The sequence below is a fragment of the Teleopsis dalmanni genome, chromosome X (assembly GCF_002237135.1).
Source record: "Teleopsis dalmanni isolate 2A chromosome X, ASM223713v2, whole genome shotgun sequence".
Lineage (NCBI taxonomy): Eukaryota > Metazoa > Arthropoda > Insecta > Diptera > Diopsidae > Teleopsis > Teleopsis dalmanni.
The window spans coordinates 38,891,955-39,154,881 of NC_051848.1; the positions used below are offsets into that span (position 1 = coordinate 38,891,955).

At 29.2% G+C, this 262,927-nt stretch overlaps 6 protein-coding genes, 2 long non-coding RNA genes and 1 other non-coding gene across 15 annotated transcripts; 4 read left to right on the plus strand and 5 right to left on the minus strand.

Annotated features, from left to right (window-relative positions):
- Nucleotides 1-119,001: 119,001 nt before the first annotated feature.
- Nucleotides 119,002-119,902, minus strand: LOC119661805. The gene is made up of 3 exons (XM_038071295.1): nt 119,586-119,902; nt 119,266-119,514; nt 119,002-119,206 (listed from the first exon to the last, which is right to left on the minus strand). Exons 1-3 carry the CDS (start codon nt 119,813-119,815, stop codon nt 119,122-119,124), a joined length of 564 nt encoding a protein of 187 aa, XP_037927223.1. The 5' UTR covers nt 119,816-119,902; the 3' UTR covers nt 119,002-119,121.
- Nucleotides 119,903-133,849: 13,947 nt separating this feature from the next.
- LOC119662123 lies at nt 133,850-134,588 on the plus strand. The gene is made up of 3 exons (XM_038071678.1): nt 133,850-134,206; nt 134,264-134,340; nt 134,403-134,588. The coding sequence occupies exons 1-3, from the start codon at nt 133,923-133,925 to the stop codon at nt 134,447-134,449; spliced, it is 408 nt and encodes a 135-aa protein (XP_037927606.1). The 5' UTR covers nt 133,850-133,922; the 3' UTR covers nt 134,450-134,588.
- A 14,741-nt stretch (nt 134,589-149,329) lies between these two features.
- Nucleotides 149,330-150,009, minus strand: LOC119662418 (vitelline membrane protein Vm26Aa-like). The gene has a single exon (XM_038072021.1). The coding sequence runs from the start codon at nt 149,894-149,896 to the stop codon at nt 149,534-149,536; it is 363 nt and encodes a 120-aa protein (XP_037927949.1). The 5' UTR covers nt 149,897-150,009; the 3' UTR covers nt 149,330-149,533.
- A 9,468-nt stretch (nt 150,010-159,477) lies between these two features.
- Nucleotides 159,478-220,564, plus strand: LOC119662419 (voltage-dependent L-type calcium channel subunit beta-2). Of its 6 annotated transcripts, none has more exons than XM_038072024.1 (8): nt 159,478-160,135; nt 193,965-194,081; nt 194,203-194,424; nt 194,495-194,606; nt 201,808-202,307; nt 208,450-208,617; nt 208,691-208,808; nt 219,341-220,564. In XM_038072024.1, exons 1-8 carry the CDS (start codon nt 160,064-160,066, stop codon nt 219,865-219,867), a joined length of 1,836 nt encoding a protein of 611 aa, XP_037927952.1. In that variant the 5' UTR covers nt 159,478-160,063; the 3' UTR covers nt 219,868-220,564. The 6 variants fall into 6 exon arrangements, with proteins under 6 accessions (XP_037927952.1, XP_037927956.1, XP_037927950.1 ...); XM_038072028.1 differs by lacking the exon at nt 219,341-220,564 and adding an exon at nt 214,166-214,255; XM_038072022.1 differs by lacking the exon at nt 159,478-160,135 and adding an exon at nt 178,223-178,415.
- Trnal-uag lies at nt 192,423-192,502 on the plus strand. The gene has a single exon. It is a non-coding gene; the product is annotated as a tRNA-Leu (tRNA).
- Nucleotides 203,446-206,660, minus strand: LOC119662420. The gene is made up of 4 exons (XM_038072029.1): nt 206,598-206,660; nt 206,419-206,503; nt 205,063-205,138; nt 203,446-204,996 (listed from the first exon to the last, which is right to left on the minus strand). Exons 3-4 carry the CDS (start codon nt 205,069-205,071, stop codon nt 203,659-203,661), a joined length of 1,347 nt encoding a protein of 448 aa, XP_037927957.1. The 5' UTR covers nt 205,072-205,138; nt 206,419-206,503; nt 206,598-206,660; the 3' UTR covers nt 203,446-203,658.
- A 12,722-nt stretch (nt 220,565-233,286) lies between the features above and the next one.
- Nucleotides 233,287-234,008, plus strand: LOC119662299. Its single transcript, XM_038071891.1, has 3 exons — nt 233,287-233,617; nt 233,679-233,755; nt 233,816-234,008. The coding sequence occupies exons 1-3, from the start codon at nt 233,349-233,351 to the stop codon at nt 233,848-233,850; spliced, it is 381 nt and encodes a 126-aa protein (XP_037927819.1). The 5' UTR covers nt 233,287-233,348; the 3' UTR covers nt 233,851-234,008.
- A 2,936-nt stretch (nt 234,009-236,944) lies between these two features.
- Nucleotides 236,945-239,566, minus strand: LOC119689448. Of its 2 annotated transcripts, XR_005253428.1 has the most exons (4): nt 239,502-239,566; nt 237,340-237,680; nt 237,215-237,283; nt 236,945-237,158 (listed from the first exon to the last, which is right to left on the minus strand). It is a non-coding gene; the product is annotated as an uncharacterized LOC119689448 (long non-coding RNA). The 2 variants fall into 2 exon arrangements; XR_005253427.1 differs by lacking the exon at nt 239,502-239,566 and having other exon boundaries at nt 237,340-237,711.
- Nucleotides 239,567-239,678: 112 nt separating this feature from the next.
- Nucleotides 239,679-241,066, minus strand: LOC119689449. The gene is made up of 4 exons (XR_005253429.1): nt 240,936-241,066; nt 240,610-240,830; nt 240,146-240,275; nt 239,679-239,804 (listed from the first exon to the last, which is right to left on the minus strand). It is a non-coding gene; the product is annotated as an uncharacterized LOC119689449 (long non-coding RNA).
- Between the last annotated feature and the right edge of the window lie 21,861 nt (nt 241,067-262,927).

The window sequence follows — 262,927 nt, forward strand, 5'->3', positions numbered from 1 at the left end:
AAACGGTAATAAAATAATAAAAAATAATATATAATAAAAAAAAAGTGCTGACTAACTGCATTAAAAGCACGGAATGAATATACGGGATATATTCTGTAGAAAAAAATATGTACAGACATTATTCATATGGAAGAGGGTTTGTATATGTACTTATGTATATATACAAGTATATATCTGTATACTATAATTTTGGTCGAATATTTATATATATAGCACTTAGTAACGGAATATGTGTATCTGTTTGAATGTACGAATATTTTGGTGCGTTTTTTTTTTGAACTTCAAATACAAAAGAAAATAATTTCGCAAATTTTACAACTTAAACGATCAAGAAAACAAAAAAAAAATAAAAAAAAAATTTAACAACTGAAGCAGGAAGATTAATGAAATTTTTGGTTATTGTTGGCGGCAACGGTGGCGGCTTAAATCACTCACTCATTCAATATCAACCATTTGTACATGTCTGCATCTGATGCCTGCCCTCAACCCGTCATTTCGAGCGGCCGTCCAATGCCAGTTTTGACAACAACTGATTTCATATTTCCATTGAAATGCGAGCGCAAATATTAAACATAAAATTATTTTGCACTTATTCCCATTAAAGAACAAAGTCAAGCGATGCTGCCCACCTTGACACTGACTTAGACCAAATATAATATAACAGCAACAGCACAGCACAGCACAGCAGCACCAGCAGCACCACTACCACCACCAACAACAACAACAACAGTAACCACAACAACAAATCAAGGAGGTAAAACGATTTTGCATTAACTGAAATTCGTAGAAGGATTGTTGACCATGCAACAAAGTAATTAAATTTATATGCAATGTCTTTTTTTATACTCGTCTCGTATATCGCCAGATGTGGTTCTTGTTGTTGTTGTTGTTGTTGGTGGTGGTGGTGGTATTTGTAGCTTTCGGCTTCAGCTACAGCTTTAGCAGTTCAGCTTGGTTATGACCGCCGTTCACCGCAACACTTACATATATTTCATTTGCGCTGTTGTGGGCGCAAAGCTCAACCTAGACTTCCTCTGCCATTTTGCATTTTCGGTGAGGTTCGTCAGTCAGTTCGTCAGAGTTTCGGAGAGTCAGTGCGTCAGAATGTCAGGTCGTCAATAGGTTTAGTTTATCTGGAGATGCCCTCATGCGATGTGGAACGGCTCTGTGGTTGCGAAATATTTTTATTATTTTTTATTATTGCGAGTATTTTAACTGCACAGGGCAATTAATTTCTTTGTTCGTGTAGATTTCTTCTTGAGCTTCACTGCCCTGCTCTGCTCTGGCTTTCAATTTATTTTCTGTTAATTTTCAATCTTATTGAAATGAGGTGCTTAAATGCATAATTCCATTGTGAGTTCCTAGAAAATTTTATTTCGGTATGTGTTGTTAGCGTCTTTAAATGATGTTTAATTGCAGACGTTAAATTATATATTAACTTGAATTCGTGTATGATTTGCTTGCTATATTTCTTTAGAAAATATCTATAAGGAAGCCGCGTACTTGATTATTTCCTAAATAAAAATGTTAATTTTTGCTTAAGCTCTTCAAAGAAAATCCAGTACAGCGAAAATGAGTAATACTACGAACACATAATACAACCAATACAAAATTTTTAACTTTTTGTAAATTAAAAATAAATTTCATATTTCACTGAAATAAAATATGAACAGAACAAAATCTTTATATCTTCATATATGATAAGTTCAAAAATCAAAAAAAATCATTGACCGAAAAAAAGTGATCAAAACGCATTGTGGCAACTTGAAAACAGCCACAACACAAAGTTCATTGGGAATAATTTCAAATGACAAGGAAATGAAACTGTGTTATGGTATGTATAAAAGCAGCCAGAACGCGTTTCGTACTAATAAGTAAAAATCACCACGAAATGAAATTCGTGTTATGGTTTTTGCAGAAAGTTGCCAGAACGCGTTGTGCGATTTCAATATGAACATATATATATGAACCATACCACGTTTACCATGCTTAATCGCCTTGTATAATATATATCACATTCTAATATTGTTCGTAATATCTTTGGTTCTCTACGAAGTAGAAGAAACTACTCAAAATAGCTAACTGCACTAAAATCTCTATGAGTACCGACTACCATATCTGAATAACCCACGAACTGTGCGAGCTTATCACATTATTTCTATAATTCAGTGAATTAACATTCAGCGGCTTCGTGGGCTTAGTCTTGTATTGGGAATGGATGTTGATATTTAAGCTAAAAAAATTATTTGATGGAGTTATTGAAGAAAGAAGGTGTAAATTGTGTCTTCGGTGGAGTAATGAAGTTAAGTAAGCACTAACCGTATTTTAGGTACAATATTTTAGTTATTGCGCACTCAACAGAAGTGCCTGAAGAGGAGTGTTGTGACACTCCGAAACCCACTAACGTCATGTTAGTTAAAACTGTGAAACCGGGCTTTACTGAGTATTTTTGTTTGACAATAGATTTTAGTGAAGTCATTTATTTTGAGCAGTTTCTTTTATTTTGCTGTACTTGTATATAGTGTACTTCTCGAGAAGTACTTTTCGATATTTAAAATTGTGCATATATCGCTTTGAAGATTTGCAATGATGGCCCTTTAGCAGGTATCATTTTTTAAACTTCAATGACCGGTTTTTAGTATCTCATTATAAGTCGATATTGAAGAATTATATATTTAATGACATATACTAAAATATACTTTGTCATGTCATTGTTGATGTGTATACCCAGGTAGCTATATAGTTCTTTGAAGCAATGCTTTCTCATAGTACATAGTTGTTGTACTTATTTTTTTTTTAATGATAACAACTTTTAAGGCAATATTGCGGTTAAAGAAATTGTTATCAGCTTTTTACAATATCAAGTATCTTATGTTTTGCAGTAAGGAAGCTAAACCTTTCGCTTACGTTAAAGTAAGCCTAAATAGATAGATTTATTGAACTCCTTGATGGCTTGATGCAAGTGCAGATTAAATAATGTAGTGATTAATATTAATATATTTTCTGTATATTTGCGGAATTATGTTTTTATCATCTCAAAATAAACTTTTGTGTTTTATTGTTTTATCATTTAAAATTTATTGAAATCGTAAACTGTACATAAATCAGAATATCATCTATCATAAAGAATTTATAAATGTCTGTTGATGGCGATTTTAATGCAAACATCTTCCAATCCGTTTTGAATGGTTGAATAAAATTTTATTGCACTTTTGAAATCTATAAAGCAATTGTGCTGTGTTCATTATCCTGATCCGATTAGATGCGGATTGAGAATAAATGCAACAATCAATCACGATGACATCTGTATTAAGCTCGTTATAACAAGAGAAATGTGAAAAGTAGTGCTCATTTTTGTTTTATTGCAGATACGAAAACGAAAGTACGATAAATAATATAAAATAAATTGAAAAAAAAAATATTCAGTAAAGAAAATTCTGTTAACAGGTTAATAGGATTATATTCTGAAGATGCGTTGTCCAAGACTTTTAATGTTTAAAGTGTTAAATATTGCACTCCATTCTTAATAGCACTTGGTTCATCAATTTCAAATGTTGTAATAAATTCATTTATTGATTGATAGAACAGAAATTATTTGAATTTGAAATATATTAACTAAAAAGGATATCAAAATAATGAAGGAAACTAAAACTAAATTTTAGGCTAGATTAGCTGCTCTTTATTGGAGAGTTAACGAAAAATAAAACTAATAAATCCATTTCAATATTTAAAAACATACACCTATATTTTGATTTTAAAAAACAGCTATCGGATATTGGCTATTGTTAACTTTCTTAACAAGAAACCTTCTGCCACGAAACGCATAATTTTTTAAAATTACCTTCATCAAAGCTTTAGAAGAAGAATTCATCAAGAACTTAGTAGATAATGAGACTGATTTAAAATAATATTTTTGTGATTATGTATCAGATTTCTCTCTAGAAATGCACTGAAATGCAAACACATTATTGCTCCATAGTTCAAAGTTCCTGAACATAAAGACGTTCAAGATAGTAAGGTAGTATGTACCTTTTAAGTCAGACATATAATTATCACTGATTTAATTGTTTGTCCTCCAGATGAGTAATTAAAATGTATATAACATAAAACCTTGCTACATACTCTAAAAAGAGAACTGATGACAAATTGATGAGGTTATAATGCTAATCCAATTAAACTTATCCGTAACATCACTTAAAAAAAAATTTAGCCTATTTTAAAGGTTTAAAAATGCTTAGGGTGTTCTTTTAAAAAGTTCACAGAACTAACTGAGCATTTCTAGAACAGTGAGCCTACCAACTTTATTCATTTTTAATAATATTGTTTTTTTTGGAAAGATATAGATACTGGTTCTTGCAAAATAGCTCGTACATATGATCAGTATTTTTTTAATATATTGCATATATTTACAGTCAAAGAGCAATTCATTAGTTTATGTCAAAGAAGCAACATTGGTTTTTGAAACGTTATTCTAGAAAGTAAGTCTAGAATACGTACAGGTAGATTAAGATTATCTTCTTAGTCCATTCTTTTCTATCTTCTGAAAATTTATTATAATTTTAGTTACTAACGATTAGTGCACTAAAAGAGAAAATTTTGAAATTTTCTGCTAAGCAATGAAAATGCCTCAAGACCTCGTAATATAAGTATATTGGGTAAGACTATAGATATTTTGTACTGCAACAGACCCTAACCGAACAGAAGACATTCCGCTTTCCGAATGAAAGCCAGACTGGCGTCCGTTGAGAACTTCCTAATATCAGATGAAGAGAGCAACTCTCCTCCCAGTGACCTCCTCCTAGCCCAGATCAAGGCTGGGCAGTCACAGAGAATGTGACTGGAAGTCTCGTCTGCTTCTAAGCAGAGTCAATACTCCATTTCTTCGGAAAGACCCATTTGATTGACGTGATAATGCAGTCCATGGTGACCCGTTAAATATACCACCAGCAATCTTAACTCTGTTCTGCTGAAGAGGGATACCTTTAGTCTGGCGGTTACCTTGACTGTCGCGCCAGTAGCGACTTCTCTCGACTGAAAACCATTTATCAATTAGAGATCTAGTTGTAGATCAACTTAATCCACAATAAGGTTCCGGTCCACAGATTTGAGTAACAGATCCTGCCCACTCAAAACTGTTGGCAGACTCATTACCATTTATTCCTGTGTGATCAGGCACCCAACAAAGCGTCACTTTGTTTTTGTTTGTCAGCTGCTGCAGCTATACGACTATAACTCATTTAACAATGTTGTATCTTAGTGTCAATCACTAAGATACAACAGTGTCTCTCTATCAAACTAATTACTTTACAGTTGACCTATAAATGTAAATTTAAAACAGCATTGCATTTTAGAAATTATTCAGAATTTTTTGAAAAAATTTTTAAAATCCGGTGGGAAAATTTTTTACAAATTCGCTCTCCAAGCTTACATACCAGTAGTCATATCGTCTGTATATCGCCACATAATTCTGCTGTTGGCTCGGCTATAGTTGCGTAGCGAAGGTAATCAAGTCTGTTAACAGAAGTACGTAATTTGTCTAAAACGTTTGTTATGCGGTTTTTATTTTCTATTATTTCATTGCTAATAAGAATTAATTGCCCAGAAAGTAACTTACCAGTCCATCTTAAATGGGCGTTTATAAGCAATTTTTTCACATTTATTATTATTGTAATTATTTTATCACTATTGTACTCGTATGTATTCGAATGTGTTTACGTATTTATATTGTTTAGTTCATTGTTTGACTGTCTTTCTATTTTAATTAAGAGTAAATTAAAATGGAATAAAAGCCAAAAAGACGACTTCCAGTTGGTGTACGGAAAAGTGAACCGGGAACACAGCGGTTAATGAATATGTAAATGATTTTAATTATTTTTGTTATATTTTTTTTTTTTTTGTTTTTTTTGGTACTTCTTTGGCACAACTCAACTAATAGTAAGCACAGCTTGAGTAGCAGAAAACTATTTAAAGCCAAAAGTCGAAGTCAAGCCAACCGAGAATTTCGGCAAAAGCGAGTTGATTTGAGTTAGACTGAGTCTGTCACAACTGGATTCGAGTAAAAATTTGCTTTGCGGTTCAATTACGCTTAAATTAAAAATTCGAGATATATATTTCAAATGTATGCGCTTACACATCCGTGCAGTGCATTGTCGGCTTGAAAGGGTCATAACGCGTAAATTGACCACAGTTTTTCACCTGTTCAACCTACCAAACGTAGTACTTAATTACGAAGATTGCAGGTGAATGAAGTGCTCGCTGTTGGCGTAGGCGCAATATCTCAGTGCTTCGAAATCGTATGTATGTACGGCGTAGCATGTCTATATGAATGGCACTTGTTCCATTGTAGAGTTTACTTTCAGTTTTCGGTGCTCTTTTTTCCGATACGAAAATGAAGCTAAAGTATTGCAATCGTTCCAAATAGAAGCGAAGTCAAACACACAAAACTAAACCATACAAATGTAAATATTTCCTTTTTGGTCTTTCATCACCGTCACGGATATAATTTCATTTTCAGTTTTTTGCTTTGCTCTTCCACTGCGACAGCAACAGCAACAGCGACAGCGACAGGTAGGTAAAATATGTCTGAGTGATAAATATATGAAATCATCGATTAAGGACATTTTTGGTTCCATACACAGTATGCCTTTGCGTGACCCTGAGAACCTCATTTGAACACCATTCAACTAAACGAGGCAAAACAAGTCGACCAATAATTTCAATATAATTTTATTATTATTTCTACTATAGTTTGTTCATATTTTTTTTATTGAATGTAGTTGGTAGTTGGTTCTCATTTTCGTTACATGCTTTCAATTGAATTTATCGATTTCCCTAAAAAATAAAAAGGAAAAAACAAAAATGGCATATTGATAAACCCATAAGCTGGGATATATCAAGGAAATACATTGTAAGAATACGTAAAGACCACAAATACAAACAAAATCTGTATAACGAAATCTGAGAACATGTCAATAGACGTCTGTGTGTTTAGGAAAAGTGTTTGTTTTTATGTTTGTCATGCATGCATGTCTGTATATTGGATATGTTTAAGGATATGCGCCCGTAGTTATAATGCAAGGTGTGCTATACAAGCTCTATTCAATGATGATGACAGCGCTGAGTACCACTTAAAGGCCGACAAGATTGTGGGCAAACATCCTGAATAGCAATTGAGAATTTGCACATTGCAAGGACATGTCCTTCTTCAAGGTATTTACATAGCACAACAACAATCGTGGCGTACATGTGCAATCTACAGCAGACCATATCACAGCACGAAAAATGAAATAATACCAAGAAAGTGGAAAAGAAGAACACTGCAAAAGAAATAGATTAAAAGTGCCAACAACAAAATTAAAAATAACAATAACAACAATTGTTGTTACTAATAACAGTAGCAACACTAACTGCCAGCATTGACTGGCAACACTGACTGCCAGTACTGACTGCCAGTACTGACTGCCAACACTGACTACCAGCACTGACTACCAGCACTGACTACCAGCACTGATTGGCAACACTGACTGGCAGCAGTGTCAACATATTTTGTCGGTGTGCTGCTGCAGTAGAAAGGACGCACAATTAACTTATGGGAAATTTAATTAAAATCACTTTTGGCATAAGCAAATTATATCAAAATATGAAATTGTCAGGCATTGTGTGCAAATAATTACTTTGTCATGTGTGCGAACCAAACAAGAGTAGTGTACATAGTCGGATGAGCACCAGCACCAGCACCAGCTCCAACCCCTCTTCCTGCCCCAGCTTGAGCTCAAACCCGAGCCGGAGCACATGCACACATCTACCTTAGCGCACTTGCACACAACTACCTTAGCGCACTTGCACATGTAGGTGTAACTTTTTGGGAGCATTTTTGCTGGTGCATCCAACATTGGTGAACGGCACGATTGACCTTAATTTCGCTATAGTATATCCGAGAACTGCTATTAGAATTTTTTGTTTGATATGCCAAGAGTTGCAGGGCACAATTTTTTAGATACGTGCAATAAACGAAGTTCTACGACAGTCCCTGGAGCAACCAAATATGGTTGCACAAATATTATTCGTGCTCCAAGCTATAATACGATAAGAGCTGATAGTCAGCTAAATGTGACTTCATGTTGTGTAAATTTGTTACTCAAAGGATATTTGTTTACTTTTGCTTCTGAATTCGAATATATTGAAAACCCACAATCAAATAACAGATATGAATGGTTAAATGAATTTCATTGGAAAAACATTCAAACCAATATACCTATGAACCGTTAATAAAGCATACATATGCATACAACTCCATCAAAAACATAGAAATATAAGGACATATATTTTACTACTATTAAAGAAACCATGAGTTTCTATGTTTTTGATAATATATTTTTAGCGAACGGTTAATAAATGCTACATCAACTTGTTGAAATATTTACAATGCTATATAGGAGACCCTAACTATTACATACTATTACGGATACTATTACACCTCTTTACCATTTAAGTGTATTTTCTTGATTTTTTCAAAATAACTATCAATCTATTGTAGTCTATTTGTATGCCTGCCCCAAAGATATCTAAACACTTGCGGTTAGAGATAGATATTTTAGTTGAAAACTACTACGAACTATTATTTGCTGGATACGGACTTTGAACTTATGCCAGATTGACTATTATTAAATAAAACCTTTAAGAATAGAACCTTTAAGTTTAAACTGTACTTATAAAACAAATAAATGATATGTGTATTTCGTCGATAACTTTATAGAGATTGATTATAGAGCAGATAGTTACCAAACCTATTATGATTGGTTGATTGCAGTGGCGGTATAGTAGATATATTTTCGTTGACCACAATAAGTAATTTTTCAACACTACAATACCCACATTCCATCACATTTCTCATAACAACCCTTATTATATGAAAAGACAAAAACTTGATACATCCTGACGACTTTAGATGATTTAATATATCTTTTGTCATTACCGATGAACAGCCTGATAGACTGTCAAAACAGAACTTCCTAAAAAACCTATTTCATCTGGAGACCAGAATTGGACATACATTAAGAAAATGTTTAATTGTTTTTTTTTTGTGAGTTTCCACAACTTCTATATTAAGTATTAAAAGGTATGTGGAGTTTCGCTGCGTGATTTCCTATAGACCAGTAACCAGAGAGAATTGCAGTTAAACTTGTTGTATTCACATGAACCGTTTAAGAATATTTTAAAGAGTTTTCAAATTTATAGAGTGATATAAAATTAGGACAAAACCTTTCAGAACTCTGGAACGCTAACATATCTTTTAATTGTAAGCAGTCATTTTTCGCACGGAACGATTACTGTTTCTGGAACAAAGAATCGAATATATTGTGTTGTGGTTTGCTTAGCCGATAGCTTTATAAAGATGGCTGAAGAATATAGTTTCCAAAACAATAAATGATATAGAATTAAAATGCAACATTTTAGAATGCTCTGATCTTAAAATATAAATCTTTTTATTGGTAGAAGTCATTCATTGAATAAAAGAAGTTCTTGTGACTTGTTCAGAAATTAATATACGACTTTTCAGAAATTGTTTAAAAAGATAGTTTCGGAACCACAAAAATGATATAGAATTGAAAATAAAAACTTTCAGAACACTGCAACCTTAATATATACCTATACCTTTTTAACCCTTGGTACTTGCAGTCTCAAGAGAGAAAACTGTTTATGAATAATTAAATATGAGAAATAATTCCAAGATCACTGATAATGGGTATTTGGAAATACTCGACATATATAGCTATATAGTCAGCCAAAAATGCAATTAATTAAAATAGAAAGAGCTTTTGTTGTTGTAGTTCACTACTTTTCGAAACCTCTCTATACCTTTTTTTACAAATAAAAAGAACCCATAATCACACAAAATAATTTCTGATTCTGGAACAAAATATCAAGGTTATTTCATTGTGCTTAGTTCAGAAAATAGTTTCTAATAAATTACCAACAGATGTTACTTTGGGCTAAATAGGGAATTCAGAAATAAAGTCCTCTCTCGACAAACAAAAATCACGCTCTAAACATCTCTTCTTATGCCTTTCTTGGTGTATGGTGCAAAAACTTGGACAATTGGAGAGAAAAATTTTTCGGAAGGTCTTTGGTCCCTTATGCGTTGGGTATGAGTCTGTCTCGAATTAGTTGAAACGATTAGCTGTATGAGCTATACTGCGATATTGACATAGTTAAGCGCATAAAAATTCAGCGGCTACGCTGGCTTGCTCATGTCGTGCGAATGGAAGAAAGTGCTTCGGCTAGAAAAGTATTTGATTCAGTATATGCAGGTGGAAAACGCCGTAGAGGACAATCACATCTTCAGTGAAAGAAACAGGATCAACATTTTGGGAAAGCGCTCGGTACTATCAACTGGGGACTGCAACCCACTGGCTGGCTGGCTCGGAGGCTACACGTCGCCTCACATCTATAATAGCTAACTAAGTTAGTAAGTAAGTATTGTAAACTTGATTAATAATAAATATAAAATCGGAACAAATTTAAATTTTCAAAGAAGTAAGTTAGTGCTTTTTGCAAGCACTATGACTGTATTGTGGGTGAATTATTATAAAAGCTTATAGTACTGAATATACTTTATTGTACTTGTTTTGATATAGATTTTAAGTTAGATGAAATATGTAAGTATTTTGAATAATATGCTTTATTAGTATTAAATTAATTAATCTTAATCTATTGTTTTACAGAGGAGAAAATAATTTGTGTTAATTTCAATTCTATTTCACTCGTTTGTTTGAAAATTTTTAATAGAAATGGTTTAAGGAACCATAAGAGCGTTATTCTTGGTTCACAAAGTGTCTATGAACTATTACTTAATTAGACCTCAATAGGTATTTCTTAACAAAATAAGTTGGGAGTATAAAATATGAATTATGCCTCTCTATTAACAAATCCATTTGATATTTGCAGTATATGGTATATGCAATACTATCTAATAATTAATTACATAAATTAAGAACATTGACTAAGCTTCGTTGTGTGTAATTCAAAGTAATCTGGTTAAGTTCCCAATAATATTTTAATTTCTACGTAAATGTGCCTGTAATGCATTGTTTTAAAGTTGCACATGAGAATCTTATCCATAGTTTGTCATTGCCATTGCAATTACCATTCGGACCTTCATTCGAAAATCCTATTATCTTCTGTTTAGTTTGTATCAATTGGTAATACAATAGATCTCATATGCTGACAGCACTCCGCTTTTCTGGGAACTTTGAGCATTGTTGAGTAATATTCTATTTCATGCAATTGAAATTGTGAACATTCATTTGTTATAATTAATTATTGTTAAATTATATAGATTGCAGTACCAACTTTAAGCACAAGTATTACTAATTTAAATCTTAATTTAATATTTGATATCAGCATCTACGACATCAGTTATTCGTGATTATCAATTTATTGCATGACTAGAGAAAATCATTCAATCAAATTCAATCAAAGTATGGATTAATCGAATACTATATATTCGACAGTAATATATTTTAGTAAAGGTGACACTAAACGGTAATTCAATTTTAATTATTCTAAAAGCATGGAAACCGGCCTAACAAAGTTAGATACATGAATTTAACATTCGCATCTGTATAATATTTTCAATAATTGATTGACGCATATTTGAGTATTGGTAGGACTACACCACTACAGTACTGCTAATGTATTGATAATATTATTTAGTAGCAATAATTACCTAATTAATTTCTTTAATAAATTATCTATATTTTGCAACAATTTAAAGGCCTTGCGTAAAGGACGAGAGCATTTGTTTAGACAAGCGAAATATCTATTAAATAATAACCATACAGAAACTCTTATAAGTTCTTATTCTTAAGCAGTACTTAATAATTATACAGGAAGAGTTATTTTTCAGGAGAGATTTACTCTTAGCGTCTCATAAAAATCAAGGAGAATCAAAAAAAAAAAAATTACTGGTATAATATGCCAGGGTTAAAACCATCCAAATCACTTATTGGTACCTATAACAGTAAGAGATATCAGGATTGTATGAACCTGTCAAAAGAGAAACAGGCATCCCAATAGGGCACTGTAAACTAAAATATCAATTTACGAGACTAGGTATACATACGTACCAAACTGTAGATTCTGTGAAGAGAATGAGGAATCGGAAACATATGTACTGTTAGAATGCCCTGCGCTAATGCATATACGGAATAGGCTCCTGAGAATGTATATTCTTACGAAAGAGGCAACAAAACTTTGTAAAGTAGGTTCGATACTACTTTTTATTGACGCAATAGGGCTTAGAGACCTACTCTAAGTTCAGAAAGGAACACAATAGACTCGACGCTCTCAGTGCCACATCCCCTAACAATAATAATACTCTTAGCGTCCTTCAAAACTTTTTATGAGCTTGTACTTTGATTAAAATTACGTGAGACATTGTAATAATAATAATAATAATAAGTAGTCCTGGATTTCTATAAACGTTGCGATAGCATAGTCTATTAATGGCTTAAAGAAAAAAGATTAGAATTACCAATATTGACTTATGTAGGAAGTTTAGTTTAATGGAGATGATTTTAGAATATTGTTTCTTAACGTAGGGCATATATCGCAGGGGAAGGAGTCAATTTGATGCTTATGTTTTGTTTATGCTGCATAAAGAAATATTTACCAAAGAAAAGGTGAAGGATATAGCTCGTTTTTCATTGTTTGTAAGTGTTAAATACTTCGCTAATCCGCTTAACTTTCCGAGAGCTCTTTGTATACATGTCGAAAAAGGTATATTGAGAAACACTGCATTAGAATAACATTTATGTTTATATCTTGTATTTTACCAAAAGTGTTTAAAAAGTCTGGGTACTCTAGAATTTAAACTTTAATCTATGTTGGTAGTCCTAAAAAGCCGTCATAGGCTCATTGTCTTACTATATAAAAAACTCAGGCATTTAAAAACCATTTTAAGTTTTTAGTAATGCCTGAAATGCACTTTGGAGGGTGGTCTTGAGGTTAGCAAAGATTTTCCAAAAAGGAAGTTAGAGGGTTCCTAAAAAACTTATTTTTTAAATTAATGGAAACTGTTTTTACAAAACATAATTTTAGGTGCATACCAAATAGAGGATGAAGACCTTCGAAAACCCCCTCCGAAGGAGCTGGTTCGATTTCTCGAGGTACTAAATATCCAAATACAAAAGGGTGCAAAATAGATCAAACTGGTCACAGTGCACAGGGGTCTTAGCCTAACCCGAAACTCCCAAATACCATACCATACCATACTTTTTTTTGTGAAACTATTTTGCTCTTTTTTATTGATTCTTCTTCAAATCAACTTAGAACTAATAATAAGTTATCGCTGCTAATTGTAGAAAGTAGAAAAAAGAAAATACATAATTAATTAGCCTTAGCCAAAGCTTTGTCTTCAGTAGCCCGATTTACATAGTTCCTTTTGAGTCGTTGGGTTCTAGTGCTTTGGATGAGGGAAATTGCTTTTTAAATAAAAAAATAATTGAATCCTTTTAAAAAATGTACTTTGTAATACTTTTTATTTCATATAATGCACAAATACAGAGCTATAATTATTAATAAACACTTAATTGTATAAAGTCCTTTAGTTTCACATCTAATCCTTATTAATCTAATACAAAAATTTGATACAAAAGGTGCTCGGTACTTTTCGGTCAAAGCTTTGCCACAAGCTAGAAAGATACTTCATACAGAAAACGTAGGTGTCGTAATTGTCCTGTAAGGAGCAGCCTCAAGTATTCATTAGCTCGTTGCAATAACAACATTATTTGGATAAATTTTATTACCTTTAAGATGTGTAGCTAGATGTAGCCTCTTAGCTAAAGAAAAGCTGACAAAAAATAAGAGATATTATGAAATTTATTTTCTGCACACTCTGGTATGGTAAAATACGTTAAAAATTTTAAATTATGAAATTTGAAAGCAAATCAAATTAGGCACACTTCACCGCTGTGCTTTTAATGTGCAAATATTTTTTAGATTTTTGCCAAATTTGCATAACCGAAATATTTTGTTAAGTAAATAAAGCATGCGAAAAGACCAACTTACGAACTCATAGGCACTCACTTTGCTTTGAAGTAAATATAATTATATAATTTTAAGTGTAAATATAAGTAAATGATGCACATGCCGAGGTGGATATTCACCCTCACCCTCACCCTCACCATCACCCTCCCGTCCTACGCCGAAGACTTACAGAGGACTCTATGTCTTTCAACTTTTTGACTGGCTTTTGGCTGGCTGTTCTAAGTGTCAACATTACATCATCTAACACCTCAGGTGTTGTCTTTAATAATATGTACTCGTATTTGTGTGTTAATATTTATATAGTTAGGGCATTATAAGGTAAGCTAAGGTAAGGTAAGGTAAGGTAAGGCATGGCATGGCATGGTAGATAAATATACAAGCATAGGTTAAAAAATCCCTAACCCATACCGTAGACTCATTTGTACAAAAAATAAATTTGTGTCAGAATAAATTGAAAAATGTGGAGGAGAGAAAAAATGTAATGTTCTAGATAGAACCTTTATGTGATCATTTTAGTACGCATATTACTCACACTGTGGCCATAACTGTTGCTCCTACAGGCACTGCAGGCACTACAGGCACTACAGACACTACAGGCACTGTTAACAACCATAAAATGTATCTATCTAGATTCAAGTACAAATGGCTTTCGAATTGCATACGCACAGCAACCCCACTCCGCTCTGTACTAACAGTTTGTTACTAGGCAGTTTTTCCCGTTGAAAACACTTGTCATTCTGCCGTGCTGGTAGTGCTCTTGTCCATGTCTATGTTACTGTTGAATGTCGTTGTCGGCGCTGTTCCAGATGTATCACATGAGTTCATTCCTAAGTCAAGTAAGCAAAAACAAGAAAAAACAACAGCAACAACAACAACAACAACAAATGTCGAAAGTTGCTTTACGTAAATGCCCGTTTTCCACTGAATTTAATTAGTACAGCACACACAGGTAATGAGCAAAAATTAGAGGAGAAAAATTGTAACAATAAAAAATAATAAATAAATAAATGAAAATTTTATGAACAGAAAAAAACTATTTGGCTATTTGGCTATTTGACCAACATTAAAAGAAGAAGGTGTATACGGCCAGTCTAACGCTTGGCTGAGTTTCTTAACGCACACTTCCAAATTAGTTCCGAATTCGTAGCTGCTGCTATTCTTCACATTCAACTGGTGCGTTTGTGACCATGCCAAGTGTGACCTTTGGCGAGAGTGTGGGTTCGCAGATAGTGTGTTCGTTAGTTTTATCACAGTAGTCAAATCTACTCACGGATATCATTAGACTGTTAGTGAACTAGTATATACACTTCGAAACAGGGTGGCGAGATAATATTTTCGAATATTATCTCGCTAGTGTAGCATTAGAAAATAACTCACATTATAAAATTTTCTAAATATTAACCTTCAGTTAAGGTGACAACACAAATATTATTCCTAAATACATCGTAATATCATGTTCCTACTGCAGCTAAAACCACTTATATTAATGAAATTAATAGTACAGTGAGAATGAGACTAATTTACTACACAAAAAGCTTTCATATAAATAAGCTCATTATAAATAAATCAACTGGTTTATGACGAAAAATATTTAATGCAACTATTGAAAATAAATTTTCCACAAGGGATATTATTACCAAAATTGGAAAATTTTGTTATATATTTTATATATAAAATACAATATAAACATGTGTAAATCAGCTTAAGCCAATGGAAACGACTAAATCTTATAGCACATTCGCACTGTCTCATTTAGGCAGTTTTGCTCATTAAGACCGCTAATGAGGATGATTTACCATACAAAGTGCTTTCATATAAATGCGCTCATTATCAATAAATCAGCTAATTTGAGGCAGAAAATGTTAAAATGTCAAATGCAACCCTAAAAACTGAATCTCCCACAAGGGATATTACCAAAATTTAGAGTATGTGTCATATGTTTTATATGTGAAATGTAAGCAAACAACAGTTGAGTTATAAATAAAGGCACTGAGGATGTAACTATTTAATAAAATCTTTCTTTTTATTAATTGGATATGTAATTGATATATAAAATGTATATAAATGATTTAATATATCAATTATATATTTAATTTTTTTATATGATATATTACTAAGTGAAGTTTACTAAAGTGTATAAAAGTCTGTCAGCTGCATTAATGAGCTCATTATAGTGTAAACTTTCATTCATAAATATACCATAAATGGGCAAGTGCCTAAATGAGACAATGTGAATGAAGATAAACTTTTTTTAGTTAAAATAGAAGAGTAGAAAAGAAAAAAAAAATTCAGATATATTTTTGATAAAAAAATAAAGATAAAAAATTAAAGATATTACTTTATCATTTGAAATAAATCAAAAACGGTTTACTGAACTGTGTTGTAATTGCAAAGCAATATGGGAATTCATCTGGAATGGATCAAAAGTCAGATACCGGGTTTTCTTGTTGTTGTGATATATTCTAGTATATAATTCACTTCAACTTTCTCATGGAGGCGATTTCTTGCATAATTCTTTAATAACTATAAATACATTGTATTTTATATTGATTAAAGGAAATCAGACTTTTAAGTCCAGAATATGTGTCACCAGTAACAGAAAAAGTTTTAGTTTTCAACTCTAAGTCTGCTATTCACCATTTAAAAGAGTTTGAGGACTCTGTTTTGAATATATTTTTGAATGATTTCAATTTTAAAATCTTTGTGTGTTCCTGAATATCTCACATGACCTGGAGTTTTTGCTAGTTTTTAAACTGTAATATGATCGAATTTTGTTCGTTTGAAAAACTATACGAAGTTATAAAGTAAGATCAACCTGAGTGGTTGTTTATATAGTGGTTATAAAATTTTTTTTAAGGAAACTTCATTTAAAATATTTTATTTTGGTGTCTTATTCAATAGAGAATTTTTGTATCAACGGTTTGTTTTGTGCATCGATTTCTTTTCTTTATTCATCTTAATTTTTATTTGTTGAAACATGACAACATTTAATCAACAAGCAAGGATTATGTGTCGTCTTCACTTAAATTTTAAATTAATCAAATTTAACTTCATTTAGATTGCATTTAAGTGGAGATAACAGTGAGCTTTATGATACTCAGGCTTTACTTTTTCCTGTTGAAGGACTATCTCTTTCGAAATCGCCTTTAAAGTCTCTGTTATTCAAGAAACTGCTGATAGCTTTAACTAGGTTATGAGAAATTCTGTATTTCTTAAGTTTCAGTTTTTGTTTACTGACAGACAGCCATACGGCTATCAACGCACTAAACTCGCAACAGGTGACCTCAAGACTGGTGCAAGACTGTTTTGATAAGCTTAATCTGCTTGGCGAAACAAATCAGGAGTCGATTCTTTGAGGAACTGAATATACTGAAGTACTCGAAGACGAATATGCAGACAAACTAGTTAGAAAAAGAGCAGTCACATTGACGATGGGGCTGAAATCTTTCTGTGGGCTAGGACCTAGCACGCTCCTTTCTCTCATAAACATAAAGGAGAACCAGAACAAAAGGTATTACTGGGTAAATATAACAGAATTAACACAATCTAAATTACTTATTGGTACCTGTAACAATAAAAGATACTAGAATTGTATAAAACTATCAAAAGAAAAACTTGGAATCATTACAGGAATTCTAACAGTGCATTGTAAATAAAATTATCACCTCGCAAGATTGGGTATACATATAGTTGATACTGCGAAGAGAATGAGGAGTCAGCTACACATGTGCTATTAGAATGCCCTGAGCTAATGCACATACGGAATAGACTCTTGGGAATGTATATTCTTACGGAGGAGGCAATAAAACTCTGTACTATTAGAATGCCCTTCACTAATGCACATACGGAATAGGCTTCTGAGAATGTATATTCTTACGGAGGGGGCAATAAAACTCTATAAAGTAGGATCTATGATTAGATACTTATAATAAATTTAAAAGCATTTACAAATTTATTTATTAAGTAAAAACCTTAAAAATAATTGTGTGAAAAATATACATGAGCACCCTGTATAAATTACTTAGCAAAGAGTATGTATATGGCTTATAGCTATGTAATGTTTTTAAAGTGAATTATTTAAATTAATAAAATATGCTAAAATACGTTTGAGGAGCGAGAAGCTGGTAATAGATCATACAATTTCAAAAGTCTAAATAAATTAAGCGCCAGAAAAGACAAGCCGAAAAGGTTCATAACCGACAACAACAACAACCAAGAACAGAAAATAAAAAAAAAATTGGGCGGAAAACAATGGAAAATAAATTTATTTGCTTTTGTTATATAAAAAGTATCTTTTTTTGAAATTTTCTTTTATGACTCCACCAAATGATTTAAGGTGTCTGCAATTAGAAAGTGCGTACCAAACACAAATATCCACTCATAGAAAATTTTTGGGTAATAATAATAATAATAATAATAAAAAATAAAAATAAAAATAAAAATATTTTTAAACTAATTTACATGTTTTTCATATAATTATGATGGATGAAATTAAATTCTTTTTCGTTCCCTTTTTCGGGCACATTATTTGGTTGAAAATTTGTTTTAATGGTGTTTATTATAATTTCAAATATTCATTTAAAATGTGTTTACATACATTAATTCTCAGATAGACGCACATCGGCGCATATGAACGCACCGAAAGGTACCAGGTTCGCAGCGAAATGCCTCTTTGTTTCTGAGAAGTCAATTTATGTTAATTGCAAATATATTCAATTAGTTTGTATTCATAAGAGGAGAAAATATTTGTACGTAAGATTGGATGTGGGGCTTATTAATTTCTTTTACATCTGGTTTAGCACTCCGAGGCCGAAATTGTTGTTGACTAATTAGCTGATGGTATTTCACAGCCACCTACAATATTTATTTCAACATAAATCTTGCAGAGATATTCCCATGCCACGTAGTTTTCAAAATGTAAAAACATTTCACTCGCAATCTCATCGCTTACTTAGGCTGTTGTCCCCTATATGCTTTTGAAACTTAATATAATTTCCAAAAAAAAAAAAGTGTTCAGTAATGATATTCAATCAAAAATATTATCCATTTTATTGATTTGATTTGGCAGCACTATTTCAATGACCTATAACAAACAGAACTGTCACTCAAGACATCGCTTACAATATGGACCATTCAATAAATGCTGAACGACTTAAAACTATGTGAACTTACTACAAAAATGGACGACGATTTTTCGAATCGCATTTCCTTCAGTGATGAGGTTCATTCAACGTTTGGTGGATATGTCAGCAGACAAAATTGATAACATCTGGAATAGTATTTGTTTTATTTTATTTTATTAAATAATAGGCTATGAATGCACGCCGACCTAAAAGAGCTATTGTACGTCTAAAGCCCCAACTGAGACAATTCTATACTATTTATAAATCTTGTAATTGCTGTGGACTTAACTTTACCTATTAAATTTGGGACTAAGATCCCATTTTCAAGGTAGTCGAGTCTACGTTTTGCCGCCGTTGGACAGTTGCATAGAATATGTTCTGATGTTTCCTTCTTCTCATGACAGAGTCGACAGAAGTCACTTTCTAGCGCACCTATAATCTTTATGTGTTGATTATGTCTACGGTATCCTGTATGAAGTTCAGTGTAGATTTTAATGTCGTTTCTGCTAAGGCCAAGGATAATAGTATTTGTTACAATAACATCTACACAAAGCCACTATAACTGTCGAAGTACAATAATATCAGCAAAAAGTTACTGAATGATGTCGCATTAGTTCTCGAGCTGTGACAGATAGTAATTTTTAGAAAACAATGTGGTTATAACAGAAACCGGGAAATCTGATTGCTATAAATGCTACCACCAAATGAACACCAATTTTTTTTTTGAAAAATATGTGGTTTAAATAAACGTTGTCAAAAATCCGTATAACCTGTCCTGTTTTGATATTGATTAAATGGGTTGGTTAAATGAGAATGTAATATTCATATCCACTTTAATACTTTTTCGATTACTACTACTTTTATCTGTTAAATCGTTTAGGGGTTCTTACGTCTTCTGAGCATGTGGGACTGAAGAGTGGATAACGTCAAGTCTTTTAATTCAGCGCTGTTAACACAACTATTTGGTTTTCTAACAGATCAAATGCTTTATGATTGAGAAGCACATCTTTGACTTTCATGGAGTAGTCCATATAAAATTAGTTATACAAAGAAAAGCCATTCTCTGTATCTCTTAGAATTGAGATATTAAGAATATGTTGAAATAATCATATACATATTGAAAGAGTATATCTTGATTATTAAAGTTGATTATTGCCAAAAACGTATTAGTTTTAGTTGTTAATTTTGAATTAATAAAGTACCATTCTTGAGAGTGCTTCCATTTAAAGGTTTCTGGTAACATTCATTAGCTGCTAATGCGACCCTTAAGATTATTCTTATTGTATAGATCCTTTACAGAGATTGAAAAATCTCTAATCTGGAAATAGTGTTGTATAACTCGTATAGGTATACTCATTTCGTAGATCGTTTATAGTGATTCAAAGTTTTTAATCGTCTTCCTACAACTTACATATTGATCTGTTTGAATAATCTCTGATCTGGAAAAAAGTGTTGTGTGACTCGTATCGGTATACTCATTTCGATAAGGTGTTCTATGACTTGTACCGATATTTAGTCTGGTATAAATTAAAAGTTTTTTTAGTCCCTATTTAATATTTGTGTGACCTTTGGTTCTCTCATGGTTTACTCGCGCAGAAGTCTGTTTTTGCATATTGATCTTTAACTTTAATAAAAATATGTAACACATAAATCAAAAGAGGTTAATCTCTTTACTGCTAGAACTTCGTTTAGAGCAGTGTGTATAGTGCTTATGATGGGCCGGCTTACATCTACAAATGTCCATTTTTGTAATTATATTAATTTTTAAGTTCAATAAAAACACACCACATAAGAATCTAAAGAGGTGAAACTCTCTACTACTGGAACTTCGCTTAAGGCAGCGTATATAGTTCCAATAATAAGATGTAGTTGAAATTTTAGTGTTATCGTCCTTCAATAAGTACTATATGAGGCAATGATAACTTCATCCACTTAAATAGAAAAAGTCAAATATTAATTAAAAGCTTTTACACAAGTTAATATAAAATTTGTGTATTTCAATATTGAGTCTTTCACGAGGCATACTAAATCATGGTTTAAGAAAACTATAGATTCCTTTTAAATACTGAAGACCATGGAAAAGTAGTAGAGGTTGATAGAGAAGTAAATTCATTGATTGAATTTCATCCACGAAATGTACCTGTTGTAACCGCACTTAAGACTGGGGAAAATTGAAAAATGCAGTTAACAAAAAAGTACTGCATCGGTAAGTGCCCCACAGCGACACTATTTGCATATGTGCTTCCGTGAGTAACGACAAATTTAGCTGCTGTTTTGTTTTTTGAGGTTACGTGCGAACCCGACTGAAGGCTGGGCGTTCGGAAATGACATACGTAGGTGTGTACGGGTATGTGTGAAAAGCGTTAGAGTGGAAGGTAAAAATTGGATAAAAATGCGAGGGACACATAATTTAATAAACTGGATGTTATAGTAGTGAAAAATGAAAACTGTTACTAACGAAAAGTGTTAACTGAAACTGAACATGGAAATATTGCGTACACATTGGACGTGGTGAGATTTAAGTGAAAGCCTTTCACATTGTGCGTTGAAATGTGTTCGCAGTCTGCATAATAATTTAATTTAATCGCTTAACGAAATGAATTATTCTGTTATTCCATTTTCAAAAAAAAACGAAAAAAAATTATTAATTGCAAAAATTATAATGTGAAAATGTGTTCATAACGAAAAGTGACCAGTTACATGAAATTTAATTGAAAATCGTGTATCGCAATTTCAGGGCTGCGGATCATGGTAAATGGTAAATGGTAAATAACAAATAAAAAGATAAACAGATAAGAAATTGTCATCATTGTGGAATTTCTGTGGAATTTCTGTAATTATTTAATGCAAATTAATTATCCATTGAAAACAATATTCTTTGATTACAGATACGGTCAAGGTAATTGAAAAATATTGTATTTAAGTTTTTAAATTTACGCTGACATTATTCAGTTAATATATGACAGAAAGACTTTCGTGGATTGGTGGACAGTTTTAATTCTCTATAAATATTCTATATAGACTACTAAACCCACACCTTTATTGTGCATTACTTTATCCAACAGAAAGGCTTTCGTGGATTTGTGGACAGTTAAAAGTCTCTAAAAATATTCTGTATAGACTAATAAATCCACACCTCTATTGTCCTTTACTTCATCCAACAGAAAGGCTTTCGTTATTGGTGGATAAATAAGCATTTCTCTAAAAATATTCTATATAGAGTACTAAACCCACACATCTCTTGTGCTTTACTTTATCCAACAGAAAGGCTTTCGTGGATTGGTGGACAGTTAAAAGTCTCTAAAAATATTCTGTATAGACTACTAAACCCACACATCTCTTGTGCTTTACTTTATCCAACAGAAAGGCTTTCGTTATTGGTGGATAAATAAGCATTTCTCTAAAAATATTCTATATAGACTACTAAACCTACACATCTCTTGTGCTTTACTTTATCCAACAGAAAGGATTTCGTTATTGGTGGATAAATAAGCATTTCTCTAATAATATTCTATATAGACTACTAAACCCACACATCTCTTGTGCTTTACTTTATCCAACAGAAAAGCTTTCGTAGATTGGTGGACAGTTAAAAGAATCTATAAATATTCTGTATAGACTTATAAATCCACACCTCTATTGTGCTTTACTTTATCCAACAGAAAGGATTTCGTTGATTGGTGGATAGTTTTAATTCTCTAAAAATCCACATCTCTAAACTCATATCGCTCTTTCCAACGGAAAGCCTTTCATTGTTGTTGTATAAATAAGCATTTCTCTAAAAATATTCTATATAGTAATGTTTTTGAACGCTTTATATTTGTTTCGGATAGTGATAAATATCTATTATAAGCGTGCTTTTAAACTGTTTTTGGCATTGAAACATTGAAACTTAAAAGATATTCATTATTATCATAATAGATAAGGAACGAAATTTTAATTGAAAATTGAATTATTCTCTCACAGATCGAATTTTTTTTTTAAGATTGATAATAATATAGCTATCACATAGTCGATATGAGAGACGTTCTTATGGAATTTAATTGAAGTATGTAATAAAACCTAATTTCGATGACTAGCAAAGTTCATCTAAACGATTAGAAACATCAACTCTCTGTAATTAGAACTTTAAGTATTTATTTCAAAGCATTTAAAACCCGTCCATATCATATTCTAATTCCTGGCTCCTCTTATTTATTTTAAAGTCTAATAGGTTCGTTTGTATAAAGAACTAATGAAAACAATCCTTTAATTAAATTTGACCTATATAATTTCCTTTACTTCCGTTCTCCGTATTATTCCATTCATTGTCTGTGCGCAGGCGTGCACGATCTCAGCAGCGGATATGGCACGTGCTCGAATGTGTCAACAGGAGTTCCCAGAAAGTGTGTATCATGGACTTAACACGAGTTTATAAATAACCAACAAAGTGTCAACTAGTTACCGTTTGTCTGCTTGTCCGTCAAATGATGAATTAATGATTGGTTGTTTGCTTGGCATTTGCCCCCTTCAAAATGTTGTCAAAGTGTGATTTGTTTATTTTTGTGTAAGTTTCCCACTCACTGTCAGTAGCGTTAAATTGCCGGTTTCATGGTATAATATTTTGAAAAATGACGTTCCGAAACCTAACAAACAAAAAAAAAAAACAAAAAAAACAAAAACAAAACAAAAGTATACATTTTGTATACAATCACCTTTATGTGGCGGCATGAATGAATGTTTGAATGAAAATAATAACAAGTGTCATTCCTCATTTCGAACTCGTCATTCGTCAATTTAGTGTAAAACTTTCAACATTCAACATTCAGTATTCAGTATTCAAGATTCACTATGTACCATTCAATACTCAGCATTCAGCATTCAGCGTTCAACATTCAACATTCGACAGTCATCATTATTGTTGACGTTCTAACATCACAACATCACAACATCATTATCCGTAGCGCATGGCGCATGGTGTTGCCACTGCCGCTGCTCTTTTTGCCACGGCCCATAGCTCATAAACGCTCCGATAATGCCTACTTGTGTGCATTTTGGCTGATGTGGATGGTTCGTGTAAGAGTGGTTAAATGTAGTCAATCAAAAAGTCATCATCATATATCCACAACGATAGACAATGTCTCTAGTAGCTGTTGGCGCGCATTCTTCATTGGTAGAGAAGAAATGGAGAAATGATCGACCGCAAGTCCGTTCCGTGCGTGATCATTTTGAAAAAGTCACTTTGGGTATTTCTTATTCATACACCTTTTCCGCTTTACGTCTGTTAAGTCTGTTAAGTGGGGACGTAACGTTTTCTAACTTTTCGTTTAATTGTATCCATCTATTATTCCTCAAAAAAAAAAAAAAAAAAAAAAAAAACAAGAAAATATAGATATGGATAACACATAATTGTTGTATTAACGTGTATACACGAGTACAATAAATATATTTACCGAGTTCAAGTTGTCATAATTTTGTAATCAATATTGGTAATTAATTCTTACAGAAATAGATGCGTAGCATTTTAATTGGGTACACACAATTGTGGGCTGTTCGGAAAGGAAAAACTTCGACAATTTAGTCACGCGTGTTAGAAATATTATAAAAATATAATTGTTAATGACATTGATATTTTTAAGTAATAATTTATTTAATAAGTTTTAACGATAAAACCTAACGTATTGTTAAAAGCATAAAAAAAACAAAAAGAACAATTTTTTCTTCTTTAAAAAAAGTGATTTTTAAAGATATTTGGGTTGACGTCAGTTTATAATGAAACACCTTCAAGACATACTACAACCTGAGAATTTTGACAGAATAATTGCATGAATAACTGGACTTAAAGTCAATTTAATAATAAGATTAAAAAATAACTGTATATAAGAAATTACTTTAAGTAGATTTTGAAGAATTATGTTTATAATAATGATTATCAGAGGTAGATTTATGAAATTTAAGTCAGAGAATATTTTGTTTGGAAGAAATTTCATAACAATCACAATCACACAATCACCACATAAAATTTTTAAACAAAAAAAAAAACCGCTCTATGGTCAGTCAAAAATTCAATTGATTAAAAATAATTGTTGTTGTTGTAGTTCACAAATATTTGAAACCCCTCTAAAAATTTGAAATGTTTTTATTTTTTGTATTTTAAAAGTTTATAGAGACAAGTTAAAATTATTCCATTTCTCATAATTGTGGTCGGTGTCAAATCTTTTAGAACAGCCCCCCCCCCCCCTCATTGTGTGTTCAATTCTTAGTAATAGCCACAATTCAACTTGTGATATCATATCATAAATGTGTGTTACAATTAACGAAATGGACCGGAAATTTATTGAACTTTATTTGTTTGACATATTGAGTATTTATTTATTCCAGTAAATTTCATGAATGAAAGACAAATGTGAATGAACATTTTTCGGAAGTATTTTAATTTTGTATGTAATTGCATCATGGAATCGAATACGTAATGGGAATCATTTTAAATTAGCATTGCAAGTCGATGGAACGGAAAATTTCATAACTTCAACAATGCAAATTCTATAGCCGCAAATGCACAGAAAAAAAAAAAATAAAATAAAAATAATAATTCAAAAAAAAAAAAAAAAAATTAATTTGATGAATAAATTGAAAATATTTGAAATTATTTGTACTGGCATGAATAATTTAAAAATTTTACAAAAAAAATTAATTTATCAAAAAGTATTTTGACAGTTTTGACGACAAGAAATGTCAAAAGTTGGCTAATCATGACTAATCATTGTTCGTCGAATGCGAAGGCATGTAGTGAGAGTTTTCTATGAACGAACGGTGTACCTCATCAAACCGTGATGAGGTATGGTACTGCTCTGCACTGCGGTGAAGTGTGTAGTATAGAGCATAAAGTGATTTAATACCATTCGAGATACAATATACTATTTTAAGTAGATACTTAAGTCGTGTGGGCAAATATAAACTATTTAAGTAAAAAGTTTACAGATGTATGTGGTGATATTTGAGGTAATGTCGCTGACTTCTTTAACGCTTCAACGCTTCAGCGCTGTCGTTGCTAGCTGACTTGTTGCGCTGATATCATGTTCAGCAACAATTTGACAAATTAAACAATTACAATCATTTAAATACTATTTTTTCATTTTGTTGGTTTTATATTTTATGAGCATTACTTGACCAACCATGTATTACCATGTATTTTTTTTTTTTTTTTTCATGAACGACATTTCGACGGTATTTATTATTGTTGCCCCGGTGTAGGTATTTTCTAATTTGATTGCCTGATAGAATCTTAAAGTGACACCGTAACTATTAAGTATACAACTCAGCTTACACATCTCAGTTTCTGTTTTTACTGCAATTTTTATTACCTTTCACCCAAATAACACCAACAGCAACAGCAACAGCGTTAGTAACAGCAACAGCGTCAGTAACAGCAACAGTACAACAGCAATAATACAACAGCCAGCAATAGTAAAAGCAATACCAATAGCAATAGCTTTAGCAATCGCAATAGAAACAACAAAAAGAATTACATACTCTCATAGTTTTATGACTTTGGCAATGGACACATTTACGAGCACCCGTGCCAGTTCGCGTCCTCATCTATTATTGTAGTTACGCGCACATTTTTACACATTCGGCGTCCGTCTATGGACTTAAATGGATTCACTTTTAATATTATACATATATGTCACACACACGTACACTCGTACTCCCATATGTACAATTACAATTTTAGTTAGATTTTACATATAAAAGTCCATACGTATATCGTACATCATCTAACATATATACATATATATTATCGGTCGTGTGTACGGCTATGAGTCGCCATATACCCATATACCCATATACCCACATAGCTTAGGCACTTTGCATTATAATAAAAAATTTTTCGTCATAAAACTAATTATTTTGCTATGGCAAACAATTGGGAACTTAATGTCGGGACTAATTGATTCACACTTTCTTTTTGCTTGTAAAAACAAGATATTTTCAGTTTTTACGATTGATGCTCACACAGGATAAGTGCTTTTATTGTATTTTTGGAGACACAAGTGCCAAGTACATAAAAGTAAATATATATATATATATATGTATATATAAAAGCAAATGCTTATATACAAATCTACATCGTTAAATTAGCAAGTGCAAGCCGTAATGAAAAACAAATATACTGAAGTGACTTTTTGTACTTACTTATTCATGTAATTAGGAATGGTTGTATATTTTATACGTTTATATTCATAAAAATTAAGAATAATTTCAATATATCATGATTTGTAATTTTATACACTTGCTAAGCTAAGGCACCTATAGCTGTAGTCACAGAGATAGTCGAGCAGCAACAAAAACAGTGTTCTCTTCTAAGTTCTTTTAGAGGTTCTTGGCGAGTTGCCATCCACTACTGATACGAGTATGCTTGCAGTATCTGGAAACTAAAAATAAAGTAGTGCTTTGTTGGATAATTAGATACACTAGAGTCAATAACTATAAGTTTGGATTGTCTTTTAAACACTAGATCAATCATAAAATTCAAAGACCAAAGTTTTAATATGAAATAGTGCTTTGCTGAGTACTTACACTCAGAAAAATAATTTGATTGATTTAACCAGATTTTAACTAAATCTCAAGTCAAAATATCATCTTGGTTCAACCATACCATATATTAGTTTTTATATCTTTTTTCTATATCTTTGTATCTCCAGGTAAATTTAACTAGTATGTGGTTAGAACATATTTTTCTAAGTGTAGTCATTAACGATTTACGGGCAAATTGAAATATTGGCACATTCATAACATTTTTAAAGACCACAACTTTAATATAACATTAATAGATTCACAACTAAGAACCAAGTTTAGTGCCTCAAAATTGATATAAGATATGAATTAAATCAACAAAGTTAATGGTTTGGGCATGTTTAAGTTTGTATTAATATTTAAGTTAAGACTGACCTGTCTCTGATAAGAATGTGAAAAATTATTGAAAGAGTTTCTATTCCGCGACACTTTAGGTAACCGCCAGATCAAACTGTTGATTAAGTCTCTAATACCAGAACAATAATTACATTAGTTTATAGCCAAACATTTCCAAAGACAATTTTCGCCAGAACTCGATAATCATATGTGTACGTCTGTTTCCCGAGTTAAAAAAATTTGTGTTTTTAATCATCTTATTATCATGTCATCAGAAAATATATGCGATAAAGCACCATCGTTTAGAAGTTTTCAAGAAAAACTAAAAGTTTTTCTGTTGTTATATATTGTTATGAATACAGTTGTTCTATATGGAATAACAAAATATTACTGATCTATTTGAGATTAATATAATCAAGTGAATCAATAGTCAATAGCAGTGCTGATTAGTATATGAATCTTAATCAAAAAAAAAAGAAACAATCCATATGACATTAAGAAGAAAACTCACTAAAATAGGAGATCTCTGAGTTAGACAATCTGATTTTGTTTCATGTATCTCATCAATATATACTTGATCACGAAATCAATATCTTGCTTTTATAAAAAGGTCAATGCATTCCATATCTGGTTTGAATATATTGCATAGAAAATTTACAAATTGTAACAATATTAAAATGCTGGTCTTCTACTGATTGCCACTCTTCTGATTCTACTGATTTTCCTCTTTGTTCTTTAATCCAATGATAATATAGTGGTCAATAGATGAAATCTCTTTTCGGTAGATATTAGTTTTCATAAGACAGTATCATATAAATCATTCAGTTATTTAATTATGTTGGGTCAAACATAATTAAATAGTCGGGTCATATAAAAACGGAGTTATATGTAAGGTAGTTTTCAGAAATATCACTAAAATCTTGTATCTACTTTAGATTCATTGGTGAATTTATCAATATCTTACTCTGCATCTTTATATGGTCGAATGTAAATACGTTTTATTTTCGATTTTCACTTTTTATCAAACATTTTATAATGAATTTGAATGATACACAGCCAGTGCCACTGATGAAAAATCCATACAACTTTTCAAAAGCAGCTACCTGTCAAAGTTTCTTAACATTTCAACGACTATATAATTAGTTACAACTTTAGTCACACTACTCTCTTTTTATACTTGTTTAGAATAATGGATTCAAAGTAAATTCGTGCCCTGAATTTTCATTTTTTTTATGGGAAATAATACCGTGATAGCAAAAGCTGAGCGTGATAACTACCAAGACTACCAAGACTCTGTTCCATTAAGATAAATGGCAGAGAAGTGGTTTACTAATTTTAAACACCGATGGGTGTTATCTACTTTATTTCAGAGAATATCAGGTGTTGTGGAAACCCCAGTATGGGAATGATACCACCTATAAAAGACTTTAAAAAGATTTCGATTATTTTGATATCGCCTTTACTACGTGATTTGTGAATTGATGTATAGTATAACAGAATCATTAGTTCGCAGACTAGTTTTAATATATCCAATATCTAATAGAATTTTTGCTATATTGAATGTCAAATGTTGATTCAAATCTGATCAAAGTATAATAAAATTCTATAACATATTTAAAGATTAATTGATTTGTGTGTTTGGAAAACATTTTAATGGTTGACCAATACTTATGGTGCCCTAAAAATTGATGTAGTCGTGCAATTTTTGCTATTTTTGTAGCATTTTCTTGGTAAGTTTGTTGCCAACCAAAAAATTATATATTTGACATATGTGAAATTAAAAGAAAGGAAAAATATATCTATAAAATAGGAAAAAATTTTTATATAATTTTTTTTGGCATTACGAAGTAATATTTATATACTCATATATCTATTTTGTCTGTATGTATAATTTTTCTTAAATCTTTAAACTCTTTTCTTGAGTTTTTTTGTTCATTTTTTAATACATGCGCTGTCATATAATGTGGAATTTCTCGTATTAATTGTCAGTATTGAAAGAAACTTTTTGACTAATATGCCATTAGGGTCTTATTAAATCAATAACAACAACAATTATACCAAAAGAAATAGAGGGACAGACAAGTATTTCTACAGACACATATGCATATTTACACGTTAAAGGTACTGATGCATAAATGCGTTTTTTTTTTTTTTTTGTATCTAAATTGATCAAATTTGGGGACATACACGTTTTTTTTATTTGTGTTCATTTTCATTCCATTTCGTTTAATTTCTTTTATTTTATTGAAGTGATGCTGTTACTGCTGGTGCAGGTAAAACTACAAAAAAAAAACAAAAAAAAAAACAATACGATGAACGTTACACATTCTTATAGATACATCTATGCAGATACATAGATGCGCTAGTATGTGCGCTGATAGATACATATGATACATATGTGCTGGCATGAGTATGAGTAGATGTGGTGCTCTAAGAATTGGCCAGATTGCCGTTGTCGTTGCGTTTGTCCATACCCAGTTGCCCACAGCACTGAAGATTGTTAAAAGTCGCCGCTATAAAGCAGGTACAATTTTCAAATTTTGTTATTTTGTGTGTTTAATTAAAGGTGAAGCCAAAAAGAATTATCGTATCCAGATGATGTTTTATTATACAACATTCTTAGTTGCCAGCAACAACAACTAATGTTGTTGTATTGATATTAAACTGAATTGAATTAACTGTACGGATGGCATGGCAAGTTGCATGTTTGGTCCCAAATATCGGTTAGATAGATACGCGCACATACTATATGTAGATTCGATCATTAGCTCATAAATAAAGATTCGTTCTGCGTGTCGATAAAAAGTCTATGGGAAATAATGTTACCAAATAAAATATCAAATATTTCCAATTACTTTTTTCTTTCATGTTTTATTATTGTACTCTTAATGGTCGCCCAGTGTGTCCAATATAATTTTATTTAAAACAATTTTTATTTCATTTTTGGATTTTTTTTGCTTTTGCTTTTGCCCTTGCCTTTGATTTTGCTTTCTGCTCTTAAAATTATTATTCGATCCATTATTGTATATAAACCTACTTACATAAACGCACTTAACATTAGAAAACTGAAAAAAATCGGATTTAATTGCTTTGATTCGGGATTTTAATGGTAGCAATAGTAAGAATAATCAAATTATATTTCATTTCACAAAGCACGGCAGTGGGCAAATACTTATTGATCACCGCAGGCAGACATGAGCAGAGGAGGAGTTTTTTATAATACGATTAAAAAGTTACTTGAAACTTCCAATAAAAAATTATACAAAATGTTAATGATCTTTATGCCATTTAAAAACAGTATTGCAGAATATGTTCTTTGACATATAGATATAAATTTCAGATTTATTATGATTTTAAAAATATTTATTCAATTCTGTACGATTACCCATTACCCGACCCCATGGGAATACTAACTGCAGTCCTTTTTCGTAACTAATTTTTGTACAGAAATCCTCGCAGAGAAACTATGTAAGTGTTTTAATACTCCTTGCAGAACTTGGAAAAATTACTGTATTTTAAATAATTCTTGAATACTGAAGGATTACCCATTACCCTAGCCCATGCGAATACTAATTGCAGTCCTTTTTCATGACTAGTGTTAAGAAATACACGCAAAGAAACTATATATATCTTTTAATACTCATTGCGGAACTATAGGAAATTAAAGTATTATAAATAGTTCTTCAATAGTCTAGGATTAGTCTTTAAGCTAGCCCATGGGAATACTAACAGCAATCCTTTTTGGTGACTAGTTTAAAACAATCCATGCAAAGAAACTATATATATCTTTTAATACTCATTGCGGAAATAGAGGAAATTAAAGTATTATAAATAGTTCTATAATACTCTAGGATTAGCCATTAACCTAGCCCATGGGAATAGGAACTATATAAATTTAATTAGTATTCATTGCATTGGAACTATATAAATTTAATTAGTATTCATTGCGGAACTAGTGGAAATTAAAGTGTTATATAGAATACTTTAATACTCTTGGATTGCCCATTAACCTAGCTCAAGGGAATACTAACTACAGTCCCTTTTGATGACTAGTGTTAAAAAATACACGCAGAGAAACTATATATATCTTTTAATATTCATTGCGGAACTAGAGGAAATTAAAGTATTATAAAGAATACTCTTGAATTACCGATTAACCTAACTCATGGGAATACTTACTGCAGTTCTTATTGGTGGCGAGTGTAAAGAAACCTATGTGTGTAGATAAACTGTTTACGCCTTTTAAAGATTATGACTTATCTTCATAATACTCAAATAGTGGAAATAATGATATTATAAATAATTCTACAATATTGTATGCTTACTGACTAACATAGCACACTTGAATACTTACTGCAGTCCTTTTAGGTTACTGATGTATAGGAAATGTGTATATATCTTTTAATACTCATTGCAGAACTAGTGAAAATTCAGAGAATGAGATCAATTATTTCCTCTGCGTGTTTCTAGCTTTGGTTTCTAGAAAAAATAAGCTCTTGGAGATATACAAAACAAAAATATGCTCTAACCACATACATAATAGTTAAATTGACTTGTTCATTTTATTTGAGAAATTATAGCTCATTTTCCACATGAGCAGATATGAAAATCAATACGTGGTATGGTTGAATCAATATGACGTGTCGAGTAAGAATATTTTGAACTGAGATTTAGTTAAAATCTGGTTAAATTAAGCAAATTACTTTTCGGAGTCTACCACTGTGACAGTTTTTTGGACTGTTCTTTGGTAAATATAAAAGATCTGTTAAATTAACTGAGATGAGATGAATCTAATACTTTTCACTTTTGTCTTCTTGCGAGAAATATATTTCAGAACTTTCTTGAGACGAAGTTTATAATTTTATTACAAAAGACCCTGGATAACTGTTAAGGTCCCTAGTGATTGCAGATATAGCTAGCAACGATTTGTTTCTATGCAAAGGCCTATGAGTAAGAGCAGATCGTTCAGGTAGCTAAGTGCAATTAGAAAATATTTTTTATTTTATGTAGGCTAAAATCAGCGTTTCTGACTTTTCAAGGTTGTTGAATTGAGTATTTGCTCTCCCTGCCGCTAGTGTAGCTTGAGTAAGTCTCCTGCCCTGGAACTCAAGACTACTAAATTACTACTAAAAGTGGTGCATTTTCGCAACAAGCTTGCTCAGTACTGTGGTTAGCAACTAATGGTATGGGATTATGTGTGGCTTCGCAATATTCTCAAGACTCCTGCTAGGAATAGGAAATTGATGGAAATCCTGCTAAACTGGCTATATGAAATTGTGTTGTTAGCAGTATTAGCAGTATTTTTAGCTCTTTGAATTTATTTGGTTTTTTCTTTCGCTGAAATTGAATTTGGATTTTTGTTATTAAATTTGTTGGAAATATGAATTCATGTGAAATGTTTTCATAATTTTTTTCAATAACTTCAACATAACATTAGAAATAATTAAGTTATTGCATTTTAGTACAAAGTCCATCATTCTTTTCTTGAGTGATTATATTATTCTATAAATTTCTATAGAATATTGCAAATGTTCAAAATTTCGGCTATATTCTTTAGCTACAGTCAGGATCCAATGATCACTAATATTTGTCAATATTCTTAACTTGTCTATAAAATTTCTTGCAAATAATCTAATAGAGAGACTACTTTTAAAGACTACTGACAATGGAGATGGTCAGTATAAATAAAATTAATAAAAAACATTGATGTTTTACAGTTGTAATTCATTTCTTTTTAACATAGCTTTCTAATTAAAAAAAATTTATTTTTTTTTGTCATATTTAACTTAAAATTTAAATTAAATTATTTTGTTTTACATTAAAATCGTAAATGTTTTTTTACACAAAATTACCTTTCTATATGAAATTGCTGGTATAGAGAAATACTCGTATATTCCATATATGTATGTAAACAATACAATTTCATATATATATAAAGTGATACTAAGTAGAAAATTAACATAATTTGATCGAGCGTTTGTCTCTTTGAGACGACAGCGAAACATATTTTCCCGTCAACTCATCTATGGAATTATTACGTGGAAAGCGATACATTTCACTTTACAGCGATCATTTGAAAAATAATTTTATTTATTTATATACTTTTTTCTACTCTAATGTACAGTGTAGTCGTTTTATCTGTTGAGGATCTTTGGGTTATTATTATATATAGACAGCGACTAAATTTATTCAAAGACGATTTAACCAGCACATGACAACGAGAAACGCATTTGATTCCCCCCTTTTGCTTCGGTGTGTACAATTTCAGTCCAGCATTATTAGGGTACAGAATTTCTTTTGTACATCTTTTTTTCATTGGATTTTCTTAAATTTTTATGTCTTTCACCTACAAGATTTATTGTTTTTTATTTGTATTATTTTTAGTTGTTACAAACAAAACGTTAGGCAAGACGGAGGCAACACAAAAAAAAAAAAAAATATTATTCTCTAATACTATATTTGTTTGATATAAACGCAGTGCTTAATTGTGTACCTTTCGAATTAACCACATTTGAAAAATAGAAAAAAAATTTCAAAATTATTTAATAGTCGGAGACACACACGAGCAGAGCACAGATACGCAGATACACAGATACGCAGATACACAGATACATAGATACATAGATACATTGTAGTACAAATGGGATTTGAAGACAATGCCAGATCGCACAGCAGCCCTCTGGAGCGGACGAGTTCGCGTTCATATCGCAGTCGAGCATTTGGAAATTCCAGCGTCTTTACGCGACATTTATTAATGTCTTTAGTTGAATGAGATTTGATTATATAGATTTTGTCTTCAAGCGTAAGTACGTCTATGTAGCGCTAGAGTATATCACCAAAAGCGACATAAAGTGTATGCCGCGCTTTTTATGCCTAAAATAAAAGTTTAGCTGCGACGGCTGTGTAAGCGCTTATATAGTGTCTCGTATCTTCGGGTTCACAGTTTTTACCTAAGTTCTTGCCTACTTTGTGCCATTCGTACAAGTATTTTTAGTTACACTGTTCAATGTTCTTCTAATTTATGTATTTTATTAATGTTTTTGATTTACTTCTTTAATATATTGTATTTTGTCTTCATTTCGTTGAGTTTCAAGCGAGTAAATTCGGTTATTGACTTTTATATACAAAAAAAAATTAAGAAAACAAAAATTATTTAATTAACGAAATTTTTCTTATACTTAGAAAATTATTGTAATTTTATTTTGAGTTCTTAATTAATGAAAATTTTCCTTAAGGCGAATTGAATTTAAGAACCTTAACTTCTTTCCTCAATATATAAAAAATTAATATAGCTTATAGTATACACCGAACTCTCCAATAAACTGACACAAAGTAACCATGTTACTTCGGAACCGACCTTTACTATAGTCATTAAAGATACTAAAGTAAACTGACTGTCTCGACAAAAGTGGAGCCAAGGTACAATTTTAAACCAGAGCCATTCTGTGCTCAGACAAAAGGGCATATACCATACCTATTGGATAAATTCAGATAATGAAAAGCTTCCGAATTCAAAAACTATTGGATGAATTGTAAGAAATTGGATTAAAATATATATTGACCTCTTTTGATTTATAGGTTTTAAGTTAATAAAACTAGTGATCTTCAAAACTGAAGATATAAAATATTTCCAAATCCTTAGTATTATACACACCTTTCAAATTGCTGTCTAAAATCATTGATTTGACTATAAAGCAATACCTATAAATATATTTACAATATATCACAAAAATTTCAAACAAGACGGATTAAGTGTACGGGATGTGCTAGTTCTGAACGAATTATAGTTTTTAATAAGAAATCAAGAACTGCAATATCTTAACGATTTGTAGAGGATACCATTGTGTAAAAAACACAATGATTTCTTAAGGATATTAAAATTCCCTACTTCTTATTTGGTGTATGAGTCGTAATAGTTGGAGTTTTATTAAAAACTCTAATTCGATCTAAATTATGACATTCCAGAGTCTTAATTTATATCTAATCAAATTTATATTGTGATGGTACAAAGAGTTTTATCAACCTATTTAAGACATTTTGTAATAGACTTCTAACAATGAGTAGGGAGAATATCGAAACCTCCCACTGGGTTTTTAACAAGCACTGAAGACTAAAGTACCACCTTAATACAATTGTTCTTTCAAAGACCAATATCTACCGCTTTTCTGAATTGTATGTTGAAACGTTTGAACACATTGTCTGTGAATTTTCTAAATTGAGTAGCAGAAAACTTATTTATATACGGATCAGATTTGTTATTGCTTAAAATATTTGGGACAAAAAAAAAAACCCTTTAAGGTCTTATGTTGAGGATTTCTCGAGTTAGTGCAACTGTGCACTTCTACTCTTTTTTAGCTGAGGGGTTTCAACAGAGTTCCTCCTTTCTCTTTGACTAATTTATGTATGCCTCACAAGCTTCGCTGATTATTCGATGACTAAACTAACATTTGCATGACTAGTGACTGCTCTCAGATTAGATAGTCGTTTAAGGTGCTCACATTTATTTACACCTAATGATCAGTTGATATAACTACAGTTAACACAATAAATCCCCAGAATCGCGGTACCTAGTATTTACAACATAATCAATAATATTAATATACACGACACTCGTGATTGCAGTGGAAAACTGCATTATTTAATATTATTATTTAATATTAATAAAAACATATTATTGTATGTATATAATATATAAAGTTAATTAGAGTTATTTGCTTTTCTTGTTGAGCATCTTTAATGAGATGGTAAAAATTTTGTTAACTCACAGACGTTTTTTAAGAGTCCTTAAAGTCTAATAAAACATTACTAATAATACATTTACTAATATTATAATTATATTCTACTGCACCTTGTTTTATTATGACCTCAGTTAAAAAGCACAAATTTATTCGTTTTAACACAATCAAATGCAGGAACTAAGTAGTAGAAAAAACAAATTTGCAACAACAACTATGTTGTTTAGTGAATTGTGGACTTTTGGTCAAAGTGAAATTTGTCAAACTGAATAGGGTAGCATTAGTACTAAACTATCTGTTAAAAGCTAGAATTTTCAAATTAATTTATAAAATATATATTTGTATAATTATGCATTTATACTATACTAAGAATATTTTTAATATCCTTAATAAATATATTTACAGTGGTATATAATGTGAAAGAATTTTTTTTTAAATTTCATGTCTATTAAAAATTCTTTTCGATAAGTTTGTCACTTTCTTGGATATGGAAAACTTATGTTTTTCATAAGAGTCATAAACTGAATTGTCATTTTAAACTGATTGACCATATTCCTTATATACCACAACTAGTTTCTAAAGATAATTTTTAGCTTCTAGCATTGCAAGTTTGGGTCGGATGACAAAAAATCTAGTCAACTAAATAGATCATTTTTATCGTTAGTATAATATAAATTCAGAAGATTTTAATACAATACACAATTAGAAAGGATATTGAAGTTGAATCATAGTTTTAAAAAACTTTATCAAGTTAAAAAGAGATTATGTTGAAAAATAAATGACCACAAAAAAAACAAGAAGAGTTCTCTTTAATGTTGGGTACTGGACCTTTTGAGCGTTACTCGATCACTCAATCGAGATGTTTAAATTTTTATTGAACACAAATGGTAGATTTTATGAAAGAGGAACGGTATACATTAACATCTATATTTGCAAATGCAAATTTAACTGGGCCTATTTTAAAATAACGACAGTTTAGTTATTGTTGTCGTTTCATTTAATAAAAAAAAAAATACAAATAAATATTACAAATTTAAAGACGGAAATTTTCCAATACAGACATAATGGATACATTTGTGAGATTGTTCTAGTTCTAATAATACTATAAACAAATTAGATTTGCAAAGCAATGTTCTGAGACTCACTGTTGCTTTATCAATGGTGATCTTAAATGCTCATTTTGGGATTGAATCAGTTCCCGCAGCAATCCAAAAATTGGCAGAGTTTCAATTTGAAAGGTCATTCGACTCTATGAAACCCTAGCGAAATATCAGCCATCAATGATCCAAGCGAATTTATCACACATAATTTAATAGAAATTGTTCTCTTCTTTTGTTTTTTTTCTAAATTTTAACTAATTACAATGATAAATTATATATACCATATATAATACACACATATATGGAAGTTCGTGATGAAAAAGTTTTTTCTATATTCGTCACCAAAATATAATTAATTAACCACAAAATCGATCATTATTTTTTCAGTTTAATTACATTATAAAGCAAATAATTGAGATGGGATTACTTATGCCCCCAAACGAAAAATATTCAATTTTGGATAGTCTGTGTTTACGGCCTTAGTTCACTGAATTCTTCATTTTGCAAGTGGTTATCATTAAGGTTTTATAATTTGCAACCATGACCTTAGAGAATATTTTTTTTTTGCCAAGGAAAGTGAAATACTTCCCGATGAAATATATGTATTGATATAGGCAGGTAATATAGATATAGATAGATATGAAATCTCTTCACTTAAGCAGTAGCATAACCATAATAATGTATCCCGTTTTCTATTTGTACGTGGAGCCTCCGTAAGACCATCGGATTTTTAAAATACCTGTCATGTATTTCTCACCATACATTCTTTCTATTGTAATATTGTAAATTATTGTAATTTTAAATGTATTTTCAGAGTTCTATATTAAGTTCCATTCAAAAAATCTTCACTTCACTGAATTATATCATCCAACATTTTAGAACCACCTGTTCGTAAAAGACATATTGTTCTTGGAATATTTTGTAACGATTAAAATAAAAATATAAAATGGTATTGTTTTTTAAATAAAAATATGAACTAAATTAATTTTTGTTTTTATTATCAACTTATCAACTTAAAAATACACAAAATACTATATCTTTGACGGTTCTCCCACAATTCATTGAATATATTTTCGTTCCGCAGTACGTTTTATGTAAAGAAGCACTTGTCAATTTCTTTTTTTTTTTTTCGTTTTTGTTTTTGTACTTATAAGGTGTCTTTCACCGTCTGGTTATTTAGCTGGCTGGTTCTCTTCATTACCAACACATACACAAAAAATAAAATGAGTGGTCCATACTGATTGGTTACTTCTAGGTTTAAAGTATTCCTTTCCACAAGCGTAGAACATAGAGTTGAATCTAGTTTATAAGTTCTATACTTAAATGAAGCGGTCTCTTTATATATTATAATAATAATATTATTTAACAAAGTATTATTTTTTATAAGTAAAAATATAGTTAACTCATAACGTATATTTACTCTTTTTTCTAACATATCTCAGTATAGATGCGTTAAGTAATACCGTAACTATAATTGAGAGATGCCAATGTTAGTAAATCTTGTATCTAATATATACGGTATCAGTTATACATTAAAGCTAATTATTATCTATAACTGGAGATATTTTTAACATTTTCCAATACAAAAATAAAAAAATAACGAACTTAATATTAAATAAATAAGGCCTTGGTTTTGGCATTGGTTGTACTGAACCTAAAATAACTACTAATAAAATAGTTGAAAAATTCTTAACAAACCAATTAGTTGTTGGACAAGAGCATTTGACTATATAATAGTTAAGATCAACATATAAATTATCCTTATAAGTGTAAGTAAAGAGATTGTCTATTATTAAAGAATATTATGCTACACTTACCTTACATATTACTTTATTTGGTATCTACTTTATTAATTAACCAAAATGAAAGTATATTGATAAAATTATTACAATCTACAGTTAACAAAGAGCTCTATCTAGCATAACAATTTCTCTCCATACAGCTCTTTCGCTTCTTATAACTCTCGAGTTTTAAATGCCATTAAAATTTTATACTTACATTCAGTAAAATAATTTGAAATTGAAATGTTTTTACTAAAAAAACACTTTTAAGTACTGGATCTGGTTGTCGCCTATTAGGGGCGTAAAGATTATCTTCTATAAATCTGATCAATTAACATTTTTCATACCTGTCCGTATTTCTTTATTCCATCTTTTCTCTCTGTTTACATCTTGTATTGTGAAGAAATTGTTATTTCTTTTAAATTATTAGTCTCTATTAGATAGGAGCAATGTTCTAGAGAGTAGACGATAGTATGAGATAAAAAAAAGGATGGTGGAAAGTATTATAAATCCCGCCGTAGCTATGAATGAAAGCTTTACTGACAGACCTTAACACCGTAATTCTTTAGTTTTTTAGTATTATTTCACACATTATTATTACCTTTGTTCCATATTGTAAGAATGTAACATTCTGGAAGTCGGGAACCTGATTAAAATCTATAAACTTTATATACGCATATATAAATTCATATAACTTGAACTTCTGTTCAAGGTATTTTGTCTTTGTGTAAACGTGTCACTTTGAATTACGCACAGGGGATACCTTGGTTATTTTCAGAATTTTTTTTAACGAGGTTTTTGTAGTGTAATGGGATTATCTTGGAACTATCACCTTTTGATATATCAGTGCTTAAAAATTTTGTAAAATTTTTTCAAACCTTGTGTTAGGTTTTTGTGTTGTACAGTTTTTTCAACCTTCAAGATATAAATTCTAATTATATTAAGAAAAAGTAGCTACTAAGTGGTACATTAATTATGTTCTCTACATAGGTTAAGTTAGGTTGGAATGACGGTTTTGCACCAAAACAACTTGAGCACAATCATTGGAAGGTTATGTGATACCACGGAATATTGGCATAAATCTGTTATTAATTTTCTTTTCTTTTGTGAAAGTATATCAAATGGACATAAATTTAAAATGTAGCACTTCTGGACACAATATTTTCTAAAGACAGTTTATAACTTTATTAGAAATAAAGTTATTCTCATTAGAAATTCTTATATTGTTTCTAATATTGTATCACTTTAATTTGAAGAAATGCTATGAAATAAAATAAACTCATTTTAACCAGTCTAAATTATATTAATATTTCAGATACTTCATGTTTTTTTTGGAGATTTTATTATTGCACTCTTAAGCTTGAACCACAGTGACTTTGTTGAAATATTCCAGAGTTAAAGCATGCCTATCGTAAGAGGTGACTAAATTCTAATAGGTTGTAGCCGATACTGTTTAGAGTAAACACAGTAACAGATTATATGGTAGAGTGTGAATTTCATTTCCGGAATCCGACCGCTGGTGTAAGTCTAATACCACGGGTGTCAGGGCCTACAGCTGCAGCTGCCCTCAAAATTTAAAGTTTGTGCTTTAAAAGAATATAGTGGTAGCCATGGTTAAAATCTTGTTATATAAATAAATTCTACTTTCATTACCTTTATTCAATGTGGAGTTTTAATCAGGTGTTGTGACCTAAACACCAGTAGAGGTGTTCGATAGGACTCGTTTCTCAAACGGGAAGAAACCATATTCAGACGTTAGCTTCAATTGATGCCCGTGGAGTTTTTTGGAAATAGTGATACGTGTGCTAAGAGCACTGCGAATAATCTGTGGACTTCTGTGCCCAAAAGGTAGAAGAAATTGGTCTTGTTCCTCAGCAAAAAGGAAACCATAACCAAACTTTTAGCTTCAATTGGTACCTGCGAAGAGTTTTGGTATTTCAATGTGTGCATTTATCGTTGCATTAAACTGACATGCGGCTAAGATTAAAATAAATAATTCTGGACTTCTGTGCTCCAAAAAACAGCAGGGGTTTGTTTGATAGGTTTCGCTCCCTTCCAAGGAAGAGATTCTGTCTAAACATATAGCCTTATTTGTGCGACCGTATTATGCGATTGTATTAAGTGTTTATAATATTAAGGTAGAGTAGGTCATATCAATTATGTGTTCAAACCTCCAGTTATCTACTAACGGAAAACTCATTTAGATTTTGTACCCAAATGAACAAAATTGTGATACTTCGTGTTATATCCTAATGTATTATTACCCTACCCCCTCACAAGTACCTGTTATGCTGTGTTATTGTGTTATTATGATAATATACAATATAATAAGATTTCATGTAAAGCATATATAATAGGTTAGAATATAAAATGAATACAAACGTATTTGTTTTTAAATTGGATATATAATTTATGTTTTTATTGTGAAAAATGCCTTTAAATTAAATTCATATCAAAATTTATTGAAAAATTTATATGCAAAATGCACAATAACCCCTGATATTTAAAAAACATAGATATATCTGTATATAAATATATTGCATACGCTATATACATAAGTATATATTGTGCATAAGTACGGCGAAGGATATGCGATTGCACAAAAGTCAGCTTTTGCAAGTCAACGTTTTCCTGCTGCTGCAGACAAGATGCCACATTCAGAGTCATATTTACTTAAATTGGCAAAATAAAATATTATTTCATCTGAATTCCTTGCAGATGCCAGGAGATTTATAATGCAAAACGACTTGAACGGATATTCCATAAAATGATATTTGATTGCATCTGAATTAGTTTAACGATTTGGCATTTCAAATTGCTTATTGACTGCATAGAACATTGATTTCAATTGCTTTTGTTTCGACATAAAGTAAAGATACACGGACACTGTTAAGAAATCGTTTTACTAAATTATTTGCGATTAAATTATTTTCTTTTTGCAAGACGCAGAAAAATAGATATTTGCGTGAATCTGTTCCGGGCACGTTGCATTTCATTATGCATTCGCAATTATTGCCCATGTGCACATGTGAACTGCAGTAGGGTCGGTCTAAACATGCCATAGACTCTTTTGTTTTGTTGGAAAGCAGTACGCAGCACACATTCCAGGAATCTGCAGAGAACAGTAAACACATTTTATTATCTTAAGTGCGAAATCACGTACTCGTAGACGTACGCGTGTGCTGCCACAAAAAGGATATCTACTCATTGCTTTTTTATATTTCCATTGCACATTCGACGATGCTTTAGTTTTTTATTTTTTTTTTTGTTTTTCGCAAACCATATCTAACTATAAGGAACTATAACAAGCAAAGCAAAAACTAACACTTTGATGTGCATTAAAAAATAGTGCAGATGTCGGAATTGCATCCTGTCAGCTATGGTGCAAGCTATGGTGCACTTGCTGCACACACCAAACACAATCACAGATCACAAATAATAATCACAACAACAAAACAAGTCCATTGAAATTCACGTTATTCTGAAATACTGGATAAGTATACAGAGATTTCGTGCGGAATGCAAAAGTGAAGGAAAAGGATGATACGAGCGCCTACGAGCGCTGAACAATAAAAGGATCATACCTTAAGTGTAACAAATCGGTATTGTTGCACATTTTACACGTACGACCTACATGATAAATTCAGTGGTAAATGTAGATCCAAAACGAAGATAAATGCCACAAATCCAGATACTATTTAAAAACTTTGATGAGGACAACAAAATACTTTTAAATTGTAGAGACAATAAATCCAATTCCAAGTAAACCGAGAGTATTGCAAAGATTTATTTTGTGCGCTCTTTTTAATTTTTATATATGTGCTCATATAAAAGGATTAAAGGTTTTTGGTACAATCGGTTTTGATTTTTATCTAATATATAAATGATTATTTATTTTGTGAAGAATAAATCTGTTTTAATCGGAAAATAAGCGGAGCACATGAAACATAATTAAGCAGAATTTAAAAAGCAATTAATAGGTAGACAGTTCATATTTGTCAAGCTGTTAAAAATTAAAAAAATATAAAAGTTTCAATATAGAAAATATCTTAGACTTCTTGAGCTAAATAATCTTATGCCATGTTTTCACTTGTCCCATTTAGGAAGTTTTTCACATTAAGACCGCTAATGAGGATACTCATTAGTGTTACACACTTAGCAAGTGTAAGTGATAGTATGCTTCCACTGCTTACTTACCACATATAACTTACTAAGTAAACTTCATCAACCATACAAAGAGTTTCCTTACTATGTAATAATATGTTTTCATTGCTTTCTCAGTATGTGTAAATTACTAAGTAAATTTAACCACGTTAACGATGCAAAAAACTTCCTTTTTAAATTACTTAAAAATAAATTAAGGAAAATTGGACCAAAAATATCGAATGCAACCCTTCAAAATAAATTTCCCGCAAGGGGAAATGACCAAAATTTGAAATATTTATCAATTGCTTTATATGTAAAATATAAACAAACAACAGCTGAGTTGTAAAGAGGAAAAAAGAATTTAATAAAAGCTTTGTTTTTATTAGTTAAATATGTAATAGATATGCAAAACATATATACATAAATGCTTTACTTTAGCAATATATATTTAATTTTTTTGCAAAACACTTCCATTTGTCTCATTTGGACAGTTTGGCTCATTAAGGCCTCTAATGAGTATAATATAGTTTATAAACTGCTTTCGTTTAAATGAGCTCATTATAAAAAAATAAACTAATTTAAGGTGAAAAAGGCAGTATGTAATTCTATAAAATAATTTTCCCACAAAGGAAATCACCGAAATTTCAAAAATTTTTGATCTGTTTTATTATAAATCAGCTTATGCCAATGGAAATGACCAAATCTTAATTTAATTAACTTAAATAGTTTTAGCTGCAGTGGAAATATGATATTACATGTGTGTTCACATTGTATTTTTGTTCTGAGTAATTCAAATAAGTACCAAACAAAAAAATAAATTTTAAAATCAGTTCACCTATAAGTTTTTTATTTAAAGATTCACAGGTCTTTTTAAAAACAAAAAAAAAGTTCGTTAAAAACACGTCATATTGTTTATATTAGTATTTTAAAGCTTCTTACGGAATCAGTCTTCAGTGCACATTCACACAAGCAATTTCTGAAATAATTCCGCTACTTTATCTGCAGTAACGCTGTTATAATACGAGTGAGCGCCAAGAAGATAAAATAAAATTTTTAAATAAACACGTAAGACTATTTCTCTAGCGTTATTACTTTAAGAAAGTTCTAAGATAGTTTGATAGTAAGAAACACAAATTTCATCAGCTACAACTTAAGAGGGTTAAGCATTTAGTAAACGTTAATTCGCAACATGTGAAGTGCGCACTCCAAATATGCTACTGCTTAATGTTAACCCGCTTATTATTATCCCATTTATAGCCACCTTGCTGAACGTTATTTCGGTATTACCGGCATTTCTTCACTTCCGTGAAGAGTAGCGAGCACCAAAACTGAAACTTGAAATAAAAATTTAGTGAATTGAAACGCGAATGAAGTAATTAAGCTAAAACTACTGTATAATTATCCTTTTCAAAACCACAAGAGCACTGATAAGAGTATGAAAATCTACTCTTCCAGTAGTTCAAGAGTCCATTAATTATTTTGGACAAGTGTGAACATTTTTCTTAATTAATTTTTGGATCATTTTTGTTCATCTGTTAAATGCCGCTGTGACATTGAAAAACTAACACCAAATACTTTGCTTATGATATATCTAAATAGTACGAAATCGAGCAGTATTGGTTTCCTTACCCACAAACACAGCTTCATTAATTCCATCAATGGATCTAAGAGTAAAATCAAAATTTAAAACGGTATTTGAATTCATAGAATAAATGGGTGTGATAGACATATAATTAAAGATTTTTGAAATTTTTACAATATCATGTATACTCTAAATAATGTTAATTTTAAGTGAAAAGAATTGACCTAAAATTTTTTGAATATAGTAAGGAAATGTATGGTTGGAACTACGTGAGGATATTGACCACAAGAAGTTCTTTGTTAATTTCCACGAAATTCTAAAACAAGCTAACAAAATAGGATTAGATAATAAAATTACAATTTTAAACTGGTTAAAGCTTTTTAATGATGATTCTGATAAATTAGTGTGGTGATGTGTGAAAGGGATAATAAAGAAATGAGCATCTGTGAAGATCGGGAGCAAAAACCGTCTTTTACCAGATTTTTTACAAAAAGATGTTGGTGGAGTAATGGGTGGAGTAATGGGTGGAGTACAATGAAGAAATAAGCCTTTCTAGGGATGATTAGCAAAATAAAGTTTATAAAATATGTTTAATAAAGTGAATAGTGGACAGTAGCCATCACAAAAGGTATGAAATATGATATGGGGATATAAAAAGTTAGATGTTATTAGATATAGATGTTATGTTATATATATGCCATTTCAAAATTTCAAGTACTATTCAATTCTATTTAAATTTAACCGATTAGATCTTATTTAACTAGACGGTTTTCTCGTGAGAATGTTGGTATTCAAACATATATGCGTTAAAACTTTTTGATTTAGCTCACAAAAAGTAGCAAAGCATTCTTTATATATACACAAATTAATATGAATAATTAATTACAATAAATTCACTCAAAATATCACTCAAAAATCTGAAGATTAAATTAAGTCTGTTGTTGGTACATTTAAAAATCGGTCTGTGAACATTTGTATGAACATTTGATAATCAATAAACTATCTATTCTGGCATAACATTTATATATAATTTAATAGTCATATTTAAAAAGTACCTGAATATGGCATTATTGTGTTATATATATCACTTTTTTTTAGTCAACTGTACGTACTTTTTGGTAAGAATCGTTTTAATCGTTTTAATCTTTATTACACTAGAGAAAAATGGAACAAAGTGAAGACTAAGCTCTACTATATACAATAGTTATGGTAGTTGACACTAATTGAATATATTCTTCTGAAGTATACAAAATAATTTTAATAAAAATATTTTTGATCCTGAATAAAATTTAAGTACCAAACGAGACAAGAAAAAATTGTGAAAATTTGGAAGCCTAAGGTGGAGTATGAATAATACCAGGATAGCACTAAGAGATGACTAATATTGCTTTTAATAAAATTATATAGTTTAAGAGGAACTTGAGAAAACCAAATCATATTTATTTATTTTGTGGTTTATAAAATCCACTTGTAATCAAGAATTTAATTTAAATACTTTTTACATTTTTAAGTGTAAGATAAAGCATAATTTTAATATTACTCATGGAATACCTAACAGTACTGGAACCTATGGAGAGGATTTGTGAACACTTTTTGGAACGCAGCTGGTCATAATTTGAACGTAACTTCATAAGGAGTTAATTTTTGATCATATGTCGGAACATAATTGGCAATAACTTGTTTATCACTTCAAAGTTGTTTTTTTTAAGGCGCCGGGATCTCGAGAATTGCCTATAAAAACATAAACCATTGAATAACACTACAAAAATTTTAAATCATTATTCTTGCGCATGTTTTTTTTTATTAAATTAGGTTAATTTGGTTTATTTTACTTAATTATGATTAAGTATTTTTTATTAATTTATCAATAATATGACAGCACAAAGCAATATAAATATATTATTTAATTGTTTATTAGTATGTATGTTATGTTATTTTTATGTTAAGAAACCTATAATATTCCTTAAGAATAAATATACGTATATATTAATAATTCCAATATAAAATTAACTATTTTTTCTTATACTAATTAAACGAAACATAACGTTTGGCCTCTACAGAGAAATTGCTTCTATATTTGAGCTCTTTGAACTCTGTCAAATATTGTCAAAACTGTAATTCGCAGTAGCCGGAGTCACAAATCAACGAAGAGTCCATTGAACTTCTTAATGTGCCATTTTTGCCAACCACAAATATTCCAAAGAATAAAGCTACAAAAATTAATAAAAAATTAAAACTTAATATAGAAAAATACTAAACAAAGCAATAAAGAAATACTAAAATGTATTTTAAATAAAAAATCAAATTATACTTAATACATGAAAAGAAAAATAAAGTTTTACGGAGATTCAAAGAAACAAAATTATTGAAAAAATAATAAAATATGTTGATAAATATAATATTAGCATAACTACAAATGGGAATGACCCAACTGTCGAAAACTTAACTTAATACATAAATAATTTGTATAAATAAGATACAAAATTATTTGTCTTGAAGAATAGAAAGCAATAATATTTTTATTAATTTTGTATTATTTGGTGGTCTTGTTGGATTAATACCCCGCCTCCGTTCATCTACACCGGTAGATCTGCAGAATATTCACTCCGCAGAAGAGTGAATTATAGAAAAACGTATTTCATCATTTCAGAAATATATTATTGCTTTGAGTTAGTAAGATGCAGGTATTGAGAAGAATGTCATTCGGTTTAATATTAGAATTTGGAAAGTTGCAGAATTGAAAGATGTAATAAATTTTGATAATTTCTGCATATTGTCCAACTAAGTATCTTTCCTGAAAAAATGATGTTCTGAAAAAATTATCGTGGAAGTCTGAAAAAGAAATGCCAGCTAAATTGTTCAAAATAAATGTGACATTAATTTCAGTACTCTATATTATTGTCTATGTAGCATTATCTATCACTATCTTCTTTCTGAAAGCACTTTTAAAGGTGGTGAAGTTATTGAAATATTTTAAATTTAAAAAAATTTTAAGATTTAATAACTAAACTATTAAGTTCTGAGTTAAATGTTAATATCATTTTCAATACCGGTAATAAATAAACCCATTCTAGTGTAGCTTAGATTTGTGTCAGCCAATGCGGGAAGCTCATAGATTAGACTTATAGAAGCACAATATACAGTTCAATCAAACTATAATACTTCAAAATATAAAAATATAAAAAAAAACAAAAAACAAGTAACATTCAAAAACAATGCCAAACCAAATATTTAGACTAGATCTTGAAGATATAAAATTCTACTCAAACGAAGTAATTTTCAGTCTAACAATATTTTTTACGAGTAAATTCCAGATTTTTCACGATAGTCGGAACCTTTCAATCATTTAATAGAAATTAATATTCTTGTCAGTCACTCTTATTTTCAATAGACACAAATTAAAATGTTTTAAATGTCCTATTTTAGATAAGAAATAATGCTCAATAATTTGGAACTTGCAAAAGTTTCGCTCTTTTAAAGGCAGGTCTTTATCTTCTTTTTTCTTGACTGCCTCATAAACCTCTCTGGCTTTGCCCATGTCAATGGATTAACTATAAATCGGCTACTCTAAAATCATTCAGTCGTGTCTATTTATGGTCTTTAGGTGTGCAGAAATTCAAATATTGTTTACCACCAATAGTCACAAATTTACCGTAACTATTGGTAGTAATTAATAATTTCAACAATCAATCAATATTCCAACCACTCAACATTAGGACCTCTGCAATTCATTATTATTTATTGATTATTATTTATTCATTAATTAGCTATAAGTAAATAGTAAGCATTTAATGTTGAAAAGTATTATTCAAATGGATTATTATTTGAGTTTTTTATTTCGTTGTTCCAGAAGTGAAAGTAAATGAAACATACATGTGATTTAGACTCTCACAAAAGTTTTACTTTTTTACATTATCCAGATGTTACCATCCGATTTAAAATACAATATACAAATTTTCTTTATCTAATTTGAAGTCTTACAGTACTGAATCTATTGATTGGTAGTTTCTGATGACTTGCCCGTACATCGTCCATAGCTCGGCCCACAGACTTATTTCAGACTAGTGTTCAAGTATTCACAAATAAACCAAAATTCCAAATAGTCTCTGAAAACTATTCTTCTTGAATCCCAAATTACTTAAGAAGTAACTTTTCCAGCTGATTGTTGAGTTCGTGATCGTTGGGAGCACTACCCAGGGGGTCTACCCATTTTCTCTACCCTGGTCTTATTGTTTACCCTCAGGTGTAAAGTAATGGATCCATGTTTTATTAATTGTCACTACTCGACTCTACTCATTCACAGTCAGCTAGTCAGCTGGATTGATTGAAATCGTTGTCGTTTCTGGTCAATTGTGAGCCAACGCGGCACCCATATTCATCTTACCAAAAGTTTTTTCATACCCAAATATTCATATAAAATATTCGATACATTCAATCCACCTAGTACTTTGAGTCAACTTGATTCTTTATTCAGCAAGCAACATTTCATTCGAGCCAAGTAGCGATATATATTATATGGTAGTGCGTTAGTGCTGCTTATTCAGGGCTACAAAATTGATAACAGTGTATGTGAGTTAAGCTTATAAATAGTGCATAAAGCCATAAATAATATAAAAATACAAAACTATTTATAATGAGAATGTATATACATAGCAAGTGAATAATTTAAAATTAAATTTCTTTTTTTCAGGAATCATCACCCACAATAACATTAGTGTCCTCTAAAGTAAGTACGAGTTTAATTAATCATTTTTGCTTTCATAGTTTTTGTAATGAAGAATGTTGTATTTGTTGTAGTTGTCATTCCATTAATTTGATTTAAATAAAAAATATTCCTCAAAGGAAGCATTTTCCTTCATGAGAATTTATTTTTTTAATTTTCATTTTGCACGCTTATCTGAGCACCTCGACAGAAATCATATTTCCATTTAACTCTGGCTCAAGCGATAAAATATTTCCATTTCTGCAAATATCCGTACTGCGCACATTGAATGACAGACGATTTTATTAAAAGTAAGAAATGATTTTAAAAATATATTAAGGAATTTAATAAATGCATAAAATGGTTTCTTTGACTTTTGACTAAATCTGGAAAATATATTAAATTCTTATGACTTGGGTTAGAAGCAATTGCAAGTGCATTGCTGTGAAATTTGTGAAGTTATTTTGTCTAAGCATTTCATTGAAGAATAAATTATGAAGCAACAAATACAAAGCTACTTAAATCCTACATTAGTGAAATATATTAAAATTAAAAGCAAAGAATTTTAAGGAATTCCGGTTAAAACTATTTTTGGAAGCGCATAGAGCTAACGATGTAACATTCACTTTAAACTGCACTAAGAAGATTTAAAGCTTATCAAGAGTACATATATTTCTACTATAAATATCTTTTCCGTACACATGTACGTACAAAGTTTTCCTCAAACATTCCAAAAATTTAATCTATTTTTGAGTTTATACCTCACAACGCATCCATATATGGAATAAATCGTTGCAAAAGTTGCATAGTGGCATATATGGAATGTTTCGCATAATAACTTGGTTTTAATCGGAATTTCATTAAAAGTTAATAGAACTAGCAAACTAAAATATGCTTAGTAACTGCTACTAACTACTTTTTTTTTAAAATGGATTATTAGATTTTATACACTGGCCAATATTAAAACTGTGGTTGGCAATAATATCGAGGAATTAATTTTTTTGTTACAATAGATAATTTTTAATTTTTTTATTTCATGAATGGTGGTCTTCAGTGTCTACAGGAAATATTCAAATTTACAAAGAAATTTAAGAACATTTCTTCTGTCTCTGAGCGCCTCTCTCAATAATTCAACTAAAATTTCTTAAGAGTGACCGTCCTTAACCCCTGATATTAGAGTAAGTTAGCACATTAGCTTTTACATTAAGTAACATTAGAAATCTTTAAGTGCCTTTAAAGATTCCAACCTAATACAACTATGGGTCCATCAGGTCTAGTTGCAGTCTCAACCAGCCTGCTTTATTTATTTACCTACATAAGTAGTGGTTCGTACATACAATACGTTACTAGTCATCTACGAATCATATATAGTAAATAATAATAAAGAAGGACAATGAAACAATAACAACGCATTGTAAAAACGATTTAAGTTTTTTTTTAAATGAAAATTGTTGTTAATGGATGGAATGGACTCCGTTAGACATATTGTATGACTTTCTTTATAATAAAATTCAACATACATAACAGATTTCTATTCAAATTTAACTATGATATTATAAAAAGATTGTTACATATAACTTTTTTCTTTCTAGTTCTTTAAATATGTTTTAGGTCCGTGGTAACAAATTTGCTTTGGAGAATACCTATAGGTCAAAACCAAAATAGTAGTCTGCTGAATTTTTGTTTTCATTGAAACACCTATCACTTCCCCGGAGTTACAGTATGTGGTCGTGTAACATATCATTTCATAAAAGAAACTGCTGTTCTTGTCTGTCAGTAGTAGACTGCCTTCTTTTATTGTCTTTGAAATTACATGGTATATGTGTGATGAAAATCGAACATCACAAAATAGAGTTACCCCCTTATATAATTAATATTGTTCTTATAATTATAGGAATACTTCTATAGTTATACTATTTACTATTTATGTGCTTATACTATAAATTGCTACAAATATTATCTCAGTAAATTGAACACATAACAAAAACAATTTATCTACATTGATTCACTTTATTTCACAATCTTAATCCACTATATATTTCACTATGTTTTCCCTTTAGTTCTCTAAACAAAGAAATTGACTTAACCCATTGCCTGACAATGTTGCGAAAACGCAACAATTTTAACGCTGTATTCAGAAATTTTTTAAAATTTAATTAAAAGGTTTTTGTGCTTATAGTTTTTTTTGTACAATAGGACTATGATTTATCTACAATATATAATTTTTTTTTTGACCTGAATTGTATAGATACAATTTAATGGAAGATTTTGCAGAGCCGTCTTTGTGTTATTTTAAAATTATACGACTTTTGCTTATTTTTATGCATGTGTTATATAAATGGAGAAAATTTGCGTTAATTTTTTACCTAAATCTTAATTACAATAGTGTATTCTAGCGAATCTATATAAATTGTAAGCTATTTGGTGATATATGTACGTTACACAAACTCTCAAAGTCAGGTGTTGCGAAAACGCAACAATGTCAAGAAACGAGTACTAAAGTTTTTTTCCGGTAAAGAAACTATTGCTTGTAGCAGGTAGTCTCAATTAATTTTTTAGCGTAATAGCAATTAAATAATAAGCTTGCTCCAACTTATCACGATAAATATTCCCATGTTTTAAAATATTTAATGTTAACTTATGATTTTTTATGGTATTTCAGTATAATTTTTTACTTCTTCTTAGAAACTGTACAATGTTGGTGTATAAATATAAATTATTGAATAAATACACTAAGACTTCTAATACAGTCATTAGATTCAAATCAACATTTCTAGTGTCAATTTAATATTCAGCCTTAAAACATTAGTGTTAAAATAAGTGAACAACGAAAGTTTTTATCTATGTGTGATATTGAAGATATTTTGATGGGATCTAATGATATTGGGTCTTGATGGTCTTAATGGACTTGATGCAGCGATGGTTAACGCTTGGAAACTTCATTGCATTTTTCAAAAAAATGTTAAAAAAAGGCAATTATATCACAAGCTGACTTCCATGTAGAAGTAACAGAATATTTGCTAATAACAGAGGATCAGATTTTCGACACCCAAACATGCCAACATCATCAAGATACGACAATGTTGATCATACAGTATCCCAAACACCTAACAGACAAAGGTGTAAATTGTGTCGCAGTCAAACCATATATAACTGTACCAAATGTAATGTTGCTTTGCACCCTAAGTGTTTTATAAATTATCATAACAAGTGAATTAAATGTTCAAAAAAACACACAAAAAATAAAAAATTAATAATATTAAAACATCAAAACTTTTTGGTATGTGAACCTTTATTCTGACAATGTTGCGAAAACGCAACAGTGGGTGCAGCCTAAACTGGGCGGGTTAGCAAAAAAAAAAAATTTTTTTTTCTTAATTAGGACTACATAAGTGCACAAGTAAAACGGCTTTAAGAAATTCCGCCTCCTTCTAGTAGCGTCAGATAATGGGTTAACTATGCGCTATGTTTAGTTCGATCTTTTTCGCATGATGATTATCCGATTGACGCAATATAATTTTTTGGAGATCTTAGATTGTAATTTTGAAAGAAATAGTCTTTCAAAAAATTTTTCGAAACTCCATCCTCTTGATACCCGGTTTTCTTCCTTAATTAGGTCCAGGTTTACTGACTTAAATGAACTGAACTTTTTAAGTATGTTACAAAGCCTATTTAACTTCAAACACTCACCTGATTTCTGGAAAGAGATTTTTAAAACCATGGGGGCTCAATGGCCTGCTTAAATTTGGAAGCAGTAAAAACAACTGCGATATTGTTTAAAATTTGTTTTAGCCCCTTAAAGTTGGTAAGTTCTCTGGTTGTATTGTATAACCAATGTTTTTTTAATATGGTTACCGGCCTTGTAGACTCAACACCACGGTGTTTCAAACGTGTACAAACGTATCAACATAATGCCGATAAACGTACCCTTGGAAATTACAAGACTTTTCCGTCGTCACCAATTAAAGTTATGTGTTTGGTATAAGTTAAGGACTGAGGGCCACCAATACCTCTACTGATTTTTGGGTCACAGCTGAATGAAAGTAAAATACAATCATTCTTTCCGCGTAAATTTAGGTTTAACCACAGTCACCACGATAGTGCCAAACTGTATTGATTAGCACAGCTGAAGCTGCGATCAAATGAATCGCACTCACTAACATTTACACTTCAAGCAGTGTCAGAATGGTGCCGGGATTTTAGTCGCCCTGAACGATAGGCATGTCTTACCACAGGAATATTTTAACTTCTTACCGGTAGGGGAAAAGTTATTTTGTACAATAGTTTTTCAAGCTAAAGCTTAAATAGGGACTCTTTTGCAGAATATTTAAAAATCTTTTTAGTCCTTAAATTGTGATTATAATCCTTAATCAGTTATACATTAAGCAGTTGAGTATATTGTACGTAGATGTGTTTACTGATACTTGAATTTTATGCTGATTGAAAAAGGAATTCACACACATTTTTTATACCTTTTTTAATTAAAAGTTTTTAGTTTAATTTAATTTTAAAAAAATTTTTAAATAATTAAAATGGATTGTAAACAAGTATTTGACGAGAATGAAAAATAAGAGCGATTTTATTTTATTTGATTTCCAAATAATTCTCCACTTCTACATTCGATGGATTCCATTATTATAAAATTTTTTCTACTTCTACTTGAAATGTTTCAAAGCAAGCTTTAACTTTTTTCCGTTTCGAAAATCCTTTTCTATAAAGATTATTTTTACGTTTAAAGGAAAAAATACTAATTGAATTCCTGATAAGAACTATGCAATAAGATGATTTAGTTATTTGTGAGAAATTCGCTCGTTTGGGTAGATGTGGGCCAGCTCCTATTGTTAGGGTAAATGATTATATGTCGTCGAAATCGATTTTTTCCTGCTTTTGAAGAAAACTCCTTGTAAATAAAATACCAATCAAAATACCAGTAGCAGGACTTTAAGTCCTGCTATTCTATGTAGTTATAGTTACGACTGTCGCTTTTTTCCAAGAAAATGGCGAACGGTTGTTCTTAAGCATTATTCAATCAGAAATGGTTTATAAAAATGTTGCTTACCTAAAATCAAACCTTGACTGCCATTTGCTTTCAAATATTTTTTTATTCATAAATATTATAAAATTATAATAATAAATATATTGGAAGGGAATCGATGTTATATGACAGTATTTATTTAGAAGTATTTTACGGTTCATATTGACATGATTCTTTTTAACACTAGAATAGCGATGGTGGATAAAATTGTCACTTTCGGTAATAAGATATTTTTTTCTCAATATAAGTAGTATATATGCTCAATGAACTAATAGACCTTATTGGATTTTTAGATTGCTGATAGAAGCTAGTACTAATCTAATATATATGTACATAAATGTAGGCCAAACATAGAAATATATGTTTGGCCTACAGTTGGATGTATGTGCATTTTTATAAAAAAATAAGTATAATATATAAAATATAATTTTATATACATATATATATATATATATATATATATATATATATATATATATATATATATATATATATATATATATATATATATATATATATATATATACATATATGTATTATATAAATTTTATAAGACATGACAGCATTATTTTCACTAAATTACAAAAAGTTAATGAGGAAGAATCAGAGGACAGTTAGTCTTTATGTTCTGATGATTTTGTTTACGATGACAATAACTCTGAACCTTATTTACTAGTAAAAGTTAAAAATAGCAGGGAAAAAGTGATAAACATATGAACACAAACACAACTGAAACTGAAAAAAAAAACCTGCATTAGATACCACACTAGAACTCATATAGACCAACATTCTATGCAAAGCGCAATATTCCAGATTCAACTGCAAGTGCTTTTCTTATATTTATTGATGTCATTATTCCGAAGAAAATATTCTAAGAAAAATTAAAAATATTTTGCGTCAATTTAAAAATTACAAATTTTTTTTTAATTTTGTATGTTAGAAAATTTTAATGATGTAAAAATACTTCAGTATCAGATATTAGGTTAGGTAGGTTAGGTTATATCAGCGATTTCTAGTGAATCCACTTAGGCCCATTGGGTTACCGTATATATAGGAAAAACTCAGGGTTCAAAACAAACTATAATCTTTGGCGAAGACTAAAATGCTATTTAGTGACAGGTCTTGTAATTGGTCAAGATGCTCAAGAAAGGGTGCTCCTAAAGTATTGAGTCGCCGCTGTGCAAGAGCTGGGCAAAAACCTAGTAGATGGAAGGCACTCTCATCGTCTTCTCCACAGCTGCGATAGATTTGATTGAAAGGGAAATCTGATTCTCTAGCATAATTCCCTAGTTAGTATCAGATATTAGGAATAAAAATATTGGAATGTATACTATGTGGGAATTTTTTGTACACATAGAAATTTTTACTTTCAACGTAAAATTTTAAGTTCCTTAGATCCGATTAGAACCAAAGGACCCAATTACTTGTGACAATTATTTTACTTGATGTAGTTTGACATCTCTATAGTGGGCGAAAATTTGAAAATCCGGGTTACAAAGTCATTTCAAGTCATTATTTATTAAAATAATATTAAAATAAATAAAATATAATCAAATAATAAATATTATAAATAATAAAATAAAATTAATTAAAAATAAATATAAAAAATTTTAAATTATAATTTATTACTAAAAGTTATTAAAGTAAGGTTAAGTGTGTTTAATTAAGGACATTTATAAATGATGGTTTTATTTTATTATAATTATATATTTTAATATTATTTATTGTTATATATGCAAAAAGAATATTGATTTTGTAACAAAATCAAAATAAAATAAACTAAAATAAAAAAGAAAACAAAATAAAATAAAAAAAATAATTAAAATAAAATAAAAAAATAAATAAATAAAATAAAAAATAAGAATAATAATTAAAAAAAATAAAATAAAAACAAGAAATAATAAACTGTTTGTTTGTTTTTATTTAAAAAAGCATTTCTGTATTTTTATGTGTTAAATAAACGACATAAGCACAGTAATAATCAAAAATTTTATAAAATAGAATAAAATAAAATAAAAAAATAAAATTGAATGAAATAAAAAAAATAATAATCAATAGTTTTTAGTTTTTTATTTAAAAAAAGCATTTTTATAATTTCATGTATTAAATAGCGACTTAAGCCCAGTAACAATAAAAAAATAAAATAGAATAAAATAACAAAAAAATATATAAAAAAAAAAATAAATAAAAAAAAATGAAATAAAGTGAAATTAAATAAAATAAAAATTCTATAAAATAAAAAAAATTAAAAATTCATTTAATTTTTTGAATTAATTTATTGAACAATTTTGAAGTAAATGTTTTAAATGCATTATAATACCAAGAATTTATACAACGGTTGAGATAACCACCCTTCCCTCCAACGGATGTCAGCTTGTGGTCATTCTAGTGTTAATTCAATCGACAAATTATTTACGATATAAGGCAAAAATGTTTTTTTTAAATTAATTCTTTATGGAATATTTTATATACTCATGTTAAATATAAGGCATATACTTATGACAAGTGTTGTTGCGATATTTCGTTACTAATTAAATAACAAAATAATTAGTTGATATAATAAAATTCCAACATACATATAATTTTTCAGGCAAATTTTGTTTCTACCTAATATATTTATTTTCACTAAATGCAGTTCACCAATCATTAGTCATAGGTTTATATGAAAAAAGTCTCTTCCCACTCTATCTTCTCATTAATTGCAGTAATTTCTGAACGAAATGCATCGCTTCAGTTGAAAAAGTTTGCGGAAAAATGAATTTTTGTGTTTGCGCATAATTACAGCAGGATTTCCAGGATTGAAACCAATCGCAGCAGTACCAAATGGGAGCACTGGAAAAAATTCAACAACTTCATACCGAACCATGAGTCAGCACAAAATGTCTACAGGAGATTACAATGCACATGAGTCGAGCCTTCGTTGCATGCCTATAAAATTTTAAGAATTTCGTTCGAAGATTGAAGGATGCAAAGGGCAAACCGTTGCAAAAATAAAATAAATAAATTACATGGAATAATGCAGCATAACGCAGAACACGATGCGTTACGTTGTAAAGTGTGATATTTTATGGTTTTTAAGCTGATTTTTATGGTTCCTTTATCTCAATGGCATTAGTCTTCATATTTTTTCACTTTGTTGTTGCTTGGAACTTTTTATTGACGAGACAAGTAACAAAATGCTGGGATTGTTGATGAATGTATGGTATGTATGTCCAGAAATATGCGCAACCATACAAGGAGCACGTTATCGTTTCTCCCGTGATTGTGATCTAATTGGCAATGAGTTTTGTTCCTTAATCTAGGGTTTCATACAACCGTATGCTCTATTTCCTTTGTGTTTGTAACCTTCCTGCTACATTCTTATGGAAAGCTCCGATATGAGCGTGCTTCCAGAGATCCATTACGTGTTAAAATAAAATTCGCTTATTAAACGGAGTTTCGATTTGGTACTTTCATGCTTTTAGGAGCTTCATTTCAAAAGATAAGGCTACTTTTAAAAACTTTTATGATTTCTTAGTAATTATATAGATGATTAACATTATTACTGACAATGCCAGAGGTGCATGAAGTAGTTCGTCAGCTCGTGTGATTAAACTGATAAGTATTTCGTACTGCAGAAAAAGTTTTATTTAGGAAAAAAAATGTGAAAATGTAATTTTAAAATAATATATTAAGAAACAAATAATACAAATAAAATAAGTATAATTTTTATTAATTTTTTTCATTTAAAAACTTCAACAATTTCGGAGCAGAGCTGGCCTGTTCCTGCCAGCCACAGACTAAAGCTGATTTATACCCATTTTCTGCGACAAAAAACTAGGAAGTTATACATTTGTAGTATAAGAGCACATGTACCACTTGATGTGACTGCTGAAGAAGTATAAGCCCGATTCTTAAATAATTATAAGAGTTGTATAAGAATGGACATTAGCAGTCAGGTCGAGAGCTACATGTGTCTCTATACTCCAAATTTTCAACCTTCGGCTTGATATATAAAAGTAAATCGAAAATAAGTATGTTAATATCTGTTCTAATGGAACACTATACCATAGGCAGGCATAGGGTCGGGTTCGGTCTGCCGTATTGAGTTTTCTGAAGTGCGTGTCTATTGGCACTCCAAGAGCATACATCAGAGCAGCTGATGTGTCTATGCTTAAGTTTGGTTAGAACCAAGCTTAAGCTTTTAGGTGCTCCACTTAACACATTTTATGATATTTCTAGCATTCATACTGGTCAGATACTTATATCTGATGAAATATCATTTGATTTGATGAAATATCAAGAAAATTTTCATAATTTGCCTTAATGACTGAAGGCAATTTTTTTTAAAGATAAGAATATTAGGTTACTGGGGCAGGTCCAAAGGATCGAATGTAAATTTTACCAAAACCACAATCGTTTTATATACAAAAAAAAATTAAACAGTCTGAGAGTTCTATATTATACCCAGATATTAATTTATTCAAACTAATCTGCTGGAAAATTTCCCTTCAGATATTTAAATGGTCTTAAATCCTAAAACAGCAATTCTATTGAAATGGCATAATCCAATTTTATGTGTATGGACAAGGGATTCCAACTTTATATTTAAAATTCTATATTAAAATCAACACCCTTCTACTTTTTTTGATTAATTCTTATAGATATTTCTATAGAAACCAGATGAGAATTGCAATTTCTGAAATAGAATTATAATTTCATAATCCTTTACAATAATACGGTATACTGTTTAACACACATATATTATATATTTATATATTCTGTACAAAAGCTACATAGACTGAAACCTTATAATCCAATTTTGTGTGTATGGGCAATGGATTTCAGCTTTACATTTAAAATTCTATATTAAAATTAACACCCTTGTAGTTTCTTTGATGCATTCTTATAGATAATTTTATAGAAACCAGAAGAGAATTATAATTTCTAAAATAAAATCAATTTAATGAGACATAATTTTTATCTGTTTTTATCATATGGTAACTAAATGTTGATGACTAGCAATAGCCGTAGATTCATTCATTGACTTCCAAGTAAGCAAAAAAAATAATAGAAATAGAAGTTTAGCTATAATATTTGTCCAGAAACATATCGAAAACACTATTGACATCTACAATATCATATCATATAAATTATCATGTTTTGACATTTGACAAGTCCATGCATATGTATTTGTATATACACAAATATATACATCATTGTAGATGGGCTTTTGGCAATACTCGAAACGGCTATATGGTCATCCGAAACTTCAATAAATTAAAATCAAACCTTCTAATTTCACTGTTATTTAAGAAATTTTCTATTAAGAGTTTAGTTTCTATTAAGAAAATGGTTAACTAATTTGGGAAACACAACAATTTATAAGAGTATATTTATGTACGATATCGTAAACATAATCATAACCTTAATTATACAGAACGGAATAATATTTGATATATATCTATAGAAATATATTTTTCCTTTTTTATAAATTGAAGTTACATATGAGGTAGTATGGAGTGGTGGTCCGCTGTAAGCATACCAAAGTAATATCTCAAAATGTTTTCGTATAAACAAAAGGCCGATGTGTAAATATGTTATATGTTATATATATTTAACACTAAGTATGTTAAATGTGATCTACAGTGAGCGACAAAACTGTACATACACACCCCAATTCTGCTAGCCCGTAAATCCAAAGACATAATAGAAAAAAGTAATGATGCAGTTTTGTTTGGAACTTTTTTTTAAAAATAATAAACAAAAGAAAATTCATTCATCATTATAAATTAACAAAGTTATTCGAAGAAAACCTAAAAAAATCATTGACAAAAGTCTACATACACTTCATTGATTGTTACATTTAGTCGACAGTAATTTAAATGTTAAAAGGGAAAGTACCATTTTTCATATTTCATGCTTGTGGCATGAGTCATATATTTATATAATGTACTTAGTTGTGCTTTTTCATCTATAAAATACAATGTCTTTAAGCTGATCAATTTTATAAAGGATAAAAAGGACGATTCTTAAGTCTGGCCGTACTTCTTCTTGCTTCTTGACGATATATACATTTCAAATAGTGCAGACATTATTCACACATTACACTAAAGATTAAGATATTGTCATTAAACAATTTTAAATTCCAAAAAATTCTAAAATCTTAATGACCTTCTACTATTTTTTATATAGACATCAGCTAATTTTTCCTACAAAAGTTTTTATTGATATTAAATAAATTTTAAACTAATATGGATCTTTGAAATCCCATATGGATGCAATAATGTGTGCTGTAAAACTCTATTTTAAACTTATTGTTAACTGTTAATAAAACTGGACACAGTTTCTCAAGACATTGTTATTAAAAATAAGTTATAAGAAGATGAAATAAGAATAGTAATTTTCAGTTCAAATTATATATATATTAATGGTTCTATAATAACAAACTCCATAGTCAGCCCTGTTTAAAGGAATTTACCTTCTAAACAATTCAATTAATACACGATTACGATGCTTACAACATTTACCATAATTAATAGTCTTATATTAATAGTCCTATAATCATTCAACAAAAAGTTAGTATTAAAACTAAATAATTTTTACAATAGAAAGGTCTGAATAAATTTCCAGAATGTAAGCGTCGTTATGCATTTATAATTTGATATTAAGCTTTGTATCACCACCATCTTTATTTTGTTTCAATTTATAATGAGCTTTAAGGAAAGAGTAAATAAGAATTATAACTATCAATATAAGATTTCTAATATTTACGTAATTATGCACTAAGGATATACACATTCTATACATTTAGTAAAAACATACAAGAATTCATTATAAAGTAAACACTACAGTTTTCTTCTGGGGTTTTAATTTAAACTGAATGAGAATTATAATTTGCAAAATAAGTAAATATTTTGTGATACGTGGCGCTCATTGCGTTACTTTGTAATACCAGGATTTCTTAGTTAAAATAATTGCCACTATATATTATTTTATATATGTTACGTATATAATTACCAAGTCGTTCAAAATGTGAATTAAAATTGAGAAAATGAAATATACTTGTGAATGGGTTCAAAATAGAGCATTATAAACAAAGCGACAAAGACCAGCATTTATGTTAAGTAGTGCGATCATCAGCAGTGACGGTCAGCATTAAGAAATACTAGTGTGATGATGTGCTCAAGATGGCTATTCTTCTAGAACGGTTAAAGATGTTCTATTTTATATTTTTATAGTCTTAGTCTAAAGAAAATATATTTTTTATGTCCTTTTCAGCTGCGTTTAAGTAATTTTTTTTTGTTAAATAAGTGAAGGTCCACCTAATATAGCTAACCCTAAATATATATACATATACTCATATGATATTAAAAAAGTTGTGGTTTAAAGCAACTGTTCTGAAAAGAAAAAATATTTTTATTTAAATTAAATCTCTTTTGTGAAAATATCTAGTTAATATGTATTGGATTTTGTTTTTAATTAAGTCGAAAGCAATTGTAAAAATGTCTTAGGTTGGTGGAAGTAAGTTTAATAATAATAATTTGGCAAGTATTGATTCTGGAAGCCTTACTCTAACTGGAAATGAAGCTAAGTTTGGTCGACTACAATATATTTTGTATATTGCCCTTGTAGCTTTGATCACATAATTATATTTTTTTAAAATGTGATTAAAATTTTAATCTAAATGTCATGTATTTGCATGAAAAATAGAGAAAAAGCTATAAAATTTGTAAATTAAAAAAAAAACAAAAAATAATAATATTTCTTGCGAATAATTTTGGTTCCCATCAGAATGAAACTAGCACAGAAACACATCAAATGTTTATAGTTCTACGATAAAAAAGATCAAAATATTTGCTTGGCCTTGAGAAATCATACAAACTATTTCGCTTTATTGCTCTTGATGGAGGTAGGAGCACGCAAATACCAATATAAACACTTAGATACTCAGATACATTATGAGCAAGCAAGCCCGAGTTTAACTGCTTCATTTGAAAAAAATGTATACACGAGTATATCTCCCTTGTTTATGCTTGGGTAGTATCTTATGAATATATGGTATTTCGTATCTTTTATATAAGTACAATATGTGTGGACATATGAATGTGTTTGTGTGCATGTGCCGATGTGGAACAGTAAAAAGTCAGAAGCCTGTGTCATATGCCGTATCGCATCTTCCATCCCATAAGCAGAGCATACTCTGATTTCTTGTGATGCACCAAAATCAAAAATTTGTGCAGAAAAGTACACAGTGCCTTAGTTGAGAGAATGGAAGAAGCTTATGGAGAAATGACATTATTATAAAATCATTTAAAAATTGACAATAATTTATATGCAATTAATTAAATTTTACATATATAAAAAAGATCTTTAATATGTGTGAGCCCTTTTTTGAGTTGTACCCGGCACTGCACTCTAAGCATCTGTTATATGTGTAAGTTATTGTGGCATGTTCTTGATTCAAATGTTTACAGATACATATACCTTTGACGCTGAAGACAAAAAATATAAATAATAAAAAAATGGAAGTACATAAAATAGAACTCACTAAGGCAAAATACCGCAAAGCGAAACTCGGTCTTTGTGCCAATAGAACGTGAACTGTGATCCATTACGCCAGGACGTTAAATAGCAACAAAGCAAAGAAAGCGACAGCAAATCATGAATCGAAATTCGTAACTTTTGTGTTTATATTTCGAATATCTTTGAAATAAAATATTTTTAGTGAAAATATCTTCATTCACTATTGAGTAAGTTTTCAAATCGATTGTATTTGAAAACGACGTAACATAAATACTTTAAGTGGAACATAAAACTAATAATTATTTTTGATTTAAAATTATGTTTATTATAAAAATGGTTATTAGTTTTAGTTTAGAACTTTAACTTGTTAAATGACAACGATTTAATTTGTTAATTTTATAATTACGTTTACCTTAAAATATAACACAGCAAGGAAATTTGTTAATGAACTCTCACAACAAATCACTAAAACTCCAAGTTTAGCACGGCTTTGGTCATGAACACTGAGTCTGAGCTTCAAATTTGGCAGGGCATGAGTTCAATCCGTGATAGTTGCAATTTAAAAAAACTATTAACGAATAAATAAAAATAAGAAATAATTCTAAGATGATGGATATTTGGCTGTATGTTTAGCCAAAAATTCAATTAAATTAATAAAATAGAAAAATTTTATTGTTGTAATTTAATACTATTCCAAATACGACTCTATTGAAAACAATAGTTTATATTAAGAACTTCGTCAAAATCAATTTAATTTTAAATTTTTATTAAATAGTTTAATTCTAATCTCAGTAAAATACTTTGAAACTCCTCAGGATAATATAATACCGACTAATGTAATCTAATACAGAATTTCTTTAAATAAACAAAGCATCGGGTAAGGTTTTCATTGTAATTATTTACAAAATGAAATTTCAAGCAAAGATTTTTACTTCATTAAGAATTCCGTTAATTCTATAAGTAAGTTAATCAATATACAGGGTTATCTATTGTGTAGTACCCGGTACTATTTTAATACGTTAAATGACTATACAATATTGAATTTAATTCAGTTTACGCTTCAAAATTAGAACGTTTAAAGCATCCAGAAATTAGAAGCTGATTTTGTCATGGATTAAATGATTTGAAATGAGAGTTTATAGCTCTAAATTCAGGAAATTGGATCAATTGTTTTAATTTTTTGCACAATAGCTTAAAATCTACTAAATAAAACTAAAAAATAAGGAATCTATACTTATAATTTTATCTTCTTCACTTGTAACTCAATGACATGGTGCAGAACGAGATATAGTATTTTGCTTCTAAGCCCTTAAGCAATATTTCAGGCTTATAAAGTTATCGTTTTAGTAAGTCAATGTACTATATATCAACTTTTATTCTATATCATAAAGAAAACTACTTTATTATTATTCTAACTAATAGTGGTTTATATGTAAAGATACTAGTTTTAATTATAATTATCTTATAATTGAAAAAAGATATGTTATTTAATTGATCTATGGAACTACTTTAGTGTTCTTGTCTCAGAAACGATTTCACATTAGGAACTTATTGCTTGAAATGTTATTTGACACAAAATTGACGAAATTTGGTACATTGGAATTGCAAAATAGATTTTTTTATAAAACATTATTTATGACTTAATGGAAACCTTTCTACCCATTTATATCCAAATAGATCAAACTTGTTTTTAACAGTTTGCTATATAAATGTTTTATATACTGAATAATAAATATTAAACATTTGTAAGACAAATTTAAATTAACAAAAATTTATTTTACAATTTCTCATTCATGTCCTAATTCCCATGACACCAAAAATATCTAATTTGTACATATTTCAAAGTTATCCCACTAAATATTAACTAAATTAATACAAAGATACTAAATTTGTACTAAACTTTTTAATATCAAATTTATTGCAGTCACAATTGCAGTGATTGTACAAATTCTTCTCTCATCCAAGAGTTTGTCCAATTTTTTTGGTTACTTTTCTAGTTATTAGAACATGCGTCCAAACTGGTACTATTTGTCATCATTGTAATAAAATTAATAGAATTTAAATTGGTGGTATAAAATAGTTATTAATTTCTGTGTATTAAATTACTTGATTTTATTATTTATAACTGAGTAATTAACGATTGTACTAATTCATTACTGATTAAAAATATATTAAAAATTGTTTTCATTACCTTTTTTGGACAGATGTCTAAAGTCTGAAATCATGCTAATTATTATTATAATCTTTAAATTTATAAAATTATACTAAAGTTATTTTTAATTTTTAGTATTAAATTCTTTCACTTAAAATAAGCAACTAAATAAGAAATGTCAACATTTTTTAGTTATCTTTTTAGAACATGCGTCCAAAGTTCCAAATCGTATAATTTTTTGTTATACACTAAATTGGTTTTTGTTTTTATAAATATTTAATTCTTTGTTGTTATTATTTACGTTTATCCAAATTCTTCGCTAAATTGTAAAGCTTGTCCAAATTTTTTTGATTATATCTCTAGGACTTTAGTCCAACCTCAAGAAACCTGCTTATTTATAATATTAATTTTGTTTGTAAAACGGGCTTATTGGTGAATAGTTAAATAAATTTATTTAGTCAAACAATATATTTTTAATTAATAATATGATATGAATGTGCTTTTTAACTTTTAAATATAAAATTTCTTGCAATTATAATTTTCAGCTGAGTATGTAACAATAATATAAATTTTTCCATGGTCAAAATTTTTTTGGTCATACATTGTGACCGAAAAGCTTTCGGAAATTCTCATTTAAAATTCGCGCGCTGTATATTTTTCGATATTTTAAGTTTATGTAGTTTGGCAGCACTGTCCTTAATTACTATGCCAAAAATGAGCGCGATCTGTCGGACAGTTCGTTTACGGCAGCTGTTGAAACCAGTTCACCTCAGTAGTGCGTTGCGAAAAAAACAATGGAAAAAAATATTGAACAAAGAGTTTGCATCAAATTTTGTTTTTCGAACGAAATTTCGTGTGCAGAATCGTTGCGAATGCTACAAAAGGCTTATGGGGAATCAGTTTTATCGAAAACTCAAGTTTATGAGTGGTACAAAGCCTTTCAGGACTGTCGTACGACCGTCGAAGACATGCCGCGTTCTGGACGACCTTCGACCTCTACCACCGACGAAAACATTGAAAAGGCAAAGGAAATCGTGTTCAAAAATCCTCATGTGAGTGTTAGAGAGATAGCACGAGAGCTAGGCATCGGTCGTGAGATGGCTCGTTTGATTTTGGTGGACAATTTGTGTATGCGACGTGTCAACGCCCGGCTTGTTCCGATTCACCTCAATTTGTTCAACATTATCAACGATTTTAAGGCCAAACATTCAATAAATACCATCGAACAGCCACCGTATTCACCTGATCTTGCACCGTGTGACTTTTTCCTGTTTCCCAACCTCAAATTACCACTCAGAGGAACGCGTTTTGAATCCATAGAAGACGTAAAACAGAATTCGCAGAGGGAACTCAAAGCCATACCGGAAAGCGCCTATAAAAAATGTTTTGATGATTGGAAGAAACGTTGGCATTTGTGTATCGCTTCTAATGGAGCATATTTTGAAGGAGATAAAATAAATATTGATGAAGATTAAGAATTTTGCGTTTTATTTATTTATTTCCGGAAACTTTTCGGTCACAATGTATAATTCTAATTTGTGCTACTTATTATTAATCAAATTGTACTATAAAATATATTATTAATAAAAGTAATAAAATTATTATTATTATAAAATTATATTCAATTAGCTGTTAATTTTTAATCTTAAATTACCTGCAGTAACAACTCACAGTCAAAAAGCTTTGCATTTATGTCCAAAGTCAAAGACTGTTGTATTTTTAATAATTAAAATTATTAAAATTATGTTGAGTTAGTTCTCGATTTTTTTATTAAATTTTTTTTGGTTATAATTTGTCGTTAAGTATATAACGATTGGACAAATCCTTTTCTGATCAAAAAGTTTGTCCAAATTTTTTTGGTTGCCTATCTTGGAGTTAAGTTTGGTGTCCAAAAACTTGCGAAATACTATATTTTATATTAATAAAATTGTACCGAATTGATGATGTTGAGCATGTAACGATTGGACAAATCCTTTTCTGATCAAAAAGTTTGTGCAAATTTTTTTGGTTGTCTATTTTGAAGTTAAGATTGGTGTCCAAAAACGTGCGAAATACCTTAATTTATATTAACAAAATTGTACCGAATTGATGATGTTAAGCATGTAATGATTGGACAAATCCTTTTCTGATCAATTAGTTTGTCCAAATTTTTTTGGTTGCCTGTCGTGCACTTACGTTTGGTGTCCAAAAACGTGCGAAGTACTAAAATTTATATTAATAAAATTGTACTAAATTGATTTCTAATTAACTAATATTAAATTTCTTGCAGTTACAGCTGAGTATATTATAATGATTGTACAAATTCTACTATATCTTATCTGATCAAAAAGCTTGTTTAATTTTTTTTGTGTGTATGGTATTTACCTAGGATTTACGTATGTCGTAGAACTTTTTCATTGCCAGTCAAGTTTGTGGTAAATCAGTATTGAACGCGTACTTTTGGCTATAAAAATCAGTTTTTTATGACAAAACGTTGGTTTAGCCTATTTTAATTGCCACGCATTTCGCGCAGTGCAAATTAATGGATTTCGATATTTACGAGTTTATGCAATTAAAAATACTTACTCGTAAATACTTGTTTCACATTAACTTGCACTTCAGCATATTTTTGCAAAGCAAGCCAAAGCAAATAAAATTAAAAAAATTAAAGAAGTAAAGTTGAAATTTACGTTTGCTGTCAAAAGTCTGCGATGAAGCGTATTTAATATTTTTCAGCGTATTTTACCTTTTCACGTTGTGTCATCGTCATCGTCATCGTCATCGTCATAAATGCTCAGTTTAGTTTAGTTCAACCAAGCTAAGTTGAGTTTGCTTGAGTCGAGCACAGCTCAGCATCCAGAGGGGTAAGATTTTCGGACACAACTATGGAATGTGCGGGTATATAGTATGCCATCAGCCATCAACCATCACCAAAACCACAACAGCAATAATCACAAGAATACAACAAAAATTAATAATAATTTAAGCAATAACAAAATGAGAAAAGGATTTTTATACATTTTATGTTAAAGTCTTAAAAATATTTCTCGCAACAATTAAAATAAATATATTATGAAATTACACGTACGAATAAGTACGTAAAGTAGCAGTCATTTCTGTACAGTATTCTACGCTACACTCAGATATATCTTTAGTTAGATTTAGGTTAAAGTAAAAGCATATATACAGATTTTTTACATATGATCACGAGAAAAAATGTTATGCTAACGAACACCTGAACAGCTGAACTCATCAACTTATTTCTGATATTGCTAAAATTTTGACTAAGCGAAAATTTCGCTTGCGAAAATTTTGCTTGCGAAATATATTAAAAATTGCTGAGGGAAAAACGTATGGCGGTGGCGAGTTAGCAAGCAAAATGTTCGCTTATTAGATTTTTTAATTCGTTAGGATTTTTTTCTATAGAGAAAAAAATGAATGCTTTAGATAAATTAATTATATATATTAATTAAACAACATTTTAAAAAGATAATTTGAGGTATAATAATTAAAGTTTTGAGAATCAGGACACAAATCATTTCTTGTAAATTATTTTTAAAATTATTACAATGGTTATTATTATTTTTATTTGAAAATGGATAGTGCACTGCGATCTAAAAGATCCTTTGTGCCCCTTAGTCAGCTTAGAGTGTTTCTCCAAGTCCGATTTCTTTAATAAAAGACAGTATAGAGCCTATCTCTCGTAGTCTAAAATCTTTATGATCCATGAAATACTCTCTCTCTCTTCTCTACAGTTTTTGCAGTCTGAGTTGGATTGAATTCCTTACTTCATTAGATGATTATTCCATCTACCATACAGTGACCAGTCAATAATCTCGTGATGATTCTTAGATTATTTTTTGATTGTTCTATGCAATCTTTGAAGCGTTTTAGATTATAAGTCCTTAAAAGGATTTTACTTGTTATAGTCTTGGTAGCCTTTTCCAATACATTTCTCTTAGAGCCGTTCATACAACAGTTAACGTAAGAATTTTAGATGTTAAAATGAAGAGTTATAAGCAAAAAAATAGTATTTGTCGTATCAGTAATATTAAAGGAATTTAATTATTTAAATTATATTCTGTACTACTTTTTGATTTCTGAAATTCATTATATACTAGTTTAGGAAGAGAATGAAATTTAAATTTGAGTTCTTTTGATTTTGCACATATATTTTATATACGATATGCATTTCCCTCCTTTTATATCATTTTAACATATAACTTTTTGTGATCACATTAAGAAGTTAGTATGTCTCCTAAACTTGTCAGTATATTCCATGTAAAATGGTTCGTTATTGAAAAGGTATGTAAGATATTGATTTAGACTGCACATCGGTAATTAATGAAATAGTCAATATGGAATTAAACAAAAGGAATTCAATAATTTTATTGTAAATAGCACTATGTTTTTTATTATGGTTTCTAGGATATATGAGTAAAATTGGATAATTATATGTATATTATATTATATATAATATAATATAACATAATACATAATCTATAATACATAATATATGTAACATATAATATATAATATAATAACCCAGACATATTTCTGGGCTTAATTTAAATGACACACAAAACCATTCTATATCATTAGAATATACTTTAACCTAATATTAAGAGGTTAACATTATTAAAATTTTTTATGGTCTGTAATTATGATTATAAATCACGACTAATAAGATTCGACTAACATATTGAATATGAACAGCCTAAGAGGCTTAAAGCTTTTGATAAAACACTTCTATCCTATTCCATATTCATTTTATTTCATTTAAATATGCTCTCAAAATCATTTCTAAAAAGATTCGGTAAAGATCCTAATTTCAGTGACAAATTGTCAGTCCATTGGTTACTATAAATATCACTATTTCTTGTATAGCGAGAACGATAAGTTCAAATTGTGAATAATAAATTTACCTTTAGATTACGATCTAGGAATGAGTTTAAAAGAATATCTTAACTAGATATTTTTTTTTTAAATTGAAGTCCACTAAAGCCACCTCCTAGGAACGAGTTTTAAAGATTTCAGTCATTACATTGTGAAAGGCTTTCGGCTCAAATTGCATTTCAGTAATGATTAGGTGGGCTGATTTGAATTAGTGAGCTAATGTAATACGATTCAGTGCAAGATCTATTTACTCAAATAGTAGTATGACTCCTAGACACAATATTATACTATATATAGATCTACATCTCGGGAACAGTGTAAACTGTTCATAAAAGTATTTCATTGAGTGGGCTGATTTGAATTAGAGAGCTAATCTAATACGATTCAGTGCAAGATCTATTTACTCAAATAGAAGTATGACTCTTAGACACAATATTATATATAGATCTTCATCTCGGGAACAGTGTAGACTGTTCTTAAAAGTATTTCATTGAGTGGACTGATTTGAATTAGTGAGCTAAACTAATACGATTCAGTGCAAGATCTATTTACTCAAATAGAAGTATGACTCCTAGACACAATATTATATATAGATCTTCATCTCGGGAACAGTGTAGACTGTTCTTAAAAATTTTTCGCTTAAAGGAGTATAGGTCGTATAGGTCGTATAGTTGGTTTACACTTAAGTCAAAATAAAAATGAACAATACAAATGGGATTGTTAGTACCACTTCGGGTATTAATTCAATTTGCTGCGAGGGGAGTAAACGGTAAGAAATAAGCACAAATACAAATATGCGCTCATTTGCACTCGAAATACAAAAGATACATTTTCGTAAGGTACATTTTGACATGACAAGATAACGACAGGCACAGTGCACGGCGACACACACTGTGCCTGATGTGGCTTTTAGCTTAGCTTAGCGCAGCACTTGCGGTGCGGAGGAGGTATGTGGCGTGCTTGTCAGCTAAGGCATTATACATATTACCTTATTGCCTCGACCTTTTACTTAAGTGTTGCTTTTATACTTTTGGGTTTGTATTTTATACAATTCTTTTTGTTTTTGTTTTTTTATTTTTTTGATTTTGCTTTTGCTTTTGCTTTTGTTTTTGTTTTTGTTTTTGCTACTTTTTTATGTTTTAATTTTAACTTTATTTAATTTTTATTATTGCTTTAACTGCTATCGTTGTTGTTGTTGTCGTTGTGGTTGTTGTTGTTGTTGTTGTTGGTAAAGCTGCAGCAGCTATTACGTACGTACGTCCTTTGCCGCATAGAAATAATAAAGAATGCCACAAAAAGGTTCTTAAGAGGTTCAACTCTACCTTGAGTAAAAAAATACTATAAAAAGAAAATTAAATAAATAAATAAATGGAAACAGTTAAAAAAGCGAAATTTCCAAGAAATTGCAAATTATTTTATTTTTGAGAGTTGAGCGCCTGCGCCTGCGCCACCACCGCACCGCACCGCAAAAGCACACATTTGCGCGTTGATCGCAAGCGAGTAAATAGCAAACGCAATTGTATCAGTTGGCGGGACACATTTGTAGTTGCATTTGTGGTTGTGCGAGTATTTGTAATTGTACATTATGCCTGTTTCTGTTTCTGTTTCTGTGTCTGTTTCCCTTTCGCAGCAAGGGAGGGAGAGACGCTGGCATCTTAAAGTTTATGCTTTTATGTTGCTTTTTGGTTGCTTGCTTAATTCTCATTAAGTTGCAAAGTGAAATAAATACGGAAAGATGCTTTGCTAATTTACGCTTTGCCTTGAGCTTATGCATTTGAAGGGGGCCAGTAAGTGAATTTGTTGCTGCGCTAAAATCTCATTTATTTGTCCACTTGTCCATTTGCCCATGTCTTTACGTTCGTCCGTTTGTGCGTTGGTCCGTTTGTGCGTTTTTGCATTTTTCCGTTTGTGCGTTTGTGCGTTAGTGTGTTTGTCCGTTTGTGCGTTTGTCTTATTTGCTTATCTTAGCTTATTTGCAATTCCTATTGAAAGCTTTATGCCTTCATAAACATTTTATTTTAATGGTTTTTTTATTGTACACATTTTTCTTTCATATTTCTGTTATAAATGCACTTCACTTAACATTTTTTTTTTTTAGAAATTATCCTTCAATTCTGTAAATGCACGCAATCACTTCAGCTCAATTTTTAAAATTTCTTGAAATAAATAATTTGTGTATTTCTTTAGAAAATAAAATATTTGATTGCCTTAAGTAATTAAAGTAACAACCAAAAAAATTTATATATGTTATGTACATACTAAATATTTAAAATTAGAATTACTGAGTCATTAGAAATGCCAGAACTAATTAGACAAGTATTCCGATGAAGAATTTCTTCTTGTAAGCTTAATTTCCTACTTAGCCAAGTCATATATGCGATTAAGTGTTTTTCGATTGGCAAATCTAGATTTGCTTTTAATTGGTCAATGTCACGAATTAACGAGTACTACATACAAAATACTTAAAATTAGAATTACTGATAAATGCTCGAACAAATTAGACAAGTATCTCCAACAAGTGTTTATCATTGTAAGCTTAATTTCCTACTTAGCCAAGTCATATATGCGATTGGGTATTTTTCGATTGGCAAATCTGGGTTTGCTTTTAATTGGTCAACGTCGCTAATTAATGAGTACTACATTCTCACTTCTAACTTAGATAAGTTTGAAAATTCAAATACACTGTTTACTAAAATGCGATCAGCAGGAAGTTTTTTATAAACTTATGCTTGAGATCTTCTAAACTCGATCCTATATGATGGTTTAAGTTGGTTCAAGTCACATACTGTTGCTGTTCGATGGTTACAACCTATCGGAAGAAAAAGATGCCAAATACCATAAAATAGCTATTAATTTCAGATTAATAGTCTAACTATATAACTGTACTACTTAACAATAACAGAAACCAAAACAATGTGTGTCAAACTGACTACGACAAAAAACTATATCTTTGATTTGTTGTTAAAAGCTCATTAAAAAAATAAAACTCTAACCTTATATCTATATTTAAGATTTACTTACACACATATGATTGCATATATCTTTTCTTGCTTTCTTCTGTTCTAGTAGGTGGATATCATTAAAAGCCACTGTGTCGAATTTCAACCTACTAAAAGGAGGTACACAAGCACCTTTTAGGAATATTTTGTAGAAAGAATTACAGCATTCATGGGCCGTGTAATTCTATTTAACTGTGAACATTATTTCGATAATACAAAAAATCTCAACTTCTTTTAGAAAAGTGGATAATCTTTAAAAATATGTATATATACAAATATAACTAGAAGAATAAAAAATTATTTTATATTTGATTTAATATTTTATATTTGCTGAATATGTTGGATGCTAAAGCAATAACTGTCTTTGATAAACTGAAATGCTCGTTGTTTCACGGATTATTTGTCCGCCTTTTTAGAAGCAAATTTGATACTAGTTTAGGTTATACCAACGATCCTAAAAACCCACATATGCCTATTGCTTCGTAGTTTTATCGTGTAAAAAACCTAAAGGTTTAAAAAGCACCTTGAACTATTCCAAAAATTTAAAATGTTAGCTTAGAAGGAACCTCAAAAAGAAAGCCACTAATATACAAGCGCCGCATATGCGCAGGGCAGTAACAAAGTAGGTATATATATATATTATCCACTTCCAGCTAAGTTATAGCTTTCCTAATAGCCAACAGTAAGCTTATAATAAATAAATTTATTCAGTCTGTTCGAAAAAAAGTCCATACACCACTATATTTTTTAGAACCGTCAGTAAAAATGGTTAGACCGTTTCCAAATGAGGGTTCTCCTCATAGCTAGGTTTCTTTAGATGAAAACTAGACATTAAATTCTCCTCGACATTAAATATGAAAGTGGAAGAGATGTAGTCAATATTTTTTGGAGTACGAATTGAGAAAATATTTAGAATTGAGCGGTGGCCGTAGTCACTAGTTTTCCACTGTGAGTCTTAGAGCAGATGATATTGTCGGTTGTTTATTGATAATAACTAAACTATATAATTCCTTTTAATATAAAGCTAATAGTTTCAGCCGTAAATAAGGTCTGAATACTAATTTAAGTCATGATTTAGTCATCAACTTCGCTAAATCAATTGATATTTAAGTCAGTTTTGAGACTCAAGTGATGACAATGAAATTGGGTCTTAATATTTTTGATTCGAATCTCAATTCGTCAGTAACTAATATACTTTCGCATATTTTTCTTTTTTTATTTTCATTGAAAACAACAACAATTTCACATTTGACGTGACCATGACTGTCTGTATAACATGGCTCTTAATTGTGACGACTACAATAAAACAAAATAGAAATGTAAGGAGAAAAACAAGCCTTCGATAATACTATTTCCTTCTAATATAAGAAATAATATAGAAAAAAAATTTAGAAATTGTTAATATATTGTGGATACCATGTTACTTCATTGCAACTGTTTTAACCCTCTAGTTCCTAAATAAATTTTCTTGTTTAAGAAATTCAAGAAAGAAGTTTATTAATAAAATCCGGCTTTATAATTATAATACTAACTGACACTATCAAAGCAGTTTAATTGTAGGCAACCTTTACGCATTCTTGGAAACTAGAGGGTTAAATTCATATACTGATTTCAGCTTACTAGTTATGTCCTTGAACTTGTATGCAACATAATATTGTAAGGTAATGAGTGCTTCTTATGCAGACCAGTGTGATACCGTCCGTCGCCCATAAATGCAATAAAAATAAAATTTACGTATTAACATTTTGCAGAGTTGGTTTGTACTGTTGTTACTGTTGTTGTTGTTGTTGGTTCGGTTGCATGCAGTTATGACCAAATCTTTTCGAATTTTTCGTAGTTGCGTATGTTGGCGCAATCGTGGACCCAGCGACCGACCACATATATGTGACATAAAAACTTTATCTACTTTTTACGACTGCTGTGCCATTTATAAAACGCGTACTTAAGTGGTTCCGTCTTCTTAGAAGAAAGCATTAAAAATCGGGCATGCACATTCATACTCATTAACGCGCAAAATTAAAAATGGCCCATTAAAGTTTAAATTCACATTTTGCCGGCCTAAACATGCCTTGAAATGTTGGCTGGCCGCAGCGTGCGCCGTGCGCTGAAGAGAAAGAGAGAGAGCACATGAAATGTGGTGTAGTTAAGTGCATGTACAACATATTGTGTGCAATGCCGCGTACAGACATTCTCCCCATGTATGCCGGCAATTATGCATGGGTGTATGTATACTATTGCAGGCACACATATTTTTAATTTATATTTGAATTTCCTAGAATCGCGGTCGCACAGAGCGGCCAACCCACCAAACACCGGCATAAGCTCGTTTGAAACGCGTTTGCAATTCAATGTATTTCAACAAACATTACCCAAAAATAACCGAAAAAAAACCAAAAAAAAATTAAAAAAAAAGCAGTTTAAAACAAAAAAGGTGTATTTGTGTTAAATTAAAAAAATGGCTTGAACCATAATACTACCAACAATAACGAAAATTGTACATCAAAACTTAAAAAAAATAAATATGGCCTACAAATAATACTACAAACACAGATAGCAGTATCCTACTCTTATAGTATCAACAATGGAAGTTAAACAAAAACACGAAACAGTAAACAGTAACGAGTAAAGAGTCTACAAAAGTCAACAGAACACTCGCAAACCGGAGGCAGGCAGGAAGCACAACTGGGCACATCCACTGCTCTACGACAGACATATTACTTTGTACTTACGCCAAAAGTTTCGGTTTGCCGTTTGCCAATAACTAGCAACGGCTGCTGTCAAGTCACTTCAGGCAATCAGCTTCACATGTAGTCACAATAGAAGCGACAACAACAACACTGTTGTTTTGTCATAACATATTTGCTTAAGTTAACTCTTACTAGGTTAGCTCTAATGCAAGTCAAAGAAATTCAGTAGCGAATTCATTAAATCCTAAAGTTTTACGTCCTGCTTAGTGTTTCCCATTTGTTGGTTAAGTAATATTATACTGGCAGACCAAAAAGGCCACGCGTAGACTATTAAGGTCCATTAGGGTCCATTGAGACACGAGATCAGAATCTTAATTTTTAGTGATAGTATGCATCGCTTAGGATGCGCGTGTTATTAGCGAATATTATTAGGATTTCAACAGAAACCTCAGTTATGTATTCCAGTCTGGTTAAACTGACAGCCCCCAAGTATTTTTGTCGTATTTTTGTCGTATATTTGTAACTTTTCCATCAAAAAGGTATTCAATATAACACAATCTTTTTATGAAATTCATTCTTCAGCATCCACAGTAACATAACTCAAATCAAGTTTAACCTGCAGATTAAGCGCTTTCATGTGATATTGTATATTGTTACCCTAAAGGTAGTTCCTTGCTTTTGATTTGTTACTTTTCCTTCAAAATTTTAAGGCAGACAATTATGTTAAAAAACAATGGACTGCACAATAACAACTGATATGGGATGACGAGAATCCTATCAGTTAATGACATCCAAGTTAATGTTTAATATGCAGCGATTAGCACAGATACTATTGGTAATAATAAAATGTAGAATTCTAATGACTGAATACAATAATTTCGTTTCTTATTACTGGGAAATAACTTAGAGTTATTTCGAAATCCGTTAAAGGTTTAAGTGAATTCACTAGCAAAATTCAAACATAAGCTGCTTGAAATAGAGTTCGAGTTGGATATATCGATAACTAAAATATATCGACACGACATATAATGTGGTGCAAAACTTTGCTTAATATGTCAAACTTTATTGTAATGTGATCTTTAAGGTGCTAACACTGAAAGCTGATATCAATGTCCCTCAGACAGATAATTTACTTGGAAATCCCTGAAATATTTCAGGATAGTAACTGATTGAGTTAAAGTATAAGCCTGATAAGGTTGTTTCCATTCAAATTGAATGTTTTGACACATACGCTACATCGACATACAACGTAGTGAAAGAATTTGTTTTAAAAAATTATATTTTATTTTTACCAATATTACGATAATAGTCTCAAAATCGTGAACTCTATCGAAATCCATCGTTTGCAATGCCTAATTTATATATTATTTTAAGACAATTAGTCCTAATTTGAATTTTTTCATTTTATTTACCATTTCTTTTTTTTTTTTGACTTGTTCAAATAATACTCAACATTTTAAATAATTTTAAATTATTTTTACTAATATTGCGATAAAAGTTTTTCTTTAAGACTCTTGCGCATCGTGGAGTAACATTAGCATGTCTTTCTCGGTATTAAGTTCCTAGATTGGGTTCTATGCACTAAAAAGAAATAAACTCATGCAATAAAGAATTTCTCTACGAAAGAATAATATTGAAATTTAACAATTAAAAATAAAAATATAATTAATTAATTCGATTATTCTACAGCTGGTATATAATTTCATTCAAATATAATACAACAACTAAATTTGTTGATAAACTTTCACAGCAAAAATAACAAAACTCAAACTCGAACGTATAAATCAAGTACGGCTTTGAGTCAATTGGTTAAGGAGCGTTGACTCTGAGCTTCAAATTTTGCAGGGCATGAGTTCCATTTCTGGTACTTGCAGTCTCAAAAAATTATTTATGATTATTTAAACAAAAGAAATAATTTCAAGACCACTGATCTTGGGTATTTGGTAATACTCGTAACTGCTGTATGGTCGCCAAAAATTCAATTAATTAAAATAATAAAAGAATAAAATAAAATAGAAAAAAAATTTTGTTGTTGTAGCTCACTACTATTCGAAAAAAAATTATATTTTATAAAAATAAAAAGTAATTTTAAAAATAATTTCAGAAGTTCTCATTTCTTTGAAAAATTGAACAATTTAATCCGATTTGGTTTTAAAAACAATAAACTAAATTAATTTATAAAAATTTGTTTTTTTGTTTTGAATTCGCTCCTGTTTTTTATCATATTTTTCTAAAGTAAAAATTGTAAGCTAACATAAACTAAGTCGATACGGTAAAAATACACACGCACACACACACATACAAACACTTAAAAACAAATGGTTTAACTACCAACCTTCTAATAACGAAAAATTGAAAGGGAGCAGCGAAGCAATAACAAAAATTGAAAACAACAACAATAATATTGTTATATGTTTGTCTCACCGCATGTTCTTTTCACTTTTAACATTCACCTTTAGGGCAAAAGAAGTTAGAAGATGTGTGCGAATATTTTGCAATGAGACCAGGCAGGAGCAAACAACGTTGAATGCAAATAAAAAAAAAAAAATTTTGTATTGCAAGAACTCACCAAATACAAGTCAGCATAGAATAGAAACTGTGCCAAACCGCATTTTAAAATGTTGGTCAGACTTCGGCACATATAGGCGCATAAATATGTGTGCACACACACACGCGCATACTTACCAAATATAAAATCCAACCAAAGAAAGAATATAGACCACTCAACCATTAGGCAATAACAGCAGCTTTTAGCACACGTTCGTTCGTTCGTTCGTTCGTTCCTTCGTTCGTTCGTTCTATGCTTAAGCTTATGTGGCTGCAGTTGTGGTTTTCTTACTAGATCCACACACCGATACACACACACATATATCACATATATGAATGGATGGCTGTGCTTCTATAGACTTTATTTATGTAGTAAGATGAAACGTGGCAAATAGCCTTTAAGTTACTTACTGACTTAGTGAGTAAATCAGCGGATGGCCTTGAGTTTCGCGCAGTGTTGATCGTTTATTTGTTTCGCACACTTTTTTTTTGTCATTCCAGTCCAAGAATGATTATATCATATATCCAAACTGATTGCGCATGTCATGTACTTATGGATGCGAAGGCAGGATATGAGCACGAAATCTCATTTAAATTAAATATGTTTATTTCATTTTATTACCTATAATTGTAATTAAGTATCCAAAGAGGTTTTATTTAACTTAATTATAAAACACAAATAAAAATATGCAGCCAAATATGACACAAGAGTCTGATATGCGTAAGTCTGGATAAAAATCAAACATATTGCCTTGGGTGTGAATGGGGGCAAGAATTTTTTATTTATTTATTATTTTTTTTTTTTTTTGTTTGTATTTTGTGGACCATTATGTGGATGTAAGTCGTCCTTGTTCGCGTCCAGTAGTCTCTGCCAGCCAGACCGATCAGTGCGTGGCTTACTGTCGTCATTTGGTAGTATCGAGTGCCTTCATATCGTTCGTCACGAGTGACTTCAACTGAAGTTGCAACCATCCCCTACCGCCTTATCCAACAGCAGATACACCTTTCACCCTTCGAACACCTTTCTAGACGACATGACCAAGTCAGCGAAGCCGCTGAATTTTTTATGCACTTTTTTATGTCAATGTCGCGGTATCTCATACACCTATATATCCATCTAATTCGTTACTTGCTGTTTACGCTAACGCGACCTTCAGATCTGCAGACAAGTTTTTCTCTTTAATGCTTTTAACGCGCTCTCATCACTGTTGGTTATTGTACAAGTCTCTCCCTTATACAACAGATATAAGGTATAATAATAGACATGTAGTACATGATTTTCGTTTATTGAAAGAGGGCTTTATTTCTCAATTGCATACTATTTTCAAAGTAATATTTGTTGGCAAAACTGATTCTTTGTTTAATCTTCAGGATGACGTCATTTTTGTTGTTTACGCTGGTTTCCAAATAAACAGTCTTTCACAACTTCGGAATTATAGTTCCGAAAGCAACGTGGGTCCTAAGACCCTCGGGAAATTTGTTTCTTAGCAGGAAGTACTTTGTTTTTTTCTTATATACAGCAAAAAAATACACAGCTTTATTAATAACTGTAAAACAAAGTTCCTGAATCTTCAATATTCTTTATAGAGAATCTGGTTAATCATTCTATTACTATTTATACTCAAAAGTTTTTTTAACTATACATACTTTATTTATTTATTGATTTTAAAAGACTGAAAATATATATCTTTAAGTTAATGTTCTATAATTATTTTGCATAGTTGTAATTATATAGCAAATTGCATTCTAACGTGAATAGATTGGTTGGTCCACAAGTAATTAAGTAACCACAATTGATTATGATTATAATTACATTAATTTATTTAATTAATTCGGGCAAGCTAAAACCGTTTTAAAAATATTTTTATTAGATGTTTGAATTTTTTCCCGGTGCTGCAAGAACAGCAAGACCTTGCTCTCTGCAAAGGAAGAAACATACAGCTTAACTTGGTACCGAAGGAGTTGTTTGGTATTCTATTGTGGAATTATTTATTCTTGTATTATACTAATACATGTATAAATCAATCAAATTGATTAAATATTCCGACTTCTTTAAAATTATTAAGTTGTTGTCAGTCAACTAAATTAGCTACTGAAACAATATCTAGAGAACACAACAGTGGTATTAGTAATTTTCTTTCAAATAATATTTAATAGGTATAGATAGTGACATATTTTAAAGTGGTGAGGGTAGAGCAAAAAAAGGAAAAAGGAGAAGATAATATAATTTAGAGATAAGAAAAACTATTTCACTTTTGAAAATTTTTTTTTTACAGTTTGGTACTGTAGTACATGTCAATCGACGCTCGCAGACACCGGCGCAAATGTTGTTTCTAATTTAAAGTTTGTCAAAAACCAGGCTTTAGTTTTTGGATACTCCATTCTTTAATTCACGCGGCGATATATCCAACATTTACAAGCTACAACAATACAAGCCACCTACTTGTATTTTTTAATGCGTCCTCCTAGTACTATTACGCTCAACCTTCAACCCACAACTACGAGAAATATTAAATCAAAACTGTTTTCTTAGCTAATTAGTGATTCTATATTTCTACTACACTTACGTATACCACAATATCTCGAATTGTCCATACTTTTATTGAGTAGGATTGAATTATTCTTATACTTCACCAAACTATATCTCGATATCTCAAGACGGCGGAAAAAATTGCTTAAGATAGCTATTAAATGTAATAGCTTTTAGATATTATAATATCTATTAATATTTTTTAATATCTATTTTGTTCAATATCTATTAATAGCTATTAAATTTAATAGCTTTTAGATATTATAATATCTAATAGATATAATTTCTATAGAGTTAAAAAGGAGATAGAGATAAAGATAGAGTTAAAATCTTATAATATATTGCAACTCTATTAAAATTTTTTGTTATATAGGTGGTCCAGGAGAGCAAGAATCGCTTCGAACAGTATTAGTATATTTGCGGGCAATAAGGTTCACGACTACAATTGCAAAACTACACCAGTAATATTAATTGCTTTCACATCTACCATTTTCTCTGCACCTGAATCCCAATGTCTACAATCTGTTTTCAGGCTGAAGGTGGGTTGAAACCTATCTTCAATGAAAATGTGGTTGCAAAACTACTTGCCAAATTATGAAAATATTATAGAAGCATTGATATGTATTTAAAATGTGTTTTTAAGATACTTTGTTACTGTATAAAGCCATTCTGTAAAGCTGTTGGAAGACAGGCTAAGTTACAAAAAATTTTTTGTGCTACTTTTGGCGGTTTAAACAGAAAAATATGAATAATAAAGAATGTGTGATTATTTTTATTTAATTATTTTAAAAGCTAAAATTTTAATTGATATATGATATTGAATAAAAAATACAAAAATCCAAAGAAAAATGCATTGGAAGCAATCTGCAAAACTGCGGTGAAGTTGAATCATTTACTGTAGTTTTAATTCAACTCGTCAATCATGCCGTCATGTTGCCGTGTTGGAGGCTTCAGATGAAATATAATATAATATAGCCGCAATAATATTTTGCAATGCAATTTGGTCAAAAGAAAAGAACGTAGAGTTGCTAACTCATTGCTGATCAAATGAAATAATTACTTTTGCATACATGACTGGCACTGCAAAAGTTACTTAGTACTACTGTCTGTTTGTCTGTCTGTCTGTTTGCTTGCCTGACTATCTGTCATTCTATGTGTCAGTCTCTGGGTACATGGTAAATATGCCAGTGGCGAAATGCATTAATGTGCAATGAGCAATAAGTAACTTAGCATATATGAGTTCGTGTATCTGTCTTTATTCGCAAACAATCCTTAACCTCCCATACAAAATTACTAAGCACATACTGTAGTTTACTGCTCTGCATACGAGTACTCATATGTTGCGTAAATTATTATATTGTATATATCCTTAGTCATTTCATATGCCAATCCAGTCATCATCATTTTCAAAGCAAGTATTAACATTAACAACAGCATATACAGAAGAAGCATTAACCGTACCCAAGTCCAATTCAGTTGAATCGGATCGGGCTGAGTTTGCACTGAGTCAACTCCAGTCAATTTCCACCACACCAAGTTAAGTTCATTGCATTGCAGTTAAGCCTTATGCATATGGTATTTGCATGTTGTTCAAAATTGAAACAGTATCAGCAACAGAAACAGCAACAGCAACAGCAGGAGCAGCAGCAACAAGTCTTCCATTATAGCTGCTGAAGTCACATAAAATCTCAGCCTAAAAAAATAATAAAAAATGAAATGGCATTTATTAAAGCATTAATAAGTGCGATGTCCATATATGCACTTACACTTGGTCATTATTTTCCTTATAATTATCATTATCTGCGTCGTCATTAATATATGAGGCAACAGCTTTTGCTACTTCACCATTAAATGCACATATATATCTGTTTACTCTTCACTATATACTCGTACATAGAGGACTGAATACAGGACTTCAAATATAAGCACTTGTAAATTGCTTATATTTATTTTTAATTACTATAATTTTTTATATAAAGACAGCTCTGGTTAAAAGCAATAATAGCAGTTATGGATAAATAAATATTGTTTCAATTCTTTATATATTAATGTTTATTGGCCGCGTCAACAAAACAGTTACACCAAAGGAGGGATCTGATGAAGTAAAAGCTGTTTTATATGGAAAACATAGGAAACCTAACATAACACTAAAGCTTTTTTGCATTTCGATCCGGATGTGACAAAAGTTTTATAAACGGTACCTAAAAATAGGTTTTTTACTAGTCAAATCTCTTCAAAACATATTTTAAATTTAATTGTATATATTGATATACCTGAAACTGGATGACGTTATAATGATTTACAAATCAATTTAAATTAATAACCTTGTCTTCAATGTTGCCAAATTTGTACGAAAAACTGTTCCAATGCAACTCGATTATATATATTGTGAATAAAAATTTATACCATTCACATCAATTTCGATTTCGTAGATAATTTTACCAAAACAATGTTATGGTCTATTGTCTACCCTTGATAATTTGTTAAAAGAAAACGTGGAAAACACTGCTGTGCCATATAGTAATATTCCTGGCTATATCCTGTATTTATTATATATATTCGGATTGTGATTCTATTTTCTGGGTACTGAAAAAAACAATAGAAATGATAGCGTGTAAATCGCCATATTTTGTTGCTCAGATGGGACCAAAAAAAACAACAACAAGCTAGTAACTCTTTGGTGTACTTGAAAGTCTTTGATGGAAATAAAAAGTACTTTTTCGGATAATACATGGTAATAGATGGAACAAAAATCCATCACTATACGTCAGAGACGGAAATCGGCGATCGCTCAAGATATCGGCAATCTTTAGTAACCCACAACAAAAAGGTCTGATGGTATGGCTTTTATATCTTATTTATATTTTACGATATAATACAACGAAATATATTTAACTCGATTATTTAAACAAATTTAGAAGATGTGTTTAAAGAAATGTATTTCATATAAAATTGTTTTCAACATCATGGAAACTATTTTCTTAATATATGGTAAACTATTGTGTTAGAGAGGTTTTCGAATAGTAGTGAATTGCAACAACAAAATCCTGTTATTTTTAATAAATTGAATTTTTGGCTGACTATATTTTGGCTGACTATATGACAGTATTGTCAAAAACTTGTCATCAGTAATCTTCTTAAATATAAGAAGTTATTCCAAAATTATCACTGATGATGGGTATTTGGTAGTACTTGAAACAGCTTGGTCAGTCAAAAACACAATTAATTAAAAATCAGAAATAAATTCCAAAAAATAAAAATTGAAGAGGAGTAAGTGTTCTTTTATCGATACAACATATTAGGGTTAAAGTTTGCAAGAACAATGATAGTTCTATAACCATAATTTAAATTCATCCCCATTTATATATATACTCCAGACCTGGTTTTCAGTAATTACCACATGTTCGCAGACCAAAAATGTTCAAGGGAATGTGTTCTTATTGTAATGAAGTAATGATGGTTGTTCTTCAAAAAAAGACATCGATATGTTAGAGCAACCTTGGTATGAATGTTTTTCTATTTAAGGATCTATAGTGGCTGAAATAACTTTTGCCTAAATGTTATTTTATAGATCATATTTCGAACTAATTGAGTGGTGTTTTATAGATAATATTCTGTGGCATTGGAATGTCTTCAGCAAACCAAATTTTTTTTTTAAAATTTATATACCATATGCCTATGCCTTATACGATATTAACGAAAAATACGTAAATGTGTTTATGGCACACTATTTTATAAAAGATTAACCTGTTTGTATATATGTACGTAGAGTGTTTGATAAATTCTGCATTCGAATATGAACCATACATTAGTGTCAAAGATATTCTTTTGACTTTATACAAAATGTTTGATATATGTTCCTGAAAGCATGACTTTGTCTTATTTTAAAATTATATTTTATGATTTTTTTTTAGTTTGACGATATTTCTGATAAATCGAATATCATAAAACTTTTTTAATACTTTTATATATATATATATATATATATATTTTGTATTTATAATTTATATATATATATTTACATATTTTTTATTAATATATTATTTTCAAAAATGTTATGGCCTTATTGTGACTTTGTTGACTGATGGTCTTATTAGCTAGGTTAATGAAAATCGTGCTGACTGTCAAACAGGGCCACCTCTGATTGAAACATCAATTTTCCACATCCTCACCTTACGTGATCTGCATAATAGATCTCAGTAGGTTGCTACAACGACAACAACAACATTAAAACATTGCGGAAGTGCTACTGATAATATTGAATATTTGTCAAATAAAACTCAAAGAGATTGCTGAGACTGGTGACATTCGCAATATTGCTCTTGTAAAACAACTCGTATAGATTAAGACAAGAGAAATGCTTTCAGGTATAGAATAGACGGTTTGTTGATATTCGATTAAAATGAAATTACATGAATGAAATTCATTGTGCCATAACATTGATTTCAGATTTATGTGCTATCCATTTATTTTTGAAGCGGAAAGTTTGTCCGGAAAGGTTACAACAACCGTAAATGTGTTGTTTTGAAGACTTGTATACTTCTTATAAGGTTTGAAGAAACTTAAGTATCATTTTGGAAAAAGTCAAGTGAGTTCGAAAGTGATTGTTAAAAAATGTTACAGATAATCTGAAGATTATCTAAAGGCCTTCAGGCACTTTGTTACTTACACACCTTAACGAAATATGGGTATCTTCGGAGTATCTAAAAATCAATCCAAATTTGAATTCAAATTGTTAGAGAAAACTTTTATAAAAAACAAAAAATCTAAAATGTTCCTTAAAATATTAGGTGTAAAACTTTTCGAACACCTCTCGTATAATATAATATTTTTCTTCACATGACAATATATACATAAGTATACTTTAGGCATATAAATACATATTTTATTATAATCCCAAGTTCGATGTCAAAGAAGCCCTGTGTCCATTTTCATATTACTTCTGCATATTATTATTATTATTATTATTATTGCTGCTGTTTGATACTCTTTAGTTGGTGTTATTGTTGTGCGTATAGTTGCGATTACAATAATTTCTGCAATAAAAATGCACAAATAACAAAAATTTGCCACTAAAATGCAAAATCTGAAATCGCACTTCAGGTAGATCATGCAACAACAATACCAACAACAGGATCAGCACAGCAGCAGCAGCAACAGCAGCAACAATAAGAACGAGCATTAAGAAATTTTGGACTTTAGAGTCTGGGTCCTTCATGTGTGTACTTTAATGGGCGCAATGAAATATATTTACTTTTAACTGCTAACACACACATCATATGAGCTGACAGACAAATTCGCAAACAGATAAAAAGACAGACAAACATTAAAACGGACAGAAGGACAGACGGAGTTATATTGTATCTGCAGCCGGACGCTCTTTGCATTGGTGCAATATCACCAACCTGAAGCGAACCTTACAGACTGACTCAATGCCAAAAAGTATCCGATAATGAGTTGTGGTTCTCTGCTGGCTCCATGGCTGCAGTTGCATGTTGTTAACTTATTATTTCATTTATTTTCTTATTAGCGTGGATGCTGTTTGTTACTGTTGCCAATCTCATGCTGCTGATATTTTGTTGCTGTCGTTACTCGTATTTTGCATCGGTTAGCTTTGCGGGATGCGTCATTGCGATTTAATTTGTCAGCATCCTTTTTTTTTTTTTTTTTGAGAACTTTAGTGGCATAAGAATCGACAGTTTTGATTTTCAAGTAAATGACAGCAAAATTGTTTTCGTTTTAAATTAAATTCAAGCTATCTATATATGCCATATACCCGTACTTTCGCATGTCAAAAATGCTTTTCAGTACTCAACTTAAATTTTTGAACTAAGTAATGTTGTAATTTAAAGGCGTGGCAGTACTGACTTGTAGTATTCTTTATGCAAATTGAAGCAAAAAAACTATTTAAGTCCTTACTTCTTTATATCTACAAGTGTTCAGCAAAAAAATTTGTATTGAATTTTTAATATTGAAGAGAATAATGATTGGAATCAGTTTTAGTGAAGTTCACTTCACTCAGTAATTGTACCATGACGATTGCAATATTATGTTAAAAATCTTTTTTAAATTCCTTCTACTTAATAATTATCCAATATTTATTTAAAAGAAACATAACTACAGTAAAAAAGTTATTGAATGGAAAATAAATAAAAAGAAAAATAGAATTAATGACTTCTCACAAGTTTCAATTTTATCGTATAATTTATTTAATGAAACAAAATGTAACCGCTTAGTTTCGTGATAATAAATTTATTAAAATTGTGTTTGATATATACTTAGATCTTTATCTGTTTAATAAATAAATTTCCCTATCAGTTAAAAACAATAGTGTATAAGAAACGGAGTAAATATTGTGCACGGTAAACTAAAAATACTATAACTTTGGTTAACATTTATAGACCTGAACGTCTTCTATATAAAGAACAAATTTTTATTGAAAGTATTTCTTTAAGAACAACCTAGCCCAAGCTCATTACTTTCATTTTCACACTTTACGCATTTAGTGTTTAAGTTCATTACTAATGTCACCATTAGCTCACCACTAGTGTTTTCATCATAACCTAAGCTCACCACTTGCATTTTCATCCTTAATGCACTTAAGTTCACTCAAACTCGAGCATTTTCATTCTTTATATATTTGTGTTAACACAAATTCGAGCTCTTTACTTCCATTTTCACCCTTTACGCATTTGATTTCACCCTTATTCGAGCTCACCACCAGTATTTTCATCCTAACCCAAGCTCACCACTAGTATTTCATTCTTAATGTGTTTGAGCCCACTCAAACTCGAGCTCATCACTAGCATTTTCATTCTTTATATATTTGCGTTCACTCAAATTCGAGCTCTTCACTTCTACTTTCACCCTTTACGCATTTGAACTCACCCTTATTCGATCTCGCCACCAGTATTTTCACCCTAACCCAAGCTCACCACTAGCATTTCATTCGTAATGTGTTTGAGTCCATTCAAACTCGAGCTCACCACTAGCATTTTCATGCTTTATATATTTGTGTTAACACAAATTCGAGCTCTTCACTTCCATTTTCACCCTTTACGCATTTGATTTCACCCTTATTCGAGCTCACCACCAGTATTTTCACCCTAACCCAAGCTCACCACTTGCATTTTCATTCTTAATGTGTTTGAGTCCACTCAAACTCGAGCTCACCACTAGCATTTTCATTCTTTATATATTTGAGTTCATTCAAACTCGAGCTCACCATAACCATTTTCACCCTTACTCAAGCTTACCATTTGCATTTTATCCTTTATGCATTTGAGTTCACTGAAGCTATGCCATCGTGAACAACTTAAAATTTAAGTGACTCAAATTTTTAGCAAGTTTTTGCAGTCTAATACAGTACTGTTTAAAATGATCTGTTCTATATTAAAAACTTTTATGACTTTTGTTGAAGAAATTAGGACTGGTTGAAGTTTTCATTAGGCACCATTAATTTCTAGTGAATGTGAACTACAGCTCAGTGAACTACTTTAGTTGGTACAGCTGGCAATCAAGCACTTTATATAGTTTAAAAATTTTTGAACTTTAATTTAGTAATACTATGTTCAGACACAACTTAATTTCGAAAAAATATCTTAATTTCATCTTTGTTTCAGCTAAATTAAGTTGTTTTTTCCATACAAAATTCAGTTTTAAGGTTGTAACGAAATTAAGGAAAATTTTCTTAATTTCCTTGAAATGAAGACTAAAATTAAGGGACATTTTAAATGCAACTATGCGTAAGAGAAATTGAGATAACGTAAAAGTGTCATTTTTTTTAAAATAAGTTTAAATGACAGTTGTTTTTGATAAAACCAGGAAATATTTTAAAATTACCTAGTGAAAATTTTTAAATATGAATATAGAGAATGAACTGATAATTCACATACCTGAAATCCACTTTAAAGCTATAATAAACAACTTTTAAAATTTCTCAGTTACAAATGGTATTTGGTGCATGTAATTTTTAACATTCGATTTTTAAATAAAAAACATATGATTTTCTTAATTTGGGGCAGTATGAACACTTTCGAAATTAACTTCATTTCATTCTTACGAAATTAAGCAAATTTGGTCGTCTGAACATAGCATAATATAAACTATTATTAATTAAGTTGTTAATACATTATAAAGTATGTTAAGTGATATTGTAAACTTGATTATATATAACCCAACCCATGTACCAATTTATAAAATATATTAAGTGCCGATCCATAATTTTGGGTAGACAGATAAACATGTACTTTAGGATATCAAAAACAAAAAAAAATTTTTTAATCTTTTACTTTAGTTCCAATATCTTTATAATTCGTTTAATATATAGTCATGAGAAAATTTTTATATAGTGTTTTTATTTGAAAAAAAAAAAATGTTGCAATGTATTTTAGATTTATTTTTTATGTTTTTGGGTTTTTTGTTATTTGTTTTTTAATTTACTTATTTATTTATATCTTTCTTCATACCGTGCAGCATCACTTAAATGAATTTTTATGATTTTGTTGAGAAATTGAAAAATTCCTTCGTTAATGCTGTGCAAAAGTCTTAAAAAATAAATTTAATTTTGATTTTGGTTTTTTATTTAATTTTGATTATATTTTTGCAAAATTTTTTAAGTATCTTTCATAACGATCGCATGAAGAACATTGACGAGGGTCTAAACCAGACGACAAAAATATGTATTTGGTTTTGCTTCATTTTTAACATTAAAGTACGAAATCCAACAAAACTCATATAAAGAAAAGGATTTTTATGTTCGCACCTAAATTTTTTCCGTAATAAATGCCAACAAAAGTGCATTACAAAATGTTTTAAAACATATTCAGTTTGCAACATAATAATATCTTAAACTTTGTATTTTGAGAAATTTTTATTAATATTACTCGATTCCGCAGGCAAAAGAAGGAATTTCTCAATCAATGAGAAAAATATGTACACATCCCCAAAAATTTATTAAAACCTTTGTAATTAAGTTAATTAAATTTAAAAAAAAAAATACGGTTTTAAATTTTACAATAAACTTTCCCATGTTATGTTAAACCTTTTCCGAGTTAGTGCCTCAGGGCACTTATACTCTATGATAGCTGGGGGATTCTGCATAGTCTCGCCTATCTCACTGACTAATCTGACTGACTAAGATTTCTGATAATCTTCATGATTATTTAATGATTGATTTAAGATCTGCGTACCGTCCCGTCCGGTTAGTGATTACTCTGAGAGTAGATAGTGCTAAGTAGGACAGCCTGTTGGTTTCCGCATATAGCTTCAGAGCAGTTTTCCATGTTAAGTTTAAAAAAAAAAGAGTACAAAAAAAAAAAAATAGAAAAAATGAAATACAGATATTAATTTACCAAAACAATAAAGAAACAATAGGTTAGGTTAGGTTTGGAATGCGCGTGCTGACAGTTGTGAACACTTTCATTCGGAGGCATATATTGCCCATTGTTTTGTCCTCAAAAATTCTGCTGGGAGAAGCGAGTTGCAAACCTTTGTTATTCTTGTTAAACTATTTAGTTTTCCAGATGAAGTTGAGAAGATCCGATTAGTTTGCTTTCGTTATCTCTACCAAGCTAGTGAAAAAGCGATCCCCAAGACATTGAAGTCACCTTGTCTGCAGTTCTGGATAGAAACACAGGAATAAACAATAAATATTTTATTAGTTATAACTATATTCTCAAAATAATAAATTTTTAACTCTGGAAACATTTTCTTACGTTTTAGGGTAGAGGTTCTCAATCGTCGATTTACAAACTGATACCAATTCATCCTAATAGCACCATTGGTTCCTAAAATATTGTATTATAATTGAGGCTAGTTGAGTTAGTGTACTTAAGCAGTTTTACTCTCTATTAACTGCGAGATTTTTTCATAACTTCTCTCTACGCCTTGACTGCATTATTGTTTATCACTTCTTTAGACAAAGCAATAACTGAACTCAGATTTGTATACCTGTAACTGAGATTCGATAACGCTTTATAGGTGGGCCTGTCAGTTTTCGTAAATAGTTTCAGTGCTCTATCCTTTATATATTCTTTGAATGGATCAATCTCGAGTTCTCTGACGATATTAGTTACAGTCTTTCCATCGGTTCTTATTAAATACATTGTATACCTTAGCGATCCTTTTGAGTTGAGAAACACTGTTTTAGCGCTTTGTACAGTGGTGAAGGTTTACAGTATATAATAAAACAGATCTGTTTTCAATACAAAATCTTTTACTAACCCATGCAAAGTAAGTAACTGAAGACACAAAACTGAAATTTTTTTAAAACTAAAAATTTATGTGATAAAATGAATTTTATTTTTCTTAACAGTTTATTCCCACAACTACTTTCTTTGGATTAGGGGATAGTTTCCTAACTTGTTAAGTATTCCTACCTAGTATTTACTATCTGGGTCTAAACCTGGAAACACCACTGCTGTCGTAGCATATTTAAAGAGCATTATAGTACATATATATTATAACTAACTTAAAGCATATCTGTTTATATATCGTTAGTTGTAATAGTTGACCTCAGTTTTTTCATTTAAATATTTTCATTTAATATTTTTTGATTTCTCATTAACAGACAAAAGAGATATAAGATACTTCAATAAGTTTGTACATTGAAATATTAGATATTTTTTTTAGTTAAAGACTTTGAAGATATTGAGGATCTTCTTAAACCAATCATATTTTCTGCGATGTATGGTCTTCAATCAGCGCCTGGTTTTATTTATATATTAATGATTTATAAAAGTTATTACTAACAATGCTTATTCAATTTCATTGAATCGATATGTAAGAATGGGGTTTCATGTTTAAATAGTTTTTCAAAATAAAATTTTTATTAATATTTTAATTTAAATTTCTCGAAGTACAACATTTTATTTGGTCATATTTTTCGGACGGAGATGTCACAAACTTTGCCAGTCAACAAAGCAATTTCACACTTTCTTGAAATTTTTTCAAAAAGTTGACATGGAAAGGATATGTAATTAAAAACATATCAACAAATTTTTTTTGTTTTTTGCCTAATATTTTGAATATAAACTAAAGGAATTTTAAATTGAAAACCACATAAATTAATAAGAATAAATCATGAAAAATCAAATTTATAGAAAGTTGTTGACATGTTTTTAATTACACATCCTTTTGTAAATAATAAATATTTGGTTTCATAGAATTAAGTCCAAAAGATGCAGAAAATGGTAAAATAATTACATTTAGATTTCAATAGAAATAAATGAAAATCAATCACAGAATTACGATTATCAAGTAACTTACAACCATAGGCGTTTGTGTATATATACGATTAGTCATCGCTGCTAATTTGACAGACACTAGTTCTAAGCCTAGCACTACTTCTAAGCCTGGCACTTCCAGTCCAAACAAACTATATACGGACTATACATTGATGATAAGTACTTGACAATATTTGAAACAGCGTTGTATGGTCAGCCAAATTTGCATAAATTAATATAAATTTTTGTTCTTGTCTTTTCTTTGCTATTGGTATTCATCTAAATTTTAAATAGTTTCTTTTCGTCATAAAGACGCGTCACTCTCGGCAAGAAAAAATTAACATTAAATAGTAACAATTTGACATAATTATCATTATTTTCCAGTGGTAGAAAGATTAAATTAGTTTAGGAAGTTTTTACCTTTTTCCCCAAAATTCAGAACTATTTATTCACATAGGTATTCTTTTTGAATACAGAAAATGAGAAAATGAGTTCATAGAATGTCAATTGATTTATGATAGTTCAGACATGAATGTAAAACTAAAATTTTGTCAATTTAATCATGCATTGATGCAATCACATAAAATCGTGTATTCACAACTTGTCAACATAGCAAATTTATAATTTTGAAATACTTAACAATTCTAACGATTAACGAACGAAATGTGCCCAGATACATTTGCGATTCGTCTTCCTACTTTTAATGGCATTTCGGAATGTCTGCAATACGTCTGCTTGCGAACTTGTATCTACATGGGCACATCCGTTCGGTACGCGCATATATCATAAAATGCAAAAATAAAAATACTATAAAACGTGCACAAAAGATACTCATATTAAAAGTATGCAAGCGTTAACATTGTCATTACCAGTAACACGGAATGATGAATTTATAAACCCACAGAAGCCACTGTGCGCAAATCGCTAAATACAAGAAAAACTTTTCATTTCATTTCATTTTGCTACTATCGCCGTACTCGTACGCTGAATTATAAATTATAATTTAGCAATATTTCATTCCTTCCAACTTTTTTCTTTTTGCTAATAATCAATTTTTTCATACCCTACGCACAAAAGTTCAGCCTTATGAAGCCATAAGTTCAGTTGCTAATAGCAGATACGAGGTTCTAGATATTAAAATATTCAAATTCTTTACAGCGTATCATATAACAATGGCGACTTTGCAGCTATTTAAACAACGCCACCTGTCGGTCACTTTTTTCAGCATGTTCTAGGCACGAACTCTAAATACACACAGCTCAAGTCTATGGGTCAATCAATGCTCTCCTTGTTCTGCTAAACATTTGTGCAAGATATTTTCCATTTGCATGCGTTTATGTTTAAGAACCCAATATACACACAGCTCGGATCCATGGATCAATCTGTCGATTGCCTTCTTACACCAGAAATTTAATACATACCTTTCTCTTACATCAAAGAGTCCACCTGTTAATTGATTTCTTTCACTGCTGATATCTCACAATTTTTGAAAGGTTTCCAGTATGAAGATATTGCTTTTACGGTCAAGAACTCAAAGAGTCTTCGAACACAGACTCATAAATCATAATGCTGCAGGTAAAAAAGTTGAAGAGAAGTTGAAAGTAATTGTCAAAAATGATGGATAGCACAAAAATTTGAAACACCTTTAACATCTACTATTGATGGTTCTTAAATTTGGGGTTGAATTAGACCCTATGTCGAAGTAAAGAATTGTACATTGTGACCGAAAAGTTTCCGGAAAAATTTAAATAAAACGCAAAATTCTTAATCTTCATCAATATTTATTTTATCTCCTTCAAAATATGCTCCATTAGAAGCGATACACAAATGCCAACGTTTCTTCCAATCATAAAAACATTTTTTATAGGCGCTTTCCGGTATGGCTTTGAGTTCCCTCTGCGAATTCTGTTTTACGTCTTCTATGGATTCAAAACGCGTTCCTCTGAGTGGTAATTTGAGGTTGGGAAACAGGAAAAAGTCACACGGTGCAAGATCAGGTGAATACGGTGGCTGTTCGATGGTATTTATTGAATGTTTGGCCTTAAAATCGTTGATAATGTTGAACAAATTGAGGTGAATCGGAACAAGCCGGGCGTTGACACGTCGCATACACAAATTGTCCACCAAAATCAAACGAGCCATCTCACGACCGATGCCTAGCTCTCGTGCTATCTCTCTAACACTCACATGAGGATTTTTGAACACGATTTCCTTTGCCTTTTCAATGTTTTCGTCGGTGGTAGAGGTCGAAGGTCGTCCAGAACGCGGCATGTCTTCGACGGTCGTACGACCGTCCTGAAAGGCTTTGTACCACTCATAAACTTGAGTTTTCGATAAAACTGATTCCCCATAAGCCTTTTGTAGCATTCGCAACGATTCTGCACACGAAATTTCGTTCGAAAAACAAAATTTGATGCAAACTCTTTGTTCAATATTTTTTTCCATTGTTTTTTTCGCAACGCACTACTGAGGTGAACTGGTTTCAACAGCTGCCGTAAACGAACTGTCTGACAGATCGCGCTCATTTTTGGCATAGTAATTAAGGACAGTGCTGCCAAACTACATAAACTTAAAATATCGAAAAATATACAGCGCGCGAATTTTAAATGAGAATTTCCGAAAACCTTTCGGTCACAATGTATAAACTTTCCGACTACTGTACATATTGTTTTTAAGGAAGTAGCATTTGCTTTTAGTAAAGCAGCAAAACTTGTTTGCAATGAGTTTTTTGTAGATTGCCCTAAAACTTTTGTAATATCTCTCCTTTTGGATAATTATTTTCACTGCATAGCCGGCATCATATAAACTGAAGCTATTGCAGCATTATGATTTATATATCTGTGTTTGAAGGTTCTTTAAGTAAATTGTAGTCCTTCAACTAACTTACTGCTCTATTTTATATAAAAAAAAGTCAATTGGAGACTCCGGAACTCGGCCAACAGTTCGGTCAGATCACTAAGAAAAGGGACCGTAGATCTTCTCCTGACTGATACATGAGCGAGAGAAGATTATGCTGACACACCAAAAAGTCCACGCGTTACTATTAAGAACCATTAAGGTCCATTGCCATAACAGATCAGAGTCTTAATTCTTTAGCGATTCTGTGCATCGCTTAGAATACACGTGTTATTAGCGAATTTCATTAGGATTTCAACAGAAATCGCAGGTATGTGCTTCAGTCCGGTAAAACTGATAGCCCCCAAATATTTTTGTCGAGTTCTCGAGCGAGCCGGGCAGCTACACAGTAGTTGCTCTAGGATTTCCTTTGCACCTGGCTCGCTGCAATTAAGTACGAATACAAGTGAGAGAACTTAATTAATTGGTTCAACTATGGAACCTATGAGGTGTGTATATATTGAATTGCTGGTGCAAGAAGACAATCTATATGTAATATCTTAGTATGTTTAATGTTAGTTAATCGAAATAATAATTTAATGATAATATTTGCAACAAAATTAAATTATTAATTAAATAACAAAATTAAACGAAACGTGTTGAGTTCTGACTTTTGCGTCTCCTGAAAACCACATTGTGATGTGAAGGTCATGTGTCCAATTTGTAGGGTGGAAGTAACCAATGTATGACCAATATTTTTTTAATTATTTGGTCATTTATTTTTTCAATGTTTCCATATGATAGCTTGTCATAAAATTAATTAAAAAATAATAAACTGAATAAATGTGCTGCTGTTCTTCTTATTGTTTTTATTGTTTCTGCTATTGTCGTTGAAATGTTTGGTAATGGACTCCAAGGTTTTATATCGATAGGCAAGACTCATTAACATTCTAATTACCTTTTACAGAGAAAAAACTATGTTTTATTTTCATTGACAATTATTGACAAATAATTTCGAGTCATGTGCAGAGAATTTATAATTTAAACACATTTAATTGAATAAACCGCATTAATAATTATTTATTTTTACTACTTGGCAATTTCTTAATGAAATTTAAGAAAAAACTTAAATTTAAAATTTTTTTTAGATTAATTGCTGTTTTTAAGTTCCTTTTCCAATGTAAAATCGAGGAAAGCATTCCTTTGAATGCTTTCCGATTTCATAATATATTCATCAAGAGAAGTAGTCAATAGAGTTTGTTGTAGTGATGGTGTGAAAAGTTTAAGGCCTTTGTATATTTATCTTCTGCTCTTGTTTTATGTAATGGTGTCAACATCAGAAATTTCGCAAAGCAAATAGGAATGCAGTGGGTGTAGAAGTTCTGATACGAAACTCTTATAAGCAATTTTTATGTTGCAGATGGAAGAACTTTAAAACTAAAACAAAATACTGCTGAGGATATTAAGTTCAGTTAAGTTGTAAATATTTTTTACTACTGTTTCTCTCTCACACTTTATTTTTCATATCCTACAATTCCGTTTTCCATGGCAGAGAAAAGTTAAGTAAAGTTATTAAAATCACCTTAGAAAAGTTGTTGATTTTTATAGAAATACGAGAACACCAAACTTTTTTGTGTATCTTTAAAACTTACAAGTTGTTAAATGGTTTAATGAAGATAACAGCCAACTGAATATAATAGATGAAGGAAACATTCAAGTAGTTTTACTTGCTTTTATAATTGTTAATGAAATTTGAAATTAAAGTTTGAAATAAGGAAAGAAACATACTTGAACATACTATATGAAGACAATAGAATTACAATAGACTCAAGGTATAACGAAAGATATTATAGCAAATGCATTCAATTCAGTTTTCCCTTTTCAGTTTTAGAGACTAATTAGTGTATAAGTTGTAATGTTACTTACATGTTTAATACAAAACAACATAGGATATAAATAATTACAAATTAACCATAACAAATAATTGGCAACTAATTTTCCTCTACAAATTATAATTAACTTAGAAAGAACAGCATAGTATAAGTTTTCCTAATAAATGGCTTAGAAATTATGTGCTCCTGCAAGAGAAAGAGACAACAATAGAATAAAAGAAGTTAAGTCGGTATAATCCAGTCGGTCTTAGGCGTTAGTGTACAGTTATGAAAGCAAGTTTACTAGCAAAAAAATTATATGTATATATATATATCTACTATATATATATATTTCCTATATATGTCTCCTATATGTATAGTATGTATGTATAGTAGAACTTCAAAATATTTAAGTCTAAAATTCTGATTTCCAAGGTGCTTCCATAATTAACCTGAGTAAGGTACTTGGTGGAATTCAATACTTAATACATGTACATTGCTAAACAGTTGAAGTCCATATGTCTATATGGTATACTTTATTTCAGCTGAGTGCGCTCTCTGCAGTATCTCAATATTTGAAGCACTTTCATCACCATACAGCTTGACATTATATATCCAAATTGGTTTCATTATATTATTAAGCAAAAAGTCTTCTACTCTTAGCTTAAGAAGATTAACTCCTGAGAAGTCAATTCAGCTTAACAGTTTAAAGTTTAAAGTAGAACCATCTTTATTTTTCAGTGCTAAGTGAGAATCCAATTCAACTTAACAGCTTTTAGTTTGAAGTAAACCCAACTTTGTTTCTAAGAAGAAGCATCAGCTTACGTCATGCTGATCTTCCAAGTGTGTTCCTAAATCGGTGGGGTTATCCGCTGAAGTTATTGAAACTCTATTTAGTGTAATTGTCGGCAAAGTAACACGATTTTGGTTGAACTTAATATGACGTGAATTTCTTTATAGTTTTTGATATGCCATTAGGCCTGTTATTTTTCTAGCAAAATTAAATAAATTTCCAATTTCGTTAAAACTTTTAAAACATAATTACAATGGAACAGAATTGCTGTGTCATCAGTCAAAGTATAAGTGAGAAACCGATTACTTACAGGAAAGTCTAATGCATATAAAACATATTGAAGGGACCTAAAAAAGCTTCATTGGGGAAGAACAGCATTTCTAGTTGTTCTAGCAAAGGACTGTATAGCATAGGATAAATGGGAATTTTGGCAATATACTGGCTGAGTATTGAAGAATATTATTAAGTGCCTAAGTTTATGAATAATCCCGTGATGGCATATTATATTAAAAGCTTGTTTAATAGTAAAATACACTGCTCAACAATATTCCCTGTGTCTAATAGAAAACCTTATTATTTTTGATGCCACCAAATTTTTTTTTATATTATTTTCTTAGACAGAATTTCAGATGTCTAAGAAAACGATAATGAGTTAAAATAAAAGTATAGTATGAAAAGTTAAAGTCTAACATTCATTTGGCGCGAAAATTTGGCATAAAACTATAGAAAAAGAAAATGTTCCAAATAATTTGGACATTGTAGAAAAATTTTTTTATAAAGATTTTTATAGGAATTTCAATATAGTTAATTCGATTTAGTTGTAAACACTAGTCTTTAAAAATAAAAATTATTTCTATGTATATTAATTTTATGTTTTCAGTAATCTTCCAACGAATACGTAGATAAATATATTTGCGTTAGATGTCTGCGTCCAAAATCTATTGCTTTCTTACTAGGGATGCTTTTTTTTTGCCAGAAGAAGATTTCTCCCGACATATGTTTTTTTTAATTGTACCGGAACAAAAACAAGTACAAAAATGGACGATCTGAATATTTTAATAAGTGAATGAATCTTCCCAGTCGATGATAGTATGACATGAAATTGTTGCTGGTAAATGCCTAAAATATATAGTTAGCTCAATTTTCATTATAAAAGCTAATGAAATATCATTATAAAAAGATTATTTTAACGATTTGATCATATAAAGACATCAATCTTTATATATCATATAAAGACATATATTTGACTGAAAACTAAGTACAGTAAGCCATCTCTGAAATGAACCTACTATTACTTTTTTTTCCTGACATTCAACAAGTATCTTATTGTCAATTTAGATTTTAAATAAAATTCTATAATTTTTTACAAGTACTTTACGAATTTTTTTTAAACCAATAATAAATAAAATAAATGATATATTCTGTTTTTATGAAAATAATCTCTAGCTATATTTTCTATAATATCTATATCTACAATCTCACATTTGTAAGAAATAATTTGTTATGCCTGAAATGACGGTATCCAGTAAACAAACATTGGTTGAGTTTACCTACGACTATGATTCTCTCTGGCCAAGATATGGGTATAATAATTCCCTTTTCTAACTTTGCCTGTCTGTGATATAGGGTATTATATGCTTAGATGGGTTCCACTTCTAGGAGATTTTAAAAAAACGAAACACACAATTTGTAATTAAATCTTTAATAAATAAAATTGTTAAAAAAATGAGAGATAAATTCCCTTACATAAATAAATATTTATGTATATTTTTTTTATACTCTCCACTTATTCTAACAACCTACGAAAGTGTATTTAATATGCATTTTTATATAGAAATTAAATATTCAAAAGTTCTGTACGACCAAAAAAAAAAAAATAAAATAAAAGAAACAGTTAAAAATTTTACTAAAAGATCTTAAAATATACATTAAAAAAATTGAATTTAAAATAAATGGTTTTAGCGCTGTTGCAGAACAGTTGGACTGAATAAATGAAAAAAATGCAGTTTTGGTACATTTAATCCCAGTCACAGACAAATGCCTGATTACTTTGCCAATGTGACAAATAATACGAAATTCGGGCATAAGACAAGTGAATTTGTGCATTCCAGACTGGTAACATGTGACGTTCTGCTCTTCTTTTTTTACTTATTACCACAATACACAAAAATGTATTTATTTCGATTCCTGTTTCTGCTAACGATCTCAAGAACACAATGTGCAAGTACAGATATATACTTGAAATTTTCAAACGTTCTCCAGATATTGAAACTAATACCGCAGTGCTGTAAGGCATGTGCTACTCATGCTCGCAATGTACACTGAAACAAACTTTGCGAAGTAAAGAAATATTTCAGAAAATTAATCAAATAAGTAGGAATAAAAAATTATTAACTATTATTATTTTTATATATGTGTATACACAGGGACCTTAAGATCTATTGTGCCCATACTGAACCTCGAAGGTTTCTCTAAGTCCAATTACGCCGACAAACTGTAGTATGACTTATACTTTAACAAGTCTAAGCTTCTCTATCTGTAACAATTGTTTCTCTAATACTCCCTTTCAATTGTGTGCATTATAGGAGAACAGTTCAGAAGTGTATGCATTGCAGACTCCTCGTCGATTTCTCAGAATCTACAACCAAGATTAGCATGTATTCCTAGTTTTGCTAGGTGGTGCTTTAAACTCCATAGGTTTATATAGTTCTTAAATCTTCTAAAGCTGTATGAACTCATAAGTGATTTTGATTGTAGGAGTCCTGGTAGCTTGTCTCAGTATATCATCCTTTGATTGATTTCCTCTTATAATAGGAGTAAGAAGAAGTGATTCTCACCTACGCCACAGAACGGTTCTGGGTTCTTTAGTCGCGAAGTTGCCATTTTGCTGTCCTGCTGTCTAGTTTCCCGATATTCCAACATAATCAGGTATCCATAGAATCGATATCTGATTGTGTTGCTCTAGTATGTTTAGCATATCAAGACATTTCATTACCAGTCAAGATATTTCCAGGTGAGAGTTGAGTGATCCGATCGATCAGTATCGATTGTAGTAATTTCTTCCGTTGTTAAACTATGTTCCATAAACTTTATATAATTATTATGTTACGATACGATTTAAATGTAGTTAACACTGTTTAATTTCATAGATATATCAATTCTTTCTTAAATGTGTTGAAAACAGCTCACTTACGGAATAATGTACAAAAACATTTAATAATATTTACTTCAATTACGATGTTTGGATGAGTCACTTAATGCCTAGCATTAATCAAGTTTTGTTCTGTGCACTCCATTTAAATTATATCTCTGGTTTATTTGAATCGTCTTAAGTTAGCAATATTCTGCTTCTTCACCCAAACCAAGTCATCATTTGAACCGATTTCAACTTTGAACCGAAAAACTAATCCTCATGGAATATATTTACAACTATTAAACAGTGATTATCTCTTAAGGTTCATACACTATTTCTAGTTTTCTTGCTGACTACTGACTTCCATTTCAATAGTGTTGTTTATGAGCAATGGATCTATTCATAATAATAGATAATAAATAACAATATTAAATTAATATCGTTGTAGTATAATTATTCTCAGAATAGTTATTCTAACTATTCCCATAACAACATAACATCTGAGACGGTTGAGGCATTTACTTCTAAATTTGAGAGCAGCTAGAAGCAGAGCTACACATGCTACTCTACTCCTCTATAGAAGAGTAAGTATAAGAGTAGAAAAAAAGAAATTATAGTCTGCAAATGCATTCCGAATTAGCAGATAATCGTAGTTAATGAAGGTGATATTTCAGACCAAAACGTCATTTAATGAAACCTGTTATCAACCTTATATTACCTTTTGAGAATTTAGGAGTACGGTTTAATCAGTGCTTTGCTTTGTCTAAGTTCTAGGAAGTCTTTCCAGTACACCAGCCGCCAGCCATATGATTGTCCCTGTGCTTGATAATTTGTTTTGTACTGGTCCAGTTTAACCCACAAAAGGGTTGAAGGCCTGTAAAAGCATTTTTTTGATACAGATCTGGCTAACTGATCAGCTTGTTCATTTTCCACAACTCCTCTGTGGTTCGAAATCCAGTACTCACTCAAACCATATATCAGTAGAAAAAAACTTGCAGTTAGAAAATTGTTTGAATTTTTGCAGTGTACCAATAATCCTTAAAGAGCAGTAGTTAAGAATAATTTTTTTATTAATTTTATTTCTTCGAAAACACTACTGGTGCTGTGAATGCAAGCCTCCATGCATTACGCGGTATCTGGAAATGAAAGAAAAATAATGAGATAAAAATGCAAAAACATGCCAAGAAGCTAAAACATGAAAATATATTACAAAGAACTGAAGATAAACAAACGAAACGTTTATCTTAACCTTGACTTTGAAATTATTTTGCACACTTGGATTGCGTGGAATTATGGTTAGAAAAAAAGGAATACAAGTATATAGATACAGTGCCAGTATCTAGAATGATTATTTGGCACGGTATACAGATTTTTTCATACTTGCTGTGAACATGAGAAAAAATTTTTAAAGATTTAAAGTGCAAAATACAAAGTTGCCAAATTAATTCATTAACTTTATTAAAAATTTTAAAAAGATTTATCAATATATATACTACATAAGTGAAATTTAAAGATTTTTGCTTAAACTGTTAGAAATTTTCTTAATTTAATTTTTTCATCATGGCGCGCTAACTCTGAGCTTCAAATTTGACAGGGCACGAGTTCGATTCATGGTATTTGCAGTCGCAAAAAAAAAATTATCTACGTAAATACAAGAATTATTTCCAAGCCCATTGATGATGGGTATTTGACAATACTCGAAACAGCTGTATGGTCACCTAAAAATTCAATTTGTTAAAATAATATAAAAAGGAATTTTTGTTGTTGTAGTTCATTTCTTTTTAAAAACGTCTTTATTAACGTCTAATTTTTATTTGAATTGTTAGTCGGTAAAAGTGTTTAAAGGAATAGTATTATCTTTATATTTACTTCATTTTAAATTTGTTGTATTACATAGAAATTAATAACAATTATATTATATATGGTATATAAAGCTTACAGCTATGGCATTTACGTCTGCCGATTACAAGGTACATATAATGATAAGACAACTGCTATTTGTGTACTTTTATTATTTATTTTAGTTCAGGAGTTCATGTCACATATTCGCTCATCATATATCTAACTATTTAGTGTAAAAGACTACATATAAACTATCATATGTAGTATGCGTATAGAGTTGCACTCTTTTAATGTAGATGTTGTATGAAATATATGTGTTGTTATATGGAGCAATCAGTTCTTTAAACGTGATTGCCAAGCTAGTCACTATAAAACTAGCTACCAATGATCATAATGCTCACAATTGTCAACATTGTAATATATTAACGAATATTTTTTTTTAACGAATATAAAATGTAGTCTATATTATTAAACTTCAAGCATGAATGTCTCTTATTTAAGTTTTACGAATAATTTTGTCAGAATATCATCACTAAATATAAATATAAATTAATATGTAGTATCTTTGTTAGTAAACATCTATCTACATACAATTTTCGCTTTAAAAAAATCATACCAGCATCTCTCATTAGCTCGTCATCGTATACTCGTTATCGACAAAATTATGTACTCGTTTCGCAGTGCAATTCATCTAAATAGTAAAGCATGTCAATCAAACGTAGCATAAAACGTAGAATCCGTCATCACTTGCATATAGTCATGATATATAGAGCATTGCTATAACATAGAGAAAATGTGTAAATATATAAATAATACGTCTGCTCTATTTATGGTTTTAAAATAAACTATCATTTATTTTCTGTTACATTTTCAGATGTGAACTGGACCCAATCCTTTATCCATATTCTTATATTTTATCAAAAGAAATCTTTTAAAATTAAATTCAATTATTATAAAAAAAGTAAATTTAATTAAATTATCAAATTATTTGTTAAAGGAATTTAATAATTTTCGAAAACAAAAGTGCGCCCAGATAATTACGAAAGAGGATATAGCAAATATTTCAACAGCTGTAAGAAATTTTGCGGAACCAACAGGTATATAATATACAGAAAGCTCATATATATACATACATATATCAATTTTTATATACACATAATGTTGAAAATGAAAATCCATATATTTAACAATTCATCAATGCAAAAATATTAGCGGATTTTTATATATAATAATATACTATACATTGCATAATTATACATAATATTAGATATGACACGGTTCTGATTTTTCGAACACAACCATTCTGTAACGGACTTTACCGAACACACCTATGTTTCATTATATAGTGTGCTTTTTCAGCTGCTTGAGATCTCTTGATATGATGTTTGTCTTGTTTTAGACAGAAATAGAGTAAGTTAGTTAGTTGTGGTGGAGGGATAAACGAGTCCGCCTTAATTAGCTAAGAAAGCCATTTTGCGTCCACAAATCCACGTATTAGACAGACAGAAATATATTTGGAATTAATTTTTTTTTATTATAATCTAGTAATTAATTTCATGGCGGCATATGTCCGCCGTGGCTACAAGTCACATGGTCAATTCAATTTCGATCAGTTCAATTATTGACTATTTTTAAATAAATGTGGCCGTATAACTCTTCAATGGTGGAATGGTGATATAAACATTGGCTTCCAATGCTTCAAGAGCTGCTGGTTTGTCGCTTCGTCGGCATAACTGTTATGCCAATGACTTAAGATGGCCCCATAAAAATTAATTGGTAGACTTGAAATTGCATGAACGAGGACGCCAGTTAATATGATGATCATTTCTGGAAATATAGTTGTTTTCAGTTACCAAATTGATTTCGCAATAAATTGATTGTTAAGCACGCTGTATGGCAAGTTGCGCCATCTTATTGGAACCAAATGTCGTCGACAACGACGTAAATTGATTTAACACAATTTTTAGAAACAGAATTCAGTCATATTGGGTTGATAGCACTTGCCATTCACTGTAACGTGAGCTCCTTTCTCATTTCGAAAGAATTAAGGACCGAAGATGGCGCCAGCCTGTAAACAACATCAAACTATTAATTTAAATGGATGTAATGGTGATTTGCTATCGGTTTGAGGATTATCTTCGCTCTATATATGATAATTTTGCTTAATGTTATACCCACTTAAACAGAAATGCCCCTCATCACTAAACATAATTCTTCGACGTAGTACTCTATAGACTTCGCCAACAGATTTTTTTTTTCTAATTCTAATTTCTGAATTTTCACAATATGGAAGTATTGTTCTCGCGTTGACCGATGCATGATGAATTGCCAAATCTTACTGAACAGAAATCTTACTAACACAATTTGATATTCTCAGCTGTCCAAGCATAGTTATCTATATAGATAGGAGTAGTTCACATGCAGCTTAAAAAACTCTCAACAATACAATGCCAATAAAGCTCCGAGTTCGATATATGATGTTTTAAAGTTGGGAACCACTAACACCTAATAGACGCATCATATGTTCACGTTGTAAATTTTGTCAAATTTCAAATTTAATGTATACTTTTTTATTAGTATTTCTTCTTTTAACCATGATATTTCCAAATGCAGACTATATCGGGGTCTGGTGTTGTTAAAACATTTACACAAAATATATAAAAATCGATTCCAAATTGGAATCGTGCCATATAAAGAATACGTAGAAGTCAGGCAGAAAACTTAAAATCTGATATTGTTTCATAGCACATTATGCAGAATAACTATTCCATTTTTTTGAGAATTGCCAGTGTCATAAAACATGTTTTTAAATCAAATGGTGCCAAGCCCATTTGTTGACACCAATCCGACCTAAATATTTAAAATCATCGTTAAGGAAGGAGTATCATACATTGATAACACTGTGTGACAATAAATTTTCTTTCCTGATTTCTAAATGGTGTTAGGTTGCTTTATGGCTACAAAATCGTTTTTCTCACAGACATCTGGACCTCTCGCTGAGATAACTTTAATGGACTTAACGAGTTGAAGTTCAAACATTTATGTTTTTGAAATTTAATCCAAAGTTTTTATTGTTTTATTGATTAGAGAAATATTTTGGCCTTAAATATTCTTTCTCTATAGTCCCCTTCTTTCCCGAAAAAAGCTACTTTTCTAATATTTCTTGAAAAGTTTTTTGTCTACTTGTTGATTTAAAAAAAAAATTTCCTTTTTGAGAGATAAGGAACAGAATTTTACTTTATTCGTAGCAAGTATACTGAAACATTTTATATTAACTCTTTTAAACCTCAAATTTTTAACTTTAATGTGTTCTTGCCAGGAACCCACATATATAGGAGAAAAGCAAGCTGAAAATATATGCACAGTAGTCAAACCTAAATTAAAAAACCATTCAAAAATTAAAGAAGAGAAGAAAACTATATATTTGTTTCTCATTGGTTTTTTAAAGATGAAATTATACACAATAAAGCACTATAATCACGGTACGTATTACGAAACAATAATAGCTAAAACCACGCGATTTGTACATCGTATTAATCCATAAAAGTACTGCCATCTTCATATAGAGTAGAGAAAAAGAAGTAGAAAATATGTTACGATTAAATAAATGTGATCTTAGAATCTGATGTTAAGCCATCATAAGGTACTACAGTTGCAACTATCACCTGAAGAAAGTAGGCGTGTTTTAGTCTGACGAATATAAATGCTACTACAAAGTCAAAGAGCCAATAGATCATGTATTCATTAAATGTTTAATTCTATTTTGGGCTCTGCAATTGACAGTTGAAAAATGAGATTTAATACATTATAACAAACAATTCAATTTTACAGGGAATATTCCATGTGTCTTACTCTTGTAAGCCAACTGAAGTAAAACAAAAAGGATTTGAACAATGGGTTAGGCACGGAATGTGAAGTTCTAATATTCTTTTCACATTGCTTAACACTAAGTTCTTGGTATTTAGTTTCACATAAACTACTCTATACTGCATTTATATTTAAATATAGTTTTTCAAACAACTGCATTTTTCATTTAGTTACAATATGACAAAAACAGATAAAAATTATGTCTCATTAATTTGTTTCTATTTTAGAAATTACAATTCTCATCTGGTTTCTATAAAATTGTCTATAAGAATTCATCAAAGAAAGTAAAAAGATGTTGATTTTAATATAAAATTTTAAATGTAAATCTGAAATTCAATACATTCCATATAATTAATGTGAGGTTTCAGTCTATGTAGCTTTTGTACAGAATATATAAAAATATAATATATGTGTGTTAAATAGTACACCGTATTATTGTAAAGGATTATAAAATTACAATTCTATTTTAGAAATTGCAATTCTCATCTTGTTTCTAAAAAAATTGCTATAAGAATTAATCAAAGAAAGTAGAAGCGTGTTGATTTTAATATAGAATTTTAAATATAAAGTTCCAATCCCTTGTCCAAACACATAAAATTGGATTATGCCATTTCAATAGAATTGATGTTTTAGGATTTAATATTATATAAACATCTAAATAGAAATTAGTTTGAATAAATTGTTGTCTGGGTATAATATAGAACCTTCAGACTGTCAAAGAATGTATCTACGGCTATTACTAGTCATCAACTGGATTTTAACAACTTTTCAAACATTGAACTTATTTATGCAGAAGTTTCCTGACTATATTTTATTCTATCTCTTCAATTTCTAGTAATACTTAAACTGATTAAATGTATATAATATTTTATAAGAAAAAATTCGAATTTACGACAATAATGGTGTTGTGTATTTTAGAAGTTTGTTTATTTTTTTCAATAAGTTCAGTCTTAAAACCATCTAAATACCATATTTTCTATAGTGCGAATTTTAAATAAAGCAATATGAAGTATAATTATGTTTTGATTAAATAAATTTATATCTCAAACAAGGTTTACAATATGAATATAATGCATTTAATTATTTTTTTACTTAGTTTAAGACCATAATGTTGATAGAAGCAATTTGGAAAGGGAAAACATTACGTGATATTGCAATCCAGTTGCATGTAAATAAAACATGTGTACAGTAAACTATCTAAACGCAAAATAAACAGATTTCTACTATCAGAAAGTATCGGAACAGTAGGCATTGTAACACCAAATGTTGCATATGTGTTCCCTAGACTGGATGGTCTTAATGAGTCAGTTAATGGCAATAAAATGTTTGAGAAGCTAAACCGAGCAAGGGATACAACGGTTACCCTGGTGATGTGCCTGTGATCAGGTGGATATAAATAAAAAAGTGCTGTCAGAGAACATGTACACAGATAATTAGTATCAAGATGATAAGTATGGGCTAGAATGATGCAACGGATATAAATAAAAGCTTGGAATAAGATTGTGTTCTTTTTTTGGCTTTTCTTTTAAACTAGCGTACTAACGCATGTTAAGTTCAATATGCTGATGAAAGGTAAGAGTTTGAAGAGACATACCTTTAATTAGCAACAAAATGTTGATTCTTTATCATGATCTATTAGTGGTCTTAAAGTTAGTATTATTATTATAAGTGTTTTTGAATATTCTGGGGTGACTAATTACACAAAAAAATATTATGTATTATGTGTGAATAAATTAAAATAAAAAGTTTTGGAAAATGTTTTACAATTTTTAAAAACTTTGGTTCTATGAATTCTACGTACGAGTAGTACCCAAAACTGTTTTAAAGCGAGCGGTTATTATTATTAAAGACAGAATGGAGCTTCAATTTAATCTTATGTTGTTGTTCTTATTATAAATAGATTTTAATGTAAAAAATTTTAATTGAAGAAAATATATCTTAAAAAGTTTAATTTAAACTATGAACATTTTGAAATTTACTTATTCAATAGAGAGCTTTTAAAAAGTAATTCGAAAAAATAATTTTTTTATTTATTTAAAAAGAAATTTGTTTTTCACTATTTAAAAAACATTTCAAGTGCATTGTGATGTATTGGAAAATATTAAAGTTGTCTTACTCGAGACAGTATATAGTATATATGCATTTTGTTGAGCATTAACTGCATGCATGAGTAATGTAAAGGCATACATGAGTTCAATCACTGGTATTTGCAATCAAAAAAAAATTGTTTACTAATAACTAAATACAAGAAATAATTCACAAAACCATTAATGATGGGTCTTTGACAATACTTGAAACAGCTGTAAGCTCGGTTAAAAATTGAACCAATTAAGATAGTATAAAAAAATTTTTGTTTTGTTCATTACTTTTCAAAACCTTTCTATCAAAATAAAAATTAAACAAAAACAATTTAAATTATTTTACACAAATTCTTATTTAATATAATATTTCGACTTTTCGACTAATATAATATTTCGATTTCGACTTTAATAATTAATATTTATACTTTTTAGTTTGATATTAAATATTTATAAAGAGGTTTTTCGAAGAGTAATAAACCACAACAACAAAAATTCATTTCATATTATTTTAACTAATTGAATTTTGGTTTTGTTTTTTAAGGAATTTTAATATTTAATATTTATACTCTTTATTTTGATATTAAATATTTATAAAGAGATTTTTCGAAGAGTAATAAACCACAACAACAAAAATTCATTTCATATTATTTTAACTAATTGAATTTTGGTTTTGTTTTTTAAGGAATTTTAATATTTAATATTTATACTCTTTATTTTGATATTAAATATTTATAAAGAGATTTTTCGAAGAGTAATAAACCACAACAACAAAAATTCATTTCATATTATTTTAACTAATTGAATTTTGGTTTTGTTTTTTAAGGAATTTTAATATTTAATATTTATACTCTTTATTTTGATATTAAATATTTATAAAGAGGCTTTTCGAAGAGTAATGAACTACAACAACAAAAAATCATTTTATTTTATTTTAATTAATTGAATTTTTGACTGACCATACTGTTGTTTCGAGTACTGCCAAAAATACATCATCAGTGGGTTTGGAAACAATTCTTGTGTTTAATTATTCGTAAATAATTTTTTGAGACTGCAAATACCAGGATTCGAACTCGTGCCCTGCCATATTTGAAGCTTAGAGTCAGTGCGCCTTAACCAACTGACCTTAAATATTTTTATATTAAAATAAGAAAATAAAACAAAAGCTTTAAATGAGAATGCAAATTTCATGTAACATTATTTTAGGATATAGGTTTTGATAAAGAAAACGTTTTCAATTTCTGTTTTAAATTTTTCCAAAATAATTTTTATATTTTTGGCATTGAAATATTATTTTCTTGTAGGTATAATATATACAAAATATATTGTTATTTTATAGTAAAATAAAGTAATAAAAATAATTGTTTTGTATTTTGAAATATTAAGCTTTTCTGAGTTCAGGTACTAAAAATTCCTATTATTGTGTCGATTAGTCGAGTCACGTGATGTGAAGACTTTGAGTGGAAGCATTAGGGTTCCGAACAAAAATTTATATATTTTAGTATTAATTAATTTTTAAACTCAATGATGCTTTTCACATTATTTAATATTTCTAAGATTCTAAAATTCAAAGTATTGAAGTTGAAATTTTCAGTTCATAAATTTTTAAAGTTTTTATTAAATTTATGTACGGTGAAGTCGTAAGCCTTTAACCACTGCATCAGTTTTATGTCTTAATTAAAGCAAATATTCTGCAAAAATTGAATGGAACGCTATAAATTTTATGACCTGGAAATATTTTTCAGTATTTTGCGTTTTGCACTCAAACTATGGAATCGATATTAATGCATAAGAATAGCAAAAAAAAAAAAAAATACCGAAAGCGAAAACGAATATATATAGGGATATATATATTAACGGCATGATTTTATCCTTCGACAGTGAAAACTGCAGAGAATAGCATAGCACAAAAAGTGAAGAAGTAATGCAGTTTAAGTCTTTTTGAAAACGGAAATTGCACTTTTTAACGGACAACTTGTTGTACTTGGCATTTTCTCCTCAAATGCTCAAACGGTTGACACAACTATTACAGGATAATAGGCCACTTAAAATGCAATTAAACTGCTTTTCAATGCGGCATTCTACTTATTTTATTACCGATATTGCACGCAAGTCTATGTCTTACGCGGGGAAGTGAATCGGGACTTTGTTCTTTTAGGTTCTTCTATCAACTCAGTTGGGCATTAAATAATTCATGTACTTTTTATAAGAACATGCAAATGGACTTGGGGATTTTTAATGAAGACGATATTAGTAAGAAATTATTTTATAATAGTATATATTAGATGTGAATTCGATTAAATGTTATATGTCATAAAAGATATGTTTTTAAATACCAATACTAAAATTTTTAGTGATTGAAACTACATGAATATAAGGAGGTAATCAAGTAAAAACTATGTAGTTAGCATTTGAATTCAGAGTTGATTGAGATATCGGTTTTGTAAAATGTGCACACCATATAGAAATTGCTAAAACTTGTTAAAAAAATTATTGCGTATAATAATATAAATGTTTTAATTTAAAAAAATTAAAGATTCTTAATAGTTAATTACATTTGTATAGCGGCAATATGCGTTAGTTCTAAAAATAGTAAAGCAAAAGATGATTTTTAACAGTTGAGTGAATTTATATGGTGGTGATTGATACGTTAGTACTAAAAGAAGCAAAGCAAAAGCAACAATGTTTAATACTCGTAGTTAAGATAATTTATAAAGCGGTGGTTTATTCATTCGTTCTAAAAATAGCAAAGCAAAAGCAATGACTTTTAATAGTGAAGTAAATTTATATGGCAATGATTTAGGTATTTCTGCTCAAAAAAAAAATCAAGAACAACGATTTATAATAGTTAAGCAAATTTATATAGCTGCGATTTATGCATTAGATCTAAAAAATCAAAGTAAAAACAACGATTGATAATGCTTAAGCGAATTTATATAGCGGTGATTTCTGCATTTGTTTTAAAAAGTGGCAAAATAAAAGCAAACATTGATAATAGTTTATTAAATTTATATAGCTTTAGTTTATACATTTGCTAATAGTCTCAAAACAAATCCAATTGATATTTAAAAAAAAAATTTTAAAAAAAATTAACAATACAATTTTAGTATTGACAGGTGAGTACACGTTTTAAATCTTAAGTAGTTCAATTCTTGACACTTCCCGTGTAAATATTACAAATTGACAACTAAACCAATAGATGTTTCTAAAACTGATGGAATACAAGAACTCACTTCATTAAAAATTAAATTTTTATATATACAATTTTTAATGAAATTTAATTTAATTGAGTTAACTCTTATGCCTAAGAGTTGTTATGGAATTAGTTGGGTCTAGAATGGATTACATATAGCGCTTAGTTGTTGACTCTATTAAATAATCTCTACTTTTCGCATAGATGTGAGATTACATGAGAAAAACATTCTGTTTTATATAGTTTAGTGCAGTTTTTTGATAGCTTCGAAGCACTCGTCTGATCTATATTAAAAGAAAACTCAATTTTTGATATTATTGAGGCTTTAAGATATTGAGGGCTGCAAGCATATTCCTTGTCTTACCATAAATTTGCGATAAGTTTTTTTAATTTTTTTCAAATTTTATAAATATAATTTTCGGCATAAATTATTTCATCTGAAATAGTATTATGGTAGTACGAGTATTATACAATATATGTATATAATACCATATATATATGTGTAAAATAATCACTTTTTTTCTGTCCAGCTGCAATGTCTGCAATGTCTTCCTTTCATTCATGACACTTCCGCTGAGCGCACTAATTTCAAATACTTTAGTGCCTAAATTAATAGTGTCTTTTTAATAAAATTAAGCTGAAATTGGTGGACTGTTTTGTTGTTACCTTAAAGGTGTTTATATATAGAAATACATATGTACTATGCGATAAAATTATATATAAAATGTCTAACAAGCACAAAACTAAAGCACAAAATACGTAAATAATTGGCGGTGTGCGTTGTACATTGTATCTTAAATTACCACAAAGTGGCAACACATTGCGTTCCCAAATTAGAACCAATGAAGTGAAGTAGCAATATTAGTACAACATTCAGAGAAGCAGCAACAACAGCAACAACAACAGCAACAACAACAACAACATTAAACCGAAACGAATTCCACTAAAATAAAAATTATTAGACAACAAAAACCCAGGAGTGGCAATAAAAAGTTGCAGTGTTTGCCACACTGCCATTTTTAGCCGTTAGCGGCTTAAGAAATTTTTTACATATGAAATAAGTTTGTTTTGTTGTTGTTGTTTATTAAAAAATTTAATTCTTTTGACCGAAGACCATTTGAAGGCTTCACATACCTTTCAGTTTTCGCAACAGATATTAATAGAGTTCATGTACATAACCTCCACACCGTCTCAACCCCGCATTCAATTGGTCTTCATTGTCTGACAGCGCAGCTTAACTGATCGGTCACAATATGCCAGGCAGGTGGCGCATTAAATGTTTGCAAAATGTTAGTTAAGCCATTGAAATTGTTTACAATGAACCCCCGCCGGCTGATTTGGTCAAGAGAAGTAAAAAAAAAAGCGCAGTTGCATATGCTTAAGTAGCAAATTGAAATGAGACTAAGAAAAATGGCTCGACACTTTCAATTCGAGTAGACAATTATTAAACCCTCGCCGAACCCTTGCACGCTATGGAATTCTTTTAGTCTGTAAACATTTGTTTCTACAAACTTGAAAAACTCATAATTTCTTGACATTTCCAGATTCTTTGCTTCGAGTAGACTTTAAAGAGATATTAGCACTATTTCTGGAATCATGAAGTCAAGTTGTTTTACATCCATAAACAGTGGTATAGATACATATGTATCTATAATAACACATTCTCTTTAGTCTTCACATATGCTTCTAATCGACTGAAATCAGCTTTTAACAATAAATTATGGAAGCATTTTAGATTTCGATCCTTAACACAATTTCAACAATCAAAAGCTGATGGGAGAAGTGAATATGTTAGGCATAAACTGGATCTAACTAAGTTTGTCAAAGTCAAAAGGCATAGAAACATGGGTGGGATAAGATTGAAGTAGGTAAGTGTTAGGCTCAATATATAATAATGGTTTAAGTATGAAATAAGAGAGATAGTACATATTTATAATCATTTTACGACTTAGTACTATATATAATCATACCAATAAATCTAAAAAATATTTTAAGCTTGTGAGAACACTCCATTTACTTAAACCTAAAATAATCTGTTAGCTTCTTTTATTATCTGCCAATATAAACACTGTTCAATATTGATCTAAATCAGAAGGAAATTGGCGTCAGGAGTTCCTATACTAGTGCGATGTAAGACTGTTCTCAAGACCTGGCATTTTGTCTTTCATCCGGAGTGCGGATTGTGTTTTGTTCAGCTAGGCTTGGTAAGTAAGATGAATAAGTGATTAAGAGTATAACAACCATAACCAAATGATTTGAGTGTGGTATCATAGGGTACCACTAAGAGACAAGCAATGCAAATTATTTATGAAAGACGATCATGATGTAAACGAAATGGTAACAGTAACAGTAATAGTAAGAGTAAGAGTAAGAGTAAGAGTAAGAGTAAGAGTAAGAGTAAGAGTAAGAGTAAGAGTAAGAGTAAGAGTAAGAGTAAGAGTAAGAGTAAGAGTAAGAGTAAGAGTAAGAGTAAGAGTAAGAGTAAGAGTAAGAGTAAGAGTAAGAGTAAGAGTAAGAGTAAGAGTAAAAGTATTGCAGAAATTAAGAGTAAAAGTAACAATAGGAGTAAACATAAGAGTAACAGTAACAGTAAGAATAAAAGTAAAAATAAGAGTAACAATAAGAGTAAAGACAAAGAGTAAGAGCAAGAATAAAAGCAAGAGTAAGGGTAAGGGTAAGTGTATGAGTAAGAATAAGAGCAAGGGCAAGAGCAAGATTAAGAGTAAACGTAAAAGTTAAAGTAAAAGTAAGTATAAGACTAAGAGTAAAAGTGAGAGTGAGAGAAAGAGTAATAGTACAAGTCAAAGAGTAAGAGTAAGAGTAAGAGCAAGAGTAAAAGTAAAAGTGAGAGCAAGATTAAAAGAAACAAGAGGAGTAAAAGTAAGAGTTAAATACGACATGTACTACTTCCTATATAATTCGATTCATTCACAAAATATATCATAATTGTTTTGACTATTTTCTACTCGAAAATTTTTAAATCCAGTATTATATATATTAGTTTTAAAAAAACTCAGAAGGACCTTAACAAAATTGTAAAAGTAATTATACTTTTTTCTGATAGATCTGTTGCGTTATCTATTCTATAAAATATTCTATCTGATAAAGGGAATAATAAAAACAATTGAAATTAATATGATATTAATATATTAAGCGAAATAATGAAATAAATGAAATATGTTAGAGTTAAGCTTTATACATATATACATTATATATGTATACATATATATGTATAGGAATACATATATGTATAGATATATATGTATAAAAGCAAACAATAAAAAATTCATAATGTTGAACTTAGTAAATTATCCTGAAACTTATCTCAGCGCACAATGGCAGGAAAAATACAGGCATGAATCGCACCCTTTTCTGGCACACGCTTAAAATTTTTTGTACAACACATTTTATTCCTTTTATACCTCTTATTTATTTAATATTTTTTTTTTTTTTGGAGTCTGGTTTTCATTTTCGTTTTCTTTTCCTTTTTGTGAGTTAAAGTTAAAGTATCCTTTACATTTTTTGGCGTGTGCTTAACATATTCATTTTTAACCTTCTTTTTTGCTTAATCATATTTTTTCTAATTGTGTGTGTATGTGTAGTCGTGTAAAGTTCGTACTACGTAGTACACAGGCATCTCTGATGTCCTAAAAGGATGAAGAAGGAATATAATTAGGCTTTTATAAAAGTGTGTCCTTTTTTTATTGGTGTTTTTCTTTACAATTATTTTTTTTTTTTTCTTTTTTCTGCATAAAGCACGAAAGTCAGCACAAGAAACTTCGCTTTTAATGTTTGAATTCATGTATGAAACTTAAAGTGTGACTAATTAACTTGAATTAAGATAAATGAATTATATATATATATATATATACAATTATACGGGAGCATATATCTCATTATATGCCGCAAAGTATATGTCTTCTTTTCAAATGAAAAGTTAAACATCAAAAGGCTTGGGTTATGTATGAGATTTCAATATACTTACATATCCCTCATATCAACGATTTTGTTCTCCTGGTGCTGAGGCTATGTTGGGGGTATTACGTCCATTATGAACATTAAACTTAGTTAGTTAATTTTCACCTGTATCTTTTAAAGCAGTTTTTTCATACCTAACCCTACTGTCCTTTTTATTTCGTCAGGTGGATTACTCTTCATTATATCTCTATTTATCGCTTACCATTGTATTTGCTCCAGCACAGATCCTTGATAAGCTCTCCTGTTGCTTTGTAATGTTTCACTTCCTTAACTGTATCTGCCATGTTATGGAAATAATTATCCACTGTTTTGTATGTGTACTCCAATACAATAAACTATTGCAGGGATTGTATTATGTAGAACCAGTATATCAAGTTAAATGCAGTATTAATACACAACCAACGCAGTAAGTTGGCCCATTTATATGTCTAATTCTCAAGATAAATACATCTTTGATCCATTTTTTCATCTACTTTCTTTAGTTGTTTTGTGATCAATGTATATTTTATTAACGACACTGACAGTGGAACATTCTCTGCTGTGGTCATACTGATGGAACATTCGGTGTCTCCAGATATTTCTGTACTTGATTGCAAATAGTACTAATTTCTAATTTTGTTCCTAATATTCATCAAACGTTAAGGTATGCATAAAACATACCTTTGTTTCGTTGACTTATAGTTTTGAGCAGGAGTAGCTTATATCTCTTTTTTCTCAACCAGACCAGAACACATTATTTCTTTTAGGTATTTTTCTTGAACATCTAACCAAATAATACTGGAGTTATTATTATTAATGCTTTTAATAGAATATTTGATACGCCATATATTTGAAAGTATTTTTACCACTTCATCGCATTCATCGTAAGATAAAAAGGATTTTTATTTATTATATATGAGTTTTTTACTCATAATAAATGTGCAATATTTAAAGTGAAATTAAATACTTTAATTTAAATGAAACTTTCCCTTAAGCTATAAAAATAAATATACTATAATATAAAATTTAATTAATTTAATATCATCATTCAAAAATATTTATTCTGGGAAATGTTCGCTTTAATTATATTTTAATATAGCAAGAACAATAGATAGATATTTGATTCGTGGAGCAAACCTATCCAAAAATATACGCTCATTAATCATGATTTAGTTGGCAAAATTTATGGGGAGAGAATCTTTATAAGATGAAATATGTTACATCTGTTGTATTCGGAAATACAACAAAATACTTGAAATAAACAAATGAATGGGATTACTTTAAGATAAAAAAGATACTTGTATTCACTAAAAATTAAATATATGTATATTATTTACTTAACTTAACTGCAACCAGTAGATTAGACTTAATTTCTAATGTGAGTAAAAATATGGAAAGGAACGAAAAAGGCTTCTCAAAATAAGTAAATTTATTTAAAATAAATATTAATAAAAAAAATTATACAACAATGAAAAGTTTCATGTACACTTTAAACGGAAAAAGTTAGGCTGGTCCATATACTCTTCACCAATAGTTGTGGTTGGTGACTTCACTCAGACACTTTGATAGAAGCAGATTCCATACATCATTAAAGAGGTTCTCACAGATTTCGATTGGTCAATATATTGCTAATCATTTATCTCTACGCCATCATTAAAAATCAAAGTAACCAAGCAAACAATATTAAATCGGTTCATATATGTTATTGAACCTCGCATGCTTTTGGAGGGACTTCTATTGTTACTACCCATAAATAAACTGCAGACTATCTATATAACTGCGACAAATTGAAGATTTTTAGATGCTGTGATTCAATAAAAATTTCAACTAATCTTTATTGAATTCATGTTGTTTTAATAAAAGTAAATTCTATCGTCCATCATAGACCTTCTCACGAATTTTGTTTGGCTAATCATTGATATATTGCTTATCATTTATGTCTTTAGCACCATTTCAAGCCAAACAATCAAATAAGTAACAACAACTTGGTACAACTGTACTTTTATATTATTGAAGTACACAGTTTGAGTATATTTTAGCTACTGATTTTATTTCAAATAATGTTGTGTTTTTATACAAAAATATTTTAAGACTAATTTCTACATCAAGGTTAAAATATTATGATTTTAGTGGACTGTATTACATTTGTCAAAAAAGGTTAAAAAAGGTTAAAAAAGGACGGAAGTCCCAACACTTGGGATTTTCCTCCTATTGTTTTTATGAATATATTTTATTTTAATAAATAAATACGGTTGCTATTTATCTATATTTTTCCTTGGTACATAATTCTAAAAATTTAGGTGATAATGGATTTATAAACTATAATAATTAAATATATGGTATAAATTCATGTTCATGATTGAACATTCTGCCGGAGGTCAAAACTCATGTTCGTGATTGAACAACAACAATGGAAGTGTATGAGATTTGTCAACGATTGAGAATTGTTACCTACTATCTACTATATACAACTGCTAATATGGCCCATATTATATAGAGTCTCATAGGGTCATCATGAGCAAATTTGTTGTTGTTTTTAGTGCAAATTATAAAATTGAGAGCGGGAGAAAAAACAATATTTTGGTTCAAATTTGGGCATAAGAGCCAAGGCTAGCTGTGCCTCGTCACTTACGCAAAACAGTATTATTATGTTATTTCGTCTGAGCCCAACAGAGACAATTTTGACGAACCCATGAGATTCTACATAACATGGTCGTAAGAATGCATGTATATAGAAAACAAATGAAATATATTTTCTATATCTGGAGAAAAGATATGTATTTTGGATTATTAAATTAATTTTGTTGTTTTTATTGAATAAAATTATCATCTTCTTGATATACGTTTAAGTCCATAATTAGTAGAAATAAATTTTGAAAAATGATTTCTAAAAAATCACTTTATCACATCTCATCTTTCCCTTATTGTTAACGCAACCAGATGTAATTTCAGCAAGTCCATAAGAAGTATCCCTGAAAAAAAAATTGCATATGCGAACATGAAAATAAACTGATATAAATTACAAAAATACCTCATGCTGCTCATAGTATGAATCCTGGTAATATAACTCTGTGGCCATAAAAAGTGATCATCCATAAATTTGAAGTCGGCATTTGGTCTTAGCTCAACGGCATTAGTAGTTATCTTATTAAATAAGTAATCTGGAACACCTACTTTAACTGAGCCCAATGGTGGACAAGAAAATGGAGCTGGCAGTAAATATTCCTGTGCATATTCAGATTTAACAGAAAATTGAAAACCATCACCGTCATTAAACACACTTATAAAACAAGGATTGGTTATACATTGAAAGTTCCTTTGGAAGGTTATCAAAATAAAAGTTCTACTTACACTGGCATCACTGACTTAAAGTTAGTCATTCCATTTATATACCCTTTTGGTTTTATAATGACACGCCTTTTTTTGATGTCATTTAACATTTGTTGTGTGGTAGATTCATAATTAATCTTAAGCCCGTGAATTTCGCCTCTAAACCAATCAAATGTGTCCGAATCCTTTCGTGTGCTCCTGGCACGGAATAATTCCATTTTTGCCTTTATTTCCTCTTCTGTTAATTCCATTTTGAATTTTGTAGATCTATCAGAAATGAGAAGAAAAATTCCAAATATATCTTTGTTCAAAAGTAATAAGAAAAATATATCTTTATTATATATTTTTTATATCTTTTTGTGATGATAGAAATATTTGATTTGATAAGATATAAACTCAAAGCTTATGGGATTATATTTTTCGATATTAGTAAAATTTTAATAATAATTTTTATTTTCTCTTCATTTATGTTTTCTAGATAGATAGTCTAGATTAAGCGAACGCTAGTTTCTAATGAAATCGGAAAAGTTGGTACTGTTAATAAAAATTTGAATAATTTTGTTAAGAGTCTAGCTCTCGCAAATATCCAAGAAGCTTAGGTTTGAACACCGTATGTCAGAATCTTTTGACAAATGATATACCATCCTTTCTTAAAAATCTTTCTAGTTAATGACAACATTGGTTTTGATTGATTTATTGCATTTTCAGTTTGATACATAAATTTTTTATATATCAATCGGATTAAAAATAAATTGACTTGATTTATAGAAACACATCATTTTGAGCAAAAACCGATGTTGTCTATTAATATATTCCTCTTCTTCATCTTTCATCACCTATTTAACATACTAAAAATTATTAGAAACCCTTTTTATACAATCTTGGTTTTTTAATCATTGCTTTAGTCGACCTCAATATCTTTCTCAAATATCTTTTTTAAGTTTTTGGGTTAACGTTGTTATTGTAGTTATCCATGGAGATCCATACATAAGACGAGTTTTTCTATAACTTTATACCCGCAAACTTTGTAAGATCTTAGTAATGATTAATATTTTTTGGATGTGGTTGAAGTGAAAGAGTTTTTTCGGTGACTAAAGAAAGGGCAAGAATTATTAGTCTAAAAATAGTAGTGCCACGGACAATTAATATTTCAGCTCGTATAATTATAATAATGTAATAATAATATTAAATCAATAACAGTAAAAAATTAATAATTAATTTAATTAATTAATTAATAATTAGTTAATATGATTAATAATAACTCTAATTTAATAATAATATTAAATCAATAATAAAATTAAAGTAATTATAGTATTAAATTAATGATAATATTAAATTTATTATTACACATATTAAGTAAATAATAATATTATTTTAAAACTAATATTAAATCAATAATAATATTATATTAATAATAATTTTAAATTGATGATAATGTTAAATTAATAATAATATTAAATTAACTATAGTATTAAATTAATAATAATATTAATATAATAATAATATTACATTAATTATTACATACAATAATAATAATATTAAGTTAATAATAACTTTAAGTAATAATAATATTAATATTATTTTTATAATAATTTAATGATAAGTTAATAATAATAAGAAATTAATTACAGTATTAAATTTATAATAATATTAAATTAACAGTAATATTAAATTAAAAATAATAATTTAATAATTTTAAATTGATGGTAATGTCAAATTAATAATTATGCACATTAAGTTAATAATAATATAATTATTAATAATATTAAATTATTAATAATTTTAAATTTATAATAATGTTAAATTAATAATTATACAATAATAATTTATTGATAATGTTAAATTAATAATAATATTAATTTAATTACAGTAATAAATTTATAATAATACTAAATTAATAATAATATTTAATTAATAATAATATTAAATTAAATATAATATTAGATTAATAATAATATTTAAATAATAATAATATTACATTTATAATAATATAAAATAATAATAATATTAAGTTAATAATAACATTAAGTAATAATAATATTAATATTATTATTATAATAATTTAATGATAATGATAAGTTAATAATAATATGAAATTAATTACAGTATTAAAATTATAATAATATTAAATTAATAGCAATATTAAATTCAAAATAATAATTTAATAATTTTAAATTGACGGTAATGTCAAATTAATAATTATGCCCATTACGAAAATAATAATATAATTATTAATAATATTAAATTCATAATAATGTTTGATAATAATTGATAATAATGTTAAATTAATAACAATAATAATTTGATGATAATGTTAATGTTAATAATAATAATAATTTAATGATAATGTTAAATTTATAATCTAACATCATGTAAACTGATATTGAGTTCTTTCTGCACTAATACTTTTAATAAAAGATGGGAAGACTCAACGATATGTAGACATCTGTATGCAATCTGGCCACTTTCCGATAAAAGGAAATCGAAAACTCTCATTGAGATGTCCCGCAAGAACATTGGTCTTCTGGTAGGGTTGATTACAGGGCACTGTAAGCTAGAGAACCATGCTAGAAAACTAGGTCTTCCTTTCAACCAAATCTGTCGTAGCTGTGGGGAGGACGATGAGAGCGCATCTCATCTGTTGTGTTTTTGTCCAGCTCTTGCACGTCGGCGATTTAGTACTCTAGGGGCCCCCTTCCTTGAGGACCTGCACCAGTTACAGGATCGGGCTTTAAATAGCATTTTATGCTTCGCAAAAGGTTCTAGGTGGTTTTAAACCCTGAGGTTTTTAGTATTTATATACGGCATCACAATGGGCCAATAGGCCTAAGTGGATCCACTAGGGATCACCGGTATAACCTAACCTAACCTAACCTATATTTATAATAATATTAAATTATTAATAATATTAAATTCATAATAATTTTAAATTAATAATAATGTTAAATTAATAATAAAAAAAAATTAAAAATAATATTGAATTGAATAATAATGAAAAAATTAAAAATAATACCAAATTTAGTAATAATATTAAATATTAAGAAATTATGAACTTTTATTTCAACAGGATATACTTTTGTCAAAAAAAGTACTAGTCGATATAGTATTTTTATGCAGTAAATTAATAGTGAACTAAAAGTGAAAGACCTTTTAGAACTTTGGAACAATGGAACTACTGTTTGTTATTCTGAATTTGTAAGTTAAATAAAATAAAGTTAAACCCCTCATATTAAGCTTTCGATTATGTATCTAAAACTATTAAATACAATTACTTTAAGGTAGAAATATTAAATTTCCTATAATAGAAGAACTGATAGTCATTGTTGAAAGCAAAGAAGTGCCAAGAATTTGGATGGGTTTCTACTCTTAATCGATTCATTTTATTTAACTTGACTTTACTAAGCAATTCCTTTAGGCAATGTCTGCATTAAGGCATGCAAGTGCCGTTATATTTAAGTTAGAGTCCAAGATTTACTTACTACTAACCCTAATTTTCTTATCTGCGTGATTGCAAGCCTATAAAGAGAACCGAAAAAACAAAAAAAAAAGGTAAGAAAAGACGGCACGTATTCGTGTTGAGCTACATTTCAGAACGTTTCTGTCTGTCCGTGTATCTTTCGATCGTTGTCTTCTACATTTTTACTTGTTTTTTCCCTTTGCGTGTTCACTGCCTTGTCTTCTGTTCAGTTATGTGACCATATAGATTCAGTATTCCATTTTTCTGGCCGCAGCCTATCATTAAATATCGATAAAAGCTCGCATTTGTGTTATTTTCTTAGGCACCGATCATCAGTAGCTCCTTTTTGATTTCAATCTATTTTTTTCGCTTTTTATTCTTTGGACTAAATATAAATTAAATTTAACTACAAATTTCGATATTTATTTAAAATTGTTCAAGGTCTAAAAAATTTGATTTTTTTATGGATTTTATAGACCTTTATGGCACGTAATCAAATTAACGGTAAAGAAAAGCTGGTAGCCATCAAGAACTGCCTTGTTATTATTATTATTTTTTTTTCTTTAATGAATTTTTACAGTTGAAATTTATTTGCGCATTTGAATATGAAATATTTTCACTTGAGATAAATGTGATAAAGAATTAATTCTTCATACAGTTAAGAACCAAAAAAAAATTTATAAAATTTTCAGAATGCCATAATATAAATGAAAAACTGCAGAATTTCTTAATAAAAGATTTTTAGGTATTTGCTTTGTAGAGTGCAGAGATTTCAATATAAAATTTCATGGCTAGAGCATCTATGCACAATAACAATAAAATGCTAATAAAAAAAATAATAAATAAAAATAATATAAAATAAAATTAACATTAAATAAATCGAAAATAGAAATAAATAATTTTTTTAAATAATTTAATTAAAAATGTTGATATACGTGGCAATAATATCTATAAATGCGCTTTTAATTAAAGTTAACATTACTAAATTCCACGAACTTACCTCCGATGCATGGGTCACTAGCTATTAAAAATACGTGTAAGAAGAATTAATGGAAATTCAGCACCTTCTAGGTAGAGTGGTCTAAAACGGTGTAGTCCGCAGTCTAAAGAACATTTTATACAGACAGTCATATGACGTATGGTCACAATAACTTTCCACTCTTTTTGGTCATGACCAAAAAGCATGTTATAGAGAAAGTCATAACACAATTTTTTATTTCGAAATAAAAGTTATAGACATGTAAGTATACCCACACTATAATTTTGACATTTATGACTGAGTCAATGATCAACGGAATGAGACACTGAAAACCTCTTTACTGTGACCAAAATTGAATCGAAATTTTTCTCTTTCTCTCATTCTCAATTTTTTAATTTATATTAACGACTTTACATATATCGTGACAATGGCTGTCTGTATAACATGGTCCTTAAAGTCAGCAGAACACAAAAAAAAAAAAAATATATGTAACATATATATGTATATATAACTATGCTATGTTACAGAGATTTCGTATTATAGTGAACTACAACAGAACAAACTTCTTTTTATATTATTTTGATTAATTAAATTTTTGATTGACCAAACAGCTGTTTCGAGTATTCCCACACACCCATCATTAGTTGTCTTGGAATTTTTTCTTGCACTTACTTAAGGATAAATAATTTTTTAAGATTGCAAGTACTAAGTGTTGAAATCGGCTCTGCCAAATTTAAAGCTAAGAGTCAGCGTTCAGGAACCACTTACTCATTATATTACTCAATACGTTTCTTCGTTGATACATAGATGTGAGAAGTAACAACGTTCAAACTATTTGTATCAAATCTGTTTTATTATCTGTTTGTCAGATATCGGGTCATTAGATAATATATTTTTATTATTTTTATTATAATGATATCATATTAAAAATGATATTATTATGATGATATTTAATGATATCACTTTTGGCAGTTCAAGAACAATAGAAAACTTTTAATTTTGTAAGTTTTTACTCGCAGAAAAAACATTGCTTTTTAGTAGAACATAACGCTGTGTAAATCTAGCAACAGCTGGACTCTCTGGTATTATATCAATTTAACCGACAATAATAAACACTCCGGATGCCCGAAATCGGCAGTTACTCTAGGAAACAGAAACGATCACGAAATTAATTTATATAATCAGATATTTGATATCAGGATAATACCTAACACCTTAATGATATGAATACGATGCATAAAACTATACTATCTAAAGAGTTAATAATTCCAAAAGTACATATATAAAAACTAAAAAAAAAAATCTTTTTCCCGTAAACTTCAAAACAGAAATTCTCAAAACAAATGAATTGGAAGAGTAGAAGAGCGAAAACTTTATACAGTCCCCAATGCTTATGTGTGCTCATCACGGGATCAAAATTTAAAAATGGGAAAGAGAATTATTATACTTTCTAATAAAAAGTTTTCCCACAATTTTTCATATCATTAATTTATACCATTTTATACAAAAGTGCATGCCATTAAAATCTATGTCTGGGAAGGTAATACAAAAACGCTAACACTAACAAATTTTTGGGTAGCTAGGCATATATATCATTTCTACAATCTTCAACCTCTTTAACCAAGTTATTAAGAAGTAGTAAGATTATTATATATCAATTTGTTATTATGTATAAAATAATACTCTTCACTGCTTGTACTGATCTTTGGAAAGAGAGGTCTTCCTAAACCACTCTGGTTGCTTCTCAATCATTTTGTAAACAGAAGAGACTCAAAAGAAGAATGCTTTACTAACATCATTTACCAGAGCGAACACAATCAACTGAAACCTGAGGATTGTATACAACTAAATTGATTCCGATTGAAGGAGAAAGCTATAGTCGTATAATGAATGTCAATTTAAAACTGTGTGTGTCAATTTAGTTGGGTTATATGTATTATTAGTAGTCAGTTTAAATTGAAAATTTAAATAAATAGTATATGTTTAATAAAAAAAATAAAAATTACTATCATTTTCATCTAATAATTTAGACGCGGAGAAACAGTCCAAGTCTATGTAAGAGGCACTATTCATATGTTCTGTAAGAACCTAGGCAAAATTCTGCAACTGTAAAATATTAATATAAATAAAATAAAAAATATATGTGTTATATGTATATGATATATATATAATATAATAAAAAAACAAAATGAAAAAATTCATTTAAGAAATATAGATGGGAAAACATCAAGGATTTTTTTTTTCTGGAAAATTTTTTCCTCCCTATTCTGTTTCATTTGCAAGTTCCTTTCCTATGGGATGGCGTGTGTATTTTCTCAGCTGATTGAACTGCTATATATATTTACATTTTTTTTTTTAGTTGGTTGTTGGTTCTACTCATATAGAGCAATCCTGATTATACTATACAATATTGCAATTAACTGAGCTCTTTTTATGAATGGCGCCATTCAAAAGTTTTTGAAGTAAAATTTAAATTTTAATTCAATTTACTTTATTTTGACAAGGCATTGGGCCTTACTCTTGGCATATGCCCGTGTCCTTTTGTTGCTACTTTAAGTGTATCGGAATTGTATGAAGTTGTTGTTGTGTGGTCGTTGATATTACTTGTTGCTGTTGTTGGTGTTGCTGCTATTTCTTTTATTGGTCTCTAAATGTAGTCACAGCGGACTGAGTTACTGACTGCCGGAATGCCGGAATGCCCGACTCACTGACTGTGACTGACTACGTTTAAGCAAATTAACCAAAAATTGAATTATGACTGACAAATGATAATTTCTTGTCAAAATCCAGTTAACGACAAACACAGCAGCAACAGCAACAACAGCAGCAACAGCAGCAACAGCAACAACAACAATAATAGTAGCAACAAAAAAAAAACTATCAAGCATGGGAACATTTGCATTTGAAGATAATTTTATTATATTCAAAGGCAATTAAAGGACAAAATATCCAATTAGTAGAAAATTATGTATCCTTTTTATTAATTTAAAAGATAAAATTTATACGCACGTTTAGGCAAAGGCACAAAGGCAAATAGAATTCAGAAAATACATTTTGAGAGTCTAAGTGGTCTGACGATTGACGAAGATATTTGAGTCCTAAATAATTTATATGTAAAATTTTGCGAAATTTATGTTTTTATGGAAAAGGAATTTGTGCAAACGAATTTAATTTGATTTTGTAATAAATCAAAGGCGTAGCAAAACTGTGCATATTCCATTAAAATGCAGGTGTAGTTTGCTCTATGTAAAGATTATACTCGTACTAGCTATCTTTGAAGTGGAGAAGAGGTTATAGGGTCACTTCCTTTATTCTGAGAAAATTTATTTATGAGTTTGAATTATTGATGTCAAGCATCTCAAATTTTTGAGGAAAATGTACAGAACAGAAAAAAGTCAAAGATATTCTAATTTATTAAATTCTAGCTTAATCTTATTATTGTGTCCCATAGTCTCTTACTCTTTGAAGCTATTTTGTTGATTAATTTATAAACTCTTTAAGTAATATTTAATAATCATATTTTTATCAGTAAAGCTGTAAATAATAAGAAAAATGAGATCCTAACCGAAGTAAATATGCGATTAAATTGTATATGATTCACTCCCGATTTCCTACTAGTTTGCACATGGACTGTTTGTATCAGTTTATATCGAAATTATTTCTCGGATAAGGGATTGACACAACTTAAAAAGTAACCAACATTTTTTAAATTTGACTTCTAGTGTTCTACCTCTAAGCTAAGGATGGCTCAATGGGGTGCTTAGAGATTTGTAAGTTGCACATCAGCCTCCACGAACATTATTACTTTTTGGTTGAAGGAGTGCATATTATAAGGTCTTTCATAGTCTCATTTTGAACTCAGTTTATCGGCGGAAACCTCAACGATTTATTTAAGTCTGGTTCATAAAGTAATTATCTTAAATTAAATTAAATCAAGTTAACTTAAATTAAAATAAATTAAATTCAATTAAATTCAATTTAATTCAATTTAATTCAGTTCAATTCAATTAAATTATGTTAAACTAAATTAAATAAAATAGATAGATCTTTATTTAACGATCATTATTTCATTCGAACTAAAATGTATGGTGTGTCTTTTTCGGGTTGTTGAAAATTAGACCCCATTTGGACTAAATATATTTAATATTAGTTAGATTAGCAATTTGAAAAGCATTTCATATAGCTATATTCGTATTAACTCGTAATCACAACTCGAGTTTTGCTCTGACGCAGCGCTTCTCTCCAGTCGCCGTTGCGGAGTTTACGCTTTTTTCAGTCTCGTATGTCAGGGTCAGTTATTGTTTCCCTAACTTGATCGCTCTATAAGAGAGACGGTCATTCCCTACGTTTTCTTTCCTCAAAAGATGTTTTGAAGAAGTTCGCTGAAGTGTCGTCATCTATTTTCATAATATGACCAAGCCATTAATGCCGTTGGACATTAATTCACTGAATGAAAATTGGAAAATTTAAAATGCTTAACACCATAAAAAACACTATAGGTGGAATTATCATAAAGACTTAAATATATTTTACGAACTTTTTTGGAACTCCTCGTGTGCCTAACGCTACTCCTTATTCACATCATTAAATACATTTTTAAAATCCAAAATTTAGTACATAAAGAATATACTAATGGAATAAAAGACATTTTAATCCATTAAAAAGGATCACTTCGACACGTATTGAGAAGATCTCAAGTCAATTTCTTTTTTTGTTTACGGTAATTAGAAAGCAACAAAACTTACGGTGTGAGACTAGAATCCACTAGAACTATCTCTTAGAAATCAGTTGCGTACATCCTAGTCACCAGACCGTAAAAAACAAACTTTTCGATGTTTTATTTTGTATAGTTTTATATATCAAGTGTTAATAATTTTAGACTCCAATACGGAATTACTACTACTACTACTACTACTACTACTTATGGATCATATGTTAAGAGTTCAAGACTAGGAAAGATAGGTTCTATACTGTCTTCCATTAAAGAAATCGAACTTGGAGATACACTCTAATCCGACTAAGGGGCATAATAGATCGTTTAGATCGCAATGCACGATCCCTTCTTTTCAATAATAATACTACTATTACTATTACCACTGTTATAAGAAACTCATCATTTTATCTCACGTGAAAGGTGGCGTGGTTTTTATATGCTAAGAACTCACAAAAAAGTAACAAAGAGTTGGATGTTCCAACAACCAAGGTTTCGTCCAGCTTTGGTTCATTGGGTCAAAACACGCGAATTAACTGCTTCTAATTTGTTGAGTTTGGCATTTATATATTTCAATACTTTATAATCTTATAAACCAGGGTATATTTTCAAAGGCAACTAATAACAATTAAATATAAATAAAATTTTGTTGTTCTTATTCACTACTATTCTATAAACTTTTCTATAAGTAAAATTGATTTTAAAATTCTTAAACTTAATTTTTGTTTATGACCAGTACAGATTGAAAGATGTACAGATAGAGTATATATTCGTTTGAAGTGCTTTGGAGTCTATTATTAAATTGGCAGAGCCATCAAATGTTTGAACTATAAAAATGACCTTTAACCTAGACTGGTATTAAAGTAATAGCACTTTTCTACCAGAAAAAAAAAAAAAAAAAGAAAAAAGAAATAAAATTTAATAAAACAACATGAAAGTAAAAGTTTGGGAAAATGGAGTGGGCAAACTTCTGCTTCAAGTGAAAGAGTACGCAGAGGCGAGTACCTACAACAGAAGCCTTTTAAGTGTCAACAAATGACGAAAATTATTTGACAAAGTAAATTAAATGCGCGAGTACGTGTAAGAGTGGCAACGCAGCTCCAATGTAGACACCGGTGACATCGGAGGAAGCGATGGAAGCAATGGAAGCGATGGAAGCAGAGGAAATGAAAGCCGAGGAACGGGAAAAATACATTTTTGTCAAAAATATGTTGTCATAAATTAACGAAATAAGGCAGAGCAAAATTTGTTATAGAAAAAAAATATATTTTTACCGAGAAGAAAGTGGCACGAGCAAAAGAAAACAGGAAAGTGAATTTCTTTTTGTACAAAATACCGAAAATAGCTTCAACTTCGAAATCTATTTAAAAAAAAAAAAATAATTTTTTTTTTAAGGGGAGCACATGGGAAAGCGTGCACTTTTGGAACACATATATATGCAACAATGTCAGCAGCATCCAGACCGGAGACAGCAGCAGTTGTCACACCCATCAAAGCTTATAACATTTTCCCTAAACAAATTTCTATCACAACATTGAGATTGTTAATATGTATAATTTAGACAAAAAAAAAAAAAGAGAGCGATATAATATTGTAGTGTGTATTGGATCAATTTCAATTGTCCCAAAGTCTCTCAAAGTTTGCCTCTATTAATAAGAAATTTCTGTCCATACTGCAAAACACATAGCTTATTATAATCTATAATTCATTTATTAAGTCAAATTTTAATTTTTATTTATTAAATAGAAACTGGTATTCTTCTAATGTAGACATAGGTTCATTGCTTGGTTTTCTATCCTTCTAATCTTTCTATCTTCTATCCGAAAAACGCTTAGACAAAAACCATTAAGCAATCATTTTTGAAGATTTATGTTTGGAATGCTCAACATGTTTATTATTTCATAAACTCACCTAATGGACTATCTCGATCTGCTCAGATCTGGCTTATTGCAAAGAAACTCTTTAGTTGCATCTATTTTCTCTACTTTCTTGTAGCTACTGCATTTCTGGTCGAAAGGAATACCTTAGATTTCTGAAAGGTTGCCCAAAGAAAGTGTTCAGTTCTTTTTTTCCTCTGCTTCTTTGCAGTTACTGAACGAAAGAGGTAACAAGTTTTTGGTATGGGTCCTAATTGGTCAGTTGCTTGTCAACAATGCTACAAGATTTACTACTTCTATGTATATTGACTACTCCATAGTAGTTAGATAAAACGTCGATGGCGTAGAAATAGCTATTTTTTTTCGTTTTTTTTGGGATTAGTTCTTTGTTAAACATACTTATCATATTAAAAATTTATTTTAATGTCTTGATTATACGATATGATTCAGGGGGTTATCTACCTTCCTACCTTCCTGAAACGCAAATTTCTGACTTCAGATCTGACTATAACTATTATCCCATTAGATTAAGGTAAACCAACTTGACATTTGTATGAATTTGGCTAAGTCCTTTATTTTGCAATAAGACAGCTCGGGCAGGTCAGTAAGAAAATGGGCCCCAAAGATTGAAACACAGTCTCATATCATACCTCCCTATTACCCAGAGAACCGTCAGTACCGTTAGTACAGTGCTGAGCAGATTTCACATTAGTTGAAGTAGCTGACTTTTACGTTTTTTGTCAAATTTAGACCAGGTTAGCCTAGAGATCTAATTGCAGGATTTAATGGGATAACAGGATTATATGCTTATATTTATTAATAGAATAAATGAGATATTAATGATAAGCAAGCTAATTGATTTAAAATAGTGGATGCTTGAAATCTATTCGTTTGCTTTTGAAGTCTCATTCTCCATTCTAATAAATAATTTCGTTTCTGGAGACAATGTGGTCAGTGTAGTCAGTACGATACCTCATCTCAAAAATGAAATGTAGATTACTGGTAAGAGTAGCTTCTTTATTGATCTGTATGAACGACAAAAGAAGCTTTTTATACTCTATATGTTAATGAACGATTTTGAAAGTCATATAATACTTACATATCCGAAGATAAAACATTCAGTGTATACCAAATTTAATAACTTATTTATTTTATATATATCATTGGACATACAGAAATAAGTCAATGCTGTGGATAAGAAACCCTGTGGATATCTTTTATTGATGTCCTCTAACATCAATACTCTTGCGTACAAGAGTAGCTCAATATATATCCTCATGATGGGATGTTATGCTTTGAAGAGTCCTTAAAACTCTTTAAAATTATTTCTCACCTATTGCGCTTTGATTTCTTCCATGTTCATCCTATTTAATTTAATTTTATTTATTTGAATTCTTTTTGGTATTTCAATTTATTTGCAATTAAAATAATCAAAATTTCGAACTTTCGCGTTTTCAATTTATTTCTATGACTTTCGGTTTACGTTTCACTGACTTTAGATTAAAAAAGAATTTGAAGTTGTAGGCTCAAAATAAATTAAAATGATTTTTAATTATTACTTCACATAGCGAAAGTCATTTTTCTCGTAGGCAAAGAAACCGAATAGGAAATGAAATCATTTTAACTTGGGTTGAGCAGAAATTTCGTCTTTTGCCAATTTAGGGTGAAAGGAAGGACTCTTCTTCAAACGCATTAAAAAATATCTCTGTCGCTGACAATAATTTTACTTCTAGTAGTGAAAAAAAGCAATAGCAGCAAAGGTTTTTTTCTTTTTTCTCATATTAATTTTTGATGAAATTTTATTCTAAAAATTCTAGCTGGGTCTCTTCCCAATAATTACTCATAAAAGTTGCTTTTTTATGTTTCAAATAAACTTTATCAAAGTAAAGATACTTGGAATCCTTTTGGACATTTTTGTGCTAACAACTATTAATGTTAACTTTTTCAATTTTTCATTTGAGAAACTTTGATATTACAGAACAATTTCGAAGTCTACTTAAGCTGATTGGGGAAGTTATACATAGAATGTACAAAAGGTATGAATAAATAATTAGAACACAATCTGGAGTATACAGAACTTGCGCTTAGGTAATGAAACTGCTCAAAGATAATTCAGCAGCTCAAATATAATTAAACTGCTCAAAGATAAATGAGTTGCCCAAAGAAAATGGAGCTGCACAGAGATAAATGAGCTGCCCAAAGAAATTGAAGCTGCGCAAAAATGATTGAGCTGCTTAAAGAAAATTGAGCTGTTCAAAATAATTGAATTGCTCAAAGTAATTGAGCTGCTCAAAGTAATTGAGCTGCTCAAAATAATTGAGCTGCTCAAAAATAATTGAGATGCTCAAAGTAATTGAGCTGCTTAAAGATAATCGAGCTGCTCAAAGGAATTGAGCTGCTTAAAGATAATCGAGCTGCTTATAGTTAATAGCCCATTATAGCTCAAAAATAATTGAGGTGCTCAAAGTTAATTTGGCTACTTTAAGGTAATTTTGCTGATCAAAGATAATTAAGCTAGTCAAAGAGTTTAATTAAGTTCTTCAAAGATAATTTAGTTGCTTAAAAATAATTAAGTTGCTCAAAGATAATTTAACCCCTCAAATACAATAGAGCTGCTCAAAGCTAAAAAATTGAGACAATTAAGTTGTTTAATGATAATTGAGTGCTCAAAAATACTTAAGCTACTCAAAGACAACTAAGCTCCTTAAAGATAATTTAGTTGCTTAAAGATATTTAAGCTGCTCAAAGATAATTGAGTTGTTTAAAGATAGTTGAGCTGCTCAAAGATGATTGAGCTGCTCAGAGAAGATTGAGCTTCTCGAACATAATTCAGTTGCTCAAAGGTAATTTAGCTGCTCAAAGATAATTTAGCCGAAATAACAGTAGCCACAGAGACCTGCGAATTTCATCGTAGCACCTATTCTTGCTTACCTATATTCTTATAATTAATTATCTATTTATAAAATTCGATTAGACTGAATTGTGTTTGCTTTGTAAGACTAGATTTTTCACTTTGCTATGTTCCAACTATAATGCTGTCACCTGATGCTCTCCTTTTTTATTCTTCACACACATATAATTGTCCTTGTTTTACACCTTTTTGTATTTTTTAAAAAAATTTGCTAATTTGCTAACTCTCATCTGTTAATATGAGAGTTTTTGAAGTGTTAAAATTTTTTTTAAATTCGAAAAAATTCAATCTAAGTATCATTGCAATAATTATTTTGTTTGTTAAAGAATATTTTGAAATGAGTTAAAAAATTTAGTTAAAACAATTGTTTTAGAAATTTGTAGTTTGTCTCTATATTAGAAAAGATTAGAAGAGATTAAAAAAATGTCATCAAACGAAAATGATGAGGAAGTCGTACCTCTCCATGTAGTTGCCGAAAAGTATGAGAGTATTCAGCAAGATTTTCAAATGATGGGATCCGCTATAAACTCACTTGCAGAAGAGGAACGTTTCTATATGCAGAAATTGCAACAAATCCAAGATGCTTGCTTGAAGAACGGACTGAATGATCCACATACTGCACACATTGTAAGGTTATTACTTGCACCTCCACAATGTCCTCCCGCAACTGGTGATTTTGGGGAGGCGAAATCTAAGTTTTTCTTAAAGTATAAAAATAATTTAATTTAACGTTTTTTGATTTAAAATATCTTTTAAAACTATAGCTGTCACGAATCTAAAAACTCATCTCAAAAAGAAGAAAATTCAAAATCCAAATTAGTTCCAAACCCAGGAAAGGAAGGTGAATTTTGTTTGTTCTTAGAAATGAATGGTTGGTGGATTAAAATTAGTAAATATTTTTAGATCCAAATGTCGGACAGGTTCCAGAAAACCGATTAAAATTTTGGTAAAGGATTGGATTTGCGTTGAACAATGAAAAGTTTTAAAGTTTGTTGATTTTTATATTTTTGAGTTTCCACGGGTTTTTCTTCTTTTTTCCGATGGACGTATATTATAAGTTTCGAAATAATAAACTGAGAAATAAAAATATCCTCACGCTTTTTATTCAGTGCTGTTATATATCATATTACGGTCTATTAATTAAAAGGCTGTTAATGGCTAATTAAAAATAGATACAAAACAGCCATATATTAACAGCCATTAGTTAAGCACACCTATATGACACGATTCCGATTCTCCGAGTATTCCCATTTGATATACCCGTTTCGCGCATCTATTTGTTAACCGTCATTTACATCTTTGTGTTTTTCTGGAGTTACTGTTTAATCTATTTTTATTCTCATTTTTTTTAAACTCACTTGTACTAGTAGGTACTAGTAGGTATAGACGCACTAGTAAGTATAGATGTGGTCTTAACTATAATGCCTACTATAACTTATCTAACGAATATCTGTATTCTGGTGAATATTCATAGTAACAAGGAGTTTGAGTGCTCTGACCTTAATTTATGTTTTAATGCTTTCAACTTTCATATCCTTATAAATGTCCATCCGTAGTCTATTTATACCACTGCACCATTACAAATCTTTTTTGAACTATATTTTGATACGATTTGTTTGAAGTAAAATTTCAGACGCTGCATAGCATTTAGTAAGCTGGGCTCGATTATCTATTTACGTATTACCCTGCTTCTTGATACTGATTTTCTTGTCTCGTAAAAGCCTTAGCGTCCTGAGTTCTAATTGGTCTGCAAGCTTCATCTCACGTACATAGTTATCCTTAAAAAAATTTTCCTCATGTAACTGTCAAAGATATTTAACTTTGTCAATGAAGGAATTATTTATTAGCAGGTTTTTGGTGATGGACTTTAATTTTCCACTTGTCGAAATATGACATTATCTCATCTATAAGCATACATTTAATAAATTTGTTATCATTTATAAAACTTTTTATAATGAACTACGCGTTTTAATTGCGGTGCATGATGCGAATATCATCAGTAAACATAAATTGTGTCTCCATATCTTGACAACTAAGCTATATTGACCTGTAGAAAAAGTTATTAAAAAAGCTGTCTTTACAAACATTCGTTCTCATTTTGATTTCAATTTTTGTCAGGAAAGTCAAAATCGTCCCGAAAATCTTTTAGTTGTAGATATATTTATTTCACATAACTTGTTATCGGCCACTATAAATTATTCCTATTCACTTGACTTTTCACCCAACTTATTACCCTCTCAAAAAGTGATCATTCAAACAAATTCTCAATAGCGTTTAGGAAATGAATGTTATTATAATTAATTATATTTGAACGATTTCTTTTTTTTATAAAATATGTATTTGATAGAATTTTATAAGACGTTGCATAAAAAACAAACCATTAAAATAAAGATATCTATAAACTATATCCCAAAATTGTGCAGAAAAAAAAGTACCTCAAAGAAATAAGTTCTCCTCGCCTTATTTCCACGGCTGAAATAATAAAAGACTTCTCCTTATCTCCCATCTTTTATTATCTATATAGGTTACTCTGTCAATCGATTTAATAAAAACTAAAGTCAACTTTTCGACACAATTTTATATTTCTCTCTATGGAAACTCTATGGAAATATTATCTTCCCCTAGTACTTAGGGCTTAGTTTATCAGTTTTAATTATTATCTCTATTTCATTATTTTATTTTAGAGCAATAATCTTACCAAGTATATTTATTATATATATACCTGCTCCTGCGAAATTAAAAGTTATTTTATTAGCTATTTTTACATTATAATACAAATGAAATTATTATAATTATTTTGTTATAATTATTTATTTTATTTATTTATTTCCTAGAGAGTAATTTATTTCCTAGAGAGGCTTCGAACTGTAGTGAACTACAACAACAAAACTTTATTTATTATTTTAATTAATTGAATTTTCGGCTGACTATACAGCTGTTTCGAGTGGACGCGGAATTATATACGAATAATATATTACAAGAAATATTTCTTGTTTTTATTATTATTTCTTGTGTTTAATTATTTGTAAATAATTCTTCTTTTGAGATGGTAAGCACCAAGGGTTGAGCTCTTCCAATACAATTTCCATAAAACCTGATGTGGCTATTGAGTTTTAGGTATTTTTGCTAACTACGCTAAGTACTTCAATTGCCTGTTGTTTTTAAATTTATTTTTTTTTATACATTTTTTATAATATATATTTTATATTCTAATCCAGAAATAAGAATGAAATACAAATTTATTGTTAATAAAAGGCATTTCAAGTTAACTGCAGTGCTTGTATATAAGTCTGAGAAGCATGAGGAGGTGACATCTAGTGTTGACTAGCAAGCCGCATTACGCCTTCGTTTGTTGCACGCAAATAGCATGGACAGAAACCATTTGCCCGGTAAAAAGTTTAATAGCCTGCGACTTTGTAGAAAGTTTAAGAAAATATAAGCAATTAATTATTAAATAAAATGTTTTTTGATTTTATAATATAAAATTTATTTATTTTAAATATATAAACAATTTAGAAATTATTTCATATAAATAATAATATGCTTAAAAAAATATAATACATAAAATATTTTAATTAGTTTTAGTTTTATGTAAAAGTTTTTGTCGTGTCTGTTTAAAAATAATTTAGTGTGAATAACTGTACACAGTTATTTTTAACTAATTCTTTCCGAAGTACTGATTTTTGTAAACCTAAAAAAAATGACTAACTGACTTAACATCGAAGGGAACGAAAATCTGAGAATATAGCCGCCACTGGTGCTTCCTTGGATGTATCCCTGGCGGTACCGATGCATAAAAAGTACTTATTTCGACTTTTTTTAACTTGCCATAAACACATGGAAAATACTTGAGCCATGTGGAACTGCCAGTTTAACATCTATGATAAAATTAGTTCCTCGGGTGCGTCGGTTCAGAAGTTACAAACCTTCGTTAATAGAAGCTTGCGACGTATTTTAAACATATGGTGGCCTGCAATAGTCTTCAACGAACAGCTATGGTGACACGCCAAATAAAAGGCAATTGAAAAGGAAATTCAGAAATGAATATATGGCTGGCTCGCCACGCGCAGCTATGAAATAAAGCCCGCAAGAAGTAAGGAGACGATGTCATCCCAAAACCACTTGGCAGAGAACAATGGCAACCGAAACGAACAAATTCTTTAACTAGCTACGTTTCAATGCTAATCTATAAGACTTTTATATGATAATTAATAATATTATTATGAAACAAATGGTAGTACACTACGACCTGAATGATCTATTGTGCTCTTTAGTCGGATAAAAGTGTTTATCCAAGCCCGTTTTCTTTAATAGAAGACTGTATGGGGATATTTTTCCAAGTCTTGAATCCTTATGTTTCATTAAATACCATCCAAGGTATTTATTCCGCTTGTGCATCAATGCTAGGTACTCCCCTAGCACATGTTATGCGGTTTCTCTCTCTTCTCTAGAGTATCTGCAGTCTGAGTTGGATAGGAATTCTGACTTTGTTGACTTTAAAATGATGCTGATGTCTATATATATATATTTGAAAAACACCAGATACTGGTATTACTCTACAGAAAAGAAAATTAACAGCTTTTTAATTGAATTATCATAGTTAATATGAAAGTGCAATTTTAGGTTCATAAAGTTTGTCTTATTAAATATGAAAATTATTAAATATTAAATATATTTTTTTTTGCTAGGCTATATACCAATAGAGCTTAATACTTCGACTATCGGGTTTGTTAATATTCACAAAATTTATTTATTTATATTTAATTTATTACACACTTTTAGATTTTCATCCATTATCATAGTTTTCTACAGCTATGACTATTTATATACTTTTGTAAAAAATCTCGAGATGTCAGTCCATGTTCTGTAAAACGTTATTTTTAATATTATTTGTGGTGCTTTATAAAGTATTCAATCTTCAATTTTCAATTTATTTATGTAAACAAATTTAGTTCCTTCCAAAAACAAAATTAAGTAATAATTTAACCCTTACTATACTTTTTCATCTATTTATAATCTGTCCAAAGCACGGTCCACGGATCTTATGCGGCTCTATCACAATTAAGCACATTTTTCTTTGTTATATTTTGGTGACTATATTATTTTATTTTTATATTATCACAAATAAATTAATAAAAATGTTTTGAATAATTTTTTACACTTCCCATTTATTTACTTAATGGACAAAGACTTAAGTATATTTATCTCTACAACTGGTTGAGAAACGGCTTACCCAGTGTCGTAAGTCATTAATGTTGGTATGGATAGATTTATAAAAGATAAATTAATAAAGAATTTATAAAACTAAATTTAACATTAATTTGTATGGCGTATTTATATTTTTCTTCGGTAAAGTAATGCAAATATGTATTAATTTTTTGCATCCCTCCAACCTATTCAGTGATTTGAATTGGCTTACGATCTTATCTGGCCTGCACAGCTCTGATCTTTTATATATTCTACCTACATTTATACTGAAATCCAACAGGCCAATAGGCTTAGTGTTGCAAACTAACAGAATTTTATGACTTATGACATTCAACTCGATAAGTTCATAAATATTAAATATAATTTATGGAGTTCGAGATGCAAGACCCCACTGAAGTCGTAGTCTTAATTAATAGATTCCATTGTATTATTTAACTATCCAATATTAAAACAAATTTTGAAAAGAAATTTCATGAGTTTCTGGTCTCCGATTTTTGCACAAAATTATGCTCTGCCGAATTTTGGAACTGACGGATAAATAAATTAAATTACCGGCTAAAAATCGTTGCATACTTTTGGGTAAAATTTGTAAAAATTGTATTTAATTAATATATTTTGTTTTAATCATTTATTTTTATAAAACCTTAATAACTAAGCTACTACAGTAACTGAGTATTATACTCAACGACTGTAGTCAACGACTGTACTCAACGACTGTAGTCAACGACTGTAGTCAATGACTGTAGTCAATGACTGTAGTCGACGACTGTAGTCAACGACTGTAGTCAATGACTGTAGTCGACGACTGTAGTCAACGACTGTAGTCAACAACTGTAGTCAACGACTGTAGTCAACGACTGTAGTCAACGACTGTAGTCAACGACTGTACTCAACGACTGTACTCAACAACTGTACTCAACGACTGTAGTCAACGACTGTACTCAACGACTGTAGTCAACGACTGTAGTCAACGACTGTAGTCAACGACTGTAGTCAACGACTGTAGTCAACGACTGTTATCAACGACTGTAAGTAATGGCTGTAGTCAACGACTGTAGTGAACGACTGTAGTTAATGACTGTAGTCAACGACTGTAGTCAGCGACTGTAGTCAACGACTGTAGTCAACGACTGTAGTCAACGAATGTAGTCAACGACTGTAGTCAATGACTGTAGTCGACGACTCTAGTCAACGACTGTAGTCAACGATTGTAGTCAACGACTGTAGTCAACGACTGTAGTCAACGACTGTAGTCAACGACTGTAGTCAACGACTGTAGTCAACGACTGTTATCAACGACTGTAGGTAATGGCTGTAGTCAACGACTGTAGTGAACGACTGTAGTCAACGACTGTAGTCAACGACTTTAGTCAATGCAGCGCCTATAGCTTATGTTGCGATTGTGAGATACGAAAGTCAAGAAACTTGCACCGGTCTCTCGCCTTTTATTAACTATCTAAAGAACGTAGAAATAAATATTTCCCTTAATGGTGTTCAGGTCTACATAGTGGACAACTCTAGATATATATTTAAGAACGCTTCAAGAAGGATCAAAGCGTCTGCTGTCTATCCGCTTCAATATTCCTATATTCGGTAATTCGAGTAAGAGTGATATCGGCAAGTAACTAATATAGGCTGCAAATTTCCGATCTGCTCTCTTCAACAAACATTAACTTTGTAGTAAAGACAAATTATCTGTTCTTGACTGCAATTAAAAGACATTTTTCTTAAAATGTTTAAACTTTTACGGAGCTAAACGGAGCTAAATTGAGAAAGTGATTAAGGTTTGTAATGGAAAAAATGCTGCCCTTACAGTTCATCATTTTTTTCGGATCATATTGAAAAATTAAATTATTTACCGTAGTTTACATGAAAGTCAAATAAACGACTTACTTTTTTAGGGAGTTTTTATCCAAAAATAGCTTTTTGAACTGACTTTCTATAGAGTTGAGTGCACTGATGTCATCATAAACCCACAGTTTGAAATTGTTGCTACAATCCGGTAATGTCTGCTACTGCCTTCTACCCTATAATCTGTTGCTTTTAGTTTGAAGTATGAAACTCTTGGTCTCGTTGTGATATATTTGAATAAAAATAAAATAATAAAAATTATTTATTCATTATTTTTTAAAGATATGACATATACGTGTTACTTTCATCAAATAATAACAAAAATTAAAAGGAAACATTAGATGTTATTCTTTTTTTTTTTTAACTAACTAATAAAGAATTTATTTCCTTTAATAATGGCAAATGGGCTTCATATTCCCGTGTGTACAACGGGCAAAAACATTCATAGTATAAGTTTCCGTAGTACGGATGCGAGAGGCTAGCCCAAGCTGTCCGTCTGTATGTAACAGCAGCTGGTTCGCTTTGCGAGGCATGTGATATATTTAACACTTTAATAAGCGTTTGAATAACACATAAATTCTATATATAAATTAAAAATTAATGAATGTATATAAGCAAATGCTTTAATGTATTCGGAAAAACCCTATTTGTATATCAAATGGATGAAGTGCAGGTGACAGCAACAAGTTGAAAATATTAAAAACATGACATATTTTTAGGCGTTGGCTTGAGGCTACTTGACGTGAATTTATAAGCAAAAACTCATACTTTCTGTAGCGCAAAGTTTCCGCAAAGCCGCGAACATTGCCGTTAAATTCAAATTAACAATTTTAATTTATTTTTTTAATGTATCTAAATATTTATGAGTTTTAGTATCAGCAGGCGAAGGAAATTACTCACACAGAAAATAAATATATTTGTTTGGATTAATTTAAAAAGAATGTGCTAATTAATGTACTTTACTGAACACAGTATAGGATTAAACAATTTACCTTTCTCTTATCGCACATATTTTTCTTTGGAAGTCAAATAAAAATAATTTTATATTATATATGCTTAGAGATACATCTGGATGGTAAACTAACGTGGAAAACACACATATTTAATAAGCGTAAAGCCTTGGGTCTTAAATTGCGAAACTTATTTTGGTTCCTCAGCCGAAATTCCTGTTACTGTTACTAGACAATAAGCTGCTTTTACACAAAACTGCACTAAAACCTATATGGAGCTATGGAGCCAAATTATGGGATCTCAAACTTGGCAATTACTTAGTGTTTTCAATCTAAAACACTACGAATAATCACAAATGCACCTTGGTTTGTAACGAATAAACAAACCAAGGTTTGTTTATATAGTCTTTAGAGAAGAACTCTAACATCTGCATAATATGTAAAAATTTAAATTTCTCTTCTATTCTTGTGCAGCTTGCAAGAAAGAGCTTGACAATCTCCCTTCTCTCATTAAGCTTAGGGAACAATAATCGTCAGTTAGAACCCTTATTTCTTGTAGTAGTAGTATTTCTTTTATTAAATTTAGGTCATATTTACATTTACAAAATTAACATTTTCAATAATTTATAATATATAAAACATAAATATTATAAATAATTATAAGAAAACTAATAAGAAAAACCTAACTTCATTTACATAATATCTAATTTTATCCTTATACGATTATGGCATTTGCCGTCAATCGGGTTTGGATTTGTGTTTTTTTTTTTTTTTTTTTTACGAACTTCAGCTTATGGGAGTTAAAATGCCTCTAATATAATATTTTCTCTATAACGAGACGCCGTTTTCACATAGATCGATAACATATGCCAGTTTTCACCATTTAGCAGCCTCATTAATTCGTTAATATCTAACGTTTGTTTTCCAAAATAATTTACCCGTAGCTCCATTAAAATTGGACATTTACTAAGAAAATGTATTACATCTTCCTTTTCTCCAGTATTGCACAGCGTGCATCTCGGGTCTGACGAGTTCATATAGGGAGCGCTGTTGAGCTTTAACAGTTCTCCTCGAGTTTTGAAAATATATCCAATTGCTTCAGCGCTAAAGCGATCTGCGAAGTAACTGTTGTTGCCTAGGTCATAATTAAGTTGCCTGTGTAAAACACGAGTTAAGCTTTGTCAACTTTCTGCTACGAACTTTTCTCTAAACGCAATACCGATTTTTACTAATATATTTTGCTGCCAATGCTTCCACGAATGTATGTTATCGATTATCAGCGGTTCACGGTGAACCGATGCTAATTCAGTCCACGTTTTAAAACAGTGACTCTTCTCCTGCATTAGAGATATAGCTAATATTTTAGGTAACCGCGAGCTTTCCATGTTGCAAACTTTTAACATATACTTGAAGTGGATTTCTAAAGTGTACAAGTATAGAGGTGACAAGCCAGTCTCCAAATAAATCATTCGGTTGGGTGTGTTAAGCGGTAATCTCCATATTTTTTTTACAAAAAATCGTAAAAGTTTTTCAACTTCCTCATATTGTAGCACTCCCCATACCTGAGCCGCATAGCACATTATTGATCTAGTAGTAGATTCATAGAGTTGAAATTTTGTTTTGAACGGTATATCTTTATTTTCAAATATATTTTTCCAAGAGCAGTTAATAGCTTTTTTAGCTTCTCTCAATTTTTCAGTTAAGTGTCTATTAAATATAGCATTATAATACATCCATGTTCCAAGATACTTGTATTCCTAACCGATTTCTACATTTTCTCCGCCTAATGTCCATACTTCTTCATTTGTATACCGCCTGTGATGCTTTTTAAATACTAGTGCTTTTGACTTTTCAATATTAACTGTTAATCCCCATAGCTTACAGTAACTGTGTAGCTCATTTATCATAATTTGTAGACAATTGGGACTTTCTGCTAGGAGAACGATGTCGTCTGCATACAAAAGAGCTTTAATATTTACACCATTTATAAATGCGCCTCCAGATAGATGTGTAACCACATCGTCTATATAAATTGAGAATAGAATCGGACTGAGTACGCAACCTTGTTTAACTCCTGAAACAGTAGCAAACCACTCTGACAAGTGTTCCCCATCCCATACAGCAGCAACATATTCCAATACGTTTTGCTATCATTAACTGATCTTAAGGAGTTAGCTAACTCCGAGTAATATAAATTTTTTTTACGTTTACAAAGTAATTTAAACTCTTTATTTGCACGTGTATATAACTGTCGGAGTTCCACTTCTTCATGCCGCTTTGCAGTGTGAAGTAAATAAAATGATCGCTTTCGTGCTGACTCGCATTCTGCATCATACCATGCTTGCTTATATTTTCTTTGTAAGTGTTTTGGTTGTAAGGGTTGTGCCGCTCTTTTAATGCAATGAGATAACAATTCAATTCCATTTTCAGCTGTTAGTTGGTTGTCTTCCATTAAAAATAACTTGTGCTCTAAATTTAGCGCAAACTTATGTGTATTTCGATCTGACCATAACAGCTTGGGGAGTAATTTTAATTCCACCTGTTCTGGGTTTCTGAAAAACTGACCCGAGACATTTACTTCTATTGGCATATGGTCTGAGTAAATTAAATCGACAACTTTAAAGTTTTTGACTAATTGCCACCATAGTCCTTTAATTATGCAGTAATCTATTACAGAACGACCATTATTTCTTACATAAGTAAATTCACCGAAGCTGTCGCTATCTGTTCTGCCATTTACTACAGATAGGCCGAAATTTTCACACATTTCACACAGTTTTTTCCCCTTATTATCGCATATACTGTCCCTCGAAATTCTGCTTTCTCTTAGCATCTGCAGCGTATACGGATTATGTTCGTAAACTTGCTTATCACCAATTCTTGCATTAAGATCACCAACAATCATAACATTTTCTAGTCCAGCATCTGTGAGGAAATCATGAAAGTTTTCAAAATCGCTTTCCCAGTTATTGCAGTTTATATATACAGGCACAATGTGCAGGCTTCCGTTAGTCGTGGTTAATTTAACAAGTGTTCTTCTACCGGACTCGATAAAGTTAGCTTTATTTGTAAAATGTGTTTGCTTCTTTATTGCATATAGTTCACCTCCACTAGCTCTACCGCAAATATTTGTTCTTTTAGCAGGTATCCATTCTATAATATAATTATGTAACTTTCTTACTACTTCTTCTAATTTTTCTTCTAAAAATGTTTCAAATAAAAATATAATATCGAATGAACAAATATATTCGTAAAATTGGCTGTGTAAGGTTTTATTTTTTAGACCGGCTACATTATATGATAATATGTTCAGATTAAAGCTGCCCTGTAATGCTGACTCGTCATTGAAATCTACGGAATGTTTAATTTTAGAAACTTTTTTAATTTTATTTGGCTGTGTTGTTTGGCATTTTTTTACTGTGCAAAAGCTTTCCGAAATATTTACTAGTTTTTTGGATTTATTTTATTGAGCAGTTCAATATAATTCGTACATATATTTTTTACCTTAGTACCATATAAAATTTGCAAAGCAGGACCCGCATCTTCATTATCGTTCATTAACTTGTTATTTCTGTCCCACCTAAACCATTTATTTCCTATCCGTATTTTATCGTCTCTAACGGCAACGCGGTGTTTCGTACTTACTTGCAGTATTTGCTTCTTTAATTCCAGCATAATTCTTTTATTCTGCTGTTTTTCGAACGTCAAGTCCCGTTCCACAAATATTGCTGTCCCTGCCAGCTTACCAGCTTTTTTCAGTATATCTACTGCGTTTTGTTCAGTATCCATCTCTACTAGAATGGTCATTTTACCGTCTTTTTCCGACATTTTTTTAACATCTTTTATTTTTGTTGATGCCGAAACTTGAAGAATATCAGTGCAAATTTTTTCTACTTCTTCACCTACTGCTTTGTTCGCCAGTAGACCTTTGAATATTAGATTTTTCTTTTTTGCTTGTGTTTCAAGTGTAGAGATTCTTTTACTATCTAAGGCCCTATATGCTTTGAGATTTTCCACTTCTTTTTTTAGACTTTCATTTTCTTGCCTTAGCGCCATAACATCCTCAGAAAGGTAGGAAATTTTTTCTAAAATTTCCTTGTTACCATCTTTAATTATGTCTTTTAATTGGTTTACACTTAGGTCGCCTACTTTAAGAGTATAATTTGAGCAATTCGGTCCATCTTCAGGTGAGGTTTCTGCTAACATCCTTTTAGCCGACGGATTATATGCTGTCTTCACGTTCTTCGATGGTGTACGATGCATGATTGTGTTAATTGACAAAATTTTATTATTTTTAAATAATTTGTAAAATTACCTTAAAACTATGCAATGTTTTTATTTTGCCAGATAGATTTACGATTAACCCTTAGTTCGAAAATATATGGTTTGTGTACCAACTAACTTAAATTTATTTTGTTTACTCTATGTTATTTTACTTGCATTACATAAACTATATATATCAAATTTTTTACTATTAAATGTTTATTAGTTGTCTCTGTCAACAATTTGCTTAGCAATTTTTGTCTTATTTATATAAACATTATTTCTTGTATATAATCAATTTTTTATTAACAAGTATTAATATTTTACCTAATCCTGTTTCTTTGAATACTTCACTTATCAGTTTCTAATACTTTTTGTGGGTTCCGCAGAGAAGAACTCTAACACAACTTGATGCTAAGACTATGCATCTACATAATAAATTAAAACTTATCTCCTTATATATCTTCTATAACAACAATGGATAATATAACTTAGTTGAGACCACAAGTATCATCAGTTACAACTCATAATCTCTGTTTACACTTAACTATCAGATAATGTCCGGGTGATATTTTAGTTTAAACAAATAATAGATTATCACATACAAACTTATGTTATAATGATAATGTTCTCATTTGGTCACACAATTTACGCATTAACGAAAGAATAGTGCGTAGTAATAACTTAAGTAGTCCATATCCGGTACTCAAAAGACACTTACATTATTATTTTTAATGATCCTATTATGATAATCAAAACAATGATATATGTGACCATCCACATTAATGTTATATTTATATCAAATTTGAGAAAACTCTTTTGCCACTTTCCCGGAGATTATCGCAGTCTTCTTAAACAGGGTTTAGGAATATTTACACTCGTAAATAAAAGCGCAGAACGCTGTTGCCATATTCTACAATCTCTACAATCCGCCTCCGTTCTTCTCTGTATTTCGCTTTCTTTCTGTATTGTGTTATTCTCATCGTTCGTATGTTGTCTTCTACATCTTGTAACCATCTTCGTCGCGGTCGTTTTCTTTTTCTACTCCCATTTGGCTTTGTCTCGAACATTTTCTAAGTCATTCCTTCGTTACTCAGGACGTTTCCATACCAGCTCAATCTTTGGGCTTTTATGTATCGTGTTGCCATATTCTATTCCATTTAAATATCGGTTTTCAGAACTATATAGAATATCGCTACTGTCATTTACTTGAATTAATCAGATTTTGTTATTGTATTAATTCCAAATTGATTATGATTGTACTATGAATACCATAATACTGTGAATCACAAAATTATAGTATCATAGGATTGTACCTAAAACCAATTTTTTTTTCGTTTCAATTTGAATTTGATGTTGATATAATATATATATATATAGTTGAAGAAAGGGTTGGTACTTTTCTTAATGATCCCTAAGGCAATATACACCGGTACCGTTTATGTCCGTACATATTCAGGGAGGCACCAGAGCAGGCTAAAGTCTCAGTATATATATACATATATGGATGACTTTATAAGAAAAAAAATTAAAATCAATTTAAAAGTTTTAAATAAGCCATTTAATATTAAAAATAATTATTTTTAAATAAAAATTTTTTTTAAATAAATTAAAATTTATTTATTTTTCACATTAAACGTGTAGCTCGAGTATTTTTTTCACATGAAATCAATTTAAAACAACTAATGTTATTGTTTATATTTTTTTTATATATTTAAATTTTTAAATATTATTTATTATTACAAATAATTTATTAATTCAAAAATTCTTATAGCACTTAAAAAAATTATAGAATTTTACTTAAAATTTAAATTGACAATAACATATTTGTTGTGCGTCAGATTGGCTCAGAAAAAGTAGTGTATATTATTAACAATTATTATTCATATAAATTCATCAATTATATATTATTATTAATATTTTTAAATTTATTTTATTTATATTAGTTTTTATATTTGTTACTGTGCTTCTTAGTTCGTTTATTAAACAAATAAATTTATACAAATATCAATTATGGCTTTAGGTTAATTGGTTAAGGAGTGCTGACTATAAGCTTCAAATTAGGCAGGGCACGAGTTCGATTCTTGGTGTTCGCAGTCTCAAAAAAAAACAAAATTGTTTATTCATAATTAAATACCGGTATTGGGTATTTGGCAATACTCGAAACAGTTGTATGATCAAACAAAAATTCAATTAATTGAAATAATATAAAATAAATGTTTGTTGTTGTAGTTCACTACGTTAAAAAAACCTCTTTTTGTTTTTTTAAATAAAATAAAAAATAAAATAAAATCAAATCAAATAAAACAGAATTAAATAAAATAAATTAAAATAAAACAAAATAAATTATAAAAAATAATATAACAAAATAATAATAATAAAAAAATAAAATAAAAATAAAAAAATAATTACATTCTTTAAACTGTATTAAATATTTAGTTAGATTTTAATTTTTATACGAAATTATTTATATTACAGATGTTTCGGTCTACTTCTACTATTTCGGACCATCTTCAGTGTATAATAATCGGGGCATCGAACCGGTATTTTTTCCGTTCCGGTTTTTGTTCCGGTTCAAGAGAAAAAAAAATATATCGGTTCGGTTCAGGTTTTCGTTCCAGCAAAAATATTGGTTTTTTCTGGTTTTCAGTTCGGTTCGGTTCGGCTCCGGTTCGATGCCCTGATAATAATAATAATAAAATCTATTATTTATACCCTTTTATTAATATATTTATATATTTACCTTTTATTTATATTTATATTGTATTTAATAAATTATTTACATTAAGTAATGTATAATGTATAATGTAATATAATTCAAACCAGAAAGCAATAAATTCTCCACTGAGTGTATTTTATGACACTTAAAGATTTTTCTCTGCTTCATTCTGCACGAGTTCCCCTTCATATCTATAGAAAAATTTATCGCTTTATGTGCGAACATGAAGTCTTCTGAGCTCTTGAACTTTACCACCGTGAAATTAAAATACTTTAAATCGGCTTTATCCTTTCCATGCCAAGAAAAACATAAAAAAAAAAGAATTTATTTAATACATTTAATAATTTTGCACACAATTATTAGATACTTTATAGTAGATTGTTCCTACTCGTTCGATGGGTGGCATAAATGCGTTTCGAAGCAAGTTCACTTCACTGTTATTATCCGTCTTTTGTTAATAATCAAGTTAAAGGAGCATATATCCTTGGCAAGTACAAGGATATTTTTTTTGGCTTATTTTTTTCTCAACAATATATTCTATAAATCCTTGCTTGCTTGTGGAAAATGTAATTTTTTTTTTTTTAATTTTAGTCCTTAATCGCATTTTTTAGTATTTTCATAGGAAAGGAAATCGAATAAACCGCAACCGCTTAGCGGAGCAAGGGGCGAGGGGCGATGGGTGAGGAGCAAAGAGCAGATGCCATAAAAAACAGAACACAATTGAAATTTAATTTGTGAATTTAATTTTATTTTTTAAGTATAAAAATGTTTTTAAGTATTTATTAAATAATATATATAATTATTTTATTTTATTTAATTTTATTTTATTTTTTTTTTTTTTTATTTTTTTTGTCATAATAAAACCTTAAAACAGTTTTAAATTATGTTTATGAGTTTTTCCTTCTGCTTATGTCTACCTACGCTAATGTATCTGCACTTAGCATAGATTTAATGGGAATATCGATGCGGAGAATATAATTGCGTCTAATGTCTATATGTGTATGAGTTTCAGATGTATGTGACGACAGCGTTGCGCTCTTCGCCTAGGCGTAGTAACCTCTTAGTCCTTGGAATGCTTGATAGTCGTTAAGACTGAGTGCGAGTGGCATATTCATATATTGCGGTATGGGCTGGGAGTAGGCGCCGGCTGAGCCGTAACCACCAGATGAGGGTGCCGATTGTGGTGAACAAGGTGCTGGTGCTAAATTCGGCTGACAACTGAACAAGTAATTGTTGGAGCATGGTGGTGCTGGTATGGATACGCTGTTGCCGCCGCTGCCGCTGCTGCCGCCACCGTATGATGAACCACCTGATGAGCTGCCGCCACCTCCATAACCACCGCTGGCCGTAACACTGGCAACCGAAGCGGCAGCGTAAATTGTAAATACAGCAATGAAGAATTTCATGGTTGATTAGGTTTTATTAATTGGTTTCGCGATTTGTTGCCAAGTAGCGCTAAGTCCTCGTAGGAGTGCTTCAATGCTTATTTGTGGAACTCCAAATGGAAAATGATAATTGCGTTAAGTGTGTGCTGTCGTTTTTATAATGAATTCGAAATGACAAAAAATCAAAATCAAAATCAAAATCAAAATATACGAATATTAATAAAAATAAAAATTGCTGCAATTCAGTAAAAATTATTAAGGCGAATTGTATGAAAATTGAAATTTTTACATGTGAAATCACATAAATGCTTTTATGCTGTCTCAATGATTAAATTAATAAATAGGTTTTTATTTTTTTTGATTTAATTTAATTTAATTTTTTTTTTTGTGCTATATGCTTTTTGTTTATTTGTTTATTTTTTGCGTAGGTATAATTTTTAAATTTTAATTTAATCATTACTTCTTTGTAAAATTCATAATATGCTGCCAAACAGATTTTAATCGAATTTCCAACGAAATTCGCTATTGTATGCAATTTTAAGCTTTTTTCAATTATTCACTTTAACGTGCTTTTCGAAATTCCAAAATAAATTTTAAATAATTTTATATAAATTTTATACAGTCTAAAGAGTAAATATTTAAATTTAGTATAAAGTTCTTACAAACTAATTTCTGCTCTGTAAGTTAATTTTCATTTTGTTGTTCACTTTTAAGTTATTGACCATTAATTAGGTCGGTTCGGAAGTAAAAATTTATTTAAAATTAAAAAAAAAATTTAATAAAGTGCATGAATGAAAAAATAATTAGCACTATTTAATGTAAAAAATATTTTATAATTTATTTTATTTAAATATTTTATATTTAACAAAAAAGAAAAAAAATGTTCCAACTACGAAACTCACGACGAAAGCATTGCCTTCAAGTAGATTCAGTAAGGTGATACTAAAAACTAAACTAATCTTCATTATAAAACAGCTATAATAAAAATTAATTGACATTTAAAAGTATTTATTAACCTTTTAAACCCAGTGAAACATATGCCATCGTTAGCTCCTTTTAAATCGAAAAATAGTATATCTGCTTTAAAACATACCTATAGCGTCTATTTGACAAGACTGTCATTTTTGTGTTAAAAAGCAACTACCTAATAATAACGTCCGAATCTAAATTCTAAAGTCATTTATCACACGACGACTAAGTGTCTTTCTCCCCAAAAAGGGATTTTACAAACAGGTCCCTACAGACTACAACAACAACAACCTAAAGTAAAAATATAATAAAAACATTAGATATTATTAACTGGAGGATATCTCATATGTCGCTAACGTTGCAATTTGACGAGGGTGGAATATGGAGAATCTTGCCAGAATTTGGTCTAAATCTACCTATCCTACCTATCGAATAGTACCATACTTTTTTAACAGAAAGCATTTGCCGTTATTCGTGGACATTGCTAAGTGGGACAATAAATGGCAATAAACACCTTAAAAGAGTAAATGCAATTTTATGATAATAAGAGAAGCCCCTATTCCTATGGGTTTGGTCATTTTTATGCAGCAATAATGGATTTACACATCATTGCTGATTTTAAAAACTTATTTTTTTGGTTAGTAAAGTATATTCGTAAATAATGCAATAAAAAATATGAAGGGTATAAATTATTTCAGTCAAATAAAGTTTTCTTAACTCTCTAGCTTTTACAAAAAAAAATATCTCCAAAACTAAGCGAAATTATTTTTTTTTATCTTGCGGTAGGTGGAAACCATTAAAACCACCTCAGGAATGAGGCCGCATACCAGTAATCAGAGTATAAGGAAATTAGTACCTAAATATTTGATTTTTCAAATTTAACTAAACAAGAAGTGATGGGTATTTACGAAAAACTGTGACTCCTTAGGAGTAAAGTCTATGGAATACGATACTCGCGATTGTATAGCAGAATTGAATGGGAGAAGCCATACATTTCATTGAAGTAGAGATCAAGTGATTGGGGAGGCCAGTCAAAAAAAGTTTTGAATAGAACAATGAGAATTTATTTGGTGTGCAGTATAGCGGGGTAGTCTAGATTGTGTCAACGAGACAAAATTCGAGAAAAAAGTGGCTAAAAATATTAAATTTGCCAGAATGCGTTGAAACTAATGGCGCTGGAAAAATCGAAGTCGTGAAATTTTGTATAATCATAAACTTTAGTTTTTGCTTATCTTATGTCTAATATCCGAACATTACTCTAAGATATTTAATCATGTAATATATGCAACCCAAGATTCGAATATAATTCTATAGGAGTTAAAATAGACAAATTGGTGTATATAGAAATATAAGCTCATTTATATATTTTTCGAAACTACATATTTTACTATTCCAAATAATTACTTTTATATTTATGAAAAATAAAAAAAATTTTAAATTTTTTCAGAACAATATAATTTATACATTTATTAGCTATTGATATATATTGATAAATAAAAGAATAGCGACTCCTTTCTAGATTCCCCACCCTATAAATAAATAAATTTTTTACATATTTAAGAAATTTGTGATAATAATATACTTTACCTTTCATTATGAGAAGTTATTACAATATATTTATTTTCATCAATTCGACTTTATTCATAAGTCTGATCCTAACTGGACGTCTGTTATAAAGATTTTTATTAAATATATAATTATTTCAAATTATTTGTTAAGTATCTGAGAGTAAATTTCACCTTACACTGTTGAGTAGATGGAATTACAGGAACGGTAGAAGGTTCCAATGGCACAGAAAGTGCGAAATGAACTTTACGTGAGTTCTTTATTTTATGTTTTAAAAAAGTAGCCTCACTCTGTTGTGCCTTACTTGGTGGAATATATTCCTTTAGAAGGCTACTCTCAATATAATGACCAACTATATTCGCGTGAGATTTAAGCTCATCATCTACTGAAGGAAATGGTTGTGGAGGAATTTTAACCAATAATGATGAAAAATGCACTCTTCGTGATTTCATAGCCTCACTTTTCAAGTCAGTATCTATATGTTGTGATATCTCATTAAATGGAAAATTTTCATTTGTCTTTGTAATTACACTGATATATTCTATTGAATTCAATGGATAAGGTGAAATCTCCAACATTACTGGTGAGAAATGTACTTTTCGTGGAATACTTCCCTCATCTATACTGGTCGATAATGTGTTCAAAGGGAGTTGTTCCTTTACTTCTACACTTTCTCTTTAGGAGCTATTGCAACCACTGGATAAATTGGTATCTCAACCACTTTCGGTGAGAAATGGACTTTACGTGCACACTGAAGTTCAGTTTTAAAATCAATATCATCACTTTGGGGCAATTTATTTAAAATAACAATACCATTTGCTTCTATATCTACACTCAAGGAGTTTAATGAATACATATTCGATAAGTTTTCATGATTTATTGTTACATATGAAGAACTTTAAGTTGTTAATAGATTTGGTTTAGAATATACCCCACATCTGCCACTAACTGAATGCTTACTATTCACATCCTTATTGTGTGGTGTGGCGTTATAGTTTGTTTGTATACTTTGACCACTAGAAACTATTGAATCCATATCAGTTTTAATCTTTATATGGTCTATTGGCACACATAGAGGTGGTTGAATATTAACTACTATCGGCTGAGATTTTATTTTATATGAAACGGTAGCTAAATGCTTTAAATTCATTTTCTCACTTTTCTCTGTCAGGTTCAACGAACTATGCTCCTTTGCTGCCGGGCTTAACTCCTCCTCTCCTGAAATAAATAAATTAGGTGGTTTCGCAGGTTTTTCACCAGATTTTTCATCAGACATATTTTCGAAACAGTTTGATTTTGGCTTCCAAATATATATTTTCTTCTTATATTTTAATTAAATTTAATTGAAAAAATTTTTGCAAAACATTTTTTTTTTGTTTTCAAAAATTTCAATTTATTTGAACCATGGTTGATTAGACCAACATTTCTAAGCACCGTACCATTCCTTGTACTTGACATACAACTTCTTCTAACTCTCACTACTCTTTCAATCTAACAAAATATATATGCTAGAGAAAGTTTGAAAAGTAGTGAGGTACAACAACAGAAACTATTTTTAAATTATTATAATTAATTAAATTTTTGGTGACCATACAGCTGTTTCGATGGGTGTCAAATACCCATCATCAGTGGTCTTGGAAATAATTCTAGCATTTAATTATTTATAAATAATTTTTTGAGACTGCAAGTACCAGGAATCAAATTCTTACCCTGCCAAATTTAAAGCTCATAGTCGGCGCTTCTTAAACAACTAACACAAAGCAGTACTTGACTTCTATGTTTACACATTCTTCTAAAGTTTTGTTAATTTGCTGTGAAAGCTTCAGTTAAAGTAAAAACAGTCACTTCTCTCAAATTGACGTAGGAATCAAATTTAATTTATGTTGAAGCTAGTTGAGTCAGTGCACTTGAGCACTTTTACTCTCTATTAACTGCGAGGTTGAACCTAAATCTTCAAAATCCCTCTCTACGTCTTGACTGCATTATTGTTTATTATTTCATCAGACTAAGCAATAATTGACCTCAGATCTGCATACCTCCCCGAGGAGCCTGTAACAATTCTGAGATTCGATAACGTGAAATGCTCCTGAGGTAGTGAAGAAACCGTTTTCTAGAATTAATAGCACTATCGTTGTTCTTCTAACTGAAACTAGTTTCATTTCGTAAACGAGTCTCGAACTTAGTTATACGTTTTAGAAACTAGTTTAATTTGCTTAACGAACATTCATGATTTTTTTAAATGTGTTTTATAAATTTTAACAAAATTTATTTCTCATAAAAATATATTAAACGAGTCTCAATTTCAAATATGCGTCTTAGAAACTTGTTTCATTTGCTAAACGAGTCTCAGACTGAGATATACGTAAAGGAGTCTCAAACTGAGATATACTTTTTTTAAAATATTTTTCTTTTTTTTGGCAAACGAGTCTCAAATTCATACATTTTAGAAACTTGTTTCATTTGCTAAACGAGTCTCAAACTGAGATATGCTTTTTAGAAACTAGTTTCGTTTCGTAAACGAGTCTCGAACTTAGTTATACGTTTTAGAAACTAGTTTAATTTGCTTAAGGAACATTCATGATTTTTTTAAATGTGTTTTATAAATTTTAACAAAATTTATTTCTCATAAAAATATATTAAACGAGTCTCAATTTCAAATATGCGTCTTAGAAACTTGTTTCATTTGCTAAACGAGTCTCAGACTGAGATATACGTAAAGGAGTCTCAAACAGAGATATATTTTTTTTAAAATATTTTTCTTTTTTTTGGCAAACGAGTCTCAAATTCATACATTTTAGAAACTTGTTTCATTTGCTAAACGAGTCTCAAACTGAGATATATTTTTTAGAAACTAGTTTCGTTTCGTAAACGAGTCTCAAACTTAGTTATACGTTTTAGAAACGAGTTTAATTTGCTTAAGGAACATTCATGATTTTTTTAAATGTGTTTTATAAATTTTAACAAAATTTATTTCTTATCAAAAAAGATAAAACGTGCATAAATTTAAACAAATGTCATAAAATAACTTCTCATTTTTTGAAAAAAATATTGAAATTTTCACTAGAATATATATTATTTTTCCCGAGAAACTAATGGAGATGAAAAATATTCAGAGTGTATCTAAAAAAAGACCCAATAAAAGTATAAAAATTAAATTTTTTTCTTAATTTATAGCTAAAACTGTGAAAGTTCCCTTGTCATTTATTCCTAAAACACTTGCAAATCACTCAATTTCAGTTTGACATTTATTATGCATTCCAAAATTTACGAGTACAGCTTCGCAAATTCTACTACATTTGTTACTTTTTGCCACAAATATATAATCAATTCTTGCCATCTCCATGCCGCTTCGCTATATTTAAACTTATTTCGTCTCTCCCAACGAATTGAGCAGAAAATCATTTTCACTTCTTCTGGCACCACAAAGCAGCAACTTAAGCAAAAAGGTTTTCTGCTTCAATTCGAGTGAATAAAAACATAAATAATTTACTACTTGGAAGCAGTCAAATGTCTGTATAAATGTATCTATCTACTATCTACTATCTACTGACTACTCGTATATACTCGTATGCATATCGAGTGAATAATTATTAATGCGAGTCGTTACATTTGATATAGCAAGTTAGTTTGCTCACATGTAAAAACTTTAGGAGACCCCAAAATATTCATAATCGGTGATGGTTTTGCACCTGAATACCGGATTTCTATTTTACGTGAAAGTATTATACGCTCTGCCAGATACTGCTCTCATTTCATTAGGACTTATGTTATGACATGACCTTTGAACCATTCATACAAACTGACAGTATCATCGCACGAGTATGGATGACATTGTCAAAGGAAATCTATACACATCACAGGACAGACTCGTAAAAACAACAGAGGAAATAAAAAAACAATGCAAGGATGTTTTGGGTTTAATTGATTTTGATGTTTTACTTAATAAAAATGCTTCAAATTGATTTTTATCCTCGTTTTTGATAATAATTCGAATTGCTTGCTTGGAAATGTTTGTGGCCAGAATCAATCTTTCCGTTCGTTTTCATATCCTTTTGCTTATAATTGATGGGCAGTTAGTGGTGCAGAGACATTTGCTACCAGCTAAAATAGAAAAGAATCTATTCGGTTTAAATATGTACTCATATGTCACTGTATTGGACTTATGGAGTAAAGCAACAAGTGGGATTTGTCATTTAATATTGTCCGCATTAAAATCAGATACCACAAAATTGATTAAAAATATTTCGGAAGACCAAATCGAAATGACAGATTGTCAATTGATTTTTCTAGAATTAAATGAGGCTATGTAGCTTCATGTGATATATTAAGAAACAACAAAAATATCATTTATATGAGTATACAATATTTTATGAATTTCGGAAGAAGTTGAATTAAATGCTTTTGTTACTATAACACCGATTGTCTTAGATAATCTATTTTTGATACTGCTTTATTTTTTTCAATTTTTTTATTTATATTTTATTATAATTATTAATAAATAATAAATAAAATAAAATAAATAATACCTTAAACTTAAATGTTGATTTTTTTTGTCGAATGTTGCGCCTTTAACGAGTGGTTAGTTTACAGAGGGGTTTCTACAGAGTCCCTCCCTTCTCTTTTACTAATTTATGTATACCTCACAAGCCTCGTTGATTATTCGATGACTGATCTAAGATCTGCATACCGTCCCGTATGGCTAGTGACTGGTCTGTGATTAGATAGTTAGTGCTATGTAGGGCAACCTGTCAGTGACTGTGGCTAGTGACTACTCTGTGATTAGATAGCTAGTACTATGTAGGGCAGCCTGTCAGTTTTCGTGTACAGCTGCAGAGCTCTGTCTGTTATGTATTTTTGATGGTTCATATCACTTACAAATAAAGTGACAAAAAACTTGGAACTTAAGCATTGCAAGTTGGTGCTGCCTTGGCTACTAATTTGACAGGCACGAGTTCTAAGCCTGGACTTGTAGTCTAACGAATTATATACAGCCTATAAACTACGTAAGTAAAAATTCGAATATTTCCGAAGAACACTGATGATAACTACTTGACAATGTTCGAAACAGCGTTGTATGGTCAACCAACTATTAAAAAATTATTCAAATGTTTGTTATTGCCTCTTTATTACTGTTCGAAACCTATTTAAATAAATTTTAAATTATTAATATATGTTTCTTATCACGGCTGAGATTTTATTTTACTAATAAAAAAAGTAAGCAAAAAGAATTTTTTAGAGCTTTTGAGAATATTTCTAATACAGGAAAGAAGCATATACCGAAAATGAGTTAAAATAATTATTAAGAATATTAACAATAAATTCTAATTATTTCTTAAATCTCAAGAACTTTTCTTAGATGTACGAATCCATTTTTAACTGTAAACAGAAATATATTTCAATTTACTCGTTTATTTTAAAAGAATTATATATTTTTCTGAAATCACAAAAGTAATGGATGGACTTTTCAAGTATGAAACTTGCTCTCTAATATTTTTTGAATGATTATTGCCAATTCATTAACAACTTCAGAACTACTACGAGACCATTACCTATTTAGATGTAAAAACAATTTTTCTCTAAATATGTGACTACACTCAGAAAAATTAGGTCTAACCACATACCAGTGGTTAGATTATAATTTACTTTTAGATATAGATAGAGGTTTTTCGAATAGTAGTGAACTACAACAATAAAAATTAATTTTCATATTATTTTAATTAATTAAATTTTTGGCTGACTATACAGCTGTTTCGAGTAATGTCAAATACCCATCATTAGTGGTCTTGGAACTAATTCTTGCATTTAATTATTTATAAATAATTTTTTTTGAGGCTGAAAGTACCAAGAGTTGAACTCGTGCCCTGCTAAATTTGAAGCTAAGAGTCAGTGTTCTTCGTTGACACATAAATGTAAAAAATTACAACTTTCAAAACAACTGTACCAAATCTGTTCTTATTATCTATCTAATCTTATTATCTGCCTAATTTGAAGCTTAGATTTAAACTGATTTGAGAATTAAATGAAAAAATTTTAAGTTGTCATTGTGCTGATGAAATTCGTTGGATATTATAATCACGGGAAAGTCATTTATAGCGGACATCAATAATTATCTTCAAAAAATGAATTAGCAAATCTTTAAATTCCCTAGAAAAGAATGAACTATGTAGATGTCAGCGCAATCTACCATATGCATATGTATATAGGTACATTATTGATGTCGTTGTGCTTGTACTCTACTAATTCCAAGCCTAAAAAGATGGAATATTGATAGTATTCAATACCCGTATGACCACAGCCACATCATAATAGTTCTAATAATTAATTTGTAAACTGTTTTGGCTTTCTGATTTGAGTAATCTTGAAATACTGTGACATTGGCGTACTTCTCCCCAATGCTGTCTAAACAAACCCGAGCGAAGCGGCGACAAATTTTGTGCTTTCGTACAGCATCTTTTTGCTGCTATTCGGTGAGGTGAACTGCATGCGGTGGACCAATTGCGATCATAAGCGCCATGAAACGTCATCATTACTTTGGAGATGCTCAGCGCTGTTGATTCATGAGATTTTTACAAAAATATATTCATTTAAGAATGCTGTCTTATTTTTTTTATTGTTGTTTGGTTTTCGCCACAAACACAGTTTGTCTCCGTCGCGGCGGCACAGACGACCATCGCACAGATCGCATTCATTGTATATCAAAATCAATCTACAAATTTTAAGTCTTTAGTTTTTGTATGGCTTTCGAGGTTTTTATTTCGCCTCGCGTCAAAATACTTTCACAAAATAAAATATCTTTGAGATAATCAAAATGCAAATGAAAATGAAAATGAAAATGATTTGTGCGGTTTTTTAGCTAAAAATTTTATATGTGATATAAATTCGTGTAGTGTGAAAATTAATAATTGATTTCAATATTTTTGAATTCCTTTTTATTTTTTTTTTGGTTGAATGAATATGAATATTTCCAATGAATAGTAAATATTCTAAATTTGCAATTGTTAAAGGAAACAAAAGTATTTGTGCTATTTTGATATCAAAATTGAATGAATTTCACAAAAGAATTTTTTCTTTAAAAGGAAAACTTGTCTTTGTAATATTCGAAGAAGTTATGTTGAACTTTCTTAAAATTTCTTAGTCAAAAGAAAGTCGGAGGAGAAAGTCTAAAGTGGAAAGTCGAGCGTAGAAAGTCGAGAAGTGAGAGTCGAGAGTCGAGAATAGGAAGTCGAAAGTGGAAAGTGGAAAGTTGTAAAAATGTTTCGACCACAAGTGTCTTGATTATGTTTACGATTTGACGCCCCGGGCGCGTAAACTCCGTGCTCCGCTCCGCTCCGGTCCGCTCCGGTTCGGTCCGTTCCTACCTTTGAGCGCGTAGCCGACCGATATTGCTGTACAAAATATTTTATTTGTTTTATTATTTTTGCGCTTTGACGTGGTCTAACGCCTTAGGAGCTATTTTCCTTGGCTCCTAAAATTGCCCACTTTTTATTGCCATAAAATATTTTAGCGATTTACGTTAAGTGCCTGTTCTTCACGGTGCGAGTGTTTGTTGTTACAGCCAATTTAATTTATTATTTATACATTGCATAATATTTTTATATATCAACAAATTGAATTTGAAGCCAAGCAAGATAACCAAAGTGTTTATCAATCAAAATGAAGAAATTGCACCTGGGCGCACGGAATAAGGGCAAAGCCTATAAAAACTTCAAGCAAAAGAATCGCAGGGTAAGCGAAAAATAAACCTAAATAGTTTTAAATAATTTTGAAAATATTTTTAAGAATAGCATAAAATTTAAAATATTTGCAAATAATTTCCGATACAAAAACACAGAACAGAGTTATGCCAAAAGTTTTTCACTCAGTACATTTTCTTTCAATAATTTCTCGCTAGGTTTTGCTAGGTCTTGCTGGTTCTTACTAGGCAAGTAGCAAGACAGACGAATTTCAAGTATTTTAATTTATTTATTTTACTTACATTAATTTTTTATTACTCATAGAATTTTTATGTAGTTTGTGGCGTTTGCGTTTGCCGCCACAAACTGATGCTACAGCATAGCTCTCTTTCATCCCTTCCCATGCCATACCACACCATACCCATACCCATACCCATACCCATGCCATACCCATGCAATCTCATCTTGTCTTATCCCATCCGAGTCGACAGCAATGTACACAAACTCTTGGCCACTCTTGTGGCCGGTCCACACGTAAGATATTTTTAACCGCTCACTCGTTTGCTCGTTTATTTTTGTATATTTTGAAAATTTGTCGCACTTTTCCGAGATAAAAAGAAAAGCACACACAGAGAAGGCGATATAAATAAGAAAATAAATACAAATAAAAAAAAAAACAAAAACATAATTACATTTAATTTTGTTATTATTTTTCCTAATTTTCCTAATTTACTAGCTACAAGTGCTCTTCTCATTTTTTTCCTTTATGCTAAGATAAACAACATAGAAGTGCAATATATAGATTTAACGAAAATATCTAAATAATATAGATGATTATATTTTTATAGAAACAAATATTAAGACAGATTATAGATTAACGATTTATAGATATCGATTTATGAGATTAAACCAAAACTACAATAGCTTCTCGTGGAATAGGTGACTTCTGAAGAATGCGGAAAGGTGTGTCAAAGTACACATTGCAACTTCTCAGTCTCCTTGGTCCAAGGGGTAAACCCGAAACTATTACAACATCGCGTAAGATTTAAAACATTTTCTATTCTGAGATTATATAAGGTGGAAGCCATAACTTCTGCAGCTCAGAGCCAAAAATACTATTAAACTACAATATGACTCCAGCCTATATAAATAAGTAGATAGCTTCACTTCATCTTAGCCGGTGGAGAGAGACGAGCACTTGAAGATAGGTTAAACTTATGATGCTGATACTAATGGTCAGTAAAGCGATAAAAGTGCTGAGTTATCCGCAGAGCATCCCAAGATGGCTCACCTTATTGATCCCTGGATATGAAAATTTCAAATATCATCTCAAAAAGATAGCTCTTGTTGAGCAAGACACTTGCAGACTATGTCTACAAAAAGAAAAAACAACGTTGATACAACATTGGATTGATGATGACTTCACAACCAACCTCAAGCTAAATGCTTCGCTGCTTGCACTAGCAAGAGATGTAGTTATGCATTTTGGCTTTAACTCAATAACGATATCCGAGAATCGAAGGATGAAAAAGGGACCAACGTAACGTGGTCGATTTCGGTTAATCATTTATTTCAGTGAGGCCACTTGATTGATGGCGCGCTGAAGAATATGGAGATGTGTTTTACAATAGAAACCAAATAAATTGGCTATGACTATGATAGATAAAATCATAGTTAGAATAAAATGAAATAATTTTATAACTGTTTATCAATATAATCAGAAAAATTATTTGGTTAATTTAACCAGATTTTACTTAATAGCAGGTTATAATATTCTTACTCGACTTAACATCCGCTGGATGTTAATTATCGCTTCAAACACTTTTTCTGCTGGAAAGTGAGAATGGAGTATATTCATCCATTCTCAAGACATGACGAGGAGAGTAAAGGAGCTGGATGTTAATTATCGCTTCAAACACTTTTTCTGCGGAAAGTGAGAATGGAGTATATTCTTCCATTCTCAAGACATGACGAGGGCAGTAAAGGAGCTGGATGTTAATTATCGCTTTAAACACCTTTTCTGCTGGAAAGGGAAAACGGAGTAAAAATTCATCCATTCTCAAGACATGACGAGGGCAGTAAAGCAGCTGGATGTTAATTCATTGAATTATGTCAATATGCTCCTTTTCAGTTTGCTGTAAAATTTTGGGGAAAAACAGTCCGGAGCCCGGGAATCACTGGTGTTGTTATTCACTGTCATTCATTTGAGTTGATCAATTATTTATACAATGTTTATCGCTAGAAACTTTATTAAGTTCTCAACATTCAACAGTCAACAGTCAATAATTAAAAATTTCCAAATAATCTTCTAAACAATCTTCTTCTTGCATAGAAATTCGTATGAATACTTCAAAAAGAATTTTTAATGAATTTCAAAATAAATAATATTTATAATAAAGATAATAAGGCGTGAAAACTGTTTTTCTCTTCTGTTAATATTTGTAATTTTCCAAAGATTCTTACTCAGGCGGTGAAGGTTTGCGGGACTACTTGGCCCAAAAGTATTTGGAGCAAAAAACTTCGTTGACAAACTTTAGCGTTTTGCTCTGAGAATAAAGGTACTTCTTTTTGTTAAATCCGGCACTGTTCAAAAATTCATAATTCAATAAAATTTAATTTACATGCCTTATTTATAATAGTTTTCAATAAACATAAATCATCTTCGCTTCGCACAGTTCCACGGCGTGAAACTACTGAACGAGTCCATTTATTACTCATACGTCGATGGCTGCTTGCGTATGTAAACAAATGCTTGAAAAATTTTTAGCAAAAAATTAAAAATTACTTAGATACATTTTTTTAATTTTTGTAGATACAAAAATTGTAGATTAATTGTAGAAAAAAATGTGATATCAGCAAATTGAAAACAGCAAACATTTTTTATTGTTTTTATCTCAGATGTTATTTTTTCTACTTGGAAAGGCGTTGTTAAGCATTTTTTAATTTAAGAATTGCATATACGGATTACTCTACATTGCCCCGGGCCAGTACGTTTCTGAAGAAGAAATATGAAATATAAAAGTGAACGAATGGAACTTTTCCCAACCACATCTCTGTCACCACGACAAAGCAAATTGAAAGAAAATACATTTTTAAAAAAGATTTATGTGACAAAGACAAAGCAAACTTATCCTTTGGCTTTGTGAATTCTAGCTGAAACAGGATGTCTGCATGACACATCTCTGTGCGATAATGTACTTCGTAAAATATCAATATTTGTTCTAGAAATGTTTATACAAATGTTAGATAATATTTTGATTAAATTTTATGATTACATGTTATGTAAATAAATGAAACAATCCCCAACGAGAAAATTACACTCGTCTACTATGACATTATTCCCACTAGCTGGGGAATTGAAACGATGTTTCTGTTTTGATGAATGGAAGGGTGAAAAAATCGATAATATGATATCCTCTCATCAGTAAGTAAATTATACATAAATGATATGTAATTGATTTATGCTATTCTTTTTATTAAATAGTTCAGAATTTTCTTTAAAACGTATTATTTATTATTTATTTTTAAATCAATTGCATTAGCAATAAATAACTTTAAATAACTTTTCTTTAACTTTACTTTTGTACTGACATTTTTTTATATCTACAAGCCAAAGTAATTCCCGTGGTACCACAATAAGCTATTATTTGAGCTCAAGTAGGGTTTCTTAAATACAATGACGCTACTGCAACCTTACCTAACCTAAGTTTTATACTGACCTTTCGTCTATGTACGAACCAACGTTATTCCTGTGGTACCACAAGAGGCCATTATTTGAGCTCAATTAACCGTAGGATTTGAACAAAACGTTTTCAGCCAGACTTTGAGAAATAAATCGGTCTTTTGTTCCAATAATTATTAATAATTGAATTCTGATTATTTAAATTTTTTAACAAGTATTATCTTAGCCGGGTACCAGTCCCTAAACAGTATATTTCTCGTGATACTTTGACAGCTGATGGATCGTCATTGATTTTTTGTATTCTATAAGTAAGATATAGCATAATATAGAATTTTATTAACAAAACCACGATGACAATAGTGAACTTCTTAACCCCATGGCGGCTTAAAGGTCTTGAGAGGTGAACACACTCCAGTAGATTTATATTTAATGACAATTAATTAAAAACTAGTACGTGATAATTTTGCGAATATTTTTAAATATATGTGATGTTATCAGTGCAATAATACAACCCACCCGTCAAAAGAAGACTCATTGTAGTCTATAACATGCGCTCAAATAAGAAATATCATATTCACGATTTTTGAGATACTTTTATGAGTATAAAATCTAATATATCAAGAATAAACACTTTTGTGGAATGTCTTGTATTTAAAATTCACTAAGATAATGTTTATTTATCAAAAGTAATTCCCAAGAAAAACCTCATATGTACCAAAACTTATATAGACCACAGACACATGCGTTTTAATACCTTATTTACTTGAAGAACATATTTAAATGCTGACTGGAATAATTTTTATCAGTTTTCTATTTCATAGTTATCTTTCGATGTATATAAAAATATGAATATAAAACTTGATTCGTTATGATAATAACAGTATTGATTGATGGTTTCTGAAAACTCAAATAATATCGTATTAAAATATAGGCTAATTGTCACTATGAGTCAATCAACCATTTATTCTCTTCGATGGTGTATGTATACAAAAGTGTGTACTTACATTTGAGAAGTATCATAATGTAGCATTTTTATGCTACACACATCACTTTTTCCACACCACTATACGCACATGTTTGTGTTGGTTAAGTTAAAGTGCCTATCCCTAGGTTGAAACATTTCTAGAATTACTTTCAAACATTTTTTGTTTAGTTTCATGCCGTTGGAGTTGATCCTATATTCAACAATTTTAGGTTTTTTCACTTTATTTTCATCGAATATACTTTTCTATCTTCGATAACGTAAACTATAATGATCTTATAGTCTTATAGGTCTTATAGGAAAAATTTTCGCATTTGATAAATCCTCTTCATTATTACGGTTAGTGAGATAAAAATCATTTAAAAACATTACACACCACAAACTTTCAGCAGTAAGTCTCTCTAAGTGGAACCTTTAATAATTAATTAAATAATAATACTTAATTAATAGTTAACCGAAATTATTCAATTGGCAGTTACCATATATTACTTTTAAAACCAACTTATTGAAGAATTGCCTGACCTTAATTTTTTTCAAATGGGTTTGTACAATTGGATATCTTGGGTATTGGATATCTATCAACATTAGCTTGTGAAGTAAGATCAAATTAAAGAGTATACTAAGTAAGTGTGCACCTATTAAGGCTCTCACAGCTACAAAAGGTGTCACCTTAATACTTACTCTAATAAGATTTATTACGTTCATTGACATGAGACGCTGTATATCTTCACATACTTTATCATATAACGCGATGATAGTATGCGCCTCAGGTCTGTAAAAAAGAGATGCTCTAAATTGAGTGCAGCGCTTTAGTTCAGCTACAAAGATCGATTGATAATTATAAACTTAATATAAAAGTTATTTATTAAATTTTTCTATAGATGTGGGTTCAAAAAATATGATGGTCAATATTGATTTTTTGGTTGTTTTCACGGAAATTTTAATTATATCGATTTGTTTTTTTATAACTAGTTTTTCATATATTAATACTATTTTGACTTTCAGTGATAGTTGCGAAAAAATTTTACTTCTATCACACTTTTTTTTTTTTTACAAACGTTGAAAGCCTGTTAAAACCCTTTAAAGCCTGTTAACTAAACCGTTTTCTAGATATTAAGTACTTTTTTTGGTCACAATTTTTTTTGATACTCTCTATCTCGGTAAATTGGTTGCAACATAAATTCTATATGTATCGTGTAGCGATCAAGTCGTATATATATTAACCACGTACAGACAATTTTGATGATTTTTCACGCTTTCTTCAACTGATCAATGTAGACCGGTGAATATGATATTCCCATCAGCTTAGAAATTAGCTGCAAGTGAACTGTAATATCAATATAGCCAGGTCACTATTTCATGATTTGAAATTCAGATCTATAAAACACTTCCCATTCTAAAATTAAATAAACTACAATTTTTTCATTTTATTTGATATAAAAAAAAAAATGTTTATTGTTTAACTTTATATTAATTAATTAAGTGAAGACTTTGGGTCAATTTAAATCTTTAAATTAATATTTAAACCATATGAGCATTAAATAATTTAATTTAAACTCTCCTAATATTTTAATTCCGTAAACCATCCTCATCTATACTTGTTTTCAATTCCGATTCCAATAAACTATTGTGATATTTTATATTTTAAAAGTTTTTAGTTAAATCTTCTATTTAAAGAGATTAAAAGGGATTATATTTTTACTGTGCCAAACTCTAATTTACATTTGACGAAAGATAAAAAAGCAAAACAAATTTAATTGAAAATTAATTACTAATGGAGAGAAGAATCAGCACTGCATATGTCACGTACTATTAAGTGCCTAATTAAGTAATCAATCATTCCGGAATTATTTAAACCTCTTCATGTAATGCCTATAAATTCGTTTCCTTTGCTGAATGGTGTACCCAAAATTTTGCTAACCATGCTAAACGAATCGGAAAACTCGTAATGACATTAAAAATAAATAAAATAATATTTGGTTTTAGTATAATTTAATTAATTTACTAATTTAATTCGCACTTTAGACTTAAAGTGCTTAATTAATTACGAGTTGGAGAAAAATATATTCACCAAGTTAATGATAATTAATCAACTAATAATTAATTAACAATAATTAATAATTAATTAATCAGTGTAGAGAATCTCACTGAAGCCAAAACTAGCTGTCCTATTAAGATTATTTTTTATGAAACCATTTTTTTATTTAAATTATTAGAAATGTCAATAGGTTAAAATTGTTATTAAAAATATTACAAAAGAGATCTAAGAGATCTATTGTGCGCCTAAAGACCCTACTAAAATAATTTTAGACTATTTATAAATCTTGCAATTGCTGTGGGCTTAATTTTACCTATTTGATTTGGGACTAAGGTCCCGCTTCCAAGTTAGTCAAGTCTATGTCTTGCCGCCGTTGGACAGTTGCATAGAGTATGTTCTGATGTTTCCTTGTCCTCATGACAGAGTCGACAGGAGTCACTTTCTACCGCACCTATAATCTTCATGTGATAATTCAGTCTACAGTGTCCTGTATGAAGTTCAGTGGAGATTTTAATGTGGTTTCTGCTAAGGCCAAGGATAGCATCAACTTTATAAAAAATGTGGACAATATAAATCTTAAAACAGCTTTCAATAATTAAAATGTTCTTTAACTATCTTTGACAATAAAAATTGCAATAAGAAAATGGACTAGGATCCATTCACTTCTTGTCTCAGTCGTAGAATTCGATAATAAATATAACCTATTCACGGTGGCTGATTGATAATGTTTTAATGTAGTTTTTGAAATAGAATACAATTTTTAATTAAGCAGAATATTTAAGTTTAAAGTGAAGTGAAACATGATTTCATGAATAACTGGATACTTCGATTTGACAAATAGAAAAGACTGCTCCACTCAGCACTAATTAAGCTCAGAATAATCACCAGCTGCACGGAGCGGTACGCAGATCTTAGATCACTCATCGAATAATCACGAAGCTTTTGAGGATGACAATGACAAGGAAGGCACTCTGCAGAAATTCTATATAGCTGTGCTTTATGCTTTCGTTCTAAAAATAAGCCGGGAAGGGTATTACTCTTGAAACAACAACAACAATTTAATTGAATTCAAACTTCAAACAGAACAGAATTTAGGCATCATGTTGACTCAGTAGTCTAGCACTTGGATATGCTGTCAAATCTGGTGTTATCTAGGTTCAAACCCTTTCACTTGATATCGCAAAATTATATAAATAAGTGATCACTACTTGACAGTATAGAATTATAGAATAATTTAATTAAGTTTATTAATATATTATATTTATTATAAATTAATTTTATATAAATAAAAACTTTAGTCATGAGTATAAAAATATAAACAAAAAATAGTGAAGTTTTACTACAACAACAAGCATAAAATCCAATAGTTTATATAGTAGCCATCGGTCCAGATTAAAATCTGGACAATCGTAAATTATTTGAAACAAGCTTTTACTGTGTGAAAAAGTCGTTGTTTCGTATTCAACTTATGGAATATTTTAATTTCAGAAGGTCTTTAATGCCTCATTGAGAATTTTAATATTTTCGTATTCTATAAGTTCCACTTAAAGTATATAATAGATACCTTAGAGCCTAGGGTTTGATAGTTGTTAATTGTTTGGTTCGTAATGGATGTGGCAATTTTTCCAATATGTGTTTAATGCAATTTAACCAATACAAAAAGATTAAAAAACGTGTAGTTCAGAGAAAAAGTGATGTGTGTAGCACAGTAATGCTACATTATGATACTTCTCAAATGTAAGTACACACTTTTGTATGCATATATCATCGAAGAGAATAAATGGTTGATTGACTCATAGTGACAATTAGCCTACATTTTAATACGATATTATTTGAGTTTTCAGAAACTATCAATCAATACTGCTATTATCATAACGAATCAAGTTTTATATTCATATTTTTATATACATCGAAAGATAACTATGAAATAGAAAACTGATCAAAATTATTCCAGTCAGCATTTAAATATGTTCTTCAAGTAAATAAGGTATTAAAACGCATGTGTCTGTGGTCTATATAAGTTTTGGTACATATGAGGTTTTTCTTGGGAATTACTTTTGATAAATAAACATTATCTTAGTGAATTTTAAATACAAGACATTCCACAAAAGTGTTTATTCTTGATATATTAGATTTTATAGTCATAAAAGTATCTCAAAAATCGTAAATATGATATTTTTTATATGAGTGCGTGTTATAGATATACAATGAGTTTTCTTTTAGTGTGTATTTTTTTAGTACACTCGTGACATATCTGAAATAACTGATAAGCTGTCAACTAATATATATTTTTAAAATCGACTTATCTTTGGCGTTATATATTATTTGCTCATACATTAATTTTTATATAAATATCATTAAATATCTACTTCCTCTCATGTGTCCAAAAAAGAGTACAATAAAAAATGTATTACTTCATTTGGTCAAGAAATTCATTTCTGTTTATAAATAAATTGTCACATTTTAGTTAAAAGATATCTAAGTCAACTCAACAACTATAAATGCACCTTTAAAAATGCACTATTTGGAATTGCTTACGGAAGTGAATGCGTGACACTTTCTCAAAAATGAAGAAAATCGGAACGTCATCAGTAATGGTGAAATGCTTTGAATAGAAAGTTTTAACGATATAGATGTTGTATTAATATTGTCAGACAAATCAATGAGTCATTAAAGCAAGTATACAATAAGTATATCATCTTCAGAAATCGACTTTAAAGTATTGTTTTGAATTTAGAACGTACGTAAATTTAGAAACAGTTTTCTAAGTATACGACAGTTAGTTAGTTAGTTAGTTGTGGTGGAGGGAGGAACGTGTCTTCCCTAAATTACCTAAAAAAGTCGTCTTGAATCCACAAAATCTCGTGATAGTGGGTAGTAGAGAGAAGGTTAAGGTAGAACCAGTCAGACGCATTTATAAAGGCAAGAATCTGGCAAATGCTAATGCTAGAGATATCGTCGAGTGTGTTAAAGATGGTGACCCACAGAAACTTAAGCCCAGTTCTGGCCAAACCTGGACATAGACACATCAGGTGTTCTGGTGTCCTTTCTTTGACAGTTGGTAGACACGCTTTGCAGGAGATACCAAAAGGTAGGCCAAGTCTAGCTTCATGTCATCCTATAGTCCAGTGCCCTGTAAAGACATACTAACTGTGTATACGACAGTTAGTTGGAAAATAAATTGTATTATATCATTTTTATTATTATTAAGGAAAATATTGTATTGACGATTGCTAGAATTTAGAGAACAAAACTCAACAATTTAATTGTTTATCGGTATCGTAGAGTATGTTATGCATACAGTCAAAGTACAATTCGCCATATCATTCTGTCACTATTCTTTTGATATATTTGTTTATATGTTGATTATGTTATATTGTTATATTTATATTGTAATTTTTTATGATGTGACATCTCCGACTCTTTGACTCTATTTCAGCTACAGTCTACAGTGCTGTAGACTCTGTAATCTCTGCAACTGTAAAATAATAATATTGTGCATTTATCTGACGATTTCCAAGCAATAACATAACATTTTTCTAAGCCCCATACAATGTTCTTATGTCCTTTGTGCGGCGTTGCTCCTCTAGCTGCCTACCTCACTGTTCGGTGTGATTTATTTGATTTATGTGCATATGTACAATTTATTTTATGAGCGATTACTTTATATGATGAAGCTCATCGCGTACAGTCATATCGTTCTATATCCGCGAAGTACGAGTGTGTATTGTCATAAAATCAACAAATCTGTTCAATGGCATTAAAATCATCAACCATGCAAAGTCTTCAGCTTTTCTGCCTCAGCTCAACTTTTATTTGTAATGCGTTTTTTTTTTGTTGTTTTTTTTTTTTTGTATATGTTTTTATCGAACGTTAGCAGAAGTGTATGTAGTTCAATTTCAAAAGATGAATTAAGTGATTGCAATTTTCTAGAATAGCATTTTTTTTTTTTTTATTTTTTGCTGATCACTTTCTTTGTTGTTCTTTGTTCTAAAGCAATTGTTGCTTGCTATTTATCGTGCGACACAGATTTAAAAAAAAATTAAATAAATAATGTAAATAAAAGATATGTAAAAAACCAAAAGAATTAGGATTAAAAAAAAAATGAAAATATTACAAAAAAATTTTGAATTTATTTTATTGTTATTTAATATAAGAAATTTATCCATTGAACACACAAAACAGCGCAGCAAAATGTTAAATTCTATTCTACTACTGTTATTCTTCTTCTTAGTCTGCTTCCTCTTGTTGCTTTTGTTTTTGTTGTTGTTGTTGTTGTTTACTGGTGAGCAATAACCTCTGCTGATGTTGGCTTTTAACAGGAACAATGCAACCGCAACATAAACAAATCGTCTTAAATGCTGACAATCAAAAAAAAAAATATGTTCGCCATGAATCGAATCGTTTTGCGCGGCAGGCAAACTCTGAACTTTGAACTGTAAACTGTAAAAATGCTTAACACTAACACTAACGCTATCACTAACAATGTCCAATGTCGGCTGCCACTGTAAAGACAGGCAGCCGAGCCGATATTTCTATATTAATTTCTATTTTTCAATATTTCAAGCAATTCCATTTCGCTCCAAATATTAGTTTCAATTTAAAACTAATTTGTTTGTTTTCGCCTTTGATTTGTGTGTTTATATCAATTAATTTCTTATTAATTTGCCATTAAAATTGGGTTAAACATTTAGTTGTGCGTGTGTGTGTATGGTGTGTATCATAGCGATTATTTTGCTGTTGCTTAAGTTCGTCCATCCTTCTGTCGATAGCCATTGTGCTTGTGTAGCTGTGTGTCTCTGTATGTGTATATGTGTGTGTGTGTAATTTATGCCGTCAATTTTTGAACGGCAATTGACATAAGTAAACATTTTGGGCAACACGTTATAATTTTAGTACGATGCGAGTCTCGCAGTGATGACAAGCAACCCTTCTGCAATATTTCACTATCAGAGACGAATGACTGTAGTGAGCAGTAATAGCCGCAGTAACAGCGATAGTAACAGTTTATGCGTTTGACAATTCATAAGTGAACTGAATCTATTGACAACCGAAGTACAAAAACAACAAATAGTAGAAAAAGAGTGCGCAGGCGTTAGATTGTGTAGAGATTTTCTTTGTTTTCATTTTATTTTCATTTTATTTCTTTTATATTTTTTTTTTAATAATAAAAAACTCTTTTCCACTAGCTATGTTGCATGGCGAATGTTAATGTCCGAATCATAAAAGCTTTCTGTTTACAGTGGGACAAATAAATTTGCTTTCTGTCAAACTGACAAAAATTTTAATTTTAAAATCTAATAGAATTTTTAGAATATAAATCAAAATAAATTAGAAATTAATTGTAATTTAACATCGGTTATGATGGTAGTGACAATTTTACTTAAATAGATATTATTGTATTTGTTAGAGACGATTCAAAAGGTGATAAAAGCATGCAATATGTAATGCCTCTATAAAATGTATTGCAATTTAATAATTAAATAATTAATTCAACAATTAAAAATATAGATATCCTAAATTAATTCAATTATTCAACAGCTAATTAAGTTTCACTTTAATAAAATACAGAAAGTGAAATTACTTATTTCACATCAAATAATCAGAAAAAAAAATCAAATTTTGAACATATAAGTCAAGTATGGTTTTCGATCAGTTAGCTAATGAATGCTGATTATGAGCTTCAAATTTGGCATTGTACGAAGTCAAATCTTGGTACTTGCAGTTTTAAAAAATATTTACGAATAATTAAACATAAAAAATAATTCCAATACCACTATTAATGGATAATTGCCAATACTTGGCTACGTGATCAGCCAAAAATTCAATTAATTAATGATATTAAATAATAATATAAAATAATTGTTGTTGTTGTAGTCTACTACATTCACTACACCTCCTTAATTAGTAACTAGAATTAGAATTTCTAGAATAGAAATAAAAATTCAATACTTGATTCTATTAGAATCTGAAATAATTTGTCCATTTATTTTTAACAATAATAATTTTAACAATAATAACACAAAAAATTTCAATAAAAAAAACTATTTTCTTAAGGAAGGGTTTTTAATTAGCTGCGAATAGGTTGGTAAGTAGGTGGAGAGGTTAAGTGAAAGAACGATATAATTTTGTTTGTAACAGTGGAAGCTATTTTAATTCCACATATTGAAAAATAGTTAACTTTTAATTAATTAGTTATTAATACTAATTACTATTAATTTTTTTTTGCGATTATATATTCTAGAAACGCCCTTCTTATAATACTCTAGAAGCACGTTTTCTAAACAAAATATTTTCTAGTATAGTAGAAGGTGACAAATTAGAACTTCAACAAATTCGAAGTGTCCAGTAATTAGAACCAAACAATTTTATTTCATTGTGTATACCAAAAGCTTTAAAATTAGAATATTTGGTTCTAATTTTTGATTGTATTCTCCCTTCGGTTTTTTTTAAGTTTAGTATAAATTAGTTACTTGACAAATGTTATTGTTCATATTTTGTTTTAAAAAAAATAAAGGGTGCAATTCCCATACTTTAATAAAACGCATTCAAAAATGCAAGTTCAAGACGGATCTAAATATGAATTCAATACCGATAATGATACTTAAAATAGCATTGAAGATGACGTTCCCAATCACACACCAAATGTGTCTCATTCTGAAGCGATTAGAAACATCAATATTTTAATAAATTGGTGCAAAAAGAATGAGTTGTTTCCTACTGATCACATGACCAATCTCTTAACTCTCCGTAACGAAAACATTGTAAAAAATTTGACTAAACTTTAAAAACAAACATTACTCAATATTTTATACATTAATATTTAATAAGAATTGATTTCAACCTTGAATTGAATAAAGTTTTTATGTAGAGTTTTAATTTTTTGTTCATTTTTTAAAAAAATAAAAAAAATTCAGCAATTAAAACTTTTTGCAAATTCGAACTATTCGAAAAACCAAGTGGTTTTAATTTTTAGAGCTTTTACTGTATATTCACATTCCCCACGTTACAATTCTGGCTATGCTTGTGTCTGGCATATAAAATGTTCAAATCCAAAAATTAAGAAAAAGTTGATTGTAATCAGTCTGCAGTCTGTGGTTAGTGGAGAAGGGAGAAAAGAGAAAAAGTAGAATTAGAGTATAGATCCCTTTGTGACAGCATTATCGAGGGAAATTTATTCGGGACTTAAAATCCCTTCCTAGCGCTCCTCCTGGCACAGTTTTGCCTATATTAGACAAAACTTTTTCAATGTAAAAAATAATAAAGAAATCAAGTCAATCAAGTTTATGTTGGCCGTGTGCGAGTTCGAGTAAATTGAGGTAAAGTAAATTGAAATTTCCTAGGGATTTTTTTCACTGCACTTATATAAATATTTATTTATTTATTTATTGCATTTATATATTATTTTTGGTTAAATGTTTTTAAATTTATTTATTTATTTATAAAACATCTTATAAAATTTTTAACAACGGTAACACCTAATTTACCCTACTCGAAATTCTGTTTAATATGTACTTAGAGTCGCTGCCATACCGACATAATTTACTATTTCCCACAATTTACCAGAATTTACTCGAACTCGCAAAAGGTCATTAAATGACTTTAGAATAATAATATAATTTGTAGAAAACATTTTAATAAAAGAATTTTTTAATAATAATTTTGTTTTTTTTTCGGTTTAATTGGTCAATAAGTAAAGAATAAACTTTTCAAAAAAATTTATTTGTTTTTTTTTTTAACCGTTATTTCAACTATAATCTATAGTCATCATCACTCGTCATCATTAACAGGGGGCTATCAATTATGGATTATAGACTATAGATTATAATCGAAATATCGGTTAAAATATAATCTTTTACAAACAAATAAAACTTTTTTAAAAAATTTAATATTTGATATAAACTATTGATCAATAAATACGAAAAAAAAAATTATTATTAAAAAATTTTAATAGAAGAATTTTAAAATTTTTCTTACTGTAAACGTTAATGGTGCGATTGGCTTTAATTCACATGCACGTCGATTGAAAAACATTTTGTTTACATTTTGTTGACGGCAAATGTTTGAAGACTGGAAATTTAGAAAAAAAAACAAAAAAAAAATAATAATAATAAAAACAATGTTAAAGGAATATCATTCGCAAAACTAACTCTGCTAACGTATCAACCAAAGGAACCGAATCAGTTGCAGTAGCAGCACAGTAGCAGCTCAGTAGCAGCGACAGAGCAATAGCGTAAAGAGATGACGGCACTAACAAATACAATGTAGAAATTTACGTACTGGAAATTGTAAAAAAGTCTACACCACCAGACAGACGTTCAATGACTGCAACATTGTAAAAACATTAGAGCCAAGAAGTAAGAGCGCAAAACAAAAACAAAAACAAAAAATGAAAAACAAAAAGCACAAACAAATACAAAATACAAAAAAATTTTTTTTTGATACAGTGAATGTGTAAGGAAAGATTGTAACACCAACCAGTCAGTCAGTCAGAGTACATGCGATGATAGTGGAAAAAGAGAAAAGGTAGAAGGTAGGAGAGGCAAGAGCAAAAGCAAAAGCAAACGCAAAATAACAAAACACAAAACAATATTGAAGGAGTCTTTTATATTTCCAAATACAGAAAAGTATGCAAAAGTTTCAGTTTGTGTTCGGAGAAATGTTTGAAAAGTCGTCGTCATACATGTGAGCGAATATTCCTAAAAAATATTTAAATTAAAATTAATGAAAAATGTAAAGATTATTGAAAACAAAAAACAATTTTTTTTATACAAAAGTAAAGTTACAATAAAATAAATTAAAGTTATTAATTATGTTTTTTGTTTTTTTGTTTTTTGTTTTATTGTGTGAAAATTTATATGGAAAATATAATCATGAAATAAAATCATGAAATATGAAAATGTGCATAAAATTTCGCTGTTTCACTTGCGCTGAGAGTATAAACAAATTTTCTTGTAGCGGTGAAGGCGGGGTGTTAGCTTAACTGACAGAAACGTGAAACGTGAAACGTGAAAGACAATCCTGCACTATGTTACACTATTCTTTTTTTTTTTGTTCGTTGGCTATAATAATAAATATATTTTTTATATTAATACTAAATACAATTTTAATTTTTGCTGTCACAAATAAATAAATAATTCAAAAGTGAACAAAAATTGCAAAAAATACTAAATAAATTCTTCACAAAATCATACAAAATTACACAAACTCAGCGAATAATATTGCACAAAAAAACAAAAAAAAAAAAAAAGAAAATACTATAAAACTTTGTTACTACGAAGCGCGTTGCTCATACACGTACAAGTAGAAGTAGAAGTATTTCTAGGAAAGTGTAATGAATCGTCTGACATAAATACCTATTTTTAAAACCGAGTTAAGCACATTTTGCTTATACTGTTATTTCTGCTTTTGTCTTACATTATATATTAACAAGTGTGTGTGTGTGTGTGTGTGTGTGTCTGAATAGACCTTTTTTTCATATAAATATAAAGTATTGAATATTTTAATGAGTTTTGACAAAATTACATGTTTTCCTGAACAGTTGGTTTACTCAATTTCTCGCACAATTGGCTTGTTTGTGGCAGTAGGTGAGAAGTGGGTTGGTATGGTATGGTATGGTGTGGTGTGGTGTGGTGTGTTGGTGTGTGTTTGCTGTTATGGTGGGTTGATGTGTGGCATTAGGTTTAGTATGGTTAAGAAGAGGTGTAGCCTGGTGTTAGATATCAAAAGGGTCTCTGTATGTTATTTTTCGTTTAAGAGAGTACATGAAGAGGAAAATTGAATTTTTATTTTGTTATGTGAGTTTGTATGTGAGAATGTGCGTAACGTAACGTAATTTTTTTTTTGTTTTTTTTTTGTTTTATGAAAGTTATTTTTAAGTAAAAAAAAATTTATTTTTGATTTAGAACCAAAATATAATTAAACTTACATTTAACGAAAAAGATTATTTTCCATTTACATCCTTTTTTTAACATCCTTTCGCATTGTACAATAGAGTGCACAATCTTTACACAAGATTGCATTCATTATTCTTGAGGTAGTAACTAAATAGTAATAAAAATAATATTTTCTAGTAAAGTGATATAGAAAATAAAATAGACTAATATACTATTAGCAATATTTGATTAAAATTATTTTTGTTTTTGTTATTGTTACAAATAAAAAGATACAATAAATTAATGTGTAATATAATAAAAAATTGTGATCAAAAAAAAAAAAAAATAAAAAAATTACACTTTTTAAAAAAAAAAATTTCTTTGGTATTTACTAAAACATGTACAGTAATTTAGTTGATATTCAGTTTTAATAGAACATATTTCAAAAGGATACGGCATTCCACAAATAACTCAAACATTCCATACGAGCAAGTGAAACAAAAAAATTTTTATGCAATTTTCTCTATTGTAACTAAAACATAATATATAAAATATAATATTTTACCCTTATTTTTACACAGATTCGTAGTATTTAGAAAACCGTTAAGATTTTATTTGACACAAATTTCATTTCATTTGATAAGCAATATTTACATAAATGTATATAAATAATATATAAAGCCTAACTCTATGTAAGTCGTCGAATCGAATAAATGTCTTAGTATATAAGAAATAAAAATACAAAATGAACTTAAGCTATAACAACAACCAAAATAAACAACAACAAATAAACATGAAATAATCAACAAATAATCATGCGATAATCAACAAATAATCATGAAATAAGCAACAAATAATCAACAAATAATCATGAAATAATCAACATATAATCAACAATAAAAAAAAAAACAAAAAAAAACAAAAAAAAAAAAAAGGAATTGCACTAATTGTGTTCACTCTCGTGCTCTTAATAAGTACGTTTTTTGAATAAATTTTATTTTAAAACGTAAACGTGTTAACCCTGCTGTGCGCGCTACTGTCACAGCATACCAGTGTTCTTATTTAACAGTGTGTGTTCGTACGTATGTCTGTCATACCTGTAATATGCATGTCAAAGTGTGAACGTATACGTGAACGTGTGTCGCTCGATGGAAACGTGTTAGCGAACCGTATTAGAAATTATATGAAAATTCGGAATTTTAGAATTTCAAATTACCAAACGCTGTATTGTCGTCGATATACGTACTTAACAGCAACAAAAAAAAAAAAATATAATATAACCGTAACAACACCAAACATAACAACAAAATCAACATCAAAGTGTTCATCATCGTATATACCTTAGTAGTTTCATAGTTATCGCCATATATATATATATACATATATATATCAACAATATCAACAGTAACAACATTATTTACAATAATAGTTATATAGTCTATAACGTACGTTCCTTATACTGCTATCATCATCATCATCTTCATTATATATACATATATATATATATATATACATATATATATATATTTATATATATATATATATACATATATATTCTGCGCTAATTCATCCAAAACTGTCTACGAAAATTCTATCAAAATATCATCATTCGAAGAAGACTATAGGGCTGATAGGCCCATGGTGCAACGAGCATCATCGTCAGATGCTCCCTCCGTTACCGGAGGCCATCGGGAATCACGATTTGGCCTTGGATATTCCTCATACCAAAGTGGATACAACAAATTGTTTACACAGGTGCGAACCAAAATTAGAAAAAACATAAAATTTTTATTATTTTTATTATATATTTTATTTGTTTATTGTTAGCGCTCGTTCGTCGTACACTCTTTGTTTATAAATTTTGCTGTACACTTGCTATATTGTTGTTGTTGTTGTAGGCTGCGTACTATGCACATACATATGCACATTCAGCAGTGTAAGAAAGAGAGGCGCCCGTTTGTCGAAAGGGGCAAATACTTTTAAGGTTTTTTTTGTTTTTGTTTTCTCTGTTCAATGTTCAATGTTCACTATAAAGATGTATGTACAATACAATCATCATTCTATTAGAACAGCGGTGCAAACATTGGGAGTGGCCTCTAAAAGGGGCGAACAAAAATTAAAAAAAATTAATAAACAAAACAATACAAACAAAAAAAAAAAAATAAAGCTATAACATCATAAAACATCACAAGGGACTACAATACAAAATGGTCGTTAAGCAAGTTAAATATGGGTTAAGGCATTGAGTGTAGCAGTTGTTTTTATATTTCGGCATATTCGCAGCACCAACAACAACGGTCATTGCAATAATATTGCTATTTGTTAAAAGGAAAAAAAAAAGAAAAAAAAAATAAGAAAAAAAACAAACGAAAAAGGAAAAAAAAATATCAATTGAAACTGTCGTCTTCTTGTCGCAGTGACACACTACTAACTAACACCGCTTGGTCCAACACCTAATCGAGCTGAAGTTAATCGAGTGAATGCACTTTGGCTTTAAGAGCTTATTTATATGCGCTGCTACACACATCATCACATAGCAAACATATGTATACGTAATATCAATGAATTTCTTTAAATGTGTTGGTTGGTGTACATTGCAAAGGCTCTCTCTGCGCCTGATGCTTACATATCCATGCACTGCTGGTTAGGATTAGTGAACTGTTAATAATGTTGTGTTAAGCATAAATGAAGTGACAAGCTTTTTTCTTCCCATATTAAAAACACAAAAAACAAAAAGAAAAATCAAAAAAAAAAAACAGAGAAACAGAAAGTAAAATAATAAAAAAATAAAAAAATTTTTAATTGTAAAATCGCACTCAAACACTATGTATATTGGTCGATTTTTATAGTTCAAACATTAAACACTCAATTTATTATAAGAAACAGCACATGCAGGACATCATGACTAGAAAATTTACACAATATTTTTTATTAATTTTTTTTCTTCTTTTTTTAACACAAGAAATTATCATTCATATATTTATACTTCTATGGACGGACAGACAGACTATCTGCCTAATCTCTTAAGCCGGAACATCTTCTTTCTTTAGTAGTTTATTCAAAAATTGAACTATTGACATAATGTTTTTGAATTTCTCTCTTTCTCCAGCAGTATATAACAAGTCTCCAATCTTTCTTAATCCAGCCCAGAATCGAATGTTCCTGAACCAAGACATTTGTTTCCTTTCCATGCCGCGTTTGCTTTCGATTCTGTCTTCCACAAACAGTTGCAGCAATTCATATTTTGGACCTGGGATGACATAATCAAAATACCTCGTTTTTCTTATTTTGTTAGTTTTTAGGAGTTCTCTATCTTTTCTTAACCTTATTAGAACTTCTTCATTTGAAACTTTGTCCGTCCAAGAAATCTTTAGAATACGTCTGTAGCACCATATATCAAACGCTTCGATTTTGTTCATTGTTAGGATTTTTAAAGTCCAAGATTCCAAGCCATAGAATAGAATGTACCAGATATAGCATTAATTGTAGCGGATATGTAAGTTGATGCTGATGTGGGAAAAATTTCTAGCCATCTCTATGCGACATTCGATTTCTTGATCTAATGTCCACTCTTCATTTAGCCAGCAATTAAGGTATTTCAATTTAGCTATTTGTTAAATAGCTTCAGTTCTAATTTTAATGATAGCATCGTTGTATGGTAGTCTTTTTTTACTTATAATCATGTACAATATTAGCTTTTAATTCAATAACAATATTATAAAGTTAATAATTTTTTTTCTATTGATATTCAATCTTAAATAACAGAATAAAATCATATAATTACGATAATGTTATCACAAGAAGCTGAACAATATTCTTTACGTCTACACTGACAAGAGTTGCGCAAGTTTTTTGCACACATTTTTATTTTTTTTGAAAAACATATGAAAACTCGTACTTACATTCGAACATAAAAATCTTGCCGAAATCTAGCTAGTGTAGACTAGGCGCCAAGTTAAAGTGAAATCTATTTCACACATATTAGATTATTAAACTTCTACAGCGGTGTTCACACTGACACATCTGTTTCATTAATGCACCTTTACAACCTTTTTAGCAAAAGAAACAAGTTTCGGAATGTTTTTCGAGAATAATGAACTTTTCAAAAAATCAAACAACAAAATACATAGTAAAACCGGCTGTATCTTTTTTACTTTTTGGTAGATCATTTTATCATACATTGTTTTTATAAACAAAATAAAATAAAAGGAAACATAAGCCATATTAGCTAACAGCTGTTATCTGTCAATAGTTAGTACTCGATTCAAATATTCAAGTTTGATTCAGAAGATTCAAGATTCAGTGCTTGTACTGCTCAAGCATTATAATGCTCAAATATTGTTATTGGAAATTAAACTGGTTTAATTTATTAAACACGTTCCGTACAAGAGAGTTAATACACAAATCTCTTTGACATATTGTGATTGCAAATTCTGTGATAGCGTTTCAAAATAGGAATATTATTAGGTCAGATTGAAGACGCGACCTTGTGCTCGAAACCCACTTCAGCTTAAACAATATCCCGCTGTAATAGCACAGATTAGCGTTTATTATACGCAAAGTCAGCAGAGGGCAGGGTACTAACATTATTAAAAGGCGCGATTCTGCCAACTGAATGAAGTAAATCAACTTGAAATTGGTCGAATTCCTTATTTTGCAGGATGACAGTTCTGGCAGGTGGGAAAGAAAAAAGATACTAACGATTTTGAATGTTCTTCTAGGCAATGCTGGATACTAACATATGAGGTTGCGTACAGTTACTTCCTTAACAAACTCGAAAAAAGTCGTTATCGGTTAGATCTGTCAGCACCGATACCACCGTAGGGCTAAATAGATTGCGGTACATATACAGAGTGACTGGTACATATACGGATAAAAACGTAACGTAAATAAAGATAGCAACTGATTTGTAACTTGTTTATATTGTTTTTTATATAAACATTTTAAACACATACAATGTATTGGTCTGAATATAGATTTAACTGCATCAATACAGAGCTTGAAAAAGATTAAAAAAAATTATCTTTATAAAAAAGTTGAAGACACGCTGCCTTTTTCAGTTAAAAAATATTTAAAACATAACCTTAATATGAAGATATTTGACTTTGAAGTAGCAAATATTTAAATGAAAAATTCAACAACCATATGTTTACCATATAGTCATATAGTGTTTAGTGTATGTACTTATTTATCATCATTTGTGCGATCAATTAAAACTTACATTGATCGGTTACTGCTGGATGGCGCGTGTAATGCTTAAATCTTTTGATTCTTTTGAAAATTGATTTTTTAACTTGGTTTAACTAATGGCTTGATAATCGAGCTATAATAGCACAAGTATAGTGGACTATAATATATATATATAGTCTGAATATGCATTATATTTTATTTATATTTAACTTAGTAATCTCTTTCTACTGTTTTTCTTGGATTTATAACCAAGGTATATCTTTTTTATATTTCTATTTGATCATTCCACCATTCTCAGTAAAGAGCTCCTGCCACTTTTAGGACACACCTACAAATACTTTTGCCCAATGCGATTACTTTAATTGATTTAAAGAAACATATTTTTTATAAATAAAAATATATGCACAATTATACAATTACCTATATCTTTAGCCAATAAAATCGTAGAGAAAGTGAAGTGGAAGTGATCGACTTTGACGTAGAATACTTATAAATATCTTAATATAGTTTATAAAGTTTTGTCGTATCAAGTTAAAATAATTTATTAAGCTATATTCTCTTTAAATATCATAATACATATAAAAGATAGATTATCTTTATATGTGATACGAAAGTGGCTATTAGTAGCTTTAAACGTAGTTTTCCAAATAGCTTAAAATTAGCTTTTAGCAGCTCAAAATAAGACTGGCGTCTTATTCTAGATTTCTAGATTTACTTTCGATCCATTAAATTTTGTTGCCCAATCGAACGTTTATAGAGTAATCTAACATATTATATTTTAAGATTTTGTAGTCTAACATATAAAACAACTGTCAACATCTGGGTAATATTACTACTCTGACAAAACACTCAGAGTGTTATAAATTAATCTCAAATGTTATACATTTTGCTCGAGATTACTCAATCGGAAATGAAATTTGCACTTAAAGTTAATATCGGTTGAAAAAGTTACCCTAGATTTACCAATCGAAAAATGGATAAGTAAAATTCTGGAGATTTCTTCAACTTCATTTTATAAATATTGAATTATTTATTTATTAATGAATGCCAAAATTGCTTATAAAGATTATTAACCTAAAATATATTTGAAGTTTGTGTACAACTAAGAAAAATAATTTAAGACTCTTTACAGGAGTTCTGACAGAACACTACAGGTTTAATTGAGCCCTTAAAATACTTTGAAACGTATATAACGAAACTGCTAGGTTTTGTAGAAAAGCGAATTGAACCTCAAAATACGTGCCGGTAGTTTCCCGGGCACAGATGCATAAGTACTTAGGTGCGGCTTTCATATCGAAAAAGTCGGACTTGCAGAAATACTCTACATCTATGCAAAGGACTCGAGCATAATAGGTCTTTTAGGTCGCACTGCACTACCCCTTTTCAATTAATAATGCAAAGGGCTATGTCGCAAAGCATATCTCCAAACAACATAATATTAATAGTCTACTATTAATCTTAATAGGGGCCACAATGTTTAAGAATAATAAACTCTATAATTGTTTTAAGATGCTTTATTACTGTTATAATCTATAATGGCGCAGATTCTATTAGATAGGCTATAAAATAATTATATAATTGCTTGAACATTTTTTATGCTGATTTTCTAATAACTTAGGACTCAATGAACAAACTACACGCTATGTATCGATACCTGTTAAATTTGATTTATGGACCATTTTTAACCATCGCGGACCAGTTGTGGTCCACGCATCATTGGTTTTCAGCCACTGTTTTAGATAACTACCTTCCGGGAAAGCTTAACACCATTTTGTTATCAATACACATATAGAGACAAACCAGTAATTTTCCAATATTGGAAAAATGTTTGGATATAACTTTCTTTTTGCTGAAAAATGCAACTCCTCATAGAGTAAAGGCATGAATGTTAATAGTCTTATGTAGGTCAATTAAAGTTACGGGCATCTACATCCAGTGGTAAGAGATTTCACGTCTGATTGGTTGTTACAAATGCAAACTCATTTGTTACCACTTATACTCTTAAACTGTACGGGATAGTGCCTAATGGATTTTTGTCGTCTCTTATGATACACATACCTTACTTCGGAAATATTTTAACTACCTTTCGAACATAGTATACTATTATTTTCTAAATGATATGTGTTTTTAATATAAAGTCTATATATTAAGTCTGAAAATATTCCAGTATTCCAGCTAATCACTTATTAACCCAAAATTCTTTAATATCGTAAAAATGAAATTAAGTTAATTTCGAAAGTGTTCACACTGCTCCAAATTAAGGAAATCATATGTTTTTTGTTGACTAATTGAATTTTAAAAATTACATGCTCCACCCACCATTTGTAACTGGGAAATTTTAAAAGTTGATTATTATAACTATAAATTTCAGGTATTTCAGGTATATGAGTTAATATTTTTCAATCTATTTTAAATTAATAACAGTTGCAGTTTTTTCTCTATATTTAAATTTAAAAACTTGCACGGTTATCAAAATGTTTTCCCGGTTTTATTAAAGCCAACTACCACTGACATTTATTAAAAAAAAAAATTTCACTTTTTTATTATCTCAACTTTAGGTTTTCCTTAAAATTCGTTTTACGCATAGTTGTATTTGAAATGTCCCTTCTTTTCAGTCTTCGTTTCAACGAAATTAAGGAAATTTTCCTTTAAGGAAAAAGGAAATTTTCCTTAATTAAGGAAATTTTCCTTTAAGGAAAAAGGAAATTTTCATTAATTTCGTTCGGACCTTAAAACTGAATTTTGTATGGAAAAGAACAACTTAATTTCGCTGAAACGAAGATGAAATTAAGATTTTTGCGAAATTAAGCTGTATCTGAACATAGTATTATTATACTTTTGCGAAAATATTCTTAATTCGTATATTTACTGAGAAGTTTAGTTGGCTTTTGCTTTATTACTGATTTTTGAAATACTTGATTGTTGATAATATATCGAATAATACCATAATATAATCCCATAATGTAACAATAAAATAAATAATCCCGAACAAATAATATATATTTTGTGTAGATTTACTTTGAGAACCACGACATGGATAACCCTGTATTTAACATATTAATATTATTTATTTTCAATATGTAATATTGAAAGCTAATACATAATATGAAAAGCAATTGTTTTGAAAAATTTGAAATGAATTCAATCATAAATAATTTGAGGAATATTTGAGAATGTCGGAGCACTTACGTTAAGTGAAGATTCGGATGAATTTTGCTACTATTAAGTCTGAACGTTATTGTGGGTGTGTACGTTCAATTCTATGAATAGATGTCTACTTGTTAAGGTATTCACAAATTTCCAGAGAAATTGAATTACGGAGTCTTTTGTGAAATTTCGATTTTGTTTAATATTGGAAAAATTATTAATATGTTAATCTCAATACCGCCCAATATAGCGCTTTATTATGTTTACATTGAAAAGGAAAACATGTAAAAAGTGAAATGGAATTTTAATAGTTTTCATATTGTATCGATTAAGCTGAAATATTGTAGAAAATATAAATGCACTGAGCTGAAAAATATGTTTGGCACAGAGTCAACAGTGCTCTATTTATAAAGAAAATAATCTGTTCAATGTCGAAATTGGTTCTATCATTGTTTATAAACAAGTCGTTCAATCGTTCCATCGTTCAAACATTCAATCGTTCAATCGTCCAATCATTCAAGTAAAATTAATTTAATTCCTTTATTTATTTTCAATGTGAAGTGTGAGGGCATGTACACACATATATTAAATACTTTTGCCATACATACATAGATACTCACAGATACCCGCAGATACTCACTACTTCCACAAAGTGAATGAAATGAATGAAACATTTTAAACACAAATATTTATTATAATTTAATTTTATGACTCAGAATAATAAGCCAAGAGCGGAAGTGAAGTAGCAAGAATGGGGCTTTTCAAGTACTTTACTTATCTCTTCAAGATGTATTAATTTATTTTTATTTCTATAATAAATGTCATAGTACGAAATTTTCAATTTAGAATATCAAGATTCGTCAAGAAATAGTATTGAATGGTATTGTTCGACTTTTTGAATGAATTTGGCAGTTCAAATGCTAAATGAGGGAAAACTTTCACCGTTGCTCGATAAAAATCTCAAACTCTTACTATATTTAAGTATTGCGCTTAAGTATTGAAGATTGGGTTTTGTGCCTACAAATTTATTTGCAGTTCTTTTTTTGTTTAAATATTAAATAACAAATATAATAGTAACATTTTATAATTATAATTAACATAAAAACAAACAAAATACATTTTGTGTAAAAGATATTCAGAATTATTAACTAAAACACAAGAAATTCACTAAACAATCAAAATTTATAATAGTTTTTATTTTTTAGAAAGGTTTAAATAGAAATGAAAAGGCAACTACAAGAGTTTTAGTTAATTTGTTGAAATATGGCTGACCCCAGACGCATATAAACGCTTAGTGCGAGGGCTTAGTGCCACACAGATTATTCAGAAATTTTGCTGGGCTGACAAATCTTGTTGGACTGAGCATGTTCAAGTTCGGTCGCTAGAATAAATTTGAGCTGGAGAGAATGCAACTTGACTGACAGTCAAATTTGCAAGTTTGCACTTCGCTTATCATCGCCCGACAAACTCACCGCTGCATCCCACAAGGTTTTAGACGTCTATGGCCAACAGTTAGGATATGGATGCGTAAGGTTAAAGCAGAAATGCGTAAGGCCAATTATACCTGGAACACCGTTACTGTTAATGCTCGTAATAAAGTTAGATTTAAGTGAATTGTTACGGCTTTATGCTTCACTTAAGAGTCAAGGATTTAATAGTAGAGTCAAAGTATTAGTAGTAGTAGTAGTAGTAGTAGAAAATGAGTAACTTAGTCAGCATACGCAGAAGAAGGTTTTTAAATTTAAAATTGCGTTCCAACTAAATTTTAATAAATAATCTGAAGTATACTGGCATGTGTATAGTTATCGTATAGCATAATCATTATGCTATATGCTTTTCACTATACAATTGAAAAACCACATGTTTTTGAGCTGACAATCTAACCAAACTCAAGGCAGCGTTATTGCTTTGTTAGGTACGTAAATTCCGCACTGCATCCGCGCTGAATCATGGCGGTTTTGTTTATTAATAAGGCGATCATCAGCATTTGCTGACTACGAATTTAACATATGTGAAGCTTTTAATGGAAAACAGAAAATTGTTTATTAAGCAACTTGCACGTGTGGTGCAGCGACATAAGGCCGGTCCCAGCCTTGACATTGAAACTGCCATTTCTAATTAAAATGAAAACAAAAGATATGTGATATGCGTTTCCATATAAATAAAATTTGTTGTGGTTTACGGAACGAAAACGCACGTATGGCACAGTCTACATATTCCACTGAATACTACTCTACTCGGAGATCCTAAAAGACGTGTGATGATGGAGAGACCACCAGTCATAAATTTTCTAGTACCGATAGTGCACATTCGCTCAAAATATTTTCATCGATAAATGCAATTGTGCTTAACTGCAGTTGAAACTGTAGACGCCATTTGAATGCATCAATAATTGATAAAACAGATTTTACAATATTTTTCGATAATAAAATTTGAAAGCAAAAATTATTTTAATTGGACGACAAGCATTTGGTAGAAATACATTTCAAAAAGACAAAGTCATTGAAATTGCATAAATCTGACAAATTTAATTGAAAATGTGTTAGTTTCTAAACTTTGTTAATTAATTTTAATCAGTTGTGTGCAGAGTACTGCATCGGCACACAGAGGCAACGGCTGCAATTTGAGATAAAAATGCACTTCACTGTCGGAATGGTTGGTTTGTAATTCGAGTTGACAAATTGCAGTAAAAAGTTTAAAACCATAGCAATTACAACTTTGTAATTCCACCGCTGCTGCTACACCACAAAAATAAAATTTAATAAAAATTATTTTCCCTCTTTAAGCCTATAAAATACTTACCAATCGCACATCCCGTATGTGTTCAAAGAAGACACAGATTGAAACTTTGCAATCTGTGTCTTCTTTATTAAGTTTTGCTTTTTCTTTTTTTTTTTGTGAACTGATAAGTGGCATAGACAGGATTGTACCAGAAGGGGGATTGGGGGTTATAATGGAAAAACATTTCTTTGGCAGCATATTTGCAGTGGAGATCTAACAAATAATCCTACTCCCCTGGGTCCGTCAGTAATATTAATAGTATTATTCACACAATCCTGTTATAATGAAAAATCTATTCCTGGGAGGATGTTTATAGTGGAGACCTGACCAATAATCCTACTCCCTTGGGTGCATCAATGATTTCGATTGTATTATTTACACAATCCTGTCATATGAAAATAACTTTTTTTGGTAGTATATTTGCAGTGGAGACCTGACCAATAATCCTACTCCCCTGGGTCCGTCAATAATATTGATTGTATTATTTACACAATTCTGTTATAATGAAAAATCTTTTCTTGGTGCGTTGTTTATAGTGGAGACCTGATCAATAATCCTACTCCCTTGAGTGTATCAATGATTTTGATTGTATTGTTTATACAATTCTGTTATATGAAAATAACTTTTTTTGGTAGTATATTTGCAGTGAAGATCTATCCAATAATCTTGCGATGAGGCAATCCTCCGTTAATCAAATTTTATTGACATAGGGAATGGAAATATAAACTATGTAGATTTTTAAATAAATGTAGCCTACAATTAGAAGTTAATCTATTTCTTCTATTACGTGCAAATGAACGTATAAGTTCTGGAATTGTATACTCAGAAGAATATGCTCTAAGCACATACTAGTTAAGTTGATCTGATCGTTGTGTTAGAGAAATTTTAGCTAATGTGGTAAAGAAGATATAAAAACCGATATGTAGTATGTAGTATAGTATGTAGTATGATGAGTCGAGTAAGAATATCTTAAACTGAGATTTAGTTAAAATCTGGTTAAATCAACCAAATTATTTTTCTGAGTTAAACGAAATAACTTAATAATGTAGGTACCATATATTGAGTAATTTTTAATATAAATATTTCGTTGTGTATAACATGTAGATATCTATGTACATTCTTCAGATTGCTGCACTAAAAAATGTGTCATTATCCTTCCAGCTGGAAATTGATTTTAATGGTCCTTCATCTTAGAAATGCTCACTATGCATATTTTTACTAAGACAAGAGTTTGGCATCGCGGATGAAAGCATACAGTTGGCAGTAGCTTCCTATCCAAGGTAGCTTCCTATTCGTCTAAGATAACTTTAAATATATGCCAATAATAATTGAATGGTTTTCCATTGAAATGCAGTCACTACAACCGAACACAAATGAAACATTTAACTTCAGTGCTCAGCAAACACGTATTTTTGCTGCTGAACTAAGGAATAAATTTTGTGTAAGTTCTGTGTGATGTACATACTATAGACATTATAGTTGCCATATGCCAAGACACTTTCCTACTCAATGAATTTTCAAGAAACTTAAGTATTCCATTTCTTGTCTACGTACCGACGAATAGAAAAAAGATTTCGTAAGAATTCCATTTGCAGGAGATTGCTTGTATGTTAGTAAGATTTTTCTCAGCATGTGGAGAAGAGTCCTTCGTCTCGTGTTTTTTTTTTTTTCATTTTTAGTTTTAATTTAATTGAAAATATTGAGTTTATATTTCAATACAAGTTCAATGCACCTACCCGATTGCAATAAATATGAGGAATTTTATTTTTAAATCTAGACTTTTTTTTACTTGACTTGAAATGAATGAAATAAATTTCTGCCATTTACTGTGTGAATGGAAAAAGCAAAATTCATTTTCTCAATAAGAAATAAATGAAATTGATTGTATCACATAATTCAGGAAAATAATTGCTATAGTGAATAGCAAGGAATTCTAGACATAAGAATTAAATTTTGCACTTGAAAGGACTTGAACAAAATTTATAATTACTAATGAGAATCTTAATTAAAATCACTAATTAGTTGCTAATAAACAATTATTTTTCTTCGAGTAATACGAACTCATAAATTATTTAAACAGAATTTAACAAATATATTTACACAATAAAATACTCTTAGTCTTACAACCGTGGGTAGACGAAAGCTCTATTAATATTTAATATTAATAGTGAATCAACGACTATTTGTCGTTAGTTCGCACATTGAAATATTCAAATTAATCTTAAACCACATCTTTCGAACTGTTCCTCTTGCTGTTCCAATAAATCAATATTCCGATATTGATTTCATTGTCCGGTCAGCATAGTACATGTCCCAACCAGAGTATTTGCTGAACCTATATATTCGAACCATTATCTCATTTTTGCTCACCATATGTTTGGGCTCATAATTGTATCTAATACAAAAGAACATGCTCTTACTGATCCAAAAATTATACTTAAATTCTTGATCCATTATCCCCTTATAACTTTACCACAAAGTAAAGGTTTTAAAAGGACTACAGTAAGTAAGTAAGCTTTACCATGCTTAAGTACACAAGCTTCACACCCAGAAAACAAATTTTTTCAAAAATTTTGTATATTCACAGCTTATGTTAGTTGTTCTATTGACCACTACGACACTACGACTGATGTTGGACTAAAATGTTATGGAGTTGGTATCACATCATGTCACATCATATATTTGAATTTGTCGCTCTGTTAATCTTGCTTGTTATTAAAAACTCATCATGTTTGTCCCATGTTTCATCGTCCACAGTGAGAATGCGTAGCGTTTCTTTCTTATATTCTTCTTCTTTGCAAATGCTTTAAGGCCTTGGCTCCTATAGACTTTGTGATCAAGTTTTTCCTTAAAACTCCAAGTAGATCGTCATTCCTCACGATCTACTTAGTACATGTAAAACCATTCTAAAATATTTTAAGCTTGTTTTTGTAGAGTAGTACTTTATTTTTAATATAAAATAATCCCTTAAAAATTGGAACGAAGAAGATATGTTATGCTTCTTTATAAAACTTTTTTCAGAAGTTATTAGCTCTTAATACTTCGATTAGGAGCACTGATAGATATATACGTATCAACATCCATAATAATATTTTATGTTTGTTTTGATACGATACCGATTACATAGAGATATGCCAACTTAGAAACCAATTTTAGTAGGGTCAATTATTTAGAGCAAATATTCTAAGACGCGATATTTCATACAGCTTTGATATTTTGAGATATCGAGGCTTAAACTTATAAATTTGGGTCTTATAAGTCTTTAAATAAAAGTTTTTTGCTATGTATCGAAACTAAACTATATTATATTTGGTAAAAAGTTTCTATTGTGTTATTTTAAAAATTTGACTTTAAAATTCATTATCAAATAAGCATTCTTGGGAAACCGGGACCGTAGTATTTTTCTGAAAATATTTTTCTTGTAAACTCAAAAATATGAGTAATAATATGGACCCGAACTGAATTAATGAATTAATTTTCCTCACTTTGTAGAAACTTTAACTGATACTACTTTTTCTGGATAAAATTATGTATATGAAATGTTATGCTCCTTGAAACCCACTGGCTTCTCAAAAAGTCTGGATTCAAAGACAATGTTTAGAAAGCTATACAATTATTTACATTAGTGAGCCCTCAAATTAGTTAAAAAAAAATAATATGACAATTTTATACCTTTAATGAGGAAGATAGTAAAATCATATCCATTGACATATATTACAAATCTACTAAGATTATGTCAAACTATATAACTAGAGAATACGGCTTATTGCCATCTCCAAAAATTAGTTCGTTTACTAGAATTGATATGACCTTTCTAGTGAAGTTTTGTCAAACACATAGATCTTTGTTTTGTCGTTCACCCCAATATGTCTATAACTCATTATGATGCTAGATATAACGTGCATGAAACTGTTACTAATAATTTATATACAGTAAAAGGAAAACAGGCTCCTCGGGGAGGTATGCAGATCTTAGGTCAATTATCGCTTAGTCCGATAAGGTAATAAACAAATATCTAATCAAGGCGCATAGAGGGGTTTTGAAGAAACCTCACAGTTAATAGAGAGTAAAAGTGTTCAGGTGCACTGACTCAACTAACCTCAACATAATAAAAGGAAAAAAGATTCGTTTTGTCATTAGTAAATAAATACTTCATGATCCCGTATATAGTTTGTGCATATTATATAGAGAGTAAGGGAATTTTCTAAAAGTTCTAAATGGGAAGTAGCGCAAATAAAGATCGGTAAGACTGATATTAGGTGCAAAAAAATAATATATGTTGAAGCGGATAGACTACATATATGATAGATTTCGATCCTAACCTAAAATAATCCGATCCTAAAATAAATAATATATATGGAATATAAAACTAAATCTTCCTTTATCTACTTTATGTTGAAAAAAATTCGGTATCCGTTTTTTTTTGTCTGTAGACTGACTTTGAAAATCTGGGAAAACTCGTGATTGCTAAAAGTCTTTAAAATTAGTGTCGTATATCATTTATTTATAGGTGAGTAAAAATTATGTGTTGAAATTGTTTCAATATGCATGAAAAAAGGCTTAATATGGAAACGGCTAACGATTCATTAATTTATAAGGATGCTAAAATAATATAAATATTAATTTTATTATCATCCATTAGAAGGCAGTGTGGCCGAGCGGTCTAAGGCGCTGGTTTTAGGCACCAGTCCGAAAGGGCGTGGGTTCGAATCCCACCACTGTCAAAACTTTTTGTTCTATTTTTTTTAATAAACATGCAAATATATATAAATAATGTGTATTTACTTACATATATAAAAATACTTTAAAACAATTAGTTTTAATAAACTAAATAAATAAATTAATCATCCTTTTTAATATTTTGATTCTGTTATATACATACATATATATATATGCAAAATATGTGTTTTGTACAGAGAACTGCAACGAGTCATAATATTAACACTTAGAGTACACTCACAAAAATCCAAATATAAATGCGTATAAATGTTTTTCACGCACAATACTTGTATGCATTCATATTCGCCACAGAAATGATTCATAAGTACTCATAAGTACACATATACTCAGCTGAGTATGAATGACTCGATTACTTGTAGCGTAAAAATTTTGCGAGCGCTGTTTCTGTTTTGTTTTGTTTGTGTTCTTAAATATTATATGTGCATTAAATTAGGGGTTGTTGTAGTAGGAAATTATGAGTACAGTATACAACACAAGTAAATTTTTCCCAACTGTGACGTAATACTCATGAATGATTGATAAATCATTTACAACATTTTTGTGTCGAATGTCTGTGTTTATGAGTATCATATTAACCATTATAAGCCCTGTCAGTTGTATGTATGAACCAGGTGGAGTCGAATATATAAAAAAAAAAATGAGTCAAATGCATATAAATAAAACACAGTTAATGATTCAAATACTCATTGCAGTTCTCTGGTTTTGTATATAGGTATATATATACAAAAAGTCACAGTCTGTGAGTTCTGGAGCTTATCTAATTATCTTCTACATTTTCAATAAAATCCAATAAATGAAGTTGTCAAGTGTTTGAAATTGGTTAGTCCACAGGATTGGTTTGGTTAGTTAATTGGTTGATTAGTTTAGGCTAAGAGGGCGTGTGCTGATATAAGTATCAGAACATCTCTCAGGTTACTCTTGCAATTGTTCTTGTTAAATGCTTTTGCGTTTTAAATAGAGCTGAGCAGATTCGACAAGTCTACGTTTATTTAATCTATTAGACCAGTAAAGAAACGATCTCGAGCATATTGATGTCGCTTCATCTGTTGTCCCGGACAAAGCCATAGAAATTGATTAATAGATTATATATCATCTTTGTCTCGCACAATCCACTTACAGGAATACGCTACCGTTGAAGCATGGTTTAGTGCGGGAAGTACACGCTAGAGGCTAAATTTGGCAAATATGGTATATGTGAAATGAAGTTAAAGTGATGTTTAAGCATTTTTATGTCAACGTCGGAGGTTTTCGAAGTTATCAGTTGATGTGGTTTATTAACATATTGATATTGATTTCTGAAAAATAATTCGAAATTTTGGAACTTTTCGATTTATAGTACATATGAAAATCATCACAACAAATATATTACAATTATATTTAAATATATATATTAAATTTAATTAGTATATGAGTTAAATAATTCAAATTTGTAATTTATTGTTTTAGGGTTCTGCCGATTCCAATTACTCACAACCCTCATCCGATCTGTCGCTAGACGAGGAAAAAGAATCGCTTCGGCGAGAAAAGGAACGTCAGGCCTTAAGCCAGTTGGATAAAGCGAGGGTAAGTAAATACATACACGTCACATACATATATATTTTTAATGATATTATTTATATTTTATATATATATAAATATTTATATATATAAATATATTAACATTTATAATATTAATTTCATTAAGAGTAAACCGGTTGCGTTCGCTGTGCGAACAAACGTTTCGTATGATGGCACAATTGACGACGATTCGCCGGTTCAGGGAAGTGCAGTCTCATTCGACGTTAGGGAATTTCTGCACATCAAAGAAAAATACGACAATAACTGGTGGATCGGTAGATTGGTTAAGGAAGGCTGTGATGTGGGATTCATACCCAGCCCCGTTAAGCTAGAGCACATACGTATGCAGGTAAGTACTTACTTCTAAATGTATTTGCACTAAAAAAAATAGAAGAAATGTTAATTTAATTTTAATTTAGAACCAAACCAGACCCTCAAGACTGTATGGCACAAAAGGATCTTCAAGCGGGAATTTAGGTACAGGACAAGCAGGTGCGGAGCCATCACGAGGTAGCACACCCCCTACACCTGGTATGACACACAATTCATTGTCCTTATTTATAATTTATTTGTTTTGCTTTTAATTTATTTTATTTAAAAAAAATTTTTTTTTAATTTAATTATTTTTGTTCTAATTTTTTGAGACCGAAATACTTTGTACCAAAACTCGGTACACAAAAAATTCTTACGGTAACGACTTCAAACTACAAGATGTTGAATATGTGAGAATTGTTGATATTTGAAGTAGTAATTTTTTTAAATAAACTTGAAATTTATTTTTGCTTTCATATATAATATATATAGTAGTTGTCTGAAGGTAGTACAATTTTTCAGTTTTTAAAACACAATTTAAAAAAATTGAGATTTCAATACCAAATTATTTGTATTAAGTTTCAGTTAGAAAGGGTCAATTCTGAGGAAATGTAGAACTTTAATCTTGAACTAAAAACGTGGACTTTTAAAAACTAAAATTGAAGACGACTTTCTCTCAGTATATGAGATATAAATCGGACTTTATATACTCAATTAAGAATTCATCGATTTGTATGGATTTGTAGTTGGATTTTTTCTTTTGGTTTAAATTTGATATTAAAACTAAAAGCCGTTATTATCGATCGAGTTCTACAAACTTTTCTACTGGATATATCTGATATATCTGATAATAAAACTTAATTTTTTATACGAGTGCTGTCAAATGTTCAACCATTATATTGTATTCAATCATCGTAATTATAAAAAAGACGAATATAAAAAGTAACAATAAGCATATTCTATTCGAGCAGGTCGAATATAGTCGAGTAGCTCGAATATTTTCGATTAGCTTGAACCTCGTCTAATAGCTCGAACTTGGTCCAGTAGCTCGAACTTGGTCGAGTAGCTCGAACTTGGTCGAGTAGCTCGAACTTGGTCAAGTAGCTTGAACTTGGTCGAGTAGCTCGAACCTGGTCGAGTAGATCGAATCTGGTCGAATAGTTCAACTTAGTCGAGTAGATCGAACCTGGTCGAGTAGCTCGAACCTGGTCGAGTAGATCGAATCTGGTCGAATAGCTCAACTTAGTCGAGTAGATCGAACCTGGTCGAGTAGCTCGAACATCGTCGAGTAGATCGAACCTGGTCGAGTAGCTCGAACATCGTCAAGTAGCTCGAACATCGTCGAGTAGCTCAAACATCGTCGAGTAGCTCGAACATCGTCGAATAGCTTAAACAGCATCAGGTAGCACTAGTTTATATTCTGTTTAAACAAGTTTCTCCTTAAATTTCTTTAAAGTGAAAGATAAAAATTCAGATAAAGCGATTTAGTTTAGTCATAGGAAACCCAACCAGTGCAAAAATTTCTATTATAAAAAGTTTGAATTTTTTTGTTAATATTTTTGTATATTAATTATATAAGTTTTTTATTTTAAATATTAAAAGTTATGTTTGCAGCAATTTTTTGGCATTTGCAAGAAATTCAAGGAAATCCAAGGATAAAGAATTGAGTAGCAAAATTAATTTTTAATTAATTTGTTTTTTTTTTTTAATTAATTTTTAGTTTTTTATGCATCAAACATACTTTATATATTGTACTATACATAGTTAGATACTAGAAAAAATGTTGTGTAGATATTAAAATGCAAAAGAATAAAAGAAAGTAGCTGAGTTCATATTGTAGAATAGTTTCTAATATAAAATAAACTCTCAGGTTACACGTAAACATACTAAACTTTACTGCATGAATACCAGCAATGAGTTAAAATAAAATAAAATAAAATAAACAATTTCCATTAAGATATATATAATAAATCTTTTAAATATTTTTTGTAAAGTTGCAATTAAATAAAATAGTTATATGTAGTTATTGTTTTGAAGAAAACTTTTGTTGGATTTATAGCATCACAAATTTTTTAAGGATCCAATGTACTCAGAAATAGTGCTTACATCACCAAATTACCTTAATGAACTTCTTAATTATTGTCACATTGTAAGTAGTTTTAAAATTAATTAGATTTAAGAGAAATTTATTCCTTAAAATCGGCAGTGGGAAGCTCGCACTATATTGTGATGATTTTTATTTTTCTTTTTGGATGCTTTCTTTTCTTCAATAATTCTTCTATGTGGGAGACTATATTCGTTTTCTGTTGTGCATATTAAACCTATATGATTTTCCTTATCGTTCTTTGGTTGTATACTTCACGGTAAATCTTTACCTACATTGTATTGTGTCTCCATAAGAACAAGTTTTTTTCCCAACAACTTTTCTCGCAGACTTTCCAAGTCTTAGCAATAGACTCCTTACTAATCCAGTATATACCAACCAGTGTATACCAACCTTGATGTCACTCTGCCTTTTCTGTATTACATGAGTATGTATTCATAATTTTTATTCAGACTATATGACGATATGGGTCAATCTTTTCGATAAAGTAACGATGTATATGTTTCCACTCATTCTCAGATTTGATTTGTGATTTCATCGAATTCTGTTTTCTATATTGTCAGTTCGTATTGAATCAAAAATTGTTCTCTTAGTTCAGACACTCGTCGGCTTATGTTAGCGTTGTTGCTTCTATTAAGCTTTAACTATAGAATGGTTTTGAAAGTACTAATTTCGATTTAAGAGGAGTACAGTGTTGTTGAGAAGTATAGTCTCTAAGTAGTTTAAATTTGTTATATTATTTCAGCTTCTGCAACTATATCATTCGATAATACTGCCTTCAGATATGTGCGACGTCGACGACGTCTTGAGACATGTAGTCGTTATCGGACTTGTGTTGTGCTTATAGCGTGAATAAACATATATATTGGCATTTTCTAGTAAAAACCAATTCTTTGTGTTGCTGCTTTCATTAATAGATACTTACATTTGTATTTTGACGAATAATTGTGCCAATCCATTAAACGTTGACAAGATTTGTGCTAATCCATTAAAGAATATGTCAGAAGAAATATTACTAACGTAACATATACTTTTACTTATCTAATAATAAAAATTAAGGACCTTGTTTTTTAATTGTACGATATAAAGTCAATACATTTTTTTATACATTCTTTAGCATTAATAATAGGTCAGATATATATTGCAAATAGTAAATATCCTTAGCTACCTTAGCCTTTGAATTTACTTATATTTATTTTTTAAAATTTCAACGAGTGTCTTCACTTGCTATATACAACGTCTCATTTGGATAACCCATTATATCAGACTAATCACACCGATTTTTTGACTGTTTGTATTAAACCATTTTCGAACTTTTGTACTTATAAAAAGTATTATTATCTGATGTTATGGGATGTTTATATATGTGTCCTTGTATTGAGTTGTAAAAACAGCACGACTACTAGACCTAACCTGACCTACTACTAAATATGGTTGTCAAATCGGTATGTCCAATTAGTATAGAACTGGCCAATTGAAATATCGATTTTAGAAAGTAATGGATCAACATTTTAAAAAATGATTCTTTTTAATTAATTTTATCTCTGATAAATCATATTTCTGATTTTATTAAAGATTTCAAAGATTTTAGGTTTAGTTAATATTCAATTATTTACTCGAACAATTTACTCGAACTCGCACACGACCTTAATAGTGCCTGTGACCACTTTGATGATTCACTGTAACAAGAGCTTGTTTGAATTTTATTGATATCAAGTTTCTAATATTCTGTTGATTAACTAACTATATTGTTAATGTAAATAGTTCTGACCTAGATTATGTATTTTAAGGAGTTTAAGGATTCTCACTCAATTTAAGCTTTGCCGAAGGTTCATGGTGGTTTTTAAAGTTTTAATATTCTTATATGGTAACACAATGGGCCAATAGGACTAAGCTGATCTTTGGGATCGCCAGTATAACTTAACCTAATCTAAAATATATATAATGTTCAAGTTAGCAAAAAGAAAGTCTTTGAATTCTTATATGGCAAAATGAAAATCTTTGAATTCTTATGTGGTAACACAGTGGGTCAATAGGACTAAGTGGATCCTTGGGATTGTAAGTGTAACTTAAACTAATCTAAAATATGTGTAATGTTCAAGTTGGCAAAATGAAAATCTTTGAATTCTTATATGGTAACACAGTGGGTCAATAGGACTAAGTGAATCCTTAGGATTGTAAGTGTAACTTAAACTAATCTAACATATGTATATGATTCAAGTTCGCAAAGTGAACTGTTTAATGGAATATGTATCTCATATACGGCTATATGTTATTGCTGATCTAGTCCAGATGAATTATCTGTATTTGGGGATATCAACATGAGTTTTGAACTTCGATAACGGAATGCTATGCAACTAGTGTGTTGAGTTTAAACATGAGTTGAATAATTGTTATTAAGTAGACAATTTTATTTCTATGAATGTGGGAGTTACTTACAAGCAGTTGAGATATAAAGGAATTATAATTTAAAAAAGTTTATGAGAAGAGACTAAAACTGGAAATATATAGTAGATTTATTTTAAAGTACATATTCATATTTAAATTCCTTTTCAGTGAATGCATTTTAGATGATAAAACCTAAAAATTTCTTAAACTCATTGCATAATTAATATTAGTATAGTTTTGGAATAGATATATAAAATTTGGTTTATTGATTATAAAAAAGAAAGTTTAATAATGAACTCATTGCAAAATTTATAATAAATCGTTTTAAGAATCTTCTAGAATCCTCTTAAAGGATTTGCAGAATGAACTCATCTGAGGATAGTTTAGCTAACTTAGCAAAAATATTCTTTTGCACGTATTATTGCTTTGCTTTAATAAATAGAAATTTTAGTTTAAATGATTTTTAGCTTAAATAAAACAAAAAACTATACTATATATAAATAAGAAATTGTATTAAACACTATTAAATTGCACCAAACTTTTTTTCGTTCGACACTGATTCTCATTGCAACAACCACAACAATATCAATTGTAATAAAGATCCTTATAGTACGACACCACGCAAGAAACCAGGTTTGTGTTTTCTATTTCGTTCTTACAAGACCAATTTGGCTAAAAAGCGCTTAAATTCTATAATCCGATATCCTTAAATATGGCTATACATTGTAGAAAAGCTAATAAACTATTTTAGTTTTTTGAAGTATGGAAAAAAATTCATAAACAAATTGGTGAAGAAATCAAAAAGCAATTAATTATTGTACTTTTTTAAATATTTAATCACCCCTCGAAGTCAACATTTGCACAGTAAATCGTCACTTTTTCATAGTCTAGCAAAAACTGTATGTGTGTATTTTATATATGTACATACATATAATTATATATATTGGAAATTTATATATAATATTTGTATCTAAGAGCAAGTTTCCACATAGTTAAAAAACAGTTTTTCGTTTCGTATTATTTGCAATATTCAACATCAGTCAAAATCACAAATAGAAGCGTACAAATCATCACATTCTCACGAAAGCCCCAGACTCATAACAAGTGTACACGACACCTATTTTAATTTAATTAAAAATATATAAATATGTATATCTATATATATATATATATATATATATATATATGTATTAAAATATTATTTAAAAGAATATTATTATGAATATAAATGTGACCGTATTGAATAATTTCAACTGGCAAAAGGTGGAAGTGTAACATTTTCTCATAATTTTTATATTAAATACCATATCAGTGATATTAACTTATACATCATAATTACAAAAATATATATTTTTAACAGAGATATTTTTTTTTCAAAAACACCTTGAAACTAAAACAAAAATTATAAAAATCATCCAGCAAATACAGTCGATAGACTCGCAAGTTATATTCTATGTCCACTGATTATTGTCAAATCATACTATTCACAGAAACTCACACCAGAGTGTGAATGGACTTGAAAATCCATTCACCGTACATGCGACTTTCAATGCCACATAGATCCTTCTTAATATTTTAGATATTTGTTAGTCGTAATTTTTTCTTTCAGAGTAGCAAAAAAATAATCGCAACTTACGAAGGAAAACATGTGAAGCAATAACAATGCTCTTAAAATCTTCAGAGTTAGATTTTGCTCGCAAAAAATTTTAAGTCTTAATCCACCCAGCATTTGGAAGATTATTTTAAAAAAACTCACCCTGCTGAGTCTTATTCGAGCACTTTTGATGATTAAAAACTGATTAACTTCATGTGCTATTAAAAGAAGACTCAAAAATGATTTTAGATATGAGTTATTGTAAGAAGACTCGTAAATGATTACAAATACGATTTGAAAATGAATCGTAACTAATTAGAGAACCGGGTTAAAAAAGATTTTTCAAGAAGAGTCACGGATAGGGCACAATTTTCTTCCGACAGAAGAATCATTTTTGAACAGAAAATTAGCGTATTTATCACTATTTTAATCAGGCAGAGGACTCGAATATGATCAATAATTTCATAAAATGCTGGAAGGGAAGTTACAGTGCAACCAAGTTAAAAAATCAGTCTATTGTGAACGTTCACTGTAAATGTGTTGCAAAACTCTAGTCATGCCTTCTAATATTAATTTTCTTTTCTTTTATTTAAATTAATTAATTTTCATATTGTACGCAACACAAAAATAACATTTCAAAAAAAAAACATTCAAGATATTTCAAAAGTGATGCCAATTTGTTTCAACCAGACTTAATGCTGTTTTTTTACAACTCTGAAAGAAAAACTTATGGTTATTATTATTTTTTTTATACAACTGGAAATTTTCCTCCTCTCATCTAATGTTAATCCTAAGCAGTGAGGATCTGTAGCGTTTCATTGTCGAATCCATCTACTTATTGGAAATGTTTAGAGCATTGTCGCAAGAAACTTTTAGATCGAATCAATTTGCAAACTTTCGATCTTTAATATCGATCGATTAATTAATATAATAAAATAATTAAGAAAAGATAAATTAAAATAAATACTATGTTTTTATTAAATTTGTTATATATTTGAATTTGTAATTCTTCTGATATATATGATATTATGATATATATGCTTGTACTTCCATCTGTAAAATCACGTTAAAAATTTTAAAATAAAAGAAAATTGAAGTAAAAATAATAATAATATTCTTAAAACAATTGGTTACTTATATATTAAATAAATTATATTAAATAAAATATTTATTATATATATAAAAAAAAATAAATAAACATCGAAATTGCATATATTTCGCTGTCAACATAGTTAATCAGTAGCTATCATAAACTCGCTCATCAAATCCATTATCTTTTTGTTTTTCGTTTTTCTTTTTTTTGTTTGCGTATTTTCGTGATACTAATTAATTAGGTGACGAATCAGATTCCATGGGACCAGGACGTCATGGCAAGCAACCATTGGCTACGCCGCCAAACAAAGAGAAACGTAAACCCTTCTTTAAAAAACAAGAAACAGCCTCACCGTACGATGTGGTACCATCGATGCGTCCAGTCGTTTTAGTGGGTCCAAGCCTTAAAGGTTACGAAGTAACAGATATGATGCAAAAGGCTCTGTTCGATTTTTTGAAACATCGTTTCGAGGGTAAAATAATCATTACGCGCGTCATGGCTGATATTTCACTAGCGAAGCGATCAATTATGAATAATCCGTCAAAACGCGCAATAATGGAACGTTCAAGTAGTCGATCCGATTGTCTAAGTAAGGTTCAAGAAGAAATTGAACGCATATTCGAATTGGCAAGAACCTTGCAATTAGTTGTACTCGATTGTGATACAATCAATCATCCGTCACAATTAGCAAAAACTTCATTAGCGCCAACAATAGTTTATTTAAAAATTAGTAGTAGTAAGGTAAGTACAATTTAATTTATTAAATTTTAATTAAAATTAAAATTAAATATTCGTGTGTCTATATAAATTTTATAAATGAAGTAAATAATTGAAAGTCATTTTTTAAAAGTCAAAAATATATTCATCTATACAGGGAAGACTCTCTTGTGCAGACATTCGTCGTCAGTAAAGTCTGGTTCATCCAAGAAGAGTATCCGACCAAAAGACTTAATTATTTCAAGAATTAAAAAAAAAAGAATTCTAGATTTCGTTTGAGAAAAATTGTCCTATCGAAAAAGTTACTTAGAAGATTTTACAGTGCATATATTGTTATTATCAGTAGAGATCTATATGGAAGATAACACGAATACAATTATAATATAAATACATAAGTTAGAGTGTGAGTGAAAGTAGATGAGAAGAAGACTTGTTTTGTATATGGGAGAAATAAGAGTGTGGATGCATGCCAACTACAATAAGCCTAGGGTAGAGTTAAAGAAATTTGAGCACGTTAATAGGACAAAGTCATTGATCAATAGAATTCAAATAGAGTGAAAATTTGAGCAGAAAAATAAGTGGGCCACGTCATGAGGAGTAGAGCTGCAATTGAAAGACACATTACAAAATCACGTTTTTATGCTTAGCATGTGCCAATATTCTGACTTTACTTGGGCTATACGAGATTGACGACATTCCTTTTTTGAAGATAAAAGTTAGAAATATAGTTGATGTGCTTCATAATCACTGTTTTGAATAAGTAGGTCTCGGTTGTACTCGATTTTAACAAGTGTCAATGTATTCAGTATATAAGAAAAGGATCGACAGATAAAGCAGATGTAATTATGATGTCCAGCTGTGCCGTACGCAAAAAGGTATTGCTTATAAAACATTCGATAAAATTCTTTTGCAAAAAACATTTTGGGCTTTGTGACTGTCGGAAGAGGACTTCGAACCATCCACCTAGCAGTCTTTTCCTGATCCAGATCAAAGTTGGACAGTCACAAAGCATTTGGTTAGAGGTCTCATCCGCTTCAAACCAGAGACAACATTCTGTCTTTTGAGACTGACCGTGATGTGTATCATTACACACTTGATTATTTTCTATTATATCGCATATATATATATATAATACATTTTAGAATGTTCAAAAAAACTTAAGTTCTGTTACTTAAAAATATTATTTGCTTTAATTTTGAATTTAAGTTTGGTTTACATATCGCTAAGTCTTGTGAATATATGCTAAGAAAAAATAAGGTAGGCAAGTCAAAAATACATTTGGTATATGATACGCTTGGTATACGATGATAAATTTATATATATAGCTTTAGAAAATATAAGCCAAATTATTTTCTATTCGAAAATCACTCTTGTATTAATTTATAGTATTTGAAATCTTTGTAAAATCGTCATCCACAGGGAACATATCACAATCACAATTGTTGTATATATATTTACACGTATGATTCTGCGAGTTTAAGGTACTGATGCCCAGGGTTAAGCCGCAAGAACATTTATATATCTGATGTTTGAGGCTACGCTTTATTCTATCCATAATCGGTTCAAAGAATAGTGCTGTAACAGTTGGGCATTTTATAATTCGAAGTTCGGTCAACTGAGTGCAGTGGTCAATCAAGAATAATACATCTTCATTGTTCAAACAAATACAGTTCTTAATAACAATTCTTTCCAAGTATCCCAATTTCCTAAACGGTTTTAAGCCACACTTGTCATATATACAACGTGCTCCTAAATAAATTTCACGGAGATTCTCTAATGATGACAAAATCTTGATAGTTTCCGTTGTCAATCCAGAATTTTGTCTCAAGACTAAACTCTCTAATACTTCTCTTTTCTTGCTAACTAAATGCTTAAAAAAACTCGGCTCAGGAGGCTCAATGCATTTTATTTCAAATTTTGTAACCGGCCGAAGCTTCGGAAGGGCTTTATATATTTCACTGGTGTTAGCAGTTATGATAAGTTTTTCCAATGCAAGCGCACAGGTTCCAAGAGAATCAATCAAACTTTCATCAACACAATGACAATCCTGAATATTTAATACACGCAAATAGTATACAAGCCTTGCGATCTCTAATAACTTTTCGGCTTCAAAAAATACACAGCCACAAATATCCAATAGATGCAACCCACGTAGTTCACTCAAATATTTACCAGTTATGCCTTTATTGTACGCAATCGAGAGGCTTCTAAGCGCACGAAGTTGCAATATTGGAACAATGCTATAGTCATTGAGGTTACAATTTACCAATGACAGATGTTGAATTAGTGAGTTATTATTCAGGAACATATGATGTAAATTATCCACTTTTACTTCCGAGTGCCATAGACGCAATGTCTTTATTTTGGTAGTGTAGTTTACGATATAGCTAATGGTTTCCTCGCGCTTGTGATAAGTAATTATACCAATCAGAGTACGAATTAGATACCCAACTTTTTTAAAGAATCTTGTTACAAGTTTTGGGTGCATGTCTTTCAATGTTTTCATATCGAAAACCTTGTATTTTTCTGTACCATAAATTTCAAATAATTTTGCAAGTCTGTCACTGGAATCAGATAAGTCCAATTGCTCCCTGATGCTCATCGTATCAAAGATTTTAAGTATAGTCTTATCAGACAACATTGACATTTTATACTTATCACCACAATCCTTCAAGGTCTTGGGATCATTTCTGCGATAATATTCTTCTAGAAACTATAATAAATATTAAAAAAATTTAAAGACACTATTTAAAATTATTATTTTAATACAAAAACTTACGGCGTCCATTTTAGATAAGAAATAAAAACACCCACGAGTAAAAAGGTAGATTCTCCGCAAAATTCTCTAAGAGTTACTGTTAATATTAAAAAAAAGACAATAGGCTTATTAAAATAGGTTTCAGAGATTTAATTACAAAATCAAATCAGAATTTTTTGGAATGAAAAAGCGAAAATAAAATATATAAAAAAAAATTATATTACAAAATTAAAAAGTCAATATAAAAGTTTGAAAATCTGAACAAAAATTGCATGGATAGATTGATATAAAAAATTTTTTCAGCATAGGGACCATGTTATGCAGAAAGCTATGAGCTCGTCAAAATTGGCTCTGTTGGGTTATGACGAAAAGACATGTTATGAGGAGTAATATATTGATCGAAAAGTATTATATCTAACAAATGTATATATATATATATTTATATATATATATATATATATATAGAAATTGTTTAGATAAAGATTTCAGAGTGACAAAATCTGCTATTAGCTATATAAAATCTAATGGTCTTGCTTTTGTGAAAAATAAAACCGTATATAGTATATGGATGTGGAAACTTAACTTTTTGAATGGTTTTTGAAGCCAATGTGAAGGAAAGTGCTCAATAACGAGGTTATTGAAATATTAAAGACAAAAACAAATATCTACCCTTCTTGAAAAAGTATATTCATATTTGATATTTGAAATATCATCAAAGTACCTATTTCTTGAAAATTGGTAGTGAGTTACCACCATCTAATGATGTTAGCGTGATCATTGCTTTTGTTCATGGATTTTGAGCTAAGATAGCTAAGAAGGGATTGCTGCGGGAAGTACATATATACAAAGGCAAGAAAACGAAACTAATTGTTTGTTTTAATGATTTGGAAACTATTAAAAAATATGTCGCGCTTATGATAAAAACGGCTCTAGGATGCAAAATACAAAAGGTATATCTCTTGATTTCACTGGGATAGGTAAAGCAAAAAACTAAAGTTCCTTTCAAGTGTTTAACAGAAACGTTTGAATGGCGTCTAAAGTTTTTTGTAAATAGTTTTAGAAGATATTTGTAAAAGGAGAAAAACTTAGGTTATTCACTCTGTCTTGGAAAGTCATTGTAAGGTGCACGAAATACAAGAATTCAACACAGAAGGAGTATCAGGGACTAATATGTACAAAATAATATTTAATTACTAACCAATTGTGAAAAAAAAACATTTTTGCAATCCTTTTTATAATTTTTATAAGAAAAAAATCCTTCCGTATGTTAAAATATATGGGAAACTAGAATTACCCGAAAAACACGATGATTCTAATTTTCAAGCGCCTATCATTAGTAATATACATATATAGTGATACAAGACAATTTTTACTCACATTGTTAGGATATCCCCGGGATGTTATCACTAAAATTTGTTGATTAGCGAATACTGCTGTGACTTCACTTATCATTTGTAGAAATCTGCAATAAATATTGAAAACTGAATGTGAATATTGTTAATTAACTTTAGATGTTAAAAAATTTAAATAAAAATTTTTTGAATTAATTTTCTTACCATAAGACGCATACACGAACTCAACAGAAAAACAAAACATTTTCTATAAAAAAAATATATTTCATTTATTTATGTCATTGTATATTAGATTAAAGTTTACCTCACAGAGTTGCCATGTATACAAATTTTTTCATAACAATATCTATTTTTGAAAAAGATACAGTAAAAATAATTGAACTTTAACCATAAATTTATACATTACACTTAATCAAGTTTATATTATAACCTGATTCTATAACCTATAACCTGATCCTATTTAAACTCTAATAAGTGACATTCATTATTAGAGATTTATTATTATTATTTATTACTATGTTCAGATAGTCAGATTTCTTTAATTTCGTAAAAATTAAATTAAGTTAATTTCGAAAGGGTTTATTATTATGTCAAAGCTATTTGGGCCAGTGCGCTTCAGAACTTTTACTCTTTATTAACTGCGAGGTATCTTCAAAACCCCTCTCTTCGCTTTAACTGGATCATTGTTTATCACTTCATCAGACTAAGTAATAATTGACCTCAGATTTGCATACCTCCCCTAAGAGCTTGTAACCGTTCTGAGATTTGATAACGCGGTGTTGGTAAGTCTGTCAGTTTTCGCAAATAATTTCGGGCTCTATCCTTTACGTATTTTTTGATCGGATCAGTCTTGGGGTTTCTGAGAATGTCATTTGATCTTGAAAAGTCTTTTCAGAGCCTGACTTTGTGCAATTTCTAGCTAGCGAATAGTAGTGTTTTAGGCTTTGCTAAACGCTACACATCCATATAGAAGTGATGGACGAATTATTTGGTTATATATTAACTTCCTGTTCTTTTCTGTTCTTTTTGGAATAGCGGTTGGAGGTGTGGAAGAATATTGGCACAGCTAAAACTTTTCATTTGAACATGTTGACGCTATGTGAATCGTTGGTCCAACGTGATGCCGAGATATATAATGCTATCCTCCCAGTTTATTACCATATCTCCCACTCTCACTTACTCATATGTTTTCATCATATGCAACTGTTATTAATTTAAAATAGATTGAAAAATAATAATTCACATACCTGGAATCCTGATAGTTATAATAATCAACTTTTAAAATTTCCCAGATACAAATGGTGTTTGGAGCAAGTAATTTTTAACATTCGATTAGTAAACATGACGCATGTGATTTCCTTAATTTGGGGCAATATGAAAACTTTCGAAATTAACTTAATTTCATTTTTATGAAATTAAGGAAATTTGGCTATCTGAACATAGTATTAATATCGCTTCGAATTGTGAATTCACGGTTGTTCAAGTGAAATAGAAAATGTATAGGAAAAGCGATTTGCATACAATACTTGAAAAATATTACTTTAATATTAATAATATTAATATAATAATGTGGTGATATCTTATATTTATAAAATTAATTCAACCTTTATGTGATCACTTAAGAACTGTAAAGTAGGGAGGATAAAAAGCAATACTATTATTTTGATAATTTTGAAGTATTAGTAATTTAGTCATACATATTAAATAAGACCTCATCAAGTGAGGAACTATGTACTTCTAACTTCCCATATAGGCTAATCGAGTTAAATGTGAAACAGAAACTTTAATTAAAAGCAGATTTTATGTTAGGAAATGACTGTTGTGGTAAGAAATATGTAATAAAATTATATATTTTAAAACTTTTTAAAAACTGTTTTGAAATGATTATCTTTTGGCGAAAATCAGGTTCAAAGAAATCTGATTTTATTACCAGAACTTTAATTAAAATGACTTTCGCATCTGATACTATAAATTTTCTGCAATATCTCGAATTGTAAATATTATAAGCGAGCTAAATTTTTTGTTATATATAATGTTAACCATTATATATTTTTAGGTCTTACAGCGTTTAATCAAATCACGTGGAAAGTCACAGGCAAAAAATCTTTCTGTTCAAATGGTTGCCGCTGAAAAACTAGCCCAATGTCCACCGGAAATGTTCGATGTAATATTAGATGAAAATCAATTAGAGGATGCTTGTGAGCACATAGCAGAATATTTAGATGTAAACCCTTTAAAATAATTAAAACCTACTTAAATAAATAAGTGCATATAATAACAAATGAAAAATTTTGCAGACTTATTGGAAAGCCACACATCCTGACATACGAACGGCTCCCGCAATACAAAGACCTCTGCCATCACAAGAAGCTTCGCCATCCGCGGAACAAGGTCGTATGGGTCCAACACCACCAGGTAAAACAAATTGTTATAATATATTTCATTTTATTACATGAAAATTACGATATCATTTATTACCATTAATATGAAAAAGGTTATGATGTCATTCATACATCATAGTTTGTCATAAAAATAAACTATTATTAAGTTGAAGTCATTAAAAGATTAGACAACTAGAAAGTTTAAAACTTTAATAAAATTATTTTTAAGCGAAATTCTGAAATATTAACAATTTGATTGGAGATATAAATAGGTTTAAAGAAAAAAAAATAATTATTTTAACGTGATTTTTTATGAATACCAAAAATTTCAAGATTTATGTTTTGCACCAGGCATTATGCCACTTAACACTGAAAACACATTAACATTTGTTTTATAATTTAGCAATTAATTAATTTAATTTCGAACTTTCGAAAAGTAAATTAATTAAACATTTTTCGACATTTATATATTTATATATTTGTATACACGGTATGCTTAAAGTTATTCTTTCTTTTTAACCAATTCCCATGACTGACAACCAACCAACACCAATCGATACTCTTTCTCACTTTCTTTGCACCATTACCGAAATTAATTAATTCTAAAAAAATTTTGAACGCTTTAAAATCTCGTAAAACTGCACAAAACTAACCACCTCTACCTATTTAATATACACATCTTACTTAACTAAATCTAAAACCTTTCAAAGTGGACTCAGAAGAGTATGAAGAACGCGAACTTAGGGCAGGAAGTAGTGAACATGAAAGCAGTCGCGAACGTGAGAGTAGTAGAGAACGCGATAGGGAACATGGTAGGGAGCATGAACGTGATAGCGATTGGGATCGGGATTACTGGGATAGAGAGTTTAATAGAAATAGAAATTCAAGAGAACGTGAAAGAGACTTAGATTGGGAACGTGAAAGAGCGCGCGAATGGGAAAGAGAGCGAGAAAGAGATTGGGATAGGGAGTTCGATTGGGACCAAGGTAAAACTTGAAATAATTTTTTAAATTAATTTATAATGATAATTTAATTTTTTGAAACGCAAAATTATATACCTTTATATATAATATTTATTTATTTTTTTTATTTTTGATATTTGCTTTAAAAAGTAATAAACATAATAAGTAAAAAACATATTACGAAACCGAAAAGCTTCGCAAAGTATTTCCAACAATTAAACTATTAAACTCATTATTTAAGTAAATTATTTAGTGTAATAAAAATCATTTCATCCATAATTTTGTACTATATATATTTCAATGCTGGAGCTAGGTAATGGGTAGACGGTGTAACTTTATTAAGAATAAACCAAATACTATATTTGCAATATAAAATTCACTTTTTAGTTGGTAGATATGGTTTAAAGTCCCAATTAGCCGTGAAAGCTTTTGTTAGGATATTGTTTTTATTGATAACATATCCTAACTGTCGAATAAAGAAATGGAGAAATGGTTATTTAATTAAAGAAAAATATATTATATTTTGTATGCAATTTTTGTTCAAAAATAATAATCTTTAATAATCTCTCAGAAAGTTTCACTTCCGACTTGTTTAAAAAGTTACTTAAATCTGAAGTAATATCTGAAATTCATGCCAATTCCGGGTATTTCAGAGCATAACCTTTTACGTACACCGACACCAATCCTAGACTCTTAAACTTGATTATCATTTTAACATATGTGTGTCATTAATTATGTTATTTATCAGGATGAGTAGAAATATAAAAATTTCAATAAATCCTTAACTACCGAATTATTTTATATATATAAAATAAAAAATATATATATATTTTATAAACATATTATATATTTATATATGAATATATATGTAAAATACTCGTACATATATTTTTGTTTAATATTAATATAGTTAATATTATTTTTACCATTATGTTTTTTATCACAGCTAATACTTTGTTTAATATTACTTAATATTACTATATTACTTTAAAATTTATTTTTAATTTTATTTTTTATATTATATTTATAATTTTTTTTAATTTTTTTACACTTTTTACACTTTTTTTTGTAAATATTTTATGATAAAATTCAAATATAATTAAAAATATTTAACGCAAATTAAAAAGTATAATTTTTTTTTGATGAGAATCAAAAACCTTATTGTAAATTGGTCGTAATAACAAATAATTCTGATTTATTATTATCATTATTTTTAATATTATTTATTATATTTATATTACTACTATGATTATTTCCCCTAATAAATTATTTCTTTTATTATTCTGATTATATTTCATATTATCTTAAATTTAATTTTATTTCAATTATTATTGAATGTTAGTAATAATGTTAGTAATATTTCTTATTATAATTTTCATTATTATTTTTTTTGTTATAATTATTAACATATAATTAATCATTATTATTTTTAATATAATCCTTCATTCTGTTTCTAATGTTGTTTTAAAGTATATTTATTAGCATTTTAATTATTATTTTTATGATATTTATTAAAATTAATTTTAAATTTAGTTTTATTTTATTTTTGTTATTATATTTCATAATGTTGTAATAATTATTTTCATTATAATTTTAAATATTATTTTTAATACAACTTTTATTTTAATTATTACTTTCAATACAATTTTTTTTATAGTTTTATTTATAATTTTTAATAAAGTTTTTATTAGTATTTTATTTATTGTTATTTTGAATAAAAGTTTTAGCATTATTTTTATTATTACTTTTAATAATATTTTTTATTATTACTTTTATTAATATTGTAGAGAGATTTTGAAATATAGTCAACTACAATAACAAAAATTCTATTTACAGAATTCACAAATAACATAGCCATTACAATATTATTATTATTTAAATTTTTAATTTTATTATTATTATTTTATTATTATTTACTTCAAATACTATTTAAATTGTTATTTAAATTCTTGTTTTTTGTTTTTAAAAACAGTAGTTTTATTTGTTTTAGAAACGAATTAAAATAAATCTCTTTTATTTTTAATCTCAAATTTTAGTTTGTTTACTTTTTACTTTTTATTATATTTTTTATAGTTATTTTTATTAATCGTATTTTCTTTAATATTATGTTATTTTTATTATTACTTTTTATAATGAAGTGTAATGTTTTATGTTTATTTTTATTATTAATTTAAATATTTTCTTTTCTTTCATATTAGATATTATTATTTCTCATTTTATTATTATTAAAAATAATAATATCATTTTTGATTATACTTTTATTTTTATTACTATACTTAATATTTTTATAATTTTTATTTGTTTTTTTTTCAATGTAGCTATTATTTTAATTTTTCTTATTGCTTTTTATAACATTTTTATTGTTGTTTTATTTATTACTTTTAATAATGTTATTATTATTATTTTTACTATTACCTTCTTTGTTATTAATATTATTTTTGTTATTATTTTTATTAATATTTTTGTTGTTGTTAAATTAATATGATAAAATTATTATTTTAGTATTTTCACTATCACTTATTATTATTAATAAAAATTTCACATATATGAAGTGTACGATTTTTGAAGAGAAACTTATTTAAAAATAATAAAGCAATAAAATTAGACTAAAAAGAACTGGTATTTTAAAAATATTTATTATATAAATAACAAATTTATTATTTTTATAATAATAACTTGAAAAAGATATTTTCTTTATAAGCTAAGTAACAAATTTTACTTAAAATTATATAAAATTTTATTTGATTCTGTTAAAAATCTTTGTTATAGCTATTATTGTTTTTGTGATCATATATACAATATTTGAGGTGTTTTCCAGAGAGATATAACTTTTTAAATGAAATTATTTTTAACTACAATCAATTATTTGTTGGCAATTACTGCCATTAATAAAACAAATTATTTACTGACGTCCTATTAAAACTTCATAACGTGTAGAGAAATAGAGCTGAGTTATTGAATCTGAAGGGAGACTATTTCAGAATTTCGAAGAAAATCTTTATACTTACTTTTTCATCGACAAAATGCTTTCCTTTCATAAATACAATGTGAAAGTCACACCACTTCAAATGCCAAATCAGGTCAACAAAGGACCTCTTCAAAGTGCGATAGATTAATATTGTTAATAAGCTCAATTGCTAATTCCATCAATAAGTTTAACCTTATAGAACCTTCTATTCAATTTGTATAGAATATTGATTTCTCTATTCTATTCTATTCTCTATTTGTTTTATCACAAAATGCTATTTTAAAATATAATTTGTGTTTTAATTATTTGATCAATTAACATCTTTGATAATGAATAATGAATAATGTTTTTTTAACAAACAATATTTTTAATACATTACATTTTCATAATAATATATACTTAATATCATATATATATATATTCGAAAAAAAATTATTTAATTTAAAACTGCAATAAAAACAATTTTTAAATAAGTTTCTATTATAAAATAAAAAAATCCATGACATTATATTTCATATAGTTATATGTAGTTTGCTATATATAGTAAGAGTTATATACATGATCATGTTATAGTTTGTAACTATTTGTGGCATCTGTAATCCACTATAGATTTTATATAATTTTCTTTTTTAATTGTAAACTACAACTTCAAAATGAGATTGCGGTCATTGAGGGCAATTAATACTTTAAATTAGTATTAACACTTAACTACCTTCATTTTTAACCCAAGTATTGTACTTTATTTTTAACTTCTGTTATTAATGTTTGTTGATGCAAATGATTTTTTTGTTTAAACTTTGACTTTTAATAGTATATATATATTTTATTATTTGTTCATATTTAAAAGAAATAATTATAAAAATTTTTTATGTATAAAAATATGTAATTTTCTTATTGTGGTGGAAAAATACCCCACGAAGCCATTGGTTTTTCGTAATATAGCGAAGGTAGTTAAGTGTTAAAATAAAATTAACAATTAAATTAATATAATACTGTTACTATTCTTACTCATCCTAATTAATACATTATTTTTATTAAGTCTATGTAGTTTTCGTATACTTTATTAATTCCCCATAGAATTTTATTATTGTATTTTATATAGATAGTAAGATTTGTGTACTGACATGACAATTTTACTTTAGTGTCAAAAGGAGTTAATTTTAAAATATTTCAATATATATTTTAGTACGTACATAACTACAACATAGTTTTTTGTTAAGTCTTATGTATGTCAATACAAAAAAAAACTATACATAAAACGCTACTCTATTTAGGCTATTGCTACTATATTTTCTCTTTGTGATGATTAATTTTTTATTACAATATACTTCTTTTATAAATGATCTTTTTTTCTTCTACTTTATATGTTATATATATAGATTTGTGTATTTATTTCTTTTAATATTTGAATATATTTCAAGTATACTTTACTTATGATTTCTATACCAACACTACTTACAGCTTTTACATCACGTGACATATCCGGCCCCTTTTCAACAGCGATATGAATAAATAAAAGAATAACATCACATCATCCATAATAAAAAAATATAATAAATTTAAAGTCAATTAATTCCAAAGATATAAACAAGTTTTTAATATATAAATAATTAATTAAGCAGGAATAAGTTAAAAAATATTAATCAAAATTAAGCAAAATAATATTCTACATAGTCCTAATAAAGTATATACTCTGACAACCCGGTTTCCTAACAGAAAATCCAACACAGCTTCCAACGTTTATATCAGGTGCAGAAAAGCTTTAATTCCCCCTTCTCAAAGTGATTAACATGTTTGAGTTTGCTTTATACACTAAAATTAAATTTATTAATAACATAATGAATATAAAGTAAGAAGTGATGTTCCGATTTTCCAGGTACGTCCATTTGCTAACGCATTGTAGTATAGTCAGCTATTGTAAGTAAGTTTTGTATTCATACTATAGGTCAATTTAGCTTACTTTTCAAGATATTGTAGCTTAAGCTTTGTTTACGCTACGCACTTTCAACACAGCGATTAGAGAACTGTTTTGAACCAAAAGTGTTCACATTAGGTGCTTAACGTCTCGTAAGGAAATGTGTCAGTAGTAACATAGAAATGTAGCCTATCGAAACATTATTAAGCCGTTTCAATTTCAATAGATAGGCAAACTTTTGGAATTTTTATAAATATATATCCTATATGACTTATAAAAGTAATATTCTCAATTTGAATGCAAGAAAAACTTATGGTAAATCTGGGGTAACTTTTTTAACCGAGATTCAGTTTTACTGCAATTTTCATTTTTGATTGGTAAATCTGTATAACACTCGAGATTGATGTATAACACTAGAGACTTATTTATAACACTCTAGATATTTTGCGAGAGTAGCAAGATTACCCTAAAATTAACAGCTGTTTTATGTGACGACAAATAGATTGTGATTTGATTCGATATATTGAGTTATGAAAAATATAAATATCTACTAACATAACTACAACAATTTTAGACTTGTCGAGAATTTACGAGAATAAATCTAGATTGAGTCCAGACTTGCCAATCGAAAACGCCATTAGTTTAAAATTAAGATGACTGACACAATTTCTAAATTTATTTATTAACGAATAAAAATTTATTCAATATACAAAAAAAACAAAATCAAATGACAACATATACAAAAAATAAAATGTTTATATTGTATTTATCTAGTGGTCAGTCCAAGAATTCACTTGATTAACGTATTAACTTAGAGTTTGAAGATCTGCTCACTGTTACCATCCTTTTCTATGCCAAATTGATTTTTTTATAGTTGGATATAAACTTCAAACCAAATTAGTAAATCTACATATAAATATTTTTAAAAATATAATTAATCCAATTTGTTGCTCCATTTATACACTCCATCTGTAAATATTTCTGTATTAAAATGTGCAATATACACACTTGAAATATGCACATGTAAAATTTATCAGAAAATAATCACTATCAATAAGAATCAATGTACTTCCAAACGCAATAAAGTGCTTGGAAATCACATCGACTAACAAAAATTTTGATCCCGATGATTTACGAATGGTTTTGAAAAGGGGCATTACAGTGTAAACCATCTCATTAAATCTTCTTTAAAGTTAAATACCGCAAAGCCCCTAGTGTGAACAGGTTCTAAAGTTGTGAATTAAATACACTAATAAAAATTACAAACGCCATCTAACGTCCACATAAAGAACTGGTACAATTTACTTGTTGTTGGTTGTTGTTTCACATGAGAATTTCATGCTTATAAGCCTGATATCTCAAAAACTTGGCTTGATTAACATGTAGTGTAATGTTATAAGTTCTTTAGAACAGCAGACATTACTATGGTTATCTGTTATCGAATAGAGGTATCTTGTAAATCGGAATTGCGTCAACTAAGATACAATATATTCAATATACTATGACTGATTATTTTTTACTTTTACACTAACAACTCTAATTTCCACAAGTTCCGTGCTACGTTGATTTCATAAATACTTCATAGTTTCCAACTGTAAACATACAATAGAAACAAAACAGCTCTACTCTGTTTTCGTAAAAATATTTGTCTATTTAGTTTAGAAATCTGCATTTATCATACAGTTTATATGTCTATTTCTTTTTTTTTTTTTTGTTTTTGTTTACTGTAATTTGTCTATATACTGTGATATTGATACTTTTAAGTTTAATTATTTTTCTAGTTACTCCGGGCTTGTGCGTGTCCAAGTTTTAGAGTGTATTTGTTATATTACTGTGTAATCAAGCCATTCTGCATAATACTTCATCAAGCTGAGTTTTGTTTTAAATTTATTTAACATTTTGTGTTAAATGTATCGTTTGAAAAGTTTTACGTATTGTAATTAAATAGAATCAATAAAATTTTTATATTAATTATAAATTCAACATGAAAAATGCTTATAAGAATATAAACAAAACAAACTTACTTCTTTAGTGAGTACTTGAAAAAATGATAAAAATTTAATTTTTAATTTATTTAATTTGAAAATGTTCTGATTTTGTATTGTAATTCAATCCCATCTAACTACCTATTTTAATAAACGCCTTTGTATACCTATAGTACCTACATTGAAGTTAAAAAAAATGATTAATTAATTTTTTTGCTATAATACATTAGCAATAAATTGAACGGATTTATTTAAAAAATCTGATTAATTTTTGCTTGTAGTATCAGATTCATACAATGCCATTATTTAATTAATCCTTAATTTTAAATTACAAATTTAATATAGAAAAAATAAAAAAAAATTTAAAGTTCAAATAATTCAAACAATTTCATATTCCATATATATTAGATATAAAACTTAATAAAATATATTTCGTCTCCACCAAAAGAACACTTGCTAGCTTACACTAGCTAGTTTACACTAGCTAGCCTACATTGAAAACAATAATACTAGCTAACATTAGATCTTGAAGTGACACCGCCCACACCAGTTGATAGAAAAAATTGCCAAACTTACCAATTTATTAATTTCTTTTGCTTGAGATTGAATCGAAAATTTTAGCAATATATTAAACTCTTAGTTTTCTTACTTAACCTTTAAAACTATAAATAAATAATCTAATAACTATGAAAAATTTGATATGATATTCATTTATTTTGTTATAATTATTTATTTGTAAACACATTGACAAACTAATGCCTTGTTTTCATTAGTCATTCTAAATGACAATTATATTTGACTGGTGTGTCAAATGTGTTTTCATTACATGACAGAAATGCAAATATGATATCATATGACTACCCGTTTTCATTATACTGACAATATTTGACATTGAAAATGACATAGTGAAAACGAGGCATAAGCATTTGGCAAAATTCTGCAGCGTTGCCAACTTACCAACTTATATGTGTGTTTAAGCGAGCAAATGATATTTTTTGTAAACACGTTTACGCTGAGAAACATTTCTTATTTAATTTTTACAATTAGCAAATTTAATATTTCAAAATGTTTCTTGTAAACTAATTTAAAAAAAAAACAAAAACATTTATTACTGTCCTAACTTAATAATTGAAAATTTTTAAATACTCGTACAAATCTACATACGTAAAAATCTCTTGCATTACATAAACATTTATATGAGGGTCACTATTTATATTATGAACCTACTAATTACGAAACAATAGTTGGATTTCATTATAGAAAACAATAGTTTTTCATTAAGTCCATATATAATAGCGGCAGTTAGGCGCTTAAAATTGGCTTCTAATAGAAGAAAACAGAGATTACGATTTTGCATCTTCGATGTCGGACAATGAAAATTTGATTAGCTTTATATACATACACATTATATACATACATATTGAAGACATTGTCTCAGAGACACTCGCGTTCCAAATCTATAAACCTGTATATTACAGTTAGAGACGAGACTTAAGCGATAAAAGTGGAAGTGCAATCATCAAGTGAAGGTTTATGCATGCACACTTATCTCGATAAACCACATCGAATATCGTAATAGATAATTTAACTTAAATATTTACAAGTTAATTCTATTTATTCGCTAAAACACATTTTTCAAACCACTGTGAACAACGCAAACCACGATTAAATAGTAAAAATTTCTTAATAAAGTAATGCTCAAAAATGTGAAACTCCCCAGTACAGATCCAATACCCAATACAGACCCAATACAGATAAGAAATATCACTGAACAATCAGTTACACACAAAAGAAGTGATAAACCGGTTAGACTATGTATAATTGTAATATATATAATATATATATATATATATATATATATATATATATATATATATATATACAATATATATAATTACAATTATGTACCACTTTCATTCTCTGGTGAAATCCATTGCATCTAACAATACTTAGAGCTGTCAATGCTCATTATATAAGTAGTGGCCTACATATGATTAATTGTTTATGTGTATTACTTAACTTTCCTGAAGAAATATGGTGTATCATTATTCAATGTTTACATATATATTAGGAAACTGCTTCAAAACTGTTTTTTTTCATACATTGGCTTCACAGTTTTCTTTTCGAGACCTTAAAACAAATATAAAGTATAAAAAATTTATTTAAGTGATATGCGTTTAAAAGTCTTTTAATCTGTTAATTAATCTGTTTTATCCAAACACTTCTATAAAAAATATTTTCTAATTAACGTGCTATCCAACTATTTTACAATATCTTTTAAATACGATTGTTTTTATTCTCAGCATATTATATTATTTATCGCTATTGTTAATTTTTTTGTTTGTCTTTAAGTTTAGAAAGTTTATTATATTTTTATATTTTTGTTCAACAGTACTATTTACATATATACATTTAGTGACAACACTTATGCTTAAATTAGTTATTAACTAAACTAAAAAAAACTAATCCGCAAAGAACTAAATTAGTTTTCTCTGAAAGCAGTTGTCTTAGAACTAACCAGAGTTTATATTAATGTACTATTTTAACTACTTTACGTTCAAGTTTTTACGTTTTATATGTTTTACCTCTAAAAAGTAATTCTAATTAAAAATCTTTACGTTAAATAAGAGTTGAATTAAATTTTTGCTTTGGTTTGTTTAAATTTATTTATAAAACTGTAGAAATATAATATTGAGTAATTAATATTAATACATATTTTGTATGCATATATTACAGGAGGTGCCTCTTATCATCATAATCGTCGTCAAACGTCTGGAAGACATCACGAACGTGATCGATATGAACGCGATCGTGAACGTGATAGAGAACGAGATCGTTACGATCGTATGGATCGGGATAGAGAACGAGAGCGTTTACATGCACGTGAACGCGATTTAATGCATTACGACCTTAACAGCGAAGAACTGCTAGACGAACGCAACTATAGCGTTGATTATCCACCAGCGCCACGTAGTGGTCCGAGTGGTGCAGCCGCTACGCATCATAGCGGTCATGGGCATTTATCACGTGGCGGTCGTCTAGTTGTTGATGATGCTGATCTTATGCTTGAGCGTGATGATCCACGCATGATGGGCGTACGTTATTCAGCAACTGGGGGTACAACAACATCTGGTCGTATTGATCCACGAGATTTACCACCATCAGCACCGACACAACGACGTGGCGCACCCATTGTCGATCGTGATGAATACAGTCCGCACAGAGGTGGTGGGAGTAGTAGGAGAATGCTGAATGCCATGTAGGAATCGTGGATATAGGGGTGGGATCAGATCGATAGCGTAACGACAAGAGAAACCAACATCGATCATGACATTGTTCACAATCAATATGCAAATCAGAAAACGAATTCCAATCAAAAACAAAAACAATTAATACAATTACAAAAACAATATAGTCAACATTATCGTAATTCTAGTCATTTACCCGTACAACGTAGCAATAATCAAAGCTATCAGCAACAATCCTATCATACACAACAAATACAACCAACGCAATCACAAAAACTAGCATTAAGACACAATACTGCAAGTGTTCCTGGACCGAGTAGTTCATATGGTCCAACGACTTTAACAAAAAACACAGATCATTTTCAATTACAATCAACCCACTTACATAGTCACACACAGAAAAAACACACCCAATCACATTCACAATCAGAGCCACCTCAGCTACAACAAATGCAAACGCTTCGAATACGAGGCAGTGAACGCGACTCAGATACACTGGAATATGCCACCTCATCCTTCTCAAATGCCACCGACGCATTAACAAACGCGATACGTAATAAAATCATCGTTGAAGAGGACGAGGAGGACATTTTGAGTAGTGATAGATTTTATTAAAGAGATTTCATGAAGACACTTTAATTTCGAATATTAATTTTCATTTCAATCGAATCAATTAACAACCATTTAGCATGTTTGCATTTCTTTTTAGATATTAACACATATACATATAATATATATATATATATATATATATATGTATATATATATATATATATATATATGTATATTAATATTTGTTTTGATTTAATTAATTTTAAGTATAAAAAAAATGTTGATGAAAAGAATTACAAGAGAACAAGTAACAAAATTTATCGCATTTTTTATAAGTGCCAAATTTTACAAATTTTAAATATAAATTTTATTTATTTATACAAATATAGTTTTTAATTTTCAATATTTTAAGTATATGTTATGCATGGTATATAGAAAATAATTTAATATATAATTAAACTAAAACAAAATAAATAAAAACTTGCTAAGAGAAGCCTAATGTGTCTTAAATTCTATAGCTAATTAAATATATATTTTAAAATTATTTTTTAATACAAAGAATGAAATAAATATAAAAAAACAAAAGAATTTAAAAAATAAATTTATTATAGTTCAATGTAAAAAAAAAATTAAAAAAATAAAACTCAATATATAAATATAAATATATATATAAATGTATATATATGTATATATATATATATACATTTATAAATATATAAATATAAATATATATATAAATGTATATATATATATATATATATATACATAAATACATATGTATAACTAGCAAACGAAAAATAACAAAAATCCTAAAACTCGACAACTGACTGATAATTACGACAAGTTGTCAACTGTTCTTTAAAAGATGTAAAATAATATGAATATAAAAAAAATAATTAAAAGAAATTTATATAAAAAATATATGTGTTTTTATATATGGATATACGTACACATATGAATATAAATATATATCAATATCCGAAGTAAATTTGGATTATGTGTTGTGCATAAATATATATTTAAATGCCCATATAGCTATTGGTATGTTACATATATTTATGGATACGTAGACATTTGTGTACATATATGTATATCTATGTACATTTTTTTACACACATAATAAACATCCATATATATAAATAAATAACTATGAACTGCATAAAATATTTTATGCAACCTGTACTTATATGTGTCAGCTTTAATATTTTAATAATTATGTATGTATATAAATCAATATATATATAACTATACATTAATAAATGTAAGTGAAAAAAAAAAAACAAAAACTAAAAATAAAAAGTTTATTTATTAAAAATTTGAAAAAAGTGGAGTCTACAAAATTTTAAATAATCGTATAATTAATTATATATTTTTTTTAATAAAAATTTTATTATAAAGCGCATTTTATGTATAAAAATTGCTATATTATATATTTGTTATATATATATTTTTTTGTAATTATTATGTAGCTTAGTTTATTTGACTGTGAACACAAAGTGTTTTTAATTTCTACATAATTACAGCACAAAAAAATATTTACGTTTTCATGAAATCTCTTGAATAATTTATATTATATAAAAACAAAAAAAATTATAAAATAGCGACAAACTTTAATTTATTATTTTCTAAATGTTTTTAATTTTCGCCATAAGCACATTAATATTTTTATTGTTAATTTTATATAAATATGTTTATATTGTGGGAATTTTTGATACCATACATATAAAAGTTCTGCAATGAATGTACGGGTATTAGCAATAATAATTAATAATATCTACTCTCTATTTAAAGTATATATGTTTCAGAAATATTCTAACTATAACTTTATATTGACAATTTCAAGAATTTTTTAAAAAGACAGTACTCGCTCGAAAAAATAAACACTTGCCTACGTGAACACTGGTTTACGTGGATGCTATGTTGTTTTAAATTTTGCTCTCTACAAAATTAACAAAAATATTAGACTCAAAGACCTAATTCTACACTGAGCTAAACGCTAAGAAAAAATGTTAAGCGTGACTTGATGTGTTTACATACGTGTTTACATATATTAATTTTATTGAGACTGGTACTTCTTAATAAGGTGATACATATTTAGATCAAAAAACAGTTTCATTAGCTTGTTAAGCTTACATTTACGTCTAGATACGTTTCGTAATCAGTAATTGTCTATTTAACTTCTCAAACACTAGAACTGAATCACGCTGATTCATATATACGCTAACGCTACATCCTCACCAATTGTGGCTTTATTTAGTTTATGTTATCGAGCTAGCGGTGTAAAAAGCTAGCGATATTTATTACTCAATACATCCTAAGTACCACTCAGTTCGTTGTAGAACTTAGACATGTGCAAAATTTTCTAATTTGTTAGGCACTTAGAAATAAAAAAAATATTTACTTAGTCTTGATTTATAATAACATGCTCATTTCGCAGATATTAATATCAGTTATCATAGGATATATATATATATATATATTAATACTTATATATATTACAAATAAGTATATAATGAAAACAGAAAGTTTTATTTATGTTATGAATAAGTCATTTTTAAACAGTACCTAGTTTTTAAATATATATTCTTATATACCTTATATATTCTTATATACTTCAAAGAAATTATTTATTAAAATTCGAAAATATATTATTCTAACGCTTGATTTTGTGTGTGTGATTTTTTTTTTAAATATTAAAGAGTCATAGCAAAAAACGATTTCCAATACATTGTTCTATAACAAAAATAAATAATGAAATATCATATGAGTAGTTATATAGACTAATTATTTTTTAAATCGTTGTATATTCTTCTATATACTCAAGAGAAATATTTTTTGAAAATGTATGTTAATATAAGCCAATAACGTCTAATTTAACAAATGGAATTTTTTTAAAGTATTCGTTAAATTAAAGAAGTCATTATATTGAATGAATACATTAAATGACATAGATGCCCGGTTCACACTTTTAGTATATTGATTCTTGTAATTCTTATAATACTTGCTCAGGCCTATATTCAGAAATTAAGTTCTGGATGGTTTATTCAACAGTCATGTTCTATAAATAATGAATATGTTTGTTTTTGAATATATGCCTTTGATTCATTTTGGGGTCTTCAGTTTCTTCAAATACATGATTGTCCTATAAAAACTAACTTACAGTAACATACTAGAGAATCTTAGTCAGCTGCAGAAATTCTCTTTAAATTGAAACTCTATTGTTGAATTATCTGTCCAACTTTAGCTTTTAAATAAAACCGGCTTGTACTTTTTTTGACATTTCACCAGATTGTTCATAGGTAGAGTTGGAAAATTTATTAAATCACATAAATTCAACAATATGGGTCTAGTTTTTATCTCTTCATGTTTCTGATAGAATTATAAAATAGCGAATAATTATTAATTATGCGAATCAACCAACCTTTATCTTAGGGGTTAGAAAATTTTTCAAAGACTTCAAGGTGTATGTCTCTCCATATAAAACGTTGGAGAAACATAAGCCCTACACATGAGTCTTAATAATTATTTTAATGGTTTCTACGTTATAATGCACATGAAAGTAATAACTTACGATATATTCGTGTTCATATATATGTGTACAAAATTTTATTATTTAATGAGGATGATGGTCAAACTATTCTATTAGTTAATCTTTCTTTAATTATCAATTTAACCACAATCTTCTCATGAAAAGTTGATATTGCTAATAAAAATTAGTCAAATTAAAGTTGGTAGTGACCCATTGATATACCCTTTGTTTCTTTTATACCTAAAAACGTTTAAGTAGTTTGTATTACTCTTACTATTATGATATCATTGTAATTATGATCGATGGAGTATTATCTTCATTAGCTACAGCACAGTGTTATATTAAATGTAGTCTGCAGAATCAGTAATAGAATATTGTGGTTCATAATCGAAATGCATTCGTTTATTGTATTAATACTAACTACTAGTTAAGTTATTACATTTCTTAAAAATTTAAATGGTTTTAATAAATAAGTAATAAATACTAAACATATTTTCCTATATAAAACACAAATTTTTTTTATATAAATTTTTTAACAATATTTTTTAATTTTTTTAAATATTTTTTATAATTTTAAGTTTCTGATTTAATTTTATGAATAATTTTTTTAATTTTTAATTTATAATTTTTAATTTTGGTTCACAATTTTTTAATTAATTTTATAATTTCTATTTTATTTTATATTTTTTTTTTTCATAATATTTATTTCAGAATGTTATTGTCAGAATATTGTTTTGATTTTTTAATTTTGTTTATATTTAATAACTTTAATTATTATTTCATAATTTTTATTTTAAAATACTAATTATTATTATATTATCATTTTTGTTTTGCAACTTTGAATTCAAATTGTTTATTCATAATTTCCTAATTATAATTTCATAATTTAGTTTTCATTTTATAATTTTATTTTTCTTATTATATTAATTTTTATTTTTTTTATTTTAAAATACATATTTTTATTTAATAGTTTTCATTTTTGCTGTATTATTTGATTTTTATATATTAATTTTTATATTAAAATTTTAATTTCTTAATAAGTATTTTTTTTTCATAATATTGTTTATCCTATAATTTTATTTTTTTATTTTATTCACATTTTGTAATATTTAATTTATGAGGCCCATTTGCAGCTTACAATTTTTTTTTTAGTTTATAATTTTATTTTAATTTTTTTTCGTTTTTATTTAATAGTTGTATAATAATTCTTTTATAACTACATATTTTTTTTATAAATTATTTCTATTTTATTGTTTTTTTTTATGATATCATAATTTTGTTTTTTTTATTGTTTTATTTTATAAATCTAATTTTATTCTTATTATTTGGCCTTTTTAATATATACATAAAGACTAAAATTAAAACACGGCTAATATAGCTAATATATGCATTATGGAAAAATTAATATTTAGTTGAAAACTAACAAGTCTTTGATAACTTAATATAAATGTATTTGTGTAACTTGAGCATATTATGAAAAATTTTGACTTATGTTTATATATTTTTATTGTCTATGTTTCAAATTAATTTTAAATTAACATAAAAATTATTCTAATTTGTATGATATCAAATTTTATATTATTTTTAATGAAAAAAGTTGATCTTTATATTATAAACAACATATTTAATAACAACCCAACGCCAAATTATTGATATAGCATAACTTTAATTTATATTTAAAAAATATCTACTGCCAAACAAATTATTTTTGTTACTAATTAAACGCACCAGTAATTTGTATTTGAAATATTTTTTATTTAAATAATTTAAGTCTGGATGAATTAAAACACAACTATTGAAAGTCAGCTATTAATTATTAGGCTTAGTACAGAAAAATTCTGACAGTGAAAATTATTTTTATAACTACAGTTTTTATAACTTAGAATCCCCACCATTTGTATTTATTTATAGAAGTATATATAGTTTTTTAATTTTCAAATAATTATTTAAAATTGTTGTAATGCAGATATACTTCCAATACATTTAAGTCGGTTTGTTAGGAATTCGTCTTCCAAATCGTTCGAAAGTCATTTCATAACTTCATATGTTAAAGAAGACAATTATGTTATTGTATATAAACACTGCCAACTGCTCATTCTACTCTTTCAGCTCGTTTTAAATTTACTAATTTAATTTTTATTATGCCGTTTTACTATCTGTAATTTATTGATATAATATATTTCTATCAATAATGGAATGCTGAAATGTACTGTCTTTTATAGTTAAGAACTGAGCTACTAAACATGTAGTTAGTAAATAATACAATATATTCTATAAAAAATTTTTTGGATAGAAAACATTTTTAATCATAAGGATATTTACGGCATTTGTAAAGCAGACGAGATAGCCAGAAGGGGCGCTTCAGGATTTTAGTCGAAACACCTGAAAAAACTGTGCATATCATTAACTTCGTGTTACTGAGTTCTTTCTGTGCTGAACTATTTAATAAAAGATGGGAAGATTCAACGATATGCAGGCATCTGTATGCAATTGACAACTTTCTACTAAAATGAAATCCAATACTCAAATTGAGATGCCACGTAGAGATATCAGTCTTGTTGTAGGCATATTTCCAGGTCATTGTAGATTAGGTAACCAAACTAGAAATTAAATCTCAGATTTAATGGTACCTACTACTGCTGTTAGGTAGACGATGAAAGCACTTTTCATCTACTTTGTTTTTGCACAGTTCATGCGACTCAATACTTTAGTTGCCACGTATTTTCAATATCTGGATCAACTTCAAGACCTTCCACTTAAGAGCATTCTAAGCTTCGCCACACTTTCTAGGAGGTTTTAAACCCTGAGTCTCTCCATTATACGGTTACACAATAGGCCAATAGTCATAAGTGGAAAAATGGTTGAAGTACAAAGTTTTAAAATAATTAATCAAAAATTTTTTGATAATTGTGTATGTTTTTTCAATACTTCAGCTTTATTATTCTAACTACACATTAACTACACTGTCAAATTCTTGACAAGATTGTTGCATATTATTAAAATTCCTCACTAACATATAAACTTTTTTTGAATTTAGTAACATTTAATTGGTACTAAAGTTCCTGTAGTTACTTCTTGTTGTAGAAATACATATTTACATCCAAATATTCGTAGCTTTCCAAAACTTTCCAGTATAAATGCTGGGCAAATAGTTGAAGAAACCACAAAATCAATTTGGACGAAAGTAATAAATACAATTATTGTAGAAAAGGAAATAAAACAAGAGATACTTAGAAATAAATAAATAAAAATAAATAAAAATAAATAAAAGAAAAAAGAATTGAAAGGATAGGAAAAGATAACGTATTCAAATATGATATTGGAGCAGAAAAAAAAACTAGATTAGAATAAGAAGAGAGATGACAAGAAGAGACAACTAAAGCCAACTAAAATATGAAAACTAGCGCAGAAAGAAGCTCACAGATCGAAGGATCTGTGGCGCCTACACAGAGATAGAGACAGAAGAAGTTTACAGAAGAAGAAGAAAAGAAGAAAACTATAAATGTTATAAAACAATGAAAAAATAAAGGCAGAAGAAATCAAATTATGTCATAAAAAAATTTGTACATGAAGGGTGGAGTAAACAAAAAAAATAGAAAAAATGATGATAATGAAAATTGAGAAAGAAATAAAGATTATTGTGAAAAACTAATAGAAATACTCTACAAATTTTCTAAGTTAAGTGCAGCATTACTATTAAGTATAAAACATAGAACATAGAACTCGTTAATTCTTACTCTGCATCTGTACTTGCTAGACTTTTGGTAACATCTTTCACTTCACTTGTATGTGACATAATTCGAAAATAATATATATTTACATTCGAATATCAAATTCTTGTCAAAGTATTGCCAGCGTAGATGATGAGTTAGTAGTATTTTAACTTTAATGTTTTATGAATCAAAAACTAACCTTTATTGACATGTAGCGTAGTGGAAACAGATTCTTCCTGACTGTACTAAAGCTATTGTTAAATAAATAAATGTGTCCGAGAAATCAAAATCCTACCCGAGTATGAATATTTGTCGCCCTTCTCTACTTATCTGTAAGTTGTGAAGATTTTAAGCTGTGAAATCTAGTACAATTATGCTTTGTAAAGAATATATATTTTATGTAGTTCGTTTAGTATTATAGACAGTACATAATTTTATTAAATGAGAGTAGGAACAAAAAGGTGAAAGTTTGAGGAAAGGGGCTGGTAAAGAAACAAACAATACACCCTGTTTAGATTTGTCTTAAAAGTTATTTTAATTTAAAATTCAAAACTTTTAAGGCTCTTTATATAATCAATTTTAGGCTCTCGTAAACGCTCCTAAAAGAATTTTGACTAAACCTATTTCAAGATTTGTGTGAAAATTATACAAGAGTGCAAACACTCTTGTATAATTAAATTTAAAATTTATTTTTAAATAGATTTTAAGATTTGCGTGAACATAACAATAAAAAATATTTAAAAAAGAAAACAATTAATTACAACTGCATAATTTAAATTAAATTGAGTTTTTTTATAAGTAAGATATTTATAGGGATAATAGCAATTATATATTAAATGTTCTTATACGGAAAAATAACTACTTATATAGTAATTATATACGTTCCTATTGATAAAAAATCTTTTATGTTGAAATTCTTTCTAGTTATTTGAGTTATCATCTGCATATTAAACTATTATTTTTTTGAATTGTCTATTAAGTTAACCAAAAAAAAATTGAAATTTTCACGATATAACAAAATAATATATTTAACTGCTAATGCGAAGAACATAGTAGTTTAATTCATTATTCTTAGTTAACTTAAATAACAAATAATTAAATAAATATTTAATTGATTTCAACAATGCAATTTGTAATTAGCTGACAATTAATAGTTGTGTTTCTATAGTTTCTATAGTTATATATATACGAGTATACAAACAAGACACTCAAAATCTTTATAGTATAATTAATATATAATCATTTCATTCATTTATTGTAATGCACACATTTATTTTTATCTCTTTTGAGTTAAACAAGAAACTTGAACATAAATTAAACAAATTTTATAAAGTCTTTAATATATATAAAAATCATATATACAAATTGATCTGGCTCATCCCGTACAAGCACTCTTTTTACAATTTCAACCACCTTCAAATTGATTTTATTTGGTTTTTCCAACCCTGTTCACACGTACTGAATTCAAAACGATCGCGTTGGAGTTTGAGGCTAAATTTGTTCCAGTGTCAAGCATACAAATCTGTAGTATAAGCTTATACTATATTGATATATTTAATTAAAAACAAAAAAAAAAAAATTAATTAATTAAAAAATTCTGTTTTTCAAATTAATTAAAATCAATTACAAAATTTATTTATTTCAATTATTAAATTATGCATAAGTCATGCCAATTGAATTGATATTTCAAATGAACAATCATGATAGGAAAAGATATCGATTGATCGCTGCACTCCTATACATATTTATATAAATATATATATACAATACGTATAGAAACAATTTATTAAATACATATTAAAAAAAGATTGCATATTTTGATGTAAAAAGTATGAAGCTTGCTGGGTACCAAAGAACATTTTTATTAATAATTATTACATATATATATATATATATATTTTTTTTTTTTTTGTTTCATTTCATAATTTAAGCGTTTATATATATATATATGCTCTAAGTATAAGTAATATAACTTATATATAAATATATACGTTCCCTTAAATGCCTTAAATAATTAAAAACCCAGCAAAACTAAATTTGAAGCTAATAAAAGTTTAAATTTTAAGAATTGAAGTTGGGAAAAGTTGCGATAATTACTAAAAATTACGAATAAATGAAGTTCCCAATATGATAAGAAACTTTTTTTTTAATTAATAAATATTTTCATTTAAAGCTTGCTAAATTAAAATTAAAACCTTGAACTGAATATAAAATGAGGGAAATTATTTTAAATGCACTTAGCCCCAAAGCGAATAATTGAAGAAATTAAATTTATTATAATTATTATATTTAATTTGTATATTAAAATAAATATAAATTAACAACAGAATATGATCCAAATTTTGAAATGGTAACACATGTAAATTTACAAAAAAAACAATAAAGGTTAATAAATATATATATAAAAAACATATAACATACAACAAACACACACACACACACACACACGTACACTACATAATAAAACAAATATTTATATAGGTATATAAAAATTTCGTCTAAATATTTTTGATTTTGATTTATTAACTTGTACTTTTAAATAACTTGAAACAAAATCGCAACAATATAATATATAAAAAATTATCTATAATATTTTTATGCATTGAACTCTTAAACTTCATATAAACGTTGTAACTCTTTGTAAAAAATTAAAAAAAAAAAATATTGAAATTGCAAAACCAATGTAAAATATTAAATTAAATTTAAACATATTAGATAATTAATAAATAAAATTACTTTTTTTAATATAAGCTTAAAAATAATATTGATATAATAATATAAAACTGAAGCAAAATTATATCGGAGAAATTGCAATTTAAATAATTATACAAATTTAATAAAGTAATATAACATCAAAATAAAAAAACAAAAAAAAGGAATGATAAAGATCGCTATACAAAACGAATAAATACTTGTTATTTAAATACATATATACATATATTTGTAAATATGCATATATATGTATATATTCAAACAAATATATTATATAAAAATTTATAGCATATAAAATTTATCGCGTGCGTAAGCGTTAAATTTAATTAAAACATCCTCTGTTAATATAATATATATACATTAATAATATATTAAAAAATTTCCAAACATTTTTATAGAAAATATTATAATTGTAAAACACAAAAAAAAATTAAATACTACAAGTATTTGAATTTTAAAATTAAATAAAAATTTAGTAAAAAATTTAAATATTATATATATAATTTATATATATACATATATATATATATATATTATATAAGTATATGTATATTATATTGGGATATTAATGATATTTATATATATAGTATATAATTAAATAATAAATATATATATATATATAATATATATATATATATATATATATATATATGAACTTCTTTTTCAGCTATTTTCATAATTGCAATTATTTTTTTAGCATTGCAACAATAAGAAAAAAACAAATAAAGAAAAACTAAATAAATATATATAAAACAAAAACCAAAAAAAATAAAAAAAATAGGCACGAAATATTAAATAAATTAAAAAATTCATTTTAATAATAATTAAAAACATATTGTTTATTAAGTAAAAACAAATTTATATGAATGTGATTTGAATAACAAATCCTATAGAAATTTTATATTTATTGTATATAATTTAAACAAAAAAAAATTTTTAATTGTGTTCTGTTTAAAGTTTAATTGTTTATAAATTATATATTTTTTTTCTTTTAAAACTTGTCTTTCAGACAAGACAACAAAAATTAAAATTAAAAATAAAAATATATTATGTGCAATATTTGAACATTAAAATGAGTTTAAAAAACAAAAAAAAAATTTTATTTTTCGAACAATAATAAAACGTATTCATTTCTATTAAAAAATCTAAGTCTTTTCTATTTTCTATCTGCATTTTAGGCTTAAAACTATAAGTAATAGAGGAAATTCGATTTGAGGAAATACTCTTAACACATGAATGGAGCACAGTAATAGATCACTAGGTGGTATTGGAAATTGGAAGTTCGACGATGTAATAAAAATAATGGTCAGGGCGAAGGACATAGCAGTCCAGTTCCTCATTCCTAGTTAATTTTGAAATTAATTTTAATTTGAACTCACAAATAAATAATTAAAAAAATATTTGGGTAAATAATAATGGATTTCAATATACGAAACCGTTTGTTAAATAATTCAGTGGTCTCCAAAAGTGTGTTTGTAGTATAACATTATTCATAACTTGCCATTTCTCTAAACATAATGGGCCGATAACATAAATATTGATGATAGATTATTTTGCAAATATTTTTTATTTTGCCTTTATTCATTTTTGAAGGTGGGGGGTAGGGTATGTTTTTGTTTTTTTTGTGCGTTTAATTGTTTTTCGACCACTCCTTCTCACTATAATATTAAGTAATATATGGCAAAAGTGAGTGAAAAATATTAGTATACTTTCTTGGTTATGACTACCTGTTAACGGGTCTTACGCAGCACCTCATATTATACGCATCAGTTGCGTGCGCATACATCAAGTGTACTGTTAGTGTTCCTTCAACTTGATCACCGAAAACTTGGTCTTTCTTTAGATATTTCTCTTTCAAAAGCTGTTTCCAACACTTATTTCACTGTAGCATCAGACACGGCCAGTGGTACTTTATTTTTTTACGAAAATATTCATGCTTCTGTGCCACTTAGAAGCATAGCAGAGTGCTATATACGCTAATTACTTACTGAGCTCATGGCACATTTTTTGGCAGTGGTAATTGCTATTCTTTTGCTGATGCCAATATAGATAAAATTCTGGACAGATTTGAAAATATACTCGCCCATCTCCAGCTCTTTGTTCGAGTGACCACAGTCGACATATTCTTCGTTTTGTTCTCATTCACCGTTAAGCTTATCTTGTGCAGATTCCTTTTTAGATAAAAAGCTGGACATACTTGTATAATACTGTGACTTTATAATGAACACCTTCCCTGCTAATGATGAAATTAAAAATGGTAGGTGTTAGGAAATCACCTTGTCTAAAATTTAGCACGTTAACAAAGTTTCGAATAGACTCGATTCTACCTTGACGTAGGGTACGCTCATCATCATTCTTCAGAGTCATACTAACTACACAGAGATACCGAGCTCAAATATTGCGCCGTTAACGTAACCCATTATAAAGCTATCAAAAACTGCTTTATAATTGACGGTAATTGTCGCTGTTATGTTTATAAGAGTTTTTTAAGATTTGTCGCAGTGTGAATATCTGGCTAAGGTGGATTGACCAGTACGAAAGCCATACTGTTAATATCTAATTAGTGAGCTGGCAAGTGGTTTCAGTCATTAACACAGTACAATTGAAAGAACCTTGTACGTGATAGGTGAGCAGCCCATCAATAAATTTATAATTCGGCACTACCATATTAAAAGAAATGGTCGCTTCATATTTATTTTTCTATACCTTCTCTTTGTCTTGCACATCCAAATGAATGCATGATTTGGATGATCAATGGTGGTCAAACATATAATTTGGTTTGTCTATTAATATTTCTGAAGTCTTGAATATTTTTTACTTAGAGAATTCTAAATTTAAAAAGTTTTGATAGTTACGTAAATCCAAGTAACCAAGTTCCAAGTTGAAAAAATATATACGAAAAACAACTCTGTTAATAGAAAATAATTATTTGCGTCAGATTGACTTGTATACAATCTAAATATATACATATATATAAGAAAATTTTTATAATGTCTGGCGTAGTAAAGTCTGATTCACGGATTAAGCCTGCGGTAGAGGTTATTGAAAAATGTGATAAGTTACGCTCTATAGTCGCTTCATTAAGCCAGAACATTAAGGCATATGAAGAAGAGAGTCATTTTTACTTTCAAAACCTGCTGAAACTGAAAGAAATTTGTCTTAAGTATGGCTTACAGAATAGACATGTTGTGAATATACTAAATATAGTTCTTGCTACTCCTTATCCAAATCATACTCCTGTTATAAAGTTTTGTTATAGGTATCGATTGCATATATAAATTATTTTTTATTTTGGTATATAACAGACTAATCCATAATAGCTGCATGGTGTCCAAAAACTTTTTCAAGGAAACCAAAAAGATGAAATCGGCTTTTGTGCTTTTCATTGTTAAGGAGGGTAATTATTTATGTTTTTTATTACATTAAAGAAAAAAATTATAATGATTAATAATTTTAGGTGTAGTTTCGAAGAATATTAAAATTGCGGACTAGAGAAGAGATGGATGTAAAACGTATACGTGGTGAAGAAATTCTGTGTGTTTATTGATAAAACTTTATATTTTGATGGATGATTTTTTCTTTAACGTGATAGATTTTTCTTGTTTGAAACTGATGTTAAAGATGTTATAATAAATGTATTTATACTTCTATATTATAATTTTTATTATTAAAACATATTGAAAGCATTAGTTTATAACCTTATGAGAATATTTGCTATCACAGAAAATAGTTGGAGGTACTTCATTCGTTATAATTAGCAAATCGTGTTTCTTATTACCGGTCGCTATGTATCTGGGAGATTCGTCATAGAAGAAGCCGAATAGAATAATAAAAGGCACAACCAACCGAGTTTTGATCAAAAACTTTTTTAAACGGATTGTCTTTCCAGATTTTAATCCAGAATAAAGAATGATTAGGTTAATTTAAAATATCCTGAAAGAAAATAGTTATATAGTTGCATAAGAGTTATATACTTGAATGGTAATAAAATGTAACATTTCTAATATAAGCTGAAAATAAGACTCCAGGGATTAACATAAACATAGAAGTGACTAAAACACTAAAAGAGTGAAAACCATGCTTTCAAATGAATCAAATCAAAACAATGCTGACAGTTTTTAACGATTCAAAGGTAAATTGTTAACAATGAATTCTTAATTGAGTCTAAAAGATCAGTTGGTAAACGCATAATAATATCTAGAAGTATATCTAGAATGGTACTTCCCACATTTCGACAATTTCAAATATGAATGGAATAAGAATGGAGCATCGTCTACCATACGCGATTAACATTCATTTTCCAAATCTGAAATTATTGAAGAAGACACTTCAACCAACATATTAAAGAAAACTTCTGTCGAAAAAATAGTGTAAAAACTATTTTGAAAAATTCTTTGATTACTTTTTAACACTCCGTTGGCTGAGAATGAATTTATTTTAATTTGAAATCAGAATAAAAAACTTTTCGTTTTATTATTATTGTAGTTATAATAAAAGTAACAACCACACCTGGAGATGTCGGAAAATACCCAATTGGCAATATGTAATAAAACGATATAAAATCTAAAATTTTTTAATTTTTTTATTTCTTGTACAACCTAAGACCATATTAACATAAACTAGAAAGATAAAATAGAAAATTATAATTTCCTTCTTTTTAGAGTAGTCTCGTCGAGAACTGGATTTATACACACCACCCATTCATTATTCATCAATGTTTTTTTATATAATTCAAAGTTAGTTGTATGCAAACTTCACAAATCTGTTTACAAATTTATACTTCATTAAGATAAGATCTTCATTCCTTCAATTTTTGGTCAATATAATCGAGTAAGTAAGATGGCCTAAAGACATTCGAAACACGTTTATATCATCTTCCCATTACCTTCATTAAGGCAATTTATTTGATTTAGGCCGCTAATGACGTTGATTAACCGTACAATGAGGTTCAGTGCTTTCTAACTTAGTTAAGAATAAATTAAATTAATAAAAGTTGAAGTTTAAACATATAAGTCAAATACGGCTTTGAGTCAGTTGACCAATGAATCGGTGTTTATTTTAAAGTTCAAATTTAGCAGAACGAGTTCAACCCTTGGTACTCTTTCTTAGCAGTCTCAAAAGTAAAGATTATTTACAGATAATTAAATATAAAAATTTTTCAAAGATCACTGATGATGGTTATTTGATAATACTGTGTATGTATACTCACCCAAAAATTCAATTAATTAAAATAACAAGAAAAAAATTGTTGTTGTAGTGCATTACTGTTCGAAACCGCAATATGTCTGATTAATATATTAATATTATAAAAACTGCACTTTTGTCATTTTATTTTTTTACATACATATTGTTAGGATCTGTGTCTAATCTGCTACAAATTTGATAAGTTGGCACTTTAACCAATTTGGCTTGACGAAAGTAATCTTACACTCTAATCAGTTACAAAAATCAAAAAAAAAAAAAATAAAAACAATATTACTGACCAGCTGTACTGACCAGGGCCACCCACGTCGGGAAGATCGTAAAGGAATATCGAAGCGAAACAAGATCTAGGCATTTCGGACATGCATCGGCTAGCATGCAGACGACACAATACATGCCAGAGTAAACTGTAAATCATGCCATTCCTGGATAGCGCCTGTTCATCGGATAGCTGTTTGCAGTCGAAGTTAACAGACTGTATTTTAGCGTGTAACTGCAAGCCGTGCAGGTACTTATACCTGCACGCTTCAGAGAGTAACTGCAAGCTTACCATGTTAGAGGGGGCTATGACACGGCAGACCTACCTTTCCTTCATAAACTCATATCCCAGAGGGAAGACACACCTTTAAAATTGATATTCCAGAAACGGCGTCCTTTTGATAATGCGCGACTCTCACATTTAAGCAGAAAGTAAGCCACCTGACAAATCTATGAATTTGACTATGTCGTTAATTTTAAAGAATGTCAACTCTGTTAGGTGAGTTAGGAAAAAGTCATCGTAGATTTTGAAGCTTTACCTATCCAAAAGTAGCTATTGAAAAATGAGTTAGAGTAAATAGAGTCCACCTCATCCGCAGCACCGCAGCCCTGACAAAATTCGTTACATAGACATGGTCTAGTCTTATTGCTACGAGTTGTACCAAATTTCGACAAATTCAAATTTATGCACTGATAATAATTTTCATCTACCCATGGTTTTCCTGCCGAAATATGTTTTATTGTCAGTTAATTTGTTTCTAGAATATTCAGAAAATCGAATATTGGAGAGTCACCTGCCTGTTATTGGAATCATGGGGTTGTATAAGTTCCATAACAGAAAGAGATTGTACTGAATCGCAGTTTTAATAGCGATAGAGGGAAGATGCATTGAGTTTGGAACGCTAGACTATATGGGAAAGTTATTGCATTGCATTTAATAAATGCGAATGATTATTTCATTCTTAAACAAAACTTAATTTTTTCACCAAAACTTATTTACTCATAGAGGTGTATTTATTTTTAAGGTATATATGGACTTTTGGAAGGTCCCTAATATTAGAAAAAAATTTATAATGATAATTTCTAAAACTAGTACGACATTTTCTTTTTGTAATAAAAACACACATTTCAGAAATAGTAAGTATTGGTGCAATGTATTTCAAGGTTTTCACATATTGCGAAAAAGTTTAAAAATAAAGATAAACACTTCAATTTCCTAAATTGATTCATATAGCACATAAAATAGTAACCAGAATGAAAACCACTTAAAAAACAATGTGTTGCCCAATGTCATCTGTAGTTTCTTGGCAGGATCGCTATTTAAAGCTCAAAATCAGTTCCTATAAATTTAAAAATATATAAATACCAAATGACAAAAATAAAATTTAATACTTACTTGGGTTATCATTTGACGACGGTTAATATTATTTGATAAAATAAATTTTATTTTTGGTACTTATTTAATCTATAAAAAATATAAGTAAAATAAGTGATAAGAAAAAAATATTTTAACATTTTTACCTGCTGTACCTGCAGAAGCCATTGCTTTTTAACTACTGTTTAGATTCTTGACCAGGAGCTTTGAAGCCAGCACTACCTACTTTTTCTAGCCCTTCGTACACTTTGTTGAGGATTTCAGGAATCTTATCATTTTCATTGTAATGCTCCCTGCAATAGTTTTCAATATTTATCAACTTTCTCTTAAACCTATCCTTTTCCACAGTAACAAGTTCTAAGTCCCGTTTAAGCATTGCCTTTTTTTTTGTCAAAGTATTAAATTGTTTCTGAATATCATCGTCCTTTGGTGGTGCTTTACCTTTCTGTGGAGTTTTTCCTGCCATCGTATAGACGCACTTTTGACACTTAGAAGAAATAAGAAAAGATTTTGTTGTTTCTTCAATGAAATTAATTTTTAGTTTTAATAAAAAATTTTTATCTAGCTCAATAGTTTGTTTGTCAAAATTTGATAAAAATTTCCAATGTTACTTATAAAAAATTTATTGTGAGATATAAAAACCGTGATTCCTTTTAAAATTTAACATCTAATTATATGGTGATTCTTTAAATCTGTCATATCGAAGATAACTTATCCATGATATCACAACGCTTACTCTTATATTGTATACAAGGTCAGTCTCAAGATTAGTCCTAAGCTAATGTAACAAAATCATTTATTTTCTATCCAAAAATAATAAGCACAACAGTACTAACTAACATTTTATTCTACTCTAAAAAGAACATACTTTAAGGAATAATGAAAAGTGACTCCATGACACTTCCCACGCTGAACAATAGGAATCTGTGATATATTAGAGTTAAATCACTGCTGTTGGTGTAACGACTGTTGTTAATGTCAGATGTCATTCTACTTTAATGCTTCAAGCCCCGCCTTAGTCGATATGTCCGGTACATATGTAAATGGAATAACTATTGAGTTAAGTTTGCAAATCCAACTTTATACATTAAATTATAAATAATTCAAATTACTATCTTATATTAATATATCTTATATAGAGCGGTTTTGAGTAGTAGTCTATACACAAGAATCAATAATATAAAATCATGCAAAATATAATTCGTTATTTTAACAATAAATATTAAAAATATAATTAATTTAATCAATTATTACATAGTTGGTTCATGATTTCGTTCTAATAGAACACAGCAAGTGAATTCGTTTAAACATACAAGTCAAGAAGGGATTTGAGTCAGTTGAGTAATGAACACCGACTTTGAAGTTCAAACTTGGCAGAACGATTTTAACCCTTGGTACGCTTTCTTGGCAGTCTCAAAAGTAAAGACTATTAATGAATAATTAAATATAAAAAATAATTTCAAGATCACTGATGATGGTTATTTGGTAATACTTTGTATATATGCTCACCCAAAATTTTGATCATTTAATAAAATAATAAAAAATTTTGTTATTGTAATAAACTTATACCAACGGAAACAATTAAGTCTTGATTTGATATACATATATAAATTGATTTTACTACAGTGGGAACATTAAATTACTTTTGTTGGTACACACCAGAGACCTGCAACAAATCGTATAAATGTTTTTCTCACGCATTACTTATATGCATTCATATCCCACCCAGAAATGATTCATAATTTTATTCGTTAACGAATACCGGTTCTAATGAATCAGTTTTACAAGAATGTGTACACATTTTTAACGAAAGTAGTAGAAATTGGAAATTACTCATGAATCATAGTATATACTCAAGTGAGTATGAATATACTCATCGACTGACTCGATTTACTTGTAGTATTCATAAAATATTGTGTGTGAGCGCTGTTGTTTGCTAAGTAAAAAATTTGTGTGTGTTAGTTTTATGTTTTTGGTGTGTGTGTTGTTGTGTTGTTTTGTTCTTAAATATTATGTGTGCATTAAATTAGGGGTTATTTTAGTAGAAAATTATGTGTACAGTTAGGCAAATTCTTGCCGACTGATGCTTTGTAAATAATTTACATCGTTTTTGTGTCAAATGTCTGTGTTTATGAGTTGCATATGAGCAGAATATACCTAAGTCATTATAAGTGCTATAGCTGTTTGTATAAATCCGGTGGAGTTAAATCATCGAAAAAGAGATTCAGAATGCATGTAAATAAAACACAATTAATGATTCGAGTGTGATTCGTTTGTTGACTACTCATTCCAATTCTTTGGCACTCACCCAACATTAAAAGTGCATAAAAATCACATAGATAACGCTATTATCGACATCCAAATGAAGAATAATAAAATGTTGGTACATATATTCCTAACAACTGATCTTGATTTTTATCGAAATGAGAAAAATTATGGTGTATTTAATAAAAACTTTTATAATTTTAAATAATAATAAAAATAAACGAATACACAATATCTAATTTTTGTAATTAATTTTGATTAATTCCCACTATTAGGAAAAGGGCATGAAATTGTCCATTAGGAAAAGTCCATATTTTGAATAGTCCATTATTTGAAAGTCGATATTCTGCAAAAAAATAAAACAATAATTATTATAATACCGGACACGACTTACCGGGCACGTTCATTTGCCAACTGATTGTAGTAAAGTCAGCTATTGTTTTTCTACTATGTTACACTATATGTCAACACAGCTGAGATACCGTTCTTTAAAGTGAAGCATTTTATATAGAAACTACCAGTTAATTGTATAATCAATGCAGTAATTACATACACTAATTGGCGCCAGATGGGGTGTGTAGTATTTTGAAGTAACCCGTAGTCAAATGAACGTGCCTGGTAAATCGAAATCGCTTCAATCAAGTAAGCAAAGGAATATTAACAACTATTGTTCACTTTTAACATAACTATAATATTAGCTAAAGAAGCGGGTCTCATATCGCACACGAAAAGTTTCATAGTTCATTAACAACGATAAAGTAACAACTTGAGTCAGTGTCCTTTAAAATCTTAAATCCAAAACAAAGAAAACAGTATACTGAAAAAAAAAATTTTTTAATTAAATGAAAATAATGAAAATGCTTTTCAATAAAAAGTACCAATTTATATTTAAGAATGAATAAAAGCTAATTGATATGTAATCGTTCCTAATACTTTGATGTATTATATAAACAACATATGGTATGACTTAATATTTCTAAAAGATGTTCTATGAATTGAATCAATTGAATCTTTGAAAATCATTCTAAAATTAGAAGTCTGCGAAAATAGTTCTTGACATTTTCCGCAGAATGTCAAGATGCCATCAGATATTTTTCAGACCTCATTGTATGTCAAAGGTTTATTTTTATATTAATAAATTAAATACATACCCAAAAAGAAATCCAAGCACTGAAAATATCCGTTTCGAATTTAATAGATATGGAATGCATAATTGGAGGGATCATCTATTATATATCGAACATGTCCATTAGCACTTTCTTATATGTTTTAAGGGACTCTCTTATTTAGTGGGCTGAGAATTTAATCAGACATCACAATTTGGAGGATGTTGATCGACTGAATTTTGTCTCTCACTTTGCATTTTACGGTACTGCTAACAAATATTATTGTAAATCGCAAAAATATTCAATATATATAGCAATAATTAAAAATGTTTATATATATATAACAAATATAAAAAAATTCAGTTTCTTACGTGAAAGAACTGCAAGCCAATGAACAGCGATGCGAAAAATACAAATATTAAATAAAGAATTATTGGTGTGGGTCCAGCATTATGTTTGTTTAAGTGCGGATCCATATTTTTTGAATTTAGGTTATTTCAATTTCAGAAATGACAAGAACAAAAAACTTTTAAATAATCTTTCCAAAATTTGTTCTTATCAAGACAAAGCAAATGTCTACTGAGTTTTATGTTAAATTATTCAACTTTCTAGAATTTATGCAATATGTTTACTATCATATTGCATATGGTTTTATATAGTAACAATGGTCTTAAACAGTCACCCTTGAAAATATAACGGAGCTAAATTGAAATTACTATCGTCTGATTTGAATCTCAATTACTAGAAATTATTTAAAGCAAGAAAGGTGATAAGGAAGATCTTGATGAGTGTTTAATGGGATCGCAAGAGTATCATTCATAAAGATTACTACAGTCTGATTCGTCTGAGACTCTATTACTAGAAATTGATTAAAGCAAGAAATTTAGCATAAAGAAACAGATAATAAGAATAAGTATTATATCTTGATAATTACACACATATTTGATGATTTAGCGAAAATTGAGAAACCTTGTCTGGGATACATCCATTATATAGTAATGATTTTTTGCACCATCATATATCTCCATTTACCCTTCGCTGGTATTAAACTGATCTCAAAAGTGTGATGTAAAAAGCATATACGTCTCTTTTTTTTAAGGTTTAAGAACTAGAAAATACACATTGAAAAAATAGTACCTCAATCGAAAGAATACCAGATCGTACGAGAAGTTTTGAGAATTTGTTTTGAGCTGGTTTATGAGTTTTGTAGCATGTAGTTATTTTCTTTGATATATTCGGTTAAGCAGTTTTTTGTCTTCCACAACGAAGACAACGACAATTTGAAATTCCATTAGTATCAATGGAATCTTCGTTATATCCACAAAAATGAGTGCATGGTATAACATTTGATAGGTAGTTGTGATAGGTACGTAGTTATTTAAAAAAATTGTTTTAAATGTGATGCAGATCTTTAATTTTGGTCACTACAGCAATGGTTTATTTTTGGCGTAAAATGAAGGATGCGGACATGGAAGGTATGACAATATATCAGGCAATATCTCTTGTTTTGCCTTTGTTGTGGAAAAAATTTCGTGGATGTTTGTCATCACTGGACCTGGTTTAGTATGATAATACAAATGATGATATTTTTGTGGTCAGTTCTCAAACTTTTGATGCTTTGTAAATGAACTTCTGTCGGTTTATGGGCCATGTCATTGAAAATATCCTTCGTATATCCTTATATATCTTTATCTGTCGTTTTATGGGCGATAAGTCATTGAAAATATCCTCAACCGTGCAAAATGTTTAAATAATATTGTGTTTCATACATAACAACAGGTTCCGGGCAATGCATATGTATAAAAATTTTATTGAAATCACAATCACAAATGTATTCGAATAATATTTACTTTTGCAAACACAATGTGTATAACCCTGTATAATGTTTATGCAACTTTCAACATTATTAAGACAATTTCAAATATTCAACTGTTAAGTAGAAAACAAATGAAATTTCAAATGATATATATATTTAAAGTATATTTAAACTTTATAAGTTAATTATAAGTATCTGCTTATATTTAGCAGCGCAAAAATCAAGGAATTGTAAAAAGCTTCTTAAGCTTTAATCAGAGACCGTAATACGGTCCTTGTTGGAGTCTTCTTTTATATATATGTGCACAATTATATGTGTATGAATATTTTAGCCTTAGCATATTTCGTAAAAAATTGCAGAAGAAGGAATTCAGGATGGAGAAGAAGTCCTTTTGGTGCTTAATATTGAAAGCACAGAACACAACTTTTTACGGGCATGTAACATACTCAATTATAGCTTTAAGTTCCTGAAAAAATGAGTTAGAACTATGCTAAGAAATTACAAATGCAATCTAATTTCAAATATATATTAAATATTATTGCTGACAAATAGAGCATCAACAGATCTCACAGTATTATACCGTGTTCCCACTGCAGTTAAATCAATTTATGTTGATTTATGTTAAAATTTCGTCGTTTCCTTTGTATAAGATGATTTATGCATATCAGAGAGCTTTTATGTTCCAGGAACTTTCTGTGAAAGTTCTAGGAGAGCTTTTGTTTGTTCATATTTCAGTTGATATCCAACTGCAATGAATCTTTTTGTTAAATAACATATGATAATGCATAATGATATCATACATATATTTGATATATAAACTTATTAATACACTCTTATAGATCAATTATATATAAAATCAAATATATTAATGGTATATTTTATTTATAAAAAACATATATTTTAAAAAAAATCGTTCGTTTTGTTTGGATGAGTTATTTATTTTTTCTTTATTAACAATTTTTTTAATATTTCAGTAAATTTTATGTCAAATTTCGTAAATATCCTTTTTGGGAAATATATTTTGCAATATTACATTCAATATATTTTTTGTAAAAAATAACTGTTTTAACGTTTTAACGAAAGCAATGGGAACATGGTATTATGGAGGAATTCCATAATAGCATGTATATATATATTATAAATTTATACTGTATTCAATTAACATCTTTCAGCAAACATATCTTTCGCCTTAAATAAGTTGATTTATTGATAATGAGCTAATTTGTATGAAAGCTAATTGTAAATTATAGTAGTTATAGTGAGTGAAATCGCCTAAATGAGACATTAAGGTCCAAAGTTCAACGTGATTACCTGCCGTGTAGACTTAACACCACGGTGCTCAAAAACACAATGTATTGATACGAAGCGTCAATCAGCGCCCCATTGGAATTACCTTCGTACATTCCGCCGGTATCAATGAAGATATTTGTGTAAGTCATATCTTCCATCTTGGTTAAATAAGAGGTCTGCCTCTGTTACAATTTGGGCTGTAGCACCCGGTGGTGTATACGCAACTTCACGTCGAATGTACTATAATATTTTTATTCTTCCCACGTAAGTTTGGGTTTCAACCATCAGCCACTACGAGGCCTACCTCAATGGTCAGTCCAGCCGAAGCTGTGCGCCACTGACCCATGTAGTACCAGATCGGATCCTCTCTGGTCAGATGTCGCGAATGCCGTGCTCACTCACTACCATTTGCACGTCTTACACAAGTGCCAGACTGACACTGGGGGATTTTAATTGCCTCTTACGACAGGCAATCCTAACCGCGGGAGTATTTTCCCCTTTTGCCCTCTCCGCAGGGAACCTAAATGAGACAGTATGAATGTCTTTATTTTTAAGTGAGTAAAAAAGTAGGAAAGGTCTGTATTGAAGTTGTTGCTAAAAGAGATGCTTGGAGTCGTATATTGAAGCAGGCTTTGACACACAAAGAGATATATAAGAATTATATTTTTAAAATACAATAATAATAACATTAGTGAATTAATATTGGATTGAGCTAACAATAATAAAATGAATATTGTTAAGTACTTATAATTGAATTTTATTTATTTATTTTTTTTTAGTAACATTACCAATGTTTACCTTACCTTATCTACCTTAAAACCAAGTAAAAAGAGGATTAAGATGTGATTTTCTTAATATAGTTTTTTTAAGTTTTCGTTTCATTTTTAGAAAAACATTACAATTTTTTTAAACTCATTTTAACTCATATAACAAAGTTTGGTAACTTTGCGAATAAAAAATTATTTGCCACTGTTGAGAGAGACTTTTTGTCCTTTTTGTCCCTTTGCGGAAGAAGGATATTTAAATGATGACGGGAAAGTCACACTAGCACAGATAGAGATTTGTCATTTTTATTCCATCTGCATATAAGAACTAATGTACATGAATATATATAAGTGAAAATTGGTATATGTATTTACACCTTTTTTTCTGTTGACATAGACAAAACTTTTCTTAAAGGAGTTGAAACTAATTTAAAACTTAAATTACAAAACTTGTGTGGAAAAAAATTTTTTTTAAGGGGCCAAAATATCTTCCTCAAATGTTAACATTAAAATGGCATAAAAAGTGAAATTGAAAAATTGCAGCAAAAAAGTTATAAATCGTGCTGAACACTTACGATAGTAAAAAAAATCTATGAAAAAAAATTTTCTTGAATTTTAAAAGTAAATATAATATACCTACACTTTTATTAAAAACGGTAAATATAAATCTATGTATCAGTAATATGACTTTATTCTCTTAAATAAGATCAGAGTGTGTGATTGCTTTAAGTGAGGTTGCACAAAGTCCAACAAAAATCCATTCAAACAAAACTTCAATCAAGAACTCACAATATAGGTATTGAAATTATTCCAGCTGAAGTCATCTAACAGTTTTTAGTCTAATAAAAATCCTCTTACTAGAATGTCTTGATCAGATTGTTCGAATTGCAATTGTAGTTCTTGGATATAAAAGGGATGACTTTAATGTTAATACACTTAAGCACAAAATAAAGTCATTAAAATATGTTTTCGGATTGATATACGTACATATATGAGGTTATGACTATTTTTTGATTATTCATACTGTGTGATATATTAAAAAAAAAATTTTGTCATGTATGCAAAAATAATAAAACTTATTGATTTAGAAAAACTGTATAATTATGATAGAAAAAAGATTACACAAAACTCTTTGAAATGGAATCATAAGCGGAAAACCAGAATGTATGTGCCATCTTCTCAAAATTCATTTCATGACTTGAAATATCAAATGGTTATACATCTTGTGATCTTGTCTTGGCAAGATTGTATGAGGATACACCATTTGGGTAACTATAAGAAATCTTAATATCATTCTTAAAAAAAAAAGATTGCATTAAAAAAGTATTAAAAAATCATTCATACATTTATATATTAAAAATTACATATTCACTTATGATATGTTCATGACTAATATATATCAAACAGCCTTCGTTTTAACAAAAGATATCCATTTATATATGGTATTATCTAATAAAAGTATTTATTAATATTAATATATTTAATATTAATACAAATATATTAATTAATATCACAATTAATAATATTAAATATAATATTTAATAATAAATATTAAAAAATATTTAATAAAGGGTTTTTCGAATAGCAGTGAACTACAAGCAACAAAAATTCATATTTTTTTTATTTTATTTTAATTAATCATCATGCATCTTTCGCAGAACATACAGCTGTTTCGAGTATCGCTAAAGACCCATCATCAGTGGTCTTGGAAATAATTCTTGTAATTAATTATTCGTAAATGATTTCTTGAAACTACATGTACCAGAAATCGAACTCGTGCCCTGCGAAATTTGAAGCTTTGCCAAATATATATTCAAATGTATCCAATAAATTGAATACATAATTACGTATATACCTACACAGATATACATATAGATATATATGCATATAACAAGCTGCATGTAAATGGTTATTACAATTTTATAATACTTAATATTACATTGAGTTATAGAACCAATACCTATATTAAAAGTAATTTTTTTTATAGAACAATCAAATTAAAAAGTCGGGTGGATTTACGATAACCGACAACTGAACAGAAGTTTTCAATTTTTATATAATAAAATATTTAGTATCTTATTGAGATGTGTGGGAAGACATAAAGAGTACTTTCTTCTTTGATAATAATATTGCGTCCACGTTCTTGATAAAAAAAAATAAATTTAATATTAAACTTATATTCTTTTTATCATCATCTTTGACATTTGCAGTTCAAAATTTTTATGCAAACGAAATGTAAATTTTCGGAATACATTTTCTTTTTAAACTTAACGGTTAATATAAGTACTTAAATACATAAACGATCTTAATTGTTTAAACTATTTCTTCAAAGTTCCATAAATTATCTTTGAAACGCAGTAAATAAGGATGTGCAAAAATGTTTCTATAATAACAATTTCAAAACTCCATGGGTCTATATCCCCTAGGAAAATAATTTCAAAATTTTTTCTTGACATACAGGTCTTCTTATTTTATGAGATGGAGGACCTCTTGATAAAGTTTTAGCATATCATATCCGTGATGAAGTCAAAAGGGTGACTGATTTATAAAGAAATGACGCACATCCATTGAGCATGGAAAATTAACTAAAATTAAATTCTTATTTGTTAACTTCAATGCAGCTTAAATGATTTTTTTGCAAAAATTGAAAGAAAATACCATAAAAATTGCAACGAAGTACTCAATGAGCTTAACTGTTGAAAATGTGTTCTTACAATGTTTATCTGGCTTAAGCTGTGTCAGTGTCAGCGACTGTGATGCCCAGTATTGAGTGGTGCCAGTAGTTCAACTCGGGAGTGTAATGGTATTGACCAGAGCAATTGAGCTCACCAAGGAAAGTTCGTTCATTCAGTCTGGAAAATAATCAGCGGAAAGGATAAAAATTAAAAGATAAGCGAGCGAGAAAAATGAAAATATATAAAAGAGGACACTGTGTAGCATAAAATCGTTGTACTTGCAACCAGTTTCAGTGCATTATAATTATCGTCAACATCATCAGAAGTTATCGTACGGAATGCTCGTATTATGTGCAGATATATGAGAACTTGTTTGTGTGCCATGTTTGTGAGTGAGCTGGCTTCGGTCACGTTTAAGTCCCCTTGTAGCGTTACTGTAATCCCATTAAAATCCAATAAGTTAAATTATTTTCATTATTATCTCCGTGCACGCTCTTACGCAGAATGAAATCAAGGGGAGGACATTTCGCCAATAAAAACGTAGGACATTGTGGGCGTTGTGTATTTTAGCCTGTCTAACCGATTGTCACATGTGCTCTGTTCAGTGCTCAGTGTTCAGTATTCAATGTTGTATGTTGTATGTTGTATGTTGTATATTGTATGTTGTATTGTTCCGAGACACTTGTATTGGTTGTTATTGAAGGATTTCATTAAATTATTGCATTTATGTAGTTAAGTGCAGTTATTATTATAAGTTTTTGTTTTTGCCAGCAGTTTTTTTGTTATTGCAGTTAATATTCTATATAGATTCAAGCAGGCATACGCGTTCTAGGCATCTAGAATTTTATAGTACATTGCAGTGAGGAGAAGAGAATAACAGATAGCAATAACAGCAATAATTGCGCTTTATTATTTCACCTGGTAATTTTTATTTATTTTCATATCAAGTACGCATAATTGCTTTTCTGTTTCATCATCTTTCATTTTAATAAGTTTAATCCGATTATGATTTAATCGCATTACACTTGCATATACCGAAAATAATACGCGGAAAGTGCATAATTTCCTTGCTTTCAATTATTCTTGTAGGACTTTATGTTCCAGATGGTGCCAATAAATTAACTAGTATATAAAGTTCCTTTTGTTGTCTTATTAATGAATTTTTTTTTTATTTTTTATTATTCTTTTATTGCAATTGTAAAGATATTACACCATACCATATATGCAATTGTATGCTCTCCTAGGTATATACCTTCAATAATAAAATGTTCTACTTACTGTTGCCAATGAAACTTAAATAAATATTTATTTCTATGGTATTGTCTCTCCAGGTGACTTACTATACGCTACTTTTATATATTCAGAAATTCTATCATCTTCAAACAATTACATACTTTAACTAAGTATTCCCAACTTCAGCAACGTACAATTGCCAAAACGCGAATGCAAATAATATCACATTTAAGAAGATTACGTTTGCAATACAACGGGAAACATCATACAATAACTCAGATATATTTCAATATATTTCAATATATATATAGTAATAATAATTTGAGTGTCTGGTACAGTACTATAGTATAATGATAAATATTTAATTTTCTAATTTTCACTCACATGCAAAATGTTCAATTAACTTAAAGATAAAATGCTTTCGACAGAACTAACGTTACTCATTTTATATACGAAATTGAATTAATTTAAAATTTTGAGTTACTTTAACATTCATTTATTCCTTTCATTTTCCATATTATAGATATAAATCTATACACATATTTTTAATTTGAAATGTCAAGAGCATTTCAAAAGCAACATACATATATACATATATATGTATATACATATATATCCCCTTTAGCTTATTTAAGGTACATAAAGAAATTTAAGACATACCATAATTACGTATGTAGATAAAGCAAAAATAATTTTTAATAAGATGAAATACAATTTCTAAGAATGTAATTTCATTAAATTACATATTTCGTACACTGAAGCCTATCAATCACTCACAAATATGTCAAAATGATTTATTTATTTTGTGGAGGGAAGTATGTTTCTTACAACGAATAACTACAACAGAACAAAAATTACCTACTATTGTATAGTAAGTGCAAAATTTATTTAAAAAAAAAACATTTTTTAAATATTACATATACTAGATTTAACCATTGTGACGATTCTAAACACTTCCAGAGAATTATATTCTCATTAAAGGTAAAATCAGTAAAAAAACGACTACCATACAACGATGCTACCATTAAAATTGGAACTGAACCGATTGATCGAGTAGGTAAGTTTAAATAGCTTGGTTGCTGGCTAAATGAAGAGAGGATATCAGATTAAGAAATCATATGTCGAATAATGATGGCTAGAAACTTTTTCCACAAATTCAAAAAAGTGCTATGCAATAACAACATCAGCCATGGTCCATTTTATTCTATGGTTTGGAATTTTGGACTTTAAAAATCCTAACAATGAACAAAATGGAAGCGGTTTGCTGATTCTTAGGACGGTCAAAGAAAGAGAACTCCTAAAAACTATCAAAAAAAGAAAAACAAACAATTTTGGTCATAACAACCGAGGTCCAAAATACGAATTGCTGCAAATGATTGCGAAAGGCAGAATCAAGCGACATGGAAAGAAAACAAATATTTTGGTTGAGGAACATCTGAAATGAACTCGGATAAGAACGATTAGAGACTTGGTACATACTGCTAGAAACAGAGAGAATTTCAAGAACATTATTTCTAACATATTGTAATTTATATGATTCTATAACATGCAATTTTTGAATAAACAATTAAAGTAGAAGATAAACAATTAAAAGTCAGAGTTTGCCTGACTGAAATTGAACTGCCTTATGGTTATTTTACAATTGAAGACTGGTCAGTAAATGTCAGATAACAAAAACAATATAATTCCGATTTATATGGAATCAGGATGTCCATTTGATAGCAGATTTTACAAAAATAGCAATTTTAAACGACTGTATTCTATACTTATTAAGGGTAATTTTCAAGACATCGTGCCTTAAATTTCGAAATTTTTATGTGAAAACCACTAGCATAAAGTAACTACGCCATCTGTCGCATCTTCTACTTGTTGCCCGTTGTTATATTTGTAAAAATTGCTTGATTTTTTTTATATTAAAAAGTATGAAGGATGATTAATAATAATATTAAAGGATAATATTCTTTTTTAAATATGAAATGAAACGGCCATTTAAAAACTAGACTGAAATTCAAATTCTCAGAGCCACAATAGTCAATTTTTACTAGTTGAGTTATTTTTTAGTTATTTATTTTAAAAATGTTAAATTAAAGCTTTAAATATCTGTCATTTGCAGAACCGGAGATACGATTGCCTTAAAGTTTTGCCAAAACTCCAATAGATAATTAAAATCCCGTGGCTGTGTATCTCCTGAAGCAGAAATTGAATAAGTGTTTTTCTACTATACGAATTTTATTATTTTAGTTAATAAAGATATAAATTGCGACAAATTGAAGATTCTGAAGTTGATTTTTGTCAAAATCTATTCCGTCTGTAAAAGAATACTTTATATACTAGCTATCACCCCTTGGTATATGTAAGTTTTGTTAGCGAAATCAACAAAAAAATTTTTTTGAAAAATTAAACTTATAAAATGGCAACAACCTTAAACCTGTATATCTAGAGGTCTAGTTAACTATATCGATATATAAAGCAGAGTAAAATTGGCATACCTGGAAAATTGTAATCAAGTCATTAAAACTGTATGTTTGGATATAGTATATAAAATAGAAAATAAATACCTAGAAAATACAACTACTTCAAATACAAAGCATCGATGGTAAATAAATATTAAATTGTTTACGCAATCCCGTAATTATTTTTTTTTGTTATGTTTATCTTTGAGAATTAACGGTTTCTTCAATATTTTAGATGCAGACTTTTATAAGGATTATCGATCATCATAATTAAATTCAGCATTTTCAGAAAAGCCTATGTCATCAACCCTTATGCTAACATTTTCAGAAGCGTCTGATAAGTCTATCAGACAGAAAGCGACAACTTTAATGAATCTTTTTGAGTTTTGAGTTTTGTTTTTTATTGAATGTGCTTTTTAATTACGGTACTTGGTCATCATCTTTAGCACCTGAGGAGAATGAATAGCTATTCTTTCAGCTTTAAACTTTCTACTGTTTTGGTGAAGTTGATTTATTGACTGTAATAATTAAGTTTTTAGACCAACATTGGATCTAATCATATAACTAAGACTAATACATAGTATTTATATAAAGTATTTTTTCTGATAACAGACACTATCATAAATTCATAATTATGTGAACCAGCCTTCTGGACTGCAAGACGGACAAATAGTGTTAAATTTTACATACACTCAATTAATTTAGTGCACGTTTAACGATTTAAGATAATAACATATACAATGTATGTATTGACATACATTCATACTTTTACAAAGTATCCGGAACTTAACATTTTTAAACACTTTAAAAATAACGTGCTTAGGAAACATGTGTTTTTAAAGGAAGGAAATAGTTTTTTTTGAACAATATTAAAAAATGCTCCCAAAACTAAAAACAGATTTTCAAGGAAACTTATAAGTTGAACGGACTGAAAATGACTCATTTCAAATGAGTCATTTGAAAGTGTTTACATTCGTTGTAATTCAACTGTTCACATTTCAAACAGCTGATTTTTCAACTTGCCTGTTGATTTGATTTTTGGCCTGTGCAAAAAAATAGTTGGATGAAGATTAAATATACCTTCAAACCTTACAATATAAACTGAAAACTTATATTTAGGTACGATTAATTTATTTTTGGGAAGTAGAAGTTCCAAAAAGAGGTGCATCGTTTTCAAGAAAATGCAACCATCAAACATTTATTTACCTTTTTTTGTAAATATGTCAAAAACAGCTTTCTCAAATCGTCCAAATGCCATGAAAAGTTTTTATTAAGGGTATGTTTAATGTATTCATTTAAATTTAGAATATATGTGGAACTCATTCGAACCTCCTTGAAACTCATTCGAACCTTCTTGGAACTCATTCGAACCTCCTTGGAACTCATTTACACAACATGAGATCTTGTTGATCTCATTTGCGCTTGAGATTTTGTGTGCTAAAAGGAGTCATTTGAGGCCAGTGTAAATGGCATATAAATAAAACCTAAACAAAACACATGGGAGACTGACGTATTAGGATAAATGTATTGAACTCGATAAATTTCGATTGATTGATGATTTTTTATGTATTTTATTTAAAAATTACCGTAGTTTCTTTTTCAGAGTAGTAAAAAAATGCTCGCAACTTACGAAATACTACAGGTGAAGCAACAATAATGCTCTTAAAATCTTCTGAGTCAGGTTTTAATCGTTAAAATGTTTGCATCTTAAGTTTCAGTACAACCGAATTAAAAATATGTTGCAAAATTCCAGTCATCGATTAAAATTATATGAACATTTCATTTATTTATAAATTCAAATACATTAATAACTAAATTAATTTAAATATATAAAATAAAAATGCTAACCATTTCCCTTTTAATATTTATTTTATTTTCTTTGATTGAAATTAAATAATTTGTACAATTTGTACAATTTTTATATATCATATGTATATTATTATATATTATACATATATTGTATTATACACCACCCAATAAAACACATACATATGTTAAAAATAAGCACTCAACATATTTTAAAAGTGATGCCAATTTGTTTCAACCAGACTTAGTGCTGTTTTTTTAAAACTCTGAAAAGAAAAATTACGGCTAATACTAGATATATTTCTCATTAAATGTATTTCATGTACGCCGATACATTGGAAAAGTATTATTAAACGAAAGTAAAAGAAATTTAAATACTAATATACCCAAGTTATTGCAGAAAAGATTTAATCGTCATATAATTTCAGATAATTATTTTGTAAATTAGTCCACTATTATTTGATTTCATGACTCTGAAATCATTGGTCTCTGAATAAATCGGCGTTATCAGATCACTTGAAAATCAGGATTTGCAAAGTTATCAGTACTGATATACGGACTTTACTTACTTAATTACTTACTTATTTGGCTACAACAGCCCGTTACAGAGTTTCGGCCTGACGCAGTATATCTCCTTGGGCACCTCTGCTGCATGCGGGAGTTATGTATACCCTCCTATACTAGTAACTATCATATTGTGTTTTATATATTGTATATTTTGTATTATTACATTTTACATTCTATTTTTTAAAAGTATATTTTTAATATTTCTATTAATACAATCAATATTCAGTAATATCAATAAAATTATGACCTATTGTAAAAGTAGAATTTTAGAAAAAAAGTTATTAATATTTTACACCTTGATTAACTCAGATGATTTATTCTTTTGGTAAATCGCGTTAAAGTAAACATAATTTTTGGCTTTTCCAATCTCGTACAACAAACTTAGTTAGTGCTGCCTCTACTTGATCATTCCACCGGAGACACGATCTACCTCTACGTCTTCTTTCGCCCACTACTGCTTCAAACATCTTTATCAATGAAGTACCTTCAACCATTCTCACGGCATGACCAAGCAATCGAAGCCGCTGAATGTAAATTCGCTGAATTATATCGATGTCTTGATAAAGCTGGTACAGCTCATGGTTCATTCGTATGGGATAGTTGTCGTCAACTCTTAGAGGACCAAAGATCTTACGAAGGACTTTTCTCTCAAACACTTTCAAAGTTGCTTTATTATTCTGTGATAACGTCCATGCTTCTGCGCCCTGCAGAAGTACTAAGAGGACCTATAAAGCGTAATTTTCTTTTGTCGAGAGAAAGCTCTACATTCCAACTGTCTACTGAGCCCATAGTAGAACCTATTAGAAATAGTGATTTTTCGTCTGATTTCCAGGCTGATTTCCAGGCTGATTTCCAGATGAAATCCTTAACAGATATACAGACTTTACTACTGTGAAGTGCACATATGCCTGAAATCGTATTTTTTTTTACTTCTCTATAAAGGCAATTGTGTTTTACGGACACTGCTGTGATATTGTTGTTTCTTTTTACTTTGAAACTTAAATCTCTTAAAAAAATTACACTCTATAATAAAGACTTATGCAGTTTCAGACTCTTCCCTTTGTGCACTTACTTTGTCAGCATAAAATAAAATAATTTTTTTTGTGTTTTTTTGACGTTGCGATGCAAAAGAACAATGTGAGAGGATATAGGATAGCCTTAAGCTTGACATAACATCATACTTTATTTGATAACATCACATCAATAAAGTGCAATTGTGTAATCTAAAATTTTTTGCTGCTCAATTCATAATTCATATTAAATGATTAAAAAACCATAAACAGTCGTTCACAAAAATAAATTAAAAGCAATTTTCATTAAAAATATAAAAAATAAATTATTTCGGATATGCAAACAAATTTTTAATTTTCATAGCCAAAAATGCAAAATGAAGTCGAAAATTATTTTTGCAGGCTGTTGCATTTTTTTTTATTTTCACAATCGTTATCCTTGTTCTCTCCAATGAAACAACCGGGACACTCACTGTTTTCAACTAACAATTATGCAGGACGAAAATTCAGAAATTAATTGTTTGATTGATTGTTTTGCAAACATTCAACTTCAAAAGCCACCGCACTTAATTGATGCAATGTGCAGCCATTGTAAATAAAAAAAGTTTTGAAAAAATTAATTTTTAATAAAAATGTGAATATGAAATTTTTATGTATATTATTTCATGTGCAAAATATGAAAATAAAAACTTTTTGAAAAAGTTGCGTAAATATGAGAGTACAAAATTTTAAATATTACACATATTTGCACAGCTTTTGTTTGACTTCTGAAATGAAAATGTTGAAGCGTTAGAGTTTCTAGTTGACAGCGCATGCAGTAGATGCAGCAGATGCAGCAGATGCTGCAAGGCATTTATTGGTAAATAGCGTTGCAAGTAAAAGTGTGGAGCTGCACCATTGACATGAACACTCCCGGCTGTTTCATAAACGTTTTCCGAATATTATTTGTGAACAACTTTTAAACATAAACGATAACCGGAAACATAGTGTTTACCCTTCAGAATTGATTGGTTCGAAAGCATTTGTAATCCATTGAGTTTTTATCTCAACGCTGGATATGCTGCAATATTTGGTTTAAACAGTCATGAAAAGATACTAGAAAATGAATTAGGATATCAACTTCATGGACTAATGTGCTGTTAGCTTGCTTTTTTAGTTCTAGTCGACATTTCAATTCCAGTTGACATTACAGTTAAAAGAAGCTAATGACCTATAACTGCTGTCGATCATATTATCTTAAATTCTTTAACACCATAACCTTCTGCTCTCACCTTCATTGACATTACTCCTGAATGACTACAATGAAATACTATGTTTATCAATAATTAGCCCCACTATCTAAGAAACCTCAAAGAGAATTATCTTCTGCTCTCATCTTCATTGACATAAATATGGAATGAAATTAAAAAACTGTTACAATGCAATGTAATTAGAAACTGTTAGTGAGAAGATGTTAGTGTCATCTTCATTAACATTACTGCTGAATGAGTCTAATGAAATATTATTTTTATCAATAATTAGCCCCACTATCTAAGAAATCTCGAAGAGAATTATCTTCTGCTCTCATCTTCATTGACATAAATATGGAATGAAATTAAAAAACTGTTTAAATGGAATGCAGTAAAAAAAAACTGTAAGTGTCATCCAAATCTAATCAGTTTTGCAATAAACGTATTTTTATTATTTTATTTAAAATACTACATTGAAAAATGGTTCGAGCTAGTTGTCTGAGACCACTCACAACTATGATGGGTCCGTATTAATAGCATATTATAGTCCTTACAAACAGTTAATGACAATACACATTACTTTACTTATAAAATGGATGTGTAACATCAGAAACGAAATTCAGCTACCGGAAATTGATAGCTTCTAAGAATTTCATTCGAGTTTATGTCATAGCCGTACAAGAAAAAAGTAATGCAAAGGTTGTCCTTGTTAAAATAAGGGACTAACTATCGTGTAGTTTGTTTACTGAGACCTCACTAATTAGTAAATAAGTGAGGTCAAAATTTCCAAGTAATTATATATCTGTATCATAGACTATCTATGCATTTATAAAATTCATTATACATTATACCAGAGATGCATAAAGCACATTATTCTTAAACCTTGTGGTCTGTACTAAACATAAAAATATCATAGTGGGCCTTGATCAATCGATCCCTAAGCAACATTTGGAGGGAGGGAATAAAATGGAACCTCAATTTAAAGGTACTGTACGTTCATAGCTCCATAGATACTCGTACTGCATTACCGAGGTTTCTTATAATCAGAAAACAATGGTTTTAATTATCCAAGCTCATATTTTTGAGAATAGAGTAAGAATATTTTAGGATATATACTTTCAAAATATTCTGGGAATGTGTTCATTTGTTTGTATTTTAAGCACACAAAAGTTAAAAAATCGAAATCATTATTTCGATTTATTTGTACTATTAAACAATTTAGATTTTGTATTGCTTTATTCAATAGAATTTTGGTAATTGTGAATTCAGTTTAGACAATACTTCATAACAAAAGATGAGTGAAAGTAAACATTTTATGTCCTTATTAGGTTTCCATTAAAAATAAAGACTATCTAAAGATTATAACCAAGCCTTGTTTCGAACAGAATGCAAACAACGTAAACAGAAAATGTCCTTTACAATTATTTGCTATCTGCATTGCCTTTGACGGAAGGATTTTGATGATATTGGTACGAAATGATATAATCACAATATTTTCACAATAGAAGATGAAAAACTTCATATGATAAATTTATATGATAATTTTCTAAGGGAATAAACATATTTTATACCGTTTAATTTTTATAAACGAAAACGGATTTTGCCTTATGATGTGCCGAAGGAGTCAATTCCTACTGATATATATGTGGCGTTTGGGGTGCCATACATTTTCTTATATATATATATTTATATGTACTATATATGTACTACGAATAAAGTAACATTACTTACAGGCAGCCTGGTGGTGAGGGATTCGAGTTTTTTTGTATATTTAGATCAGCTTTATCTTTAGAAGTTCGTGTTTTTCAAGAGTCTACATATTTTATATATTTTCTTCACCGTTGCAAAAATTTATGGTATTCTGCTAGAGTGTTTTCATTCCTAACCTTGATAATTTATTTAAGATTTAAGATTTCTATAAAAATTTATAGATTTTATAGATATAGATTTATAGATAGTTATAGATTTTGTTTGTTTTGTAAGCCCGCATGTTGTAAACTACACTTAACTGTTGTTCCAACTTTATATGTGATATATGATATAAAATATTTCTCTAATTGCTCTTTTTATGTATTGTAAGGTTTCTTCCTAGCAATATTTTCATATTCCAAAGTAGGAATAACTAGGTTATCATACCATTATTTACCTATTCCATTTCTCCTTTAAGTAACCTATACTCATTAACACTAAATGCATATAGGTTCCTATTGAATCTTTCATGGTTACCTCCTTTTTCTAACTTTATAGTTTAGCAAGGTTTTATTTGGTGCGGCCTTTTGAATTTCCGTATTTCCTTAACTGCAATATAAATTGGGAACTACGTTCTAAAAGATTAATTATACATTATACAATACGGAATTGTATTGGATATTGGAGTTAAAGTTAGAGAAGGAAATTGGGAAAAAATATTTCATCTATCTCTTATGTTAAAGACTTTAGTATTCATGCGATATTGACAACAGGTGGATAAATATTATGAAAGCATGTACACTTAGTATCCGTTTTTTCATCTTTTATTTTAGTAGATTAGGAATTATAACTCATAAATGTCTAAGACACAGATTAGCCTGAGTTAAGTAAGTTTATTTATTTAATTTTTAACAAAATATAATTGACAATAACCAAATTCAACTAATTAGCTCAGGCACATTTCTTACAGAGAGTTGCTATCAAATTTCCTAAAATATTTAAAAAAAATGTAAAAGCAGAGAACGAACTCTTTATATTAATAAAATTATTATTACCTTAGAGTAAACATATATTTGGGATTTCGCAAAAAATGTTTTATATCGACAGACGAAATAACCCACCAAACAAATAAATAAACTGCGTTTTATGACTTCTCCAAAGCTAAGTATCTCAGATAACCGACACATTTTTCAATATTAAAAGACAAATTGATCGATTTTTACATGTGTTTATTTTTATTTTATATATTTCAACAATTCCAACAATACAGTGTAAAGACCAACAATAAAGAAATATAAAACAAATCTGAAAAATCTTTGTTAAAAATCATTTATTTTAAAAATATTTTATAAAATATGAGTGAAATTCTTTGTACAGATCAATCACACATTTCTTCCAAAACTATTTTCTCACTTCCTTCATCACCATTCTGCAATGATCCAATATCATTCAGAAGGTCTTCACAATCATATTCGAAAATAGCGGAAAATTCAATTTGGCACTGGAAACAAGTGAAGTCTACGGAGCCTTTAAATATATCGTGCTGACAAAATTCATCTACCGGCAAAAACATCTCGATATCTTTTCCTTCCAGTACTTCTATCTCTAGACTCTGTGTAGGATGTATGTCGGGAGAGTTTGCAACTCCAAGTAACTCTTTGTTATTCGATTTTTTCTTTATTTGGGAATGCAGCAAACTGTATTGTGAATAAATACGTGAATACTTCTTGACTTCTTTTCGGATTCCCGAAAGTTGAGGACGTTTTGGTTTTCTGCCTCTTCTTTTCTGACTTGGCATATTTCAACTATAAACTCCCACGTCTTCACACAATTGAGCTAAATTTATAACTAAGCCTTTTTGATCGCAGCCAAACTCGTCTGATTGACTTGCACTCATAATGCGGACGATCTCTCAACTTAATGGTTCTCTTCAAATATTATGTTTGTTTATATTGCAATTTGATTTATGATTGTTCGCAACTTTATGAGTTTTTAATGAGCTTTTGCTATTTTCATGAAAAGTTGTGGACAAACAAATTAATCAATATTTACTTCGATATAATCCCTTTAGTTCATCGTAGTTTGGATTGTTGTTAGATTGGATTGTTGCAACTGAAATAATAAATAGCATGTATTATATCCAAAAGGATTAATTTTGATCTCATGTTATAAGCAAAGTTTTATTTATACGAGTATCTTAAGCGAATTCTTGTTTTAAGAACTTCTATGATTTGTGGACGAACGAATTGCTTATAAATTCTGTTCACAAATGTTCGCCTATTTATTCAAAACCAGAATAACCAAAACAGAACAGCCATCTATCTTATATTGAACTGACTTTTTGCAAACAGATTTCTTTACGAGGAAGTTTATGTAAAGCCCTCTTCAAGAATATGGGTTGAAGTAGCAATAATGCTGTATTGTTTGCAACTTACCTTTGCTTTCCTAAATAATAGTAGGCATTTTTGGAAGCGCTTTCAACTACTTTAGTTCATTGTTTTGACTACATTTTGGTATCCAACCAAACAGTCAACTTCATTTTACTGAGACCATTGTATAAATAATTAAGTTATTGCGTTTCTGGTCTTAGATCAGCAAATTCAGCACTCAATGGAGTACTTAATACGATGAAATCTTTTTCATACGCAGTCTAGACTAAACTAAAATCTCACGGCTTCAGTAAGCTCTCTGATTTTCATTCGACAATTTTCCAAAATTTGGCACATTTTCTCGATACTTTTATCAGTGGCATTAGGTGTTAATCGTCTAGAAAAGTTTTTGAGCCAGATTGTATTCTAAGAAACTGTTCATAGAACCAAAAACGTATAATAGTATTTTCTTTATAGTTCGGTTCAAAACTTTACACATCTTAGGAACGTAAGCACTATAAAAGCAAATTAACATGCTATGAATAAGCATTATCCTGAGAATGTTCACAAATGTTTAATACTGTTTCTTATTGACTCTACTTTCAATCGCATTTTCTTTCTCTTCTTTTACATGTGTGATGACTTGAACACTTTTTAATATACATGAAGAAGATGATAGAAGACGGTATGTATCTTAAGTCCTCGTTCGATGGTATAGATCTTTAAGTCATTGTCATTCTTCTCTAAAGCAGTCACAATGAAAACTCATATGTTTCGCGCTTTTAGCAACGTTTTAATTGTCTTGACTATAGGGACTATCTGTCAGCTAAAAACAGTTGAGACATTCCAGGAAGTATATGTGACTGTTGAGTATTACACATCAGAAAGTTTCAGGTTTATAGCTTCAACTGAGCCATGTCGTCTCTGTGAATATATTTTCATCGTTGACGGACAATTAATTTCATCGTATATATACAATTAATCTTACAATGTAAAATAATGTTCGTGAATTGTCGAAGTGATTATTTTTAAATGTTTAGGGAGTTGGGAGTTTTTTATCGCATTAATCGATGGGATGGTTTAATAAACTTGGATTTTTACTTCTCTGATAACATTTTACCATGACAGCATTATAGATGGTCCTAAGGCTTTACTGATACGTATATTACTTCTTAATTGCTTTTAAACTATTTCAATGCCTCAGGCTTTTAATTCTTTTAGGAAATTAAATAAATAAAACTAGTAACGCATCTAACGTAAATTAATTTCTATAGAATAAAAAATTATACATCCTGTAATAATTTGATATCACGTTTTAAGCAATATAATCACGGTTACCACTTATGGTACTTTAGTACCAAAATTGGTACTTTTTTTTTCGTTTGGTACTCATGTTCAAAAAATGGTACATTTTTGACGACCCATCTTTATTGTGGATATTTCCAATTAATTTTTTTTTATAAATGCAACTGCACTATTTTATATTTTGTTAATTTATAACACAATGAAAAATACAGAACGAAAAAACAAAAAGGTCCAAAAAAATTTTAGACCTTTTTTTACAGAAATGGTACCTTTTTAAACTAATTTTGGTACAGAAAAAAATTTTCAAGTGGCAACCGTGAAATTAATACCATCAGAAATTCACTGGAATGTGTCAATTTTTGCCTGTGAATATATTAGTTATTTTTTAATGAGATACTGAGATCATAATAATCAATTAGAGTCTATAAAACAAATCAATTAATAAGAAATATTTTCTGTGATAATTGAAGTAGATTAAGATCATACGCTTCTAAAGAATACGAAATTCTTAATATTTTACATAAAAAATTTTAGATAAAAATTTTTCATTAAAACAAATATTGGATATACCATACAGTTTTAACAAAACAGAATCTACCTTTAAATAGGATATATACTTAATTATATTTTTAAATCTAAATCTAATAGTCTGTAGATACCGTAGATGTCCTAGATATCAATTGCATTTCCTACAGCATGCATTATTTACATATGACTCTATACTTCATCTTTTCAGCACGCGTATATGTACCTCTAGCAACTTTCCGGTACCTTGAAAATGAAAATGAGGTTATATTAAACTGCATGTATCTACAGCATACTTAATTACAGACTTTAGAGAGATTAAGCCATTCTGAGTAAAGAATTTTTATTTCCAAATAATGCTGTCCTATTTCATAAATACTTTCTTTATTAGTTTAGTGTATAAATATTAATATATAATTAAAAATAATAAAAAATTTTAATGAAACTAATTAAGACTTCCAATCTTTAGAATGAAAAAACATTCAGAAATTTTTGAAATACAGTGCTTTTGGAAATTCACAATCTTTATTAAACTTTTTCATAACAATTTGCCCATGACTTCCTTTAATAAGTTATAAAAATTTTAAGTAAACTAAATGAGAATTATAATTACCGCTATAATTTCAAATACATAAGAATTATAATTATAAAATTATTACAAATATAGCATTTTTTTAGTTAATGACATGACAATTTTTTTTGAATATAATACATTTGTAAATACGTTTGAAACTCAAAAATTTATTTAAGTTGAGTTAATATACTCAATGTTAAACAGAATTATAATTATAAAGAACAGAGTACGGTTCGACATATACATTTTTTTTTTCCATGATCTGCACATAAGTCCTCTATGCAACCTAAGGAGCAACCAAAGCAATATGTGCGTAGTGGACTCTTTAAATTGTGATCGGAGTAAAACTTTATCACATTTCATTTTAAAAAGAAAACCCATATGATAATGCACATCCTAAAACTGGTAATATAGATCTGTAGGAATTAACTGCACCTTCTGTAGGCAATTTCACGCAGGTTTCATAAAGGTTCTAATAAATCAAGAGCTAATAGAATCAGTAGATCATACTTATTTTAAAAATGATGCTATATTTTCAAAAATATTAAAAATTTTTAATTAATTATTTTTCATAGAAGGTGTGGTTCGCAGTGGGTGAAATATTATAAAACTCCTTCAACCGCACTTAAAACATATCATAATTCTAATAATAATAATATAATAATTCTAATAATTCAGAAAATATTGCATTCTATTATCCACTTCGCAATAATAGAAAATGATCTTAGAAAAAAGTGGCGTGATATTCGAAAAAAGTGCTTTGAGTTATATATGGTACAGTAAATGAAAACGGACCATAGAGATATTGATAAAATGACAAATTATGAATTTCACACAAGAAAATATATACTATTGCAAAAATAGAAATCACAGATTTGTCGGAAACATAAATGGAACAAGTAATGACTTTCACAAAATATAACATTTGAAACATGCTAGTTCTGTCGTGGCAGAGTGGTGCCAGGTTAAAGCCAGGTTAAAGGTGTCAGATATAAATGTTAGTAACTGTAGAATAATAACAACGAATATGGATGAGTGTATGCATACTGATTTCAGCT

Bases quoted from the DNA above. Each gene is read 5' to 3' on its own strand.
- LOC119661805 (XM_038071295.1), bottom strand. From the start codon at position 119,815: ATGGAATTAACAGAAGAGGAAATAAAGGCAAAAATGGAATTATTCCGT. The intron at 119,515-119,585 runs GTAAGTAGAACT...TTGTTTTATAAG, and splicing joins TTTAAGTCAGTGATGCCAGT to TGTGTTTAATGACGGTGATG. The intron at 119,207-119,265 runs GTATTTTTGTAA...TTTTTTTTTCAG, and splicing joins CATACTATGAGCAGCATGAG to GGATACTTCTTATGGACTTG.
- LOC119662418 (XM_038072021.1), bottom strand. From the start codon at position 149,896: ATGAAATTCTTCATTGCTGTATTTACAATTTACGCTGCCGCTTCGGTT.
- LOC119662299 (XM_038071891.1), top strand. From the start codon at position 233,349: ATGTCTGGCGTAGTAAAGTCTGATTCACGGATTAAGCCTGCGGTAGAG. The intron at 233,618-233,678 runs GTATCGATTGCA...AATCCATAATAG, and splicing joins GTTATAAAGTTTTGTTATAG to CTGCATGGTGTCCAAAAACT. The intron at 233,756-233,815 runs GTAATTATTTAT...TAATAATTTTAG, and splicing joins GCTTTTCATTGTTAAGGAGG to GTGTAGTTTCGAAGAATATT.
- LOC119662123 (XM_038071678.1), top strand. From the start codon at position 133,923: ATGTCATCAAACGAAAATGATGAGGAAGTCGTACCTCTCCATGTAGTT. The intron at 134,207-134,263 runs GTATAAAAATAA...TTAAAACTATAG, and splicing joins AAATCTAAGTTTTTCTTAAA to CTGTCACGAATCTAAAAACT. The intron at 134,341-134,402 runs GTGAATTTTGTT...AAATATTTTTAG, and splicing joins TCCAAACCCAGGAAAGGAAG to ATCCAAATGTCGGACAGGTT.
- LOC119662419 (XM_038072022.1), top strand. From the start codon at position 178,299: ATGGTGCAACGAGCATCATCGTCAGATGCTCCCTCCGTTACCGGAGGC. The intron at 194,425-194,494 runs GTAAGTACTTAC...ATTTTAATTTAG, and splicing joins TAGAGCACATACGTATGCAG to AACCAAACCAGACCCTCAAG. The intron at 208,809-219,340 runs GTAAAACAAATT...CATATATTACAG, and splicing joins TATGGGTCCAACACCACCAG to GAGGTGCCTCTTATCATCAT.